The 243,079-nt window shown below is 37.6% G+C and overlaps 8 protein-coding genes, 1 long non-coding RNA gene and 3 other non-coding genes across 28 annotated transcripts; 3 read left to right on the forward strand and 9 right to left on the reverse strand.

Moving 5' to 3' along the window:
• Positions 1-3,111: 3,111 nt before the first annotated feature.
• LOC109062338 (myosin-10) lies at positions 3,112-57,136 on the forward strand. Of its 6 annotated transcripts, XM_042725441.1 has the most exons (44): positions 3,112-3,273; positions 4,315-4,689; positions 12,302-12,458; positions 25,966-25,993; positions 27,597-27,699; positions 28,705-28,734; positions 29,381-29,398; positions 32,345-32,437; positions 33,068-33,131; positions 33,423-33,521; positions 33,693-33,836; positions 34,737-34,832; positions 35,604-35,722; positions 36,236-36,388; positions 37,331-37,504; positions 37,679-37,852; positions 38,425-38,539; positions 39,328-39,393; positions 41,982-42,175; positions 42,287-42,408; positions 42,525-42,594; positions 44,316-44,476; positions 44,625-44,733; positions 44,902-45,033; positions 45,336-45,542; positions 45,746-45,883; positions 46,003-46,126; positions 46,217-46,388; positions 47,128-47,340; positions 47,539-47,683; positions 47,859-48,065; positions 48,744-48,848; positions 49,009-49,161; positions 49,413-49,661; positions 50,289-50,501; positions 51,142-51,354; positions 51,632-51,793; positions 52,052-52,180; positions 52,311-52,399; positions 52,745-52,868; positions 53,031-53,239; positions 53,336-53,444; positions 53,990-54,162; positions 55,298-57,136. In XM_042725441.1, the coding sequence occupies exons 2-44, from the start codon at positions 4,336-4,338 to the stop codon at positions 55,431-55,433; spliced, it is 6,045 nt and encodes a 2,014-aa protein (XP_042581375.1). In that variant the 5' UTR covers positions 3,112-3,273; positions 4,315-4,335; the 3' UTR covers positions 55,434-57,136. The 6 variants fall into 6 exon arrangements, with proteins under 6 accessions (XP_042581375.1, XP_042581378.1, XP_042581376.1 ...); XM_042725444.1 differs by lacking the exon at positions 39,328-39,393; XM_042725442.1 differs by lacking the exon at positions 29,381-29,398.
• A 475-nt stretch (positions 57,137-57,611) lies between these two features.
• LOC109062093 (ubinuclein-2-like) lies at positions 57,612-72,324 on the reverse strand. Of its 3 annotated transcripts, XM_042725447.1 has the most exons (17): positions 71,674-72,323; positions 70,262-70,378; positions 70,065-70,166; positions 69,666-69,794; positions 68,401-68,501; positions 67,721-68,237; positions 66,954-67,024; positions 66,711-66,840; positions 65,362-65,471; positions 65,104-65,214; positions 64,870-65,010; positions 64,739-64,786; positions 62,962-63,007; positions 61,522-62,838; positions 59,937-60,144; positions 59,608-59,676; positions 57,612-58,961 (listed from the first exon to the last, which is right to left on the reverse strand). In XM_042725447.1, the coding sequence occupies exons 1-17, from the start codon at positions 71,974-71,976 to the stop codon at positions 58,915-58,917; spliced, it is 3,567 nt and encodes a 1,188-aa protein (XP_042581381.1). In that variant the 5' UTR covers positions 71,977-72,323; the 3' UTR covers positions 57,612-58,914. The 3 variants fall into 3 exon arrangements, with proteins under 3 accessions (XP_042581381.1, XP_042581383.1, XP_042581382.1); XM_042725449.1 differs by lacking the exon at positions 70,065-70,166 and having other exon boundaries at positions 71,674-72,324; XM_042725448.1 differs by lacking the exon at positions 59,608-59,676 and having other exon boundaries at positions 71,674-72,322.
• A 948-nt stretch (positions 72,325-73,272) lies between these two features.
• LOC109062094 (intraflagellar transport protein 56) lies at positions 73,273-80,339 on the reverse strand. The gene is made up of 18 exons (XM_042725450.1): positions 80,122-80,339; positions 79,830-79,924; positions 78,496-78,642; positions 78,334-78,426; positions 78,057-78,171; positions 77,741-77,790; positions 77,502-77,647; positions 77,164-77,335; positions 76,771-76,948; positions 76,624-76,679; positions 76,378-76,431; positions 76,224-76,287; positions 75,571-75,659; positions 75,404-75,487; positions 75,251-75,320; positions 74,932-75,038; positions 74,552-74,685; positions 73,273-73,596 (listed from the first exon to the last, which is right to left on the reverse strand). The coding sequence occupies exons 2-18, from the start codon at positions 79,830-79,832 to the stop codon at positions 73,485-73,487; spliced, it is 1,674 nt and encodes a 557-aa protein (XP_042581384.1). The 5' UTR covers positions 79,833-79,924; positions 80,122-80,339; the 3' UTR covers positions 73,273-73,484.
• A 93-nt stretch (positions 80,340-80,432) lies between these two features.
• On the forward strand, positions 80,433-80,505 carry trnar-ccu. Its single transcript has one exon. It is a non-coding gene; the product is annotated as a tRNA-Arg (tRNA).
• A 1,635-nt stretch (positions 80,506-82,140) lies between these two features.
• Positions 82,141-85,522, reverse strand: LOC109057033 (40S ribosomal protein SA). Its single transcript, XM_042725451.1, has 8 exons — positions 85,414-85,522; positions 84,621-84,792; positions 83,875-83,993; positions 83,331-83,576; positions 83,123-83,251; positions 82,560-82,728; positions 82,389-82,424; positions 82,141-82,296 (listed from the first exon to the last, which is right to left on the reverse strand). Exons 2-8 carry the CDS (start codon positions 84,751-84,753, stop codon positions 82,202-82,204), a joined length of 927 nt encoding a protein of 308 aa, XP_042581385.1. The 5' UTR covers positions 84,754-84,792; positions 85,414-85,522; the 3' UTR covers positions 82,141-82,201.
• On the reverse strand, positions 83,667-83,805 carry LOC122137722. Its single transcript, XR_006155064.1, has one exon. It is a non-coding gene; the product is annotated as a small nucleolar RNA SNORA62/SNORA6 family (small nucleolar RNA).
• LOC122137723 lies at positions 84,878-85,019 on the reverse strand. Its single transcript, XR_006155065.1, has one exon. It is a non-coding gene; the product is annotated as a small nucleolar RNA SNORA62/SNORA6 family (small nucleolar RNA).
• A 1,155-nt stretch (positions 85,523-86,677) lies between the features above and the next one.
• LOC109062375 (mitochondrial glycine transporter B-like) lies at positions 86,678-96,730 on the reverse strand. Of its 3 annotated transcripts, none has more exons than XM_042725455.1 (10): positions 96,176-96,730; positions 95,728-95,811; positions 95,455-95,579; positions 94,506-94,581; positions 92,823-92,947; positions 91,890-91,974; positions 90,937-91,116; positions 90,665-90,833; positions 90,414-90,580; positions 86,678-88,932 (listed from the first exon to the last, which is right to left on the reverse strand). In XM_042725455.1, the coding sequence occupies exons 4-10, from the start codon at positions 94,554-94,556 to the stop codon at positions 88,810-88,812; spliced, it is 900 nt and encodes a 299-aa protein (XP_042581389.1). In that variant the 5' UTR covers positions 94,557-94,581; positions 95,455-95,579; positions 95,728-95,811; positions 96,176-96,730; the 3' UTR covers positions 86,678-88,809. The 3 variants fall into 3 exon arrangements, with proteins under 3 accessions (XP_042581389.1, XP_042581390.1, XP_018935018.1); XM_042725456.1 differs by lacking the exon at positions 96,176-96,730 and adding an exon at positions 96,019-96,073; XM_019079473.2 differs by lacking the exon at positions 94,506-94,581 and having other exon boundaries at positions 96,176-96,724.
• Positions 96,731-96,851: 121 nt separating this feature from the next.
• LOC109062378 (myosin-9-like) lies at positions 96,852-114,741 on the reverse strand. Of its 2 annotated transcripts, XM_042725452.1 has the most exons (41): positions 114,553-114,741; positions 110,812-111,143; positions 110,420-110,576; positions 110,283-110,310; positions 110,085-110,178; positions 109,552-109,572; positions 109,058-109,150; positions 108,899-108,962; positions 108,680-108,778; positions 108,292-108,435; positions 107,964-108,059; positions 107,555-107,826; positions 107,214-107,387; positions 106,918-107,091; positions 106,525-106,639; positions 105,993-106,181; positions 105,799-105,922; positions 105,582-105,651; positions 105,332-105,492; positions 104,991-105,099; positions 104,779-104,910; positions 104,485-104,691; positions 104,241-104,378; positions 103,764-103,887; positions 103,384-103,555; positions 103,005-103,217; positions 102,641-102,785; positions 102,138-102,344; positions 101,914-102,018; positions 101,543-101,695; positions 101,184-101,432; positions 100,875-101,087; positions 100,214-100,426; positions 99,939-100,100; positions 99,636-99,764; positions 99,447-99,535; positions 99,171-99,294; positions 98,862-99,070; positions 98,573-98,681; positions 98,135-98,307; positions 96,852-97,998 (listed from the first exon to the last, which is right to left on the reverse strand). In XM_042725452.1, the coding sequence occupies exons 2-41, from the start codon at positions 111,136-111,138 to the stop codon at positions 97,890-97,892; spliced, it is 5,886 nt and encodes a 1,961-aa protein (XP_042581386.1). In that variant the 5' UTR covers positions 111,139-111,143; positions 114,553-114,741; the 3' UTR covers positions 96,852-97,889. The 2 variants fall into 2 exon arrangements, with proteins under 2 accessions (XP_042581386.1, XP_042581387.1); XM_042725453.1 differs by lacking the exon at positions 109,552-109,572.
• A 2,927-nt stretch (positions 114,742-117,668) lies between these two features.
• On the reverse strand, positions 117,669-171,252 carry LOC109091980 (phospholipid phosphatase-related protein type 5-like). 7 transcript variants are annotated; one of them, XM_042725458.1, is made up of 8 exons: positions 171,234-171,252; positions 154,233-154,331; positions 144,495-144,683; positions 129,322-129,442; positions 126,450-126,700; positions 124,924-125,100; positions 121,972-122,111; positions 117,669-119,033 (listed from the first exon to the last, which is right to left on the reverse strand). In XM_042725458.1, the coding sequence occupies exons 2-8, from the start codon at positions 154,305-154,307 to the stop codon at positions 118,922-118,924; spliced, it is 1,065 nt and encodes a 354-aa protein (XP_042581392.1). In that variant the 5' UTR covers positions 154,308-154,331; positions 171,234-171,252; the 3' UTR covers positions 117,669-118,921. The 7 variants fall into 7 exon arrangements, with proteins under 7 accessions (XP_042581392.1, XP_042581391.1, XP_042581396.1 ...); XM_042725457.1 differs by lacking the exon at positions 171,234-171,252 and adding an exon at positions 167,013-167,201; XM_042725462.1 differs by lacking the exon at positions 171,234-171,252 and adding an exon at positions 167,013-167,201 and having other exon boundaries at positions 117,669-119,030; positions 121,956-122,111.
• A 506-nt stretch (positions 171,253-171,758) lies between these two features.
• On the forward strand, positions 171,759-211,611 carry LOC122137580 (paralemmin-3-like). Its single transcript, XM_042725217.1, has 5 exons — positions 171,759-172,158; positions 202,869-202,923; positions 206,259-206,339; positions 208,659-208,777; positions 211,503-211,611. The coding sequence occupies exons 2-5, from the start codon at positions 202,876-202,878 to the stop codon at positions 211,609-211,611; spliced, it is 357 nt and encodes a 118-aa protein (XP_042581151.1). The 5' UTR covers positions 171,759-172,158; positions 202,869-202,875.
• A 17,506-nt stretch (positions 211,612-229,117) lies between these two features.
• On the reverse strand, positions 229,118-229,768 carry LOC122137634. The gene is made up of 3 exons (XR_006154981.1): positions 229,753-229,768; positions 229,564-229,598; positions 229,118-229,301 (listed from the first exon to the last, which is right to left on the reverse strand). It is a non-coding gene; the product is annotated as an uncharacterized LOC122137634 (long non-coding RNA).
• Positions 229,769-243,079: the final 13,311 nt, after the last annotated feature.

The raw sequence follows: 243,079 nt of genomic DNA on the forward strand, positions 1-243,079 counted from the left end.
TGCCAAAATGGTGCTACGCTGATTTGGAGAGACACAGAGGAGAGGAATTGTTGAATAAAGTCATTATTTTTGTTTTCTTCGCGTACAAAAAGAATTCTCGTCGCTTCATAACGTTACGGTTGAATCACTGATGGCAGATGGAGTATTCTGATCACGACTTTCATACCTTTTATGGACCTTGACACTGTTATTTACTTGGCAGTCTATGGGACAGTCTCAAGCCTCCCGGTTTTCATCCAAAATATCTTAAATTGTGTTCTGAAGACGAACGAAGCTTTTATGGGTTTGGAACGACATGGGGGTAAGTGATTAATGACAAAATTTTCATTTTGGGATGGAGTATCCCTTTAAGTTGTAATAATTCAAGTTAATATAAGAAACTGATTCATTAGGGATTTGGTCCAAGATACACTAAAGCTACTTCAACCCACTGAAAAAGGTTATAACTTCCACTTGCCAAGGGCCAACATGTTATCACTTTATCTTCTACAAGCAATAGAGTGTCTGTTTGACTGAATATTCAGATCAAAACTAGGCTCGGACTGGACTGAGAAGCTTTCCCAGTGTCATTTTACAATCCAGTCAGTGCAGTTATTTCAGGAGAGGTGATGGGAAGTGGCTCTAGAGCATTTCTGGATCAGTCCTATTATTTGGGGCTTAGTTGAGGCTGGTTCAATACATCTTTTGAAATGTTGGTTACTGTGAATTTTCTGTTTCCAGATTGTAAAGGTTTATGTGGCAAAGGAGGCTGGAGGTTTGGATTTGACACGATCTTGTTTTTGTAGCGCGAACCATCATATGGGACTATTTTACAACTAATGAAATAAAACATACGTTTGAATATATTTTCTTTACGATTGTCATCATTAATTGTAAAAATGCACACACTTTATGCCAAGCCTTTGTATAGTTTGTGTACTAGGGTTGTTTAATTTGAGTTCCATGTTAGTTCGAAGCACGAAGCATTTGTAATAGCTCTGAGAAAATAACTTTTAGGAACTTTTTGAAGGTTTTGTGTCGATGTACTATTTATAAACCAGATAATTATATGTCTGCCGCTTTATTTCTATCTCCAGTAGGGAGAAGTTGAACATTTGAATGGAAAAGTAGGGTTTCTTTTTATAGATGACAACAGAGGGCGCTGTGCGGCCCAGAAGTTCATTCATATGCGTGATCCAAGTCTCTCAGTTTACTAGAGAGACTGAAACATGTTATTATTAAAATCGATAAACTCCAAAGGCCAGACCCAATCATCCACGACAATAATTAAAACTAGCAATAGCTAAAATGTCTAATTCCGCAACCTCTTACCTGTGAAAAGACAGCTACACGTGAACTTGGTTAAAATAAAAATTTAGTAGAGGAAATTGTTTTATCCATTTAATCATTTAACCTCGGATTTTTTTTAAACGAATCATGCGAGTCGGATCTTTTCACTGATTCTGAACAAGTTCCGAAACGACAACATGTATAGCTAACGTTACAGCTTGATTTTCTTCGTTTAGTTTTACCAGCACAGATACAAAATAAATAAAAATAACCTAAAAAAGCTGAGTATGTAAAATGGGATGCCAGGGTGACAGGTGAATACGTAGTTAATTCATCAAGTAAATTGCTGAATCGTTTAAAAAGTTTCAGTTATATTTATCTGAAAGGTTCGGTTGGTTAGATTCGATTATGAGTTTGGTTTGGGTGAGGTTAAAGTTAGGTTGGTTATATTTTCTTTGCTGTTTTATAATTATAATTTACTATAAAATATATTTGGTATCTATTATGTTTTATTATTATTTCGCCTATTATTTATCATTATTTTCATTATATACAATTTTGACTATTTTTCAGCACTTCTAAATCTATTAAAAAGATTCACTGCCCTATTTTGGTCATTATTTCGCGCTCACGGCCTTGCAACCCAATGTGTTTCTATGGATCCAGCTCCCGCTAGATGGAAGAAAGCTTGCATGAACAATCACTTTTTGTTTTTGGGAGGGAGGGGGGGGTGTAATGCAAACAAACCAATAGCTTGTGGTCAAGGCCCGTTACAATCCAATCCCCGTTCCATAAGGGAGCCGGTGGGTGTGACCGGAGAGGCGGGCGCAAGAGCGCGCGATGCTGAGTTCGGTTGAGGAGCTCAGAGAAGCAGGGCTGCGGACAGACGGTGGCATCAGTGCAAAGGGGCGAAACAAGGGAATATTTGGCCGACTTTCAAAGAACTGGATTATAAAAACTGGACGCGCTGGATAGCAACTCACTCATCTCTTCGAGCACGTAAAGGTTTCGTCCGCTGACAGCCCGTTGGTAAAAGTTTTCACGCGTCTTATCATTTTGGCCCGTTTTTTTTTCCTCCGTTGCCGTGTATAACGGATTTATTTTTTCGCAAATAACTTTTCAAGCAGCGGGGAGAGCTAGCGCTTAGCCCACGTTAGCGAGTTTGTTACTGCGGCTCTTTTAAGATGATAAATAAATTTCCAAATTGAACAATCCGTTGCCTTTTGGGCAGCCCCCGAGCAAGGATGTGTCCGGCTAATGCACTTATAAAACGTTTGTCCGCCTCGAAAACGGTCCGCCCATATAACGGGAGAGGGTGATGAGGAGGAGTCGCTTGACTGCTTCCCGGTTTGCAAAGGCGCGAACTTCAGCTCGTGTTCTCTCAGTTAAACGGTCACCCTCGTCGCTTTATTTGTATACGTTACTAATGTTGGCATAATTTTTTGTTGGTAGTTTTTAAATTATTTTTTTGAGACCGTGGACCCGTTAGAAGGGGGGGTGTTTTTAGGTGGTTTCTCATTGAATGAATTGTGAAAGGACTATCCGGCCCTGACAGGTCCCGCTATTTCAGTTGAACGTTAACGGGATTCATCACGCGTACCTCAGAGAGAACGCCGTCCACGCTATGAGCTGGCAGAATAACTTGCAGACAGCACAATTTACCTATTTTTGTTTTTTGGAGGGAGCGGCTCCTAAGTGTGTATTGTCAAACACCAACCAATAGCTTGTGGTCATAAGGCCACCGTTACAATCCAATAACCCTTCCAATAGGGAAGTCCGCGTGTAAGGGAGCCGGTGGGTGTGACCGGAGAGGCGGGCGCAAGAGCGCGCGATGCTGAGTTCAGAGAAGCAGGGCTGCGGACAGACGGTGGCATCAGTGCAAAGGGGCGAAACAAGGGAATATTTGGCCGACTTTCAAAAGAACTGGATTATAAAAACTGGACGCGCTGGATAGCAACTCACTCATCTCTTCGAGCACGTAGGTTTCGTCGCTGACAGCCCGTGGTAAGTTCACGCGTCTTATCATTTTGGCCCGTTTTCCTCCCGTTGCCGTATAACGGATTATTTTTCGCATTACTTTTCAAGCAGCGGGGAGAGCTAGCGCTTAGCCCACGTTAGCGAGTTTGTTACTGCGGCTCTTTTAAGATGATAAATAAATTTCCAAATTGAACAATCCGTTGCCTTTGGGCAGCCCCGAGCAGCATGTGTCGTCTAATGCACTTATAAAACGTTTGTCCGCCTCGAAACGGGCCATATAACGGGAGATGTTGATGAGGAGGAGTCGCGTGCTGCTCCCGGTTTGCAGGCGCGAACTTCAGCTCGTGTTCTCTCAGTTAACGGTCACCTCGTCGCTTTATTTGTATACGTACTAATGTGGCATATTTTTGTTGGTAGTTTTTAATTATTTTTTGAGACCGTGACCGTTAGAAGGGTGTTTTTGAGGTGGTTTATCATTGAATGAATTTGTGAAGGACTATCCGGCCCTGAAGTCCCGCTTCAGTTGAACGTTACCGGGGATTCATCACGCGTACAATGGCTGAAATAACAGACATTACCTATTTTTTTTGCCGTGCTTGCTTATTTTAGCCTTATTTTTTTTCCTCTGTGAAAATTACAGTAACTCTTAGTCCAGTTGTAGGCCAGAGTAGACCGAGACCGTCTGGCTCTTGCTGTTGTTTTTTTGTTAATGCGACTGTGAAAGGCCACTGGAGGTGATCCATATTAAACTCACATTATCTAGTATGTGTGAACCGATTCAGACAATGTTTTATATGCAGCTGATTCATGACAGTATGAACTTTGTTCAGCTGCATGTTCCGAAAATGCAGTATTTGACGAATATTAACTAATTGTGGACTAGTCATATAATATAGATGAAGTGAATGCTGCATAGTGTTTGCAAATGTAATGTTCTCGGCTATATCCATGTAAAACCAATGAAATATTTGACCCTTTCTACTCATATTCCACGGCTGTGTCATATCGCATAAATTAGAAGTGAATCTCTGCTCGTTCATCACTAACTCCCTCTAACTCTTTTTCCAGGTGGCCTATTTTTAGTTCCTCATGCCGGAGATGGCGCAGCGGAGCGGGCAGGAGGACCCTGAGAGGTACCTCTTTGTGGATCGGGCCATGGTCTACCACCCAGCTTCCCAGGCAGACTGGACGGCCAAGAAGCTGGTGTGGGTTCCTTCTGAACGGCATGGGTTCGAGGCGGCCAGCATCCGAGAGGAACGTGGAGATGAGGTGCTCGTTGAGCTGGCTGAAAATGGCAAGAAGGCCCTGGTGAACAAAGATGACATCCAGAAGATGAACCCGCCCAAGTTCAGCAAAGTGGAGGACATGGCAGAACTCACCTGCCTGAATGAAGCGTCTGTTTTACACAACTTGAAAGATCGCTACTACTCTGGGCTCATATACGTAAGTGTGACGATGATAATACATTTTGACTTTTCTGCCTTGGTTTTTGCAGGTTTACGTTGGGGGTAGGGCTGCAACTAATGATTCTTTTGATCATTGATTGATCTGATGATGTTCCTTGATGAAAAGTCAACTTTTATTTTCTGCAATGTTTTTTTTCTGCGAACAAATATAGTGAATATATCAAATTATATGCTTACAAGTATGTTTGAAGGGTATAATATCAAGCATTTTCATGTTAGGGAACACTTAGTTTGTACATTTTTCCCATAGTCTGTACATAATTCTGTATATTTACTTAAAGGTTGTATATTCTGTACATAGCTTGTACATTTTTTCTCAGTCTATGTATTCTGTTATATTGCAGATGCATTTTGTCCATAGAAATGTTATCCTCTACAATGAAATGATAGTACTGGTGAATTTTTTTTGTTTGCATGTATGCATACAGTATAAATTGATAACCAAATTTGTTGTTTATTGTCATTATCAATTTTATTGATAGCTGTTGCAGTCCTAGTAGGGAGCAGTTCATCCTACCTTGCGATCTTGACCCATTTTATAGCTTGTACTCTGAGAGAGAAACCGGGGGACTTTTATTATTCAAGAGAGAGAAAGAGCGTGTGAAGCACGTGTAGCCCCATCATTTCCTCCATTCCCCAAGTGTGAAGGAGCTGCTGTGAGGTCATTATGAAATCTCAATGAGAGCAGCCACTTGTCTTCACACTACTGTTGATATTACCACCCAGTTACATCCTTTAAAACACTGGATGGAATTGAACCACTTTTCATTTCCCAGCACTGAAAGCTTTTCTAGGTTGTCGGTAACAGAGATCATCTCGACTGGCTGCACTTCAGGCTTTATGAAAGCGGGCGCTGTTGTCATTTTACACAATGCTGAGAGAGTGCAGACCACTCTCCCATACCCACTTACTGGAAAACAGATTGTAAGGCTAGTTCCCTGCATTTTTTTTTATATTTAAGCCTCTGTTCCATGTGATTGCTGTGCTCCCATCTTATAGGCTACAGTAATTAGCTGTAGAGGACCATGCTAGTCCTAGTAAAACCTGAACTTTTACAAAAGGACCTTTGTGTTTGTCATTGAGTTGCAGCTGGCTTGTAATATCTGTGAGATGTCAAGATGTCAGACTGATTGTTGATAGCACCTGCGTTCCTCAAATTTCTCAGCTTCCTTATTACTGTTGGCTAATGGTTATGTTTGAAGAAATAGGCTATAGACCACAAAATGGAAGCATAATGTTATATATTTACTGAAAGGTTGTATATTCTTTCCTGTGAGCGTGGCTGGTGCGTGGTGTGTGCTCTCATATCTGCTGTGTGGGCAGAGCCGTGGAGTTGCTGCGTTCCTCTCTGCCTTCCCACGCCCCTCTGTTCTGGAATAGCATGATGGGTGAAGACACGTTAGACTTGATTTCTCTCTATGGGTTTGTTTAAACAAATATTTTTAAGTTCTATATATTCATCATAAAATTATTTTTTTCTTTGGTTTTAAACTTTTTTTTTTTTTGAGCTTGCAATTTTTAATTGAACTACCACACCTTTAATTTAACTTAATTGAACTTCTCTTTGGTGTCATATGCTGAACTTATTCATTAATTTCTTCTGCTTAAACCCAGCTCCTATCTTACAGTCGACTGCAAACTTTCATTCAGATCCAATCAACAGCTGCTGAATTGAACCAGTTCCCCACCTTACGTTTTTTTTTTTTTTTTTTTCAATAATTTGTTTCACTCTGATGTATTTCACATACAGAAGAAATGATCTGCAGCTCTTTCCGTTACATTGGGACATTAAATGTACTGGAATATGTAGTTGTTGCTTTGTTTTGCTCCGTTATCAGAATTTAAAAAGGAAGAATGATGAGACCATTGTAGTATCCTCGGATATTATACAGTTTTGAAGCTGTGATGAGAGGCTTCTTGCATAACGAGAGATGCAGAACAATCAGTTGACTCATTTCCTTTTTTTGTTAGGTTTCACAGATTTTGACAGGATTTGAAAAATGAGTAAAATAGGATCACAAACTGTTGAATCTTTTGTGTTTTTGTAAGAATTCTGCCAGGATGTTAAGACCGATATCTCTGAGTAAACCTTTCTGGTTAAGGAAGTCTACCTACTTTATTTTACACACAAAGCCTAAAAAAATACAGTTTTGATGCACTACAATGTTTATTTCTTGTCTGGTGTCATCTCTATTTACCTTCAGAAGTGATGACCGAGTTTAAACTGGAGTTGTGTCTGTTGTCTCTTGCTGTCATTAAAGGCATCAGCCACAGGCGATATCTGTCTTATTTTCGATGCACGATACTGTCTTCTATCGGCACAACCCTACTGTATGCGTACTGTAGCATACCTGTAAAAGCCAAATTATTCTTTGGGAATAACATGCTAAAATTATACAGGGATACTCAAAATCAACTGGTGTGTATGGGTTAGGTTGCCTGAACAATTAGTCAATCTTAAGAAGCTCTATCAAATTAGGCTTGTTTAAGGTCATGACTGATTAAATGGATTTCTTAGGGATATGTGGCATTTCATAAGGTGATGAATACTCAAAACACAAATAAACAACAAATAAATAAGATAAATAACCATAAAATGGCAAATTATTTATTGGATAGTCTGTGGGATTTCATCACAGAGTACTGACTCATAACTGGCACAGTGCTTTATAGTTATTCAGTGTAGCATGTTAAATTGTTTATGATTGCCGTTGTTCATTGCTCAAATGGGAAACTGTTTTCTTCCATATGTAGCCTGACAAACATTGAGAATGATACTGGAGAGAAACAACTTTCCAGCCACAAGTCTCCTGAGTCCCAAGTCTATTGTTCTGGCCTGCGATCTAGTTTGGCAGGATGGCTTTATTTAGTGGGGAGTGGGATGTAGACCGATCTGTCCTCAGTGCACCCCTGAAACTCCTCCACATACATACATACATACATACATACATACATGTCCACTCATAGAAGGACCCTTCGGCAGGCAGTAGTGTTGGGTATCATTTGAATTTTATTGATTCTGATTCTGCTTATCGGTTCCAGTTCTTAACGATTCCTAGTTTGGATTCCAATAAGATAAAAAATCAAATATAAATAATTTAAGTCAAACGTTTAGATGTCACATTTATTCTGTGTCTTTTCATAAAGCATTCTGATGCAGCTGAATAACATGAGCAAAAATCAGCAGCCTACAGGAATGCTTTAAAAAAAATACCACAGCAAAAACAACTAGATTAATATAAATTTAAAATATTAAAGTGTTAAAGACAAGTAAACAGTAATAAAATAGGAACAAATAAATCAATTAATAGCATAAATAAATACAACTGAACCAAATTTCAGGTAGCTACAGAAACTGTAATTAAAGTTTTTAAAAACACTGCATAGGTTTCTTTTCATAAATAAAATATAGATAAATTAAAGTTATTAAATATATTCAGTCAAGATCAGTGAATGATTTTCTTTTGTTCTTTGATTAACATTTAATGACCGGCAGCGCATTTATAGCATTTGCTGTCTCTTTAACACCGAATGCACGCAGCGCTAAAAATGCTGTACATTCGTTTTCTTTCTCATGTTCACGTTCACTTAAGACAAAAATGCCTGTGTTTATGATGATATATTGACTTAGTTTTCTGCATACTGGTCGATAAATATGAAAGAAGTCAGTTTTGGCAAAACAACCTTTTCTACAGTGGAAATACACGGAATGGTCCGAGAATAGACACAAACTGGGAACCCGCGCCGCGACCGCTATTCTCTTGCACTTCATGTGAGCGTGCTTGTGCTTCATGTGAGCTTCTTTCTATTAGTGCGATTGTTTTTTTTTTTATTTCAATTAAATATTTTTGAATCATATCTTTTTCTGTTTGGTTTTTTTTATTTGCTATTAAATGGTGTGTTATTGGAAATTTTGGATGTGAATTTTATATTGTCATGTTTAGAGTTCAGACAGGGATTACCTCTCCCCTGACTTGGCCCCCTCACCATGTGTCTGGATCACCCAGCAGTGGCGGAACATTCAAACAAACACAGGTTGCTCTCAGTTATAGCCTAGTATATGAAACAGCTTGAAGGACAGGGTTAATATCTTGTAAATGTCTTCTGTAATGAAGTGCAGGCTCACTGCAGGACAGCTGCACTCGCAGTGAAAGCATTCCAGCATTTCTCAAGAGAAATGCCTTCAGTCTGTTTCATTCTATACGCTTAATGTGAGGAGATTTCATTGTCCCTTCTTGAAAAAATACCAACAATTTTATCTTATTACATTATTTTTAGCAGTCCACCGATAAATTACAATGGCAAATATTACTGGGTGAAATTTAAAATGTTCTTATGATCCGTGTCAGCTAAGTTTTTCTAATAGGCCTAATTGAAAGCCAAATTCTATATTTCTATATACATCAGCATTCAGTAAATACGCATTTTAAACTAGTTTTTGAATATGCAATGAATTTTTTTATTTTTTATTTTTTTTTGCCACAAACTTCGGCTGTTAGATCTTGTTAGCTTGCACAAATGCTTGTTCTGTTCAATTATTATTATTATTTTTTTTTTCAAATCGATACAGTTTCAGATTATTTCAAATTATTTTAGTAAATATAAAAAACTTAATTGCAGACATTATGCATATGTTATCTACTATAGGCCACCCTGCTCTCTAAAGGCTGATTTATACTTTTTTGGCTTCGGACCTACATCATAGCCTTTATACCGTAGGCTATGCGTCGCTTTCTATGTATACTTCTGTGTCGTTGTCCGCGTCGACGTGCAATTACACATGTAAACCACTAGTCTGCAGTGTCCACGGGCATGTTGCTGGTGTTACCCACAGTGTCAGGCAAAAGCCCAAGAAGCAGCAGCTTATCAGAGAAGCTTCAGCCGTGACAGTGGCAAATAAATATTAAAGAAGAGATATAATTTATTTAAAAACTACAAAAAAGAGACAACAACAAAACAGGAAAAGATGGCATTCTTTCAGTCTCCGCAAGGACTTGTACCATGGCAGAACAACATTGTTTGTCGTGGACAACTAAGTGATAGGTCTGGGAAAATAAATCAATGCGTAACGAATCGTGAAATGATTCCGCATCGATTCTGAGATTTTCTGAATGCATTGCGATTATTTCTCGAGTTGATTCTGACACGTAGTTTTGAACAGTAGATGGTCCGCTAGTAAATACGCATTTTAAACTAGTTTTTGAATATGCAATGAATTTTTTTATTTTTTATTTTTTTTTGCCACAAACTTCGGCTGTTAGATCTTGTTAGCTTGCACAAATGCTTGTTCTGTTCAATTATTATTATTATTTTTTTTTTCAAATCGATACAGTTTCAGATTATTTCAAATTATTTTAGTAAATATAAAAACTTAATTGCAGACATTATGCATATGTTATCTACTATAGGCCACCCTGCTCTCTAAAGGCTGATTTATACTTTTGCGTCGGACCTACATCATAGCCTTTATACCGTAGGCTATGCATCGCTTTCTATGTATACTTCTGTGTCGTTGTCCGCGTCGACGTGCAATTACACATGTAAACCACTAGTCTGCAGTGTCCACGGGCATGTTGCTGGTGTTACCCACAGTGTCAGGCAAAAGCCCAAGAAGCAGCAGCTTATCAGAGAAGCTTCAGCCGTGAGAGTGGTAAATAAATATTAAAGAAGAGATAATTTATTTAAAACTACAAAAAAGAGACAACAACAGAACAGGAAAAGATGGCATTCTTTCAGTCTCCGCAAGGACTTGTACCATGGCAGAACAACATTGTTTGTCGTGGACAACTAAGTGATAGGTCTGGGAAAATAAATCAATGCGTAACGAATCGTGAAATGATTCCGCATCGATTCTGAGATTTTCTGAATGCATTGCGATTATTTCTCGAGTTGATTCTGAGCGTAGTTTTGAACAGTAGATGGCACTGCATTCTTTAGAAACAGCCGTACTCTGCTTGTTTCCAAATCCTTACACATTCTTGAACTTAAAATAATCATTCATAAAATTTGAAAAGGTTGAAGTGAATTACAAGGGTGTTGACATTGGGCTATGTTTACATTAATCAGGCATCATGAAAGCATTCTGAGCTGAGGTAAAATTACGGACTCGCTCTTCTTCATGAGCATTCGAGTATGCGGATAAAAACTAATGTAGAGCTCCATCTGCTATTAAAATCTAAGCTCAGAATCGATTCCAGAGAGAACTGCGACGCATTCGGAAGATCTCAGTATCCATCCACAAATCAATTCTGCATCGATTTATCGTCATAGCCCTGCTAAGTGATGTATATTCTATGTTGTATAATAAAGAAGACTTTGATATTTGCGTTGTTTTATTTTAAATAAGGTGTAACATTAAAATATATTGAAGTGGAAAAAAACACACACGAAACTCAAATACATACAGAGGGAGGGGTTCTAGCAGACAAATCACAGCGCTTGCTGTCTGCATAGAATTGACACGCTGTGACATTTTGGAGAGGTGTATGTAAGGCTACGGCGTAGTTCGACACAGAAGTATAAATCAGCCTTAAGATATCAGCATCGCCCATCAAAACATCCATAATGGTTAAACACTATTAATGATTTGTTAAAATTATTAATATGCAACTGGAATCACATCACAATGTGTCTCTTTTGTTTTAAATTGACACCTGTCTAAACATAATTCTTAGAAAAATATGTAGTAATTCATTCAAATTTGGCTCAAACTTTCTTGAAATTAAAGCTTGAATTCTAGACACTCATTAAACATTATCTTTATTTTCAGGTTAACTGTTGTACAGTGTGACACTCTTAATTATTGTATTTTAAGAGATCACTCACCACATCTAAAAAATACGTAAACATATTTCATTTCTTAATTTTCATTTTATAACTCTTGATAGGTTCATGTCATTGTCTGTTTGTCAACCTGTTGTCAATTTTTGTAAAGCTAACAGCAGCTGATGATGCAGTTGATTTGTTGCTGTGCAGTGAATATAAGTGTAGCGCCCTGTGTAATCAACCATGTCTCAGCTGGAGATGGAGTGTTGTCGTTATAATGCTGGGACTCTTACTTAAGAACCATGTCAGTCTGTGCAATGTCTTCAGATGCTTACATGTTATGGATGCTTTCCCCAAATACAGATTATGTGCCGAATGAAAAAGATTAACAAACTGTATGAATGGAGAAAAACTATAGTTCTAGGATATTTCACAAGTTACTCTGGAGTATTCTGTGTTTCAAAAATCCCTGAATGATTATACAAACTGTAGATGTACTGTTAAACCAATAATCTAGTAAAATAGAGATAGAAGCAGGGCTACACAAGAAATAAGACAAAGAGTTACCATTATATGTTTAATCGCTTTTGTGGTTCTTTTATTTGAAAATGTTGGGATTTATGTCAAGTTGCAGGGTTTGATTATAAACACTTATGTGTTTAATGTTTTTAAACATTTTTTTTTTTTTTTTGCATAATTGAATGTTATTAAATGTGTTTATATTCTATATTTATGCTGTTTGTCCAGCTTCTTTTAAAAACCCATATCGTTTGACCGCCAGTGTTAATTTTCTTTCCTCCTTTTGTTTGTTCTTGTCTGTGCAGACATACTCAGGACTCTTCTGTGTGGTCATAAACCCATACAAAAACCTCCCCATATACTCCGAGAACATCATCGAGATGTACAGGGGCAAGAAGAGGCATGAAATGCCACCTCATATCTACGCCATTTCTGAATCTGCCTACAGATGCATGCTTCAAGGTAAGACCATAACAAATATTCCTTCTAATGAACGGTCTCAGTGTCTCCATGTGTTACAGAAATAACATTTTTGAATCCTGCATTTCCGCTGAGAAAATAAATAGGGTGTGTTGTGTTTTCTCAATCTTTGTTCAGCATTTGCTATGTTAGATGAGACCACCACGTTGTTCAGATAAGCAGACAAATGCTCCACCTTTTGCCTTTTTTTAGCAGTTCAAGATTTCCTAAACCCTGGAGCAGAATTTGAGCTTACCAGCAGTTTCAGCCAACCTTTAATGTTATTGGCTGTACTTTGTGTTTCATAGTATCATGTGATGTAGAGCGGCAGAAATGGAATGGTCACTATTTCCAACGGTATCTATTATATTTCAGTTTGTTTTTCCACTCTAAGAGATAAATTAATTTTCTCTGCCACATCTGGTGATAGATAAGCCCCAAGAACGGAAAGAAAAAAGGGCTGCATTTTTTTCATATTTCACTGTGGTGGGCTTAAGTTTGTCTTGCCCCAGCTGTTGATTTGTCTATATTAAAGTGAGAAATGAAAGATAATACATCCGTCAGATGCTGTGTTCTTCAGCTAATTTAGATGTGTTGAAAGAATTAGTGAGTCAGGCTTTTGGATACAGTGCTCTGTTTTTTATCATATGTCATTGCCTGTGAATACTAAGCTTCTGTCCATCACAGCAGGATATCATGTAAAGTAAGCCCCATCACTCCTGTTCTTGAGCAGTTTTTCAAATGCTTTCTGTGTTTTCTTATTAGTTCTCTTTTCAATGAAGTGGATAGCTTATGGTTGATTGTGAGGCAAGATCAGGAGATGTACAGTAATTCTCTGATTCAGTCAGCTGTCATTTTTTTCCTACCATTGTCATAATCTTTAAGTCATCTCTTAGTAAATCTGGGGCAGTTGGATATTGGAGTGGGCAACTGTGTGTCACAGATTAAGATTGTGATGTCAGTGTGTTCCATTACAACTGAATCGTTTAATCTTTTAACTCTCAATTTAATTTTCACTAGAAAGGTGTTTATTTTTAGAGTTTATACAATCAATGAACAGCAAATGTAGTCCGGACAGTGGTTTAATAAATGTAGCTGTATTTTGTAATATGAGATTTGTGTTTGTAAGTAGGCTGCACCAATTCTGCACTTCCACTGTGTTGAATGGGATTCTTGTATTTTGATTCATTGCTGTAGCATTTGTGATTGAAATAACTTCTATATGTAAGATTTTATTAATGTAACGTACACTACTGTTGAAAAGATTGGGGTCTGTACAATATTTTTAAAACGTTTTTGAAATAATCTGTTTGATCAAAAATACAGTACTATTATGAATTATTACTATTTAAAATGACCATTTTCTATATGATTATATTTTAAAATGTAATTTATTTCTTTTGATAATACTACATATATTATTTAGTGTCACCTGATCCTTCGGAAATCATTCTAATATGCTTATTTATTGCTCAAGAAGCTTTTATTATTATCAATGTTGGAAATGTTTGTGCTGCTTAATAGCCTATATTTGTGTGGAAACTTATTAATTTTTTTTTAATGCTTTTGTGATCAATAGAGAGTTCAAGTAAAGAGCATTTATTTGAAATATGTTTTGTAATAATGTGAAAGTCTTTAATGACACACTTGATTCATTTTATGTCGATGCTGAATAAAAGTATTAATTTATTAAAAAAAAAAAAAAAAAAAAACTTGCTGACCTCAAACCTTTGAACGGTATGTAATTATATGCAAAACCATATTTGCTTTTTTTTGTATCGGTAAATGCCATGTACATAAAATTGGGTACATTTTATGAGTTCCTGCATTGGTAAATTTTTGGTAGTAATGAACAAGTCATGCAAACTTGGAGTCAAAGAAGTTTGTCCAGGAAATGGCAAAGCATTTGGCGTCAATGAAAAGCTGAATTCCCTACTAAAGCTGACTCTCTCACATAGAAGGACAGGCCAGTTGTCCAGATCTGTCAGAGGCCAGTGAACAAGAGCCATCCCAGGCTGGGAATGAGAGGCTGACCTGCATTGTGGGGTACAATGTCGCCTTTGTGGACCAGTGGTTGGGGGATGGGGAGCAGTACATACTCTTACGTGCTGGGTCAAGTGTGGCACATGGATCCTGGTGTCTGCTTCTGGAGGAAACACTGCTAACTATGCTGCACGCGCCAGGGCATCATTAGAGCTACAGGGATTAAGGCGGTGGAACAAAGTTGTTTACTTTTCCTCTTGAGATGTTTCCTCCATTATGGCTTTGTTCCAGTTATTGTTTAAGCACACTTGTGGTTTCAGTCACATCAGTCACAAAACCACGCTATTACACTCTTAATCAGAGCACCAAAACTGGCCAAAGTTTAATCAAAGAATCTGATATGGTATGCTAAGATTAAGTCTAAAGCATAATATTAACAAGCCAGCATATTTTATTTGTTTTGTTTGCATTTTCTGATTAGTTTTTGTTGTATAGTGATAGTTCAAATGGCCAACATTTATCAGCATCAGTTGATATAAGTCAAGCATATATTTGTGTGTGTGTGTGAGAGAATTGAGTAAATATTGTGTAAAATACCATTCATTGCTAGATATCTGCACTTACATTAGCCTTTGAAAGACTCATACTAGTCAACTATTACCAAAGACTTTAGATACACAAAGTTGGTGCTTTTTTTTAATGCCATTTGGACATAAAAAAGCAACATTTAAGGGGCTGTTTGTGTCAGATTTTTTTGATGATTTGAAATGCAGTTTAATTGCGAGTGTGGCAAGCAGTTTTTGAGATTTTGTGCAAATATGGCTGCTGACTGAACACACTTTCCTTCATAGCTATCACTCTGTATTGCAACAAACTTCATGGTGTCCAGTCTATAGATAATAAGAGGAAAGTGATCAGTTAGAGGTTTGTTTGCTTATGAATTATAACAAACTTAATAGGTCAGATAATTTACTGCTCTGTATTAGTCTATTGAAGTAGAGTATTTGTTTAATGACATGTCAAACATGCAGCTTTAAATGTTAAATGAGACTTAGCTCACACAAAGGTACATTTTTTTAACGCCTCTGGACACACTGACTTACACAACCACACATCATTTCACATCTGTCTTTGATTAGTCTGCCAGAAACCAGCCATAATCCCCCTCTCTCGCTGTTGACTGAACTTGGTTACAAAGGGCTAATTATAACAACTTTAAGAACTTTGGAAGTGCTGATCTTCACTTCAACAGTAACATTTTTGGAAAAGGCCCAGTCAGTATAGCCACTGCAGTGCAGGAATGTCAGTGGCACCCATCTCTCTTCAAGGCATATGGAAGCTATGAAATCTAAACACGGTTACTGACTGGAAAGTTATGTCTGAAACATATAATTACAGCCTTTAAAACGGCAATCTCAAAACCACATTTACCCAGTGCGGAGGTACACTTAAATTTCAATTATGCTAAGAGATGTCGAGCCCCCAACTTATCAGTTAGGCATGGAATGGGATGGGATGGAATAGGTTGTTGTGTGGTAAGATGGTTACTGTTCTGTGGAGTTTTTGACCCATCTGTTACCAATACATGTGTAATGAGCAGTAATGTGTTTCATGGCTTTGTCCTTTTGAACTTGGCCCAGGCTGTTGCAGAGAGATCTCATCTGGTTCTGAGCCCACTGGAACATAGAGAGCTTGTGTAGATTACAGTGACCCTATATTTCAAAGACATTCCAAGGGGAGCTCAAAAACATTTTTGTACCTGTTTCAAATCAGCTGTGCTTTCCTCAGTACTTGACTGAGCAGTACTGAAGGTAATACATATTACTTTATAGTGTTGTCACGGTACCAAAATGTCAGTATTCGGTACCAATACCAGTGAAAATCCACGGTTCTCGGTACCAATTTCGGTACTAAAGCAAAACACAAAAACATGCGAATTAAAAAATTTGACTATACTTTCATTTAATCCAAACTGTGTACATATTTCATTTTAAAGGGATTTAGAATTTTAAAGCCAAGAATAACAACTTAGTTAGCTTAAAAAAAAAAAAAAAGCCCAGACCTGCTTTTCTGACTGATATGACACAAAGTGTTAACCATTTGTACATTCTCTAACACGTATATTTTAGATTCACAATTCATTATAGCCTCTGGTGTGTAAAAATAGTAAATATCATCATGTCATCCAGTGTTTTTACCCTAATAAAAGTTAGGAGCGTTAAATAGTTAATAAAGAAACTTAATTCTAATGCTCATTATATTTGCGTTAGCCGCGCTTATGCTAACGATTAACTACTCTAATAACAGCGTTCATTTCTATCTGACATTCAAATTAAAATAATTCATAGTATTCATAGCAGAAGCGGTGTTTCCCACAGCGGGAAGGTGCTTGTAGAGCATAATTGGTTGGTTGGTGGCGTTATGAGATGTTCAATACTTTTGGCTCCTATCTAATCCCATACAGAAGACCACACTGTGTTTGAGTATGCGTAAATATGTCATGTATAAATAATTCTTGAGTTAAGTGTTTATTTTGTTTGTACATCCACATAGCATGAAGGGTCCAGGGTTTACCAGGCTTGTTTGTGTCAGACAGCCATGACCTTTGAGGTGTTTGTTTTTGCAGTAGACTGAGGCCAGCTGCCCACATTGCCAAACACACCCCTTGAGCACAACAGGATCAGGAAACAACTGCCCTCCCACACTACATGGTTACAGTATCCCATAATGCCTCTGTGAGCTGAGCCTCTGACAAAAGCAGATGATATATTCTTAGCTTGCTAAACATCAGCTGATATCATGATATACTTTATTATTTGATTCCAGCAAGGACGACATGTCTCTGAATTAATCCTCTTGTAGATTGTAATGGATCCTCATAGTGCAAATATATTTAGAACATAATAAGATTGTGCAGCATTTCTTATGAGAGTATGTGTGGTCTGGAGGTCTCTAGATGTTTGGTTTGTAATTTGATAAAGATGAATGACATGCAGTCATGATGGTGTTCTGTGTAATAGAGATGCAGTCTCCAGTAGTTTGTGTCACCTCTGATCAGGCCATATCTGGCTCGGCTCACTGAGTTGCTAGTGAGTCATATTTTTTAGTGTGTGACTGACAGCCTCGTCGCTTCAAACAGCTACATGTTAAATTCCTGCAGACAGCAGTTGCAGCAGATGGGATGTTTATTCTGTTGCGGATGCTTGTCGTTGCCCTCTTGTTGTTTGGTGCTTTTGCACTGCAGTTCATATGAATGATTCACCTAGGCCTGATTATTTTAATGTCTGTGAGCTCATGCGTCTTATCTGTTTACTTTTGCAGTTGTCATTTGCTTCATATGAAAATGTTCTGTTGAAAGTACAAATGTTTTATCAGACATCAGTTCATACTGTTAAACAGTAACTTGTTTTCTGTGATCAAATAATATCTGAGAATAAATACGCATGCCATAATCTTTCTTTGTCAGAACAGTCAGAATAGTTCACACAAAAATGAAAATTTCTGAAAATGGACTCACCCTTATGCCTTCCAAGATGTAGATTTTCAAGATTACTTATTTTATGGATTAGAAGAAATCTAACATGTAGATTAGCCGGCCTACAATAACTCAGCCAAATACTTTAAAATGCTCATTAAATCTAGTCATTACGAAAGGAATTAGACATTTTGCGTGAGAGAGGAAATCTGTATATTTTGGTCACACAAATTTGCTGCATTGCCTGACAAAAAAGCTGCTTGCTTAAAAAGTGACTTCTGTGTGAACAGTTCTTCATACGTTGCTGTTTAGGTGAAATTTTACTATAGTGGGACGAACCGTGACATGTAAAATTTGTGCAGCCCTGTGTCAAACATATTTCTACGAGAAACACAACAGAAAACAAGTAAAAAAAATAAAATAAATTCACCACCCTTGGTGCAGTACACCACAGTATAATTTAAACAAAGCAACTGAATATGCTGTTTTAGAGGAAAACAAAGCATCAGGTAGACAATTGGAGTGACCGCAAACGCAACCGAAATGAGTGGAATAATATTTACCAAAATGTGCATTTTTTTTTAAATATTGGTGGACTTCAGATCTATCTTGAAATGTATTTATTTTTAAAACATTAGGCTAACTGTTATGAGTTCATGGTAAAGAATCCCTAACATTTTTATTTTTTGACACATTGCCCGCCCTTAGTCGATGATGGATTGTTTATTATAAGAACACTTTTCTTTGCATTAGGCCAGATACACTTTAAGCCATTCAGTGCTAGAGTGCCAGACCTTCTGTCTTCTGTTATCATTCAGTATTGTATCATCTTCCTGAGAAGTCATCCTCACATGCTTTGTTTACTTTGCACTTCACTGCACTTCCATGAGAGATGATTGTCTGATCAGTATGTAAACACGGACTCATTGCAAATTCAAATTTGGAACCATCATCACCATGTATTATAAATTGATGCATTATTAAAATATTTTCCTACACTTATGCTGCTCTAGATGAAATTATTGGCAGCTCTTTTGGCATTCAGTATTACAGTCATTTCTTTCAGCTGTGGTAGATGTTGTTTATGGTTTTATGAGGCACAGTTTTTTTTTTTTTTTTTTTCTTCTTCTTTTTTTTTATGGATCAAATCTCCGCATCAGAACTGGTTTCTGAAGTGTTGACCTCATTCCTGCTTAAGCGAAAACAGTCACAAATTATTTTATTTGTTGGAATTGCCTTTTGTTATGTCAACTGCAGCTGTTCCTGTGCATGAGACATTTTTCCATACTTTGTGCAGTTTCCAAAAACAGTGCCACATTTCAGTTCAGCCATGATATTTTGCAATAAACTGTATTTGTTAGAAACTGTTGCAAAGCGAGGAGCTGTATGTGTTTTGAGTCCAGCAGCACAAAGTTTTACTAGCCTTGGCACATGCACATTAGAAAGTGTAATGAATGTTTGTGCATCCCATGTTACTGAGGTGAAAGTGGCTGCAGCCCTAGCATTGGAAGGTTTTTCCTTTGTGTCTGTGTCCAGCCTCCTCTCTCTGGTGTCTGGCAGCGATGTGGTTTGGTATGTGAGGAATGTGTCCTGTCTTAGGTTAATCCAGTGGAGGGGGTGGGGTGGGGTGGGCCAGCTGAGGGGTGTGGACTGAGGACTTGGAGTTGAAGCTGACAGCGGTCCTCCAGACTCCCAGACTACCCTGAGTTTAACTAGAGAGAGTCTGATGATTGGTTTGACCTGTCTGTAGATATATTAAACCGTTATTACTCCAGTCTTCAGTGTCATCCTTCAGAAATTATTCTAAATGGCTGATTTGGTGATTTTTCTTTAATAAGAAACGATTCTTATTAATTTTGAAAATTAATAGAGAGTTCAAAAGTACAACAGAACATTTAATTGAAACAGAAATGATGAAAAAAGAAATGATGAAAAAAGAAAGATGTTAGTCAAATCAAATACCATACATTTTTTTTTATTCTCCATACAATTGCATGTTTCTATGCAGTATGGAATTTGATTTTTTTTTTTTTTTTTTTTTGTAATTTATGTCTGGATATGTGTGGAGAAAAAAATTGATAAATTTATAAAATTGATCATTTTTAAAAATGTTTCATACAGGTGTGCTTTTCATGGCTTATGAAGGTTAGAGATATCTATACTCAATAAGTTTGTCTCTCTCTCTTTTTTTTTTTTTTTTTTTTTTTTTTTTTTTTGTGGTCACATTTTGTTTTTTGAAGAATTTGGGTCAAAAACATTTAATTACACTGGAATCATGGCCCGCACATTTTCCAGAGCAGGTTTGGAACTAATCAATGAAAAATTAAATTCAACGAGAAGTATGCAAGGTATGATCTGCTGACCAAGCCTTAAGATAATGGGTTGTGAGTAGGGATGTCAATTTTGGATAATTTCCATGATCGGTGTTCGTTTTATTTTATGATGAATTAGTTTTTTGATCGTTGACCTTAATGCTGCAAAATGTGTTTATTGCAGTGGCATGCAGTCACCGGCATGACAGGATGTGCAAAAGCCACTCAAAACAAACCTTTCTCACTTGATTTAAAGGGGTTTTAGTCTGATTTAAATGCTACGTATGTTAAGTAGCAGGATTAAAAAATGATTAGATGTGATTATGATCATTTGATAAAATTATGAGAGCACAGCGTGTGTTTGAGATCATTTTTCTTTGTTGACTTTTTTCTATCCCGGCATGGAGACCGCTGAATGCGCCTCTTTAAATAGTTTTGTGGTGCTCGTTGTTGTATTTTAAAACACAATTGCAATGTTTTCAAATGACATTATGGCATTTCAAATAAAACTATCCCAAACATAGGCCTAACTGTGGCGCGTGTGTAGGCATGGGCCAATTACCGGTTTCAAGGTATACCGCGATTTTGAAATTTTCATGGTTTCAAAACCACTAATATTTTCCATTATACCGTTCCTGCGGTATGTGCCGTTTTCCATGTCTCCTCAAAGACCGAAAGAGAGGGAATCCCTCAGGCTGAGTGCAGTGTTGAGAGTAACACTGACCCCTCCTCGTCCTGTTGGTGCGAGCGAGCGGTCAGTCACGTGTGTGTAGGATGGCCGAACTTAAGGCCCGGGTACACTTCGCATTCAGCGTTCCTTTCCGTCTCGTGCACAGCCGCGTCCGCACAGCTTTCAAAAGTACACTAAACCATAGATGAGCGCGGACATCTCCCTGTTCTGGACTTGCACAAACTGCGTTGCAATGCAATCATTTTCCAAAATGTAATTTATGTGAAAATATGACATCTGTTAACACCCGTTAACACAGGCCAGAGCAGCAGGCAGATCACAAACTGTTCATGATGCACAAACTATTGGAAGAAAATCCTCAATATTGATTTGGGGATTTATATGAATGTGTTTCTGAGGGGAGCTGACTGTCGTCTGAAAAGTTTACATGGTATAATTTCACAAAGCTTGTAAGAACATTCTGTTTTTGCTTCAAATTGGGTTATTATTAAATCAGATTATGTGTATGATTATTGTTATATAACTAAATGATATGAAATGATATAAATTATATGTACATTATATAACTAAAATTAAATAACTGTAATTACATATTTAGGTTAAATAAAAATGTCAGTCTTTTTATTTTTATTTTTAGGAAACAGATCAAAGAAAAAAATTAACTAATTCTACTGTTTCTAATATTCTGTATGTTGCTCAAAAACAAAATATATTTTCCAGTGGGAAGAAATTTTTTTTTTTTAACCCAGTCATTTAAAAATAACAAATTTCAGAGCTGTAACAACAATACCATGATACCGTGAAACCGTGATATTTTTGCTTAAGGTTATCATACCGTCAAAATCTCATACCGGCCCATGCCTACGCGTGTGGCTGTGTTGTGCAGTCAGAGAACCACTTCCATCGGCGCTGCTGCAGCAAAACACACTGTTGCTCACATCAAACATTTTTATTGGAGTATTATGACCAGTACTTAATTTGATCCTGCTTGGTTCTGTTCCAGAAAATGTCAGATTTTTAATTTTTGCGTTCCGTTAGGCCTATTTGTTTTTAAAAATCTGGCATTTAAAGTGCATTAGATTAGCACATTTGAATGTATTTGGAGGTTATTGCTGACGTTTCAATCGGCACAAATCCAAATGTTTCCATATTCGCAATGTATTTGAATGTTAAACTATTATTTATTATGTAAACTAGGCTTGTACTTCACACACATTCACATATAGATGGAAAAGATCATCCTCTTCATATGAGCAAAAACGTCCTTGGCATAACAGTAGAGTGATTTATTTATAAATAGTAATAAATAGTATTTATTTACAAACTATAAGCTCTGATTATGACAATCGTTGACATCCCTAGTTGTGAGTTATTTTTGAATGCTTGTTTAGAGCTCCAATACATTTTTAATTATTTCCACACACTCGTACGGCTGTGCCTGAATTATGCTGGAATCTCTTTAATCAGCCGTTCTTTATTCAGAGAAGAGTTGCTAAGGCCTTGACAAAGGATGCAGTGAAAAGAAGTCAAGAGCCCTCTCTTCACTTGATTATATGCTTCCCTTTTCTGCAGCTGTGCTGATAGGAGAGGCCATTCTTCAGAATCCTTGGCTGCCATATCTGTGCCTCTGTATCTGAAACAGATAGTGTCATGAATGTTCACAGAGGTTAATGTACACCACACATTAGGAAGCGTCTCCACCCTGGAACTGCTTCCAGTTCTTGTAACCTGAGCCCTGAACCTTTTATCTAAAACTTTGTCTTTGAACATGGTAGGGCTGCACGATAATGGTTAAACTGATAATCACGGTTATTTTGATTTAAAATTATAATCACGATTATTAATAACAATTATTCTATCCTGTTGAAAAAAAAAACTTAGCTGGTTTAAGCTGGTCTCCCAGCCTGACTAGCTAAGGAAGTGGTCAAAACCCCTTTAAAACCAGCCTGCTGACCAGCAAAGACCGGGCTGAAACTGACCAACTAAAATCAGTCAACCAGCTTAGGCTGGTTTTAGGTTTTTTGTTTGTTTGTTTGTGTTATTCTGCAGGGAAATGCAATAACATTTCATGTGTCCTTTAACCAACCTCCACTGACTTCATTTAACCAACTATGATAATACAAAACTCATGGTTTTGGTGGGAGTTTTGTCATCTGTATTCACATTACATTTTCTAAGAGACAATTTGAAACTCAGTGAAAGTTTGATTATGGCACATTTGGTAACACAAACCGTACAAATGACTTGTGAAGAAACACACATTGTCTATATGACACTTTCATGTAAGCAGAATATCGCTGTGGAGAGATCGCTAAACTCGTATGTTTTATATCATCATCATCAGCGCTTGTTCTACCATTAGTGAACGCGCACAGGGTTGCCACATTGCACAAATTAAATAAAACACTGGACAGAAAGTGTATCCTTAAAGGAGAAAAGCACTGTTTTGGGGCTTAAAGCTCTTCACATCTGTTAACCACAAGCATGAACACTAGTGAAGACTTGTTAGCAATGCAGGGTAACACAAATGCCAAAATTAAAAACACGTTTCAGGATAAATAACGAGCCGGCCAGTATCGTGACGATTATTTTTAATTAATCGAGAAAGGTGGATATTGTTAATGAAATTAAAATATGATTAATCGTGCAGCCCTAGAACATGGCATGTTTCATATCTCTGCTTATGATGAGATCAGTCCAACATTCTGTTCCTGTTAACATATTGAGTTACTGAGTCCTTCTGTTTTCTGCTATCTAGCTTTTGAACAAAAGATGGTTTAACAATTCTTTTATGGCATTATCATTCTTTTCCATATTCTGTTACATGTTTGGCCTCTTATGAGGGCGGGTTCTCGAGTGTTAGACTTTTAGTGAGTCCAGGTGGAGGAAACCCCATACTGAGGATATGCTCAGCTGTAGATCCTCTTCATCCCAGACAGCCCTGACCTCCTGCTGCCAGAACAGGAAAGCAGTCAGCACTATTTTATCTTCAGGCATCCTCTGTTCCCATAGGTGAACTTAGTCAGATGCCCCTGTGTCTCGTTAGAGGACTGCAGAACAGACTCCTTTCCATGCCTAAAAGGAGGAAGCAAATGGTTTGTGGCGTTTTAAATGACCTCACTACTTTTTAGGAGCTTGATGAATCTTCTCCACGGGTCCTCTGAGGACCTAAATTATGTATAAAACAATCATAATTCTGACTGCTTTTGTGGAGCAGTAATCAGTCAACAAGCAGCGCTTCAAAAGCACAGCTGGTATTTTATTTTAATAAAGATTTTGGATCGATTTCTTGCAGTCTCTTCACACTGAGAGACATGCAACAATGCTAATGATGCTCCCAGTACAATGTGAAAAAAAGAGCAACTTTATTTCCTTTGGTCGTTGAATTTTGCACTGTGTGAACATGCCTTTTCACACTGTTGGTACAAGAAGAAATAATCAAGTAGATCAAGTGTAGAACAAACAGTGCTGAATGAGTTGCATGCCAAAATGTCACACTTAGTTTAAGAAAAAGTCTGCACAAACATTTTAAAAGCAGTGACTTGCTCCTGAAAAGGAAAGACGTCTGTGGACACCATTTTTGGATCAGGTTGGCCAAGTTTATCTTATCTAGTGCTTCTTGGTTCCACCAGACACGCACAGATGCCTGGCGTTTCAAGGATGGCCTGTTCTCAGCAGCTATCTGATACTGCAAGAGCAACAGTTTAACAGTGACATGAAGTTATTTATCTTCATCATTAGCAACATTCTGCAGATTTTGGAACTGAGACGCCACCCAAATGATCACTTGGAAGAGCTCCCAGGGTGGGTGTGTGTTCGTTCACCCCTGGTTTGCAGAACATGTATTCAGATGAATCACAACCCTTTGGAAGTGGATGCAGAGAGTTATGCTGTAATACAAATGAATACATACTCCAGTGTGATGCACAAAAAGCTTGATGAGTACGGTGCATGTGGTTTTGTAACTGCTGAACAATGCGGAGGAAGTCGTTTACTTTATGAGCTTATTGAATTAGATGTCCTGTATAACGAGGAGGCTGCAGGTCATTAAGTAGTACATTAAATCTGCTGATCTGTTTCCATTCAGATTGTTCTTTCTCTGGGCATGACCTGAGCCTGATGTGTCCTGATACTGTAGCCAGTATTGGCCATAGTCTCTTAATGCTCAAACCCAATTACCTACAGTCCGTATGTGTCAGTGTTTGATTAAAGTGAGCTGATGTTACAGAGATCAGTGCAATTAAAGCATGTCAAAGGCTTGCTTAAGCATATGAAATTCATGCAAGTATCTCTGGCATATACCGGAGTTGACATTTAACTGTTTGTGCCTGGGAAATGAAATGTATAAGTAGTGCAGAGACAGTTTTGGTCTCATTGAAGCTAAAACACATAAGAAATATGATATACGCCTTTTTAAAAACCATCCTCAAATAAGCGGTCACATGATGCCCCATCTTCCTCTTGCAGAGGTTTAGTATCACTGTGAAACGGTTTTGCTCGCTTTAGAAGTTTCCTATAAAGCCTTCACTTTCAAAGTTGCGAAATCATTCCGTTTTGTGGAAGACCAACCTGTTTATGAAGTGAGATTTGCAGATGAGTGGGAAACCTACTTTGAATATAGACGAGATGTGACATAACGAGTTTTGCAGATGTTTTCTGGCTTGTATTTTAGGCCAACACAGCATTTTCAGTTGGCACTGAAGCTGAGCCATCTTTCTCTCTGCTGTGTTTTCTTTCACAGAAACTTTCCGTCTGTTGAAATGACAGAATAGTCATAATATGCAGTGTTGAGTGTATAAAAATATGACAGCAGATTGTAATAGTAGTTGGGTAGGAATAAACCATAAAATAGGTTTTTAGTTTCTTTTGCGAGATTGCATCAATGTACATGTGTTGTTTGTATTTGATAAATAACTTTGTGGTGAAATGTTTGTCTTTTGCTGTTTTAGGTTCTTTTAAATGTCAAAGTGGATTGATTTGAATTAAAGGCTCAGATGAACTGAACTGCAAATGCTGACCCATTTTTTTTCTCCATCTCCTTTTTTGCAGATCGTGAGGACCAATCAATTCTTTGCACGTGAGTAACCATTAGGTCATCTCAGCAGTTACAGGTTACGTCAATCAGTCGGGCTGATGGAAGTGATGTCACATCCCCAGTGCTGCACAGGAATGGGATTTTTTTGGAATCATACATGTACAGCTATGCCTGAAAACATGAGTCATGTATCATTGCGGTATTAAATATCAGTAGCTGCAGCTGTTCGGCATGAAGAGCATCTCAGTGTGAGTCAGACCCACAGGCAAATATTTCTAGTCAGCCTATAAGTATTCATCCATAGAAATGCAAGCTTTTGATGCATTAAGCCTGAATTGTCTTTGCACATTGTAAATAAGTAAACAGCCTCTCTCGTGTCTTAGTGACACTGTAAGAGGTTATAAGAGTGGGTTTTAATATCGTCTCTCATAGTCAACCCCTTCTGACCCGGCGATACCACTGCAGCACATGCCATTCTGCACCCCCACTATGAAGACATATGTCTATGTAGCTAGAATGCAGGGTTAAGGAATCTCGTACTTAACAGCTTATAAATAAATGAAGACAATTTATGGCTTAAGAAGAACTGAATACAGTGTAGAGTCATACAGACTACTTTTATTATGCTTTTTATTGTCCTTTTTGGAGCATGAAAGCCTTTAGTGTTTTACAGAATCTTCTAGCAGATTCCAACTAATACGTCTTGCTAGTTTTGAGCACCATGAGTATATTTTCTTTTTTCATAGTGGAATAAAAATGCAGGAGTTCTAAGAGATGCTTTTAGAAGATGGGCTGTTTCCATGACATCTTAAACTCAGTAAACAGTGGGATGCAATGCATTTGGCAAAGATGTCAGTCTAATCGACTGTTGCTGTAGCTGGGGTGCTTTTAGGGGTCTTAACTTTATTGACAGAATTTTATTGTGAGCTGTTTGTAATGTCAATGTATATAGTGCTTAACAATTCATTTTGTTATAGCATACCTGTGTTGTATATGCATTTGAGGTTCTCATAAAATACTCTTCATTAGTTAAGTGTTTTATCTTAGATACATAAGAAACAATGATCAGGGTGATTTTTCAGTGATGTGTATACATATGCATATACATATAATACATATAGTGTATAGGTTTTTGTGTGGTTCACCCGTCTGCATTAGATTTTGCTGTTAAATTTTATTGATTGAAGCCAATGTTAAATGAATGACTTCTCATGCCTTTATGGAAATACTTTGGCTGTCTTTCTAAAGATTTTTTTTCCATTTATGGGCAGATTGGGGAGAAGAATTTTTGAATCAGGCTTGTGAAGCACAATATTTCTTGCATTATAAAAAGTCATTAAAACACATAATTATGCATGTCAGTAATATTATAAAAGACTTTTAATGTTTACTTAATGAAGCTCATTGTGTAATGCACATGCACTATAGACCAAATCCTCCTCAATCAGAGTCCTAGCTGCTGAAAGGACCTGCAGCTGTAAAAACAAACAGCAGAGCTAGCAGACCTGTGATACAGGATGCAGTCTGATGCTTAATTTAGCTTGTGGAATGCAAATGTGCTTAAATATCTACCCAATCTGTTGTGGTATTATATTATTCTAATGATATTTTTATGTTTGCTTTTAATTGGAATTTTCTCTCGCAGAGGGGAATCAGGTGCTGGAAAGACAGAAAATACCAAAAAAGTCATCCAGTACCTGGCTCACGTTGCATCGTCTCACAAAGGAAGGAAGGACCACAACATTCCAGTGAGTTCCATTTCTCTTGGCCATTCGCTGAATCATTCATTTTGACATTCTTGTTTAATTTCACCAGTAATATAGGTGTGGAGAGAGGGATATATCGGCATATTTTGGGGAACTGTCCCACCTCAGTAGGGGGCAGTACTGTGCAGGATAGGATAATGAGGTTAAAAACTAGTACATTTAGAATCAACTACACATTTTCAATTGTTTATTCCTCTAGGTTGTTAATTGGTTTCAAGAAAACTTTATATAATTAGGGTTCATCTTCTTCATCTTTAGGTAGTGTTTACATAAGATAATGGAATGAAAAAAATGGAGACGTCTTTAGAAGCCTTTATAGAGGGTAGAAAAAAAGAGTGGGATGCAATGGGCAAAGACATCTATTGCTCTAGTGCGGGTGCTTTTAAGCATCTTGACTTATTTGAGAGGAATTTAATAGGTTGTTAGACAAATATTCAGTTTTTATAACTTTTCTGTACTGCATTTACAGTTGAAGCTCTCATAATGTACTCCTTAATTTGTAGTGTGGTTATATTTAATCTATTTTATCTAGATACAATGACATCAGGGTGCTTTTGCTAGAAGAGTAGTTTTAACCAAATGAACATACATCAGTGGATAACATGCACTTGTATGTCATTTATAGTGTTTTGTGTAGATTCTAATGTACTGATGTTGTGGTCTAGATGATTATTATGGCTCTTAACTGTGTGTATAAGTATTATTTGTGGGCCTATATTGAGAAAACATCTTAGTGGTTGCAGTGCTGGGCTGTAGTTTGCCGTCCTTTTGCAGTTTTACTGGTCTCTTAATTTGTGATAACCTTCAAAAATATGTGCAAGCATGCTAAAGAGTTTTACATGCTGCGGTTACTAGTCTTAATGTATTCGCATGGCCAAATTTATGCAACATACTAAATGCTTAAATCTATCCCGTGGTCGAAGACACTTGGAGAATGTGGCCCTGATGCCTTCTAACATATTACATTTGTTTATTATACACAAACAGCCAGAATCTCCTAAAGCAGTCAAACTCCAGGCAAGTTCCCTTTAAGCTTTTTATACCTGCTCTGCTTGTGCATGCAAAACTAACCTGCTGTATAAACACCAATGGAATGTAGCCAATCCACGGGGAAATTTCCAGCACTCTGGGATATTTTTGATATAAGCAAACACATTGCGTTAAGGGGTTAAGATGGTTTACATTTGAATTATTTGTACATATTGTCACATTAGCGAAATGGTTTTGAATGTGTGCACACATTGTTAGTGTTGGATAAAACATATTAGAGAAAAACCTAGTTAAATTGTCAGGATAGCTGGGGGCGTAGTGATATATTTGCATGATGTGAAAATCTGACATTTTGAAGTCATTTTAATATTTAACTTCGTTATATGGAAGTAAAGAGCTGATCATGTATAGCCTTATCTGATGTCTAAGAGATCTTAAAGAAAAGAAAAACTAATGAAATTGAGAGTTTTTAACACCACACATAAAGGTCAGTTCTGTTATTTAGACCAGTAACATTCACAAACTGAGAAAGTATCTTTCACACATATTCACAGCACATTTTGTTTAGCTTTTAAATCACCCCTTGCTTGTCTGTGTTTTGTCTGTCGTGTTTGTGTATTTCCCTCTATGTGACATTAACACCTCTGTTTCCATGATAATGATCTGATTACAGAACGGAATCCTGTTTTATGTGAGTAGCTTGTAGTCCCTTGTTTTTTCCCCATTTTCTTTCTTATCTCACGTTACTTCTTTGGGCATAGGAAACTGTCATTTTTGTTTATTTTACCCTCATCTTTTGTTTTTGTTTTTACTAACGACTTCTCATTCTGCCATATAACATCTACTTTCTTAATTATTATTTTCTGTTCTCTGTCGATCCAATTTATTATACTTTTGGGGGTGATGTCAAATAATTTACATGTCTGTAAAACGTTACACTTTAAAAATACTGCATGATGGTGCAGTGCTGAATTCCTGTTTGTCAGATCACATGTTACAATGCTCCATCCATGCAGTTGGAAAGTTCAGGAATGTCAGTTTACAAAGAGCTCTGCTACATAGAGCAGCTCGAATGCCAGTAGTTCTTGGCATACTTTCTATAAAGATGATAGTACCTTTTTGACTTAATCTTATCAGACCTTCATTTTCTAAAAATAACCATTGCTAATGCAATTTTGTCATACCACTTCAATGGTTAATTTTTCTCCTGTTTAGATGAGAGTGAAACCTGTTATTTTTCTCATAAAGCTTCACCACTAATCCTTTTTAAAAGTTCAATGCATTGTTCTGACTTTAGTTACAGATTTTTGTCTGTCTTAGATACACCCAGATATGTTTAAACAATTCAGCATCTATTCAACAGTTAAACATCTTTCAGTCTATTTATAAGCTTTTTATAATATTAAATTTCCATAAGCATGAAACTGTTAAAACTTCAAAATCCCCTGGACTGTATCCACTATTTTGCTGTGGTTTGGATTGCGTAATGGGAACAGGGTGTAAATTCACAGTGGCCGTTCTCTCACGCCGTGATGTGTTCCTGTCTCATGACAGCAGCAAGAACAATGGGACACCTGTCTAAACTTCCTATCAGGTGGATGTGGGCAACACTGATGGTAATTAGAGGATGTAAGGGGGTGGATGTCCCAGATTTGTTGCTAGGGGAGCTGTGATGCAGACTAACCCTGTGATGTGGCACAGTGGGGCTTTGGGTGCCTGTCGTTGCTAATTTGAGGAGTTTCCTCTCAAACCCCCCAATGTCTGTACCATTCAGGCAACCAATGAGAATTTGCACAAAAAGCCTCTCATGGCTACCCAGGCTTTAATTAGGTTTGTAGGGTAGTGTATTTTTACTCCATCCAGATGATCTGCTTCAGGTTTGAGGTTCAAATGAAGAGAAATGGCTTTGCTATGGAAGCAGACTGATCATCGTTAGCCACACCATCTCAACAAAATAGTGTGAAAATACAATTATAAATGGTATTTGATGAAGATGATATGTAACTTTTGAGTTTGGAGTCAGTCATCCCACTCCAAAACTTATGTGTATTTAAAAGTGGATCTTGATAAAGACCTTACTAATGATACAAACTAACCCAAGGTGATCAGCAGTATACTGTTTTAAGGTAATATAGACTGTTTCATTGGGCGCACGCGCCTGGCCCTAAGTCAACTTCCGGTTTGTGTTTGTTTATCAGTCTGGTTATGGCGCTGTCTAGAAACACAGTTAAATTAAGGTGATGAGTTGACCGAAGTTGGGCTCAGGTGGTTGTGCTGTGGGATGTGTTTCCCATACATTTATTTATTTGTGGCGCTCACAATATCGAAAACTGACCATTTTCCAAAAGGCTATGTTGAATATACATGAGCATGTACTGCACGTTTAAAAATCAAAACGAGGCACGGGTGTTTTTATATCACTGTATTTCTGAAGGAAGACTATCTTTAATTAGTCTATTACATTTTCGATGTCATTTTCATTTCATCTTCCATGTTATATGCCTGATAAAGCAGCGTTTGTTAGCTTAGCGCCGCTTTGTGTACAGCTGTTACTGGGGAAACCTCTGTTTCTCCCGCTGGCAGAGAATGAATTAGCATTTTTAGTAAATCTAATTTAAGCAGCAAACACATTTTGCTTGTTATCAAAAATAATCTACTCTAGAGGGATTACTTAGCTGTTTTAATTGATTCTATTTGGAAGTCTAACGGAAGTTATGGTCCCGATATACTTCAAACGAAGTCAAAGAACGAACTGATAGGACGTCATTTCGAACAAAATCAAGCCGAAACGAAGTTTGTTTTGAGTTTGTTTTGGCAGTTTGAAACCGCTGACCAAAGCAAACTTTCTGGGGAAATTCATTTGGCTCCTAAACACCTTTGTGCTTCCATTGGTCCGTGGCGGTTAGGCAGTCGGTGGGTGTGTTCTGAAACTCCACCTTCTTTGATGTGCGATTCCACCCCCCCAGTTTTCAGACTATGAGACTTTCACACTTCCCATAAAGGACTGATTATGGAAATAGAATGGTTCTTTTGTATTGCAAACATGATACTTGACTCTGAGCTGCTGCTAATCGTTATTCTTTTGTCTATAATATTCTGACCACTGGTGCCCGTCTCACACCTAGAATGCCTACGCTTCATCGTTGTTGTGTTTAGGGGATACGCGTGAGCGTCGCAACGCATGTTTACATTAATCTACACTCTGCCTTCAGCAGCGCGGGGGTGTCGGAATGTTCGAAAACCGTATACTGTCGCTCAGCCTTTTCAAATTTATTTTTGTCCCCACACGAAGAACGAAAACGAACTTCGTTAGAAGTATACCGGGGCCTTTTAAGTTAGGGCCACAAAAGCGCGCATGCATAGTAATGTTTATGTTGTTGCCATTATAACCGTCAATATGCTCAAATGTTTGTAAAATTGGAAATGTTTCTCTTTGCTTTCATTCTGTTTATTGGTGATTAAATAGAACATTTTCACTGGGTTTCTTTTCAAGGTTTCACAAACATTTTATTTTTTGCTTTTTAGTTACACTCAACCTTTGAACTTTAGTTCATTTTGAATCTGTGTTTGTGTGAAACTTCATTTAATCATGAATTTAAATATATAATGTTTCTAACCAGTGACTTTTGCATTACAGGGAGAGTTAGAGCGTCAACTCCTGCAGGCAAACCCTATTCTGGAATCCTTTGGGAATGCCAAGACAGTGAAAAATGACAACTCTTCACGCTTTGTAAGTTGGTCTATTAAGTCTGATGTGATAATTCCACCTCTGTTTTTCCTACTGTAACCTTGTTTCAGCACTGGTTAGTTATTTATTACTTTACAATGACATTTATTACATTATGCATGTAGCATCTGGAAAGGGCTCTTTAGGTATACGCTCACTAAAATCCACGTTCAGCTATCTGAGAGAACTAGCCATCTGTCTTGCATTGGCTCCTCTTGTCAGCTGATTGAGTTTTCACTGGTATGCGTCAAAGTCAGCAGAAAGCTTTTAAGCATACAAACAAATCAAAAGCCACAGAGGAATTCAATTCTTTAGGCCTTCCTTTAGGTAATTATTTTGGGGCATTTGCTGCAAATAAGCATGTCTGTTAGCCTGTTACGCATGCTTTGAGAACAGATTCCTTTCAAGTAGAGCTTTTTAAACATGTGCTGCATATCATGCATGCACAAGCCCCTCTGTCCAAATAGTCATGGATGATCATCTGCTCAAATGGATTCTTAGAAATGTTGATTAGGTCTATATATAATGATAGCTAGGATGCAACGGTAGGTTTTATAAAGCATGACCAGTATTAGCGTGTCCTGAAGAAAAAAAAAAAAAAAAAAACCTTTTTAAATATTTGTCTTTCCACAGGGCAAGTTCATCCGCATCAACTTTGATGTAACCGGTTACATTGTGGGGGCCAACATTGAAACATGTATCCTGATCTGATACCCATTCCATTACCCTCCATTTGAGCAATGCTGCAAGATCAAATGCCTCAAATGGGTGAATTTCTGTGTGTGTGTCTTTATTTTTCAGCAGAAGTAAGGGTATTATTAAAAGTATTATTTAGTATTTTACAAATAAAAATCAAATCAAATACACTCTAATGTTTGTATGTTAGTTTTATTAAATTTAAATAAGAGAATCCGAACAGGTTTGATTTGACATAGAATGAAAAATTAGCTGTAAAATGGACTTTGCTTGTCCTTAACTTAGTCTAAAGATCTTCTTGAAAAGTCCAGGGCTATTCGCCAAGCCAAAGATGAACGCACCTTCCATGTCTTCTACCAGCTGTTGGCTGGTGCTGGAGAGCATCTAAGATGTGAGTATTTCTTTTTATTAGGAGACTTCATTGTAAGTGCAAGGTCAACATGGATGTAATGAAGCAGGCTTTGAATATTCTCAACATGTGAAGGAATCAGACTGATTATGAAGAGTATGGTGCTGTCTAGAGAAGACTGCAGCTGTGTTAATGCTCTTCTTCTTCTGGCAGCTGATCTACTCCTGGAGGGCTTCAATAACTACCGCTTCCTCTCCAACGGTAATATTCCCATTCCTGGCCAACAGGACAAGGACAATTTCCAAGAGACCATGGAAGCCATGCATATTATGAGCTTCTCCCATGATGAAATCTTATGTAAGCATACATGAAACAAACCTACTTCTACTACATTGTATATGTACTGCTGTTTTATACATGCATACTAGTAAATCATCAGAAATGGGTATTGCACACCTTTTTGCCTTCACTGTTGCATTCAAATTGGTCAGTGAATTTACAGTACAAGAGTCTCACATTGTCTCTCCACTAATGAGTTGATAACCTTCTATTATTGTTTAATAGTTATATTATTATTTAAAGGCATGCACAAAGTTTCAGTTTGTTTAAACACTAACAATTTAGTAAACAATTTAACCTTTTCTTTCTTTTTTTTAAACAGATTATTTAAATTCAGTATAAATTAAACCCAGGTGGGATGTTTAATCAAAGTTATCTCAATTCTCTTGATAAAATGTAATTCTTATTGAAGCTCACTAAGCCATGAGTAAAGCATTTATTCATCGAAATTGCAAAAATTAGCAGAGCATTGCAGGCCAGCAGAATTGTATGTACCGGTATGATTAAGTCCATAAAGGATTGGTATTATTTTATTTTAGTTAATATTTTGTTGAATCAAATGATATTACATTTACTTTGCAATTTGAGGCAATTCAGAAATGTTTGTTTTGAGGAAATAAACTCCTGCATAAATCTACCCGTCCAGTTTCGTCATATAGACCTCATTCACTGAAATATTTGAACCCCTCAAATGAAACTGAAAATGATGAATATGAAAAAAGGACTAATCTTGATTAAATGTTACACCTGTTTGACGTCCATAGTAAGTATACAAGAATCAACGAAATGCTGGTTAAAATAGTTTTAAATGGAGTATTAGCATGCCACACTGCAGGACATCGACCTTCCAAAAATAATTAACGTCATCTACCCACATACTGCTGATGCTCTTGTCCTTTTTTTTCTTTGTCACTGCAGCAATGCTTAAGGTGGTATCAGCCGTCCTGCAGTTTGGCAACATTGTGTTCAAGAAGGAGAGAAACACCGACCAGGCCTCTATGCCAGAAAATACAGGTACTCATCTGTTTTACAAGTTTCAGAAATGCATAATTCCGCCTTTTAGCACAGAGATAACGTTTCTTTTTTCAGTAATGGAAATCTAACGTATTATGTGAAGTACTTAAATAACTCCGTAAATCTTTTGGCAGTGCATTAGCATTAAAATGTGTTTGGTATCCACACTACCCTCCAGTCTTACCTCTGCGCCAGATGTTTTTGTGCAGTTCTCCACTGCTCTGTTTTGACAAATTACCCGTTGGACTTCTCTTGGGCTCCCATGATGACAGTTTGAATGGTTTTTGGATACGTTTCATATTAAAAGAAAATACGGGAATAGTTGTGCTAAGTTGCGTTAAATCAAACGTGTTTACGTAAGAGCCCCAAAAGTGACCGGTTTACCGTCATGATGCATTCCAGCAAGCTTTTTGATTCATTCGTTTTTATCCTCACCGTTCATGGAATGATATTGAAACAAGTCATTCACGACTCGAAACTGGAAAGTTATAGTCGTGCTGGTGGTCCTGAGGGGGATCTCTTGGGGTTTGTTTGGCTGCTAAATGGACTGTAGGGGTTTAGAAGTCAGTAAATTGCAATAACGACCTGACTTGTTTGAAATACCTCTGATATTCATGAGCAAAAATGTCCCATAATAACTTCTCTCACCACCATTTAAGTGCATAAGGGATACTTCTAAAATCCTTTAAATCGAAAAAGAATGTCACCATTTTTGGTCAGCTTGCACTAGAGGACCATTTTGTGAACAAGTATGTATTTTCTGTTTTTCAGCTGCTCAAAAGCTTTGCCACCTGCTTGGCATGAATGTCATGGAGTTCACACGTGCCATCCTGTCTCCAAGAATCAAAGTGGGCAGAGACTATGTACAAAAAGCCCAAACTAAAGAGCAGGTAATGAGCTATTAAGTTATCTGTCAAATCACCCACTCTTTCAGCTGAAAAGCAATATTTTCATTGGTGTTTTAGCTCTTGAATCTTGTCATTGCTGTACTTTTGTTCTATTCACATTTCCTTTTCACCTCTGTCCTTTTACAACAATAGGCTGCTAGTCTCCTGTCATTAAAATGTCATCATAACTGAACAAATTCTGCAGAGGTTTGGGAAACCTGTTAGGAAAGTAATTCCACTAAGGGGTCATTTCAGGTTTTGCTTACCATTTTTAGGGTTGGGTATTTAGATTTTAGCAATACCGATTCTGCTTATGGATTCCAATAAAAAAAGAAACCCGTGTCCTTTTGAAAAGTGGAGGTGGTTCTAAAATGAAACCGGTTCTCGATACCCAACCCTACTTCTGTACCTGTGTTATAATAGTGTGATTCTATATTATAAACATATTTTTGTAAATGTGAGGTTTATGTCACTTTTTCCCTTTTCCTGATCCGGTCTCTCTGTTTCTCTGACCAGGCCGACTTTGCAGTGGAAGCCCTGGCCAAGGCCACATACGAAAGGTTGTTCCGCTGGCTTGTTCACCGCATTAATAAAGCTCTAGACAGGACCAAGCGCCAGGGAGCTTCCTTCATTGGCATCCTGGACATTGCTGGCTTTGAGATATTCCAGGTGTGGGTTCCTTGGCTCAGCTGTCTCTTACGCTAAATCTTAGATATTAATCACTATACTGCAACAAATCAGAAATGAATTTGAGTTCTTGATTTGTGACAAAAAATTATATTACTATTGTGCCACAGAATGTACTTCTCAAGGTAGTAATACAAAATTAAGTTTTGTTTCAATTTTATTACTACAGTTTTTCTTTCATGCTTTAGTATTTAACCTCTATTGTGATCACTGTTTCCCAAAAATAAAAGGAATTGTTAAATTTGAATTTGATTGCATTTTTAAAGATTAATTTGTTAATATTTCTTTAATTACCAGCGTTTTTGATAATTAAATTTGTATTGAATCATTAATCCATAAAAATAAAATTATAAATAAAAAATATTTTATAGGCTTTATTATTTGAAACAAAATTGAGTCTGTTGTTGTAATAAATTATTACGTTTTATGAAATCAATTTTTTAGACATTTTGATTTAATAAATTTAATTAAACCATTAAATCGGAATCTAAAGAAGAAAACAGAATTTTGCACGTTTTTGTGAGTACTAAAATGTAATTATACCATTAAAACAAACTCCGGGAAAATTTATGGAAAAAATGGAATAACAAAAGCAAAAAAAAAGAGAAAACCCTGACCTTAAACCCTAAAGAAGGTTTCGTCCTTCAGGTTGTGCTGGAGGATGTTCTTGCTGTCTTGCTTTGGTTAAGATGCATCTGCTGAATTGAGTAATACAATTATGGTATAGTTAGGATGAAATTACAAGGTTTACAGTAAATAGCGTAATTGGATTCCCACTCATAAGTGCAGTATTTAGTTAAGTGATATTGATATTGAAGATACTGATGTTGGTGAAAGAATCTATTATGTATGTTCTGGGACTAAAAAATGCTTTGGACAAAGATGGTTTGATCATATTTCATTGCTCTCCCCATCTCTTGGCAGCTGAACTCATTTGAGCAGCTCTGCATCAACTACACCAACGAGAAGCTTCAGCAGCTGTTCAACCACACCATGTTCATCCTGGAGCAGGAAGAGTACCAGCGTGAAGGCATCGAATGGAGCTTCATCGACTTCGGCCTCGACCTGCAGCCATGCATTGACCTCATCGAGAGACCAGTGAGCGCTCACCGCCCTTGAATTTTTGTTCTGGGTTCCTAGAATTAGTTTCTACCACAGATATTTACAAAATTGAATGTGATTGGAAGTTAGTGTGGAAGCAAAGAATCTTTAAGTGCTTTCTGTTGGCTTTTCTAGAAGTTGTTTTGATCTGTCTTATGGTACCATTCCCAGGCAAATCCTCCCGGTGTGTTGGCTCTGTTGGATGAGGAGTGCTGGTTTCCAAAAGCCACTGATAAAACCTTTGTGGACAAACTGGTGCAAGAGCAAGGCACTCATGCCAAGTTCCAGAAACCACGGCAGCTGAAGGACAAAGCCGATTTCAGCATCATTCACTATGCTGGCAGGGTACGTCTGCATTCATATTAATGAAACCACACATAGCTGTTGGCTTCCCCTCTTGTGCTTTAGTCCTGTGATGGTTTTTGTAATGAAGGCCGGTTGTTAGTGTTTCAAAGAAAAAAGGAATGCATCGTAACCTTATGTAATTGGATTTAGTCAGGTCATACTGGCTTGCAGTGAAATGTTGCGTTGCTGTCTTTCAAGGGTAGCAGCATCCAGCTGTGGTATGTGCTAACCATAGGCCACATCTGTTTCAGATCAGTGAGCCGTTTGCCATAGAAACTTGACACTGCATGAAATGAGGAACTTTTGATATTTCTCTTCCTTTGAGCTATGTTTGGGTTAAAAGCCAGAAAATGAGAGTTTGCTTTGTTTCCTGTTGTTTAAGTGAAGAAAAATAGTGCATTGATTTATACTTTATCACTTTCCGTAGTTACATAACACTATGCAAACAGCCAACGACCGCTGAACTGCAGTACCTCTTAAACTGAACGATCCAGATTGAACCAATCCTGGCTTAATTCCATTCTTCCCATCTTGAGGTTGTTAACGTACTGTTTATTACTCTTATTTTGCAGGTCGACTATAAGGCAGATGAGTGGTTGATGAAAAACATGGACCCTCTAAATGACAATGTGGCCACACTCCTGCACCAGTCCACCGATAAGTTTGTGGCTGAACTGTGGAAGGATGGTAAGCGGTTTTCTTTTCGAGTGCCTTTCAGATTCCCTGAAACGTTAAAACGGGTTGTTTTTATGGTTCTACCCTCCCACTCTGTGAAGAAAGAGACTGTTGTTTTCAATCTTCAGTTTCACGTCTTGTCTGTCTTGTAAAAAGAGCTTGCCATGCATTTTAGTGGCTTGATGCAAATATTTTAACTTAGTGGGGGGAGCTATTCATTCAGTTACAAAGAGTCAAACTTTGGGCTGGGCGGTGTGTGTGAATAAAAATGTCTCCGACAAGACATTTTGCAATACTGTTAATACCAAAACAGATATATTTGCACTGTAGTTGTAAGCAGGGCTGCTCTACATTAGTTACAGATTAAAGCAGTGAGAAAATATGAAATACAGAGTGGGATGTGTCATATATTGTATGTCATAGTTCAGCATTGACTGTATTTCCAGCCAAAATAACATGAACGTGTATAATGAATAACATGATACACTTTTTATATAAAATTATTAATACTGTTGCAAAATAATTACTCAAAAGTAAATACAAAATAGAGTGTGTGTGCTAAGATCGATCAGCAGGATCTTAATGTTCATTTGAAAGTACACATATCCACAAACATTAGAAACTAGTGCAAATGGAATGAAGACTTGTGCTTATTCTCACTTGTGTTGCACAGCACTAACCAGTGTGTTTACTACCATTGATGTCTTTTATGTGCTAGCTGTTTTCTACTACTACCTTTTTATTTAGCTTTTTTTCTTGTTTATCCCCCTTTGCCCCCTTTCTCTGTCTCTCGACCATAGAGATTCAGAATATCCAAAGAGCGTCTTTTTATGATGTCTCTAGTCTCCATGAATCGCCAGGTGAAGGTATACGATGCTGTAGGTCTCTGCTTACCAGCACATTGTGTACTTTCAAACACTCCCATGGCTTGTAGACCTGGGCCCTGGTCCCTCTAGCTGACTAACTTTAGAGTTAGCTGGATCCATTTGGAAGGAAGCGTGACTTGGCTGATTCATTAGGAAGCCCAAACTGACCATGAATGAAGATTGCATGAAAAATGAATGCATGTGCATAGTGACTCGATACAGAGTTCTGACACTGCATAACAAACGTTTGAAAGTGACTCTATGGATGCGCTGGCTACAAGGATTAGGGCCCTGCTTGTTCTTTGAGTCCTTTCAGCAATTTTGATTCACACACTTGCTAAATATTTTCCCTGTAATTTATTACTTCAAAATCTATAAAAGTGTCATATCATTATTATATCCACACATATAGCATTTATTTAGTCCAGACAGTTTCGAAAAAGGCTATTTTGACAAGAATAGGTGATTCCCCCAAGTCAAAAAGAAATATTTATTTAAGTGACGTGACATACAGCCAAGTATGGTGACCCATAATCAGAATTCGTGCTCTGCATTTAACCTATCCAAAGTGCACACACACAGCAGGGAATACACACACACTCACACACACCGTGAACACACACCTGGAGCAGTAAAATATGCTTTGCTTATAGCAAATAAGTATCTATCTATAAAAAGGGTCTAGACGCATTATGATAATGACAGTTTTGGGTGAAAAATTGCTTAATTGTCAAAAACATTGTCCTAAAATGGACTTAATGCTAAATATTATTTCCTTCTTAAATTTAGATTTCACAGTGAAATGTGGCCTGACCTGGTTTTCACGAGATTCCCTCAAACACAGCTTAGTTTACAGAAGTCAGAGCGGTGTGTGTGGTTTGGTGCTTATGCCCTTGCTTCTGGCGGTCAGACTACTTGTTTGTTTTAAGTGTCAGACGGTGATTTGATAGGCCGTGTGAGGGAGATGGAGTTTGGGTGAGGGGTGGAGGAATTCTGTAGTGTCTCCGACAGGGAACACGGAACAATACACGTCTTGTTTCACTGGAATCCAAATGACTCGCTCAGCCCTGTGCCAGTCAACACTGACAGCTCCGTAAATTCTCCATGGAGGTAACGGAAGTCACATCAGGAGCCCATTATGTGCAGAACATTACTTGGAAGCGGTTCTTAAGAATGGCGTTTACAGGAATGCTGCAAGACCTAGAATTATAAATGTAGCCCCAGTAGATACACTTTACCAGCCTCCAATAAATCAAAATGAATATGTAGTTTTTGATTACTTGTGTGTCGAGTGATTGAAGTTTGATTTGTTTTGCTGTAGGACACTGTTATCAGACTCAAATTTGTGAATATATTTACCTATTTATTCCTTATTCAGTTGCTGAAAGGAGACATCTTTAGTAACATTGCTTAGAGAGAAAACTTGATTTACATGTCTGGGTCATATTTCACTCAAAAGAAAAAAACCAACAACAACATTTTCCCTCAGTTTGGAATGCTGTAATGCATCCAAATGCTTTTTTTATATTTGTTTTTTTTTTCTTGTTAGAATCTCATTTCTGTAGTAGAGTAAAAAATATTGGCAAAACTATGATTTGTTTGATTGAAATCAACACTACAACAAATACTTACACAATGTATCAGTACTTTACAATGCACTTTTTTGTATTCTGAAATTCTGTAACAAGAATTGGAGTGGAAAATGTACTTGATAGAAACATCTTAAAATGAAGCCTTTTAAGGATCATTATTTAAGTAAAATATATATTTTTAACTTTTTTTTTTTTATATAAATAGAATGATCTTTTTATAAACTTAAAGCACTGTTCACTGCTAAATACACACTGTCATTGAAATTCACCACACAAAAAGAAAAGAGATTTAATTAGTTGTAAATATAGGCTGCATACAAAGATTTATGCAGTGTAATCAGTGTAGTCTGATTGACAAGCAGGTAACTTTTACGGTTCAAGAGGAGTTAAGCATTACTGGTTTAAATCTGTCTGATGAAACCATGAGAGCAGTTGCTGAATTAACATCTGACTCTGTGAACTGCAAGGTATTGGTGTGAAGTATGTCCTGGACATGATCTTGACAGGTTTTGAGGTTCACCCTTCCATTTACTTTCTTTTGCAGCTTGTGCTTGTTTCTAGATGTAGTCTTATCCTTGGCACTCTTCATCTGTTTCATGTCTCCATTTGCCTAGCACTGGACCTGCACCTGCTGGCATAGTAGGGGGCATTGGCTCTTGAATTGGCTGTCTAAACTTGTGGCATTAAGTCAAAATACACTGTACTACTTTCTGAAAGTTATTTTCTGTTTTCGTTTGGGATATGACGATTAAAGGCCTGAAGGAATTTTTTATTATTGTTAAATGGTTTTTGTAAGAATGCAAAAATACACAGCGTATTTTGACCTTCTGCTTGGTGTTGTTGAATTAGAGCTTTAGTTGTAGATTTCCCTCTTCCATCTTCACATGATTTGGCTGTGCTGTGTCACACTTTTTTTTTTTTTTTTAATGTTTGTAAATACTGTGAAGATCAAGCTAACCAGTTGGTATCTTTCTTTTTTCTCACTCTTCATGGTAGTGGACCGTATTGTTGGTTTGGACCAGGTGGCAGGGATGAATGAGACTGCATTTGGGGCTACATATAAGACCAAGAAGGGCATGTTCCGCACTGTGGGTCAGCTCTATAAAGAGTCCCTCACGAAACTCATGGCCACACTCAGAAACACCAACCCTAACTTCGTCCGCTGTATCATCCCCAATCATGAGAAAAGAGTAAGTGACATTTGTCCCTTCAGTTGTAAGTAAATATGTCCTTTAGCTAGAGTTTCAACTGGAGTTTCTTTAATGTGGTCATGCACCTCTTTGATGATGTCATTCCTCTAGGCTGGTAAACTGGAGCCTCATCTGGTTCTAGATCAGCTGAGGTGTAATGGAGTTCTAGAAGGGATCCGGATCTGCAGGCAGGGATTCCCTAACCGTATTGTCTTCCAGGAGTTCAGACAGAGGTGTGTTTCAGATATCTCATTAAAGAGTAGAGAAGCGCAGTATGTCTTAAGATGCCGTAGCATTAATAATATTGTATTTTATATTAATAAAACTCTCATATCTGTCTTCCTCTCAGATACGAGATCCTCACCCCTAATGCAATCCCCAAAGGTTTTATGGATGGCAAGCAGGCTTGTGAGAGAATGGTGAGATTTCTTAAGATGACTAACAAATGACGTTGATCAGTCAAAATAGTTAGAAAACCAGCGTATTATGATTTTTTTTTTTTTTATAAAAACAAACACTGTTCAAAAGTTTGCTTTTATTCATGAAGTATGTATTCATTTGATCAAAAAAAGTTTGTAACAATTTCTTTACTATTTCAAATAAACCGTTCTTTTAAACTCCATCCATCAAAGAATCCTGAAAATAAAGTCCTAAAAAAAGTATCACCATTTCCACAAAAATATTAAGCAACACAACTGTTTTCAACATTGATTATAATTATAAAAAAAAATTTACATGCCAAATTAGCCATTAGAATCATGTGACACTGAAAAATAAACCTGGAATATTTTACCTTTTAAAGTTTATTCAAATAGAAATGAATTGTGTTTTTCAGTGTGTTTCACAATATTACTGTTTTTACTGTATTTTTCTATCAAATAAATGCAAATGTTTAAAAAAAATTTTTTTATCATTTTCAAATAAATTTCAGATAGATTTGCACTACATTTAAGTTGTTTTCTTTTTTTATAATTAAAATTAGTGTTTGGTGATATGGTCATTTTTCAAATAGTCATATCGTCAGCCCGTAAGATCGACGATACATATTATCGTGCATGGGTGGAGCAAGAGACAGACTCTTTGTTCTTGTTCTTGTCATAGCATAACCGCAGAGGTACGCGAGAGAGCCTATGGAATCACCAATAGTCAACAAAATATACTTTCAAACATACTGATAAACTAACGTTAAATATAAAAATACTGTATTTAAAACAGCTAGTTCATATATAGTCAGACGCAACTGTCATATCGCATGTCCTGTGACAAATTTGACGCATCTGCGCACGGAAGTTATCAGTCTAAATTTTCTGCAAAATTAGTCAACGGTGAAAATAGTAGATTTCATTTAAAGTCCAAAAGTTTAACACTAATATTGGACATAAACGAACACATTTAATATAAAGTATTCAAAACAGGTAAGTTCATATATCTGGAGTAAAGTTCAATTGAACTGATGACGAGCCCGACGCACCGCTACAGAAACAAGAATTAGATGCATTCTAACATAACTGTGGCATTAAACTCAGTTAGTGAGGGCTCTTTTAAAATATTGCACAAGTATAGGCCATTCAGATTACTTGTTAAAGTGCAATGAAATGCCTTATATCTGCAGACGATGTACATCTGTTTGTGGATGGAGACTTCTTCACCGGCTACAGGCTCCAATCCTCATTTGCGCGCATGCTGAAGTGAAATAGCTGGGCAGTTTGATAGCTGAATTATGATAGGCCGCCTAATAAAAATAATAATAATTATTATTATAATTTAATACATTAATAGGAGAATGAGCCTAATAGTGTCTTGACTATTGACAGAGACATCTGCTATCGTCAATATCTCTGGCTATCGTCGATACACAATACTATCGTCTATTAGCACAACCCTAGAGTATATCCAAATGTAACTTTCAAAAGTAAAATTCCGGAACAGACCGTATAGCTCAATAATGCGTCTCTCCAAAGAGCTTTATTATTATAATGAAATTTGTTTATATAATTTTTAATAATTGATATAAAAAAAATTTAATTAAAGAGTTATTTTATGATCATTCTCTCTTTTCATAGAAGTTTTTACTGATGTTCATTATTGATAAACCAGCATCTGCTAAACACTAAGTATCATCTAACAATCTGATCTGTAGATCCGAGCCTTGGAGCTTGATCCAAACCTCTACCGGATCGGGCAGAGTAAGATCTTCTTCCGCACTGGAGTTCTGGCACACCTGGAGGAGGAGAGAGACCTGAAAATAACAGATATCATCATCTACTTTCAGTCAGTCTGTCGAGGATATCTGGCTCGCAAGTGAGTCCAAATGCAGATGGCTGATCTAAATCTGGTCTAAAAGGGGCGGCAGCAATATGCAGCTCTTAATGTTTCTAGTGTAGAATAAAATGTATTCTTATGAGACCTTGACAGTGAACCGCTGCTGTTTTGCGGTTGTGTTTCTCAGAGCCTTCGCTAAAAAACAGCAGCAGCTAAGCGCCTTGAAAGTCCTGCAGAGAAACTGTGCCGCCTACCTGAAACTACGCCACTGGCAGTGGTGGAGACTCTTCACCAAGGTTGGTCTCGGTTTTTGAAAGAGACTGTTTTAATGATTTGACCAGGTTTTGTAGACTTGTCTAAAAGAAGTGTATCTGTTTGCAAGAGAAATTGAATCTTTAAAAACTTGTTTACAGTATCGTTACAGATCGTTTTTATTTGAGACATGTATTAATGTGCGTCTGCAGGTGAAACCCCTCCTCCAGGTGACCCGTCAGGAGGAAGAAATGCAGGCCAAGGATGAAGAGCTCATTAAAGTGAAGGAGAGGCAGGTGAAAGTAGAGAACGAACTGGTGGAAATGGAGCGGAAACACCAGCAGGTTAGCACACACTCACCTGCTCCCTCTGTCTTCTGAAAATACACAGTGTTATTTAAGTGTTGTGTTAGTTTTTGACCTAATAACCGATGGAATGAGCCACCTTTAAAGACGCTGTTATGTATCTGATATATGTAAATGGCCACACTTGAATTATGTTGCTTTCGAAAATCAAGGTGGTCTCTTGTGGCATTATTCAATGTAGTGACTATTCTGCAGTGTTACTACATCATAGTGACTCTTCCAACCAAGTGCTAAAAATGTTGTAGAAACAGAGAGAAGATCTGGTTTGATGTCTGTTTCAGCTCTTGGAGGAGAAGAACATCTTGGCGGAGCAACTGCAGGCTGAGACAGAATTGTTTGCTGAAGCTGAAGAGATGAGGGCTCGCCTGGTGGCTAAAAAACAAGAGCTGGAGGAGATTCTTCATGACCTGGAGTCCCGTGTGGAGGAGGAAGAGGAGAGGAACCAGTCTTTGCAGAATGAGAAGAAGAAAATGCAGTCACACATACAGGTGAGGACTTCACTGGGGAAATATAGTCCTTGATCTGCTGGAAACTTCAAATAGGTTCTTAAAACCCTCTCAGCTCTGAGTTAATCTGTATCTAAAACTTCTGGGTTGGAATAATGAATTCAGCAAGTAAAAGGCTCACAAAGTCCTACACTGCTGCTGTACAGAAACCACAAGAGAGAGTGTGTGTGTATGCATGACTTTAGGACCTAGAGGAACAACTAGATGAAGAAGAGGCTGCCCGACAAAAGCTTCAGTTGGAGAAGGTGACTGCTGAAGCCAAGATAAAAAAGATGGAGGAAGATATTCTGCTGTTGGAGGACCAGAACTCCAAATTCCTAAAGGTCAGTGCAGATGTCAGACTGCCCAATCAAAATGCAGCCCAGGGCCTTTGTTGTAAGAATGCTCTGAGAAGAGCTTTGCAGGAGCAAACTGAACTCTTCCTTTCCTCTCTATCCCTCAGGAGAAAAAACTCCTGGAGGACCGTGTCGGTGAGATGACCTCCCAGCTGGCTGAGGAAGAAGAGAAGGCCAAGAACCTTGGCAAAGTCAAAAACAAGCAAGAAATGATGATGGTAGACCTGGAAGGTGAGGACTGGGTTGAATATGGGTCATTTTATTTAAGTGAATGAAAAGCAGTGAGTCTTACATGTTTATGTGTGCGTGTCTGACCCTCAGAGCGTTTGAAGAAAGAGGAGAAAACTAGGCAGGAGCTTGAGAAAGCCAAAAGAAAGCTGGATGGTGAGACCACAGACCTACAGGACCAGATAGCTGAGCTGCAGGCCCAGATTGAGGAACTCAAGATCCAACTGGCCAAGAAAGAAGAGGAGCTACAGGCTGTACTGGCCAGGTGAAGATCTAGTCATTGAGGAACACAGAATAACAAAATAGTTTGGCTGTCGTCTAGCTGACCATGTCAAAACAATAACTTATGGTAGGCCGAGTTATGTTGGCGTCATAAAAATTGGAATATTAGTCATGGAAAGTTTTTATTCTTGACCTTTGTGTTAACATTGTGCAGTTCTCAGATAATTTAGTAAATTGGTATCACATTGCTGTTGCGCCATCACATCAACACACACAAAAACATGCTTTCAGTCTGTATTATTTTATTTTAAATCTTTTATGTTTACCAAGGCAAAAATACAGTGTAAATGTTTTAAATAGTGTAAAATAATCACAGTGTAAAAGAAGTGATTATTTGAGATCGAAATCGGTTACACTTTATTTTAATTACAGTGTAATTATATATTTAAGTACTGAGTAATATTAATGAACTACATGTACTTACTATATGATTAGGATTAGGTTTTGGCTTTGGGTTACTTGCATGTTATTATAATAAGTACATGTTACATGCAACAAGGACACCTTAAAATAAATTGTTACCTAGACATTATAAAACTCTTTATTGTTACATGTGACCAATTTAATCTGTTCTTGCTGAATAAAAGTATTCGTTTTCATTTCAGAACTAGTTAATTAATTAGGATTAGACAGAGATTGTAAACAAAGTGTAGAATATAACTCCTTAAATTTAGCATGCATGGTTTTGTTAATAATCGTTGCTTCTCCTTGTTGTTCCACAGAGGTGATGAGGAGGTCGCTCAGAAGAACAACGCTCTGAAGCAAGTGCGGGAGCTGCAGGCCCAGCTAGCTGAGCTCCAGGAGGATCTGGAGTCTGAGAAAGCAGCTAGAAACAAAGCTGAGAAGCTCAAGAGAGATCTGAGTGAGGAACTGGAGGCTCTGAAGACTGAGCTGGAAGACACACTGGACACCACTGCCGCCCAGCAAGAGCTGAGGTACAAGAGTCTGCATCAGGAGCTAAATTTATCATGAACACAAAAATTCACCCAATAATGAAAATTGTTATTTACTTACCCTTCACTTGTTTCAAAAGTGGAGAGTGGAGAGCCATTTAAGCCAGATTGAGTTCATTCAAATCTGACCCCTTCTCCTCAAATGTGTCTTGCCTAAATATGTGTCTTTTGCTCATGAAGGACCAAACGAGAGCAGGAGGTGGCAGAGCTGAAGAAGGCCATCGATGACGAGATGAAAAACCATGAGTCTCAGGTCCAGGAGATGAGACAGAGGCACGGCACAGCTCTGGAGGAGATCTCGGAGCAGCTGGAGCAGGCCAAGAGAGTAAGCCACAGAGATGAAGAATAAATGACTCATTACTCAGTTCTAATGTCTGCTGTCAGAATGATGTGTTTGGAATTCATTTCCTCGTCCAGTGATTATATATGGTATGGTCTCCTGTTGATACAGTTCAGGCAAAATCTGGTGCTCTCTCACACTGTCTGTCTGTGAACATTAGGTGAAGTCAAATCTGGAGAAAAACAAACAGACCCTGGAGAGTGATAATAAGGAGCTGACCAGTGAGGTGAAGAGTTTGCAGCAAGCCAAGTCTGAATCTGAGCACAAGAGAAAGAAACTTGAGGCTCAGCTGCAGGAGTTCATGGCCCGCTTCAGCGAGGGAGAGAAGGTTAAAGGAGAACTTTCAGACCGCTCCCACAAACTACAGGTCAGAGCTGTTACACAAACTACAAGCCGGTTCTGTTAAACTTCATATCAGAATCATTTCTGTTACTCCCAGTTTCATGAAACACTGTTACACTCCGTCCTCCCTCACACACTACAGATAACATTGTTTTTTGCAGGCTGAAAGTGTGGCTGTAATAAGGGCTGCATGGTTAATCAAAATAAAACCCTAATTACGATTATGGGTTGATGTGAATTTTTACTTTTTTGTAATTAATTGTAATTATTATTAAATAAATTGCAAACTGCAGTAATTAAATAATAGTGTGTGCACTATTACATTATTGTTATTATATAATAACCAATTTCATATATGATTTCATAGTCATATTGGTATATAATCACAACATTGTGCAGTCTTACAAAATATAATCACAGCAAACCTGAAGCCATTTTTTTTAAAAGCACAATTTTAATCATTTGTTTTTTTAAAACAAACATTTATTTGCTACACTGAATTAAACTGTTCTGTTAAATTCTGACTTGGAGTTTCAAATGAGACCTGCAATCATTAAATCTGCAATTATTAAAATTAATTTTAATTATTTGGTTCGGACCAGCCTGTCAAGCCAAGTGTGAAAGCAACCTTAAATCAGAATCAGGGTATTTGTGAAATATCGCTCCACTTTAAATGTATTTATTTATTTGTCATTTGTTGCAGGCGGAACTGGACAATGTTTCTGCTCTACTGGAAGATGCTGAGAAGAAGGGAATTAAGCTGGCCAAAGACGCCTCCAGCCTTGAGAGCCAGCTTCAGGATACTCAGGTAATGCGTCTCTGCAAAAAGGAAGCCCTGCAAGAGTGGATGAAGCAATGACATAGAATATTAAAACAATAGATAATTAATAAAAACAGTAGGTAGACTTTTTACAGAAAAGGTGTGTGTGATGTGATTGAGTCATGATTGATTAATATTGTGGATATAGGAGCTGCTTCAAGAGGAGACCCGTCAGAAGCTGAACCTGAGCAGCCGTATCCGTCAACTGGAGGAGGAGAAGAACAGCCTTCAGGAGCAGCAGGAAGAGGAAGAGGAGGCGCGAAGGAACCTGGAGAAACAACTGGCAACACTACAATCCCAAGTATGCACTATCACTCCATGTTTTTTTTTTATTAGGGCAGACGGCAGATTTTGATGTTTTTTTTTTATTTTGGATAATGATGTTTTACTCTACCAGTGACATGTTGGCTAGAACCTCAGATTTGACCAAAAGTGAGTTATGTAAAAGTGTCATTTTCAGACTTCTGTTCAGAAAGGCAGTCAGGTGTATTATTTACTACTCAAACATTTGAAAGTAAAAGCACTCCTCTGTATTCTTCCTTTCTTGGATAGCTGGTGGAGACCAAGAAGAAGCTGGAGGATGATGTGGGAGCTCTTGAAGGCCTGGAGGAGGTCAAGAGGAAACTGCAGAAGGACATGGAGGGGACCAGTCAGAAGCTGGAGGAAAAGGCCATCGCTTACGACAAGCTGGAGAAAACCAAGAACAGACTGCAGCAGGAGCTTGATGATCTTATGGTGGACCTGGATCACCAGAGACAGATCGTCTCAAACCTGGAGAAGAAACAGAAGAAGTTTGACCAGGTATGAATTGTTTTGGCTAAACAACATTTCACCCAAAAATGACATTTCTGTCATCATTTACTCACCCTCATGTCATTCCAAAACCATAGGACTTTTCACACCTCTTCGAAAAATAAATGAAGATATGAAGTTCTGTCCTTCTATTGAAAGTCCATTTACCAAAACTTGGAAGTTTTAAAGCTTAATTTAATCCAAGACTTCTGAAGACGACACTTTCTTTATATGATAAACAGATTTAATTAGGTTTTTTAGTTTCACAATAAACTCTGATAAATGCACATATATAGAGCTCATCAAATATGGGAAACTGAAGCTCAAGCATGCTTGCTTTGTGTGTGAGAACCAACTTTTATGATGTCTTTAACTTTTTGAAGCGACAAATTTTTAGTGGAATGTACTTTCAATGGATGGACCAAAATCTTACAGGTTTCATTTAAAATATCATAATTTGTATTTTAAAGATGAACAACAATGTGAGGGTTACCAACTGATTTTCAGAATTGTAATTTTTGTTTTATATAATGCTAAATTGTAATAGTATTTTTTTTATTATTGAATTCTAATGAAAAACATTTGTTAATAATTGGGAAAAAACCTTACAAAAGCATTTGTTGATGCTTATGTTAGATGCTGGCTGAGGAAAAGACCATCTCTGCACGTTACGCTGAGGAGAGGGACCGTGCGGAGGCCGAGGCGAGAGAGAAGGATACCAAAGCTCTGTCTATGGCCCGAGCCCTGGATGAAGCTCTTGAGGCTAAAGAGGAATTTGAGAGACTCAACAAGCAGCTCAGAGCAGAGATGGAGGATCTGATGAGTTCCAAGGATGACGTAGGCAAGAATGTAAGTCAGACAGTATGTTACTGGACGTTTGTGCTGTTATATTACATACGTGGTTATGTTTGAATTCATCATCATGGTGTTTAAAGAACCTTTGGTGTTCTGTAAACAGCAGATTTTGTTGGCTGTTTTTCTTTTGAGACCTCATAATGTGCTGACACCCTACAGCGTGATAACTAAGTGTGATGCAACAAGTTTCAGGTGTCAAGTAATTTGCCTGTCATCACTGACAACAGAATACTTAGCAAAGTGACAAAATGAGCCAGTCACAACATATGCATGTTTAATGTGCAGCATTTGGAGCAAGATTTTGGACTTATGAAATTTCACTGTTTGGATCTACTCAGAGTGCCGTGGCAAACATAAAAGCAAAAAATAAAATTAAAATGCTAATTTGAAAATGGGAGGATTTTTAAATTGTTATTTCCAGGTCTAGAGATATCATAAAAATGTAATGTGGAAAGTGGTTTGGAAAACGTGAAAATGGATGAAAAATGCAAATCTTCCTCTGCAGTCTTTTAAAATAATTGTAGAAATGTGGAGTAAATATGACTGAGTAGAGAAGTCATTTAGCAGTTGATCACTGGTTATAACTTATGACGCTATCTCACTGTCATTTTTTTTTATGTTCTGTAATCTGTAGGTGCACGAGCTGGAGAAATCCAAGCGCACTCTGGAGCAGCAGGTGGAGGAGATGCGCACTCAGTTGGAGGAGCTGGAGGACGAGCTACAGGCCACAGAAGATGCCAAGCTGCGTCTGGAGGTCAACATGCAGGCCATGAAGGCCCAGTTTGACCGAGACCTGCAGGCCAGAGATGAGCAGAATGAGGAGAAGAAGAGGGCACTGGTCAAACAGGTGGGTGGAATGATCATTTTTGAGGATTACAAGCCATTTGGGGATGAGGATTATCCTTTAAGATTCGTCATTTATTCACTATATATTCACACACACACACGATACATATATCATGTGCTTTCAAGGAAAGAAAGTAAGTCTTGAGGCAACTTTGTGTAAAAAAGGGTTAATGCCTCAAGTAGCAACAAGTAACAAATTTGTGACATTCTGAAATAGTTTTTATTCATAGTTAACCCGTCTGATATAGCTTTTTGATCCATGATTCCTGTTCCTGCAGGTGCGTGAGATGGAGGCGGAGCTTGAAGATGAAAGGAAGCAGAGAGCTCTCGCTGTAGCTGCCAAGAAGAAACTAGAGATGGACCTCAAAGATGTGGAAGCTCAGATCGAGGCTGCAAACAAGGCCCGTGATGAAGCCATTAAACAGCTACGCAAACTCCAGGTAGAGTCTTTTCCAGAATGCTGCTGTTCATGCACAGAAATGTGATGACTAAGTAAAAATAATGCAATAAATGACTTGTTTACTGTTAGCTTAATCCATTTATCCTCACAAGCTCCAAGTGCATTAGCCTTTTAGCAGTGATAGAGATGTCTACATCATTGACTGCATTACTGACTTAATATTTTAGGTCATAGTCAGTATATTGATATGACAAAATGTGAGAAGAACACATGGCAACATCTCTCTGTTTCGATCCAGGCCCAGATGAAGGACTACCAGAGGGAGCTGGAGGAGGCGCGCTCTTCTCGTGATGAGATCTTCGCTCAGTCTAAGGAGAACGAGAAGAAGCTCAAGAGTCTCGAGGCTGAGATTCTGCAGCTGCAAGAGGTGAGCCGACACTGAGATACACGTTTGAAAAAAGCCTTTCTGAAGAATCTGTTGCTTGTTTTTCTACACAGTTTTAAGTTGGATTAGTTAAACTGGCAAGTCTTTGTTTATGGTTTGGTTGTGATTTTAGGACCTGGCATCTTCAGAGAGAGCCCGGCGCCACGCTGAACAGGAAAGAGACGAGCTCGCAGATGAGATTTCCAACAGTGCTTCTGGAAAGTGAGTCATTGTGCTGCAAACCTCTCAAAGTCGCAACTAACTTTTTCCTTGAGAATTGTGATGTATTTGAGTGAAACCGATTTTGAATGAAAACGAATAGATGGTGGAATGTTGCAACACTTATAAAAAGATTGATCAATTTCCAATGAACAAAAGCAAGTCTGGCCCTTCATTTCTTTTTTTCATTTGAGAAGGCATTTCATTTGTATATACACTATAGTAGGGAAGTCATCATAATTTACATTCATGCTGACTTTGATATATTCTTCTGGTAATTCATTTGCTCCTCTGTTCATAGTTTGTTCAGACAGATGTTTTATACTTCATTTATGTTCACTCCTTCAGGGCAGCCCTCTTGGATGAGAAGAGGAGGCTGGAGGCTCGTATTGCCCAGCTGGAGGAAGAGCTAGAGGAGGAACAGAGCAATATGGAGCTCCTAAACGATCGCTTCCGCAAGACCACTATGCAGGTGTGTAATTATGATCAAGCTGTTTTCATCACCATTAAACTGCTCTCAAAATTCTGTGTGCTTGAGATCTTTGCAAGATGTCTAATTGTCATCTTCATAAGCACTCTTGGCTGCATTTGACGCATCACGTCTTTAGTAGCAGCTGTTGTGTCTGGATTTCAGGTCGATACCCTGAACACAGAGCTGGCGGGAGAGCGCAGTGCCGCCCAGAAGAGCGAGAACGCCCGTCAGCAGATGGAGCGGCAAAACAAAGATTTGAAGGCCAAACTGCAGGAACTTGAGGGATCCATCAAATCAAAGTTCAAGGCCTCTATCGCCGCCCTGGAGGCCAAGATTATCCAGCTAGAGGAGCAGCTTGAACAGGAAGCAAAGTATGCAACAGTGAAAAGAAAAAAATTAATGCTGCGTTCTGACTGAACAAAAACCATTGGCACTAACTTGTGGTGTATGATCTGTGTGCTTCACAGGGAGAGAGCTGCAGCCAATAAGATTGTGCGTCGCACAGAGAAGAAACTCAAGGAGGTGTTCATGCAAGTGGAGGATGAGCGTCGCCATGCTGACCAGTACAAAGAGCAGGTGAATGAAAGCCAAATCCTAATCTCTGTTCTCAAAGTGTACTTAGGACCCAAGCCACTTGTGCTGAAAAAATGACTCTGCTTCCATGGACTGTTTATGAAGCATCTGATACCTATAAAAAAGATTTCCATTTTCTGATTGGCTGGTTTTATAGCAAGTTCTTCCAAAACTGTGCTACCAAGTTGCTGGACAGATTTTGTGGATAAACTTGTCACAAGGGAGCATTTAATTTGATCAAAAACACCGTTTAAAATAACTGTTTACTATTTGAGTGTCTTTTAAAACGTAATTTATTCTTGTGATGGCAAAATTAAATTTGTAGTATCATTACTCCAGTCTTCAGTGTCACATGATCCTTCAGAAGTCATTCTTATATGCTGATGTGCTCTTCTATTATTACGTTACACCTTAGTCAGATAGGTTGCGGACCACCTAAATTCAGTTTCAGATTTACAGCTCTAAACATAATGCACAATAAATTATAGTTAGTTGCTTTTCTCTTATACGAGAGAAATCAGAGACTCAGAATTTCTGTCTGTCTTTAGATGGAGAAGGCAAACTCCCGCATGAAGCAGCTGAAGAGGCAGCTGGAGGAGGCCGAGGAAGAGGCGACTCGAGCGAACGCCTCCCGCAGGAAGCTGCAGAGAGAGCTGGACGATGCCACCGAAGCTAGTGAGGGTCTGAGCCGAGAGGTCAGCACGCTCAAAAACCGCCTCAGGTACTTACTTTAGATCCTTGTATCGATATCTGATCCTGTTTATTTGTGCATTCTTATCATGTCCTATCTACTGTTTAATAATGATGCAGTGCTGATATTCACTGCTATTAGAGACACTGTTGGACCAGAAATAGCTGAAAAAAAGGGTCTGTGCATTTGTTGGTTGTCAGTGTTGTTATTGATGATAAAACTTAAAGCTATTAAAAATAATTTTCAGAAATTGAAATAAGGCTGAAATTAAAATATATTGAAGCTTTTCCCACCAGCTTTTTTTTTTTAAGTTGCCAGCCATCGCCAGCATTTTTGATGATTTTCTCCTAGATTTTCTGCTGTAAATATATAAAAACATATTTATGAGACAATTTCCTAACATTTTGGACAAAAACACAGAGAAAAATGCATTTTAGTGTAATGCATTTTCAAGCAAAATACATTCAGATGTCATATTCTATGTGAAAAATTTAAATTGCATTCAATAAACAGAACAAACAGACACCCACACCCCCATATATAGTGTTATATAACTAAAATTAAAATAACTCTTTATGGGCATGCACTAGGGCTTTCCTTACTGTAATACACCTAGAACTGGCGGGGAACGAGTTAATGCTAAATAAAGCTATAAAAAAAGTAAAAATTATAAAAGCACCTAACAAATTATTAAAGCTGAAATAAAAATAAATGAATGCTAAATACAAATATAAAAACAATTTGACACATGCACATAAATTACTAAAGCGAAATAAAATAAATACAAAATAGAAATATCTTTAAAAACAAATAAAAATGACAAGCACATAACAAAACTACTAAAATTTAAAATATATTAATGCTAAATAGAATTATAAAAACAACAAATTTTCTAAAACTAAAATAAAAATAATAGTAAAACATTACAGACGCACATACAATTTAAAAAAAAAAACGAATAAAAAATGACTAAAGCAAATACAATTACTAAACTCATAGTGCTAAATAGAAGTATTTTAAAAAATAAAAATGATGAACTATAACAAAGTTACTAAAATTAAAATGAAAGCTAAAAAATAAAAGATAATTCAAATAATTTACTACTATAATAGTATCTAGAGTGCTGGCTAATGTGCTCTAATGCCTTCTTTACTGTCTCCTGCAGGCGAGGAGGTCCTGTTAGCTTCTCCTCGAGCCGTTCTGGCCGCAGGCAGCTGCAGATGGAAGGGGAATTTTCTGACGATGACGCAGACAGCAAGGCCAGCGACCTGAACGAGAGCACGCCGGCTCAAGCGGAGTAGATCACAGCGCCCTCCTGTGGTCACCCAGCCCCACTGCTTCCTCCTCTCCAGCACCTCATCCTTCTCCTTTAGCTAAGTGGGGTCCGCGGTACAGAAAGAGGACCAGTGAGCGATGTAAACACACAAGTACACTAACACTTCCACATACACACACGTTCAGACATAAGCTGCCCTCAAACCTCCATTTCTATCCCCTCCCTACCAAGGGAGCATCAGCTCTGCCTTATTCTAAATCCAAGATGCTTCAAGACCGAGCATACACACGCCAATTAGGGTTTCCTGCAGCTGTAGCCTCCAAAATAGCACGCACACAACAGAACACACACTATAGAAGTGCATTTCAAATATCAAACTTTGCTTTGTGTACATGAATATGCTCATTCATAAGAGCGCGCAATGAGAGTGTTCACTCCAATCTAGTTTAATGATGTAAAACCATCAGCTAGCTAAGCAAACGCGACGGATTGGATCTTAGTTGTACAGTACAGTTCTCCAAATAAACACGGTCTGCAGATAGAGATGCATGTGCTGCTCGTTCGCTACAAGCCAACACTAAAAGAGAAAAGTCGTGTGGCACTGGACCGGATCTGAAACGGACCAGAAAAGAAAAGGAAAAACTGTGAAAAAGCTGCTCGCTTCAGCATCTCATTAACATTTAAATACAGGAAATAGTTAAAACACAAGAAATCCTGCGCATTTATCAACTCGTTTATTCAGCTCCAGGCCTGTTTGATCTTATTTGGGAGATTGGGATGTTATCGCGATTCGCCTTTAACTGCACATTGTAAGAAAGCCATAAAAGGCCATTTCAACTGGAAAGGAAATGTGAAGTATTCTGGATGCAAATGCACGTCGAGATGAAGCATACATGACTTTACATATGTAATCTCTTAAGGGTTTTCCCCCCGTATATGTGACAGTATGATGGTACTTCTGAAACCCAGCTGCTCTATTAGACACACTACAAGTGAAACCAAAAGGAAAGTTAATTGGAGCTTGAAGGACGATGTTTGAAACGGTCCAGACATCAATGAGAAATCAGCGCTGAAAGCAACTGGAAATATTGAACACGTTAATTCACAGGCACTTGACTGAATTTTCGTAACTCAAGACTGGAGTCATTGAACACTAGTTCACTAGTTAAGAGGATGAACGGGAAGCATACTAACCTGTTCCACTGTTAGCATTTAACGACGTGTTTCTTAAAGTGCCTTAGACACTAATTAGAAAACATCCCTGAAAGTATGTCACGTATCAGTAATGAAGAAACGCTAATATGAAGGCAAAACTGGCTGAAGGCAGTTGAAATAAAATGCTATGTAACCCGTTTTTGTTGTTCTTTTGTATTTTACTCTGCTATGATTCATATCCAGTATATAGGTCTCGTATCCCTTGTATTCTCATGAAGATCTGAGGGACATCAGTGTTAATGTTGGTTTGGTATAAAGAAGCCTCTGCCTCTGGCGGCGAGGAGCAAGCGTGATTTCATTTGGTTTAAAGCTTTATCATTCATGATCTAGTTACTATTATTGCAGTTATCATTATTATTGCTATATTATCACTTCTATTATCGGACTGGCTGTTGACAACCAGGCGTTCAACTGCAAATGTCTCTCCTCTTGTTTTTCTCTTGTATACTGTAACTATTTCTAGACGACGGTGAGTTTTCTAAAGGAAAAAATAAAACATTCATTGTAGAAGAAGCATGCTTTCTCCCGTTTCTGAAGTTGCTTTCATTTCTTATCGAAATAAAAAGGAATCACGAGTGTTCAGTATGCTTTATTGGTTAAATAGTGGTCGACCTATGAGTTCTTTTAATGCATGTTTTAGATAAACTATATGTGTTTGTAAATCTATCTGTGTGTGGATAGACAGAGATAGATGTGTACATACTGCACTATATATTAATGAAAAACAATATAATATAAATGTTCATTTGTGTATATAAATGCATGGGTGTTTTTTCTATAGCTTGCAATTATGTATTTGTCGCTCTCATTAACCCTAAACCCACACTAAATATGTATTGTATGTTCCATTGTATGTTATTGTAAGATGAACAAAAGTCTAAAAGGAGTAATTAATGACAGAATCTTCATTTTTGGGTGAACTAACCTTTTAAAACCTTGTAAACAAATACAGTCCCTCAGTTATGTAAGTAACATTACTACAACCATATCCGCCAATGTTTTTTATTGAATTAATTTTTAGAGCTTGTACTCGAAACAAATGACAGCATTTGAATTCCCGACTCAAGACAAAAATAATCTACCCAAATAAGAATTTTTCAAGGTGAGCGTCAGTTAAAATTACGCCCACACACTTTAACAGTTTAAGAAAATAAAATAAAGCAATATAAAATTGGATTTTAAGAGTCAGTCCATCACAATATCCACAGAGACGACCAGAGAGCACACATTTAAGATTGTTACACTGAGCACACACAGACACCTGACCTGTTGCTTGTCAACTCTTGAGCGAACGCTGTCATCTTTGGTGCCAAGTCTCATTTGAACACAGTCATAAGATGCAGGTGAGTCATGAGATTTTGAAATGAACAGGTTGCAAAGGATGAAATGGAACAGAGACATGGAAGGAAGAACTAACGGTCCAGTGATGTAACAGGGCAGACCCATCAATCAAACACACTCAGAAAACACACACAAACACAACTAATGTCAAAAGTGGAGCTCTACGCAATAGCTTACTTTGCACTGAAACATGTACAGTCCTGCATAGTTATTCAAACTTACAAACTAAGGCGTTTTATTGACAGTCTTGGGAGTTCTTGTACTGCTATTAAGCAAAACTAAACTGAAAATTCAAGTAGGCTATAATCTCATAATTTTCCTCTATGAAAAGCTTTCACACGATTCATTCATCCGTAAAAATGTTTCTTTTTTTTTCTTTCACAAGGTCCAGTGAGATACGCAGCACCAAAGACAGCAAGACATCATACATACTGACCTCGAAAGAAAATATATCACATAATATTAATGTATATTTTATATACATACCCATTTTATTCTATTAATACATTTAAACATCATAATATGTCCCTGTCGAAAAATTATAAATAATTTACCCATATGTATTATTAACAGCTACTATTCTAACAGTCTTAGAAGGAAACGGCTGGATTATCACATCCCTTTAGGAAAGAAAATAAACACAGGAATGAATGCACGTTTCCAGCCGACGTTAACTTAAATAGAAATGATGTTGCTTTGTTTCGTACTCCTCTCACTTCCTCTAGCTCTATGTCCACAGTGATTAAGGTCTTGTGTAAACATGTTGACAAACAGCAAAAATTCAAATGCACCCGGCTCACTCCAATCGTCCAGAACACTGATCGATTAAAAGCAGAATGACGTTAATTGAAGAAGGGTCGTTAATGAAAGATAGTGTAGTAGGTGTTCATCCGAGCAGCTGAAAACATCCGTCGCCAGCGGTGTCCACTTCTACATTCTGGTTGTGGCGGTCAGTGGGACTTCCTCTTCGTGTCTCCCCCCTGACTTTGGTTTGCATCTGTGGAAAATCCAGACAAACTCGTGTCACAGTGCAGTTACAAGATTTCACCAAATCTGCATTTTAAAAGATCTGTTCCAAAACCCAGTGAGCAACATGTGCCAACGCAAAGGTGGTTCCAAACCACAAGCATGCTTTAGAAAATACCTCGTTTGGAGTCTAGTGTGGATACTCTGTGACAAGTTTGTGAACTGAGGCGGGATAATCCAGGTCAATCATTATATATGCGTCATGTTTATACCACTAGTTCTTTGAAGTGGGCTTGGTGTGTTTAGTTAATATTAATGTACCAGGGTTCCCTGTATAGCTGACAGAATTAATTGAGAGATTTATTTCATTACGAAAAGTCTATAGGTTACTGTACCTGAAATATTTCCAAACTAGCTTTATCAAAATTGAATTGTGAAATCTGAGTCAACACCCAGGCCTAGTAGAGTTCCTAAACGAGGTGCGACCTATGAAGAAGTGTTCAAATCAATCACTTGAGGTTCCACTTCAGTTAGGATGCGCTCTGTCTATGACAGACTAGGTTTTGGAACAGAGCTGATGCCACACTAATGAAACACAAAAGAAGGACTGAAACAAGCAGAGGAAGTAAAGGAACGGTCAACAGCAGCAGTGAGCTGGAGGTTTCTGCAGCGTTTACCTGAGAAAGCAAGCTGCAAGTGGGGAGGTAGAGCGACCTGAGACCCTGGCTGAAGACTCTTAAACAGATCTGGGGGACGGCAGGACAGGTGGAAAGAAAGATGGACAGAGGGAGAGATGGAAGAGTGCACAGCAATCCAGGAACAAATGAGATGGCAGGAATGCAGCACCGAAACAGGATGCGATGTGGAGAAAGAGGAAGAAAATTGAAAAAACAGATTAGGGAGACACGGAAAAAGACTCAGACAAGCCACGTTACATAAACACAGTCAGCCAAACACCGTACACACCAGCATACAAGCAAAACCCCGGTCATGTACACACACTCACTCTGTGCCAGGGTGTATCCTGAGTTGGTAGCAGGGGAAGCTCCCATGTTGCTGCAGCCAGGAACCCCAGGGCCTGCAGGGTTGAAGTTGAGGAGCGAGGGGAACTGGAAGGGTAGAGAAACAGGCACTAGACCCCCGAGCATCCCGAAACCCAGGGGGAGGGAGGGGGGCACTGAGCCCAAGAGGTTACTTCCTGAAGCTGAAGACACCTGTGGGAAAGAGGGAAAAGTTGAAAAAACACCTAAATGAAATGTTTGGCATCTGAGTACACAATAACAAAACTGAAACTATATTTGCAAGCAATTTTTCACAAACGACTGACTTTTGGCTAAAGCCTGCCTTAAAAATATTTCTGACCAATCCCAACTTAGCAACTGTTTGTCAGACAAGCGTTTTCTACTGGCAGGGTCTGTGTTTGGATAGTTGATTAGATTAAGTGACTTCATGGGAATTATCCACAAACACAGTCAAATGTTGCTGACAAGTCATTTTTAACACTGACACAAGGTACCCAGATACAATACAAGTGGTATTTTTCCAAATCTTTTTGTGGTCCGTAAAATTGTTTGTTAAAGAAACAAATACTTCTATTCAGAAAGAACACATTGAACTGATCAAAAGTGATTTTTATTTTTTTGTAAAATATATATATATATTTATAAAATAAAAATTAAGTTGCACAACTGTTCTTAAGAAATGTTGAATATATTAAAAAATATCAACATTATAAAATTTTATGAATTCATATGAAATGCCATCAATGAATAAATTGCATTTTAAAATATATTGAAATACAAAACAGTTATTTTAAATTGTAATAATTTCACCTTATTGGTTTACTGTATTTTTTGATCAAATAAAAGCAGCCTACTCACACCAACCTTTCTGATCCCAAACTCCTGACTGTGTCAGCCCTAAATGTACTTGAATAAAACCTGAGTAAGGCCCCTATATTTGCTTCCAGGTAAAATCATGTTAATACCTTAACCATGTCATTTATGTATTGATTCAGGTCACTGTGATATAGTGAAAAAATAGAATATACTGTAGAGCTCACAGGTTGACAGTCAATGTAGTGTGGAAACATTAGCAACAGTTCTGTTTACTTTAAAGTCAGCTGTGAGAAGAGTTTGCACACACACACACACACACAAAAAAAATCATTTTCTTTAAAGAATGGCAGATAAAACACTTTGATGTAAAATCAATAATGTTGCATCAAATACACTTTAAAAGCACATTACTGAAGAAAATAAAAAAGTCACTGTTTAGAGCTTTAAAAAAAAAAAAAAAAAAAAACGACTAAAAATAACTTCAAGCCTCCGAGTGGAAGAAAGCTCATGGGCACTGGAAAAGCACAGCACAAAGACAAGGTAATGATTAATGACGAATGATTCTCAGGGAACACAAATACTGATTAACTAAGTGACTGACTACTGAAGCCGCTTTGCATAAAAACAGCCGGCAAACGCATACATGTAAAGTGATGCTACCACTCAGAGCTAGCAGCGACTTCAGGGACAGGTTAAGCATGACCACACATTTACTTTAAACTGGTTTGGAGTGAACGAGGCTGCTGGACTCACCTGTGACAGATGACAGGAGACAGGAGGAGAGGGCAGGCTCATGGCTGATGCCCGACTTGTTGTAGATTTGGCACTCTGACTAGTCCCTCCCACTGGCCTCTGCTGCTGCCTGTGATTGGCTGGGACTGCTGAAGGGGAGGGGCTACCGTCCTGGCACCCTACAGACAGGGACGTGGCCATCAGGGCGGTGTTGGTGTTGTTTGTGCCACCGGTGGGTGGACTACTGGATTTGTGTCCACCTGCAAAACTGTAACTGGCCTGACTTAATCCGGATTTGACTCCGGATCCCACTGCAGGTCCTTGTGTGGTAAACGGCCTGAAGGTTGGACTCTTGGGGGTGTATTGGTGTGAGCTGGGGATCATTTGAGGCCTGGGGTGGGTGAGAGAGGGAGATGATGAAGATGAGGAGGGCGAGGATGAAGGAGGAGGAGTAGGGGCAGGGGGTCGTGGTGTGAGTTTGATAACAGGAGAGCTGCTACTGTGGGAAGACTTGGTGAGCGTGGCCTGCATGGGCGTGATGAAGTTTGACTGGTTGTGTGGCATTGATAGTAGAGTGGAAGGAGAGGAAGTGGTCGGAGGAGGAGACTGCTGAGGACTCTTGGGATTCATCTGAGAGGGATGAGTGTTCATACGAGGCTGCTGGGAAACCACAGTACCGCCAACACCAGTAGTGGATTTGTTAGCACAGTTTTTTGTTTGTCCAACAGGGGGCGGAGTCTGAACCAACTTCACTCCCATTGTCCCAAATGACCTCTGCTGCGGGGGCAAGAGGGGCGAGGCGGTAGGGGGCGGACGTGGTTTTGCAGACTGCGCCGTGCTCATTCCTGAAATGCCAGCTCTGTGAGTGGGTGTTCCCGAGGGTCTCTGCACAGGCCCGCCGTTCTTTACCATCCCAAAGTTCTTGCCTCGCATGGAGGAAGAAGGAGACGAGGTGAGTGGAGAGGAGAGGGAAGGAGAGGTAGTTAGAGTGCTCATATTCGCCTTTGAGATACCAGAAGACTCCATTTTTGCTGGAAGGGTGGAATGTGACAGAGGTGAGGAGTAGTGGCTGACTCCAGAAGAGGATCTGGGGACACTGGGAGAGGAGGAGGCGGGAACGCCATTGTTTGCCGTCAGTCCCTTGGCAGCGTTACTGAGGAGAGCTAGAGCTTGGGAAATGGAGTCTAGAGAGTTAGCGGCCAGATCCTCGTCCAGTGAATCCGAGAGGCAGATGGGTTCAGAGGGGGAGGAGGGCGGCCTGCATGCCGGGGCGGGTAAGGCAGGCGAGGCAGAGGTGGATCCAACACCTGGAGCGGGTCTCTGTGTCCAGCTGACGTCCTGAGGCAGATGTCACATACAGAACCACAGTCAACAGGAGGACATACTGTATAAAACTGATGATAATTTGCACCATTTGAATATGTGGATGTCATGGTGGAAAACTGGTTCAAATTTACACACCGTCATTTTGGCAGCTTTTGGGGTTGGGACGATCCTTTTCTTGCCCCTGTTAAAAAACAATTCAGCAATCACAATGACATTAAAAGCCATTATTGGAGTATTTTAAAGACCTGTTTACACCAAGACAAATAACCAGTGCAATAAATAATGCATCTGTTCAGACGGTCAACATCTGTATATTAAAATATTTTGCGAATAAATCTGTCCAACCACATGATGCCCAGATAAAACTACTACTTGGTGCTCACAAACAGGATTTAGTAGAGGAACCATTCAGAACCAGCTCTCTTTCTCTTTACTCATGCATTTGGTGTTGATTGATTAGCAATACAGCGAATACAAAAAAATCTTAACGGATGTTTGAAAACATGTAAATACTGTTTGACCTCCTTTCTTCTCTCTGATAAGCAGATGTCAGAATCAGAAAGTTGCACAGGGCAAAAGCACATTTCTGCTTTTATGTAAGTGCCACCAACAGTCATTTTTGCGCCTCTGTCTGAAGAGACAAATCGCATGCAAAAATTTGGTCAGCTTTTTGTTCCAAAAATGTATGTTGATGTGAACAGTTCTTAAATGAGAGATTCTGCCCTACATCAAATCTGTACCTTTTTAGACATTTTTTAGACAGCTTTCCGCTGCAAAATCCATTTTTAACCTACATAATCTACTGTCGAATTTTCTTCAAGAACAAAGTGGCCAACATTGGTTGCTCATTCTCTCAAAATCCACTTCTTGAATCCTTTACCCATATGAAGAACATCAAGGAAGAGGAAATACACCAGGTTTACCATCCACCACACAAACAGAGCAGTGGAATTTGCTTCCTTATTTTCCATGCACTGCCAGAGATCAACTTAATTAAGTTACAGTGACAGCAACCCTCGAGTCATTATATATTTTGTGTGTTAAAATGAAAAAGAAGCCTATTTTAGCACCATCATTTTTGTATTATGACAATAATTACATAATTAAGCACATTTGGTCTCAAACTCAACATTGCCATAGAAAAGCATTAAATGAAGTTCGAGTGACTCCTTTATTAGGGACTAATGTAAAGTTATATGTGCTGTCCTCTAGGTATGGGTCCATGAGGGACCACTCACAAAACCTATTAATATTTCAGGATGTCTGCCATCAACTGAAATTATAAGGGCCATCTATAGCATGGGGTGCTAGAAATATAACTTCTCAATGAAACTTCAGAAAGGGGAATGCATCACAATTTACAGTATTGTTCACGTAAACAAAAGAACATAAATAGCTTAAAAATGTAATAATGGACAATCCCATTACAAATCCTTATTTTTTTTCTCCACATCATTCCAATTTTTATTAACCAGCCAGGGAAAAAAATAAATAAATAAAAAGTTTCAAATATTCAGAATATCTGAATTAAACATTTCCTGTATTTGGACACATAAGTTCATAAATCATCATTAGTATGATCGCTTGCACACTCCATTGATAGTCTTAAGCCAAATCAGCAACTCACCAGCAATATATAATTTTAGACCAAGATATATTTGCATTCACATTAAACTCATTTTATGTGCTATATAGAAAATTCGCTTTGCATATCACTTTGCTTTGCATCTGTCAAAAATAGGCTTGTGTTTAAGATGGACCATTTGTTTACAGCCATGTGCAAAACCTAGCCTAAAGAGACAGCACAGCTTACCCAATCAAACATCTTAACTCTTCTCCCCACTATGCATGTTCTATATGGTAACTGCAAACATTAGTGTAAATATATATATATATATGAAGATCTACTCACAGGCCAGTGAGGTGACCATGTACCGCACGACTCTCCTTAAAAAGCATCCTGAAAAAAAAAAAAAAAAAAAGAATTTTTTAGTTGCATGCTGTTCTACTAGAAGTAACATTAGCATATAGTCAAGCACACACCTGGTCTGCATCCAGCCTTTGGGCCAGAGTGGCTTGACTTCATTCTCCATGAAGGCTTTGAGATAGTCCTCCACAGACAGAGAGCACTGCTCCAGCTCATAGCAGCTCAGCTTCACACGCACCAGGTTACACAACAGAGTCCTGGGAAAAACAACATGCACATATTTATAGGCCAACCCTTGATTTCTTACACTGACAGTCTATTGGTGGCTCAGCTTCAGTAGAAGTCTAAACCTGAGTTTGTCATCCCATATGAACTTCTTCCTTGGTCCCATCACCCTCTTTCCTGGCTTCTCTTCATCATCATCCTCCGATCCGTTCTTCTCTCCATCTTCTATCTGCTGCCTGTGACACACATGCACACAGTCAATCTCATAATCTATACATGTCCACGCCACCCGTTTGTCATTTTCAACAGTCTATTCCACTAATCTAAACAAGCAAATCATGACAGCAGAAAGAGGCAGGAAGTTGGGAAAGTTTAAGCCTTACTTAGCTGCAGCTTTTGCCATGCAGTCCATGTTATATCTGGAGATCTGCTCTGGCATCACGCTGCACACGGCGAGTTTGAGCTTTAACAGGGGTGTGCGCAGGCGGTCATCCTGAGTAAAGAGAAAGACAACACGGAGACATCTGAGAGATGAGAGGTGTATCCAGTGTTGGGGAACTGATCTAAACTAAAGCCTGTCTTACAGCTACAAGCTAACTACAGTCAAGTTAATCTGTTTGAAAATTGCTGCACCAAATGATAGCACCATTTACGAGCTACATTAAAGTGGCTGAAAGGGCCAAAGTCTCTTTAAATGATTTTGCAATCAGAATCAATCATCTTGCGCAAAAACTATGGATCTCAAGTGACCGTGTTAAATTTGAACAGATAAATGTATGCTAAACAAACAACCAATGAAACTAGAAATCACCCCAAATAAACTTGAAATAAATAATAATGAGAAACAGAAGCATTTATCTTACAATATTTAGCTTCAAAAGTTCAAAACTTCAGCATAACTGCGACTGTGCTTTCACACTTTCATTACTCCACACAAAAAAATAGTGATATCTGGGTAACCACATTAAATACTTTCATTACTTAAGGCCCGTTCACACCAAGAACGATAACTATAAAGATAACGATAAAGATAACGATATTAGCGTCCACACCAGTGAACGATATCTTCTGTTTATTCTAAGCGCACGCTGGTCTGGCACTTAAAATTCTCGAGCTCGTTACAGCAGGATCGATTCTGATTGGCTGTCAATTTTTTATCGTTCATCAGCTGTAAAAATAAAATCGTTTTGAAAGTGATTGAAACGATATCATTTTTCTTTGTCTTTATCGTTATAGTTGTGGTGTGGACTCTGCTGTTCTTTAATACTGAAAACGATTTTTAGAACTATATCTTTATCGTTATCTTTATAGTTATCGTCCTTGGTGTGAACGGCCTTTAATAGTCATAAATAATAATAATTAATAATTTTATAAACTATTAATTAACGACTAGAGTCTTGACCATTGTGAACTTTAATCGAAATAAAGAGAAGGGGAATCACATTTACGCCTAAATATTAATGATTCTAAAGTCTTAAAGTATAGCTATAAACTATTAAAGTGAATTGTTGAAGAATTTATTTGAACTGATTTTTCAACTGATTGCATTTTTCAATAACTACACGATGAAGAAAGAGACAATGTTATTATTAATATGAAGCATTATGCTACACTATTTGAAAACGTAATTTAGTACTTTCCACTAAATCAACACTAGTATCATTACCAAGTACAAACACAACAAATATTGTTCTGGTGATACCCTATGGGAAAGTATGGTATAGTCCTTCACCTGGATGTTGAGGCTGAGTTTCTTGAGTCGTTTTAGTAGCGCCTCCTTGTTGCAGGGCACAAAAGCCTCCAGGTGAGAATACACCTCAGAACGAATGTTTGCCGGCTGCTCCTGAACCTGCAGCTCAATACTGAACGAGAAGAAAATTGATCAACGCCAAGAAACAATAGACTACGAGAAATTACCACCAAATTTAAAGTCACAGCTAACGGCTGAATGAGAACACGCTGAGATTTGACTTACTCCAGCAAGATATTATTCATATCCAGAGTGAAGAATTTCTTTCTGCCTTCTTGATCAAATTGCCTCGATGCCTGAGTTCAAATAAATAAAACAAAAATCAAGTTAGGCTGGAGAATGATATTAGTCAGAACATGAAGTCCCTGAAGTGTTTTTAAAATGGGAAGTGGATTTGTGGGCGTATATTCGCTCTCTTGCTCTCTCTCTGTAACTCTATGCATTTAACTTCAAAGTTAGATGTAATGCAGTTTATATAACAGGTAGCTATCACCGAAAATATTCAGTGGCCTTTATTCTTATAAATTCATCTGCTCTCACAGAAAAGGCTGGAATAGATTTAAACCCACTTTCTGATGCAATTTCAAACATTTTATTCTTAGGTCTACTTATAACATTAGTAGAAGTCATCATTTCTAAGACGTCTATGTAAAAGCCTTTGCAATGCTTTGCTCATGCAGGGCTGTGAATCTGCCCCATCCTTCAACAGCAATCACTTAACAAATCCTGCAATACACTGTGAGACATTCACAAAACAGACTGTGCTGAAATGTGTCTCTGAAACTGATCAGATCAGATGGAAGTCATTAGGGATCTTGTTAAAATAAGCAAACATTAGAGACATAAAGAGCTTCTTTTTTTCAGCGTGGAATGAATAGATGGATTTTTGAGCTCTTAAAGCCCCCAGTGTGGTTTCAACTCTTATTTAAAAAGATAAATTATTTGTTTTTTTCATGATATGACCCTGTTTAACTGAAATGAGAACAACTCACAGCTCGAAGGTCTTCTATGCGCTTGATCAAAGGGGCTGGAAGACCATTGGGGAGAGGTGGAAAAGAGATGAGACCACCCTGCCCTCGATTTAGTCCCCCTCCTCCAATCTTGTGCCCCAACGATGAACCCAGCCCAACCTGTCCATTCTCTCTGGCTGATGGGGACATCTGGGGCCCTGCGTCCAAAAAACTAAAGTCCAGGTCATGCATGAGATCCTGAAGCTCGCTTTCATTGGCCGAACTAAGAAATGACATCATGGCGGGGTCAGCCGTCAGGTCGGCTAGTGAAAGGTCATTGTTGTTGGCACTGGCTTGGAGATGGGAGTTCTGCAGCAGGTTGTTGGTGTTGGGAGTGTGGGTGAGACCAGGGCCCGGATGAGACGCACTGGCATCTTGTTTCCTCATCTCTTCCTTCTCTCGTGTGAAACGGCGGAGCATTGCGGCCAGACAGAGCGAATCCTTCATTAGTTTCTTCCTCTTCTTCTTCTCAGGGCGATGAAGGCTCAGACCAGCCACTCTGTGAGCAAACATGTGGTCAAAAACTGATTAAAAATGCATTCATGATTAGCTCATTCACATCAACTACATGAACAGCTTAGTAAAGGAACACTTTGAAGAAAAGTAATAATTTCAATTGCATGATATATAAAGGTTCAGTTTTTACAAAAACAAATTCTTACCCTTGTTTAGCTACTTTGTTTTTCCTGGGTTTTTTCTCCTCTATACTGGTTGCATCTTTCTTCTTCCTTCTTTTTATCAGTGGTCCCTCTCCATCTCTCATCTACAACCAGAAAGCACCATATTAAGACAAACATCATAATTAGGGTTTTATGAACAAACTTTTAAAGGGATGGCAATTCTGCCCTCACAAACCCTCATGTCGCTCTAAACCCATAAGATTTTGTTAATCTTTGAAACACAAATTAGGATTTTATTTTATTGAAACGTGAGAGATTTCTGTCCCTCCACCAAATCTTGAAAAAATAAATAAATAAATAAATAAATACATTATATATATATATATATATTTTTTTTTTTATAGCATATGATTAAAGTGGTTTAATAAAGATACACGATCACTTTACATGATAAACAGATTTAATTTAGGCTTTTATTCACATATCGCATGTCAAGCAAGCACGTTTGAGCTTTTGTTTACCATATTTGATGAGGTCTGATTAAATCCGTTCATCAAAGCGATCAAGTTTTCTGTTTAAACCACGCTGTTCATACGGATTTCATCCGTGTTTTAAAAGATCACCAAAAGTCTTATAGGCTCGCAACAACATTAGGGTGAATTTTCATTTTTGGGTGAACTGTCTCTTTAATAGCTCTACGTATCATTTAGTTGCCCTGTTTACACATGATAAACAACAACAACATCCATCAGGGGCGATCTGATCACAAGGGTTCAGCCGAGACAGATATTATAAATAGAAGTGAAAATGGGGTCCGAACTGTTTTGTGATCTGGTCACTCAAACCACATCTGAACGAAGTCACATGCGAAGGGTTTTAAACTCTGAAGATTTCATGCTCCTTAATCTGATTAAGTTATACACATACACCCGTTTGTGGTAAGATAAAAATTAAAACATGCATTTAGGAGCAACAGTATGTTAATTCTTTGGTTTAGCATAGTAAGAGAAATCAGAGATCCTCTCTTTGACAACATCACAAGCTTTTGTTTATCATATTTGATGAGGTCTGATTAAATCCGTTCATCAAAGCGATCACGTCTCTTCTGTTTAAACCACGGTTCATACGGATTTTATCCGTGTTTTAAAAGATCAGCAAAAGTCAAACGAGATACATTACAGATGTATAATAAAATCCAACATCAATGTCTATCTATCTCAGCTGACCACTTCTGACCGGATCACCTACAATGGATATTAATAACCAGGTGTGCACAGGGTCTTTTGGCAAAAACAAAGTAAACTCACCCTGGATTTTTCTTCTTTGCCTCCATCCTCTCCCTCAGACTCAGAGGCAGCTCTAAACTGCAAAGTACCCGTATTAATGTAGAATCCACCAAGCTTGGTGGTCAGGGAGGCTGGAACAAGCTCATCATACTGACAGGAAGAAGACACAATGATTTACAGAAGTATTACGCTGATTGTTGTCTGCATTTCTGAGGTTATGGCAAAAATGACTCCACAAGCACACATTTCAAATCAATCCATAAGGTAAATATATCCATCACTGACTTCAATATGAATGGGAAAACAAACAGCCCTTAAATTCAGAAAGCAATGAGACCGAGTTGGTAAACAGCATGTTAAATGCCAATCGATCATCGCCATAGTGATGTCTGTCTGTTGCCATGGCAAGTGCCCACTCACAGCTTCCGAGTTGTCTATGAAGGGGTCACTCTCATCGTAGCCGAAGCCAATGTCAATCAAATCCTGCATCCGATCTTTCCGCCTCTTTTTCCCTGCGTTACCCTGTAATGACGTCGGTGGTAGCGGCAACGTGACATTTGGCATTTGAGTGCCCTCACATTTGAATATGCAACTTAAAATCATACAACAACACTTACGTATTTGCTTTCAAACTTTTTGGCCAGTGCCTCGACCTCCCGACGTTCTCTCTCGTCATCATTAAAGGGATCATTAGGGTCCAGGGAAGACTGAGAATCTGGTGGTTTCTTCTTAGCCTGTGGAACGAAAACTTTGTGAGCGTAATCACTCCAGCAAGGCTAGCTGGGACATTTCATTTTTCCAGTTTGGATTGGTGGATCAGAATGAGTACGATACATTCTGTATCAATATTATTCTGGAACGTTTTATTTTTTCCATTCAAACTTAGATGGATATTCCACCCAAAAATAAGAAATTAAAAAAAGTTTCAGAATTGCCTCGATGCCAGTTTCTGTTCCCACTGACCTCTATTGTTTTTTTTTGTCCATACAATGGAAGTAAATGGGAACCGAAAGTGTGTTAGGCTTATCAACATTCTTCAAAACATCTTCTTTTGTGTTTCACAGAAGAAAGAAGTCATACAGGTTTAAAACGACACATTTTAAAATGTTGAACTATCCCTTTTAGCTCCATTCACACGAAGGCCGAAAACTATACAGTTTTAATTAATAATCGATAAAATTCTACAAGAATAGAGCATTCCACACCACAACTATAACAATAATGACACATAGGAACAATATCAATGGAATCACTTTCAAGACAAAGACAGCCAATCAGAATCCAGCCGACTTTAAAGAGCTTATGCATTTAAAGCTGCAGAAAACATAACTGCAACACACGCTTATAATAAACAGATCTAGCTTTTATTCAGTTTGAACTGGTATCGCTGTAGACTCCATCGTCATGTTGTGTAGCAGTAGTATTATTATCATTGATATTATTAGTAGCAACCTAAAATGACACCAAAGATCATGTGATCTCAACATGAAGTCTCCCATGAGGTGGCAACCCACTTCATGTTACAACACAGATACACAGACTGCTTATCACAAGAGAGTGCACACCAATTTAATGACATTTCTCAAAAATCATTTATTAGCAAAACTTTTTTAATTAGCAAAAAGTGCACTTTTGAGAAGACAAATCATCTGACAGATGTCAAAGGCCAGGCCTGCATTCATAAAAGTTACAAGAACAGCACTTAGCAGCAATTCAGCGCTCCTTTAATGATATTGTGCGCACAGGGCCCTGGGGGCCATAAGGGTCACGTACTCAACAAAGTGCTCTAAAGTTTATGAGCAAGCAGGATAGAGACACGTCATGAAAAATTAAAAGCACTTCTCACTCGATCGTAACATATGTCACACTTGCCACCTAGATCCCCTGAAGAGGACTTTATTTTTGGACTGCTAACAGGCTAATGCATAAGCAAACTCAGCAAAAACAAGCAAGCGGTGTCTTTTCAATAACAAGTAATGGTTTAACTAGCACAGTCTCTTCACTGGAGTGATCGGGATAGTTACTGTACCTGTTGAGACTGGATGAGCTCGCTGTAGTTGAACTCGGCCGAGCATTGCTCGTTAGGCTCGGACAGACACAGGTTGAGGCGCACTGTCTTCCCTTTGGGCTCTTCGCCGTCTCTCTTCCCGATCATAGCCCCGCGGTCACCCGCTGTCGTCACCCCGGTCTCCATCATCTTCGTCCTGCCTTCTCTGTCAAAACTCATCTCGGCGGCTTCGTCTTCTTCCAGCCGCCGTCTCCTGCCCTCCGCGCCCGGACCGCTGGCCAGGGCCGACAGGGTGACAAACTGCACTTTTCTCGGTTCGGCCATTTGGATGTTCAGTGCTCTTGGACACTCGCTCGCTCACTCACTCACTCACTCGCACTCAGCGGCGGGGCTCGACTTCGCCAAACAACTTGATTTAAAGAGCTTCACGCCGGATGGAAGGGGCGCTCGGAGGCGGTACTGATGCTAGAGTCCCCTTCGCGCCTTACGGGGTGTGCGTGGGAAGGGATGGCCGGGTGAAAGTTGATTTTGGAGGCGCAAGCATCCTCGGTCGCTTTGCTCGGGGGACTCAGGAGCTCCGAACAGCCATCTTAGATGAGAGAGAGTAAATAAAAGAGCGCAGACGAGCGAACTGAGCCTGCGCACACACGGACACCGGAAACGGCGTGCGTGACGGGGAGGGCGCCTTGGCCAATCAGAGGACGCCGATGGCGGCAGCGCGTCCAATCAGAGGCGGGCCTACAGGCAACAGACGCTCTAATGAGCAATTAGAGATGTTACGGTAGAAAAAAAGGATTCCCCTTGAAATTGAGCTAATACATAGATATGGAACTAATAGAGGAAAGTGTTTTCCAGCAGAATGTGGTTTAAGGTGTTTCCTAAAGGCGCTTCTTATATGTTAAGAGGTTCTGTTGTTTGGATTTAAATAGCCCAGGAAATGTAATGGTAATGATTGACAATAACGTTCCATTGCTTAACGTTATTTAATGCATTAACTAATATAACTAACAATAAACATTACATTTGTTACAGTATTTATTAATATTTGTTCAAACTAATAAAAATACTGTTTTTTTAGCTCAAGTAATTTTAATATTATGAACAGAGACAACTTTTGATTTTAATAATGTATTAGTAAATGTCAAAATTAACAAACTTAGATTAACAAAAAAGATTTTCATTTTTGACTGCACTTACTATATGGTTAGGGTTAATTGCATGTGATTATGCATAATCGTTATTATAATAGTAAGTACATGTAACATGAGTAACAAGGACACCTTAAAATAAAGTGTTACCTCATTGTTAATTCATTTTAACAAATGGTTCCTTATTGTAAGGTGTTGCCAATAACAATTCAATATAATTTATTTTTCTTTTCTGATGCAATAACATATTATTTTTCTAATCTTTTCTGTTAGGTTGTCACAGCCTGTTTTGAAACAATTTAATTGTCTTAGTCATTGATATCACTTGTTCTTAAGGTGTACAAATATCATGCCTGAGCTTGATAAATATAACACAGATCTTCATAGCACTGTATACAATTTTATAAAACCTGTCAAATGAAGACATGTATTGTTCCCAAGCCCAAACAATAAAGGTTTATGTTACCTCAAGTAAGAAAAGATGTAAACTTTATTTGTTACATTGTCCATCTCACAGAAAACATTCACTGGCATGGATACATTGTAAATATAGTTTTCTCTTTCTAACAACTGAAAAAAAAAAAAAAAAAAAAAAAGATATGATTCTTATAACTAAGTAAATGTTTTAGTGTGGCTGCACTTATTGTAGCTTTCCAATAATAACTACTGCATTTGTAAATGCGATCAGAGAGCCACTCTGTTGTCTTTGGCCCATTTCTTCATGATGCGGATGATGTACTCAACTTGTGGGTTGCCAGTGCTCTTCAACATCGGCAAAACCTCCTTCAGTGTCTCTCTGAAAACAAAGCAAAAAAAAAAAAAATCATATATATATATATATATATATATATATATATATATGGGTGAGCTATGGCTGTTTTTAACCTTATAGTCTACTGTATCATATTTGATACATACTTTTCTAAGATCCCTAAATTATCAATATGATCAAAACTTTGCTGAAAAACCTGTTGTACACAGTTTACTACACTCCTTTGTCATCTGATTGACAGTTTAAAAAGTAATTCTAAAACGGCCCACCTTCAGGTTGTGGTACATGTGACTTTTTGTCCTAAAATCTTAAATCTGATTTTTATATAGCAATCATAAAAAAAATTTTTATATTGTTAGTGATATCTCAAGATGAACACTTATTAGATGGAAGCAACTAACTGTTAATTGATTATGCACAGATCTTTTCTTTTTTTTTTATATGAGTACAAATATGATACATCAGGCTTTTAAAGAATGTTTATTTGTACATCTCTCGGTCATCCTAGTATTGCATTGTATTGTATGTGTTGCCCCGAAATGAAAAGATCCCAGAATGTCTTCTTTTTGGCCATATAAATATCAGCAACTGCACCACTTTGCACATTTTTGCACGGCTTAAGCCTGAATAAAACAGCTGTGTTTTTTTCCTCCTCGAATGTGACTTCTTTATTTCTCACTTTATCATACTAAATGAGCAATAAAAGCCTGGTGTATCAAATATGATTCTCCAGAAAAAAGCAGATATGAATTTTTTTTTTTTTAATATTTTGCCTAAAGGTTCAATAAACGGTTCCATTTAAAATCAAATAAAAAAATATCTTTTTATGACTATTATTGCATATGTCAGGCTTTACTGGATTAAATGTAGAACTAATAGCTTTAATTTTAAGAATTTAGTTTCATAACCTGAACCAAATAATAAAAGCAGTTAAATTGCATTTGACACCTTATTCCTCAGGCATGTCACTGGTTCATACCTGGACTCTCGGCCTGCCAGAATGAGCTGGAAGATCCCGACACATGCTCCACGCTTCCCCTCCCAGTACTCAGGGTTTTGATCCAGTCTCTCTAGAGCATCAAATGCTTTAGCTGCATAATAGAACTGCCCCATCTGAAAAGAGCTCACGGAATAAATATAAATAATCGAATGAAACCTTCAGAAGAAAACACAACAAGCAGAATCAGGGCTGTAGAAACAACGGCCACAAACTTCGGTGGGCAGAACAAATATCAATGGTAAATGGTTATTCCACTATGGCTAGCACTCTACTGTTTTTAACACTGCCTTTACAGCCTTTATTAAAAAGCAATTAGTACCCAGCTGATATATGAATGAAAATGTGTTCAGAATCTGAACCTTGTAGCAGTCATTTGCGATGAGCTGCAGGAGGCTGAAAGGGTCAGATGAGGTTTCCAGTCTGAGATAGAGCTCCCAGGCCTGTCGAGCCTTCTGATTCATGATGTCTAGAACAGAGGAGGAGGATGACATCAGACAGCGAGAGGTCTCATGCGTCTACAGAAATGACTAATCAAAAAGAGTTGACGTGTAAAAGACGCTTCAAAAGACCATTCCAGTCATTCATCTTCATTAAAGTCAAAACTGAATTGTACTAGTCCAGAACAGGAGATCTGTTGGCCATGGTTCAAAACTTTCAAAGAAGTATAGGAGAACCTACAGCAGCGCGCCAACCAGCTCAGGTAAACATAATCATTCTTGATCTTCTCGTTCTGGATGAGCAGGAACACCTGTTCACATTAAATTCAGATTTAGTCATACTACTTGCAGATGGGTCCTAAATCATATTTACTGAACCACGGTTGTTCTGTACCTCTTCAGCCTCCCTGTAGTTTCCCAGGGCAGCCTTGGCCTGAGCGTAGTTAAAGTTGAATGCGTCGTCATTGTAGAAGTAACTCTGCAGGGAAGCAAGATAGATATTTGATGCTGATGTCTTTAATGCTTCTGCTTCCAGTCCAAACACTCTGAGATATGTAATACCTTGACTGAGTTGAGATATATAAGCACATCCTCAAACTGTTTCAGCAGGAAGAAGCAAGAGGCCATACACTGCCTGCCGGGTATCGTGTCTATAAGAAGAAAATAGACCATTAAATGTGTTTCACATGTCCAGGGCAAAGGGACATGCATTCCAACAGAAAACAAAAACAAAAGGATAGACCTCAAAGCTTGTTTTGTTGACAACAGAATCTCATAACAAATTTAGGGAGATGACGTTTGTGCGGAGCAGCATTTACTCCTAACCGAACCACTCTGAGACACTGAAAACATCAGCTGCTCGCGTGTAAATGAACACAGTGCTGCGCTTCCAGCACTCATCGGTTTGACATGAATCACACAAATGGCCAATTTTGGATTCAAAATAACGGTTTTGCATTCCTACATTAGGGACAAACACCATTTTAATAAAAAATATTTATAAAATAATATTTAATTTTCACCATGTCTGGTGCAAATGACATTTTGTAGTAAACAGAAAGGATATATAATTGAAAGCCATTTTGAGTCTAGGATGAGGCATAGTTTGTGCCAAGAAAACAAACTCTGACACTGGCTCCATTCCATACAGCACTGGGGCCCGGGTGCTGAACCAGCGCTAATATTGTTATTGTTAGCCTAAACAATGATGTTACCACATTCACTGGCTGAGCCTCCAACCAACTGGAAAAACTGCTGGGCAATTTTTAAATGGTCCCTCTGTAAAAATACACAAACATAGTTTTTTGGAAAACGTGCAAAGGCTTTGAGAGGAAATACTGTTATCTGATATATATAAACCTCACGAACCGATCCGATATCTTGTCCCAAAGCAGCATTCACCACCCCCTTCAGAATATATTCCTGTGAATGACACCAGAGGATAAAATGTCACCACTGGACCCAAAATGTATTTTAGTCATCAATTTTCATGTGAGGCATAAAAATGAAGATATGAAGAAAATGGTTATATATGGTGGAAAATATGATTTGATTAGTTTATAATTGTCAGTCCAGTAAAGAAAGGAGAAATAAACATTAGGGTGGACTAAATACCTGGGGTGTGGTGGGCTCAAGGTCTTTGATGAGTTTGTAGGCCTCCTGAATGTCATCTAAATGAGAGACGGCAAAGTTAATAACAAACCTGATAAGCCAGTCTCACTGTATCTGCTAAAGACAAGAGGCTACGCCTTATCGACATACCTTGTCTGAAATAGTAGATGACCAGGTTGAGTCTGGCCTCTGATATGACGTCAATCAGAGGAGGTAAAACCTGCAAGGCCCCCTCACCCCCACGAAACACAACCAGATTGTGCTGAATGAGCTCTTTAGCAAACTGAAACGAGCTGGAAGAGATATCCATCAGGTTCTTCAACTCCGTCTGAAGAGTCAAGAAGGAGAAAAAAAGGTTAATTAAAGGACTTAAAACCACCTTTCATTGTCAACAGACATGCATTTTATTTATTTCCACATCACGTTATAAATGAATTAATATTTGAATATTTTCATTTAGCAAGGACCCTTTAAATTGATCAAATGTGACAGTAAAGACATTTGCATCGTTACACAAAAATACTTGATAGTAGTGTAACTGACCTCAGCAGCTTTGCCATTGTAGAGTCTGAAGTGGTTGCAGGCTTTGAGGTTGAGGGCGATAGTAGAGTCAGGAATGCTCTGCAGATACACGGCCAAAACCTCCTGAGACACGTCATAGTAATCCAGCTTATAGTAACACAAAGCCACATACACATTCAGGGCCAGAAATTCTCTGCAGAATTGGAGAGAGACAGATCATTTGTCAATACTGATGCTGTGCTGTACAAAGAATGTGTTGACATTCCATATGTTATTATAGTATTGTACAAATGCATTGTTAGTCTTCTCAAAGGTTCTGGTTCATATGTTGATGCGATCACAATGTAGTTCTGAAGCACCTGTTCTGCAGTAAGATGCGTTTGTAGATATCAATGGCCTCCTGGTAATGAGAGCGCATATAATGAATGGAAGCCAAGCTCAGCTGATCCTCAGTCACGTCCTCCAGGTTCTGATGGAAACCCATCAGCTTCTTCTCATCACTGAACCACAGACAAGAACAAAGCAGATCTTATCATTATCAGCAGAAGCACTACCGTAATAATGTCTACTAGGGGATGAAATATTATGAAAAACTGACCTTATGAGCTAAATGAAAGAGCAGGCGATTCTGAAGCTGAGTTTTTGGCCCTGCAAAATACAGCATGTTATCATTTTTAATGATGTGCTACAAAAAAAAAAAAGTATGTATTTCTAAAAAATGCTGTTCTTTTTGATGATTTCAGAATGATTTCTGAAGGTTGCAGTAATGATGCTGAAAATTCAGCTTTACCATCACAGGAATAAATGACATTTTAGGATATATTCAAATGATTATAATATTACTGATTTTACTGTATTTGAAAAAAATCATCTTACAGACCCCAAACTTTAGTTTACAGTATGTGGAGACAAACCTTTTAATGCCGCCTCCTCGGCCTCTTTATAAAGCCCCAGGAAAAAGAGCGAACAGCCCAGATATACCCAGACATCCACCGGACACTCTGGCCTCAAAGTGAGGGCTTTGTACTCCTGAGTATATGTAAAAAGTAGGAATATGTCATGTTACAAACAACTCATTTCAAAAGACAGTCAGCCATAATGTCACACGGCCTCGCTCTTTGAAGGTGATTCATTCCCTAGTCAAGCATGACTGACTGCATCCAACATCCTGGTGTGTCTGCAGAATCTAACCTCCATTGCTCTCTTGTGGTCTCCCAAATGAAAGGCACAGAAGCCAATCCAAAGGTCTGCATGCTCCACTGACACTCCGCCATTACGCTGAAACTGGCATTACAGAGTTCATGTAAATATCATAGAGTTGTAATCTGAGATCCAATGTGCTTGTTTTCGTACCTCTAAGAGAGTCAGGGCTCCCAAATAGTCTCTTTGGTTTAGATAATCCTCAAGTCTTGGAATCCTTTTGCTCTTATTTTTCCGTTTCTTCTCATTAGAGCTGGTGGAGGCTTCACCACCCACGGCAGGTTTCATCCGAGACAAGAGCTTCAGAACAGAAACAAGATGCTGCTGTCAGGATGTATAACAGTTCAGATAAATTCTATTCATTTATTCTAATCATGTGTACACATAAATATTTATTCCAGTTTGTAATCTTTCATGCATATTGTACATACCTATTTATCCACTCATTTATGGCAACAAAATCTTTTTATTTGATCCTAAGCATATGCACATATTCTGCACATTTCAATTCTTTGGATATTATCTATGCAATGCAGCTTAGCGTTGCACAAAGTGAATGTTCCGTATGTAATTTATTTATTTGCATTTATTATTGTAGACAGCACATGGACCAAATGTACTATACTAATATTTACACTAGTGCCAATCAAAGGTTTTGTGTTTGTAAGACTTTTTAATTTTGAAATAGGTCTCCGTATGCTCATCAAGACTTCATTTATTTGATCAGAAATTAAATAAAAAATTGTGAATTGGTATTAACTTACTATTTTTATGTTATATAATGTAATTTATTCATGCAAAATTTCAGCATCATTACTCACATGATCCTTCAGGAATCATTCTTATATACTGATTTGACTATTATCAATAAGAACAGCACTTATTTGAAATAGAAATATTTTGTAATACTATAACTGTCTTCACTTTTGATCAATTTAATGCTTCTGAGCCAAATGAAATGGAACTATGAAACTCTATAAAACCTTCCGCTAAAATTATGTTCACTACTGTAATATGTCTTAATTTCTCAGGGGAACATTTAACTACTATCCTATCATATAGTGTGGGCACTTAAAAGAATTAAAGTTACCTAACTAAGCAAGATTAACGCAGAGTATTTGTTTGCTAAATGTTTTTATAAAAACAAAATGTGAAGGTCAATGATATAGATATAACCTATTTTAAATGGTTAACGTAGCTAGATATAATTAGAAAGAAGGGGATTAGATTAAGTAAGTTTAGTTGTTATAATAATAATAAAACTGTTACAGTTACGAGATATAACCAGCTCAACAAGTAACGTTAATACTAATGACAGCAGTAAACCTGTATGTAACCTAAAAAAAAGTGAGCACATTTTTAAAGTTCTTGAATTCATTCATATATTAAATTATGCCCACATAAAAATCACATTTATGCTTGCCTGCTCAGAACATTTTATTATGTGAACTTAATAATAATAACTATATTATGTTGTTGATACTCACCATGGTGATGATGCTTTACTGTCCACGAACACACGATCCTGAAACTAGGCTAGATTTAGCCAGTCCTTTTACTAGCACTCTTATCACCAGAAATCCTATAAAAGGAATCACTAGATTTACAAACAGCATCGATTTAGATGTCCGTTAATCCAGGAACAGTATTTCTGTAGATGAAGTGAACTAGCCAGAAAGCCTACTAGCTAGCATACTTGCTAAACGACTATGTTTAGGTGTGCGTACAAGATGTTTAGAAGATCTGCGTTTGCTTTTGAACAAACGCAAACGATCCTACCTCCTGAATTAAATCAAATTATACATAAATGTTCTCGTCATGTTGTTTAATGTTCTCTTGCTAATCTCGACTGCCATGTTTGGCTGCGCGGCATCACGATGTTGCTAAGCAACCCATTCTTCCACAGATCAATGACGAAGACCGCCATGTGATAGGATTCATGCGCATCGCTCTGCCTTGTGTTTTTAATCAAAATATGGTTAAAATATAACATAAATATGGAAGGAAATATCTAAAAGTTTATCCACCGGAAATACACGTGTTTGTTATATATATAAACAAGTTAAATCTTTCCGAGGACTCCTACAGGAGCCCCAGTGGCCTAATGGATAAGGCACTGGCCTCCTAAGCCAGGGATTGTGGGTTCGAGTCCCATCTGGGGTGGAATGTTTTCGTTACCTTAAAAACCAAAACCGCGACAATTATTTGATTCATACATATATCAATAATGATATCCATGCAAAAGTGCTCATCAACTAATCCTAAAACAGCCAAATCTGAGTCACCCAGACACTTTACATTCTTAAACCAGGGTTTCTGGAAGGTAAATGTAAGACCAAACAAATCAAATTTAACGGAAAAAAGAGAAACAAATGTCCTCTAAATGTAATTGTCTAGGGAGCAATGTTAGCAACACTTCATAGTTTGAAAATACAACTTCCAACATACCTCTGTTCCAACCACTAGAATATGAAAATAACTTTTACTTTACCTTCTGATCGCACTGCAAAAAGTGACATTTGTCTGCAGTATTTTTGTTGTTTTGCAGTGCAAATGTCATTAAAACAAAACCAACATTTGCCACACCATGACTTTATGATTTTAACCTTTTAAGGCCTTACTTTGCAAAAGGTTTAAGACTTTAATAGCTGCACAAACACTGAAAACTGTTTGGATTTCAATAAGATGGCTCTCGTCATTTTGAAAACTGTCAAAACTAAACACTGCAAATTGAATTTTGACTTCATTGGTCAAACACTGAATGGCTGCTACCCAATGCAATCAGTCAATCAAATGTCTACAAAACAAGCTTAACCCCCCTTAACTGTCACAGTACCACCTGTGGGACGCTTGGCGCTCTTTTTGTTGTCCTTTTTCTCTATAAAATCTTTTAGTAATCATCATAAATTATATAGCATTTGAAAGCTTAGAAGCCCAAGATTTATCCTGTGAAAACCATTTGGAAATCATATATTGCGTTACCATGGAAATGGTACTTTAAAATCTTATGGTGGTCTCCTCCCCCTTAGTGGGCAGTGTCAAGTGTCATATTACAAAATGCATTACGGTCTTTTTGAATCAAAACTTTTTATAATCTTGGCAACAAACATATCATTGGAAAGGTCTGAGTCTCTGGATTCCATATTTGGTGGTTTTTTTGAGATAGAACTAAAATTGACAGAGAAATCTGGAGAAAAATTCATTAAACAAAAAAAGTAGTTCTGATGGCTCCCAGTGGCTGTTTGTGGTATGACGCCCTAAATAAAATCTCACAGGAACCTCAATTTTTTTCATATCAACTTCAAATTTGAAACATAAAAAAAAATCCACTTTTGCCAAATTCTGCCAATTTTCTTCTTTAAAAAGAGACCAACTTTAGGCTTATATTCTAAAGTGTTCATAAATTACAACAATTTAAGTTTGGATAGTGCACTTTAATGCCTATTTTAAAAAATAGGGGGTGACAGTTAAAGGGTTAATACATAATACCCAGTTAGGGTTTTTTGAACACTATTCAGCTGACCATTAAGCCATTTCTGTACCAGTCTGTGATCCTGTGGCTCAGTGGTAGAGTATTGTATTATCAGTGCAAAAGGTTGTGGGTTCAATTCCCAGGAAGCACGTTAGGTAAAAAAAGTTAGCCTGAATGCACTGTAAGTCGCTTTGGATAAAAGCGTCTGCTAAATGCATAAATGTAAATTTCACATAAGACCTGCCCATCTGCATTTTTTGGTGTCATTCCAATCACACTACATGGCTAGACTCTATAATCAGAAATAAGCTCAAGAAACCACCATATCAGAAACAAGGTTTTAACCAACCAAATTTATTATTTTCACAAGCATGGTTAACGCTTCTCTTAAGACCAGTCTGCAGTGGTGCCGCCCCAGTCTCCGGCCTGAGCTGTGGGAGCAGCAGACCAGTCCTCAGTGGCAGGCTGAGCACTCCAGTCCTCTGTTGACGAGACAGAAATTCTAGATTACACCAAATGTTACACACATCATTTTGTATTGTGCATTTCATGCTACTAAACAGGAAAACCTTACCTGCGAACACCTCAGCTGGTGCAGCTTTGGCAGGAGCTAAGGAGAAGAGTCGATTAGTTCACAATTTTCACGTTCAGTTGAAATTAGCATAATTAAATTTCCAAAATTGTTTGTATTTTGCATTTACCAACTGTAACATCTGGGGAAACAAGTCTACTAGAAGCAGCTTACCCTCAATGCTAGCTGGGAACTGCTGGATGGGCACAGATGGAACCTGAACACCTTCAGACCAGTCAGCAACCTCAGGCTGGTTGAAGTCGGGCACAGGAGCGGTCCATTCTCCCTGGAACTCCTCCTTTCCTACAGCCTTCTCTGCAGCGGCCTGCTCTTCCTTCTCAATCTAAAGGTAAAGCAGAGAACCAGTGACAATTAGCACACTTTTAATAGTAAACAAAGCAACATCAAGCTACACGGGAAGTGATTCTGAATATTGGTTGGCTGTATTTAAATTAGACATCAGCTTTACAGCAGATAAATTTTAAGCTTTCAACAATTTTTTTTTTATACATTTCAAGGTTGGGGAAAAAATAAATTATATTCAAATAAAAGTGTCAATCTTACAAAACAAGTCCTTAATTTGCCCAAAACAAATGACGACACCTTAATCTTGTCTGGATGTAAACGGAAAGATGCATATTTACCACAAAAGGATTTATGAATTAGTGAAATTCTTGGCCTGATTATGAATACATGGATGAGAAAAACAAACAGTATAAGAATATTTTGCATCGTACCTCCTCAGGATCTCTGTAGAAGTACAGATCCGGCATGACCTCCCATGGGTGCTCCCTGGAGATGGTGCCCCTCATCCTCAGCACTTCTCTGGCCAACATCCACCACATCAAACCCACAGAGTGGGGACCCTAAAACACAACATTTAAAAGCTTATAACCAGACAGAACAAAAACCACTTGGATGAAGAGTTCAGTTTCTCATTAGTACCTTGTTGTTGCATGGAATGGCAATGTCGACGTATCTCAGAGGAGAGTCGGTGTTGCAGAGGGCAATGGTTGGGATGTTGACATAAGAGGCTTCAGTCAGCGGCTGGTGGTCAGCACGAGGATCTGTCACGATCAGGAGGCGGGGCTCCCTGAAAGCAGCCTGAATCTGATTGGTGAAGGTTCCAGGAGTGAAACGACCAGCGAAGGTGGTCGCGCCAGTGGCAGAGGCGAACTTGAGCACAGCTCTCTGACAGGAAAGAACAGTGAGGTTTAACATCAGTAAAATCAGCAGTCAAGTTCACAAAGAACGTATCCAGTGTAAGTGAAAGAATAAAAGCATTGTGGCTCAGGTTACTATCAAACCCCAGTCATGGGGCAAAACCCTCATGGTGTTAGCGAAATCCCGGCCAAGTCACTCTAGCACATTTCCGACACCCAAACACCGACAGCAGTGCCAGGTTTTAATAATGTGCCTGGTTAAACGGCTCTTTGGATTTTTAATTTTAAGCTGCTGACAATGACTAGACACGGAGTGTGTCAATTACCTGGCCAGTGTTTCTGGAGGAGATAACGCAAACATCAGCTGGATTCTCGATGGCAACAATGGCACGAGCAGCCAACAGCAGTTTCTCCCAAGTCTTCTTTAGATTGATGATGTACACGCCTGCAGAAATGCAAGAGTCAGCAGTTATACTGGGGGGTTCCTAAACTTTGACAAAATATTTCTTAAAGCACCCGAGATTTTACAGGGAAAGTTCACCCAAAAAATTAAATTTGTCATTTATTACTCACCCTCATGTCATTCCAAACTGGACCGTTCGTCATCATTGGTTTAATAATTGTTAATGTATGAGATTAATTTGTGTTCAAATATGAAATTAATCTTTATACTATGTGTTGTGAGACTCTCATGAACGGAAGAAAAGCCTTTCATGGCGCACAAAAAGTATTCTTGTAGGAACAAAGGTCTTACGGGTTTGGAATGACATGAAGGGGGGAGTAATTAATGACATTTTTGGGTGAACTATCTCTTTAATAAATATTCCCATAAATTAACACAGGCAAAGGCTTTATTAGATATGATAACTAACACCAAGCCATATTGATATTTTTATTTTTTTTTGAATTACAACCCTGTTTTACACTTTGTAATTTTACCTTGGATTTTAATTAACTCTCAAACCACCTGCAGTTCCCTCACAACCCCTTGTAAGTTACACTAACCGACAAAGATTGATAAAGCCCCAGAAAGGCATGTTGCAGCCAGATCCCCCAAATCTGCACTTCTTACCGTCACTCTTTCTCTTGTAGACGTACTGCTCCATCTGGAAGTCCAGGTTGGTTCCTCCCAGATGGGTTCCTGCTGCCAGGAACTTCAGCACATCCTCCTCCTTCATCTGAAGGACATCCAGACCTCCGGACATCGTGACCACTTTCCCTGCGTAACGAGTTTAGTGGGTAAGCTGGAAGGAAACAAGAGCGTATAGATACATGGCTTAGCCTGGAAGAAACCGACAAGGAGAATAAGTATTTAGAAGCAATTTGGATGAATGTAGCTCAGGTCGCTATCAAACCCCAGTCATGGGGCGCATCAGCCCTACTGGTGTTAGCGAAAACCCGGCTGTATCACTTTAGCACACTTCCGACACCTGAACACCCACAGCAGTGCGAGGCTTTAACGGTGTGCATGATCCTCACAGAACGTAGAGACATCTCGCATCACCGATAGCGCGTCAGATGCTATACTTTACCGCGCTAACTCACTGAGTAAACGTCAAACTTATTTCAACAATCAACTAAAAGAAAGTTCAAAGTTATGTAGACATTTGATGTCAAACTACTCAATTGTTAATTTTTCTTACGATTATCCACCAAGCGCGCTACACTGACTGTAGACGAGCACGCGCTTCCCAGCGTGAGATTACACGTTGCGATTCAGGCCTTCATATTTCTTTTTAGGAAATCTGACGCAAACTTCAAATTTAACATGATATTTGATTTATATTGGTAATTATGGCCTTTATTGAAGTAGTTCGACTCCAGTAGACGTTTAAAATCGACAAAATTATAGATTTTATGCTCACCACGAGACAACGCCGTATGGAGTTCTGCACCTCACGGCAAAAAGAGGGCGGGATGAGGAAATGACGTACATTATATACCCGAGTGTCCACCAATCACACTGGGGGATTTCTTGCTCTTCGCTTTCCTTCTGTTTAATCAAAGTAACATACTAACTTTTACCCCTAGCGGCGGTGGAGGATTTCACACGCGAGACATCAGTCAGTTGTTGATCTTTGTTTGGTGAAGTGAATAGGGCTGGTCCTCAAAACGTTAAAATTACACACACACACCATCAACAATATAGTGAGTACAAATCAGATTAGTTATGTTTTTGTAGTTTTGTAAAATTAATAAATTGTTTTGTTACTTGAAATAAAACAAACATTTACTGAAATGTAATTAAAAAAATTATATATATATATTTTATTGCCAAACAACTGTCCTAATTTTCATTTAATGCAGCTTTATTTGATATACTAAAAATAAAACTAACCCAAAAATGATTTAAACTTCATATACATATTCAAATGATAATAATATTAATAACAATAAATTACAAAAAACAACAGAATTACTAAAACTTACACTAAAATTAAAATGAATTCAGAATATGAATTAAAAAATATATAATGGTATCTCAATTGAACTAAAATAGCAGTAGGCAATGTTAACAAACACATACATAAAATGAAATAAAAAATAAACTGTAAAATTGGAAATATGGCATTTTAAATGAATTGTCTTCAATTAATTGTTTTATGTATTGTTCATTCATCCATGTAAAATCCATCAAATAGCAGTACAAGTCTAATGTCTGCATTCTGGTTTATGCTGGATATTTTTATGATATCATTATTATTTCCTTGGGGAGCTGTTTTTTAATAACTACTGTATGCTTGAGTCATTTTGCAGTTAGGTAAATAAAATCTGACAGAATTCTAACGAAGTCTGGTGTCTGTGTTATAATTACTGCTCCCTGTGTGACGCGTGTCACTGCAGTGCTTCAGTCCCTCTGGTGTCCTCATACCTGACCCCCTTTACACTGTCTGGCAGCCCGTCTGGGACTCTGAGCTGTCAGACCGTCAGGGTTTATACCATCAGCAGCACCCAGCAGAGCACAGAATAACAGAGGAGCAAGATCATGTTGTGCCATGTTAACAGTATGCAATTATTTTCTGTTTTTTTTTTTTTTTTTTTTTCACTAGAAAAACTAGTGTGATAAAACTCAATGACAAATGCTAAAAATGTAGTGTAGGTTACAAAACCACCTGCACAAAACAACCATTTATAAACAGTCCAGATTTATTCACTTATTAACATAGGCACGACATTTGCTTGTGCAAATATTCTCACATACAGACAAAATATCAACAATAATGGCCATAAGAAATGCTGAAGAGAGGATACTGATTGTATGAAAGCAAAAGAGTATCTCCACAGACCAGCACAAAGCACAATGGCTTACATAGCAACATGTGACCAACACACACACCACTCGGATTCAGTCTGAATGCAGTCAACTTCACTGAGTTTAAAGTACTTTCACAAACTATATGCATGTAGTGTGCAGTGTGACCGGAACTTGAGAACCCTCTTAACTGATATAAAACTAGTGTATCACTTGGCTCCTGCAGCAGATAATCTTGCTAATCTAATTCATTTTAATCAAGGACTTTTAAAACAAATTGTTAACTGAATTTAGCAAACTAAATGAAATTATAATTACTTGCGTATATCAAATTTAAAAGATCAAAGTCATTTGACGTATATGGTAATAATGATTCCTGTAGTACAAGTCCTATGGGATCGACACTGACCAGTGCACATACAGTACGAACCCTCAAAGTATAGGAAGTGGCAAATGGCAAAGTACTATCACCAAGACAACTGAGAGAACAAGAAAGCCAAAGGCTTATGGGGTGAATTTCATGAAAACATGTCCACATGATATTAATACCAAAATTTCAAGAGGAAAAAATAAACAAAAACAAAAGAAAGACATTATATTTGGCTTAAATAAATCAAAATCTATTTCAGATCCATTAAGAATTTTGCACTGTGACATTATTTACAAGACAATTAAGCATATTTCCCCTAAGTACACATTACTGTAATTTTATTAGAATTTTTCTCCCCTTTTTAAAGGTTTTATACTACAAATTACTGTAATTTGCTGATTAAAAAAAAACTTTAAAGGCAATATGAAAAAGACTACCATGGTGGAATGAACGGACTACTTAACTGAAACAAAAATAATGCCTCAATGCCAAAAATCCTAATAGTTTTTAAGGGTGAACAGCTACCCGGACATGTTTTTGGCAGTCTTCCTAAAATTCCCCCTATGGGTCATGTGGAATTAACATTACACTGTTGTGTTCACACTGAGCACCACACTAAGGTCAACACGACAAATTGTCGGTCAAAATGATCTGACAATTCATTTGCAAGTACGCTAAACGAAGTATTGTAAATTCTCACTGATACGTTCCACTTCAAATATTGTTTTCTCAGGAACTATAACACTTGTTCTCCCGTTTCTTTAATAAATATTAAATGTTTCTCCAGGTCTTTCAAAGTCTCATTCAATCCAAATCCTGGCTTTGTGCCCAGGAGCGAGCGTTCAAGAAAATAAAAAACCCGGTGTACTGGAATGCACTGATAAACCCACAGAGTCGCACAGCACAGGAAATCAGCAGAACGGCACAAATCATCACATAGAGACGTGCAATAACAGTCGGAGTGGAGTATGTTGGAGATGAGACAGTCATGTGTTGTCAGTTCAGTTTCTCAGCTCTGGAGTAATTTGGTCTGATTGTCGGAGCACTGGAGTATTATGTCAACATGTCTTTGTAAGACCAGTCTTAAACACCCACTAAGCCTCATCCTTGACTAAAAAGGATTTAACTCAGAGGACCATGCTTAAGAACTATCTCAGACACACGAGTCCACAGACTCATGGGTTTCTGAGAACCCTGCAAAGGTGGGCACTTTTTTAATGACACGGAGACATGTGGTATTCTAAGGTTAGTTGCCAAAAGGGGGACATCTTCCTGTAAAAGGAGTGTTTTCTTGTGAGCTAACAGCACATGATTCAGCAGTCTCTCATTGGTATTCTTCAGTGCAGACCCCTGTCTCAATATGCAGGCGTCAACAAGGCAGACAAACTCACAATGTGGCAATTTAGGAATGTCATGGGGTAACGATTCACTGCACCTGAAAACACGAACACACAAAGACACACACACACATACAAACACACGTGCGCGCAACCCTACGATTACCAGTACCCCAGCCAACACTAGCTGCTTTTGTTTTGATCAAGCCTTCAAGGATAATAGAACGCCATCTTTTCACCAAAAGCACACACTCCTGTAACGGACACAAACAGGTCCACACATAAAGTGCGTCGGGTGTCTTTAGGACTTCAGTCCCATGCGTGCCATCAGCTGCTCGTACACAGTCCAGGCCATGGCTGCCATGAGGGTTCTCCTCAGAGAACGAGGAACCGCTCCTCGAAAGAACCCGCTCAAGCCATGCTTCTAAAATCGGAGAGAGAGAGAATAAGAATTAAAATGATGCAACTGACTTTAAAAAGACTTTAATCTACTGACAAAACCATGACTTAAGAAACTGACACACAGTATGAAGTCCACATATAAGTGTGCCAGATGTGTTTAAAAACAGAGTTTCAGAAAATACAAAACAACATTCAGAATTTAATTTCTGTAATGTGACAGTCTAGTTTGAAACAGAAAATTCAGATGAAAATGATGTTGGGTGGGACTTAATATTATCTGTGAGCACTTGACTAGATAATGAAAAGTGGAAACGTGAAAGGATGTGATATTATTAAGTTCATATTATCTTTCGGCTACATCCTCAGAAGTCACTCTAGATGTAGAAATATATATATTTATAAAAAAAGCTTATGCCAACAAACATTTTCTTTAAGAATAAATGTTGCACAAGGCAAGGAACATTTATTAAGAAAGTAAATATGATACACTACAGTACAGTAAAATACACCAATTAGTAATTATGAAATAATATTACAGTTTAAAATAACTATTTTTTGTGTTAATATATTTTAAAATGTAATTAATTCCTGTGGGCAAATCTGAATTTTCAGCATCATTACTCCAGTCTTCAGGGTCATACAATCCGTCAGTCAATCTATTATGCTTATTTGATGCTTAATTTCTTAAAAAACATTTCTTATAATTATCAATATTATTATAATGGTTTTAAAAAAATTTGTGGAAACTGTGATCATTTTTTATTTTTTTTCAGGATTCTTTGATGATTAGAAAGTTAAAAGCAGAATTTATTTGAAACAGTTTTTTTTTTGTAACAATGTTTTACTGTTACTTTTAATCAATTAAATGCATCATCCCTGAACAAAAATAAATAAATATTTTTTTCACACCCAAAAAAAAACAAAAAAAAAACAAAGCAAATTACTGATCCCAAACTGTGTGTGTGGTAATAGTGTTGTATGCCACATGTATATATATGTGACCCAGGTCCACAAAACTAGACATAAGGGTAAATTTTTGAAATTGAGATTTATACATCATCTGAAAGCTGATTGAATAAGCTTTCCATTGACATATGGTTTGTTAGGACAATATTTGCCTGGGATATAACTATTTGTAAATCTGGAATCTGATGGTGCAAAAAAAAAAAAAAAAAAAAGAAAAAAATCAAAATATTGAGAAAATCGCCTTTAAAGGCGTCCAAATGAAGTTCTTAGCAATGCAAAATCAAGTTTTGACACATTTACGGTAGGAAATTTTCAAAATATCTTTTACTTAATATCCTAATGATTTTTGGCGTAAAAGAAAAATGGATAATTTTGACCAATACAATGTATTGTTGGCTATTGCTACAAATATACCCATGCTACTTATGAATGGTTTTGTGCTCCAGGGTCACATATATGGTAATGGCAATGGTATTGTGTTTAAAATTTTGTGTTTAAAAAGACTTCAAAAGGTCAACAAGTATGATTTATGCTTACCTCATAAACGTGGCGTACAGCGTCGCTGGTCTTGGGATACAACGTTGGGCTCACTTGCATGTGAGTTTTGATCACATCTGCTGGCTGAGTGGCTAGAGAGGCCAAAATACCAGCCACTACACCACAGCCAAAATTAACCAGTGGGACAAAGGAGGACGAGCTGATCTCTGAGTGCATAAGAGAGAGAAGACTTCATTACACAATGTCATATCCTCAGATCACATCACAATCGTGACTGATCAGAATCTCACCCTCTGGCAAAGCCTTTTTGGCCTGGCTGTAGAACATGACATAGATGCCAGAGAACGGGGCGTCTCTGAGCAGAGTCGCTGTGAGCCCGGAGTAAAGAACCCTGGGACCTTCATTCTGACACACACTTTTAAGGGCTCCAGCTACGCTTATGTAATTGTACCGCCCGCTCTGAAATAAAACATGCAACTTTGAATAACACACAGATACGACAGAAAACATGCATTTTCAATGTGCATACAGTACAGTGTCAGAGTGCAGTAATGATCCTCACCTCAAAACGAGTCTTAATGACTGTGATGGGCAGCATGGCTACACCTGCCACACAACGAGCCCCTGCCCCTAGCAACACCGCCTCCCCAGCACTCGGAGACCTATCCTGGAAGAAGTGCTGCTTCAGCGAGTAAAATGTGCTGAAGTAGATCCCTACACCAGGGATACAGCGCATGAATGACTGTAGGACAGAAAAAGGGACAAGTGAGACAACTATAGTATTTGATATACAAAAATAAATAAATAGTGATGAACTGAAATTTTGGCCAACACTAATTTTTGGTTTTGGGCCTAAATCATTGACCAAAACAGTGACATTTAATTAGTTTCTCTGATGTTTGGCTGTGTCAGTGTCTGTTTCATGCACACAATGTGAATAAACTACAACAGGCAAACGTGTCAGCTGTATGATTGAATTCTAGAGCTGGATTAACAATATTGATTTTTTTGTTTTTAATTGATTCTGATATGGATTCTTAAATCTCAAGATCAATCTTTTAGTCTTTTCTGTTGATGCGTGAACTTTCAAAACATTATTTGTAGGGCACCTACCAGCCAATAATCACAAAAATCCTTGTGCTTTTAATATAAATCACTCTCAGCTTTCAAATTCAGCCAATTTTATCATGAAATATAAACAAGTCATGTGGTTTTGAGGCTCTTTAATGTGGCATAATAACTGTAGCACCTGTAGCATAATCATCTCTTACACTTTACTACTAGTTGCAGCACAAAATAAATATGAAGAAAGAGTATTTTTAATCTTTATAACATTATATTCCTCACAGGACAACAGGATTTTTGTTCGTGCCACATTAAATACATCATCTACAGTTGAAATTCAATGAAGAATTGGATAAATGTCTGAGATCAGAACACTGATGCTCATTGTGAGATCAAACAGTAAGCAAGGACCAAAGGAAATGGACACATCAGCCAATACACTTGACTCACCGGTGAAACCCCCTTCCACAGGCCTAGCAGCTTCTCTGTGCGGATCACGTTGAAAAAGACTGTAATCATCCCCACTTTAGGAGCACTGAGAGACAAAGACAAAAATACAAATGGTCACGATGGACACAGACAGAGAGACAAAGAAGGGCGAAAACAGACAGAACAAGCAAAACATCTCTGCATTTAGATGGCTTGCTGAGCATATGAGGACACATAATTTGACATGGGTAACATGTTATCCTCTGCAAAGCTGAGAGAGGCAGACAATTTAATAACGGAGCACTCCCACACAGCATACAGAGAGGATGCAGTTATATAAACATGACACTCGTATCTCACCAATAAAATAAAAAAATAATAATAATACAGGCTAAAACCTCACAGTTGTCACAACAACCAAAAACACTGAACAAACCAAAAGCAAGCAATTGTTGCCAATAAAAGTTGCTATGTGGTTGCTTACTAGCTCAAGTCAAGTTGATTCCAAAATCTATGAAATTTTGGATCTGTAGATATGCCTTGGGTGTCGTTTTAATGTTAGTTTACAGAATTTGTATCAGTTTTATCAGCCACTGACGAAAATCCCAACTACATTTGCTGAAATCACTAACTTTAAGCATGCTTTAGCAAACACCACAAAAATACTAGCTATCAGTATTGGGCAAAATTGGGATATAACATTGTTTCTCTTTAAAGGACTGAAGTTGTTTTAATCTACGTCATACTATGCTAAATTAGCTCTTAGTCAGAAGGACAACAGAAATGATTAATGCATATTAACTATGCAAGACATGTTTATTATCTGTCAATCAAGTCCTTGACATCTAATACCAGACAAAGATCAGGGCGAAAGGACAGCAGCCTAACTGCAGGCTTATGTCTAGACACGGTCAGCGAGGGTCACAGCAGGCATGTCGATCAGTGGCGTCTCACCCTGGGTGCATGTTGTTGTGCAGGGTCTGCAGTCTGGTCTTCACCAGATCCAGCGGCTGGAACAGCAGAGTGGAGCAGGTGCCGCTGAGAGAGCCGCACATGAAGGCCTTCAGGGCAGGATGAGCCTGAGAGAACAAACCCAGAAAGACAGAATCTGAGCAAACGAGGACTGAAGGAGGAGACAAAGGTTAAAGTTAGAAAAGAGTATAAATGGATTTATATAAAATGTGGGGTGACAGCAGAAGAGAAGTCAAATGGTTTTGAGATGAACAGAAAGATTAGATGATAAAACTACAGTTTAAGAGAATACAATTCAGGCAGCACTTTAAAGGGGACATATTCAACACTGTTCTACCATTTTGCTTTTCCTTTAAGTCCACTTTACATGTTAGTTCAACAAAACAGTCACAGTCACCCTTCGAATTAAGCCGAGGCTTCCAGAAATGGTGTTGAATCTCTTTTTCTGCGTTTTATATTGGGAGTACAATTTGTAAAGGTGTATTTTAGCATATACATACACTCATATCTCCAGATGTGTGTGTGTATAAAAGACAAATGCGACTTATTTGTATGTTTTTTTTTAGGTCTGTTATTTACTTTCACTTTACTGACCTGTCCTCGTGAATATTATATTTTTGTCATGTTTCCTACTCACAGCTGGTTGTATGTCTACATCTTTCTTTGTTTAGATTTTTTTTTACTACAAAATAAAATAAAAGTTTGGTTTTACTTGAATTTATGACCTAAAATGTAATATTCTGTTGTAACAGGATTTTTTTTTATTTACATTTTTTTTTTTTTTTTTTTATTTATTTTTTTTTTTTTATGTTTAAAATGTTTTTTTTACATGGGGGGGAGGGGTTAATTTTGGAAAATATAAATTAAATAAATATAAATATAAAACAGAACTAAATAAATCATTCAAATAAATCATACAAATCAAAAAATAAAAATTAAAAGAGGGCTCGAAACATAAACATGGGCGGTCATATGCTAATATGCTCATGATTATGATGTCATAACCATGATGATTCCTTATGATGAAAAACATTTTTGCAGCTTGTTTTTCATTACCTTTCTGAGTGGGCTAGGAAGGGAGCTATGCACTGTAAAAAGTTATTTCAAAAAAGCAGAATAACACTGTTTTCCAAGTTATGCCCCCTTTAACAGGCTTGGGTACAAAAACTACCTTCATTTTCTCAGCACAACAGTCACCATCTACTGCAACAGCACTAAAAACACCACAGTGACCAACACTGACATCCCAGATAAAAGGATATTCTCACGCACTGAATACCAATCCAACATTTGGTGCCCTGCATGGACACCAAACCTTCAAATACACTGTGTTATTTACATGTACATTTATGCAAATGAAAAAAAAAAATAGTTTGTGTAAGTGTGCATGACCACACATACACATGAACGCACTTCAAAATAGACCATAATAGAGAATCACACCAAACACAGATGCACAACCACACACTGACACCGTCAGCATCATCACACACACACACTGACATGCACATCCAGACTGAAGCGCTGGCGACAGGCTCCTCAGAGCGCTGAGATTCATTTAGAAGCATGAAATCAGCAAGACATGAGTGATGGGCAGACACACACAACTGCACAGAGAAAAAAAATAGTGGAGAAAAAAGTGGTGCACTGACTAATCTGCCCTACCTTTCCCAGGCTGCTGGCAGATTTGGGCTGAGGGTCGTTTTTCTCTTGCATCTCTCTCTCACTCTTTCTGCTGCCGCTAACAGCACATGACAGAGTAAGCCCCCATCTCTCTCCTCTCAAACACAATGCCCACAAATCTCTCCTTAACCCCCTCCCACCCAACAGCAAGAGATTTAATGGCTTAATCCACAAGCTTCCTTGCTTGCCGATCTCAGCGCTGGTTTTCCGCACTCCTTATCGCACATCCATGGTTTCAGTCCCTCCGTTTCGTTTGTGTTCCAGAACAAGTGCTTTCAGCACAGCGCGAGTCATGCAGTTGCCGAAGGCATATGTATATGTGCGTGAGTGTGTGCTTGCGTGGATGTGACACAGGAAATGTGGGTCATACATTGGATGCATGTATCCTATTATTCCAACATAGGTTCAGCCGGGTTGCACAACAAAGAAAAACAATGACTTTGGGATCTTCATATGCCTTTTACACATAAAAATGGCTTTGTGCTGGGCAAAACAGTGTCGTCAAAACATATTCACACTCCCTCAGACTTCTATTACAAATAAGACATGAAAAAAAAAATATGATTGCTTTTCTCTGCTAATGATAGACTGAAATGTCAGCCAAACCGGTTATTTGGCAGGCATTCAGGCATTTTGAGACAATCAGCATCAGCTGGTGATGACTATGCCACATGTGAAAGTTTCTGGATCAGTTTAAACATACAACTGCTTTCTTAATGATGCATCCACATTATGTTATACCCACTAATTACCCTGACTGGCCCGCTAAATCAACTTTAAGGTTTTCAATGGGCTTTTTAGTACCCAATCAGGATAAGTAGTTTAATGTCAGACTATTTTATTATATTCATCTTTTGGTTATTGAGCATTTCACATTTAACTTCAGTAGAACAGCTCTACATTAAAGCACACACCCCTAGCACCAACTCACCAGGGCTATCTCCATTGCAGATGGAGAGGAGGATGAGGTTTGAACAGAGGAAGAGCTCAACTCCCTCCTTTTGACCTCTTCTATGGCCGTTGTGATGTGTTGGACGCCAAAGCTTTGATTCCAGACTGCATGAGGGAGAAATTAATTTAATACCCAACCCACTGCTACCATCATACACGACCAAACACACAATCAAGAAAAAGAACTGTTGTATATTAGAGTTTCGTGTGTTAGAGATTAGTGTGTCAGATTTAAGTTACATTTTATGTTTACCTGTCTGTTAAGGACCGAAGAAGAAGAGTGAATGAGGACTGATCTTCATCATGATTCTCGCGCTTTCTGTCACTTTACACACAGCTGTCAACAGTACATACAGCGACGACAAATTCAGATACAGAAACCAGCATTTAAATAATAAAATATGACATAAGCATGTAGAAACTTGCAGCAAATCACAGAATTGTCAAATAAAAATAACTATTAAAGCACATCTTAGTAAAAGCTAATGATAATTTCTATAGCCCAGCATACTTCGTTTCAAATATCCTGCAGCTGCTAACTTACCAACTGCTTCGTAAAATACAAAACTGGCAATAAACACACTGGAAAATATTATCGGGAAAAAAGGTGGCGCAACACACGTCAGCTGATTTCTGTCAGTTAAGTTAGCCGGTAAAGCTAACAGTCACCTCTCAAGCTATTATAAAGCCATAAACTTTACCTTACACACAGTTGTTCCGTTTTCCGGTATCTCCAAAAGATTGCGTATTTTCGTTTCAAGCAATCAATGTTTGTTGAAGTAGAGGTGAAACAGCAGGCGTACGTTACACAACAGTTTTCAAAAACACGTTCCTGCGGTGAGACCGTGAGCACAGCGTAGAGTTCGGAGTTACGCTCGCGCGAGAAAGTTGTACGTTGTTTGCGTAACTCATACGCACTGTTTGCGCAGTCTGCAGAACAACGGGCAAGAACCGGTTTTAGCTCGATTATTCCAGCGGTGCAGGTCACACGTGCTCCGGGGAGAGACGCTTGATGCCCCCCACTGGAACACGGAGGTAAATATCTCTCCAAACTCCTAACACTTGAAATAAATTAATGTTAAGCCTTTGTTAAAAATACTTCTTTTTAAATTGTCCTCCAAGACATAAATAGAGACTGGACTTTATTACTGGCATTGGTCATTGACTGATGAAAAACCCACCAAGAGCCTAACTCAGAAGCTAATTTAAAATAAAGTACAGTAAATTTATCACAGAGGAAGCTTACACAAGCAACATATACATACACACACACCTCTTCAGTCTTATGTGTTATTATCTTTTATCTTTAGACATCTGGATAATTGTTGTATGTTGTGTGTAACTGCTGTGGTTTGGAAAAAAATATTGGAGGTAAAATTGAGGGTACAAAAGACAAAACTTTAATCAGATGCAATGAAACAGTATGTGACATTAAAAGTGAGTGGAAAATATCTTTCCAATTTTTCCAAATAAAGTCAGTCCACTACCATTGCACTGAAGTTTGACAATTTATAGGCCTATCATGATAGTCTCCAAATGGATTGTTAGAAACATACAGCAGGAAAAATATGTGTAATGCAGACAATTATTACTGTATGACAGATAAATCCTGTAAGCAAATACAGTGAAAATTGAAAAGAAAAAACAAAAATAAACAGTTGAGAACAAACGAAAACTTACACACCCCACCACCTAAAGTGTTAACTTCAAAACATCAAGGAACCAAAAAAAACCCTTAGTTTGCAGTAACGTGTGGTGTACAAATCCTGAGCATTCTCAAAAACATTAACAATATTTGATGCAATTAAGGCATAGTCTTCATTTTAAAACGGGAGTAGAAGAGGCGGAAAGGTGTTAGTGAAACTATTAGGAAAAAGGCTTAAGTGGTGCAGAAGTGCTCTTGAAACAAAATAACGAAGATTAATCTCTTTAAGCTGATAAGTAATATTCCTGCAAATCCTGGATTACATACTATTACTGCATAAGGAAACTTCTTCCCATCATCAATTATAAAAAAATCTCCCAACATTTAAATTTACTTTGAAAATGGATAAATATTTGGTCTCTGATGTAAAATATAAATAGCCAATATTTATTCAAATGCATCGTAAGGCAGTCATCAACAGGGTAAGACAGATTACGCCAAATAAACCGTTTCCGTTTCACTGGAAAGATAAAGTTTGATTAGTAGCAAAATTAAAGATTTTTCTTTGCCCTTATTTTTTTTGTTTATCTTGGACGCAAAGTTATGCTTATGGCTCAAAATCTGCTTTAAAACATGAAAATTGCAGCAAAAACCCTGTTAAGGATACAGTTGCCCTCAAAGCATACACATTTCATTTAAACAAGACAAACTTGGTGGCAAATAGATCCTCATCTGTAACGCCCATAGGATCAGCTTTGATGCGCTGAAATTTATTCAGGAGTTGCCTCTGACCCCTCACTCTTCAGATCGTTCTCCTCATCGCTATCCAAACCCGAGCGTCCAGCTGTACGACGTACGTTTACAGTGAAATCTCCACGCCTAGAGAAGAGAAACATAACACTAAATACGTGGCGAACAAATTCTCAATGACTCATTTGTCAGTCATTTTTCATTTTAAAAGCAATGTTTGTGGAGGAATGATGATATGACACTCACAAAGCAGCAGAGTACGCACCTGAGTTTGTTCTTTAGGGTGCTGACCTCTCGGTTCATAAGACTAGCAGATTCTGTGGCATCTTCCAACTCTCTCTGCAGCTTCCTGCGGGAGGCGTTAGCTCGAGCCGCTTCCTCCTCGGTCTCTTCTAGCTGTCTCTTCAACTGCTTCATACGAGTGTTCAGCTTTTCAGTCTGACCAAGAGGAAGATTTCATTATGAATGGAATTCAAAATACTGATTACTTCCACCATTAAGAGTAAAACTTTAACTAGTAATAATGTTCCTATTTAATAGTCAACGACAACAAAACATGCCTTGAATTTAAATTAGCTGTACTGGTACAAGTGGACCAAATCACCTTTGATTGAGAACAAACAAAGATCAAATTAAGTCTCTGCCTTGGCTTTGCAGTAGTTTGAACAAGCTTGCTGTATTATAAATTGATTGCACAGCTTACCTCATTTTTGTATTGCTCAGCATTGCGTCTCTCATCATCAACCTGCAGTAAGATCTCTTTGAGCTTCTTCTCCATTCGCCGCACCTGTTTTGTGGACTGCTGCCTCTCCCTGACAGGAAGTAAATGAAGTTTGGTTTTTAGAGAAAGTAAAATCACTGAGGAAATCTGCATCATGTTAACATAATAATAATAAAGACCTTACAACACATACTGACAACTGAAAGTTTACTGGAGGATTTGAGGTGTAATTATGCTGTATATAACACAAACCATCTCTAACATCACTCACTTCATCTCAACATCCAACTGCTCTTCGAGCTGTGGGATCTTGGCCTCCAGAGCAGCAATAGTGGACTTGTACTTGCTCTTCACAGCTGCCTCCAAATCCTGAAGCTTCTGCTTTAGGTCCTTGTTCTGGCGGTCCAGCTGAGAGCGCAAACCCTCCAGCCGCTGACTGTTACCACGCTCTGCAGTCAACTCCACTGTAACCTGCTCAGCCTGACGTCGAACCAGAATAAAGCCACAGAGAGTCATGAAGAACACTTTTTGAAGTGTTTCCAATCTCAGCAATCATCTCATGAAGCTCTTGGTACTCTACCTGCAGTGTAGCTTTCTTCAGTCGGTCATTGATCAGTTCCACATTGAGATGTTCTTCCTCAAGTTCCTCCTCAAGTTGAGCAATACGTGCCTCCAGTCTCCTCCTCTCGTCGCTGCTCAGCAAGCTGATGGAGAAAAAGTATACACCATTTAAACCACTGAACCCAGTAAGATACCTAATAAACTTCGATTTTCTTGGACTAACTTTCTGATGCCGAATACCCTACCAAACAATACACAACAACACCACCAACACCAACACCAACAGGTAACTCACTTCTTGGCATTCTGACTATTGATCTCATCCTGCAGCTCATCTCGTTCTTGTTGGATTTGTTTCTTTGCTCTATCAGCAGCAGACAGATCCTACAGAGACAAAAATAGGGCACGTTTACCACATCCGTATTCTTTTAAAAATAACAATTTGACCCTAGTTGCAGCACAATTCTGATCAAACAAGACAAACCTCATGTAGCTGCATGATCTCAGCCTCCATGCTCTTGATCTTGCGCTCGTTTTCTTTGGCCTGGTTAAGAGCCTCGTCTCTGGACAGTCGCAGATCCTCAAACTCTCTCATCTGATCTTTCATCTGGGCCTGCAAACCAAGAGAGGAAATGACATGGATACCATACGGCATGTGCTCTAATTGTCATTTTATTCCAAATGCAAAAGTACAGATCTGATTTCTGGTTCTTGAAACCATAAAAAGTCCCCACCACTTTAATACAAAAGTGATGCATGCTCATGTAGAATGTGTATGTGTGAATACCTGTAGTTTCTTGAGCTGTCTGAGGGCCTCATCTCGAGCCTTGTTGGCATTGTCAATCTGAGCAGCCAACTCCGACAGATCCAGCTCGAGCTTCTTGCGCACAGATACGGCCTGAGCCCGTTGTTTCCTCTCATCCTCAAGCTCCATCTCCATCTCACGCACCTGACATATTCAAATATAATGAGTAGTTGTGTATTATCTCCCAGTTTCCCAACATACATCAGCATCTCATGGATTAACATTGCTTTGGAGAAGTCAGGCAGGCGAGCACACACCTGTTTGACTAGCTGCTTCCGTTTCTCCTCCCCTTGCTCATCTCTGCTCTGCAGGTCTCTCTCAAACTGAGCTTTCAAGGCCTGCATGTTGACCTCCAGGCGCAGTTTGGCATCTTCTGTGAGCTGCAGTTCATCCTCCAGCTCTTCCAGCTGAGTCTTCATTTCTGCTAACTGCTGTTCCATTCCTCTCTTGGCCCGCTCAAGTTCATGCACCTTTAAAGAAAAGAATGAAAGATTGTGCACAACCAAGATAAGGGGGTAAGAATAAATCATGACCACCACTTTTAGCAAACTGCACCATAATTGCCAGAGCACACTGGATAAAGTCAACTGGATAAAAATCAATTGATCCTAATGAAATCTTACCACATGCCAAAAGCATTCTGCTTTACCACAATGAGCAGGACCTTCAGAGATTTTTACTTTTTGTATTAATGTAGGGCAGAAGACTTCACAATTGATCTAATTCACTTACAAAATCCTTAATAAATTTACATCTTTAGAAATTAATGGATGTTTTGGCAATGGCATGTAGACAATATTAGCTCTGTTCCAAAACAGTTAGCATGTTGTAAGGATAATTGCTGTCAAAGGTGGGCAGCTTATGTCTTGGAACAGAGCTGTTGTCTTAAAATGCATGTAATACTTAAGTTTTGCATACACTCTTGCCAGCATCATCTTTGGATGACATCAGGTCCTCCATCTCGGTTTTGAGCTGCTTGTTGACCCTCTCCAGTTCGTCCTTCAAGTCAGTAATGCCCTCCAACTCTCGAGTCAGAGTCAGGGCTCTGGTCTCTTTCTCACGGGCCTCTGCCTCAGCACGATCCCTCTCCTCTGCATACTTCTGAGAGATGTTCTTCTCCTCTGCCAGCATCTGCACAGATTGAGGTATTTTATCACTTTCTAGAAAAAACACCCAGAGAAGTAGCATTCAAAATATGCACAATTTTTTCCATTAACAGTTCTCTACCTGGTCAAACTTCTTCTGTTTACGTTCCAGCTCCTGAACGGTTTGGCGCAGGTGAGCCTGGTCTACCAGGACATCATCTAGCTCCCGCTGCAGACGTGTCTTGGTCTTCTCCAGTTTATCAAAGCCAGCATTCCTCTCCTCCAACTGCTGCATGATGCTTTCCACCTCCCTCTGCAATTTCTTTTTCCCGTCCTCCATGCTTTCCAGGCTCTGGGCCTCTTGCTCAACCTTTTTCTTCATGTCTGTCAACTGAGAAACAGAAGCAAAAACAATAAGAACGGTTCTTTCAAACACAGATTGCTTCTAGATCAGCATCATCATCTAGAAGAATGTGTCCACAGCCTCAGGGGTGCACACACCTGAGCTTGAGCCGTGTGCAGCTGCTTTTCAACATTTTTCTTGCTCTCCTCTTCCTCCTCCAGCATCTCTTTCAGGTTGTTCTGCTCATCCTCCAGTTGCCGAATACGAGTGGAAAGCGCAAGCTTCTGCCTGGTCTCCTCTTCCAATAACGCCTATCCACAGAGAAAATATATAAACCAACTTTTGAAAAACAGAATCAAGTTTTATTTTTATCAGCAACACTGGTAAAACACATCTGTGAAAGTTCACCATTAATGTTAAGGCAAGCAGGACTAATAACATTTGTGACCAACAGTCACTCCGCAATCTTCAGTGACAAAAAAAAAAAAATATTGTGAATTGTGCACAATAGTGCATGACCAAATTGTACCTGTGTGTCTTTAAGTTGAGATTCAACAGTAGAACAATCTTTTGCAGCTTTGATGGATTTGCTCTCCACCTTGCTCAGGGTCCCCTGTATAGCTTCGAGCTCCACCTAAACATTGACACAAAATTATAAGATTTTCAACTAGGTACAAATTTCCGCTAAAATTAACAGTTATCCAAGTGTATCAAATCATAAAAATCTCTACAAGATCCTTTTAGTTTCAATACCTGCATCTTCGACACTTTATCGGCCAGTTCCTGTTTCTGTCTCTCACTCTCTCCATATTTGACCTGTAGCTCCTGGAGCTGCGATTCTGCTTTCTTTCTGCGGTGCTCCGATTCATTTTTGCCTTGTGACAATGACTGAAGTTCGATCTGAAGTTCACTGCGTTCACTCTCCAGAGCCTGTTTAGCTTTTTCCACAGATGCTTTACCCTGAGGGATCCAACATAGAAAGTTAGTCAACATTTCTCTGCACAGTTTGCTTTTATGGATGTAAAGAAAATCCAGACTTCTCAGAGAAACACTACCTTAAAATAAACTGGTCAAATATGAAGTTGTCATCTTTTTCTAAAAAGTGCTAGGAGTGCTAAATATATACAATATGCCACATTGCTACATATTTTAATTATAATGCCACCTTTAAAAAAAAAAGAAAAAAAACGCCATTCCCAATTTTCAAAGCGGCATCATTAACAGCCTCTATGGTTTAGGAAAGCACGTGGTCTCACCCTTTTGGCCTGCTCAAGCTGTTCATTGAGCTCCTCAAAGGCCTGGTTGTGTTTCTGTCGCACTTCAACTAGCATCTGTTCATGTGAACGAGCCTCATCTTCCAGAGTCTTCTTCAGCTGAGACACTTCAGTCTCTCTCTTTGCCTTCGGATAGGAAGAGAAGAATCTTGAAGCGGATACAGGACAGCGCAGTAGTACCTTCATTTTCCCATAAGAATGACATGCTACCCTTGCACAATTTACATCACAGATAATCCAACTGTAATTACCAGTCATAAAATAAACACAAAAATACAGATTATTTGATGAAGGAAAATCTCAAGTCAGGTCTTCACTAGCCCAGTCAGTTTTCCTCATGGCTGACCTGAGTTCCTGCTGAGCTGCAGTAGAGTCCAGTGTGTCCTCAAGTTCTGTCTTTAGAGCCTCCAGTTCTTCTCCCAGGTCCCTGCGGTTTTTCTCAGCTTTAGCACGAGCAGCTTTCTCCAGCTCAAGATCTTCCTGCAGCTCTGAGAGCTGGGCCTCCAGCTCACGAATGTTCTTCTGGGCAGCATTCTTAAGTGCAGCTTCCTCCTCAATCCTAAAGTGGGGGGGGGGGGATGTTACAAAAATGTAGCAAGAAATAAAAAAAGTGTTAGGGAAAGCGTTAGGCCTAAACGACAAATACGCAAGTGATAGACAGATGAACTGAAAGTTAAATCCTCCAGCAACCTCGGTTAGGTTTTTTTGTTACAAGTTTTACTCACCTTGCTAGTTCAGCTTGGAGCTCTTCCTCTTTCTTGGCCAGTTGAGCACGGAGCTCTGCGATCTGAGCCTGCAGCTCTGCAATCTGATCATGCAGCTCTGTAGAGTCACCCTCCAACCTCCGTCTACTCTTCTCCAATTCTTGCCTCTGCTTCTCTTCCTTCCTTAAACGATCTAAGAGAGTGGACATTTAACATGTCAAAGACTGAAAAAACAAAAAACAAAGATGTACTGAGATGGAGAAAAGAGAACACTGCATCATAACTCTGTTGCTGCAAATAGAGTGTTTTTTTCCCCCTATTAGCATTCTTGGACTGACTTTAGAAAAAAAAAAAATAATAATTTTTTTAAAAAACAATTTCAAGGTCCTGAAAACGCTTACCCTCCAGGTCGGTAATCATGGCTTCATGTTTGTTTTTGAGTTTCTGCAAACTCTTGGATTTCTCTTCCTCTTCAGCCAGGTTAGTGGTGAACTCAGAAATTCTCTCCTCAAGCTGCTTTTTCTCCTGCAAGCACAGATGCCAACACACAACTATCAGGACAAGCACTAAATAGTTTTTGCAGCAGATAAATGGACACCTCATGCAGTCCCTGCAGGAGGGTTGGCGTAATGGCTGACTTTATATACAGTATAGGTTGGAAATCGAAAATTATTTATTTATTTTTTCTTTAGAAACGTCACTCTTCTCAACTGTAGTTACATTTATTTTTGGGAAAATATTTTAGTTGTAGTGAAATACTACTACAGCAGGAGCCAATATTATATGGTGGAATCAGAACCGGGTAAGATTTCCCACCCCAGTTACTGAATAGAAACTACATTGTTGATGAATGTAAAAGCATAACACGTTTGTTAGACCTTGTTAAGTTTGGCGTTTTGGTCATCAAGAACCATAATTTCCTCCTCAATCTTCTTCAGCTTGGCATCCATGGTGACTTTCTCCAACTGCAGCTTCTGTCTGGCAGCTTCCTCCTCATCCAGTTGCTGCTCCAGATCCTGGGAAAGGATTTTAGGTTTTTCAATAAGTGAACAGTAATCTCAATCTGAAAACCTAAAGCACCGATCTCCCAAATGCAAACTATTTTATCAAACTTCCTCTCACCGAAATGTTCTGTTGCATCTTCTTCCTCTCAGTCTGAAACTGTGAGACTCTCTCCTCCTCTTCTTCCAAGCGGGACTCCAGATCATGTAGGATCTCCTCCAACTCCTGCTGGCGTGCAGCAAGACGTGCCCTCATCTCTTCAGCCTCTTGACACCGCTCCGTCTCTGCCTGCAACTGCTTTTGCAGTGCCATCTTCTCTGCATTTAACTTTCACAAGGAAATATCTGATAAGGTTATGGACACCCAGAATGAATAAGCCATCTTTTAGGGGAAACACACCACGACCATATATACCTGTTGTTGTTTGGCCTCAAACTCTTTGAGCTGATCCTCAGCCTGCTGCTGTCTCTCCTTCATCTTAACCAACTCTTCTTCTTTAGCGACCATTTCCTCTTCCTGTCTAGTCACCTGCAGCAAAGGCTTCACCTGAAAACAAAAAAGTGGAGACATTGCTTTTAGATCTCTTGCTCTAATAAACATACAGGTTTATGAATCTGGATATGTACCTTGGTGAAGAGTCTCCACCAATTCCAATTCCTGAGTTTCAAGTAGGCTGCACAGTTCCTTTGGATCACCCTCATGGCCGTCAGCTGCTGCTGCCTCTTGGCAAAGGCTCTAAATAAAACAAACCCCAATTTATCACGGTCAAACAGTTCCAATTAATTAACACTTCACAGACATCTTCAGTCACCTGTTCTCAAAGACATTTCAAAATTTATAGTTATCAGCAGCGGACAGAATTTTAATATTGGTGCATCCTTAAATACATTCAGCTCAAGTAATTTTTAGCACTTCAGTCTCTGTTGTAGCTTTAATCTGTACAAATTTAAATATTTTAAATATCTACCTCCTAGCAACATAGCCTCTACACCAGGCCTGGAAAGTGATAATGACATCCGTGATCTTCAGATCTCTCTCCTCTTCCAGGTGGGCAAGAACTCCAGCCCTGAAGAACACTTTACTCTGACCTATTCGGTACAAGTTAGAATCCAGCTCCAGGGCTTTGATCTGAGAAAGAGACAGACAAAATTATGCATGTGACTGTCAAATTAACACTAACAAAATGCATCAATTGTCAGGTGTGCATTAACTCTTACCATGAGGACACAAGCCTGCTTTCCATCCATAAAGCCCTTGGGGATGGCATTTGGTGTGAGGATCTCATATCTGAAATTATATTATGGGAGAATAAATTGGTGACTAAAGATATTTTAAAGTCTATAGATATTAAATCAAACCAAAGCAACTCTATATATGCATAATTCATAGTATACAAGCAGGCGGAATACGCAGCATTCATGAAAATCCAAATACCTTTGTCTGAATTCTTGGAAGACAATGCGGTTTGGGAACCCTTGTCTACAGATCCGAATTCCTTCCAGAACTCCATTACACCTTAGCTGATCTAGAACCAGGTGGTGTGCCAATTTGCCAGCCTAGAGGAGAAAAGCAGTGACGTAAATTGTTAGAGGTGTCAAAAGGTACATGAGCCATCAGGCTGCACATTGTTATATCATGATTGGGGATGATGCATCGGACAAAGTTAGGGTTGGTGTTTCTGAGAGTGGTCATCAGATTTGTCAGCTGCTCTTTGTACAGCTGTCCTACTGTACGGAACATTCCCTTGCGAGTCTTGACGGCTCCATGCAAGGATTCAGCCATTCCGGCCACTTTGTCCAATCCCACAATTCTGTCCACTGATGAAAACAATGAAAAACAAAACATTATGCAGGAAACTAACAAAAGAGTTAAGACAACTTTTCACATTTATCTGTGGAGTCATTTAGTGTCCAGGGTGAAAAGTAGCAGACCACCTGCATATTACACACTGGTAGAACCAGACTCACTTCTCTCTATGACGACCTAAAAGCCTGACAAACAAAAGCTAAGTACAGCAGGTGGATTGTCGTCAAAGCTTGTTCACATTAGTGACATCCGAGTCATACTCTACCAATTATATACAAAATCATACTCAAATTTATAATTAATACCAACCATTAAAACAATCTACTGGCTAATCATCTACTCAAAGTGTCATACCATCCTTCCAGAGCTCTGACACAAACTTGTCAGATGATTGGTTGAGTAAAGTAGCCACATTGTCATTCAGAGGGTCCATGTTTTTCATTAGCCATTCTTTTGCCTTGTAATCGACCTGTACAAGAACAGAAAACATACATGATACACTTAAAAAAATAAATAATAAAATAAAAATAAGGTAATGTTCTAGAACATGTAAGTGTTGAATTTTTTTTTTTTATACTGAACACTATCACATTGTGATGTGTTCACTTGCCCACCTCAGCAATTTCCACAGACATTGCTTTTCCAGTATGACTTCATGATACAGACATCCACAGTATCAATTACTTTACAAACATATGAGAAACTAATCTTGTTCAAATAATGTTTAAGACCCATAATGGCGCTTACTTTGCCAGCATAGTGAATGATACAGAAGTCAGCATCATCTTTGAGCTTCTTGGGTTTCTGGAATTTTGAGTTGTTGCCCAATTCCTGAACAACTTTCTCCACAAAGGATTTGTCTGTGGCTTTTGGGAACCAGCACTCCTCATCCAACAGAGCCAGGATTCCTGGAGGACCAGCCTGTGGACCAGGATGGGGGGAATTAAGAAAAAAAAACAAAAAAAAAACACCTCAACGAATGTAGGAGGATTTGAGACAAGCAAAGGAATCTACAAAGTTTGAAGAGGAAAGAATAAACCTACAGTCTTCTCAATGAGTTCAATACAGGGCTGCAGGTCGAGGCCAAAGTCAATGAAGCTCCATTCGATGCCTTCACGCTGGTACTCCTCCTGCTCCAGAACGAACATGGTGTGGTTGAACAGTTGCTGAAGCTTCTCGTTGGTGTAGTTGATGCAGAGCTGCTCAAAAGAGTTCAGCTACATGCATTCAGGCTGGTAGACAGACAGATAGAGAGACAGACAGAGAGACAGAGAGAGAGAGAGAGAGAGAGAGAGGATTTGAAATCAAAATGGTCCATTAGAATGGAGGCACTCAAAAATAAAACATCTGGGAAATTCACATTTTTCCCACAACCCTTTCACACCTCGAAGATCTCAAAGCCAGCGATATCCAGTATTCCGATGAAAGAAGCTCCCTGGCGCTTGGTCTTGTCTAAAGCTTTGTTGATGCGCATAACCAACCAGCGAAATAGTCTCTCATAAGTGGCTTTGGCCAAAGCCTCCACTGCAAACTCAGCCTGCTCTTGAGTCTGAGCCTTCTGAACGCAATCACGACCCACTTTGATGCGTGGCGTGAGAATGGCACGTGTGAAATCAGTCACATTCATGCCCAAGAGGTGGCTCACCTTCTGGGCAGCTGATAAATGAGAAAATGGACATTTAAAACTCAGAAAAGATGATTGATTTCACTCTAGAATAAACATCAAGTAAAACAAGTAAGAATAAACCAAGCTGGGATTAATTTGTAGTTCATGTTAATAAAGAAAGTGAAACCTGTGTTATCGGGCATGGAGGCCTGGTCAGTGTTGCGTTCCTTTTTAAAACTCATGTTTCCCAACTGCAGTACAGCAGACACTACCTTCAGAAGACCTGGGACATGATAACATAACTCATTACATTTTCTCAGACCAACATGCCACCTCAACCAAAACCACCAAAGTTCAAATTCATTCAGTATAATAAACTACAAAGTGTAGTTCAACACAGGCCATCATGAGAAACTGGCAAGCTTTCCTTATTCATGAAAGATGCCACACATTTAGGCGATTAAACACTGCAGAAGAAATACAGATGAATGAGTGTCTTGTTTGAATCTCTATACCTGTCTGCTCCTCCTCAGGGATGCCCATAATCCTGAAAGCATCTATGGTTTCAGCAAACAATTCTTTATCCTGTTGTCCGGGGATTGTAACATTTCCATTTGACAGGAAGCGGTACTTATTGTAGTCCTCTAGGCACAGCTCAGCTGTAGAGTGGAGAATAAACTTTAAAAACATTTCACAGAGAATAGTCCTAGAGTGTACTACACTGTCTCATGGGTATTCAGTGTTAAAGTTAAGTAAACTTGGTGTATAATCACAAAACACAGTATCACGTTAAGAGTTGATTTGTTTCTTCAAATTATAAAAATAAAATAATAAAAAAACTAACATGTATGGCTTTTAAGAATTTATAGCTTAAATTTGTTAATGGCATGAGATGGTCCTCACCACGCAATTTGTCTCCTGCCCCTGACAACAAGTAATAAAAAACATGGAAGGCCCGTTCATCTTTGGCCTGTCTAATTGCACGAGACTTCTCTAACAGATCTGAAAAATGCTTGTTAGGGGATTAACAGAATAAGATGAATACATTCTGCATGAGAACATTGAAATAAATTGTTAGCTTGTTAATATTTTAGTTTCCTAAATGTTTCAGTCAAAGGATACATGTCTCAATATTGGCTCCAACGATGTAACCGTTGACATCAAAGTTTATCCTGATAAACTTTCCCTGGGAATGAATAGCTTATATTGGTTCATGTCGACATTTAAGACCTTGGGATCTTTTAAGAGGAGTTAAGTGGATTTTTGCCTGTGCACACTTACGAATCGAGAAGAATTATCATTTTTCACAGTCTTTGCATTGCCAAAGGCCTCCAGAATCGGGTTAGCCTGGAGCAACTGTTTCTCCAACTCTCCCTGGCAGACAAAGAATTGATTAGATGGAATTAAGAGCACATTTAAACTTACAACAACAGGAACTGTTAGTAATTAGTGAAACAGACTACATATCCTGAAACAAAGTTCCCAAACCATCAATACACAGTAGACCCAGATCACTTATTTGCAAATGAAAGTTTAGCTTGAGGCTGAAACCTGATGCCCATTTTTGCAGTTGAGAACATTCTTCCACTACGTTTATAATGCTAAAAACCATTCGTGCATTCAACTTTGTTCCACACCAGTGTTAGAATTTGCATTAGCTGAAGCTGTTAGGAGACTTTGCAACATAACATATAATCAAGCCTTTAGACAAGTGTGTTCAAATGACCAGGAAAGAGGGGTTGGATAGAGAGGAATGGGGAAGGCGTATAACTCACATGTGACAGGGTGACACTGCTCTGGAGGATGAAAAAGAGAGAAAGTCTCAAAATATGGGCACAAAATGAAGGGGGTCTCAAACATGCTCAACCGTATGGCACAACAGGATGCTCATAGGGTTTAGTGTATTATCAACCATTAACAAATATGCAGGTATTCACAAAGTCATTAGAAATCCAGTGGGAACAGGTCTAGGCCTGATACAGGAATGTGAAAACACAGAATTTTGACTTCCTGGTCCAGAGAGTTTCAAATCCATAAAAAAAAAAACTGAGAAAGACTTTTGACAGGAAAATGGAGGATGAAAAACAGGAAGAGATAAAACTGATATCAACAAAACATTTGTCATGAAGGGGGCTGGAGACAATAGCTGATGTTAAAAATGGATGTGGTTATTTATTTATGAACAGCTCTGTCATGACAATCAGCACTCGTCTTATCTGTCGGCTGTGCACGCAAATGAACATTTGCTCGTGAGTGACTGGTTTCCATGACAGTGAACTCAGTTGGAAAAAAGGGGGTTTATACTCACTTGGTCTTTCTTTGTTTTGAAGGATGACGCTACAAATGCAAGGTACTGAATGACTTTTTTGGTGTTTTCTGTTTTTCCAGCACCAGATTCACCCCTGGGGAAAAATTAATAAAGAATAAGTTTTCAAAGAACACTGTGCTGGTCATTTTGATATTTTATTTTGGTATTAGTATTTCAGAAGTTCCAAGTCAAGCTTACGTGCACAATATGGACTGATCCTCACGATCTAAAAAGATCAAGAAAAAAAGAATTAACAGCACCCTATTGCATGAACAGGAGCCGGAGCGCCATTTTGGCATGAATAGTGGTATCAGTCATGCAGTTAGTGTTCTCACCCTGCATCATGCTCCTGTAAGCCGTGTCTGTGATGGCGTAGATATGAGGGGGCATCTCATGCCTCTTTTTGCCCTTGTACATCTCGACGATCTCTTCCGTGTAGATAGGCAGATGCTTATATGGGTTTATTACCACACAGAAGAGCCCAGAGTATGTCTGAAACAATGATTTACACATGCCATTCTTCATTAAGTGTTGGTCAGATTGACTAAACACTTAAAAAAATAATCACAAATAACCCAACATTAGATGACTCTCTGGGAGTAATGAAACAATTATGCATTTTCCACAAGTTTTATGCATAGTCAGCATGTTCATTTGTTAACCTGCCAGTACATGCACAATATCTGAGCTTGAACACCACAAACCTGTGCAGTTCAGACAGACTTACATAGATGAGCCCCGAGAAGTACCTCTCCCTCAGGTTGTGCAGAACAGAGGCTTCATTCAGGCAGGTGAGCTCCGCCATATCCTCCACCTTGCTGAACTTGGGTGGGTTCATCTTCTGGATGTCATCTTTGTTCACCTTGATCTTCTTGCCAGAGTCGACCAGCTCCACAAGACACTCATCTCCAGTCTCCTCTTTGACTGAGCCGGCCTCAAAGCCAAGCTTCTCTGAGGGAACCCACACCAGCTTTTTAGAGGCCCAGTCCGCCTGGGCCAAAGGGTCATTGATAGTATTGCGGTCGGCATAGAGGAACTTCTCTGCGTCTGACATTTTGGCTACATATGGGAGAAAGTGAAAACATTAATATTTTAAAACCACAAAAACATTAAAGTTCCGGGGGATAACCCAAATAAGACGACAAATGTTCAAGCAAGAGGATCTGAGAATTAAACCTAGCATGACGACATCTACACGTTCAAGCATCTGACTCCAGTATGCATCAATATTGTCCTATAAAACATGACAACCAAACCTGCTCAGGCTTCGGACTGATACGGTGCTACCTCAACTCTTTTGCTTCCAATTGTCCTTCCCTTTCCCTATTTATTCCATACGGAGTCAAATTTTTTTAACAACCTGTAATTATAGGAATTCCGTAAATTCCCACACTCAAATTAGAACCCCACCAATCGGTTTTAAAAATTCACATTACCAAATACAAGTGCTTGGTAATGTCTTATTAGTGGCTAGAAATCAAGTCTGACTAACCTGGAAAGTGGTAAAATACAAACAGTAAATGGGTGTGCTCGCAAGATTTTCATGCAGAAATCATGATTCAGCAAGTGTTCTCATTTCTATTTATTCTTCATTTAGGACAAAATTTAGAACCAATTAAAAATTCCAAGATTCCCAAAACTTTTATATTTTTATAATTAATATATTTATAATTTTAATTTTATAGTATAAGGTTATATCATGCTATTATCTTGTGAATTCTGAAAAATTATGCGTGCACCGTGCAGAATTGTGGCAAGAATAAAATTATTTGTAAGTGAGACCCACCGTTTCCATGTTACCATGGCATTTATAGTGTCAGGCTTACATTTAGCTAGTGCATTCATTCGTTTGCATTGCCATACCAGCATCAATGGCTATTTTGGCAAGATCAATGTAACTTATAGCAGTAACATATAGCAGTAATGCAAAATGCTAGTGTGCAATAAAACTTAAGGCACTTTTAGTGAGGGTCTACCAAAAACCTACTGTGTGCTGATGCAAACATACACAAGCTCCTATTACTTTGAAGTGGAGTAACATCTGCTCTGTGCTCTGAAGGAGTAATTCCTAAACAAGTTTGGACAAAGACAATTTCATTATAAGCCACACCCTGCAGAAGGCTCCAGAAGTCTGAAATTAAGGATAACATCTTTATTTCTATAAAAAGTGCAAAAATGTAACCTAATACGGCTTAAACACTATGCATGTTCAGATATGTTTAATCCCTGTATCACAAGAGCCCACTTAAAAAAAAAAATATTCAGAGGGCAAATAAGAAACATCAGATGAGTTTGATAAATTATGCAAAGTTCCTAAATGGATAAATTCTAATATGCATAATATGAATATCAGAGCAATATTACTTAAAAGGAATCTATTTAGAAGCAAAAGGCTGTAAAAGATCTAGAAGTAGGCATGGCTAACTGCACAAATTTACTGGAAGTCACTTCAATACCACTCAAAATGGTCAATGTCTGCCATTTTGGGGTGTCTATAGTGCATGGTTAATAAAGTCATTACAATATCATTTGTAATATGGTTACTGAATAAATACAATTAAAACACATGACTCAAGGAAAAAAAAGAAAAAAAAAAAACAACAACAACAACAGCACTAAGTGGGATTTCACTCTGGTAATTCATGGTGAGTCATATGGCAATGTCCTACATAGATCCATCCCTCAGGGGCAAGGAAATGAGAGGCTTCTAAAATTCAAAGTTCTCTGCCTGTTCAAACATTGAATATACTTACTGCCAGCAACCTCTACACTCATTTCAATCTGCCAATTTCTAACCTGACAGATAGAAAGCCAGAGTGGGAAAAGATGCTAAGTGATGTGCAGTAATACCGTTAACGGCACTCAGAGCATCAGAGAGGTATCTCGAAAGTGAAAAGAGATGACAACAGCATAGCTTTAGCGTACTGTTGAGATGGAGTGAGTGTAAGAGGAATAAGGAGATTAGCAGGGTGTCATCTCTGTCTGCAAGTTCATTAACAGCTCAAATACAGTCACTGTGATTAAATGCAGATGACAGCGTGTGCCCGTGCACATGACATCCACCTCTGCTGGGTTGCCCCACGATGGTTTGTCATCTGATTATACAAGAACAAAAAAAGGAACAAACTATGAGTGAATTATAGTACATGTAAGTGACAAGAGTTGGACAATCGTGGTTTAGCAATGAGGAACAAACAGCCACCCGTGACAGAACAAAACGGTGAAACAGTTTCTGGAACTTGTTGATATCTTCCTCTAACTTGAAGCTTTAATGCAAGACCTTAGAAGGCAACATGTTAGAGCTTGCTGTCTGAATTTAAAACTTGTAACAGAAGAACTGCAGAAAACAGCCTGAATTTGCTTCTAATACTTCAGTCTACATTTTAGGTGTAGAAATTCAAACCTGGTTATATCTGGCCGTCAGGGCCAAACAAGAGACTTGGTTAAATATCCTTCATATTTCACCCTGGAATCTAAATAAATATGAATTTATATGTAATATTTCTCATATATATTTTATATTTAATGTGAAATACCATTTTACATTTAATTTCATGTTTTAAATGCCAACTGAATGCAAGTGAAACCATTGCATTTGTTTTGTTTTTTTAAATATGCAGGCATAGTCTCAATAGGATGAAATATGATAAGATTAAGCTCAATATTAGCTTTACACATCAGAACTAATTTATTTAATTTTTTTTTTATTTTTTAATGTGATATTTTTTTTTGTGTTTTAGAGTGTGTGATTCTGTCATGTGGTGTGCTGTGGTTTATTTTTTTATTTTATCAGTATGTTATCTTGTTCTCTCATCCCACTGATCTTGGCTTATGTTCAATCCTTGCTTACAGTTCAAATGCCAGCAGCTCTGAGATGAAGTCAACAACAGCAACAAAGGAGACACCAGTGCGTACAGTGATCATTTTATGCAGTCCAAACTGAAACAATTCTAATGCAAAAGAAATGAAGACATTCATGCAGCTTTGTAACTAGCACTTGACATAAGAGTTAAGGCGTCTTGTTAAGAGTCTGATCTGAATGCGTGTCCTCAAGGCTGAGCAATTCAGGTCGTTTCTATTACTACTACCACACAAAAAAAATAAAAATGTTGGCCTCAATGCAGACTTGGCGTGTTGCACAGACCAGAACTGAGATCTTACAGATAGCGGGGTTGCTCATGCATTCTAGTGGCTACGTTATTTTGGATAGCAGTAGAATGAATAAATTATTAATAAAATAATAATACTAATAATAATAAATTATCAACATGTAATGATATTCTAATTTTGAATATGTTTCACGAAGCCTCCCTAAATGAAAACTAGTAATAACTTCCTTTTCCCTAACACGAAAGAATTTTATCAGCAGCATAGTCCCACGCGCGTGCATTGGCTGATTGTGTAGAACAGATACAGGTGCGCGCTCAGGTGAGACTGAAGTGTAACCGAATATTAAACGTTAGCTCACCTGTTTTCTCTCAGGCGCCGTTTATTGAGAAGACCTGCTTTCCCCAAATCCCCTGTTTTTACGGATAATTTCACGGATGCGACAGAATTATCCAAAAATCTCTGGAGTTCGTGACACTCTCCTGCTTGTTCATCGGCGTTGTGCACTCTAGTTTCCTCTCACTTCTCTCAGCAAACTCCCTCTGACTCTTAAATCAGCTGTGTGGGCGTGCCCATACAACGTCGACAACCCTAATGTCCCGCCCACTTATAGGATTGAGCTCTTCTTTGGACGTGTCAATCAAAAGATGTGCTTTCATTGATTGGTCATTTCTTCAGCACGGCTATAATTGTGATCTTAAGTTAGGCTGTTAGGTCTTGAAATACAGTCCAAACGTCTGTTACAACATTGAAATTGAATTTAGTTCAATTATGTTTGCGTTTTATACAGGAAAGAGGGCTACGGTTTAGAATTTAGAAAATTTAAAGCAGATTTTACTAATTAAATATGCATGGGATATTTAAATATACAAGAATAAAAACAATAAATATTGAAAATATGGATTCGGAATAGAATGCTGAATTTTAATGCTTTTTTCAACATTTTTACATCGCAAACCTCTCAATTTCCACTCATCATGTGCTAAGATTGCAATGAAAACACCATACAACTGACTTGACACGTTTTATTATTTAAATTACTTATATAATTACACACACACACAAATCAAAATATCCCTTGTAGTACAGAGAGAGTGTATGGATTGTTAGCCTAAATGCTTCATAAATGCTGGAGGAAGGCTGCTGGTGGAAGGTGAAGGAATGCAGAGCTTTGCCTATACTTGCAGTCCTGCAGTGATATTCCTCAGTATATTTAGAGTCATACTGTGGAGGTACACTAAGACAGAGAGAGAGACAGCAGGAGACTAAAGTGAATGTATACTGCTATGAGTCACCCACAGGATATCATAAAACCATAAACACTAGTCAGGCGATAACTAGGATAAGATGGTCTGTAAACTACTGACACACGATCTCCATGGCATTTATAGATATTGCATTTTTCTGTGTGTGTCAATCGGGGGTTGAGATATGCGAATTGATTATCGTAAATGATGTTGCTGTTGTTGGCAACAAAGTAAACAGGCCTCTTCTACAGAAAAATCAAAAAGTCAAAGTTCAAGAAAGGCCACAAAGAAGGTCAGACAGATTATGTGAAATTGACTTGTGGCAGAAAATGTTATTTTATGGAAATTATTAACAAAACGGAGGCTCACAGCAAGACAACTTGTAAAGCACACTGACAAGTATGAGTATACAGTAAGTCTACCTGGCCTCAGGTGCATTGATTCTTCCTTATATGGTATGAAGCAAGCACACAGTGAAAGGATGGGCTGTAGTTTAAGCAGCGGCGGTTTTGGATTACCCATAACCCCTCTGGCCCACCTTCCTTCTTCCTCATCTTCATCTAAAATACTCAGTGGCATGAAAGATGAAGAGATAATTTTCTAGACATGGCTTGTCGCTACATGACCACACACACCAGACAAGCAGACAGCAAATGAGCGATCTTAAACCTGCTTGTGTTTGCACATTGTTCGGCTGAGTTCTGCTTCACCGTTATCACTGGTATCAACCAGGTTACTTGCAGTCCTGCAGTGATATTCCTCAGTATATTTAGAGTCATACTGTGGAGGTACACTAAGACAGAGACAGAGAGAGAGACAGCAGGAGACTAAAGTGAATGTATACTGCTATGAGTCACCCACAGGATATCATAAAACCATAAACACTAGTCAGGCGATAACTAGGATAAGATGGTCTGTAAACTACTGACACACGATCTCCATGGCATTTATAGATATTGCATTTTTTCTGTGTGTGTCAATCGGGGGTTGAGATATGCGAATTGATTATCGTAAATGATGTTGCTGTTGTTGGCAACAAAGTAAACAGGCCTCTTCTACAGAAAAATCAAAAAGTCAAAGTTCAAGAAAGGCCACAAAGAAGGTCAGACAGATTATGTGAAATTTGACTTGTGGCAGAAAATGTTATTTTATGGAAATTATTAACAAAACGGAGGCTCACAGCAAGACAACTTGTAAAGCACACTGAAAAGTATGAGTATACAGTAAGTCTACCTGGCCTCAGGTGCATTGATTCTTCCTTATATGGTATGAAGCAAGCACACAGTGAAAGGATGGGCTGTAGTTTAAGCAGCGGCGGTTTGGATTTACCCATAACCCCCTCTGGCCCACCTTCCTTCTTCCTCATCTTCATCTAAAATACTCAGTGGCATGAAAGATGAAGAGATAATTTTCTAGACATGGCTTGTCGCTACATGACCACACACACCAGACAAGCAGACAGCAAATGAGCGATCTTAAACCTGCTCGTGTTTGCACATTGTTCGGCTGAGTTCTGCTTCACGTACACTGTGGTATCTGTAATCTTATCCATAGTATGAATACCAAACATGCGTAGGGTGTGTTACTTTATATGATAATGAAATGAAAAAGGTGGCTGGTTGACTATACCATTGTCTTCTTCTCAGTCTGATGCAGTTTCCTGATTTTATACACGATAACTGAGTGACAACTGAGATGCACTGTCTGCTATACTGCATCTAAAACACTTTTTTCTCATATTTTTTTTTAAAAAAAAAATTATTTTTATTCAGCAAGGATGCATTAAAGTGATCAAAACATTTATGTTTCATTTGATCTTTCTAGTTACCAAAGAATCCTCACAATGTATCACAGTTTCCACACAAATATTAAGCAGCACAATTTTTTCAACGCTGAAAATGAGCTGAAATCAGCATATTATAATGATTTCTGAAGAATGTAATGATGCTAAAAATTCAACTTTTTCATGACAGGAATACATTACATTTTAAAATACATTAAAACAGAAAACAGTTCTTTTAAACTGTAATAATATTTCACTATATTATTATTATTTTTCATTTTTAATGGGTATTGTATACAGTAACGTATGTATACTGTCTTGATAAAGTTTTGAATCTGTAAAATCTTTATGCACAATCACATGATAGGACCAGAGCCTGTGTATATAGACTCCTCAAGTTTCATCAAGCACCACCAGAGGGCGATCTGCCATAATAATAAAACAAAATTCAGACCATTTCCTTTTAATTAAATGTTGATAGGAGGGCTATACCTGAACAGTCACATTCAAGCACCATGTTACATACAGAGGCTTTATCTCACTTCCTTCAGTGGATGAACTATGTAGAAAAATGTTGGCTTACAAAATAGCCAATAACATCAATAGACAAAATGTCTGACAACAAGCTTTACATAATATTTTCAGTTTCTCAATCTTTGAAAATTTTTTACAAATGAGTGTTTCACACAGGTCTCTTGTTCACATGTTCAGTAAATTCTACAGAATGAAGCTGTTTAATGAAAACATAGTAATTTGTATGTAAAATGCCAAAAAAAAAAATTATTTACAAAAAATGATATAATCTTATGTGAGACACGGACAGTTGTAGATGTATCCCATTTACCTTAGGATGAAACCTGAGGTGATTCCTTAGTCTCTGTATTTTTGGTTCTGGATTATATCACTAAATTGACTTAAACTGTCAATAATTCTAGCAGGAAAATTCCAAGGGAAAACATTCACATTTTATACAATGTAAGATATAAAACATTTGCTACATCCTGTACATATTCGTCTCCTTCACATCCCACCTAACTGGTGCTGAAATGTTATTAAACATATTGAAAACTGTCTCTGTACAGCTATTTATTCTCTATAACCCTATTTCTGAATAATGCAATATTTTGCTCCATGGATACTTAACTTAAATACTTAGCCATAAAAAATAGTGCTAACAATCTATTTATTATCTTTCAAATATGATTAATAGTAGTTTGCTACATCCTACCAATCTATATTTCCAAAAATAGAATCGATTTTCTTCCTTTCACTCTTAAATGTTAATAGATGTTAATTTAAATCTTAAATTTCACAGTTGATATTCAGTTTCTGTATGGCTGTTAGATGAGAAAATCTTTTTAGAATGCACACAGAATGTCAATGTCTGGCATTAATAATGCAAATACACTGCAAATTTACAGAGATGGAAGATTATTATCAGTTGGAACACTTTCCTTTAGTAAAAATAATACAAAACACCCACCCAAAAGATAAGAGTCAGATACTATGAGGATTCAGACAAACATGAGACTGTCATTACAAAATAATCCCGATTCAAATGAGTGGCTATTGCTGTCATTGTCTCTGTCAGCCAGTAGGGGGGAGTAGAGGTGGGTACGGGAGCCTCTAGACCTGAGTGGAGTATGATCTTGTGAGAGAGGGTCTAGGGCGAGCGCAGGTAGAATATTCTGAAGGCATGTCTAGACTGCGCTGGACATGGAGCGACGTGAGTGGATGAGGACATCGGGAGGGGCGGGGGCCAGGTATGGCTGATGGTCATGTGATGCCTGTGTACAAAACCCCTGGAACCTGCTGAGGATAGAAAACAAAGCATTTCTGAAAGAGTGCAGAAGGGAGAGAACAGGGTCAGGGTGACATTTCACTACTGAGAGATGCAATCAGGGTCAGAAAATAACATGGGTTGGGGGCAAAAATGCCACCAAAATGAACATAAATGCTTCCAAATTCAAAATAAAGAGTCAAAAATAAAAAATGCCCCTGTACACTAAACTAAAACAATAAGACCTACAGCTGTTGCGATTAAAGTGAAATGAAAAATTAATAAAAAGTGTTGATGGCTGCATTACATTTAAATCTGCTAAAGTTGCATCTGATTATTTTTTAAAGTTTTTTTTTTTTTTTTCAGCACTGAGCTCTGTTGAGATTAAGAATGCAATGGCCAATCAGAAGCATTTAAATTGGTCACTGATGAAAAGTAAAAATTTCTCTTCATAAACTACAAAGTGCAGATACAAATGTAATTAAGAGATTTATTTTGAAGTGTAGACAGCTTCAGCGATTATTACAAGAGTGTGTAACTCGCGCTAGACTTTAGTCATGGACTGCTTTAGAAATGGGGAACATCTTCGCTTGCTTTGATTTATTCACAGTTTGATTAACTGCATGCTAATAAAATAACAAGTGTGAAGTCTTGATTTTTAAATGTGTAAAAAGCAAAAAACTATGTCATAAACTCTTTTGTGTAGTCAGAATGGTATGCTGTTTCTCGGACATAATTTTTTTTAAAATGTATTTATTAAATTTTTTTTATGTAAACCGACTCTATTAATTAACTTTAATACACATTTTATTTTTATTTACAATATTTTTGTCAACATTGCAGTGCCCTGTAACAGTTCCCGTTTTTCTTTTTCTTTTTTATAATTTGCATATCTTTTGTGGGCTATTTAAATTATGCAGTTGTATAAACGCATGTATGCCACCTCTGAGCAGCATTATAAAATCTGTAAATAAACATAAATGCCATGTCAGATGCAGTTTCTGTTCCACCTCTGCAGTATAAATATGGCTTTTGTTGATGTTGATAAAATGTTATTATCTATAACAGGGTTTTTCAACCTTTTAGACCCCCTACATTCATCTAATTTCACTCGATGCCGCGCCGCATTCAGTGTCACTTGATTACAATGGTTTTTACTGTCTTTTGTCATGTATTGTCGCACCACTTGCATTTGTTGTAGACAGGGTGTTAGATGTACTGAAACATTAAAAATATAAACAGCTTACTAAATTTAGTGTGACTTTATTCACACTTGTATGCTTCTGAATCAACAGGTGTTTGCTCCCCTTAACGGGTGCTAGCCCCACAGTTTGAAAACCACTGTCTATAATATTGTGACAGATTGAAGCAATTGATTTAATTTAAAGGGGTCATATGATGCAGTTTCAAGTTTTCCTTTCTCTTTGGAGTGTTACAAGCTTTTAGTGCATATATAAGATCCCTAAAGTTGCAAAGACTAAAGTCTCTAACCCAAAGAGATATTCTTTATAAAATTTAAGACTTGTCCACGCCTTCCTTAAACACCTTGTTTAAACATGCCCCCACATGTCTACGTCACTGTGTGGGAAGATTTGCATAACGCTGCCAAAATGTTCACGCAAAGAAAGAAGGCGTTACTTTGATTCTCGCTGTAGTGTTGTTGCTGCCGCCACCATGTCGTGGAGACGCTGTGTGTTTCATTGTGAAAGTCAAACTACTTTGTTAGGCCTTCCAAAAGAAGACACAACTAGAAATCAGTGGTTAAGTTGTATTTACAACACTATTCCAGAACAGTTCAAACCAAATATTCAAGTGTGTGCAGCGCATTTTATGGAGGACTGTTTGCTGAACCTGGGAAAGTAGCCTACAATGCCGTCTACACACAAAGGCTGTTTCTATAAAGTGGGGCAATTTCAACTTTGCAAGGACAGTCTGGCGCTATTGACTCACAGCCTGTAAGTACATTTTTACATATTTAAAGAATTTGCCACTGATGATTCAAACGCGAGTTTTAAGCAGTGTAGAGTAGTACTTGTTGTTTGTCGTTTCTCCGATCACAGATTCAGACATAGTGTGATGTTTACACAGCGTGATACGCAATGCGTGAACAACGCGTCATTATAATCAGTAATTATGTCCCCACTGGATGCTACAAATGCTTCATTTGTAATGGGTTTTATTGGTTTTGTCTCATCATGCCAGAAAACGGCATTACAGTATGGTAAGGGCATAAAATTTCCGTCACACGCTTGAGGCATTGAGCCAATCACAACGCACTGGATAGCTGGCCAATCAGCGTACACCTCGCTTTTCAGAACAATGAGCTTTGTAAAAATTGACACGATTCAGAAAGACGTGGCATAGAGGAGCAACAATAATGTACAATATGTGGAAAATAATGTATTTTTGAACATTAAACCACATAAACACATTTCATTACACCAAAAACACAAAATAATGTTCTTTTTAGCAACGTCATATGACCCCTTTAAGCATTTGAAATAAATACAAAACACATTTAATAAAGCAGTTATAAAAACTGTGTACACAAAGCCAAATGACCCTGGAAATCAATTCCATGGGGCACATGTTGCCCTTTAAATAAAACTTTGATTTCTAACCCTGGATGCAATGCTTGCTTAGAATCTGGTTAATATAAGGGGACTATGATATTTTTTGAACAGCCTTAACATCTGAAGGCAGCTAGCCAGAGCTAATGAGAAAAAAAAAAAACTGCATCAAACTCCTCTTCGGAGCCAATAATATCAGTATTACCACATTCTGGATATATGATCCCATTATTCACGGCTATTTTAGAACTGCAAGTATGTGGGCAGCAGACCTCATTCAGCTGAAGAATAAGTACAATATTATACAGTACAGTTAGCTGTAAGCTCTTGTTTAGATTTCCCACGCCTTCCTGGTGTCCAGTGCACCCACCCGTCACCCCTTACCTGAGGGCCACTTAACTTTTCGAGTGGACTCTCTACGCAGGGCATGGCCACCATGGGCATGTTGAGCGAGGGCTCCGGGCGTGGAAGGTACACCGGGGGCGGTAAGGGTGGCAGCTGAGACTGGGTCTGCTGGAAGTTATTGATCACACATGTGACCTGGAGGTGAACCAAGAGCAAGGGTTAATAATGACAATAAAAACGTGTGATGCATTTACCGTAAGACAATGCAGGATCTGCCTTTTGTGGATTAAGGCTTTATGCCCAGAGCATGTTCAGCCTTGGCATGGTTGTGATTGGACTTGATTTAAGAGGATGAAGGATGGAGTCTAAAGCCAGTGGATTAGCTACAGACTCACTGAACATCTGAGTATTAGTATAAGCTGTTAAACAGGTGTGTGCTCAGAGTAATGACCTGTTTTACCCTCTGACATGGCGTGAGACTTTGGCCGTGTCCCAATTCACTCTCTATCCATCCTAGATAGTATGCAAGGATGTGTGTAATCCAGGAGGCAGTCTGACTGGTTCATTCTTTTTGGACTACCAACCTTGTTCAAGCAAATTGGAGGAGTTTGTGATGGTTTTCTTTAAAATTTTTCAGTTAGCCAAATGCTAATATTTGCCGATGCCAGCATGCAACAAAGGCTTTGAGATGCAATTTTATGATGCAGATTTAAGCTATTAACTACTAGTATATGCAATACTTTATTTGTCAAAGGTTTGGGATCAGTAATATTTTTATGTTTCTGAAGGTCTTTCAAGTTCACTAAGGCTGAATTACCTAGATAAAATATACATTAAAAATAGTAATATTGTGAAATATTATTACAGTTAATTTTTATATATATATATATATATATATATATATATATATATATATATATATATATATATATATTCATATATTTTAAAATGCTATTTTCAGCATCACTACTCCAGACTTCTTTGTCACATGATCCTTCAGAAATAATTAAAATATTCTTATTTGCTGCTCAAGAAACATTTCTTAATATTTTACGCTGCTAAATATTTTTGTGGAAATGTTTTATTCATTTTATTATTTACTGCTGAATAGAAAGTTCGAAAGATCAGCATTTTTGAAATATAAATCTTTTGTAACACAAATGTCTTTACCAACATAAATGTCTTTTGATGGACACCTCCTTTCTAGACAATATTGCTTATTTCTTCAAACTTTTGAATGGTAGTGTACTGTATGTTCTTGAATGGGTATGTATTGAACCGCTTGGCTATGGTTTATTATATTATTATAATATTATTATAATAATATGGTTTATTATATTATTATTATTATTATATATTATTATTATATTATTTATTATTATAAAAATTGTTGGCCCCCTTCCTGATTTCTTATTTTTTTGCATGTTTGTTACACTTTAATGTTTCAGATCATCAAAGAAATGTAAATATTAGTAAAAGATAACACAAGTGAACACAACATGCAGTTTTTAAATGAAGGTTTTTATTATTAAGGGAAAACAAAATCCAAAACTACATGGCCCTTTGTAAAGAAGTGTTTGCCCCCTAAACCTAATAACTGGTTGGGCCACCCTTAGCAGCAACAACTGCAATCAAGTGTTTGCGATAACTGGCAATGAGTCTGTTACAGCGCTGTGGAGGAATTTTTTTAAGGTAATCTATGTAGAGTTTTTGTTGTTCAGCTAATCTGTGCGGGTTTTTTGTAATTAAGTGACTTTTGAGGTTTTGGAGCATGATTTGAATTTTATTCAGGTCAGGACTTTGACTAGGCCACTCCAAGTCTTACTTTTGTTTTTCTTCAGCCATTCAGAGGTGGAGTTGCTGGTGTGTTTTGGATCATTGTCCTGCTGCAGAACCCAAGTTTGTTTCAGCTTGAGGTCATGAACAGATGGCCGGACATTCTCTTTCAGGATTTTTTGGTAAACAGCAGAATTCATGGTTCCATTTATCACAGCAAGTCTTCCAGGTCCTGAAGCAGCAAAACAGCCCCAGACCATCACACTACCACCACCATATTTTACTGTTGGTATGATGTTCTTTTTCTGAAATGTGGTGTTACTTTTACTCCAGACGTAATGGGACGCACACCTTCCAAAAAGTTCAACTTTTGTCTTGTCAGTCCACAGAGTATTTTCCCAAAAGTCTTGGGGATCATCAAGATGTTTTCTGGCAAAACTGAGGCGAGCCTTTATGTTCTTTTTGCTCAGCAGCGGTTTTCGTCTTGGAACTCTGCCATGCAGACAGTTTTTGCCCAGTCACTTTCTTATGGTGGAGTCATGAACACTGACCTTAACTGAGGCAAGTGAGGCCTGCAGTTCTTTGGATGTTGTTGTGGGGTCTTTTGAGACCTCTTGGATGAGTCGTCGCTGTGCTCTTGGGGTAATTTTGGTTGGCCGGCCACTCTTGGGAAGGTTCTCCGCTGTTCCATATTTTTTCCATTTGTGAATAATGGCTCTCACTGTGGTTCGCTGGAGTCCAAAAGCTTTAGAAATGCCTTTATAACCTTTTTCCAGACTGATACATCTCAGTTACTTTCTTTCTCATTTGTTTCTGAATTTCTTTGGATCTCGGCATGATGTCCAGCTTTTGAGGATCGTTTGGTCTACTTCACTTTGTCAGGCAGGTCCTAGTTAAGAGATTTCTTGATTGTGAACATGTGTGGCAGTAATCAGGCCTGGGTGTGGCTAGAGAAATTGAACTCATGTGTGATAAACCACAGTTTTAACAGGGGGCAAACACTTCTTCACACAGGGCCATGTAGTTTGGGATTTTGTTTTCCCTTAATAATAAAAACATTTAAAAACTGAATGTTGTGTTCACTTGTGTTATCTTTGACTAATATTAAAATTTGTTTGATGATCTGAAACATTAAAGTGTGACAAACATGCAAAAAAATAAGAAATGAGGAAGGGGGCCAACACTTTTTCACACCACTGTATGTTGGTTTCCAAAGCTGGCAGATTCTCACCAGAAAAGCGGCGATGGCTCCACCGGTGAGATTTCCAGCTAGGACATCAGACCAGTGGTTGCGGTACTCAGCTACACGCACGATGCCCACCAGAACAGCCAATGAGAGGAGAGTCAGACAGAGAGTGGGTTTGGTCAGCCTTGTGCCTTTAGTCCTCCATACCAGAGTTATATACATCTGCAGAAAACACAAAATACACATCTATCATGACTATTTGCTCAGCAATACAACACCTCGTTGTTGTAGATTTATCCATGCATCATGGCCATTCTACCCTTTTATTTTTATTTGCCATGTGTTGTTACTTCAAAACACTGCCAGAAGGCCAGCAGCATCTCTTCTCTTCACTGTTGCAGATGAAGCCGGAGTTTATTGTGTGCTGCTTAATGGAGCTTCTAGCTGTTTCTCAGACTACAGACAATGTTCTTCTCATCTTGTTGTCTGGGCATCCACTTCCTTCTCTGATGGTTAGATCCAGTGGTTTATGAAATAGACGTCATCCCTAAAAAGAGCAACACTAATGGAACTAATAGGTTTCTAGAGGAACTTGTTTGTTTTGGGCCATTTTTAAAATCAAAATTTGACTTGAACCTGGAAAGCTTACAAAGACTTACAAGTGCAGGGGTGTGTTTAGAGTTTTACGGACCCTAAGCAAGCTGTCCCCTGGGGCCCCTTTTGGTAGAAAATGTATAATTGCATGGTACTACACTATACTTCAGCAAGTGCAAAAGACACTGCACTGCGGTCTCCATACTTCATTAAACAGCACAATCATTTTCAAGCGTGCTAATAATAGTAGAAGAATGTTGAGTACTAAATCAACACATTATGATAATTTCCTAAGGATTATATAACACAAAATTCTTGGAGACTACACTGGAGAAATGGCTTTGCCATTACATTGTCGAGTGTGCTTTGCCACAGCCAAAAATTAATTAAATAAATAAATACATAATTTCAAACATTAACAATCATTTACAATATAACCTTGTTTCACTGTATATTAATTAAATGCTAAATTGAGGAGCTGAATTATAAATTTCTTGTTTTAAGAAATTAAATCTTATTATTTACTGTTTTATTGTATTTTGTAATTGTTTTTTTTCAGAAACATAAAAATTAAAAAATTATATTGTGAACTTTTAAAATGTCATTTTTAAAACAGTTATTTTTAAACTATTGTATTTTTATTCAAGAAATGTTACACTTGTGAATAGAATTATGAATTTCTTTCAAAAACATAAAGTATAAAGAAATAGTATTGCAATTTGGGTTTTGCCATGACAGCAAAAAATATATTAAAAATTCTATTGTATTTTGGTTAATTAAATGCTAAACTGGGGATCAGAATCCAGTTATGCTGGTGAACAGTAAGATGGTCATGACCAAATATTGTGAATCATCGTTGCACAGGAGCTCTGTCATCTTTTGAGTCAGTTAAAACATCAGCACTACTCAAAGAAAGGATGACTGTGATTTCTTTGCATGCTGTGTCATGTTTGATTTCTTGTCCTGGATGTACTCACCACTGTATAGACAGCTGAGTACATACTCAGCGCTGCGTCCTTGGAGGGGAAAGATTTGCGGGCGGAGGTGATGAGGTAAGGGTTTCCGGTGCACGCTCGCCGTTCTGTGATGTACTGCAGTGCTGAATGGCAGCCCAGTGCTGTGTAGTTTGGACGGCAGGTAGACAAGAAATGAGGTGTCTGGTTTCCTGTCACCACCTGCCCTGCATTGGCAAAGATGGTGGTGGTAAAGAGGCCAAAGGAATACACACCTGAGAACAAGAGAAAGAAATCATTTCATCAACCACTTGATAATTACGAGAGGATTTTCACATACATTTGGAAATTTAAAGTAGTTAGATATACAGTATACCATTCAAAAGTTTAAGGGAGAGTTCACAGGGTTCCTATACATTTTCCATTTCAAAAATCCATACTTTTCCAGACTCAAATTTCCAAACCTCTCAGTAGATTTTTGTAGAGCCCCACCGATATATAGTTTTGCCGATATTATTGGCCGATATGAGCTTGTCGCAGATATATCGGTATCGGCGAATATGCCGTTTTTTTTTTTTTTACAGAACACATAACGCAGATGAAATGCTTCTAAATGGTGTAATTACTTAGCTTGTCCAGCAGAGCGCACTCCATTGTTTGCTACTGGCGACTCAGGTCAATGTAGAGATGCGCGGATGAGCTCAAACTACTAGAGTCTGCTACTTCAAATAAATTATCCACCCACCACCCACCACACCTTCTAATTCTTAGTTTTGCTTGATGATATGATGAATGGATTTAACAGCAGATTTAGTGGCGTTAGTGCTGATCTGTGCATCACGGCACGCTTCTGCTGCGCATACGGCTCCACGGCCACCGGAGCTGATCGTGGCCAATCAGTCAATGCTTGTGTTTATACCGCCCACGCTGTGGCCCAGAACTCATGCTTATCACATCGGTCACATCACAATTCCTAACTGGGTGTCTATACTGAATGTGTGCGGCGTGACAAATACAATAGAACCCATTACATCCAGTGGTGCTGTCCACACTGGATGCGGCGCGACGTGACACGACAAATCCCGACAGTAAACTGATGCCTCGTTCTATTTATGACGTACTGACACAAAGTACAAATGAATTCTCTGCAGTCCAATAAACGGCAGTGCGATGGTGGCTTGAGTCTGTTGAATGGTGATTTAACACTACGTTGTCACCTAGTTGGTAAGATTCAATGCTATAAAGTAAATAAACAATGTCCCTGTCTTTTACTACATTAGTAGGGCCCTGTGATTTCCGCGAGGTGGAAAACACAGATGGAATCGAGTAATCCATTCATAAAAACGGAATTTCTGTTTATACTGTATTCTATATACAGTATCAATCAAAAGTTTGCACACACAAATGGGAAGTGTGTCCAAACTTTTGACTGTACTGTACTGTTATATAGCCTACACATAAAGAATATTGGCCGATATATTGATATCGGTCTTTTTTTTTAACTCCCTAATATCGGTATCGGCCCCCCCAAAAAACATATCAGTCAGGCTCTAGATTTTGGCCCATATTTAACATAAATAGTTCATACAGCTTTATATATGCTATATATTACAGTCATCTATAAATGTTTTTAAATTTTTCAGGGTTTTTTTTTTTCACTGATATTCTTGAAGTGACAGAAACATACAAGTGAACATACAGAGACCTTAAAATAAAAAATAATCTAAAACTTTTTCATACTTTTGCAAACTTTTTTGTGCCCTCAAGAAACTATTCACATGTGCATGGGATTTTTTTTGCATGCTTACACAATTTTTTGTTTTATATAACCCATTTCCTTTGTGTATCACTGCCATCTTGCTATAAATAAAGCAAGAACATGGATGCACATGAATTAATAGAGATCTACTTGCTCAAAATTTGGGTTTCCTTATAGTAGTACCTCTAATATCAAGGCCTAACCTCTGTAGCGGCAGCAAAACCATGACACAAAATGGGCTGATGGCTTAATATGGCTGTGTGCATTGTCCTATTTACCAAGTTCAAGGTTCAATAAAAAAGACTGGTTTTGTAAAAAAGTGTTCAAAATATGGCTTAGGGCAATATGTCATTTCAAGGCCTTAGGTTTCTTTAACGCATATTCTGTGGCGGCCAGAAAACCACATCGCGAAATGGGCTGATGGCACAATAGGTGGCTCAGTATGCATTGTCCTATATGCTAATGGTTTCTCGTGCGCACATAAAAGTCTGTATATTTTTTTTATTTTTGCAAAGGTCCTTGAGACAATGTAATATGGTGCTAAGAATATCGTGAGAAGAAACCCAAAATGCAAAATGAAAAAGTGCATCTTGCACCAAGTGCACTAGTCGTGTTTGACAATCACTATAGAATCACTAAACAGCTGCCACTTTTTGTATGATAAACTTATTTTCATTAAATTCTTAAATTTCTATTATAAAAAAAAAACTAAATGGGGCAAAAGCCTGGAAATGCAAATATTTTTCCATACTCTGCTTTCTTTTTTCCATAATTTTCCAGACCTGGAAATTACTTAAATCAAATTCCATACTTTTTTCCAAACCCCGTAGGAACCCTGAGTACAATTTTTATTTGAAAGGATGCATTAAAGTGATCAAAATGTCATTTAAGACATTGTGATTCGATTTCTAATTCGATTTCTATTTCAAAGAAATACTTTTCTTTCAAACTCTGTATTTAGCAAAGAATCCTAGAAAAATGATCATTTCTAAATTTTCACAAAAATATTAAGCAGCACACGTTTTCAACACATGCAAACAAACACACCCAAAGGAAAAGTTTGATGCTATGTGTCTGGAAGATTAACAGTTTAAACAAGTTTAAAAAAAAAAAAAAAAACCTTGAAGCATTGCTTACCAAGGAAGCGGACAATGCGTCTCAGCAGCGGGTTGAAATAGCAGCAGTCAGCCGTAACAATTGTCTTCTCCTGCGTGGCCTCAGGTTTAGTGAAGAAGGATGCGAGCTCCCCCAGCAGAATCTGCAGCAGACAGACACAGGAATGAGATTTCTCAGGTGCACACAGCTTACAGAGAACAGCGCTTAGGGGGCAACCACAATATTTTCCTTAAACTGATGAAACTGATTGCCAAATGTACAAGGAAACATTTGTCATTGTCAAGACTGCTCCTGCTCCAATTCCAGAATTTACAAGAAATTCAGGAGAATGAGGGAATCTCATTTTCAATCCCATACATGTATAAATGCTAAATGCACCAGCACAGCTGAGACAGGTTATATGTTCAATATGCCCTAATGGGACTGCATTCATAAAACATGAATCCACACAGATTGGAAAGTAACATCACATGCTGACTAAAAGTCAATGACAAATTAAAGTGTCCATGATTAATGGGGAAAAAATAGCTAAATTCTAGTTTAAAATATGTCAAGTTCTTAAATTATATATTTGTGTTGGAAAAACTGAATTTTCCTTTTTGAAAAACATTTTCAAGAAAGGTTTAATGACTCTAAAACTGTCATGTGGTGTAAACATGTAAAAACATAATAACATATTTCTTTATATATTAAATACATGTGAGTATATACAGTATATATATTTATCCTGAGTTTTAAGACACTCCTTGACACAAATCTTTAAGTTCTCCAGCTATTATTTTCTGTTTAGTGTTTTTTTTTCCTCATGTTGGTTACCATTTGAAGCCACATGACTTTCATTTGGTGGAAAAACATTTTTAAAATATTGATAAGCAGCATAGCATTTTATTTCTCTAAGATATAATAATAAAGAAATTAATTTTTTGACTTTTTTCTTCATTATAATATCTGGACAGTATTACTTCTAATACATGTACATGTTCAGCAAAATGTATTTTAATTCAGAAAATAAAAGCATGCTCATCATAGATGCAGTGTTTTCAAGTCATTGTATGAATGCATTGCATTTTCAGCAATTGCATTCAATGAAAAACAAATGGTATCAATATTAAGAAAAGAAGAGTAAACTTCTTGTTTAGAGATTGTAATTTTCACCTCACTGCTGCTGGACAATACAGTACTGCTTTCATAAAGACACAATTTGCTATGGAGTTCAGTGTCTGAGTTAGTTCCACCTGTGAAAAGGTTTGTGTGCTATCTCAAACAGCAGAAGTCTCTGGCACTGAATATCACAGAGACACCTTTTTAAAAGTTACTTAACCTAACTGAAAGGTCTATTTAACTATTTAACCATTTAAACATGAAGATTCAGGTCAGTGCATGGTAACAGAGGTGCTTGTTATTATGCATTGTTGCCTATGCAAAAAGATCTCATCCTCTGTCGAATGCCTAATTTTTCACAAATGCCACTCTAACCCTCTCGCTGAGGGAAAATGGAAACTATTCAGGGACATAAAAGCCTGAATTTCTGAGTAACCTTCAAATGTTTAGTGATGTTCCATGAATGGTATTTTGTGGGGCATATTGCAGCGTTTTGAGGGCTCTTCTCATGTGGTATAATAAAAAAGGTGAAAATAGACAGACAGAGGAAGAGTAAGAGAGAGAGAGAAAAAAAAGACAGAGTGAATATTTCATTTGAAGACCCTTGACATATCTGAAGTGCTCTGAAGCCGCAATGTTGAAGCAGCAGTGATACCGACAGCATGCTGCTTTCAAATCCTTAACACACATCACGATTACAACACACCTGCTCTGAAGAGTTTCAAAACTCTGGAAAAACTGTGACACACATGCATACACAACACAACTGGAGTTCAATGAATGCCTCAGTGTCAAACAATAAGGCGCTCAATGCACTCTTTGTAGAGTAGGGTTGACATTCACAGATACTTAAGGATTGTTTTATTTTGGTTAGTTCTGTGTAAAACAAAGCAGAGTATAACTTGTAGGACTTTTTTTTTTTCATAGAACACAATCATGCTATCATGCTATAATATTTTTTTATATTTTGAACCACACACTGATCAGCCACAACATTAAAATCACTCACAGATGAAGAGAATAACATTGATTTTTACAATTGCAGCTGTCATGGGTGGGATATATTAGGCAGCAAGTGAACAGCCATTTCTTGAATTTCGTGTGTTGGAAGCAGGAAAAATGGCTCTGATGAGGGCCATACTAGTGAAGGCTAGACGAATGGATCAGAGTATCTCAAAACAGCGTATCAATGTGGTGTTTCTGGTATGCAGCACACGTTCTGTCCGTAGAGAGCACTGGGATTCTCCTGGTGGGCCAGGCGAGTAGTGGGCTGATTGGTGAAGGAAGATCTCACAACTTGCAGGAATTAAAGGATCTGCTGCTAATGTCTTGGTGCCACAGATCACAGAAGAACATTCAGAGGTATCGTGGAGTCCATGCCTCGATGCATCAGAGTTGTTATGGCAGCACAAGAGGGACCTACACGATGCGAGGCTGGTGGTTTAAATGATGTGGCTGATCATAACATTTGAAAACAGCGATAAAAAGGAAACATTTTCTGTGACTTAAATTTTGGTCTTTTTCTCACACATTGTATGACTTCATATGATTTATAACAACTTTATATGGACAACCTTTATGGTACTTCACTTGAGATTTTCAGTAATTTAGTAGAAAATGAAATCCTGATGTCATAAAACAAGTTACCAAACTTGACAACAACATCAACCAAAGCATCAGTGCAAATTACTCCACTGTGAAAAACACAATTGTTTATGCTAGTGATTAGCACCAGCAGCAAAGCCCCAAGGCCACATCATCCTCACTAAACAGAGATGGAGCTGTCATTGTCATGTCATAAATTAAGACACAAGGTTTAACTTGTCCTCTAGAAGCTGTAGCTAGAGAGGACAAAAAAACATGGTCTTTAGAGCGGATTAATGGAAGCTGTTGAAGTGAAGTGCCTACATGTTTAATTGATGAAACAGCTCTGCTGACTCTGAAGAATTTAAGAGAAAACAGACGGAGGGAAAGACGGGGACAAGGAGTTCAAAGCAATAGGAAACAGAGAGAGATCGATAGTGAAATCAAGCTGCAGAAAAAGGGTAAAATAAAAGAGGAAAGAGAGATGATGGCTGAAGTGAATGGTAGTAGGGATGTCTGTTTCCTGAGGAAATTGTATGGTGTGTGAACAATGTAGACACAGACATTTCACGGCGGCTGGGAAGGGTGTCAAATCAAAAGCTTCTAGTAGAAAAGTATAGAGCACTCAAAAACCCTATGCTTACTCGAAAACTGTTTTCAAAATATTTCTAACGGATCATGTAACGCTGAAAACTGGAGTTAATGGCTGCTGAAAAATCAGCTTTGTATCACAGGAATGCATTGCATTTTAAAAGATAGAAATTAATATAGAAAGCAGTTCTTTTAAATTGTAGTAATATTTCACAATACTGCAGATTTACAGTAGTTTTGATCCAATAAATGCAGCCTTGCCATGTATAAGAGAAACTCTCAAAAATCTTTATTATTCCAAACTTTTGATTTCATATTATACATAAATATATAAATGTAACTATACTGACATGTTTACCTCAGTTATTCGTACTATTATTTAAATGTGTGTGTTGCGGTGAAGCCTTAAGATTGACCAAAGATGGGATGGCATTTTATGTCAGATGGGATGCCAGCAGTACTTGAACCACCAACTGTTATTTTACCCAGAAAGTTGGCAAAAGGGTCTAAATCCATAATGGAGGTGCAGCAGGCAGCCAGAAGATTTGTGCACAAGGACAAAATTTACTTTAATTATGGCATTTGACAAAGTTTGAATTAAATGAGGAGAAGCATTGTGAAAATACAACTTACAGAAATTAAATTTCTCAGAGGATACCGGAGCCAAAATACAGTGTGTAATTTGCTCTGTAATTTTTACTGAGGTTGTGAATAGAAAAAAAAACACAGGCATGTTTGATAAAGTCTTAAAGTATGCCTGCCAAATTTACATTACCTTTTGAGTCTAACTCTTAAAAACAACCAAAAATGTAAGTGACCTTAGTGAAAAGACCATGGGCCCATTGCATAATCAAAGCTATGATGTTAACACTGTTTAAAATAACTAATCTGATCAACTAGCTGTTAACCAAGTGACTTAATTTTCAGATTCAATCTGATGCCAATTTATGTAAAGGAATAGTTCACCCAAACTATAAAGCCTGAGTGTGAGTACATTTTCAACAAATTTAAATCTTTGGGTGAACTATTCCTTTTAAAAAATATGACCAAAAACTTGTAAGACTAGTCTAAGCAGTTTATGTAACCATCCACAGATTAAAATCAATAGGAATTCCCATGCTGGTTATTATGGTGCTGCTCTAGCTTTCGGACATGGCTGGTGAAGCTGGTTGAGAAATCTTGCTGGTTAAGGAATCTGGTAGGAAGCCCAACACATCAGTCTTCTATGCAGATAACCAACATTACCATATTGTGATTCTTTTTTCTGCAGGGAGGTCAGTACGAGCAGGACGGTATCACGCCACCAACGGTACTGGACATTTCACCAGCAGTGCAGAGCTCCAGGCGTTGGCCCACTTCTCCTCTGCCAAATCAATTCTCTCGGTGGACTGGGTACTTATAATGTGCTGTCCAGTCCACAGTGACACAGAACAATATTAATAATTCATTGTATACACCATGTGCCTTAAAGGGGCTGTTTGGAAAAGGAGCAAGGTCAACTTTTCTAGAGAGAAAATGTAAATAGCAGACTTGGGAAACTGCAATATACTGTATTAAAAGTAAAGTTCGGACAAAAAAATGTCAACATTTATTTACCCTTACATCATTCAAAATCAGAATGTTTATTTTTTCTTCTGTGGAACTTAAAAGCCAGGTCATTATTAATATGTTTCCAACACAACAAAAATCATGGTCACCAGCTGTCAAATATCAAAAATTTGGGTTTGAAGCAGCATGAGGGGGAATAAATGATGACATAAAAGAAAAAATTTGAAATGAGCGTATTCGGAAACGATGCACTGCTCAGACACACACAGTAACAGTTTGCTCAGCTGACTTTCCAGTTCTCCCTGAGACAGACAGTCCACTTAGGATCTTATCTGGGTGACATGCTTGAGGATACAGGCGAAGATCTGTTGTCATAGTGTTACCATGGCATCGGTATGACAGCTGATGCACTCATGCTCTTTCTAATCCAATACAGATCACAAATAGACAGCAACACATCACAGATCACATTCATTTCCACATGCTGTCAGCCAAATTTTTAGCTGTCACTTGAATACAGCAAACAGATATCAGCACCAGTGTGTTTGCATTGATCTGTCCATAATGTGGGTCCACTGTTATCACATCCTTCAATTTCTTTCATCTAGTCATTCTTTTCTCTTGTCCTTTTAGTGGGCTTCACACTCTGTCATTCCTGATTTCTGGGATTTGTCCTTCTGTCTTTCTGCGGGCGTCTCTCCAAGTACCATATAGGGAAACTGGGTTAGCATCATTCCTAAAATTCATTTCTCTACCCACCACCAGTTCCTTCTCTCGTTCATTCTAATGGCTTCATTTCTCATGCTTTATTGTCTTCTTTAAAGTCAACATGAAATCAAATTTGACCTCATTTACTTTCCTAAAGCATCTTTTTAGTCTCATTGTAGATGATTCATCAGCGCACATTACTGCGAGGAAAAACAAATGTCAGTCTTTGTAAGCATTTGTCAAAATGTAATAACGTGCACTTCCTCTGGAATGACTTTTCTTGGTGACGGCAGGTCTAAAATACATAGAGGGTGCTCTCCGTTAGCATTCCCACCTCAATGGAAGCTGCTTGGCTGGCGCAGGACCACCTGGAGGTACACGTTTCAAAATCTACCAAATTCTGGGTGCTTAGATCTGCAGCCAGGTTATTTTGGGCCACAAATGCCAAGTGACTATTCACTTTGCAGCTGCAGGAAACTGACATCATGACTGGCAACACTGATTGGCTGATGGCACCACAAGATTTCACACAAACCCTTAATTAGTGACTATCCATGAAAGGCGGCAGACAGCATTTTACACCAAAAACAAACAGGGTAGTGGTAAAATATATGCTTTAATATAATATTGAAATATATATATATATATATATATATATATATATATATATATATATATATATGATGCATTTTAAATAATAAACAAATGCCTTTAAATGGCCATCAATGGAGAAAGAAGACCTTTGCAGACATCTACCATCAGGGACTGACTGGGGCCTCAGCTGATGTCACCTAATTATTTTCCATTCCAAAAATTCCTGTTTATTATTAAGTGTTCCATTTCACTCTGAAAAACTGACCTATGCAACACTGATTGAAAATATGAAAACTATTTTTATATTAAAATAGCATTTTATATATTTTACTTTATTTTATATTGGTATGTCTTTTATGTTCGACAAGGCTACATTTATTTGATCAAAAATATGGTAAAAACATTGATTCTGGGAAATATTATTACAATTTAAAATAACTGTTTTCTATTATAATGTATTTTAAAATTAAATTTATTCCTGTGATGAAAAACTGAATTTTCAGCATCATTACTCCAGTCTTTAATGTCACATGATCTTTCAAAAATCATTCTAATATGCTGATTTCCTACTCAAAAAAACATTTTTATTATGTTAAAAACAGTTGTGTTGCTTAATATTTTTGGGATACTTTGATGAACAGAATGTTGAAAAGAAAAGTGAGATTTTTTTTGTAACAATATAAAATTTTGATCAGTTTACAGTAATATATCCTTGCTGAAAAAATATAAAAAAAAAATATGAATTTCTTTAAAAAAAACCCTTACAGAATCCAAACCTTTGAACTATTAATTGTTTTCTTTTAACTACAATTTCATTAAGCTTTTATATTTTAAAGCACATTTACAGTTATTTTTTCCTCTTTTAACTTACAAATACACTTTTACTGCTAGTTATAATTTGTAAAATGCCAAACAATTTGGTTTGATAAACTCAAGCACATATTTTCACTGTTTTACTGTGCACACTTCCAGCTTTCTTGCTACCTAGCAACCTTGAAGAATTTCCATGATTTCCTTCTGTGATGCTTTTCATGTGAAGGTCACAGCCGTGCACGATGCTTGTGTTAAAATCCTGACACAAGTCATGCGAAAGGGCCATCATTTTCTCCATTTTTCATATTCCCATCCACAAACGGTCCCGCTTCTCTCTTTACTCCAGCACATCTCTTGCTCCATGCCCGCATGGCCAACTCCCAGTGTCCCCAAGGCTGAGTAGGAGTGTTAAACAAAAGCTGATGCCTTAATCTAATGCTTACTAAGATTAGGCTGTGGATCGTCTCTGCAGAGAGAGGTTAAACACATCCTCTGGGCATTGGTGTACACTTACAAGAGCTGAGTGCCGATGACACGGATCTCAATGAGAATATCATGTTTAATGTTTCTCTCTCTTCCTCGTTCCTCTTTTACACCCTATTCTCCATCAATGTTTTCTATTTCTCTGCCTCTCTAAAACACTTATAAGAGATGAAAAATGGATTAATGCAGCTCTATTAAAACTTAGTGTTTCTATAAAAAATGGTTGTAATTATTGGCAGAAAGACTGTAAAAATGCTACAATAAAAATTTGTTAATTGGTTAACACTAAGTTTCCATATACACTATAGAATTCCACATGTAAAACAGTAGGAATTCTAATGGGATATTTCTTGTTTCTTATCTAAAAGTACACATTTGTTGTCAAATAAATATTTATTGCACTATTTTAGTGTCATGTGGCTCTAACCCAATCTCATGAAAGTGTGTTTAAATGGCACGATTTTCTGTTTCTATTTGGTGTACTATTTATATGCAGAAATTGACTTTGATGTGCATTTGATACGCAATGTTTAGGTTTAGGGTGTGTAATATATGTAAGCCAAAGTGCATGCCAATCATATGCATGCCAACATAGTGCGTATCATATGCACCTTAAAAAATGTAGTATTATATGCACGTCAAACACGTGTGTATCGTATGCATGCCAAAGTCACATTCCGTGTATAAATAGCATGCAAAATACACAAAAAATTGCTTTTTGATGGTTGTCAGTATATTAGAGAGTTACCAAGCTGATTTTCATACTTTCATAGGTTAGTATATTAACATTATATTAGTTAATGAAATACATTTTTTGAACTGTAAATGTAAATTAATTTTACTGTAAAATAATGTAAGTTCAATCCATCAAATTTTGCTACTGTATTTTTTACAGTAAAGTTCTAGCAACCACAGCTCCGTTTTTTACTGTACATTTCACAGATTTTTTTCCTTTTAAAGGGGTCATATGATGCAATTTCAAATTTTCCTTTCTCTGTGGAGTGTTACAAGCTCTTGGTGAATAAAGAAGATCTGTGAAGTTGCAAAGACTAAAGTCTCAAATCCAAAGATATACTCTTTATAAAAGTTAAGACTCATCCATGCCCCCCTGAAACGGCTCGTTCTAACGCCCCCACATCTCTACGTCACTATGTGGGAAGATTTGCATAATGTCGCCCAGATGTTCACGCAAAGAAAGAAGGCGTACCTTTTATTCTCGTTGTAGTATTGTTGTTGCCACCGCCATGTCATATAGACGCTGTGTGTTTCACTGTGAAAGCAAAACTACTTTGTTTGGCCTTCCTTCGTCATGCCTGGGGCTGATCCGTGCTGGTCGCTGAGGAAATACATCAACTTAACACTGTGTTTCTCCGGATCGACTTTCACTGAGTCCAGCCAAGGGCTGTCACATGTGAACACTGTGTATATTCGGATTGAATTTGACTGAGTCTGCTCACTCTAAACCGCATTTCATAAATACACATTTCATTACACCAAATACAAACTTGTGTTTTGTTTTTTGATGCTTCATATGAATGATTTATAATTTATTTTAGGTGAATCACTTGTTATTATTTTAATTATGATTAAAATTTAGTTCCTGTACTCAAATTTGATTGGCCAAGCAGTAACAGGACATTAAACTGTTTGTATGACTGATTGACTGTGTTCCCAACATTCCAGACAAGAGCATGTGATGATATAACACGGTTTCATGTCTCTCTTTCTCTTTCTCCACTCTCTCTCCACTAGCACCCTCACACAAACAGAATGAGGACACAGAAACACACTTATAGCAAACCCACAGCACTTGCATATAGGAGCACACGGTCCCCAAACATCCATCATGAATGGAGAGTTGTGACATCAGCCAGCTGCAGCCTCTGACTGCATGACGCTGTATATCTCTTCTGGGCCAGAGCCCACTTCAGATCAAACACACAGCTTCCATATTTACCAGAAAAACAGACTGCCAAAATTTCACATTACAGCATGAATAATTTAAGGTGTATTTGTCAGCGTTTTTAGATTTCATTAAAGCACCATTAATGGACTAGTTTCACCTGCTGTTACTGGTTCCATGGAACACACACACACAAAGACTTTTTCACATTGATTTTTTCATACAACAACAAGGTTTGATTTTTAGTTGTTGTTTACTGGCATGATCTGAGGTTTTATTCATGTCTGTAGCACAAACAGCACTGAAGGTTAATGCTTAAAGCTTTTTCAAATTACTAGCCCCAACTATGAGCAATAATAACAGTGATGCTTGCATCAACAAGCTAATAACACAACGCAATAATAAACTATTTTTGAAATTGGACAGTAACACACCGGTATATATATTGGGCTTTGAGATGATTTCAACTCAAGCTAATTAAAAAAAAAATAGTGCCTGTTGCGACATTTCTGCAAAATTATGTTACTGTATGTTACTTCTTGCATATTTTGCAACACTTTCAAAGTGAAATGTCTAGGGGGTGGTGATAAAAGTGTGTTCAGTTATACTTGAAACAGTTGAACATGAATCTAGCAACATTTTATAATGTTGGTTGCTGTACAAATTGTGTCAGTCCTTGAGTGGTCCACACTGCTTACGCTCCACATTTCTAGTTTAATGCTGTACCAGGTGTGCTACCGAGCAATTTTTCTATGTTAAAAAAAGCCATGGAGCTAGTTATATGATGCTCCACTATGGTAAAAGTGTTTTAAGGTCATAAGATCTGTAATCATAATTGGCATAAAAAAGATTAAAAGTCATTGGAGTTTTGCTGCCACTAATGTTAGTTACAGCTGGAAAGTGCAGAGAATTGTATATATTGGTACGTTTTTTTAGTTTCGCCAAAATGTCAGGAGTATAGGCATGTTTTTCCAATCAACTTTGTCCATGTTTCCCAAGTAAAAAGTGGGCTTCAAATAAATACTTATGTAACTTGTGCAAATATAGTTCTATCAGTGTTTTTGGTTTTGGTGTGGGTTTGTGAAGGTTTGTAAGGACCTTTTTCATACCACCTCTTCTGGACTCATTATATAATACCTGAAGCCTTGAACATCTCTAGTCATAACTGTTATCCTTATTTCAGTTCAGCATTTTACGGTTTAATTTTTTTAATGCACTTCATGTTAAACCAATCTTAGACATGTATGTTCTTATCTAAATTAAGTATTAAATGTCCATTTTCCACCTGCTCTTCGACCCTAGGCTATTTTCACTATTTTACCTTCAAAATTTCTCTGTTAACTGTCTACATTATGTTTCATTACACTGACTTCACTCTCCACCCGGGCTCATGGCACTTTGCTGAATAAACAAATGGGTTGTCATGTTAATGTTCATGTTTGTGACTGCAACACTATGAATGCTTTGTAACAAATTTCTTTTATTCCTTCCAATAAAAGTCCTTGGCAATAAAAGTTGTTGACTCATACATTCCAAGTCCCCTGAAATCATATTATATCTTTGTGTATGAAATTTAGTCATTATTAGCTGAAAATCATACCCTCCAATGTGCAGCAAGTAGCTCTGAAATCTAAATATAGCATGTCAAGATGCATCACACTAGATTTGATTTCAACAACAATCGGTCAAAGACATGAAAATCAATTAAGTTTGAAGTGTCTCCAACCCTGGTACAATGTTTCGTGATATATCACATTTAAATTTGAGAGCTACTACAAATGTGAACATTCAAAGAAGACTTGGAAAATAATGCACAAGTCATTAAACTACTTTTAAGGTGATTTTTGTTGCTTTACATCCCTTTTCTTATTGTATGGAAAACAGCAGCCTGGACATTCAGCCAAATAACTTTTTTTGTGTTTAACAGAAAATGCGTTTTAAAAAAACATGAATAAATGTTGATAAATTTGTCGTTTTTTGGCAAACTATTGCTTTGAAGAAATTCGCCATAGTGAAATGAATTTCACTCCTCCTTGTTAAACTATCTGTAGTGAAATGGAACTGACTTCGATCCAGCACTCAGTGGCACTCCACTCATTAGGGAACACAAATGTCTGTGACTGCTGTGAATTAGAGAGCCACTTGACATCTTCAGATGTGGAGAGGCAGCATGTCTCAATAATTAAGCCCTTCAGCGGGGTTCAGAAGATGCCTTGTTTAAGGCGCTAGAACTGACGGGAGAGTTTTTCCTTTTCACTATCACTGTTTCCAGATTCTCTCTCAGCAAAAGATAGAAACCGCTAACCGCCCACACACACTCCAAGAACCCACATATTCACACACGTGCGCACACACACACACACAGGGCGCAGATAAAAATACAGAGAAAAAAGCAGTTACACACAAAGAGAGCATGCTTACACACATGCACACAGTGTTCCTAAATATGTTCATCTCTGAATGAAAGAGAAGAAATGTCCAGATCACATTTCACTTTCAAAATAAAATGGAATGACAAATCAAGGTTCCTTTGATCCTTTGACATATAATTGTACTACAAATCCAAAAACAGCTTTTATTGACACCAAGCTGCCAAAACAGTTTGTATCATATTTTATCTCAGTATGATGTGATAGTGTGATGAAAGACCTGCAGAAGATCAACACCTGCTTCTTCATCATTGCCTCTTTAGCCCTGCCCGACAATTTGCACATGTAGTAGGAGGTGAGTAAAAATGGAAGAGGTGCAAACACATGATTACTCAAGCAACAAAATGATAGAGATGCCTCAGAGGGTTACAAGATGCTGTATGCCAAATTGTGGAAAGACAGTTTTTATATTGCTTTTCTTGTGATCTTAACATCATGTCCACACCAGATGTATCTGTTGTTGCATCACACTGCATTCCACTGCAGCAGGCTACACTGGATGCAACAAATTGAGTCCAGTGTAGACAGAATCACTGATTATAATGGCTTCTATATTGTCTTTAGTTGTGTTGCATTATGCCACTCATGTCTGGTGTAGACGCGGTGTAACATTAGGAAAGAGTGAATGAACTTTATTTTTAAGTTCCAGATTGCGTCAATAAGAGTACAGTCACACCATAATGATTGGACTAAAAATGGAAATGCTTTTCTTTTGTGTTTTTGAAAAGATTTGCGTACAGATAACAACATTTGTCAAAACAATCCCTGTTCATGCAGATCTGCGAAAACAACTAAAAATGCTGTATTATGCATGCCAGGCCAATAGGTGGCAATATCACTTTGTGAAGAAACACTATGTGCCAGAGAAAATATGTTTTCCTGAACGGCACGTCGTCACTGTTTTCACATTCTATGTTTTCGTAGTTTACACAGCAACAGCACCATTTGCAAAAGCTCACACTTTGGACGCTGTTTTTAAAAGTTTGCGTTTTCAGGCCAGTTTAAAACTGGCAAGTAAACCATCTAAGATGCTGTTCATTTTTTGCTTCATTTTACTGTAGATTTGTTTTTAAACAAGATAATAATTTCACATTCAATCACACAGACTATATAGACATGGCAAGAAAAACACGCAGCTTTGCCCAAATTAAACCTCAGGTGCCTCTTGGTGCACAGAGGGAGCCTCAGGTGTCCCTGTGCACACTGCTGTCATCTCCATGTGAAGAAATACAAGATGGTGAGCTTTTTTCACCTTCTACTCTTATTTGCACAGATGAGGAACCTGTATGTGTGTGTGTGCAGCGTGTGTAACAATACTCAAGATGAAGAAAGCCTCTCTGATGTTTGAATCTGTGGTATCTCGCCATCTGTTTCTGTGATGTTGGGTGAGACAGACATTAATTCACCCTCCCTCTGATAATGAATCATTTGATACCGCTGGGAAATCTGCATTTTTTCCTGGCTAGCTGAATCGAGACTCTTGTGTTGACCTCATCTAGCTTCCATTCACTGCACTGCATCACACTGTAGACATCTGACCTTGTTAATGTCTCTTATGCTGGGACTGACCTAAATAAGAAAGACATGATGTCCCAACCCTGACATCCAAGCAAGAGACAGAGCAGGCCCAAAACATGCCCTACACAAGTACATGAACTCTTCTAGTCACACTACCATTTAAAAGTTTGAGGTCAGTATGAGGTTTTTTTATTTTTTTTTTAAGAAATTATTACTTTTATTCAGGAAGGATGCATTAAATGTATCGAAAGTATCTAAAGAAAGAATCAAAAGAATCCTGAAAAATATGTAGCACGGTTTCCACAAAAATATTAAGCAGCACAACTGTTCTCAACATTGACAATAAGAATTTTTTCTTAAGCATCAAATAAGAATATTAAAATGATTTCAGAAGGATCATGTCACACTGAATACTAGGACTATGGATGCTGAAAATGCAGCGTCTAAAGAAATTACATTATTAAATATACTGAAATAGACTGTTTTTTTTATTGTAATTGTAACGTTTTATTTATACACAATATTACTGTTTTACTGTATTTTTGATTGAATGTAGCCTTGGTGAGCAAATGAAACAAACCTTGTACAGTAAGTTAAAAGACTTAAAGGGATACTCCACCCCAAAATGAAAATTTTGTCTTTAATCACTTTACCCCCATGTCATTCCAAACCCGTAAAAGCTTTGTTCATCTTCGGAACACAATTTAAGATATTTTGATGAAATTGGCCTGTGACTGTCCCATAGACTGCCAAATAAATAACAGTGTCAAGGTCCAGAAAAGGTATGAAAGTCGTCGTCAGAATTTCTTTCAAATCAAAGCTAAATACATGTAGAAACAGTGCATCCTTGTGGCGCGGATGACACAGAAGAGCATACGCAGCATACAGTGATATGGAGAGACACAGAGGAGACTATTGACAAAGGAATTATTGAATAAAGTTGTTACTTTTGTTTTCTTCGCTTACAAAAAGTGTTCCCGTCGCTTCTTATAACCCAGATTGCATGTCTGATGGCAGATGGAGTATTCTGACAACGACTTATATACCTTTTATGGACCTTGACACTGTTATTTACTTGGCAGTCTATGGTAAATTCACATGGATACAGTTTTTCATTGTAAGTATATTTAATTGTGTTCTGGTTTTTAATCCAAAATATACGGGTTTGGAACGACATGGGGGTAAGTGATTAATGACTAAATTTTCATTTTGGGGTGGAGTATCCCTTTAAGGTAGGGTCACATTAGCAACATTTTGTGGGCAAAAAGGACATTAGTGAAGACCAAGAACTGCTCGCATTTTCAAATCAAGAAGCTTGCCATTGGTCAAAAATGTGAATTTATATAACAAATCAGCATGCAGAAATCTTTCACTTTCACAATAAATTCCCCACTGCATGGATTCCTTTTGAAGTGACCCATGAAATTCACTAAACTGTAGTAAATGAGACCACACATTCACTACAAGCTAAGAGTTTTCTTAACTCATTACAGTTTGTTGCAAGCAGCCATACAGATGACACAAAAACACTGTGTGCTCGGTTGGATTTGTCCCTTTATACACTGAACCACTCCAAAATGGTCTTAACTAGTAACTTACACAGCTGGTTAATCAGTTTTTTGTTTTTTTTTGGCAAGTAAACCAACCTGTCCAGTACTAGGTGATCAACCAAAGCCAGCATGAAAGTGCCAATAACTAACATTACATACAGTATAGCTGGTCATTTAAAATGTTTACTAGCTGAACCATTTAAGACAAATGAGTTGAATGAGTTTGTAAAATATCAGATGCATAAGATCACATTAACACACATTCACATTCAAACACGCTAACTAACGATCCCACACACTGACACAATGACGTACACACACATGTGGCACCTCAGAGAAGTGTGAGTTTATGAATGGCAGTAGAACTCTTACAGTGACGGTGGGGATGGCGGTGACCAGCGAATACACCAGCACCGGAGGAGCTTTGCTGTCATCTTCAGGTCCTGGATACGGCTTGGAGAAGGCTTTATCGAAGCAGAAGAATCCTTGAACGTGCACCGGGAACGTGTCCGTATACTCAAAGTAGTAAGCCAGGAGAACCGTTCCTGCCATGATCACCAGCTGAAAATAGAACATGATTCCAGTTTAGAATAGAAAATCCGTTCAAATATGTGGACGGTGGCGTTCTGGAATAAAACACAAGCTGCAGTCTGAATCTTCGGCTGAGTGAAGGAATAAACAGAAGAAAATAAAAAAGACAATTCTCCCCCCGTGAGAGAAGTGACAGAAGATTTGGTGGCGTGAATGAGTGAAGGCAGCATGAAAGGATGCTGAGAGAATGGCTAGAATCTCTTCAGCTTTGCCTACCTATAGAAATAAAAAAGAGAGGCATGGAAGACACAAATAAAGAAAGAGAGGCATTTTATGGAAAAGAAAACAAGCAAATGAGAATGATCAAGGATGAGAAGAAAAATAGGGGAGGAGGAAAAGAGATGGCAATGTACTAGTAGAGCACGAGAGAGAGAGAGAGAGAGAGAGAGAGAGAGAGAGAGAGAGAGAGGAGGACTAGAGGGATGAGAGAGAGACAGAGAGAGATGGAGGGAGAGAGAGAGAAGGAGGGAGGGAGGGAGGGAGGGAGGGAAGAAGGGGGGCGTGTGCATCTGTGCTCACAGCGGGAGAGGAAATGGGTACATCTCTACAAGTATAACATGCAGTTCTTTTATATTTTTAGGCAGCAAAGATAAATAGCATGCTATTTATTACAAAAACTGATGGAATGGCAGAGCCTGAAACTCTAAAAAAATGTTTTCTTTCCAACAAATGGTTGGTGAAATTGCATGCTTTTTTTCTTCAGTCTTCAGAAAATGCTGACTGACTACCCTAAATATTATATTAGCTATGCATACAGTATGTTTTTATTAGGTTCCAATTTGTATTTTCCAGCAATAAACATTACATACATAAAAAATGTATTAAAAATGCCATGGCAGAATGGGAAACATGATTCCATATTTAGTCTAAACTCTGACTCAGTATGTGGTTTGCTAGTTTGGAAACTAAATTTGGAACCTAAACTAATTACCCCCATTTTTTTCTTACAATAACTTGTTTTGTGCCTGTAATGGACAAGTGTCTTGAGACCTTCACAAATAAATTATAATTCCTTGTGACACCATCTAGCATTCTTAAATATGATTGGTGAGAAAAAATAGAACACTAGAAAGAGAATGAGAGAGAGAGAGAGAGATGGAAAGTGCTGGGGTGTGAAAAGTATTTGCACCCTAGGTGCACCTGTACAATGCAATTAGATCCATAACCCTTTTATGTCAGTGTTTCCACTAATGTCCTTTGAAACATTAACAGCCTATAGTTCAGCACAGCCTCATAGCTGATGTTCAGAGACATGAATCAAATGTGTTTACCTCGTCACGCTGTTCCAAAACTCATTATTAAAGCCAAAGTACTCTCCATTTGTAACAACTGCTTAAACCAAACATATAATAGACAAATTTTGTAATTCATTTGCTAAACACCTCAACCACTTTATAAAATACTTTCCTAGTATAAGATGTTTAAAAATGGTCAAAACTGCTGGATCTGAACAATTTGACTTAGTACTAATATACTGTAATTAACAAGAAACTGAACTTAAACACATTATATGATAGATTTAACACTAGTATGTAAAGCAAAAGGTTTTGAATGAAATAAAATATATATATATATATATTCTGAATATCAGCCAATTTTCTTATGTCTCCAATTATTTAATATTACACTGGGCTGAATAAAAATGTAATAGCTTTTATTGAAATGAAAATGATATGCTTTCACAGTTTTTCTAATGGTGAGAAAACACTGATTTTGTCTCTATTGCTGTACTTTCTGTTCAACCCAGTTATTTTGTGATATTTCCCCCTATAAAAAATAATGTTTGTTGCTTTTAACATCAAATTTTTATCATTTTTGAACACTGGTAAGTTATAGTCTTTATCAGTATTTTGTTCACACAAATCAGCTTCGTGAAGCGCAGTAGTTCAGTGTTGTGGAAATTATTACAGTGATCCAATTTAACAGACAAAATATTCTGTTTTTGGCAAAAAGAAAGAATATTAACTGTGAACAATGGGGTGTGCTGTGAATAAATTTACTTGCTAAACCTGTTATTATAATACATTTTCTGAATTAATCATCAACCCCTGTAACATTCAACTGCAAAAACCTAATAATTTAAGAACTGCCAATTGTAAAACTCACTAATCTGTATATTGGGGAGGGGGTTTGGGGTATTGCATCCCTCTATGGTGGCCCCTTTAGTGTCTTTCTATGGTCCTTGGTCAGACATAAACCTTTGAAATTATATATATAAATGTTATAAATATTCTGTCACAAATGCAACTTCCAGCAGAGACTCTGGAGTTACATGTCTACAAATAAAAATGTTTGTTCCAAAGCCTAAATAAACTGATCCAGAGGGCTAGTTCTACTCCTGGTCTTGTAGGGGAAATTGGTAGAGATGATAATTGGCAAATTCTATCATCCAGTGCTTCAAGTTCGTGATAAACAATTCTGAAAAACCACAAAGCTCTTGTATAAACTGTTGCCTACTTATTGCTTCATTCTTGTTGTATTCCAGTAAGATCTTTTCTGCTGACTGCTTCTGTCTCCTCCCGCTGTGCATGCTTTCATGTTATTTCTAGCTCCTATCCCACATGAACAAGAACATGAGTTTTCCGCTCTCGCTCATCTAAAAGCTATCAACAGAGTTCTGCACCCAGCTTTAGTCTGCTTTCTAAGTCCTCACAGTGCTTCCTAACCTTTTTTTTTTCATTTTGTCTGATAAAAACTTTCACAAGAATCCAAAAATTCAAAAAGTCTTGATAAATATACTTATTTATCTTATATATGATCTTATAAATACTTATTACTTTATATATGATTTTCTTAATTTGTAATAATTAAGGATGGATTAAACTGATCAAAAGTGACATTAAAGACATTTACATTGTCACAAAAATTCAAATAAATACTAAGAGTCATGATGAAAATAAATGTATTATAGTTTCCACGACAATCTTAAGCAGCATAACTGTTTTCAACATTGCTAAAAATAAGAATAACAAATCAGGATCGTGTGACACCAAAGACTTGAAGAAATGATGCTAGAAATTCACCTTTGCTCATCACAGGAATAAATTACATTTTTAAATATATTAAATTAGAAAACAGTTATTTTAAATAGTAATAATATTTCACTGTTTTACTGTGCTGTATTATGTTATATAATGTTCCATGTGCATATAATTACTGTTTTAAAATTATGCAAAATTATCAACAGGACCTGTAAGAGAAATGCAATTTCATTGCTTCATGTGTACACGTTTGAAAGGCAATGAAAGCAGATGGGACTTTGTATACTTTGTATTCATTCAACAACAATGTCCGATATTAAAGATAATAGCCTGAATGTTTAACTATAATCTGAATGTCTGTAATAAAGTGCACTCAGACTAATGCTTGAGGTTCTTTGTCAACATTAATTAAAAAAATGCATTGCACAATGACCTCACAGGAGTGACAGAATTGAGTTCATTTTCAGTGGATGTGCTAATTGCAAGCACACATTCACATAAACAGCAGGAAAACAGGACAGATGGGCCCAAGTCAAATGAACCTAACATTGTCAGATGAAACAATTATAAATGTATCCAAGAAACAAGGCCAGTTTTGACAAATCTTGGGTGGGTGCTGCATACAGTATGTCATAAATACAGTTCTCAGTTTATTTGTCGAGAGAAATATGTCACAGACATGTTTGATGACACATGGGGCTTTTAAAGTGCGGTCCCACTTTTGTGGCCTCATTTCTCAGAGCAAGTCCATTGCTTAGTCAGTTTTTTAGTCTTTCTGAATTTTTAACCGCTGTGCCAGCAAATAAAAATTCAGCCGTCATGCTAATTCTGCCACTCTGTCAAAAACTGACAAGATGGTGACAGAGAGAAAGAAAATGTCTTTGGCAAACTTTAACTATTGCCGTTAGCAGCTTTGCACAGGAAACAGGAAGAAACAGCTTAAGCCAGTCTCCCAGCCAGACCAAGCTGGTTATGTCAGTTTTAGATGGGTTTGTGGACCAGCTGACCAAATAGTGAAAACAGCTTCAGCTTTGCCAGGCTGGGTAGAAGATAAACTACCTTAAACCACTTAAAACCAGCAAAAACCCATGCAGAATTAAGCATTTTAGTTTGCTTGTTTGCATCAGGATGATCTTGCATCTTTACTGTTAAAGAGTGTAAAATGAGTAATTTAACAGTAATGGCTTCCTGACAAATGTCAGTAAAAATCTAGAAAAAAATTATGAAAAATTTACAGCAATATTACAGCTTAATGGTCTCACCTAAATAAAAGATTTGCCAGGGAGCTTCCCAAACAGTCCAATGAGATAAGTGTGCCCTCTGCTGTTCACATCCAGTACTGTATTTCAAAGGCAGTACACAAAATTCATAGTATAATATAGTTCAAAGTTTTCTTTCAGATTTACCTGCCACAGATATATTGATTATTTATACTTCATCCAAGACTCTTTCTTTTATCAATATTTCTTTAATCAGAAAACAAAATCATGGTTGTCTTGTCCCATGAATGCCTAGTTTGCAATTTGCTGTATCATACAGAAGGTAAAATTCAGCGTGTTTATGTGTGTGTGTATAAACACACACATCCCCTACACAATAGATTTATCAAATGTTTTTATGCAGAGTGATGGAAATAAATGCACCACATGCGAAACCGTGGTGAACAGATGGCAAGCATGCAATTCAAAAAGCTGTGTTTTATTTATAGAAGTACAAATTGAAAAACTTTGTTCAGAAGTGGATCATTCCTATTACTCTTATTCCTCCTGTTCCAAGAAAACCCAAAGAGCCACTGGCTAAGAAGTAAGCTACAGTACATCTTTTCTTTAGCATGCATTAGACTTTTTACAATAGCTAAGCAAGCAATATATAATCCTATATTGCACCTGGGGAAATTACACTGCTGTATTGAGTGCAGAAATGACTGCAGTGTAGGCTACAAGACATTTTGAGTTACATTTCACAACAATCCATTTTTCTATAGATGAAAATAATAAAGTGGCAGAGCTACTGAAGGTGTGGGATCATTCAACTGGCTCACTGAAGCTCATGTAGGATGTTCAATGATGCCCACACATGGTTTAAATAACTGATTTGAGATGAATAACAAACTGGGTCTGTAAACCTCAGAGGAAAAAAAAAACTTTGAATAGAACTCTTTTGTATGATTTTATTGTTGTTTGTTTCAGCAAGTTACCAAATGAATGCTGAATTCAGAATCCATATATTGCCCATATATTGTGCATGCAAGAGAATACATTATTTAAGGTTTTACTATTACAAAAAGTAGAAAAAAAAAAAATAGATTTTTGTGGGTGTGTATGTGCAATCTGCTCAAATTCTACTAGATCTTTTTTTTTTCCTCAGCAAGCCAAATTCATTATTCATGGACAGACATTCCTTGATTTCACAGATTTAGCTTTTTCCAATAACATTTTCTTCTTTTACATTGTATAAACATATTATTAGTGTGTACTGAGCACTTCTTTTTACGATTATACTTTTCATGCAAAAAACATTGCATACTTCTCTTAATTTGCTGCAAAGAACTAAGACAAATTGTGATCAAAGTAACGATCTTTCCTCTTGGCGAACACTTCCATGTGTTCCTCCCACTTCTGCTGTTCTGTGGAGGTTCAGAGGTTGGTCTCTTATCTCTGGTCTTATCTAATCTCCAGCAACACACTCGCTGAACGCTCCTCTGGGAGACATAAGCGGGGACTTCAAAAACTGAACCCTAACGAAACATGTCTAACAGATTACAAGAACGCTGGGTGGTGGCTCATGGGGTGAGAAGCTGGGAGATTAATCCAAAGGTTGCTGGTTCAAATCCCAACTGGAAGACTCATTATTTGGAGAATGAATCTATCTTCAATGCACTCGATTACAAATCAATAAAATAATCAATATATATAAAAAAATATTCAATATATTTTTTGAATATATATATATATATATATATATATATATATATATTTTTTTTTTTTTTTAAATAAAGATCTATAACAGGGGTTTACCAGGCCAAAAAAAAAAGAGAGATAAAGCATGGACCCCTTCATTTGTCTATGTACTGAATTCATTACATACGTATAAAAGCGTTGTATTTAAAGTGTGCAAAGTATGTTAATATGATGCTTACATTACAACACCATTAAAATAATAATTTTCCTACAAGTCATATATACAAGTCTGAGATCAAACAAACAACCCTGCAGTAATGTCACAGACCCTGCATTAGAATACAGTATGAAGCATTAGCACTTTGATCAAAGTAAATATGCTAAGCATTTTATACATATGGAATGTCAATAAACAGGTATGTTAATTGCCACGGATCAATAGGGAAGTCAGATTTTTTTTTAAAAAGTTGGAAAGTAAAGTAACTGTAGAAGAAACAGTTCAGTATGTTTCAGTGTTCAACAAAGCTAGCCCAGCTCAAACTTCGTTGAAGATAGTTGTTTAAGTCACATCAAGTGTTCAGTGATACAGCCTGTCAGTGCTGAGAGATCCTCAAGCTTTTCATGTGCAGATAACACATGTCCCACAGTGATGAGACCGAGCTTGAACGGCATCAAGAAACAGCCAAAGAGAAATGCCTGAGACAATTTTACCAAATGTAACTGATAATGAGATGCAAATGTAGAACAAAGGATTTTGCGCCACAAGGGAGAGCTGGGTTCCAGCAGAGAGCGCTACTTTGCTACATGAAAGCGTGCTGGAGACACTGAGGAGGCTGTGCGGGGCTTGGTACCTCCAACCTCTGGCTGTGTTTGGAATACTAGCTTACTACTTACTGTGCAATATATACTATAAAAAAATAAAAAAAAGCAGGCATTCCTGAAACATTATTATACTTTATTATCAAATGATCTCCTCATGTTCTAAATGAATGGCTTAGTTATCAACTTAAATGCATTAAAAAATCCAATTTTCTGTAACAATGATTTAAATTGTATTAAACTTATGAGTCAAAGTAGGGATTAGAGCAGTAATTAACTAACTCTGCATGCTCACTACATACTGAAGAAATAATAGCAGCAAAGTTAGTATGCTATTAAAACAGCTATTGTCATTTTGTGGATTCAGAGTTTGCCAAGTAAATCTGAAATATCTAGAAATAAATGATAACAAAACTTAAAAGTGCTAATAAACTGCCAAGCTAACAAAACATATGTTCTAATAATTGTTTGCAAATGTTTTCATTATAAAAATGCTATTTCCTGATGTTTTGAAGAATTTTTTTTTTCATGGCTATATATGAATGTTAAGGAAACATTCCATTGCATCATTTCGGAAACATTATGGGAACATACTTTGAAATGTTTCCAGAACATTCTGAAACAAGTAATAACAGTAACACTTTAGTACAGTGACCAATTCTCACTATTAAATCGTTGTTTATTAGCATAACATAACATAATATAAAACAATAAGATTTTGAGTATGTTATTAAAGACCTGATCATTTTTAATGAACATTCTGTTAACAACATGTGTTTGTAACACTTCCACAATTTTAGCCAAAGTTCTAAGAATGTTACCTGTTGGCTGAAAGATGTAACAACCGTTTCTTTCTCAGATGTATATCTGAGTCACCGGTAAACAAAACCTTGCTCCTCTGTGGAAACTGTAGAGCAGCTGGCCAATCAGATTAGAACTTTTCAAATGTATTTTTTCAAATTGAATTTAGTATGAAATTTGCAGATGGTCTGTGCATGGGCTGTGGGTGGTCTGTGGACGTACTGGCTGATGCTGATGCTACAAGAGCTCCAATCTCAGACTCTGTCTGGGAGTCTTCTCTCCATGCATTAAGTGTTCCAAGTCGAGAAGTCAGATGAACAGCATCTGTGAAATTTATTCTAATTGGCTATCTTTCAAATATTCTTTAAAGCCTACTCCAGCCATTTCCTTTAAGCCTATTCAATTTATTTCTCAGATTCATCTTTAGGACAGTGGTTCTCAAAACATGTATTATTATCCAAAAATGGATCACAGGTGTGTCCTGAAAACCTTGAACAAAACTACAGAATGCAAGATTAAAATAAATACTCACTTCAGGTTTATTTGCGGTGAGGATAAACTGGGTTTGTGTTTAGAACCGGAAATGACTTCAATCCAACAAATGTCAATTTACTCATTCAGTCTACATCATGGTAATAATTTTGCATATTGTTATATAATCCACAAAAAAAAAAACAATAATCTGTCAGTCTGAGTAGGATGTTCCAAATTTATATGATGTTCTTTCTTCTATGAAACTTAAAAGGAGATCTTTTGAATGTCCAAAATAACAGTAAACCCTATTAACTATTTCAAATGTAAAAACTCCTTACGAAATTTGTTCCACGGAAGGAAGACGTTTTGCCACACAAACTTTAAAGTTTAAATTTAATGAATTTTTTAAAAATAAACTAATAACTTTGGTACTTTGTTGGGTCATTGCTTGATTTCTAATGAAGCAAAACCAATTTGGACCCATCCAAATTTGGACTTGAATGTATGTTAATGTGTACATTTGGTTACTTTGGACAGCCTGTGAATTTTGAAGTCCCATCAAATTTCTATGGAAGGCTGATGCAAACGTTTTTGGCTGGAATCATTGCCTCTGCACTGGGCCTAGAGTGACTGAATCAATCGGGCGCTGTGTTCGCTAACACTGCTCATTAGCAGGATTAATTAAGAGCACTTTTGAGGGTATTTGCCTCTGAGACCTAGGAGCCAACAAGGACTCCAGAATAAAGGGATGTGGGAACATCACAGAGGAGTAAAGAGGTCATGGAGTTATGCCAGCCTGACAGTATACTGTGACTGAGTTCAAAGGATGACTGTACTGTTCATGCTAATCTTAAGTGACTCATGTGTCACAGTCAGGTATACTGCGTGACTCTATGTGTTCGGTTCTGGAAGTATTTATTAGAGCTGCCAGTCAGGGGAGCAGAGTTTCAAGTACAGTTTAATGTATTTCCGCTCCACAGATTATTGAAAATGGCAGTGCGCAGGTGGAGAAAACCTCTTTCTTACTGAGGAATGTTGAACACTTTAAAAAAGTGTTTTCTGAATTCAGTATTATCACTCAAAGCTGCACCACGAACTAAAGAAATTCTGTCATTATTTACTCACCTGCATTTCCAGGTGTCAGTTCAAATCTGTATTCTGTTCATTGTTTCCGTGTAAGAATTCTTCTGACAAACCTTCATGAAGATACTTACTATTGAATTTTAATTTTTGGGTTAATTATTACTTAAGTAATCTTTCTTAAAATATTCCCATGGTGAATCCTGATGCCTTTACAACCAACTTGGAGAGTTACTATGGTATTTCATAAGCTACAAAGACAAGATAAAATCTCAAATGAAACGCTGAACAAGACGACCCAAGAGGATGTAGAATCCCTTTGAAGACTTTGAAAACTTAAATTCCCTTTAGTTCCCCTAGAGGGCAGAGCATAATGTTCATGACAAAAAATGTGAATATGGAAGCATATGGAACGGTGGACTGAGTAGTGAACAACCTCTAAGCCAGTGAATGCTGTAACTCACCTCTACAAACAGGAAGCATGGCACTATATATTTGCTCCTCTTAACTCCACCCCTCCCCACAATCCTTCTGTCCATGTCTTCAGTATATCAATCAGACACCTAGAATAAACACAGGCATGAAACAGTAATTTCAATTAGATCATCTTACTTATTCAGTTACATTGTTCATATGGACATCATTTTAGATTTAATGCATGTATATTATTATCTAGAGCACTGCAGTGATGATGTCATTTTGTAGCCCAACCCATAAATTCACATTACCTGGTTTCCTTGACAAAAACCCAAAAGGAGTTTTCCACTGGCGTTTGGATTATTGCAGAAAATAAACTCTGTGACAAACAAAAGTTTATGATTACTAGTAATCCAGTAGATTACAAGTAATCTAGTTAAGTAATCCACTATAGATATTTTAAGATAAAACCACTACAAACCTATAGAAACATGGCACCTATAGTACTTAAAGGGATACTCCACCCCAAAATTAAAAGTTTGTCATTAATCACTTACCCCCATGTCGTTCCAAACCTGTAAAAGCTTTGTTCATCTTCGGAACACAATTTAAGATATTTTGGATGAGAACCGGGAGGCTTGTGACTGTCCCATAGACTGCCAAGTAAAATACAGTGTCAAGGTCCAGAAAAGTATGAAAAGGCATCATCAGAATAGTCCATCTGCCATCAGTGGTTCAACCGTAAAGTTATGAATGGAGGAGAATACTTTTTGTGCACGAATAAAACAAAAATAACAACTTTATTCAACAATTTGTTTAGAACGACATGAGGGTAATTGATTAATGACAAAAGTTTTATTTTGGGGTGGAGTATCCTGATGGCAGGTCTGATTGCAGATGGAGTATTCTGACCACGACTTTCATATCTTTTATGGACCTTGACACTGTTATTTATTTGGCAGTCTATGGGACAGTCTCAAGCCTCCAGGTTTTCATCCAAAATATCTTAAATTGTGTTCCGAAGACGAATGGAACTTTTACGGGTTTGGAACGACATGGGGGTAAGTGATTAATGACAAAATTTTCATTTTGGGGTGGAGTAACCCTTTAATGAATGAACTAAGCAGTGAAAATATAAAATGCAAAAATTTGAGGGTTGGGTTCAGGGTAGTGGATAGAAAATATTGTTATCATAGTACAAAAAGAAAAGAAGTCAATAAAAAGTCCACCATGACCTACAACTATGGTGCATTTGTGAAGGTTCCTCAGATACACGTCTCCTCGTGTTTCGATAAACCACTTGTTAAGCCTACAGTGTGGAAAACGTCTTTGGTGTTACAACAACGGTTTTCAAATTGTGGGTCACAAAAACTGCATTTAAACATTTCTGACATAACATTTCCCAGACCTCAGTGTTTCCTGCACAGTCTGTGTGTTCATGCACACGCTGCATGCAAAAAGAAAACAAAAAGCAAGCACAATCTTTGTAGTCCAAATGAATAAACCAATGAATAATGAATAAACTCCTATAAACCAGTTCTTTTAATGAACCATTCAAAAAGATTTACTTAAATCCCTGAAATGGTAAGAGCTGCTACTCAATCAACATATGACTCACTGTGAGTTCCATGTCAAAGCGCCGTTACTTCAGTACAGCCATTAGGCTTCTCTTACTTGCTGTGCCACTAGGAAACCAAAATAAGACTCTCTTTATCTCTATACCTCATTGTCACTTCCTTGTTCATGGTTATTCTGATTTTTATATTGGTTATGCAATGTTCATGATGTGACTACCCAATGTGACAAAAACAACAAAAAAAATGTTAACCTAAAATAAACAAAAGTATTTTCCCTCCTTATATTTCAGCTTTACTTTTGGCAAGTCTAAAGATTGATTATTTGAGTTTTGTACTTCCTGTTTTCAAATTCTGCAAAACTGGGGAAAAACCTATAACAAAAAGTATAAAGAAAAAGTGACCTGTCAGCTCACGAGTGTCATGCTCTTTTTAAACTTTAGCTAAAATTTTAACAGTTTCAAATGGTTTACACATAAATATTTTATCCTCTTAAAAATATGTGAAATTAGGAAATTTTTACTGAGAGAAAAACTAATCAGATTATTGTACTGTGTTAATGCATTACCTCGATACTGAAGGTTACTGGGTGTCCAGATGCATGTATTTGTAGCACGACATATTATTGCAGCTATTCCATAAGTAATGTCACCATGGCATGAGATTATCCATAAAACTATTATGCACTGACAATACTTTTTCCATCACCAGCTCTGTATCATCAAATTAGCAGTGCAGCATCAAGAACATTATCAGCACAGTGGCCGCTTGTTTCATTTGCAGGCGGGACTCGCAGAAAAAGAAAACGAAATTCCCACTGTGGCGAACAGAAGATGAGTTATAGGATGAGGGACTGAAATGTGAGATTAGAATCTTAGTGCAGCACTTCAGAAATCTATCATTTGATGTGTGGGTCACAAACACACACTCACATACTGTACATCGCCCCAAACCAAGAATGCATTAGTAAAGAGACCAACAGTAAGAATATAAGCTCTCTTCTGAGACTCTGCCTTGATCAAGATCACTTTTATGTTTTCTTCATTTTTGTTACATAATGAGGGGGAGAGAGATGAATAAAGACAGATGAATAAAACATGAGGTTTAGCTTCTGTCTTTAGCGCTGTGTTCCTCAGGCCCAGCAGCAAACACAACGCCACAAACATCTTGTAGCTGTCACCTTCTACACAGAGCCATTAAAATTCATCGTCTAAAAATGCTGAGGCTTGAGTTGAAAAAGCACAAAAGTGATTTTATGCACCAATTACGATGCAATAACTTAGGTCTGCAAGTCAACCGAGTTAAAATAGGGAACAAGATATTTGCGCGCCTTAGTGGTGCTGTAAACAACTCATTGTTACCAGATGCAGTATCTTTTGCTTGTCAAAACTTTTCTGAACACACCTTTTGAGATTCTTCTTTGGTCAGGCAAGAGATTCTCAAATTTCTATGCTGGATCAGGCTGGCTTATGCTGGTTTGATAATGGTGTCCTCATAAATAACTCTTTCACTATTCTCTTTAATTATTTTACTATTTTCTCACATCTCTGCTCTAGTCTGCACTTCTCTAAACAAACTTGGTACTCTGTACTGTGGTACTTGTAATCTTTAAGTTGCTTTGGATAAAAGAGATTGCTAAATTAATAGATAAACATTAACATTTGGCATCAGTGTTGTCAAATCTGGTACAAGCCAACTGAGGCAAGGCAGGGGGAGATTATCAGTGAATAATACATTTTGTCCCGTTCTTCACACAAAACTATAATGACACTACAGTATTGTCACGGTGTCTGGTTTGTGTCTCCCTGGGTGGCCACTAGAGGTCTCACTTCCCCTTATTGTCACCCCCTTCAGAACTACATTTCCCACTAGCCTTATCTGTTCATCACTGTTCATTGTGTTCAGCTGTCACCACTTACCTTGTTTGCACCTATCTATAAATACCCTGGTTGTTTCTGTCATTGTTACGGAGTCCTTGTTGCATGTCACCCTGCTTTTTCCTGGTTCCCTGGGTTTTCGTGTTTCTGGATGTTGTCTATGTTTCTTGTTTTGGACGGATTACCTTGATTTTGACCTTTGCCTGGATGTTTTCTGATTTTGGATCACCCCAATAAACATACTGCTTTTGGATCTACCTGTCTGTGTGCGTGTCGTGGCAGAAGGACTCCGTCATGCCTAGATCCAGCGGTGTGGGATTTCGAATCTGTTCCCCAGCCACCATGGAGGAACGGAGGGGGAGATTCCGGAACTTAACCACCCTTCGTCAAAGGGGGAGTGAGGTGGGTGGCCTGGCGCAATTGTTTTGGACCATGGCGGTCGGGATGGGTTATAATGATGCAGCACTGAAGGACTTTTTTAACAACTGTCTGGATGACCCTTTACCTCAATGGGAGATGAAGGGCGGCTGGAGATCCTAGACTTTTGGGGGTTTACCCATTACCTGTGCCATCGTGCTCAATGGGATACTTCGACCACACCTGTGTCTCCAGAGAAGAGGGCCGCCAGCCCGGCGCCACAGCACAAGATGGCCGCCAGCCCGGCGCCACAGCACAAGATGGTCGCCAGCCCGGCGCCACAGCACAAGATGGCCGCCAGTTCAGCACCACAGCACGAGATGGCCGCCAGCCCAGCACCACAGCACAAGATGGCCGCCAGCCCAGCGCCACAGCACAAGATGGCCGCCAACCCAGCACCACAGCACGAGATGACCACCAGCCCAGCACCACTGCACAGGAGGGTCGAATCTACACCTGTGTTGGCAGATAAGATGGTTGACTCAACGCCTGAGTCTTCCGTCAAGGAGCCACCGGCACGTCATCATAGAGGCCGCAGGAGGAGGAGACAGGCGTCAGCCGTTCCTCAAAGCCAGGAGGACGTTTCCCGAGCAGGCCGCTGCCGTCCAGGAGGACGTTCCCGAGCAGGCCGCTGCCGTCCAGGAGGACGTTCCCGAGCAGGCCGCTGCCGTCCAGGTGGAGGTGTCCAAGGTTCCCGAGGCGGTGCCCGATCCCGAGGCCGTTCCCGAGGTGGTGCCCGATGCCGAGACCGTTCCCGAGGCGGTGCCCGAGGTTGTTCCCGATGCCGAGGCGGTGCCCGATGTTGTTCCCGATGCCGAGGCGGTGCCCGATGCCGAGGCGGTTCCCGATGCAATGTCCGATGCCGAGGCTGTGCCCGAGGCGGTTCCCTATGCAATGCCCGATGCCGAGGCGGTGCCCGATGCCGAGGCGGTGCCCGATGCCGAGGCGGTGCCCGAGGCGGTGCCCGATGCAATGCCCGATGCCGAGGCGGTGCCCGAGGCGGTTCCCGATGCAATGTCCGATGCCGAGGCGGTGCCCGAGGCGGTCCCCGATGCCGAGGCGGTTTCCCGATGCAATGCCCGATGCCGAGGCGGTGCCCGATGCTATGTCCGATGCCGAGGCGGTGCCCGATGCTATGTCCGATGCCGAGGCGGTGCCCGATGCCGAGGCGATCCCCGATGCTATGTCCGATGCCGAGGCGGAGCCCGATGCCGAGGCGGTCCCCGATGCAATGGCCGAGGCGGTGCCCGATGCCGAGACAGTGCCCGATGCGGTGCCAGAGACGGTGCCAGAGACGGTTCCCGATGTAATACCCGAGACCGAGGCTGTTCCGGAGGTCGAGGCGGTGCCCGATATTGTTCCCGATGCCGAGGCGGTGCCCGATGTTGTTTCCGATGCCGAGGCGGTGCCCGATGCCGAGGCGGTGACCGATGCTGTTCCGCAGGTCGAGGCAGTGCCCGAGGCTGTTCCGCAGGTCGAGGCGGTGCCCGAGGCTGTGCCCGATGCCGAAGCGGTGCCCGATGCTGTTCCGGAGGCCGAGGCGGTGCCCGATGCCGAGCCCGAGGTCGTTCCCGAGGCGGTGCCCTTGTCCAAGGCCGTTCCCGAGGCCGTTCCCGAGGCGGTGCCCGATGCCGTTCCCGAGGCGGTGTCCTTGTCCAAGGCCGTTCCCGAGGCCATTCCCGAGGCGGTGCCCGATGCCGTTCCCGAGGCGGTGCCCGATGCCGAGCCTGAGGCCGTTCCCGAGGTGGTGCCCGATGCCGAGCCCGAGGCCATTCCCGAGGGGGAGCCCGAGGTCGTGCCCGAGGCCGTTCCCGAGGCGGTGTCCTTGTCCAATGCCGTTCCTGAGACCGTTCCCGAGGCGGTGCCCGATGCCGAGGCCGTTCCCGAGGCGGTGTCCTTGTCCGATGCCGTTCCTGAGGCCATTCCCGAGGTGGTGCCCGATGCCGAGGTCGTTCCCGAGGCGGGCGGGGTCCTTGTCCAATGCCGTTCCTGAGGCCGTTCCTGAGGCCGTTCCTGAGGCGGTGCCCGATGCCGAGGTCGTTCCCGAGGCGGTGTCCTTGTCCGATGCCGTTCCTGAGGCCATTCCCGAGGCGGTGCCCGATGCCGAGGTCGTTCCCGAGGCGGGGTCCTTGTCCAATGCCGTTCCTGAGGCCGTTCCTGAGGCCGTTCCTGAGGGGGTGCCCGATGCCGAGGTCGTTCCCGAGGCGGTGTCCTTGTCCGATGCCGTTCCTGAGGCCATTCCCGAGGCGGTGCCCGATGCCGAGGCCGTTCCCGAGGCGGTGCCCGATGCCGAGGTCGTTCCCGAGGCGGTGCCCTTGTCCGATGCCATTCCTGAGACCGTTCCCGAGGCGGTGCCCGATGCCGAGGTCGTTCCCGAGGCGGTGTCCTTGTCCGATGCCGTTCCTGAGGCCATTCCCGAGGCAGTGCCCGATGCTGTTCCGGAGGCCGAGGCGGGGCCCGAGATGGTTCCGGAGGCGATACCCGTGTCCAAGGCCGTTCCCGAGGCGGTGCCCTTGTCTGAGGCCGTTCCCGATGCCGTTCCCAATGCCGTGACCTGGCCATCGCCACAGCCTGCTCCTTACTGGCTCCCCGATTGGCAGGTTCCGTTCGGGCCACTCAAATGGCGAATTCCTCCCTGGCCGTCTGCACAACGAGAATGGACTGATCCACCGTGGCCACCTGAACTGCCTGGCCCCTCGTGGTCCCCTGAACTTTCGGGTCCACCGTGGCCACCTGAACTGCCTGGTCCCTCGTGGTCCCCTGAACTTTCGGGTCCACCATGGCTCCCTGATCTGACCGAGCCACCTGGGCTACCAGGGGAGCCATCACTGCCGGTCCCAGTTCCCCTACACGGGCCTGGCCCGCCATCCCTCCCCCTGTTCTGCCTCCACCAGTCCACCTCCCTCCTGGTCTCTTTGTTTGTGTTTGGTTTGTTCTGAGGAGCATCTAGAAGCTGCTCCTTAGAGGGGGGGGTAGTGTCACGGTGTCTGGTTTGTGTCTCCCTGGGTGGCCACTAGAGGTCTCACTTCCCCTTATTGTCACCCCCTTCAGAACTACATTTCCCACTAGCCTTATCTGTTCATCACTGTTCATTGTGTTCAGCTGTCACCACTTACCTTGTTTGCACCTATCTATAAATACCCTGGTTGTTTCTGTCATTGTTACGGAGTCCTTGTTGCATGTCACCCTGTTTTTTTTTTCCTGGTTCCCTGGGTTTTCGTGTTTCTGGATGTTGTCTATGTTTTCTTGTTGTGGACGGATTACCTGGATTTTGACCTTTGCCTGGATGTTTTCTGATTTTGGATCACCCCAATAAACATACTGCTTTTGGATCTACCTGTCTGTGTGCGTGTCGTGACAATTATGGTTTTTTAAGGGTTGTTTTGATTTTAGTTCACCCAAAAATGAATATTCTATCATCATATGCTCAATACTAAATGTTGATTCCCAAACCCGTAACTGATGTGTGCATTGATTAATGTTTACATGTGAGTAAAAGCCTAAATTAAATCTGCTCATCATACAAACTGAGCAAATCTCTTCAGAAAAATTTGACTAAACTGCTCAATTCTTATGGTTTAGTTTTACGATCTCTTTACGAACTGTTTTTTTCTTTACATTTTTTAACGGCATGTTAGCTTCTATGGCTATGTTTATGGCAAGAGTAAGGTTTAGTTATTCAAAATTAAAACTAAATAAGAAGATTTATTTTTAAAAAACTAAAAAAACAAAACAGTTTTTTTTTAAATGTGTTATATGTGTTTTATTTTTTTGGAGTGTAATTTTTGTTTTTGTGTAGTGTGTATGTGGTGTTTTTTTTTTATATATTTTATTTTGTTTTAAAAGATTTTTGGAAAAATGAGGCTAAGTAATTAATGACAGAAGCTGCGTCCCAAATGACACACCAACTATACACTATGCACTCATACACTATGTACTCAACCATGTAGTGTATGAATTATATAAGGTTATTTTGTCATTCATAATCGGAGTCTGATAGCCCCTCCCCCTTCGCTACGTAATTAAAGCTGGAACAGTTGAGTGCATGAAGTGTCCAACATTCCACATTTAGTTTCTTCGGTTATTTAAGTGCATCATCCGGGTGTTTAAAGTGCACTTTTTCTTTTTGGAATTTTCAGTATGAACACACTACTCACTATTTATACTACAAAACATCATAGAAAAGTGCTTAAGTACGTGATTTGGGACGCACCTAGAATTTTCGTTTTTGGGTGCACTATACCTTTAAGGACATTTAAAATTCAAAAACAAGAACTTTACCTTAAAAAAATATGGTAGCAACAATTAAAGTGTCATACAGAGAATTCTGGAAATATAAATGTACCATTTTTCACTGAAAATTATAAGAATAATTGTTCCTTTTCACTTTATCCATACATACATTGTAATATACATAGTAATGGAACTTTCCATGAATCAATACCATTAACAGGTTTTTACCATAGCATTTACAGTATATTACTTTAACAGGTAAAACTAGGTTCATTTTTACAGTGCAGTCTAATAGGGAACAATCTGTTTTTGCTGGGTTAATCATAACTGGGCTATATCAAACAACAATTTCAAACACTTATGCCATGTTCTCCTGTCTAAAATTCTGTTTGAAGCCTTGCGCTGACTAGCTGCTGAAGTGACAGCGGCATTAACACATTTTTAATTTTGTCCTGAGGACCAACTGCATCTGGATAATCCTTTATTCCTAAAAGCTTGATTTGGCTGAGTAGGTGTAATGACTCTATACTGCTCGAACTCTTGAAAGTGAACCCTTCAAACCCTCAGTTCTTATGTGAGTGTCAGTGAGCGCTGCTATTACAATTAACAAAATACTGACAGACCACCGACATGCATCATAAAATCTGGCACCACACTGAAAAGTGGGGCGCTGCATTTAGAGCAAACACACAGCAAAGGAAAATTGAGCACAGGTGTACGTTCTTAAGAAATCCATCTTCAAAGGGAAGTCTAAGGCAGCCCTCATGATACGTCTATCCTCTGAGCTCTTTAAAACATACACTCTAAGCAACAGAGAGAGGGAAAGACAAATCCAGGTCACTGCTAAGGAGTAAGTTAGAAACAAGGAGAGCACAAGGGACAGAAAGGACAACAATGTAAGATCTTTAGCTTACATTGTATCTTGAAAGTAGCTTATTTGGGTTTAAAACTCGACCTTGAACAACAATATTTAAAACATTAACCATTTTATCAGGCTATGGTCATTAGAATTCAGGTCAATTAGCAAAGTACTACTAATGAATATCTAATTCGCTGACGACTCTGGTTGGTTGATGGCAGCACAAGAATACACACAGCCACAAATCCTGCACTAGTGACTGTCCTGAGCTGTGACGTGAAAGGCAGCAGATAAATATAAGCCCATTTCACGCTTTTAAGAGCACTTCAAAAATAGGGCACTGATTAAAACATCTACTATATAATGAAATATCTGTGATTTATTTGTCGGAAAGCATGATTATTTTGAATGGCTGCCAATGGAGGAAGATGCTATTTGTGCCCATAATGGTGTAGTTATGATATCTACCGGTAGAGGCTATCTGAACCATGCTAACCAATAAACACCTTGGGTTTGCTGATATCAGGTTGGCTAGCATGTCTTTGGAGGACAGCGTTTTGCATAAGGAAGTCAGCAAAACAATTGAAATCATTTATACACCTTTAAAACATTTGCACAAATCAAATAAACAATAAAATAAAAGAGCTTTTACACCATGCTACAGAAAATCATGAAGCATCATCCTATTTAACTTAGATAAAATGTTGGATTAAGCAAAATTTCATGATTGTATTTTAAAAAAGTAAACAAAAAAGGTAAGCATGCATTTTGCAGTCCGAACCTAAAATTGCAGTGCCACAAATTCACAATGTGAAAAAATAAAGTGCTTGTAACAAGCAAATTGTTTAGCAACAGACAACCAACCATAAATTGCCTCATTAAACATTCATGCATTTTGTACAGCCACAGAAACTTTCACAAACTCTTTAAATGATTAGCATCTGAGGAAAGCAGATAAAAATATTGAACAGTGACAAGACAACACAAGTTTCTGATTTTTCCTTCTCTGTTTTTGTAAGACTTAAGACAACCAGAGCAGATTTATGTCTGATCAACAGAATTAGATTCTAGTAAGCCAATGTTTTTATGCTAATACGCTAACTTAACTAACAAGATTGCTTCAATTATATCAGCTTCATCATAAACACAGTGAAATTTTAAAACCTGACTTCACAGTGTGAAACATGGCTCAAGATAACAAGATTATTTTAACACAGGAATAAAAAAGTGAAGCCTAAGTGAATAATTCCAAGTGTAAATGCCCAATATTGTCCCTCCTACCGTGTGAAAGTACACTACAGTGCGTTATTTGTTAACCAAATGTGTAACTGTCTATACCAGCAATACATGCTTATCAGATCACCTGCAAGTGATTTGCTGCTATCTTTCAGCTCTGTTGCATTTCAAACAACACCAGCAGACTCAAAGACAGGGAACATGGCCCTTATTCATCCAGCATGATCTGAAGTTAGAGAATGAACGTTATGACAGCGCTCAGATGTTTCATGCTCTCTGTGTACACACAGAAAAGAGGACATGTGGGTCTCTGTGTCACTCGCAGTGCAGAAATCTTCAGTACCAGCTGCTGACATGGCTGCTTTATCCTCTGCATGACGGCCAAGGCACGTCCACACACTTTGATTTAATTACTTTGACTGAATCCACATAGTCTCGGGTATGGCTTTTGACTTGTGGGATTAAGTCTGGTTCACATTGATTGTAGCTTATTCTGGCCAAGAACCACCTACATAGACAAGAAAAGGCCACTTGACTGTTGGGAAAGCTACCTACTACAGTTTGTTTTTGTGTGCCATTTAGGGGCGGATTTAAAAGTATTTCTGTTAAATAAGTTAAAGTATTTAAATTGCACATAGGTGTCGTTATGCCAAGAACACAACCGATATTAGCAGGAATATGCGCAGACTATCGTATATGTGATAAGAATTTCTGTCTGTCCAAAAAATAAATAAATAAAAAATTTTTAAAAAATAAAGGTTTTGGGGGTTGGGTGCATCCAAATTGTTGAATAAAAAAAAGAGAAAACATCCATGGAATTATTACGTTTATATAACATGATTTTGGAACCTAGAATTTTGGAATCTTTAATTTTTAAACATACCAAAAATGTGGCACACAATTTTATGAAATGTTTAACAGAATGGATATTCAGGATCATGTGAGACTGAAGACTGGAGTAATGGCTGCTTTGACATCACAGGAATAAATTACATTTTAAAATATATTAAAATAGAAAACAGATATTTTATTAATATATTATTAATATTGATAATATAATATATAATTTATCAAATAAATGCAGCCTTCTTGAGCATAAAAGACTTTTGAAAACATGAAAAATTGTATTGACCCCAAACTTGTGGCCAGTTGTGTAACTGTTCATTCAATACAAATCACAACAGTTATCACTGTAGCAGGTGTTTAACTTTATCATCAGTAGTGCAAGCTTGAGCTCAAGCTGCCATATAAGATACAGTGCTTTGAGGTCAAGCTAATAAAGCCAATGAAATCATGAATTTTATTGAAACCAGATGGTATCCTGCTCCTGTTATACATCTATTGGCACAGAGTTGCAGTTTTACTTGATGTATTAAGGGTAATTGACTTTCTTCAGCATGCATTGAACCTGGGCCATTAGAATATCTCTTGCACAACATGCACTGTATATTTCAAGTGGTGCACAAAAACATTCACACATTTGATAAATGCTTTTATCCAAAGAGACTTACATTGCATTCAAGGTGCATTTTTGGTAAGTTTTTTGTTTTTTCTTGGTTTCGAATGGATGACCTTGGCATTGTTAGCACCATGCTCTGTTGTTTGAGCAACATGGCAACAACTTAACAAGTGGGAGTTCTTTAAGTTTTTAATATTTAATACAAGTTTAGAACAAGTTTATTAATGTAGTTTTCAGTTGATTCTTTCAATCTGATACTGTTTTTTGCATTGTGCTTGTCAATTTTATGTGCAATATGGATCAGACGGCCAGCGGACAGACTGCGGGTGGGACGTGGGTGTGTCGTCTGAGGCTGACACTCAAATTTAGGGGATGAAGCATTCTGATTACATACTGATTACATTAGGGCTTTGGGTTTACACACACACACACACACACACACACACACACACACACACAGTGAGCTTATGCAGTACTAACAGGCAGTATTCATCATTGCATACTGCAGGTCCTGGCAAAATAACGTAAGTATACAACTGCCAAAGTTATACCTGCCCTAAAACACAATTATAGCTGCAAACATATATTTAGCTGACTCTAGCACACTCTTGAAAATAAATGTTCCAAAAGGTGGTTTTCACAGCAATGCCATAGAAGAACCATTTTGGGTTCTAGAAAGAACATTTCAGTGAACATTTCCTAAAAGAACCATTTTTTCCTCCAAGTGTAAAGAACCTATTCCTCTATAAAGAGGAATGGAAAGGTTCTATTGATGTTAAAGGTTCTTCACTCAACCATAGATGCCAGTAAAGGACCTTTATTTTTAAGTGTGTAAAAAAAGCACAGCATGCACTCCTAAATCAGTTGCAAAACTTTACATTTACATCACTGTCACTTTTGTTCAGAGGAAAAGACAAAGTCTTTCTGTGCGACACACAGTTCTACTGCGCTACGACTCCCTGATGTGGGTCAGACCCTGAACAGTTTCTCCCTGCAACAGCCTTGATCTAGTAACGCCTCTGATGCCTTTGCATTCAAAAGCATTGAATCCATTACAACCGGCTTATTGAGCCACCCAAATCCCTGCCCACAGCCCACATTCACCATTATAAAACAATCAGCAAGAGTAAGAGTGTGTGTGTGTGAGAGAGAGAGAGAGAGAAAGTGCTTACCTCTAATGGTTGTAGCAGTGATGGAAGTAAAGGTGCTATACTACAGCCATTCCGGCTGGACGTGAACACAAGTGCTTTTGGAAGTATGTGAATGAAACAGCAGCACCTGCCTAACTCAGCTCTCTGCGTGTAAACGGCTGTCTCTTCACCAGAGGCATACTGCCACAATTCTCTCCCTCTCTCTTTTCTCTCCTCTCACTCTGTTTCTCTCTCGGCACACACACATTGCCAGTGGCATCAGCGCCACCCCTCTCCACATTAAGAGATGTAATGTGAATAAGCTGGACTGATGTCCCAGCGTTCAAGAGCAAAGATCAAGCTGATTCATTAAGAGTCGATTATAGAATAAAGGTCTGAGAGGGAATTATAGATGAAATGGAACTAAAAACAGTAAGAAGAAAAAGCAACAAAGGATGCTGGGACAAAATGAAAGGAAGAGGAAACATTAAATGGCTGTAATTTTCAAAAAAAAAAAAAATCATGAAAACTCATCTGCATTGCTTTTTGGGGTGCATGTAAAAATGTAATGTAACCTGATGAAAAACATTTCTTCAGGTGGTAAGATCTAAATCAAGTGGTTTACACTACAAAAATATCTTTTAAAGGTCAGATCATGTAAAAATGTCTCATTACAGTACTTCAACATTGCTCATTATTATAGAGTTAAAAAATAACAGTAACAAGTATTAAAATTAATCAACCAAAGCTTTATGCATTATAACGCATTAGATAAATACATTATCATCAATATTTACTGATGTTTAGAGCCTTACAGTTTAAAGAACTTATAGAAGTATAGGATCTTTGACATAAATACAAATTTATGTATGACATTTAATGTGTTTGCATGTGCTGTGGGTGTATTAAGTAGCTGGATAAATCAAAAAAGATCAAACAGAAAAGCTGTGAATAAATGCATGGGAATAATAAAAGACAGAGAGAGGGAGGGGACTAAGATCAACCCACTGCTTTTAGTGAGCTAGTTCTGCTGCATGACATTGTTAAAAAATATCACAAGGTCTACATGTAGGGCGGGAGGTAGATTTGCAGTTCCCATGGAAACTCGGGCACCATGCCTCATGAGAGAGACGTTCCCTTACACTCTTTAACATCGACGGATCCCTTGGACGATCTACGCGAAAATCGCAACGTTTCGGGTCAGCAGCAGCCGAGCTAAACAAAGCAGAGCAATGCTTAAAAATGCATGAATAGAATGTGTTAAGCAAATTCATTTAAATCTGAACTATCAATTTAAATTCTCAACCAAATAACATGATTGCTTACTGACTAACCTAAACTATACATAGCCAAAACATTTGGTTATAGTCACATTACATATATTGAAAGAAGTGTGCAATTTCTGTGCCACTTGTGGCACCAAAGTGAATTAGAAATCACTGTTTTCAGACAGGTTTCCTGAACACTTCCCATTTCAGCCATTGGTTGGACAGACAGAAAGTCCCGTCCCAAACTCAAGGATGAGAAAAAAAATGTTGCTGTATCGAGCTGGTGGGAAACAGCATCTCCAAATAGCTTGTTTATAAGTCTCTCTGTATATTTAGCTGAGATAGAAGGTATTTTAATATGAAAAAAAAAACAAATTCAGCTTTAATAATTTTTTCTCCATCTCAAATTATGTCTTATTTGTTATTTTATAGGTAGATTGCCTTTGTTTTGATAAAAAGTGTGTGCTAAAATGAAAATGTGGTATACATTAAAAACTGGTACTATAATAACTACAAATATTCTGATGTGCAAAACCTTAGTAATATGCCCTGTCTAAATAAAACCTAGTGAGCTGCATCATAACCCAGAATTAAAACTCTGTCATTATTTATCACTATGCATGTTGTTCCAAACATGCATGACTTTCTTTCTTCTGCAGAACACAAAGGAAGATATTCTGAATAAATCTTTTTGACAATACAATGAAATTATTGGGTCCAAACCAACACTGGACCTCACTGACATTCATTATGTTAACATGCACTGATTTTCATCAATCCAAATGAATCCAATCTGATTTCAGATTCTGAAAGTTGATATATGAAACGAGAAGTCCACAATCTGATTCACATATTCATTTACATGTGCATTGCTTATATTCTGGGGGAAAAAGGCTTTTTCATCAGATAATGGTGTCAATCCAGTTCTTAACAGATTATGGTTACATGAAAATGTAACTAGTATATGGAAAAAAAAAAAAAATTGTTTCACAGGAGAAAATGATTTAAAGCAACATCAGCGTAAATAAAGTAAATGATGACAGAATTTTCATTTTGGAGTTAACTATCTCTGTAAGATACCTCGATTTGTCCCACTTCTAACACATGTATCCGGTTAATAAATACAGTTTACTTCATATTTCATTCAATACTGAAAAGAATTCATAAAAAAAAGTTTATATGAGCATTTTTTTTAAAGTATGACACCACTACTTTAAGCAACACAATACCAGCTATTTTTTTAAATTGCTATCAGCAGTGAATTGAGTTCCTGTGTGGAGCACTTTTTGTGTGGTGTGTTGCTGCCTATGTAGAGCATTCCAAATCAGCCATTTATGAGGTTCCGTGGTGGTTAGGATGCTGCCTTAAGGCACAAGTATGCTTCAACTGTTTGTTTGCAGCTACATGATACACGTGATGTAAAATTCGTTATCAACAGAGTTCCCTCGCACCGTGCTTATACAGCCCACAATTTCCAGCCTCAAGCACATTTGTGCATCTGAACTCGTCCTTTGCACATGTCCCGGGAATTTACTGCATTAATTGGTGGGTCAATTAGGTAGCAACACATAGTTGGCCTGTTGGACCATTACTCTACTCCAAGAAAAAAGAAAAGAAAAGTAAAATGTTAATAAAAACAACAGAAGGCAAAGTTGGAAACAATAAAAATGGAAATACAAGGTGGCCAGACGGTACCCGTGTTTACAACTAGAGTTTGAAACAGAATAAAGTTGGCACAAATTAGCTCACAAGGTTTTGGAAAAGGCTATTCGCAAGAAATGTGTTTAAAAAAATGCAAAAGTAATTCTTGGAATTTAAGAAATTAAACAGCCCACCATAAAACAAAATATGTGTGCTGCAGTGTAAAAGTGCTTCATGTTCTATAATTGTTTTCTCCTTGCAGCCTGTAGATTTGAAAGCAGCCAGTTTTATTTCTCATACAACTTTAACTACTTTGTGCGGTCATTTCCCTCCTTCCATTCAATCTTTATCAGATGATAAACATTGAAAACAGAAGGAGAATTGAATCGATGACAGGAGGCTGAAACTCTTGCCATGCTGTGGAAGTGGCACAATTCTTACACATATATCACAGGTTTCACCCTATCTAGGACTCTCAATAGGGACCCTCCAGAGCATTGCAGAGATTCAAAGTAGGTCGCCCTGAACTTACACACCCTGATTTATGTCATGTGGACAGTGGCCAAGTCAATTTTAAGGAAATGGCCGAGGAATTTTGGACAGCCATGGATAATTTATACATTTTTAAAAATGGAACAAAAAAATAATTGGAACAGACAAGAATATCAAACATACAGTCTAAAACTCTGAAACCACACTGAAAATCTGATCTTTTAAGGAATAATCTGCCCAAAATTAAAATTTGCTGTATATTTTACTCACCCTCAGGCCATCCAAGACGTAGATGAGTTTGTTTCTTCATTGGAACAGATGTGGACACACTTAGCATTACATCACTTGCTCAACAAAGGATCCTCTGCAGTGAATGGGTGCCGTCAGAAATGAGAGTCCAAACAACTGATAAAAACATCTCAATAATCCACACCCCTCCAGTCCATTATTATCTAGTGAAATGAAAAGCTGTATACATGTATATTGGTATATACACACACACACACACAAACACACACATACATTCACACAAATTGTAGTCCATTACTGATTGATGATAAAAACTTGTAGTTAGTAATGTAATCCATTACATTACACATTTAGTAATATAATTGGACTACTTGTAGAATACTTTTGACCTTTCCCATTTATCACATTGATTGAAATAGGATAACACTGTACTGTATTGACATAAAAATACAAAGAGTAATAAAATATATTCCATATATTTTTTGCTCCATCCATTGTGTTTTGTAAAGGAACTGCAGGGGGTTAATGAGTTTAATGGAAAGCTAATCATTAATGAAATCATAAAATTTTTAAATGAATAAAAATGTAAATAAAACATGAAATATTTGTTTACCTGCATGTCATGTGACAATTATCCATCTCCATTGAACTTTGAACAAGAAAATTTGATAATTATTAAAATATTTATTATATAGTAAATATAGTAGTTAGGTGAAAGAGGTTCAGATGACAAAAAAATAAATAATAATACTAATAAAATAAATAATTACATATAATTAAGAAAATTAAAAATAGAAATGTGTGTTATTACAATAAAATGACAAATAAATAAATAAATAAAATGCAGAATTATTTCCACTGTGGTTCTTCAGGAAAGGCCCACTTCTCCTTATCTAGACACACCATGACAGCTCTCTTCCATTTATAACAGGTTAATTTAAAATAACATAACGTTACAGTAAGCTAGACATTAGAAGCTCCTTTCTCCAGCTGATAAAATGTGTCAGCAGTTGCTAACTGCAAAGCACACCACATGAGCAGTTAATTTTTAACAAGTCCGAAAAAAACAAATATAAACAAGCCAATGAGTTTTTAAGACAGAAAAGGGGTTTGGCCTCGTAAACAGGAAGAGACTAGAGTCAGGTAACCAGAAACCGCGCTTTCATTCTGTGCATGAAAGAAACGCGTGAAGTGCGTCGCGGTGGGAGAGGCACAAAGTTTGCAGTGGATGTTTGAATATCGTTTCTTTTACTTTATGTCATCATAACAGCGTTTTGTATATCGCTTGGCATAAGTTTCGAACGAACCGGTTTTAAACGTTGAATTGAAGCCATAAATCCTTCCTTTGCTCTTGGCGAAGCTCCTCAGGTGTTTTGTTCTCCAGCAGAAGACACGCTAAAGTTTGCCGATCCATTAGGCGTCGAGACATCCGATGCAAACTCTTGCCTACATTTGAACTATATTAGTTCCGCTTTCTGCTTGTTTGTATATAAACACTTCATTACCTATTCAGAAGGACATAAGGGCCAGTGCATCAGGTAAGGATGTTTTAAAGCTGTTGAGGGGTTTATTTGTTTGTTACTTAGCCAACAGGTAGCGTTTTTATTAGCATGATTTTCCTCGCGCATGTACTGCGTAACTTACTAACATTGGTCTGTGAAAAGCACATCCGTTTAATGCGCGGTTTATGATCAGTCGTAGGTAATTATAATTGCCTGAGATCTTAAATTTAATTTAAAAAAAAATAATCTTTGCATTCGTGTCAGTTTTATATGTTTTTGAAAAATGTTATTTATACCAATTTATAGAAATGTATTTTTGTATGCCTCTAAAATGTCAAGGGGTGTAACCATTAAGCAAAAACTACTAAATACAAAACGTGTCTCTGCATGACATGAACAAAATGTAGAGAGAGAGAGAGAGAGAGAGAAACTTACTGACCTTGAGATGCACAATCATAGAGGAGTCCTCTCAATTACTTATTTTATTAATTTATTTTTGGTTAGGCCACGCTGACATGGATTTGGCAGACTAATGTTTTAAAATATTTATAAAAAATATTTTAGAACAGCAACTGCTTTTATGAACTGTTTGTAACTGCTGGAACACACTGACTTGGATTTGGCAGACAAATGTTTTAAAACATAAAATCTTTTAGAGCAGCAACTGCTTTGTTGTTTTAATGAGCAAGGATAATTTTAGATACTTTTTCTTGTTGAACAGTTACACCACACCTAGACATTTTTGATATTAGAACTTACAAAAAAAAAAAACCTCAGGATTTGAAAATGTTAATAACAGAAGGGTTTTATTGATTTATATTTTATGTTTTTGTTATAAAATAGGGTTTCTTAATGTATTTTTGAGTAGTGAAATAGATAAGAATAGAATAATAATAATAAGTGTCATGACTCATGTCACCGAGTTGAACAAAAGTGATCTTTAAAAAAAAAAAAATTCACACAGTCATTGGTAGTTGCAATTTCATATTGCATACACATTTGTAAATTGCCTACAGCAGGTATATGAAACATGACTTGACAGTGTCAAGTAACACAAATATTTACCACAGTTTTATTTCTGTGCCTTAGTCCTTATTATTCTTGTTACAGTAAAACTACAAAAGTGTTCAAAGGCACACTTTTTAGACAATTCTGTCATTGAGATGATAGTTATTCTGGCTGTTTTAAGGGGTTTAATATTCAGTGCACAAATAATACTTTGTTTAAAGTTAATCTCACAAGGCTTGATATAACTTGATGTGCCAAGCAGGTTTCTCCATGTTTAAAGCAGGAGTTTGCAACACCCTGTGCTGGTAATCCCATCAGCCTACATGGTAACAGAACTAAATACATCAGTTTAGTTTTCACAGGCTATCAATGGTCATTTGATGCAAGGATCAGTACAGTACTGGATCAGTTCTGTCTGTGTAATCCATAGCAGAACAAAAGTATTATAACCTCTAAATAAGTACCAAGTTTACATATTCCACATTTAAAGTAAGAATATATCTGCAGATGCTTTGCAGGATTAGTTGCCAACCCAATTTCATGCTGCAGTCATTTTTAAAGGCATGCACACACAGAATTTGCACATTGTAAGTATATGAGTGTGTCAACACAAAGAGCAAAATAGAGCTCTTAGAATTCACTGAACTGAATGATTGGAGAGAAAAAGAGAATCCACCTGAAGTTTTCCTCACCCCTCAAGTTGTCTGCTCGCTTGTCTGTGCAAGAACTGCTTACCATTGACAAAAAGAGGTTTTATCTGCAACTGAGGAATAAACAGGCCTAAAACAACCGGTAGCAGAGCTGGAAACCGTCCATGTCATTGCGGTTGCAACCTGTTCAAGCGATTCAAACTAATTTCATCAGGTGCTTTTCCACCCATGAAGGGAGGAACTTTGAAGTGCAGTTCAGGTCCACCAGAGTGAAAAGTACAGAGATTTAGAAAATGAAAATAAAAATGCAGTGTTCTCTGAGTGGAATGGAGAAGGAACAGTCGCACTCGGCCACTGTGTCCTGGTGAAGATGTTCTGAAGTGTTAGACCTCTAGATGACGGATGTTCAGTTTGCTAAAGGGAAATTCCTCACTGCCATGGAGTCACTATGCCATCAAATACTCAATTACACCAAGAAAAATGATCTGTGCAGTCTGAAGCACTGATTTGCCTCTGGATTTAAAGCAGGACATACTTTGACAGACAGTTAAGTGTGTATTTTTTTTTTGTTAAAACATTGAAATTGTTGTTTGAGCCTGATGTAGCAACAATAACTGAACCAATAGCATGAGTTTGAGACAGGACGGTTTTTCGGATCAATGGTGGATGGGGGAGTGTTCAGGGAAACATGTTTGAAAACAATCAGTGTTTTAGCAATTCTGTTTGGTGTTGCAAGTGGCACAGTTAGGTATTAGATAACTTAGATGTCATTGCTGAAGTTAGAAAAACTTGAAATTATCTTTAAAGACATTTGTAGACGCTACAGTACACTAGTTCTTTATTGGAATCTGAGGTTCCAAATAGAACATTTAACTTCCAAGGAACATATCCATTGGTTCTTTATCATGGAAAAAGTTAAGTTCTTTACATAAAAATGGTTTCAAGAACTGTTTACTGAAATGTTTTTTGGGGAACCCAAATTGCTTCTTACATGACATTTGCTATGAAAACCACTTTTTGGGATGTTTTTTTTTTTTTTAAGAGTGTATACAGTTCAGTAGTTCTGCATAGTCATTCAATAATGTGGCACATCCAAATCCTAACAAAAATTGATGGGTTGATGTTTATTGGTGTGAAATCTCTGATATGCAAATTCAGATGGAGGGCTGCTGCTGCTGGTGAGATGTTCCTCTCTGGGTTGGTCTTGTATGTTTGCCAGGATAATTTAAGGGGGATGAGAGAAGGCTACAATCAGTCTAAATGCACCACAAAGGTACACTGTCAGCATAATCAGAAAAAAACCCCAGAAATATCTGGAGGTAACCTGTCTAAGAGTTTAAAAGCTTTTGTTTCTTTTTTCCACATGGGATGGTGCGAACAGATCTACTTTGAGAACTGTGACGTGCTATTAGATGCATTTCTGTTTGGATGCTAAATTGTTGTTTATACATGCAGCCTTCCAGAGAAACTCTTTGCACAACAGCCTGAGGCCAAAGACAATGTTGCTCAGTGTGTAATTTTACACTGAGTATTTCCCCCATCATCCCTCGCTGCTGTCTTAGTACTCATCTCTCAGTGTGCGCTTGGACCGTTTCACAGCGTCCTGCTGGCTAAAGAATTGGTTAGCTGTTGGAGACGTGTTTACTTTTGATGGCAAACCACTGTGGAAAACCACGGGAGGACAATGCGACGACATCACACTGATGATTTTTTGTTTGTACACATGCAAGAGTTGTTAAAGAAATAGTTAGCCCAAAAATGAAAGCTTTGCCATCGTTTTCTTATACCCTCATGTTGTTCCAAAAACCTGTATGAATTTCTTTCCTGGTATACAAAAGGAGAGATATAGCCTCATATTTTCTTATGGCACAGATGTTATGTTCATTTCATTTTAAAACTGAGATATTGTTTATTTCAGTATGTTTACAGTCTTCCTTCTTCATAATAGTTTCTTGGTGTAGGTAAAGGGTGAAGGCGAGCTCAAATCAAACTGAATCCCATCTTAATTTCAGTGTCAAAATATACAGTAGAATGCCATCACATCTCCACTGGGCTCGCTGTCACTCAGAGCTTATTATTTTCTCGTATAATAGAAGCTGCTGGGTCTTGGGAAGCCAACACACCCTTCTCAATGGCCTGCACGTAATAAATCTGAAGTTTACTGAGCGTCTCTGTCTATTTTTATTAGTGGGCTCAGTGGCCCAGAGGTTCTGCTCTGTGCTGTGTTAGTTTTATAAGTGAGTAAATCTTGGTGAATTGGATATAACTTGACTACAACTTTGTGTAGTTCAAAAATAGAATGTTATGAAGTTTTTGGGGGGTTTTTTTAGATACTAAAAGTGCTTTACAATAAACTTTTCACAGTCCTTCTGATGCAGCCTTGGGTTAAGTATTGTTAGACTGCTATATTGATGAGACCAATGAACTGGACATTATTTGGTCATTTGAGATACTGGGTGGGAATTATTTCATCAGCCAATAAACAACTGCTTGGACAAAGAGTGACTCCTCTGTTAATAATTTTGTTAAAGGATAATTGAAATTGCTAGTAAAGTTTGAGTAAATATTGTGTAAAATGTATGAAGCCTCTAAAGTGACATTTGAAGAAAACATTAATGTGCACAAGAAAGCTTTTGTGCATGTTTCTGAAAATAAGTTTTTTTTTTCTTTCTGCAAATGTCATTCATTTTAAATGTCAAGACTGACTTGTTATGTTCAGCTGTATTATCAACATTATATCAGCCAGCAGCAACTTTGATTTCTATATGTTGTCAATGATGCAACTAAATAGTAACAATATATATTTGAAATTATTTATAACGATAGTAACATTCATTTCGTTATTATTGAAAATGATAATTTAACAATGTTTGAATGAAACACCACAGGGTTTGAACCCACCAATTAATTACTCAACCATAAAGTGACCTATATTGACCTATCAGAGACCGATCAAAAGACACTTTGTCTTGAACTCTATAATTTGATGCATTAATCGATGAATATGCCTCATGAAGAGGCTTTAAACCTAGCAGATGCTCAGATACCCTGCAGAGCATGAAGGATATGAGGTCACAGCTCTTCTGTCATCTCTGCCGTATGGAGCTGGGAATTAGTAATGAAAACTATGAATATTTTGAAAGCAGCCTTGCTGTTCGAACGGTACCTGATTAATTTCCTCTGCCTGCATGAAGGGCAGATAGGGATGCTTGTAATTATTTATGAATAGCAGTTGTTATGATTTATATTCAGCTGGTGCTGTTAAAGACATGCTTAAAATGCTCTAATTTAATGCTGTGAAATGTTTTAGATGAACCTTCGTTGCACCTTGTTTGCATGCTTCATTTTCTACAGATACTGACATTGTCTGCTGATTTGTTCAATATCTTAAAACCGTCGTGTTTTTCATGCCTGGAAACTCTTTTCTCCTGTGTCAACTCTTTCCCCACTAATTATCTGCTTAGTTGATTACGTCAGCTCAGCTGCTCTGTTGACTTGTATGTGGAATCCCGTCAATGTTTCTACCACCTCTTTATCCCGATTATCTTGTTGACATGCTACAAAGATTTGCAGTAGATCCCTATGAGATGTTGTCTCACATTTCACTTATCCACATTCATGAGTTTTGTGTAGTTAGTCTTTTAACATGCTGTGTGGTTTGATGTCAGTTACCCTGTAAGTGGGTTGAGCCATTAGGCATAATTAGCCAGTGTTGTCAAGGAGAACTTTGCAGTACCCCACCATAATGCAAAAAACATCTCATACATTCTCATTACAGCAATGCAATAAAATTCTGGTATATTAATTGAGGGTACAATTTTGTGTTTATGTTTTGCTGGCTGACAGCGTGCATATGAATGCAGCATCATACAAAAGCAATTTTTGGTTACACATTGTAGAAATGTGGTATTTGCAGTTAGCCATGATTATTTTATTGCAACATAGTATTTTAAAACGATTATTTTTTTGCATATCTTTTTTTTTTGCGATTATGATAGTATCTGTCTGAGTTTTTGGGACTGCGATAATGAAAATTGGGAGAGTAAATGTGCCTAATTTTCATAATGTCACAATGCAAAGAAATCTTACTGATCTCAAAAATATAATTTCATATTTTTCCTTAGAGTCTTGGGTGAAAATATGTCTGAGGCAGCACTTCATGAGATTCAACTAGAAGAGTAAAACAGGGTTATGTTTATTTAGGAAAATCAGGAAAGAACTTAAAACATGCTGGAGAGGTCTTAAAACAAGTCTTTGTTTTGGTTGATTTGTCTTTGCTGAAGCTAACTCAAGGGCAGCGGAGAAGCATATGTGTGTTAAACATTAGACACTTAATTCACTAAGACAAAACAATGACTCAGTGCTTCTGGTTCTAAAGAGCAGATATGTTTTCAATAGGCTGAAAAAGTTCATATTGAACATAAAAATAGAGCAGAGCAACACATGTACTACTCTGCACACACAGATTTCAGATGTGACTTTGTGTTACTGTGATGTATTTCTGAGTAGGCTGGATATTCAGGGAGAATTAAAAGTCTGAAATTGATTTTATCCATCAGGAACTGATTGATTCTATTTTTATTTTCTTCTGAAATGCTACATAGTTTGAAAAGGCTTTTTCTTTTTAATATTATTGCCATAATCTTTTCTATTTAAAAAGGCTACACTGGCTAGTAGCCCAACACAGATATAGCCAACAAACTTTGGTTAACATTAACCAATATTCTGTGACATCAGCTGAAAGTCACTGAAAGATTACAAAGACAAACATTTTCTTCTTTGGAATAACATGCACTGATAAATCATTGACTATTAAACAGGGAACGTTAAGAAAGTAAATAGGATCAGTTCTGATTTCATGTTGACTTTAAACACTCATAAAGGGGAGAAGGGCATTTCCACCTTCGGTTGTAATTTTCCACACTTACTAACTCATTACTGCGTTTGATTGGATTGGCAGAGCAGACGGATATATGCATTTAATCCATAAGGTCTTATACAAATTGTTGCTTAATCACTTCAGAAATGTTCCATATATGCGTCTAATGGACTACGTAATTATTACTTAATGGGCACTTAGTGCAGTATGTCGAGTGCATAGTTTGGTTTGCACTAATTTCTCAAAGTAGGTGCACACTTAGCCTTCACGGTATTTCTAAGTGCAAGAAAACTTTCAGCCGCTTAAACGAAGCAAGGCCATCTATAAGTGGACACAAGTATGTGAGGAAGGTCATTAAACACGTTTGACAAAGTTTAATGACATGGTTGAGTTATGTTCCCTGTGTGCTGATGGCAATCAGTGCGTTTGGTTTAGGCAGGATTAGGCTGGTCTCACATTCTTCCTTAAACCTGTTTAAGAAAATCACTAATCCTAGACAGCAACAGCAACATGCCATTACATGTCACTTTGCCTGCCCTCCGTGATCACAAGAATATTTGGTGGAATATCCTGAAATGATTCAATATGAAAGTGCAGGAGAGAATGTGTGCTTTGAGTTCCCGTTGGGGAAAGAGATGTTTAATCATTGACAGTGGCTTACTGAGTCTCTGTTCATTAAAGTCAAAATTAATAATTGACACTGGAGCTTAAAACAAGCTCGGATGAATGTCAGATAGTGGTATTAGTAACTTATCTTTATGTAGATATTCACAGTCTGCTGAAGGTTATTGTGTTTAAAATCCGTATTTGACCTGAGATGTCATAATACGGCTGGTTTTGGATAGTCAGACTTCTGACATGGCATAAAAAAGATTGCAGAACCACATTGCAGCATTCTGGTCAAGGACTCTGTAATTGACATTTAAAAACTAAAAATTACTTCGCTTATTGGCAAAGTGATAAAAATGACTATATATTGGTGCCATATTGCTTAATGGACAATATTAGTGTTTTTAGTCTTTTTTTTTTTCTTTTGATTTATTGTATTGGTTAGTTTTATTAGATATTCAGTTGTGTATGTTTACCATATTTTTAAGATTATATTTAGATAACCTTTGCCATAATCTAATGCTCACTTGAAGTTAAAAATATCTTAAAAACATGATTTTAATAGCACTATTAATTGTTAGCAAATCTCAAAATCAATATTTTGTTTTTAAATTGTACATTGTAATTTTATTATGCCTCACTTGCTAACTTTTAATAAATATTTAAAATGATGTTAATGCTTATTAATAATAAACATTTAAAATGATTGAAATTCATGTATTATAAAGGCATTATAAAGGTATTCATAATGTACATTATGCATTGTATTTTTTCATAAATAATTGTAACCAAAGACAAAATGCATTTTGCATTACAAAATTTGCAGATACCTTGTTACATCTGAAATTGGTTGTGTAGTGTTTTAATGCATTATTCTTTCCAACAGTGATGAGTATTATAATGTATTATAACTGTGGTTACACTTATTCATGAAATCATACAGTGCATTGTAAGATGCATTACTATTCATAATTAATGCATTAAATACTTTTATAATGCATTATATGTAAGTAAAGTGTTACTATGATTTTATTAATTTAAAATAGTATTACATTTTAATATTGGCCATTTATCTTTTCTCATGATATGAAAGTAACTATTGTCTAACCTTTAATTCTCGTGCTGAAATATCTGTGCATCTCTAGATAAAGTCTTGTGCACCTTGACTGAAACTGTATAGCATCTAGCCAATCAGATTGGAACTTTTGGTATGTGGACACGCTGTTTTGGGCCAAGACTATAATTTTGCAATATTACTGGGTGTGTTGGTAGAGGAAAATGTCCAGAAAAGGTTTGCCGAAACAAGTTCACTTTAACACTGTAATGTTAAACAGCTTTCATCTAAGCACACGTATCAGTGATAAACTGGTTGAGTACGGGCACAACAGTGATGCTAAATATGCTGCAATATTAAAGGTGATAAATAAATAAAAGCTTCATTTTCATGCTCTCAGGTCTGAGTTTCAGAGCTGTTTGTTTCTGTGAATCTAGGTGATGTGGAGCAGAAGTGGAATGTCGGCTGTATTCATCTAGAGGTGACGTGGTTTTTAATGCCTAAAGCCCCAAGGCGCTGTCAGGGTCCGTCAGAACAGGTGCCTCACCATCTGGGTGTCTTTTGTTACCTGCTTTTTTCCACCTTTGAATTTGCTTAGTAAACTTCAAGAATTTACATTCTGAATATATAATGTAATGTTCACATAAAGTACAAGACACATACATTTGACATGAGTGATGCGTTCATGGTTGCACTGTAGGTCAAAAGTTTAGAATATGTTTAATTATAATGATAATACTGTTTTGGAAAAAACACTTTTGCTCACCAAGGATGATTTTTTTTTTTTTGCACTGTAGGTCAAAAGTTTAGATTTATTAATGTGAAATTTTATTTAAAGAAATTTAGAGGAAACATCTGAAGTATATTTATACTTGACAAAGTGTGCAAGTCCACATAATTTCTTGAAGAACCTCTAAGCATATTATATTCTTTAATATGCCAAAAAGTGCAATACTAAACATGCTTTTTTATTTTATTTTTATTTTAGCCTAATTTACATAGAAAGAAGATGTGTTTGCATGAAAATAATGACATTGAATTTTTATTTAAATTTGCACAGCGTTGTGTTATACCAGTACCAGGAATGCTCTGGATAAACTGGATTGTGGGTGGTTGGTTAATAATAAGAACATTTTAGTGGTAAAATGCAGTGCACAAAGTGACTGCCAGCTGTTTCATGAAATCTCTCAGACTGTTCAAATGCCCAGTTTAATTGCATCATTAAAAAAGAACAAGAAAAACATTTGACTGAAAATACAGCTTGAGGGTGGAAAAATAGCTTGAGGTGTTTTTTTGATTTAGAGAAAGAGGATTGAAATTAAAAAATAGACCAAAAAGCATACAGAATCTGGGCATTCCACCAGTACAGAGAGAGGAGAGAGGGAGAGAAAAAGGGGAAAGCAACACTCACATTTTTGTCCTTGACACAGCAGGCTCTTCCCTTCCCTCTGTATAATGTGTGTGTGTGTGGTGGGGGTGTAAGTGTCCTAGAAAGAGAGAAATAACCACAACACAGTTATTTTTTCCGCCCTTCAAAGTCACAAGTGTGTTAGTACCATAACAAATGTTTGAGACATTCCTTTGCAGCATGACTTTAAAAACTTCAAATTCAGTAAACTATTTTACCTTCTTTTATGTAATGTGCTTTTTAATTAAAATTGTGTTGGATTGTGTTGTATTTAAACACTAATTATCTGCTTAGTTGATTACGTCAGCTCAGCTGCTCTGTTGACTTGTATGTGGAATCCCGTCAATGTTTCTACCACCTCTTTATCCCGATTATCTTGTTTGCATGCTACAAAGATTTGCATTAGATCCCTATGAGATGTTGTCCTCACATTTCACTTATCCACATTCACGAGTTTTTTGTGTAGTTAGTCCATTTTGAACACGCGGTGTGGTTTGATGTCAGTTACCCTGTAAGTGGCTGGTTTCATTAGGCATAAGTAGCCAGTGTTGTCCATGGAGAACTTTGGCAGTACCCCACCATAAATGCAAAAACCATCTCATACCTTCTCATTTACAGCAATGCAATAAAATTCTGGTATATTAATTGGAGGGTTACAGTTTTTGTGTTTATGTTTTTGCTGGCTGACAGCGTGCATATGAAAATGCAGCATCATACAAAAAAGCACTTTTTGGTTCCACATTGTAGAAATGTTGGTATTTGGCAGTTGAGCCATGATTATTTTAGATGTAAACATAGCATTTTACAACGATTATTTTTTTTGCATAACTTTTTTTTGGCGATTATGATAGTATTCATTCTGAGAGCTTTGGCACTGCAATAATGAAAAATTGGAGAGTAAATGTGCCTAATTTCTTTTCATAATGTCACAATGCAAAAGAAATTCTACTGATCTCAAAAATAGAATTTACATTTTTTCTCCTTAGAGTCGTGGGTGAAAATATGTCTGAGGCAGCACTTCATGAGATTTCAACTAGAAGATTAAAAACAGGGTTACTGTTTATTTAGGAAAATCCGGAAAGAACTTAAAACATATGCTGGAGAGGTCTTAAAAACAAGTCTTTGTTTTCTCAACGACTGTATAATCTATATTTTGAGTGACACTTCGTGTTGTTGGTTTGATTGGTCCTTGCTGAAGCTTACCCTAAGGGCAGCGGAGAAGCATATGTGTGTTAAACATTAGACACTTAATTCACTAAGACAAAACAATGACTCAGTGCTCGTCTGGTTTTAAAGAGCAGATATGTTTTCAATAGGCTGAAAAAAGTTCATATTGAACATAAAATAGAGCAGAGCAACACATGTGACTTCTCTCTCTGCACACACAGATTTCAGATGTGACTTTGTGTTACTGTGGATGTATGTTCGTGTAGGCCTGGATATTCAGGGAGAATTAAAAGTCTGAAATTGATTTTATCCATCAGGAACTGATTGATTCTATTTTTATTTTCTTCTGAAATGCTACATAGTTTGAAAAGGCTTTTTCTTTTTAATATTATTGCCATAATCTTTTCTATTTAAAAAGGCTACACTGGGGCTAGTAGCCCAACACGATATAGCCAACAAACTTTTGGTTAACATTAACCAATATTCTGTGACATCAGCTGAAAGTCACTGGAAAGATTACAAAGACAAACATTTTCTTCTTTGAATAACATGCACTGATAAATCATTGATCATTAAAATTAAGAAAGTAAATAGGATCAGTTCATTTCATGTTGTCTTTAAACACTCATAAAGGGGAGAAGGGCATTTCCACCTTCGGCTGTAATTTTCCACACACTTATTAACTTTATTAATACTTCGTTTGATTAGTTAAGCAGAACAGAACGAGGATATATACATTTAATAATTCAAAAGGTCTTCTTATACAAATTGTTGCTTAATCCCACTTCAGGAAATGTTCATATATGCGTCTAATAGGACTACTATAATTATTACTTAATAGGCTACCAGTGCGGTATATCGAGTGCATAGTTGGGTTTTGCACTAATTCCTCAAAGTAGGTGCACCGCCAGATGCTTCACAGTATTTCTAAGTGCAGGAAAAACTTTAGCCGCTTAAACGAAGCAAGGCTATCTATAAGGGGACAAAAGTTATGTGGGATGGTGGAAGTAATTAGTAACACCCGTTTGACAAAGTTCTTAAGACATGGTTGAGTTTGTTCCCTGTGTGCTGATGGAAATCTGTGCGGTTGGGTTTTTTTTGAGGACAGGATTAGGCTGTGCCCTTGGTCTCACATTCTTCCTTAAACTGTTTAAGAAAGTGATCAAACTAATCCTAGACCAGCACAGCAACATGCGTTACAGTAACTTTGCCTGCCCTCCGTGGGAGCACAAGAATTATTTGGGGAATATACTGAAAATGATTCAATATGAAAGTGCAGGAGAGAATGTGTGCTTTGGTTTCCGTTGGGGAAAGAGGAGCTTAATCACTGACCGTGGCTTACTGCGTCTGCTGTTCAGTAAAGTCCAAATGACATACTTGACACTGGAGCTAAAACCCAGCTCGGATGAAATGTCAGATCGTGGTATTAGTAACTTATCTTTATGCAGATATTCACAGGCTGCTGAAGGTTTATTGTAGCTTAAAAATCCGTATTTAACCCTGAGATGTCATTAGTGTAACGGCTGATATTTTGGATAGTCAGACTTCGGACATGGCATAAAAAAAGAGTGCAGAACCACATTTGCAGCATTTCTCCTGGTCAAGGACTTCGGAATTGACAGTTAAAATCTATAAAAATTACGTTTGCTTATTGGCCAAAGTGATAACCACTGACTATATATTGGTGCCATTATTGCTTGTAATGGACAATATTAGTGTTGTTTAGTCTTTTTTTTTTTTTCTTTTGATGTATTGTTTTGGTTTAGCATGAGGTAGATATTCAGCTGTATCGAATTTACCATATTCTTAAGCAGTGTGAGCATCAAACAAAAAATTGTAGAGGAAAGAGTGGACGGCGCATTGATGGACTCCATAAATGCTCAATACGACGTCACTATGAAGTGAGACTAAAATATTCCTAAAAAACATGAATTTACTAGCACTATGTACTTGTTAGCAAATCTCAAACTCATGAGTTGTGTTTTTCAAATCTGTCCATTGAGATGTTTATTATGCTACACTTGCTAACTTTTAATAATATATTTAAAATGTGAGTTATGCTTTGTCTTATTAATAATAAAACATTTTTAAAATGATTGAAATTCATGTATTCTACAAGGCATTATATAGGTATTCATAATGTGCTATTTATGCATTGTATTTTTTCATAAATAATTGTCACCTTCCAAGCTAACAATTAGTGTCAGGCACAAGTCAATACAATACTTTTCTTTCTGTGGTCACCTATAATTTTTATTATTTATTTTTTTTTAATTTTTTTTTACTGAACTCTGCGCTCTGGGATTGCTTTCTTAGTAAAAATTGTATGTGATGCTTTTTAAGATATCTTAGGGGGCTTCCTAATTAACATGTCAACTTTTAGTAACATCCTTTGCATTGTGAGCATGCCTGCAGTATAATGCCTTAAAATGCTACCTACATAGGCAGCTCACTTCATTCTGGAAGAATTTTCTGTATGTCAACAATTGACTCTTATGTGTCTATTTTTATTTCTCTTGAGGAAATTTAGAGGAAACATCTGAAACATGTTTATACTTGACAAAGTGTGCACGTCCACATAATTTAACCAAGAACCTCTAAGCATATTATATTCTTTAATATGCCAAAAGTGTGCTAAACATGCTTTTTATTTTATTTTTATTTTAGCCTAATTTACATAGAAAGAAGATGTGTTTGCATGAAAATAATGACATTGATTTTATTTAAATTTGCACAGTGCAGTGTTATACCAGTGCCAGGAATGTCTGGATAAACTGGATTGTGGGTGGTTGGTTAATAATAAGAACATTTTAGTGGTAAAATGCAGTGCACAAAGTGACGCAGCTGTTTCATGAAATCTCCTCAGACTGTTCAAATGCCCAGTTTAATTGCATCATTAAAAAAGAACAAGAAAAACATTTGACTGAAAATACGCTTGGTGGAAAAATAGCTTGGAGGTGTTTTTTTGATTTAGAGAAAGAGGATTGAATTAAAAACAGACCAAAAAGCATACAGAATCTGGGCATTCCACCAGTACAGAGAGAGAGGGAGAGAAAAGGGGAAAGCAACACTCACATTTTTGTCCTTGACACAGGCTCTTCCCTTCCTCTGTAATGTGTGTGTGTGTGGCGGGGGTGTAAGTGTCCTAGAAAGAGAGAAATAACCACAACACAGTTATTTTTCCGCCCTTCAAAGTCACAAGTGTGTTAGTACCATAACAAATGTTTGAGACATTCCTTTGCAGCATGACTTTAAAAACTTCAAATTCAGTAAACATGAGTGTCAGGGAAACTTAATCAAGCCCTTTATCATTAATTTAAGACACCTCACAGCTGTTCTGTCATGGTAACATGGTGCTAACATACACATGCACGTTGCACGCTGTGCCTGCAGTGGTATTTTGTGGTTATCTAGCCATGACTCAGAAGTTGCATCTTGATCCGTGGCCTTTGCTCGCACATGGCTGCTTTTCTCGCAAGCTGTTCAAACAGAGCTTAGTGGCTTGGCTTCATAAAGAAAAATGAGCAGAACAAAGTCTCTAAAAATAATCTTCGATGGTAATTGATAGTGAATTTGAGGGAAGGTATCCTGTATGGCTTCAGAAGATTACAGACAGCCCAGAGGGTGACATTTTGCCGAACCTGCCAGAGATTTGACGACTTGCAGCAACGTTAAAGCGCATGTGGTTGCACTGTTTAAATATGAAATCCTCTTAGGAATCAGAGGATTTGATAGCTTTTCCAGTTTATAATTAGCTGATCTGTCGTCTTATGCATTTTGATGAAGGCTGACCTTTCCTAATGTGCCTTCATTTCCTTTTTTTTCTCGCATCCAAGCATTTCCTGCACTCTTTGACAAACATCCTAAATTGATTAAGCGAAGCTTGCTCAGACATTCTAGTGCAAGCCACAGAATGTTTGAAATATTTCATCTGACACCTGGAATCCACCATGAAATAAACTCGTGCAGTGTTAAATCTCAAGTTCAAATCTCACCGGCTCTCCTGTTAAGCTGATGGATAACAGTACTCGCAGCATATACAGACTTAGTGGTGAGAATCCCAGCTTGATGGTTAGCTCACTGTGTGACTTATTGACTCATCTTGTTTTAGTGCTTGTGCAAGAACCCAGCCTTCCCCCAAAAATCTTTAGCTACTTTTGACAGCATCTAAGTAGTCTGGCAAAATCAGACTTCTGGTTGTCTGTTTTGGAACTTTACCAACGGGTAAAGACCAGGCACTGTTGTATTTGTTGCTTTTTCCATGACATTTCAGGTCATTTACATGCTGAACACAGCCCAACAGGAATAGACACCACTGCATAAAATCCAATCCTTAATAATAAGTATTTTTTTATGCTCCAGTTAGATTATCTAAAAATCTTTTAAAAATAGGTAAACATACTTGTGAATAAACTCTGCATACAATATTAAACTGATAGATCATTCAAAAATAAAAATTCTGACATAATTTGCTCACTATAAAGTTGTTCCAAAGCTGTAAGTTTTTTTTTCTTCTGCAGAAAAAAAAATTTATTTAGAAAATTCTGTTTGCCCTTAATATGAAAGTCAATAAGTACAAATGTTGTTTTGGTCTCTATTGACTTCCAATGTAGGGGCGAAAACAATTCTAACATTCTTCAAAAATTCTTCAAAAACATTCTTCTTTTGTGTTCAGAAGAAGAAAAAAAAACATAAAGATTCGAAACAATGTGAAAGTGAGTAAATTATATCAGAATTTTATGTAGTATTACTGCACTGGCAGATTTTTTGTCACTTTTTATAACAAAACAAGTAAAACAAATCCAGTAAAGTAATAAAAATCTGTAACAATGTAAATTCTTAGTTAATGTAAATTTCAACATTTACTACATTATTAAAACCAGACATATTTTTTTGTATTATTTAATGATCCTCAGCTAACATTTTTATTAAATAACATTAACAAAGAATAATGAATGCTGTATTGTTCATTGTTACTGATGGTTAATTCACTAACTAACTTTAAGTAATGGGACATTATTTTGTTGCCAGTGTAATCTTTTTTTCTCACTGTATTGGCTTGTGTTAAAAGGCAAAATATTTGTGTGTAAAAGGTAAAAATTAGTGAATAAAAATTATTTTAAAAATACTATTTACAACTCATTAAGAAGTAATTGTGACTGACATATTAAAAGATTACAACCTGGAAACTTTAAACTAAACTTTGTTTCTTGGTAAAATTCATACACTGTGACTCCTTGAAATAGTTCAAAGCCAGCAAAACAGATGTAGCCAGTTTGAGAAAGCTTTTGGTATTTTTGTGTGCAATATGCCTCAGACAGTCAGTGAATGGTCAGAGGGAGGTCTGAGGGTGTGCAATCAGCCTGCGACTCTCACCAAACAAACGTTAAACCAAACAGTATCAGAAACACCAGCTGGTCTGATGACACTGTCAGGTTATCTGACTCATTAGATCATGGACAAGAGCATGTCCTGCAGGCACTGCATGGACACACACCCTCCTTCCTCCTCCATGCCTTCCATTTTAAGGTTAGTTGAGGTGCCTGAACCCCACAGTGTTTGAAAACATGTTTTTGAGCATCTATGAAGGTGCAATATTGCCCTTATGGGTTACTTTGAGTCTTGGCTGGGTGTGGAACCATGCAGAGGATATTACAGATGGAGAGCTTTGTAAGTTGTGAAGAGCTTGTTCCTGTCTGAACAGAGACTCTTTTGTATGGGGCGACTAACGTTTAGCACAGAGGAGCACCTGACAGAGAGGCCATTGATCCATTTCTAGCAGCCCTGTGCAGCTCAATAACATCCCAAACAAGTAAGAGAGACGTCCAGGGAGGCCGACACAGTTAGCTGTCTGCTGGCCAGCAACCCCTGGTCCTCCCTAGAGAAGTTTAAGAAATGATATTACACCAGTGGTTGAACTTAAGTTGCAAGTCCGGAGGGTCAATTGAAAAGAAGTTGGCTTGTGACAGAAATTACTATAATGTACTTTTTTTGACAAGTTCAGACTGCAATTGCCATTGTAAGTTGCACCAAAGGACAGTTTACAGCAGGGTCAGAAATTTAAACTTTTCCATTAAGGGGCAATATTTGCCCACTGGATTTGATTTCCATTGGCATTTCTTACTTTTCGAAGGGCAATTTTTATGTTACTTTATTTCTGCCATGATAACTCTTGGAAAGTTTAGCATGGTAATATATGTAGCAGTGTTAATGGTCTTGACGGAATATGCTTGCTATTGCCAATACATCCAGAGACATATTGCTGTGAGCATGTCGGAAATACTGCTGCTGGAGATATACAGTTACATAAATGAAATATCCCCCATACATGAAATAACCTGTAGCAGATCTATACAGGTGGAGCTGGGGAAGGTGGAGGGTTTCTTAAGTGTGCTGCAACTACTACAGCAAATACTAGCCAAGTATTTGAATGTTGAACAGCAAGCTCACTGGCTGTTGATGCAACTAAAACCAGCTGCGCAAAAGTGAGTAATAATCTGATTATATCAACCTGCGCCATCTAGAGTTTTAGGACAGGACTTTATATAAAAGTATCTGTATTTTTTTCTGCATTCCATTTACCTCGGAATTTAGACATCGGAGCTAATAGATAATTAATAATAGTAATAGATTTTGTTTGTTTAATTATGCAGAGGCATTTTTGGAATTCCCTTTTCTGGAATTTGGTTCATTTGTGTTCATTCTGATGCTGTTTTTGCTCCAGGCCCCTGTTCATTTCCGAACCTGGTTTACAGTACATACGGCACCTGTGAGAAAATGTTACATTGTTTCTGTTTTCTATTGTCTCCAGGCGTACATGTCATCATACCATGTGATATCACCTTTTAGAATCTGCCCTCAAGGCTGTCTTGCACTGTTTGTCACATACACACAAGTTCACACATTTATATCATGTTTGGATTCACGCACAGACTTCTTTGGAATCCTGTGTTTTCATATGCTGCCCATTTACAGTGTCACTCACCAAGACCTGGCAGCGTTGTTACAACCGCCACACTAAACGTTTTAAATTCCTGTCATACCCCCCAGTGAACACACACACACTTAAACACACTCAGACATACACAGCCACTCACATACACAAAAACACTGTGTTCTGCAGTACTACAGTCAAATTCCACAAACACTATTTTGGTGTCTCTGGCCTAAGGAGAATCGAAATGGGGCCGGACTGCAGAAAACAGCCACAGTGAATCAATGCTTGTGGAAGAGCTGCCCCCAGAGAAGTAATAAAGTCAGAAATATGAACCAGGGCTCTGCTGATGAAGTAAATGCACAGAAAGTTGAACCTTGAAACCAGTCCTGCGAGCACTCCCAGCACTGCACATTTAGTGTGTCTCCCTTATCTATCACACCTGATTCAATTCATCAGCTCATTAGTAGAGACTGCAAGACCTGAAATGGGTCTGTCAGATATAGGGAGACATACAAAATGTGAGGTGCTAGGGGTGCTTGCAGAACCGGTTTGAAAACCACTGGCCTAGAGTGACACAAACTACTGCAAGAACATTTAAAATGGAGAGCTGATTTAATGTTATGAATGTTTGATAACTAACTATGTTCATTTCATAAATTTATTCAAAAAAGGCAACTATAGTGTATTAGGCCTTGACTGTAGGAATTATTCAGCCAAAATGAAATTGTCATCATTTACTCAACCTCAAGTTGTTCCAAGTTTCTTTGGTTAAAAAAAATATTTTGGAGGATGGGAGTCGTTGGTTAGCAGCAACCAACTTTGGTTACCAACACTCTTCAAAATATCTTATTTTGTGTTCTACAAAAGAAAGAAATTCATACAGGGTTGGAACAACATGAGAATGAGTAAACAATGGCAAAATTGTATTTTTTGAGTATACTATCCCTTTAAAGGAGTAGTACCTGTATGCGTTGTGGTACTCTTGTGAGCGCTTGTCAAAGACTGACATGGAAGAGTAGAATTGTTGAATGAAGTCATTATTTTTGTTTTCTTTGCGCAAACAAAAAAAGTATTCTCATACAGTAGCTTCATAAAATTACGGTTGAACCACTGATGTCACATGGACTATTTTAACAATGTCCTTATTACCTTTCTGGGCCTTGAACGTGGTAGTTGTAGTTGTGTTGCTGTCTATGCAGGGTCAGAAAGTTTTCTTTCATTGTTGATATTTTTTAAAAACCTGCAATGCATTCTTAGGTTAGCAGCAAAAATTTGAAAACCATAGCGCTTGAATTCTGCCTTGTTCAAATGTGGAAAATGTATTTACTGTTTAACCGCAGATATATCCATGTAACATGCTTTGCATTTACATAATCACAGGGCATTCAAACACACACACACCACATTGCTGCTATTGTATATACTGTATAATCTCTGCCTCATTTAGGTCACAAGACATTGTACTGTAATAAATGGCAGTCCGTTGGACTCCTAGATTGTTTTGTGAAGCCTCCACAAAGAGCTTTGCTTTTGCTTGTGCACAAAACAACCACTGGTATTCAAACTAGACAATATGGATTATGTGATACAATAAGAAACACTTTTTTTCTTGTTGTTGTTGTACTGTGTCTCTCAGTTTAACTCAAAAGACTTGTTTTTCACTCCAAGAAAAATCTGATAAACATGCCTGTGTTATCAAGAATCAGGTCAGATCATTCAACATGTACCTAAATGTGGGGTGTGAGGATGACATGCAGGGAACAGGCTTTCAACAACAGTTTCATACTGATGTCATGCTAATGTAGAGCATGTCAGCTTTGCAAGTAGGAGTTAAACTAGATGTGTTACGTAGCGTTAGCATGTCATGTTAGAGGACAGATTGCAAACAAGCCTGTCATGTGCTAAGTGCACTCAAATAATCAAATACAAATGCATGCATGCTTTCTAGAAATGTACTGCAGTGAAAGTGTATTTGAAGTACAGTACATAGCCAGAATTAACATTAAGTGTAAACAGATCAACAATTAACAAGCTCAGGTGTTTCAAAGTCCTCAGATGCTGCCTGTGCATATTGTTGACAGCAAAGCACAGATTTTGAAAGAGAGACATTGTTAAAACTAGATGCCAGGAACGGCGTGAAGTCCAGATGAGTTCAGAAGTACAATCAGTACCAGCAGGATTAAACCTCTAGTTTAGAGAAAAAAATGAGCAGTTGCCATAGAGATATCTGAAAATGTAGTTATTATTTGGAGGTATTTATTACAGTAGACTGCTGGTATTAAAGGGATACTCCACCCCAAAATGAAAATTTTGTCATTAGCCACTAACCACCCCCATGTCGTTCCAAACCCGTAAAAGCTTTGTTCGTTTTCGGAACACAATTTAAGATATTTTGGATGAAAACCGGGAGGCCTGTGACTGTCCCATAGACTGCCAAATAAATAACATTGTCAAGGTCCATAAAAGGTATGAAAGTCGTCGTCAGAATACTCCATCTGCCATCAGACGTGCAATCTGGGTTATATGAAGTGACGGGAACACTTTTTGTAAGTGAAGAAAACAAAAATAACGACTTTATTCAACAATTCCTTTATCAACAGTCTCCTCCGTGTCTCTCCATATCACCGTATGCTGCGTATTCTCTTCTGTATCATCCGTGCCACAAGGATGCGCTGTTTCTACGTGTATTTAGCTTTGATTTGAAAGAAAACATTGCATCCTTGTGGCATATATGCAAATTCATTCTCTGCCAGCAGGAGGTGTTTGCAGAGCGGGAGAGAGAGAGGTTTCCCCAGTAACAGCTGTAATAAAATAAGCGGTGAGCCTGTGCTCACAAACGCTGCTCAGGCATTACAGGCAAGATGAAATTAAAATGACATCCATAATTTTCTGAAGACAGAAGGATTCCTTCAGAAATACAGTGATATAAAAACACCCGCACCAGGTTTAAACTTTGACACATGCGGTGCTCATGTCTATTCAACAAAGTCAAAGCCTTTTGGAAAATCTATTTGTGGCAGTCAGTTTTGATATAGCGGCGGGTCGCCTCAAATAAATCATTGTATTGGAAACACAATGAAACTTACCTGCTTGAACTATTTAATTTGATCTGGGTGTCTGTCTTTAAAGTGTTTTGTTAGTTTGGTGTGTTTCCTTCTTTTTGAGGTTGCCTCAACTCAGTACTTTTATGAAAAGGAGCGCATCTGCGCACCTTTCGGATAGAGCATCAAGAACCGTGTTGACCGGGTACTCGGTACCACCGGTACTTAAAAAAACCTGGTACCGTAACAATTTACATATTTTAGTACTGACTAGTTACCGAAATACCGGGTCTTTTGACAACACTATTCTGACGACGACTTTCATACCTTTTATGGACCTTGACTGTTACCTACTTGGCAGTCTATGGGACAGTCACAGGCCTACCGGTTTTCATCCAAAATATCTTAAATTGTGTTCTGAAGACAAACAAAGCTTTTACGGGTTTGGAATGACATGGGGGTATGATTAATGACAAAATTTTCATTTTGGGGTGGAGTATCCCTTTAAGCTGCCATTGGCTAATGCTGTGTTTGAAATTCTCTGCATGCACAAATGTGGGAAATGAACGCACAGTCAGGTCAAGACTACAAAACACTCAGCAGTCGCATCAATGCAGTTTCCTGTTGCCGTTTCAGCCCTCCACATTCAAGGCTAGCTGAACACAGATGTGTTTCCTCTCCCCGCGGAGGGCTGTGTGCCCTGCTTCAGGTGCCCTGTTGACAGATTTCTCATTGGTTTGTGAGCTCTAGCACAGCTGTCAGAATTCCTGCTAGGCATCTTTTCAACATGCTAGTTGACACTAGCAGTGTGATAACTACTTTTTTAAGAGTTGTTAGGTAAAAAAAAAGTCCAGATAACAACCCAAGCTTAAAGGAACACTCCACTATTTTTGAAAATGGGCTAATTTTCCAACTCTCCTAGAGTTAAACAGTTGAGTTTTACCGTTTATGAATTCATTCAGCTGATCTCTGGGTCTGGCGGGAGCACTTTTAGCTTAGCTTAGCTTAGCATAGATCATTGAATCTGATTAGACCATTAGCATCTCACTCAAAAATGAAAAAAGAGTTTCCATATTTTCCTATTTAAAACTTGACTATTCTGTAGTTACATCGTGTACTAAGCCCGACGGAAAATGAAAAGTTGCGATTTTCTAAGCCGATATTGTTAGGTATTATACTCTCAATCCAGCGTGATAATCAAGGAACATCGCTGACGTACCAACGGTGCAGCAGGTGCAATGATAATACGCAGCGCCTGCGTAATATCATTGCACCTATTGCACCCATGGTACGGCAGCAATATATTCAAATATTTATATCGCTTTTTAACATTTACATTTAGAAACCATATTGACATTGTGTTTCGTTGTATTTATTCCTTTAATTTTCTTTATGCGGTGTTAAAAAGGTCTATAAAAAGGTCTTAAATTTACCATCACAAAACGGGAAATACTATCACGTTTCAAAGGCTCCTCATCGCAAGTTCAGTGCTGTACCAGGTGAGCTAACGAACAAGTTTACTGTGTCAGAAAATCAATACATATGTTGCTGGTTATGTGATGCATATGTCAAAATGTATTTGTACTTGTGTTTTGATGTCAAAACTTAGTTTTGTGCCAAGAACCGCATAAAAATAGACTTTATCTATAAAAGATAATTTTTTTTTTTTTTTTTTTTTTTTTTTTTTTTTGCAACAATGTAGGTAAAGTCATGTTTTTCCAATGAGCCTGTTTTGAGAAAAGATTTATCTTATGAAAAATGAGACACCTTAGTCAACAATTTGAATAGTCTTGAAGCACAGCTCAGCAGTAAAAAAAAAAAAAAAAAAAAAATCATATTTTTACACTCAACTGTTGCTAAGGCTACCAAACCTGAGTGCATTATCGAGCACTCATAAAGCAACAGCGTTCATCGCCAGAGAGTGCAGTCATGGCTGACAGCTCAAGTCAGCCAAGCACTGGGTCGTAGCACAGCTGTGGAGGATGTCTGCTCAGTCATCTGGAGATAAAATGAGGTGAACTCACACCGCTTTATGAAAATGAAGAGTGTGAGAGCAGAAAGTGTGCAGGGTGGTGGTGAAGTGTGTAACACTGCACCCAGGGGCACACGATCAGTGGCAGTGGCTTCCGCATGGCTGCTCTACTTGCTGTTTGGATTGTCACATTTGTCATTTGCTGCTCGCTAACGGCCCAAGTTATCAGCCTAATTTCTGTACATTTAGTAATGCATCATGAATAAAGAAGTTACCCAGGCAGAAAATAGACAAATGATCCACAGTTAAACTAAAGCCATTTCAGCTTCAGGGAATTGAGCATTTAGTTTATATTGCATTTTTACTCTTGTTTGCTAAAGTAAGCATCACTGTTTCTGTTGCTCATTGCAAAATGGATTTTGGAATTTTTTTATACAAATAACCCTAAATATTAAATTTTGAAGAATAACGTGTCCTGCACAGTTTGTGCCACAGACATGAATGATAGCTGAAATCATGCAGCTTGCTTTGGAGAGATGTGACTTTTTCTTTCTTTCTGAAATGATTATTGAATGTGGAGTACCACAAATTATTTTTTATGGTTGAGACATTTAGAATGAAGCAGAAATGGGAAACTTGTCAATTTATAATGCAACGGTGTATAATTTCAGCTTTAGGGTTCATGTTGTAAAGTTGAATATATCTTTACATAAGAAAGGAGAGGATGTGATGTGTGATCAAGGATGGTGTCCCATACTCGGAATTTGTGCTCTGCATTTAACCCATCCAACTGCACACACACAGCAGTGAGTAGTGAACACACACCCGGAGCAGTGGGCAGCCAGTTGTGGTATTGAAGGTGGAAGAGAGTGCTGGTTATTCACTCCCCCCACCCCAACTACAATCTCTGCTGGTACCGAGACTCGAACTCGTGACCTTTCAGAAAAGTTTCAGAGCTTTTTTCCCACACAGTTAATGCATGTAATGCATATTGTTTTCGTCTTGTGACTGTACTATCCTACACTTAAACAAAATAAAAATAAGACAGTGTATTGTGTCAGGAATTTCCTGTATTTATTTTTGTGATTTACCTTTGTTTTCTTTTTGTTTATTTATTTTTGCAGTGTATAGTGAGTATTTTTTTAAAGAAAAGTAGGCAAAGAGTTAATAAATTAAGTTATTAAATGAATAACTTTCTGTAGTAATCAACATTTTCGCAAATGCCTTTGATCGGCTTTACTTGTTCTGAACCTAGAATATTTTCTTAAGGATTTTTTTGAAAGGATTTTTTGAAAAAATACACTTACTGTACACTGAGACCTGACCCATATCAGGAGACCAGACTATCAGAGAGACTTGTGGGTGGTCTGTTTTGACTAGCAAACATCCATCCTACAATCATCCAAAATACCCTAGCAACCACATACTGCAGTAATGAGCTCACAACCACTCTTGAGACCTTAGCAACTACACAGCATTGCCTGGTGGGAGTGGGAGTGATTGTGGTAGTGAGGATCTATATTAAAGCTTTGTTCATTTCTCAACAACTTCTTTCTAAAATGTGAAGCTGACATTGAGCCAGGCTTGAGAATGGGAGAGTGTTCAGAGTAAATACACAAAGACGGTGCTGACTTGCTTTGTGTTTCCTCAGGGTTTAGTGCGGTTTCTCATGAATGTGCATAATTCAGAGGATGGGTAGTGGAGATTAAGACAGTAAGGCTATGATGAAAGAGCCATTATTATTATATTTTTTTGTGACATTGCAGGCTTCCTTCCTGTAAACGGTTGAAAATTGTGAATATTAGTGGTGGAGGGTGTGTCAGTTTGTGTGTGTGCATGTGAAGGTGAGAGACTGTTTTAACTCAGTTCCCATGATCCCCTTCCCCCTGAGGCTCCATTCATCTCTCACGGTTTCCATTGGAGTATGTCAGTCAGTCAAGCCTGCACTTCAACAGGGTAAATACATTGCGTCTGAGTCTGACCGGCCCCAACACACATATTTGACCTAAAACCATGTCATCTCTGCTCAATGCTGTATTTAGAAGTGCTCTGCAGCATGACTTCATTTGAAGATCACTGTCATGAGTTCCTAGTTAGTAATTTTTGTACACCCACGCACTGCAAAAAAAAAAAAAAAAAAAAAAAAAAAAAAAAAAGACTTCTTAATTCGTCTCTTTTTTAAATTGATTTCCAGCAAAAATCTTTTCAAATAAGATAAAAAAAAAATTGAAAAGCAGCACTTCACAAGATGTTAAGAACTGTTAAGAATTTCATAGAGTGCATTTTTAACACAAGTATATTTTATCTTACTGCACTGGCAGTTTTTTCCCATTTATTTTAACTTATCTTTACTTAAAAGTATAATAAATAATAGCCGATTATACTTGGGTCCATATAACACCCCTATTATACTTTAAAAGTGAAGGGTTGTTGATTGCGATTTCACTTTTTTAACGTTAGTAAGTGTGTAATGTTGCTGTTTTAGCATAAAAAATATCTGCAAAGTTGTGGGACTAAAAGTTCAATGCAAATGGAGATATTGTCTTTTAAAATGGCACATAGGGACTACATTAGCCCCTTTCACACTGCACATTGGTCCCGGAAAATTGCCGGCTCGCCTTCTGTGTGAATGCAAACACGTCCCGGGATTGATTCCGTGATCGATCCCGGGTTGGTGACCTAGTAACATTGCTGGGTTCAGTCCCGGAACGAGTTCTCTGTGAACAAAAGCCAGAACCAATGCGGTAAAGGGTGTGTCATAGTGATGACGCACGTTATCATGCGACTCTTTTACCAGGTGTTTTGAAGGCAGATCGACGTATGCGACAAACAATTATGTGCAAACTGTAATGAAGCAGAGATCAGTTAGCTCCTCACTATCCGCGCTGAAGCTGAGATCTTTCGGCAGCTTAAGTGAAAGTTAACGTGTCCAGCGTTTTCAGCTCACACATTACACGTCACACCCTGATGTCATGTGTTCATTATTGGACCTTTACGGGTTGTGTGAACGCACGCACCAGATTCCGGGAAATCACTGGCAGTGTGAATAAACCAAAATCTAACGACCCGGGAACAGTTGCCGGGACACACTACCCTTGTATTATCTGGAATCTCAGTGTGAAAGGGGCTAATGAGTTACTTCACGGGTTTGTGACATCACAAACCCCACCCCCGGGAACATGCAACAAAGGGGGCGAGGCCATGCTGCACTGCTTTAGAGAAGAGGAAGAAAACTAGGGGTGCACGTATGAGTCCCGATTCTGTCTTCTAATTATTTGAATGGATTCACAAGTTTCAAAACAAATGTTCTAAAGCAGCGGTTCTCAATCCTGTTCCTTGTGTCGACCTGCTCTGTATCTCTTTCTCTTTTTCTCTCTCAATCTCTCATTCAGATCACTAGCTCAGCTTAAGCAATGAACTGTGCCATTTATACACTTATCAGAATGAGAATCAGTATGAGCTTTATTGCCAGGTTTACACATACAAGGAATTTGTTTTAGTGACTGAAGCTTCCGCAGTGCAACAGAATGACAACGACAGAACAAAAAAACACATAATAAAAGAATAAAAAATACAAATAAGTAGGTAAGGAATAACAATATACAAATTGACAATTGTATGTGCAGGTATATTACAATAGGCAGTTTTGTATGTACAGGTATATTATGTGCAAATTGAAGTGTAGACTAAGTAAATGTGTTAGATAAATAAGTGTATGTGTGTATAAATAGTGTTGTGTGTTCCACAGTTATTGTCAAGTGTTCATGAGATGGATTGCCTGGGGGAAGAAACTGTTCATGTGTCTGGTCTTTCTTGTGCTCAGAGCTCTGTAGCGTCGACCAGATGGCAACATTTCAAAGAGGAAGTGTGCTGGATGTGAGGGGTCCAGAGTGATTTTGCCAGCCCTTTTGCTCACTCTGGATGAGTACAGTTCTTGAATAGAAGGGAGGGTTGTACCGATGATTCGCTCAGCAGTCCGGACTATACTCTGTAGTCTTCTGAGGTCAGATTTGGTAGCTGAGCTGAACCAGACAGTTACTGAAGTGCAGAGGACGGATTCAATGATGGCGGAGTAGAACTGTTTCAGCAGCTCTTGTGGTAGGTTGAATTTTCACATAGCTATGAGAAGACGCGGGTGCGGTTCCCGTACTGTATTAAAGCTGTAATCAGGATAAAACCGTATATTAAAAGCAAACATAAACACAGTAGGATTTACAAATAACAGCGTATCTAAAAGTATGAGAATACATAAAACAAAAAAAACATACCTTTAAGAGCCATGCTTGCACAAGTACTGCACGATCCTCTTCACTAACATCCTCTGCATCTCAATTGGGCTCAAATTGATAAGCAATATAGATGAAGCCATTGTTTACAATGCAAACAGAGCACATGCCGCTGAGGTGAGGGGCGGGACATTTACACGCGCACTAGAGGCGGTTTAACCAATCACAACACGCTGGATCAGCTAACCAATCAGAGCCCATCATGTATTTCTGAGGGAGGGGCATCATAAAAGCAGGAAATGATCAGCACGTTTATAGGAGAAGGGACAGAGCGGTGTGGAATAAAGGTAAATTGCGTAAAAAATAATGTTTTTTTTTTTTTAAACGAAGCATTAACACATGTTAGACTTCACCCAAGAAAAAAAAAGTCAACCACACCTTGTTGAAATATTCTGGTGCAGTAAGACAAAATACATGTGTGTTAAATATATACTCCCTCAACACCATTCTTGTCAAGAAATAGTTTTTAAATACATTTTAACTCTAAAATTATTGTTTTTTTGTTTTGTTTTGCAGGGACAGCGCACATAAACATTACTGTAAAAGTGCTATTAAAAACCGTTATGCTCCTGCACACATACATAAAGACTGAACATGTAATACAGTATGTATGCGCATGATGCCACCAATTTCACTAATCCTCATTTTGGTAGTTAACACGGAGACAAAAACAATATCATTTTCAAAAACTTGTACTTTGAAACCCGTTTTTCAAAGATTCGTGTTTTCAAGCCCCCAAAACGCATTGCCGTGTAAATGAACGCGCAAACAGTATAAAAATACTTTTTTTTAGTTTTTAGTTAAAAATGGTGTCATGTAAATGCACCATAAGATTTTAAGATTTTTTTCAGAAAACATCTTATCCAAAAAAAAATTATACTAACACAAATCTAACAAAATCTTGTGAGGTTTATGCTTTAAACAGGATCTGTTTGCCACTGGGGTAAGACATTAATTCAAGATATTTTCTATAATTAAGTCTAATAATATCTCATGCAAATTTGCTCTCAATTCAATGCATTTTGTTTTAAAGATACTGAGATTTTTTCCTCTAAAACACAACAAATACATAAAGGTAATTATTTGCAGCTGCAGCATATATCTGAGCAGCAGCTTCATAAGACATGAAATGTTTATCATATATGATCGTAATGTATTTTAACTCTCCGGTTAAGTTTCCAGGTCACAATAGTAATTAAACGGGTGTTGGTGTCTTTGCACCTTCATAGATAGAAGCACGTTGCCATAGCAGCAGCTTGGGTGGACACAACTTATAATAACGGGTGTGAACGAGAAAGCAGAGAAGCCCATTGTTTGTCGTCTTTTCAGTTTCATTTTTTTTCGTCTTTAATTCTCTCTTTTCCTCTTTTTATTTGTGCCTGACGGATACGCAGAGCTCCACATTTTAATTAGCATCGAACTTTCTGTTGAGACCTGAAGAGAGTGAATCATCAAAGGCTCGTTTTTGTTTATTCCTTGGTGCTATTCTCGGCAAAGTTTGTCTCCAGAACTCTGATGAGACCGACTGTTCCCCTCGCAGCAGTTTGGAAGTTACCCATTAGCCTTGGGGAAGAAGATGAGTAAACACTTTCATTCTTGGTAAAAGCATATCTCTCCTCACTCGCAAAGCGCAGGAGAGACACAGGAAGGTTCTTTGTCACAGTCAAGGCCTCATTTGACATAGACTTTATAAGTCCTGTGATTCCCTGCCATAAAAACCCGGAGGTCTCCACAACCTGTGTCAAAACAAGCTCCGCAACAAGCTAGTCAGAAAGAAAAGAGAAGCGTTTTGTTTAATCTTCCTGTATTTACTGGTCCGGTTGTATTTGTTGGCACAAACTCAAACAAAGGTGGGTTTAATCTGTTTAGCTTTTGCACTTCCATATATTTACTAAACACACCCATATTTTTTCCCTACTTAAGAAACGGGCTCTCTCCTGCGGGGTGTTCCAGGTACGAACATCAACAAGGATCAAACGACTCAATCTGTGTGTGTTCATGTATACCGAGTCTAACGTGACCTGAAGGGAACACACAGCTTCTGTTCTCAGCGCTGAGAGCTGAAAGTGAAATTCTTGCATTGAACCGTGTTCTCCTTTAGTGCTTCAGGGCTGTATGATAACTATGAGGATGGTGATATGTCTTGCTGAAAACATTTCAATATATAATAAAATTCTGTATATATTCTACATATATACAGAGAAATTTCAATTCTCTGTATGTATGTACTGTACATGTGGAAGAATTGACAATAAAGCAGACTTGACTAAAATATTAAATGTATGCATTTGATTCCCAGGAAATGCATGAAGTAATGTAAATTCAGTTATAGGGTTAATTCACTGCTGGCAAGATGTGGTTTTAATAAAAGTTGTCTGTACAGCAGAAACTTTTTTTTTTGGTGCTTCATGACTAGGGATAACTCATGACTAATTACCTGTGGTGAATTGTGGAAAAACTTTAACACATCACAATGCACTGGGCTTGTTCAGACTATCTGTGAGTGGAGATTTAAAAAAAAATACGCAAGTATGATCTGTAGATTTTACAAAAAACTCTGGCACTGTCAAAAGCATACTGGATGATCTGGAGGATCATAGTATATATATATATATATATATACACATGCACGCACGCACGCACGCACACGCGCGCACACACACACACAATACATGTAGTCCATTTACTCATACTGTACTACTGACATTGTAACAAAAAGCAGGATTAAATCTGTGTGTATCTTCTGCTCACCAAAGTTGCATTTATTCATCATAAATACAGTAAAAATAGTAATGTGACAAACAATATTTTAGTTTTTTTATTTTTATTTTAATACATTTTAAATTGCAGTTTATTCCTAATGGGAAGCTGGAGTTTCAGCATCACTCCAGTCTTCAGTGTCACGTGATGCTGATTTGTTGCTCCACAAACTTTTTTTTGTTTACACATTTTTAAATGTCTTTACTTCACTATTGATCAAATAGATGTGTCCTTGCTGAATAAAAGTTATGACTGGTTTTTAGAAATGGCCGAACATGCATTTTTCCACATGCAAATACATTGTTGTTTAATTCCATGCATCACTATCTTGAAAGAAAAAAAAAAACAAGCAGGACCTTAACATAGAATAGAGAGAGAAAAGTGGACATCAACAAGATGAGGATATATCAGGGTCAGCTTCACTGAGATATACACAGCGTCATCAAAACACTCAGAGAGATGTTGCTGTAGATTTGTGTGGTACATGCTTAGAAAGAGAAACTAAGATTCATCTATGCATATAATACTAAGTGAGCTGTTGTGTGGGAGCACTTTATGAGAAGGGCTAAAAGCCAATAACAAAGCACAAGATGAAATTTCACCTGAATATCAACATAAACTGACTCCTAGTATGAAAAAAGACTTCACAGCTGTTGTTGTTGCTGTACAACATTTATGAAATCAAAAGTCATTTGTAACATTATAAAGGTGTTTACTGCAACTTTTATAAAATTGTGTCCTTAATGATAATGAATAAAAGTGCTAATTTCTTTTAAAAAATATAATAATTTCATAATGGTTCCACAAATCCTATTTATTCCTTTTAATCAGCCATGTATAATAATTGTATAAAACTATTTAGCCGCATTTTAAATAGCCTATACAATGTTTATTTCTCTGTGTACATGAACTGTTTTTAAATTTAAAATCAAACCTATTTTAGAATAAAAAATAATGCAGTCTCTTATGTTCCAGGTCCAGGATGGAACAGGAAGCTGAGAAGTACCAGCAGCGACTGAAAGCTATAGCGGTACGTTCCCACAGAAGCCATGTTTGTATTTCATATATCATTATGTGACAAGCTGAACCCGTCAACAGCATGCAGTGGATTAATTTAGCTTTTAAATGACAGCGCCACTTAAGTCCTGCAAACAGTGTCACACGGAAACACAGACGCATCCATCAAATTTTGACAACACTTATCATTGCAGTACCTGGGACTTCCAGAGTTAGCCGTTACGAATTGTGCTTTTAATAGAAACATTCATGAAAACAAATAGACTGTATCTGGTAAACTCTTAAAAATAAATGTTTCAAAAAGGGTTTTTTTGACAGGTAGAAAATTTTGGGTTCTACCAAAGTTCCACAAAGAAACAGTTCTTAAAAGAAACCTTTTAAGTCTGTGTGAAGAACACATTTAAATAAGCTTTTTCAACAACAAAGAGTCTTCAGTGCAATGGAAAGGGTTCCATGGGTGTTAAAGGTTCTTCATGGATCCATAGATGCCAACAAAGAACTTTTATTTTTAAGAGTGTACAGCATGTCTCTCACAAACACACACGTGCATGGAAACTGTTGTTAGATGTGTTCACGACTCATTCTGTGGCCCCTGAATTATTAAGTGTGATGGAGTCTGTCCAGACCAGGTAAAACTACACCAGACAACTGCAAAGACACTCTACCCAAGAGTCTCTTCACCTGCTCCTGTCATACAAAATATTCATGTCCTCTTAATGCATTCTAGTATTCATTTCAAGTCATGATGACCCTCGGGTTCAGTGGTTGATTTTGTCCAAAATTCAACATTTATACATGTAGCACCAACATTGAAATCTTACAGTTACAGAGGACAACTATGAGTTTAGAAATACAATCCAGGTTGAGAGATGATACTTTTTTGCAGACACGCACACTTGTATCACAGTGGGGTTGTTGTTTTTTTTTTGTCTTTCTTTTGCATTTTTAAAAATGACCATATACTATACAGTGTTTGGGAGGAGATTCGTTATCGCTAAACGAAGAGGTATCACATACGTTGATTTTCTGTTTTCATGACTGTGTAAGAAAATGTAAACAAAACCTATTGGTTATTTTTAAAATAATTTAAAAAATGTGTTGATTTGCTACCTACGGAAGAGGATTAGGGCCAAGCAATAATGAAAAATAAAATAAAACCATGTCGAGATTAAAGTCTTTAAATTTTAAGAAAAAAAAAACTTTAAATTTCAAGAAAAAAGTCAAGATAATATGTTGAGATTAAACTTTAAAATTAAACAAATTTTTTTCTCAAAACATAATGACTTTATTCTCGAAACTTAATTAATCTCAACATTTTATCTAAATTTTTTTCTTGAAATTGACCGAGTTTTTTTCTTGAAATTTATCGACTTTAAGATGGTGTTGGGGAGTAACTAATTATATGTTGTGGAATTGCGTAATTTAGTTACAAAATAATGTAATTTGTGTGTAATTGTAATCATTTACATTTACGGAGTTACTTGTTAATGATTACAAAGGGGTAACATCTGAATTTTTTTCACACACACACACACACACACACACACACACACACACACACAGATTTACAGTAATGTTTCAGTTTATTGCACCGAATAGGACACATGATTGTTTGATAACGGTTTTATTTCCTATTTGGGTTGATGTGTGTGCTTTATTTTTCAATATCAAACTGATTTTCCAAGGCAATTGTTTAATGCCAGTGTTTCCTGGATTTGTGTACTTTTGCGTCCATTCATTTTTTAGCCCAGAAATGAAATACGCAAAAATGCGGTTAATTCTTTAATAGTTCAAACACTGATGAATAGAATAAGCAGACACAAACTAATTTTAATTCCAAATTAGTATTTCATTAAAAATGATATAAAGCTTGCTTTTTTAAATGTATATAAATGCTAAATTTAATTTCTACTTTTTTTATAGTCTCTATACAGACGCTAGCGCCCTCTCAAGGTACTGACGTGGCTACCATAACTGCTTTATGAAAACCTTTAGCTTCGATATTTTTATGATTTTAATTTTCACGCTTAAAAACATGTAGCCTATGAAATCTCATTACATATTTCTTTGCAAATAGATCCTGGGCAAGTTCTACAGGAGTACTAGAGGGAACGAAATGAAAGCAAGAGAAGGTCAGTTAAAGACAAGGGACTTTGGTTGAAGCTAGAAATAGGTAACTGGCAAAACATATTTTCCAAATGCTCCAGTGTGTATTTGTGTTTGAACCCTGGAGGATTCTATTTTCAACGTGTTATGTAAAACTGATCAGTAGCCATCACTGAAATAAAAATCTCTTGTAACATTATGTCTTTGTCATCACTTCTGATCAATTGAAATCTTTCCATTCGTCAAAGAATGCTGAAAAAACTGTTGATAATCCGCAAATCAAAATATCAGAATGATTTCTGAAGGATCATGTGACACTGAAGACTGGAGTAATGATGCTGAAAATTCAGCTTTGATCACAGCAATAAATGACATTTTAAAATATATTCAAATAGAAAGCAGTTATTTTAAATAGTAAAAATATTTCAAAAATGTTACTGTTTTTGCTGTACTTTGGATCAAATAAATGGAGGCTTGGTGAGCAGAAGAGAATTCTTTAAAGAAAAACAGTAGAAGTCTTACTGTTAAAAAACCTTTGACTGCTAGTGTAGGCTGATTATATTTACAGATTGAAACAAATGTGCTTCAGCCAGGATAAAGAGTATGAAAAAGTGCTCAGAGTTGTTGCAAAAAAAAAAAAAAAAAAAAAAAAAAATTGAGCAACAACAAAAGCGTTGCTGGAGATGGGCTTATTTTTGAAAATGCAAACTGATTGTCTGCCAGCAGGAGGCGCTTTAAGAGCGGCAGAAACAGCAGTTTCCCCAGTAATGGCTGTAATCAAAGCAGCAACAAATAAATCAGTGTATGTGAAACACTGGTAATGTATATCGAAATATCGGAAATGTGTTTAAAAATCATATCACCCTTATTGAAAAAAATTATATTGCGATACATATTGATATTGAATTATTGTCAAGCCCTAATTAAAAGTGCGAAAATTAATTAACAAAAATCTTAAAAGACCAGCATAGCATTTAAAAATATAATAACCATTCTTTCTAAAAAAAAAAAAAATTGTCATGGTTAAAAAACAAAAAATGAATGGACGCAAAAGTACATGGATCTTCCTGTCATAGCTATGCAAATATTTTATTTCAAAAACAGTATCATATCTATTAAACTATTTCTTAATATGATTTTAAATCTGTATTTAACCTCAGAATGATCTCAAAGTTAAAAGAGGTGTTAAAGTCTGATTCTGTGGTCACTGTGCTTTAAAATGTGCTTTCACTGTGCTTTCAGGAGAAACGGCGGATAAAGGAGGAACAGGAGCGGGCCAAGAGAGAGCTTGAGGATGAGAGACTGAGATTTCAGCAGCTCAAGGTGTGACCTCACGCACACGCACACACACACACACACACATGCTTGCCTCTACGTGTGTGACCCTGCAGCCGGACACATCAGGTCACGTTTGTGTTGAGTAGGCTGCGTCATGGAGTGGAATTTCACAAATGTAGGCCTATATGCACGCGCACAAAAAACTAAATGCACAGAGTCACCAGAGCCACATGTGGAACACAAATCATTCAGTGTATACAAACACACACACACACACACACACACACACACACTCTTCTTGAGAACTGAAATGTTATACTAGAAGGTTTAATGCTTGTGTGTGCATCTCTCTCTCTCTTACACTCCCCATTGTTTCCATAATATTTCCAGACTGGCGTTCCCTCTTCCTATTCCTTTGTGTTCTTACTCTGTTGGTTCCAAGACAAATTTTTTTTATACACTGTGTGTCTGTGTGTGTGCATTTATGGGTGTTTCTTTCTTCAACTATGGGTCCTTTTGCCCTGTGGAAAAAAATAAATCTCCTAAAGCAAACATTTCACACTCACACTACTAGTTATTTCACATCCAACTGAAAATATTCAGAAGTGTATATAATGCATCACAGCATGTGTCAATGCATTTCTCTGAAACATTACAGTCTTTTTCACCACATATCAAATTAAATAATGATCAAAAGTCAAATCAAATCAAAAGTGATCACAATGAAGTTGAAATGTTTCAGTATTATTTAAAACCACTGGAACATAAAAGTGGCCACAAGAAACGCCTTTATAAGTAGTATAAATTGTGTTTGTAGGGTTTCTATTTAGGGTTAATAATCATAATGAAATCATGCATGTAGATAAAGTTATCTCGCAGCTGCTGTTGTCTTGTGTTATCTTACATGAGTCCTCATACATTTTCAGTTTTCCGTGGTGCACATCACTTCCTGTGTGGCAGCTGGTGGCTGCACTTTTGTGCACGTTATGGAGTTCCCCGTCGATCTATATGTCAGAATACACAGAGCCGTGTTTTATTATTAGTGAAATACATTCTAGATGGTCCTGATATAACCTTTCAGAAATGTGTTGATGCATGTTTTTTTCTGCTGGAGGTGGAATTAGCAGAGGAGTGAAAGTGCATTATGCTCAGCAGGAAATTTCATTTTAGACTTTAACCATTTGGCATTCTCTAAATTGTATTAAGGATGTTTTGCAGCAGAATTATTCACTTCAGGTGCACTGTAACTTTTCTACCTTCTTCAGATTTTTCTTAATTTAAAGACCCCATGAACTGGTTAGACGAACACTTCCTCTTTTTCTTTGTATTGTCTCCTGCTGAAACAGGAAGTTGAGGTGTTACATATCAAACCAGCTTGACTTTTTTCCAATCTTTATAGCTTGTACCATGGGCAAAATCTAAAGACAAACACATAACTACATACATGATTTGATGTTCTAACTACTGTCAAGAAGTGTATTAATTGGCCATCAACAATGTTGAGTAAATTGTTAAGGTTTACAATATTTTGGGGGTTTTAATTCAAATACGTATCAGCCAGATGATAGGACAGAGAAGGCCTGCTATAGAAAATGGTAAAATTGTCAGCAATTAATTGGTGTTATATTGTATATAAATAGTAGCCTGGGAAATAGCAGGTAAGTTACACTGACAAAATATATCAACTAAAACCAATAGAGAGCATGTCGTTTTTTTACACCCTTTTTTTCCTGATGTGAAATGTACCCCTAAATTATAGATTTTTTTGTTTTTTTTTTGTTTGGTTGCGCTAATGCTCAGACTCTTGTTACACACATAACAAACCACAGTAGGCTTCCTGCTATTGCTAGTCAGTGGTGGGTAGAGGGACTTTGTTATTTTTAGAGATATTATTAGACAAATATTTGTATACAAAGATTTTCATCAGCAGAGAATGTAAATGTTGCCTACATCTGCTAGTTTATTTTGTCAACTTTTAAAAACACATTTACATATAGATTTTAAATACATGGACTGCAGCAGAGCACACAATTCCAATTTAGATTTCGCGCAACAATTCCGCAACATCATAAGAATATCTAAATAAACAAGAAGTTACTTTTGTGAGTTTAAGCATAACCTAGTGACATCCTGGTCACATTTGCCCATTGGCTTTCTAATACATGGATTTTTTTTTTTTTTTTTTTTGATCTCATGTGTTTTTATGGGAAATATTCACTTTTGGTGTGAATAGGCCTTTAAGCTCCAGAAACCAGCTGCAATGCCTTTGTTTGGCTGTTAGTGTGAACCACTGATAAGAAATCTATTTAAATAATGTGTCGCCGCATTAATTACTTCTTCCTCCTTTCCCTGTTTCTCTCACAGAGGAAGTCCCTCAGAGACCAGTGGCTGATGGAAGGACCTCCTACATCTCCTGACAGTACGGGACCTCGATCACCCCTCTGGGGTGCTAAGGCACAGGAGATGGAGACACACATTAACAAGTATGATTTTTAATACTTTTTATTTAACCCTAAGCTTGGTTACCAGAAAAATTTTATATGTGGTTGCGAGTGTGATTTGGAATAATTTTAGGCACATTACTTTGCAGTTATAGGCTGTTCAGAGTATTTTTAGCATGTTTCTACACAGTTTGCAAGGGTTTTTTCTCTGAGTGTTTTTAGTGCATTGCTAGATGCTTGCAACTGTGGTATTTGGTTGGTTGCTTGCCAGGCACAACTCTCTCTGTGATATTCTGCTCTCTTTATATGGCTTGGGTCCTCTGCCTTTATTGAAGTACTTAATTATTGTCCTGATGGTGGAAATTATTTTCTTACATTTTATGAAGCTCATCAATCTTTTGCTGCACATCAGAACTATATTCTTCGGCATGAATCGTTGCGTTGGATGATGTAAGGGAATTTGGCCTTTTGTGTTCCCTCATATTTAAATTTAACAGGAAGTCAAATTTCATGTTCATATGCACCCTGGTGTGTTAAAAAAATACTTATGAATGGGAATATACTTTTTTAGAGACCTGTGTTAACATTTTTATTCATAAGAATTTCTAGTGGTGCATATAATGGGTGGCCAGTGTGTACTGGAGAAAAACATAATGTGATTATGTCTTTGGGGTTCCCTACTTTCAGTTATTTTGCATCAATGAAAGGTCAGATTTTGGGGAATTTTTAGAATAAAATATCATAAGGATGAAAAAGACATTTATTTCTACAGCATCTTCGCTCATATTTACTGTACCACAGGGGGCTAATAATTCTGACCACAACTGCCAAATCCCTGACCAAAATAAATAAATAAATCTCTTCCATGAGCACTTAACCGCATCTATATATACTGCTGTATAAGATAAGTAACAAGCTGAAGTTTAACACTTCGGAGTTTGTTCAAAACTCTAATCATACACACAGCAGTAATAATGTTGCTTCCCTCTGCAAACACCACTAATTATTCTTGCACAAGTACTGGAGCACCAAGCAGGTGATGGGTTTTGCCCCCAAAATATCTTTCTATTTTTGCATGCGAGTGAGAAGGAGTATTTGAAGCTCCTGCTTTGCAGATCAGCATTTATTTGCTTGACTGAAGGGGATGGTGATTATTGTAATAAGCTGGCCGCTGAGATGTTCTTCTGTGTTGAAAGCAGGGCTTTAATTAGTCAGGCAAAGTTTGGCAGTAATAAGCTGCCTCACAGCCCTATAAGGGAACCAGACTTTCATGGTGTGTAACACGCCGTCTGAGGCCTCTCATCCTATGAGGAGTGATGGGTTTAATGCCTGTATTTTGTTACACTGCGGTTTTATATAGCTATAAAGCATGCTGTGATTTCCAGAGAGGATTACGATTGAGTAAATGAGTCCACGTGAGTGCAGGCTCACTTGCGCATGCTTGTTTGTCTGATATAAATCCTGAAAAACCTACAGTATATTCTGGGAACCTGTTGGGGAAGCTCCTTTTGAAATTGTAGGTTATCAAAACAATCATGACTTACATGCAAGCTACACTAAAAGCTATTATTAAAAACTAGCATTGAAGCCATTTAGAGGGACATAATCAAAGCTTTGAAAGGCCAATAAAAATTTAATTGTTGTTCACAATTTTACACAAATGATAGTAGCCTGGGAACGATAGGATTGTGAAAAGTAGGCCAGAAATGCAGCCAGATTGAGTGTTTTTGAGAGTTTGCATGAAACAGTGCCTACATAAAATTTGGAAGTCATTTCAAATGCAGAACACGGTTATTACATTTTGACTGAATCTTTGCTTTGGAATTATATGCGCTGATGAATCCTTGTCAATAAGTCCTGGAGCTGCACCAAGAAAGTAAATAGTCTTCTTGAATTCATGTTTATTTGTGTGCAATACAAAGTAGTCATTTCTCACACAGAAACAATCAGGATTAATTGCATTTGAACTGAGAAATTACATTATATATCATCAAATCACCATAATATATATATATATATATATATATATATATAATAATTGGAATCATAGGATATGAACAGTGACATTTAACTCAATTGTATATTATTTTGCTAAATTATTGTAATAAGATTTGTGTGTGTGTGTGTGTATTGCAACTAAAAGCATGGCAACACTATTTTAGGAACCAGTTCTCACTATTTACTTGCTTATTAGCATGCATATTAGCATACTGACTGTTTATTAGTACTTAAAGTGCATATTAATGCCTTATTCTACATGATCATATTTAGATCCTTTAATCTGACACCAAACCTAAACTTAACACCTACGTTACTAATTATAAATATACAGCAAATTAGGAGTTTTATTGAGGCAAAAGTCATAGTTAATATAGTGAGAACTGATCCCCAAACAAAAGTGTGACCAAAACCATATAATATTCTGCAGGATACAAATGAATCAAGGAAACTTTTCTTTAAACCAGCTGATTTAAATGTCCAAACAAACTAACTGAACAAACTGAAAAAAAAAAAAGAAATTCAAGTATTGGTTTTGTCTATACTGTTGAATTTATACTGGAAAATGTAGTTAATGTAAGTTTATTCTTACCCACCCCCCCAGACAGAACCTTGCTCCTTCCCAGAAATAAGTTTTCTAACAAGAAATTTTAAGTTTAAGAATTCTAAATTTGTCTGTAAGGAAGTATTATTGGCTTACATAAAGAAAACCACAAGCCAATGATAGGTTCCCACCTTATAAAACATGACATGTCTGTATGTGCTTTAGATTACAGGTGACGTCTGAGCAGTTGGCAGAGGAAGAACTGACAACTGAGCGCAACTCATTGAAGACGGGTTTCCAGTCAAACTGGCACAGACACGCAGACACAACATAAAGTTGACACACCATGTCTGAATGCATGATCACGCTGAACACGCATTCTGCTGCTTTCACACGTCAGAGCTTTTCACCTCCCTAAATCATTTTCTAACTATTCACACTAGTGGTTGGGGTCAGCAAAATATTTTTAAATTGGTAACTTTTATACAGCAAGGATGCATTAATTGATCAAAAGAGATAGTTAAAGACATTTATGATGCTACAAAAATGTTCTCAAGAAAATGTATCATGGTTTCCCACAAAAACATGATACACAGCACAACTTTTAAATATTAATAAGAAATCTTTTTTTCTTTTTTTTTTATATATTATTTCTTGAACACCAAATCAGAATATTAAAATGATTTCAGAAGGATCATGGTTATGTTTTAGTCGATACGGCTTTACTGTAAGATGCACAACTCTGTGAAATCAGTATGATTGGTTTATAAGTAGCAGCAAGTCAGTGCTGTTTTTTTATACTCGTTACCCATCACCACAAACAACCTTGTGGGGAGGTCAGCTGAACTGTAAGTAAACATAATTATTTTGTCTTTAAAAACACACACTGAAGGCGGTTGACATCAGAGGTTGCTGTGGTGGCTGCAGTAGAAACTATGCAGTAGGCCTTGCCCCTATCATAGCCCCAGTGCAACGCAAGTGTTTTTTTGCTAGATTTTCAGCCTGACGCAGTTGTCATTTTCACTTCCTGCGCGCCATGTTTGTTTAAATAGCAAATGCATTTGCACCCCATGTTGTGTGCCCCATGGGCGTGCTAGTCTGAAAACAAGGTGTATTCAGGCATGTTGCTATTTTGAGGCAACTGGAAATAGACTGCGCCACTGACCAACAAAAATTCTGGCACAGGGTATTTTTTCTTTGTTATTTAAAGAGCGTGTTAGTATATGTGACCTATAGACGGTGGTTGAAGGACGCACGTAGACTTTGCTTATTAGACACACAGGGCAGCAGCACACAAAAATAAATTTAAAAACAATTACAAATTCCGCCATTTAAATAGCAAACCTGCCATGGAGCGAGTGCAAACAATGAGCTTAGATTGATTTAAAATAGGGCCCTATAGCTTATATTATAGAATGAAGTTATTCTAATAAAGAAATAGTTTAACAAAAAATTTACATGAAATGTAAATGAATTTGCTTAAAAAACTCACCCTCAGGCCATCCAAAATGAGGGTGAATCAATTTTTCAGCAAAATTTACATTTTTGTGGTGAGCTGTTCTTTTAAGCTGGGTCTTGGTCTTATTGTATGTGTTTCTTCACAAGAGAAATACATTTCTTAAAGCAATGGACTCAAAGTGCCACATGAATACAGCTGATGTATATTGTTCCATATTTGACCAACACAAAAAACACAGGAACTGACGTGAACCTTCATGTTCTGTTGAGGCTGACTTGCAGTAACTAAAGCTGTTAAAATAACAACAGTACCATTTCAAAATTTTCCCTTCAGATTCTTTTAATATTTTTCTGTATTGTGTCAGTTGGGGTCAGGTTTATAGTTGGCAGTAGTTAACTGCTACAGTGTGGTACACTATATTTTATATCTCTGAGACCACTAAAATAAGAATTTAAAGGTTAAATACCTATACTATACTCATGATGACTCAAAGAAAGCTCATGCAGTATCAATGCTGTATTTTTTGTGATTGCTGTACAGTGCTGTACAGTGTTGGTGTGACTCCACCTTGTGGTAACTGAAGCTGATGTATCTGTTGGTAAATGAATCTGGTAACACAGCCATCTTTTTTCTAAAGTTGATGAAAGAAGATAATAAAGATCACACTAATTATCCAATCAGAGTGAGTGAAATGAATTAGATGATTGCTGATATTAATGAGTAATGAAATGAATGTTTCTGAATATGGTAAAAATATTAATTGATTTAATTAAGTTGTTACATAGTATTTTTAGTGTACGTCAGCTTCTATTTGCTATCAGCCATGATTAATTCATTCCATGAGCAAATGCTTGCTATACTTGTAAAGTGAGCAGTTCTCATCTGGTCATGTGACCTGCACATGAAGGGACCTTCGGTAAATGGTTTATGGCGTTTCTCTAAATCACATTGTAAGCAGAAAGCTGCAGTATTTTGGAGACGGTTGGGTATATGGTGTGCATGTTAATGAACTTGAGAAAGGAAACTTCTGTAGTCATAGAATGGAGGCCTGATCAGAGACGAGCTCCTCCACCACCCATAATGTTCCATGCCTTGAATAAAAATATTCAGCAGCAGAATGAGAGTGTGATGTGTCCTCTCTAAGGATGACTGTTGACCTTTTCTCTCCTGTTCATCCTTTAGGGAGAGGCCGTGGTGGGACCAGTGGGCAGCAGGTGAGTGTGTGCCACCTGTGCCGCTCTCTGCGCCGCACCTGTATGTCCAGGCTAACCCATCTGCCTGTCTGTTTCAGTTACACAGCATCAGGCTTGTCTGCTTTCTAGACCTGATATTGCTTACACAAAAGAGTATAATCCTAGACAAAACAATAGTTTGTGAATCAGTGGTTAATTAATTCCTGGTTCACTCAGTTGGTAAGAGTTACAATAAGGTTCAGATTGATAACGGAGTTGATGTGTTAGAGATCATCCCACAATGAACAATACCTCTACAGCATTTATTGATCTAGATTAATGTTCACTTAAAGGCAAACACTAATATATTTTTAACATTTATAAAGTCATAAAATGAAACAACATGAATTATCAGTAATCAATTTATAGTAATACTTAATATTATTAAATAGTATATTATGTACACTACCATCTAAATTTTTGGGGTCAAGATTTTCAATTTATTTTATTTTTTACTTTTATTTTGTGGGAAAAAAAGGGAATACTTTTATTCGGCAAGGATGCAATTTGTTACAAAAAAATCCATTTCAAATTGTTTTGAAATTTCAAAAAAATATTAAGCAGCACTGTTTATTTATGCATGTTACAGAATTAAACGTTTTGTGAAAGCTTACCAATCTGCTTTAGACATATAATAATATACTTTTTTTCTAAACAGACCATAATATTTTGTAAATGAAACATGTTTTAAAATATTAAAAAAAACATCTTGCCACCTTGGCATTATAGGACTCCGTCTGCATTCTGAGTGATTTTGAGAAAATGAGCTTCCAAGTTTTTGAATTCCATATACTAGATAGAATCGTTTTTTATTTAAATAAAAAGTCACAAAATATAGACAACTTTAAAAAAATAAAAAACACATAATGTAAAATAAGTTGTCACAGAATTAGAACTATGTGAATAACTCGATTTTGACCAAACGTCAGATATAATCTTATAATTCCAAGTTGACAGTCTCATCTAAAATAGTATGCTATTGAACTAATATCACTCATAAATGTTTCTGATCAAACAGCAGTTGCAGAGACGGACCCTAATGGACCTGTCATGGAGAACGGAAAAGAGGAAAAAGAAAGGTATTAAAATATCAGTGATTATATATACTATTCTTTTCTTTAGATTTTGGTAAGTGCAATAACAGATGCAGACCAGCAGCGTCGGTCATCAGATTACAATATCTGTGTGTAATTTCTCAGATATTCCAAAAACTCAACAAATGCAGATATTAACATGTTCAACTGGCAAAAACAAGTGCCAATCAATGCAAATATGGGTAGCACGCTGTCCATCACAAAACTCGGTGTCTGTCTGGGCACAGTGTGAATTGGCCTTAACTTATCATTGAAAAAAAAAATCAAAGAGTTTTTTTACTCTAGGAGAGACCTGATATGTAAAGACCAGTAAACACTCTATAAACAACATAACAACACCCTAAAATACGCCCAGAACACCTTAACCATCGCATAGCAATGGCCCCAGCAACAATCCACAATACCTTTAACATATTCTCCTACTATTTACTCTCTTTTTTTTCCGTCTTTCTCTCTGTCTGCTTTACATTCTTTCTGTCATTAGTTTAATATTAAGGAAAAACCTTTTAATATTACATCAATAATAGAAGAATTATATTAAAGCATTGCCTTGCCAGTGTCTTATCTTAATAACTTAAGGTATTCATATCGTGTATGAATATCAAAAGTGATTCTAGATTCATACGGTTGGTTTTCTGTTGCAGATGATTCTGTGCAGGATGAAAATCACGATGCGGAGAAAGCAGGACCGGTTACTGGTGCTTAAACAGAAACAGACACCACACCACCTCTTACGGAAAATGTGGAAGAAGATTTAATCACACAACGGTCCAGAAGAGGATGAACAGGCTTCTGCTAACGACTTTAACAGCCATCCTGCTGAAGGACTAGGTGCTGGTGGTGTAACTATGACCTTCCTTGGCTTCAAGGAGGCGGAGCCTGGGCAGGGAGTAGATGAGGATGATGACAGCGGAGCAATTATCCGAGCAGAAAGAATCATCATCACAGACGAAGGGGAGGAAATCCCAGAGGAGGAGGACAAAACTGCTCAAGAACCTACTGTGGACGCCACAAATGAAGACACTTCTGGAAACACAGAAGAAAATGGTGCTGAGGAAAAGACAGAGAAAACCATCCGGAAGCTTCTGCTGACCCGGACAGGCAAGAAGTGATTGAAGATCCTCCTGCTGAGGAGATACTTCCAGAATGTAAGCAGTTGAAGGTGGAGATACAAGTTCATCAAGATCTTGAGCAAGAGAGAGAAAGATCTTCCTGAACCGACTGAAACGCAACCCCCAGAATGTGACAGTAGATGGGCACTATCGAGGCAGCCCAGGTTCCAGTGTACTCCACAACACAACCATCTCCAACAATCAGACCAAAAGTCGAAGCAAACACAACAGAATCGCAACCCCCAAAAGAAGAGGAGGTCGTGCCCGCCACGCGCATCTCGCTCAGCCAATTTCAGGAGGTTCCACTGGATGGCGCCGGAGAAAACATCGGAGTCAAATGCCAAGGCAGAAACAGAGAAACAGCGTGCCGAACAAGGGGGCGAACAGGAGCCTCTGCTCATCTCCAAAGCAGCGGCTCAGCTTGATACCAGAGCACCGCAAATCGAGCAGAGGACGCAGCAGGTGCAACCAAAACGGAAAAACCTGCCAATGCTGTTCGGTCATGTGAACAGTCTGTTGACTTTTGACTGTGGACTCTTTTTATTCTCCATTCTTTTTCATCTTGTCTGCTTATGCTCTGAATATAGAGTTTGTATTTCAAGACATTGGTATTTTGATCTTCACCTGTTCACATCGGAAAAGTGTTTATGATGTACTGAAGCCTTCAAGACTTGCATTGCCTTCACTGTATTGAATTCCCCGTAACTCTTTTCTGTGTAAGAAGAAAGCACATTGCCTTGCAGGAAAAGACTGGAAAAGGCTTCAGTGTGCATGTTGTGTTGTGATGTATCATCACCATTGGTTGCATTCCCAGCCTCTGGTGTCTGATTATGATACTGTTTTTATGTCTGGCGACTCTAGAGCGTTGGCTGTCGACCCACAGAGGCCTTGACGGTTTTAACACTACCATATAAAAAATATTTTGTTTTTCTCAGTGCCGTGAGAATTGACCCCCGGTGTAATTACTAAGTCTCAACCTATAGTACAATATATGCATTCTCTATCAGAAACCATCAGTGTGCCTTGTTTATGAATCAAAACAAAGATACAGCAAAGGAATGGTTTCTTGTTGATTTTATACACGCTGTAACATTTTCAGAGTTTTTGTATTGTTGATGTGAACTGAGTTTCAGTTTGATTGCTTTTATTGTTACAGTGCCTTTAACCGCCCAACAGAAATGTTTTAAGACTTTAAAGGGATACTCCACCCCAAAATGACAATTTTATCATTAATCACTTACCCTCATGTCGTTCCAAACCCGTAAAAGCTTTGTTTGTCTTCAGAACACAATTTAAGATATTTTGGATGAAAAACGGGAGGCCTGGTGACTATCCCATAGACTGCCAAGTACAGTAACAGTCAAGGTCCATAAAAGGTATGAAGTCGTGGTCAGAATACTCCATCTGCCATCAAGAGTGCCACTCTGGGTTATATGAGCTGTATGCACTGTTTTCTTTCAAATCAAAGCTAAATGCATGTAGAAACAGAATACATGTCCTTGTGGCGCGGATGATACAGAAAAGAATACGCAGCATCCGGTGATATGGGAGAGACACAGAGGAGATGTTGACAAAGGAATTGTTGAATAAAGTTGTTTTATATTTTTTTTCTTTGCTTACAAAATAGGAGAGAACCGCATGTGCCGGCCAGAACGTACTCTGATTATGGCGGGTTGGGTATTCTTAGTTTGTATTTGATAAATTTTATAGACCTTGACACTGTTATTTACTTGGCAGTCTATGGGACAGTCACAGGCCTCCTGGTTTTTGTCCAAAATATCTTAAATTGTGTTCTGAAGACGAACGAAGCTTTTACGGGTTTGGAATGACATGGGGGTAAGTGATTAATGACAAAATTTTCATTTTGGGGTGGAGTATCCCTTTAAAGGCATGGTTTACCCAAAACTTCAAATATCTGTGATGAAAAATCATTTCATGTTGTTCCAAACAAAACTTTTACATTTTAAAGACTGTTTCAATAAAGAGAAATTTTTTTGTCCTGCAGAAGAAAGAAATACATGCAGGTTTGGAATGACATGAGGGTGAGTAAATGATGACAGAATTAAAACTTTTAGGTGAACTATCCCTTTAATGTGACCCTATGAACAGTACATAGTATACTTATGTCCAGTATATGACATAAACCGCTCATTCATTCTTGGCAACTTTTGGTTCATTCTCCAACTAATATTTCTATAAGGACTGCTCCTGTTGTCTCTCATTAACACTGTTTAAATTGTGTGTGACAGCGATTCAAGTTTCATACCATGATATGTAATCAAGTTTTCAGTTGAATACGGGAACTTTTTTTTTTTCAGCATAGAAGGTTTGATGTAAATTCTCAGTCCCTTAACTGAGTGTCTGTTTGTACAGTTTAAATAAAGAGCTGAATGAAAAGCAGTGAGGATTTTGTATAGAAAGTTTACATTGGAAGAACTGCAGGATTAATAAACTGATGAAAGTTAATCAAGGTTATGTTTTTCTTACAATAGATTGAAACAAGAAATAGTTTAGAAGGTATATAATGAGGATGTATATGCTGTCAACCTAAGGATAAAATAGATCCTTTTGAAAGTTATCTATAAATGTATAAAAAGAGAATCAAATAGTAACGTCTTTTAAAAAACACAATGGCAACAGTCCTTTCATCATGAAACATGAAAAAGAATATCGTATATTCAGTGTTTCAGTGCTGATTGTTTAAATATTCAATAGCTTGGAACCATTTCATATTTATATTACATTTTATGTTGCTACACTGCACTTTACAGTAAGTTTTCAATTCATCAACATAAGTGCATTCAGTGTCATGAACAAGCATTTATTAACCAGTTTTATTAAAAAGGTTAATTATGCTTAAATTTGACATCTTTCATTGTTAACTCATGTTCAGTGCATAATACATTAGCTAATCCTAACTGAAATTACTATGTAGTTGTATATGTAACCTAACATTAATAAATGCTGTAAAAATTATTGTTCATTGTTAGTTCATGATACCTAATGCACTAGTGTAACTAATGTAAACATAAAACTTATTGTAAAGTATTATAGTAACGTAGATCTTGCACTGTTGTGTATGAATCTAAAAGTTATTCATGAAGAGATCCCCTTCAGTCATTAAAGCTCTTTGGATTAGTCATGCAAGGCCCATGGTGTACTCAACAGCTTTAGTGCAGTGTGGAAGGAGAGAAATGAAACTGCACAGATTTTTAACCTTGAGTTAGGGGTGTAAGCAGAGGGTGGAGGTACACACAGAGAGAGAGAGAGATTTAAAGAGAGAAGCAACCAGAGAAAGAAAGGGAAGAAGGTGAGAGGGGCACACTTCAAAACAAATTGGTGGATGATTTCAGTTCTTTGTGTCTTTCAGTGACCTTCCATCACTTCTTCATCTCATCGGTTGGTAGGGCCTATTTTCATCTTTTTCATCTTGTTTTATGCATGGGTCATGTAATACATGTAGCTCTTTAAACTCAGTATGTTACATTGTAAGGAATTTCATCTTGGGCTCATCAGTAGGATATTGCAGGATTATTTTATTTAAAGCCCTCCACATTACTAGTGCCTACATAGAAGTACATTAAGTAAAAAAAAAAAAAAAATGGCACTTATCCATATTTGGTGACAGCGATTCATAATGTAAGTGTCTTGAGATTTTTGGATGCTGACAAACAGTTTTTTTATTATACTGTAGCTAAAAATAGATTTGTGCTACTTGGATTTTGTTATATACTTAACATTTAAATTTTCACAACAGTCTTTTACATCCCTTTGAAATTCATTCATGACCTTAATTATATAGTTTGTGGGTGTTCTATAATTCATAAGAAACACTAAGAATACCTCACTATTGCTGTATCAGACTTTCCATGTTGTTTTGTCACTCATGTCTCTAGTATAATCTGATTAAACAGTATTTAATCTGCTCCTTATGTAATTAGCATTATGCTATGACACACCTTTAAGTCTTTGTGTTTCTTCTACGTCAAGTGGAAAATACAATACAGTGTCCAAATGTTGTATTGAGAATGATCAAATCATTGTCAACAAAAAAATATAACGCGCCTTGCATGGATATCTGATTTTGTATTTAAGTAAATATGATTCTGAGAAGAGCTGGTTAAACTTTTACTTTCAAAAGAATAGAGGTAAACTTCATCGACTGTGAAGGTGGAAAAAGTTCCACTTTTGACCCTGCATACCGTTTAATGTTTTTCTACTTTAACTAAACTTTGTTAATCATTCTTAGTCACATGTGCCAATATGAAAAAAAAAAAAAAGAAAAAAAATATGGATCAATGTGCAAGACAATGACACTTATAGCAAAACATGAAAAAAAAAAAACATGAAAAAAAAAAGTTACAGAAAAAATGCCTTGTCTATAGACTGATGTAAAAAAATACAAAATAAAATAAATATTACAAATAATTGTTTCAGGTGACCGATTTTAAGGTGAGCTTAATGGGAAAAGACACTAATCTGACTTGGAGGCATAAATGACCTAATGAATTTGATTAAGACATAGAGGTCAAAAAAATTGTGAGGCAACAACCCAAAAGCAAACAGACTGCAACGGTGAAAAAAGATTCCATGCAGTCACATTATAACTCAATTTAGTATGAACCTTCCTGAGCTAATGGGATTGAAACATAAGCTGATTATAGTTTCCTAAATCAGCAAAAAAAAAACTATAAGTGTTTCCTTTACAAAGAAAATGTCTTCAGGGGTCCCACCTCTATGCTATAAAAATGAAGAACGGGTGAGAAAATCGGTAAGAAAACAACTTTGTTGATTACCAATTCAATCAAATAAAGGAAGCCTGCTTACTGGCTTGTGATTCTGTTATTGTATAACGCATTTTGCCATTTATTTCATACAGATTTATTGCAAAATGGAAAGAGATTCTGTGACTTGCCCTCAGAAATCTGAATTCCAGAATGAATGCAGTAGTAAAGAAGAAACATCCCACTTCACTGATGATAGGGAAACAGCAGTCACAAAAGATCATACAGAGAAAGATAAAGACATGGCCACAGACCCCCAAGACATGAAAAACAAGGACAAAGAAGCTATTAGTGGTACAGCAGTTGACAGCAGTTTTCCACCTCAACCTCACAATCATCCCACCTCCTCACCAGCGGATGGAGCCATTGAGGCAACAGAGGAAGTCTTGAGCAGTACAGTACAGGACCCGAATGGTGATCAAGAGTGGCCACTAGTGCCAGGACTGGAAGAAGATATCCAACCAGAGAGGACTGAGTGTCAGGCCATTGAGATTCAGGATGAGGTGAAGGAAACACTGAAACCAGTGAAGATGTTCAGACAACTGAGGTTACCATGACACAGGCAGACAAAGCCTCACCACAAATACCAAAGGAAGCCTGTGAAGAAGAGGGACATGAGCTTGAGTCACATGGTGACTCTGACTCAATAGTGTTCCTATCAGAAAACAGTGAAGAGCAAAATATAAACTGCAAACCTGTGGACTTTGCCACCACCAGCGAGCAGTGGGTGAGACGGGACAGTCGTTGTGATGAACCATCAAACATGACGTATTCCAAGAGCTCTTCAAAAAGTCTTCTCACTGAGATCAAACCTTCATCAAGCACCCAAAGTGAATCCACAACTGAACCTGTGGTTAATGCCGAGAACATCCAGCAGGGGGGAGCCTGAGGTAAACAACTCAAGCGGTCTGAATGAGAATGAGGAGGTTGCAACAGGTGTGTGGTGCTGCTCCACTTCCCCTTAGAAACCGTTGCAGGCGAGCCAACCAATCCAGAGGAAGGTAACTCAGCTTGTATCTCTACTGAAGTAAAAGAGCCACTGGTAATGCCACAGGGGAGGAGGGAGAGTAAAAGGGAGGAGAGAGAGAGCAGTGAAACAGATTGAAGAGCGAAAGCAAAACAGTGTGTTTCACAGAAAACAGGTGGGGACCGAAGGAAAGGCAGCTGGGGGAGGTTAAAGATCAAAGACAGGAACGGGAAACCAACGGGCAGAGAGCAGAGTCCCAGTCAAAACACAAAGCCTCGTCTGGGAGAAGGAAAGTCAACAGAATGCAGGTGGATCATTTTGATGACAGCCAGAGCGATAGTGGCGTATCAGCTGATTTCTCCCCCAACAGCACAACAGATGTCTTGGAGGGCCATGATAATGATGCTCCACAGCCCTCTGAATCTCCACCTAACGAAACTCCCATTGAGAGGGAGATCCGTTTGTCCATGAAGAGAGAGCAGAGTTTAAGGCGTTCCCGAGGACTGTGCGACACCATTGACAGGACTAATGAATTTGTGGATATTCCGGTGAGAAAAGCCTATTCTATCCCAGGACCCTCAGATAAGACCCAACCCAAGCCACGGCAAAGACCGGCAGTTTGCTGGAAAGAAGATGCAGAGGGAAATTAGTGTCGAGACAGAGAGGGAGAAGGTTCTGGTTGAACTGGGCCGACTACCTGGGTTCTATGACAAGGGAACAGAGGTACAGCTTCAAGACAAAAAGCACCTTTTTGAGTCATTCCAAGAGCAGAAGGAATCGGTGGCAACCATTAGCAGAAGATCTGCCACCGTAGAGTCTGCTGCTGGAATACAGGAAGTTTGATTCTACTGTTGATGTTAAACAACGCCTAATGCAATTCTCTCACAAAATTCTCCCACCCCATCCGTTACAGCCCAGTATGGAGCCACCAACAGCAATCAACCTTCTGCTCGAGGACCTGGTCTAACTGAAGGAATCAAGGGCCAGATAATCATCATAGAGGCCAATGCTATTCCCACAACTGTGGGAGGACCAAATGGAGGTTATAAGACAACCTCATGCACAGATGGAGGATCTGTGAGGCCGATGAATTCAACGGGTGCGAGGGCTTCTTCTGCCGAGCCTGTCAGAGCAAGACAAGGCCCAAATTTAGAAGTGACTGAAGATGAAGACTCGAGTTTAGTGAAGGAGAACCCTTTCTTCAAGCTCCGCTCTTCTATGAGTTTGCAGTCTCAGGTGGAGCTGGATATTAAGGAGGCAAAGGAGAGGGAACGAGAAATGCAGAGACAGAGAAAACAGTCTTATGGAGGAGCAGCCATGCATACAGAAGGAAGAGGAACAGGAATGGATTTGAGGACAGAAATTAGAGTGAGAGAGTTAAGGGGAACGTCTAACCAAGAGATTCCCCCACCTAAACAGACTCCAGCAGGCCGCCAATCAGAGACGTTCACCACCACCACGTCAGGTGAGTCATTGTAAGCAGCATGTGAAATTTCGGTTTTTGGTTTACAGAGCAGTTCAAATTCAACTGAACACATCAGTCACACCATTGGTGCTTCATGTTTGTAGGTAAAAAGAAACATTGAAGGTAGGGATGGTATACATTGGATGTTAAATTAATTAAATTAAATGTAGTGTCATGCACAGACCTTGGTAGAAATTGCTCCCCCTCAGTAGAAATCATGTTCCGGGGGCACCTAGATCACACTGGAAGGGGAATTTATTTTTGGCGAGAGCCCCCCGACCCCACTGAATCAATGAAAATGAAAACATGAGAAAATTATAAAAATTATTTCTTCTTTGTTGTTAACATTGTTTTTACAACCATTAAGCTGCTGGACACATACAAAGAAGCATTTGTCATTCAAATTCTGTTGCATTCAAAATAGACATTTTATCAGGGTTATCCAATGCCTGCGAACAAACCCATATTCTTAGCATTGCTAGCACCACTCGCTACTGCTTAGCTACAAGAGAAGATGCTACATTGAGAGAATGTATAAACAGAGGATACATATGCAAAGAACACACGGCATATCTAATAAATCCTAAAAAAGAACTATTAATTTGAGGAAGGCTATACATCAAATCCATGACCTTAGCATTGCTGCACAATGCTTGACTAATTTGTGGTATGGGACTAAACCTTAATAACAGCAAACCACTTGTGAACTATTATTTAACAGGTGTGATTCTAACACTCTTCTGTGGTGTAGAGTGTAATGTAACCATACTATCATTTGACTGTAAGCTAGTAGTTTGTGCTTCACCATGGCAGCGAACAAAACAAATAGCCAAAATTGCTAATATGGGGTTATGTCACCATTACTAACGTAAACCGGATATTGAAATTGTATTGAAAGTGAGGTGAAAGTGAAATCACTTTTCCTGTCATTTTTAAGCTTGTCATTTCTACTTTCTCTTTTTTTTTAATTAAAAAAAAATCTCATCTTCTGTTTACTCAAAAGAACAATCAATTATTCAGCATAACAATTTCTGCCAAAATGTCGTAGTACATTTATTTTTCAAGCTGTGTAAATCTAAATTTATGCGGTATCACCTTCTTATAGTGGAATATTTTCAGAATCTTTCTTGTCATTTTATATTCTACCTTGACTGATGGTGGCCAATATCAAATTTAGCTTTTACTGTAATAACAATAACTTTTATTAAACTATGGTAATTTTGAGGAATTATTTTTTGAGTGGGTAAATATTAAAATAATAAAAAGTCTTTAAATTTTTTTCTTCATTGCCCTTCATAATGAGAAATTCTGCTATATTTGGACACACCTCATTCATGTTTCCATCTAAATCTCAATATAAAATGCTTTAAATACCTGAAATAGGTTTTTTAGAGAAATGTAAAATGATACTATAGAAAAAATATGTGCCTATTTGTCTGTTGTACTTGTTGTTTTCCCGACTCCGTGATTATTATGCACGCATTTACTGGTCATGAACATCAGTGTTCATTAATGGATTATACATTACATACACTGAAATAAACATCTGTCTTCTGCTTATAGTGCGTTCAATCCACTGGAAAAAAAACTGGAGCCTTAACGTGGCCACGCCCCCAAGCTGATGAAGAAAAAAGACAAACTGTCAGGGGTAGAGGACTTTTTGTTTGAATCTATTTTAAAGGGCATCATTTGTGTTCCTAACTATATTCTTTTAGTGGGACTAACCTGTGTATGTCTCAGTTATGCTGGTGTTGGTAACACTGTGGTTAAATTTTTGGGCTGGTGGTAACCTAAATGTCTGAGGTTAAAATTTTGGAATTTGGTAATCCATGGAATTGGGGTTTTTACCTGAACAATAAACAGATACCAAAGCTCTTCAACCTTTCAATAGATAATTAAAGGAGTATCAAAGTTTCAGTCAACACTCCCTGTGCAAACACAACCCCACACACTTACTGTAAATGTGATGCTGCTGAAAAAAGTAGCTTATCTTACTTCATATAATTAGAGTTCAGAGCAGAGTTCATACTAGCTGCATTCTTTAGAATCAAGATTATATCATGACTGTATTATCACTATTACCACTGAATCAATCGCCTCAGCCAGGGAAGTATAATGTAACCTAACGCAATCAGCACAATCAAGACCAAACACTCATTTATCTGAAAGACAGGGTGTTTTTTTTTTAGTTTTCATCTCAGGTTTTGTTTGCTTAGAGAAAAGTTGCCTACCTTGACTATATGAGTCATTTATAAAATTGCATGTGCTGCTCCTTTTATTTTTCCCATTTATAGGGAATATTCACCCTGAAATGAAAGTCTCAATTTTTTCACCCAAATGTCTCGTTCCATACTTTTATGACTTTCCTTTGTCAAAACACAAACCGCAGGCGATGTTAGACAGGAAGCGATTCAACTCTGGTCTCTAACACGTAAGAAAAACTGAATGAAGATCCAGGGGCTTGTCAGAATACAAATATGACCAAAAAGTGAGCGTTTGGCGGTTTGTGCAATATATCATATGAAACCTTTACATTGCTATTAAGTTTGAAAAGTCAAATATATTCACTTCTCAAAATCTTACTCAAATGTATGTATTTGACTGTGTAGCGTATTTACAAGTTGTGTGCTGTGCGCACTTAATGTGACATGTGAAGAACCAGTTTACAATATATGGCACCATTGACATCAAATCTTCTATGCCAATTTGAATATGGGCAAATATGAATGAAATTTGCGGACATAAACAAATTCATATTGGCCTTTAGAAAAACCAATTTAATGATGCTTTTTGGAGGCTGGGGTGACAGTCTCTGGTCCACCCTTTGGTTTATCATTGTTTGCCAAAACAGCAGTCTAAGTATGTCTGGCAAAATATTCTCCTTCATTGGCGGAAGGATTTCAAACTGTTTTAAACACAACACATGGTTTTCATTTTGGGGGAACCAAACATAGTCTTCAGCCAGCACTTTCACTTAAAAATTGGGTGGTAACCTGTCAAAAAGACGTACTATTTGTATCTAGTTACACACTAAAGGGTGCATTTAAGTACCCTAAATGTATATTTTAGCACCTAAAGTGTTATAAAAACTTACATTTTTGTACCTTCCGAAAAGGTACTTCCCCAGTGACAACTGTTGATTTCTTAGAGTGTAGGCCTATGTTACGGTGAGCTAAAAGCATTCAATTTCAAATGCACTAAATAAGGTCTTATTCTAATGTTCTGATAAATACAGAAAACAGTAAAGATCCGAGGAGAATAAATCCATACTCGAGAGCTGGGAGTCAGGGATGAGTTGTGAAACGCCATGTGGACGATGACGACTGAGACTGAAAACAACACAGCATTCCTGAAACATATACATATGGAGCAAGTGTCCCAACTTAACAATAAAGGCATCATATAAACAAATGATCAGTTTTACCAGAAACCCCTCTGATCCAGTTAAAGGAACCAGTTCGAGTGCCAACGTGCCATTAGGATGGATAAAGGAGCATACAAGGCCTCAAAAAACACGGCGAGGTTGGTTTTACCAAATATGATCTTCCAAACACACATCTGTGTAAATACTACTAAATGAGCCAAACGGGTGTAATGGTAGTATGTATGGCAGTTGGTTAATTGTTTTGTACATGAAGGCTCCAAATGATTTGCAGGGGAAAGATATTAGTTTTGAATGTAATTGTTTGATGTTATTAAAACAAATATTTAGAATCAGTTAACAGCTCTTTATAGTAACAAAAACAGTACTAAAAAGCCTGATTCTGTAAGATTACATAAGAAAGATTTAGGAATTTGATGGGCTTATATTTAAATAAAAATTTATTTGAAGATATTATTTAATTACTCATTTAGATAAATAGCTAAAAATTACACTGGTAAACAGTGCTTTTATTGATGAATGTAACAATAAATAAAATATGTGTAACTCAGCCTTTTTGGTTTATTTGCGAATGCACGGAATCATTGCATGAATGTGACTCACTTGTTAGTCTATTGTGATAGAGGTTTGGGCCTTGGAGTCTGAAATCGATAAATATCACTTCACAATAGCCACAATGCCTAGGGATGTAATGCATATGACATATTTAAGGCTTGATTTTTCGAAATAACACTTAAAAGAGGGCTACGTTATTAGCAGTCCATTCAGCTTTCATGCAAAAAGCCCTTTGCTTGTTCAGTGACCTCACAGTCCATTCTAAGCTACTCTGCGAGCACATCAGCCAGTGCTGTGAGGTTCGGACACCCGACTGCCCGTGGACTCAACACGCCAGTGGGCATATCAAATCGGTCACCATGGTGATGCTGGGACTGTAAGTAAAGGGTACAAGAAAAACGTCTGATCCGTAGCGGAGCTATTCATGATTTGGATCACAACACACAACACACACACACACCACACACAACACAACACACACCACGCAGGCTTGTACTGGACCCGCTAGTTGCCTGTGAACTATTCATTCACTTTTTCTCAGCAACAATATACAAGGCTGCCTTTAAATTGCTTCATTTCAAAATATGGCAGCAGCTAATCGCTACCACTGGAAAACAGCTGCCCATTGCTTTCTAGTCTTCAATGGGTTTAATCCAAGATGGACTTTTAAGAGCAATACACAATCGTAGTCTTTTTGACAAAGTAATTCTGATGAAAAACAAAAAACATCTGTTTAGTGAAGCATGGGTAGTTGCGAGCAAAAAAGACTGTATAATTGGTATTTGTTTGTACCAGTAGTTCTTTGTGGCAAAACACATTCTTGTTTTGTTCCTGCCAGGTTTTAAGCGTTTCGTTTGTAAATACAGGGTTTAAAGGGGGAAACATTACCAAAAAATCAATTCTGTTCAGCCCTCAAGTATGAGTTTACTTTCTTCCCGCTGAACAAAAAAGAAATGTTTGGTTTAACCAGACAGTTTGACGGTATTTTCCATATAGTTTTTCAATGGCTACCAATGCAATTGCTTTGGTTACCAACATTCTTCAAACTAACTTTCTTTTTGTGCCAAAAACAGAAGAAGAAGAAGCTCAATTCATGTTTTTGAAACTTAGGGTGATGGACATAGTGGAGAGAATTTGATTTTTTGGAAGAACTACTTCCGAGTAACAAGCAGAGAAACTTCAGTCAAAACCATACCACCATTTATGATTGATTATCTCATACTGTTACGAGAGCTATAATGGTTTATGATTTGCTAATCAAAAGCACTATTAATGAGGACTTCCATCTCACCCAGTCACGTTTCCTAGAGCACCACTATGTGAAAAGCCTGACTACAGCAAACACGCACAAGTGAACAACAAGTCACGCTTTAAAACAAAAACTATAGTTATCAAATAGTCAGGATGTGTGTAATTTTCTGACTGGACTGTTGTTCTGGCCTGACTGCCAACTAATTTCCTGTAAGCAAAGGGGGGTACTAAAAGGAATTCTTAAGAACCACTTGAATTAACTGACATTAGTAAAAAAAAAAGCAATGCAATGAAGCCTTTTATTTTTCAGCATTAGGTGATTAAATCTATAAAACGATTTGCAAAGATTTAATGTCCAGCACTCAAAACTGCCAGTGCTTTACTGAAATGTCAATCTCACATTGTATCTGGATGTCCAGAGCCCCCTACTGACAAAAAAATTCATATCTCAGTAAAATATACCATGAACTACAGAAACTACAGATTGTTTACTCATACATTGTATCTGGATCAAGCACAAATATACAAAATGTTTTCGCTTTTAAATAAACAGTACAGTTATACAGAACAGTCAAGCACAAAATATACAGTAGCATAGATAGATAGATAGATACAGTAGATAGAAAGATCAGCAAAGAGGGATTCTTAAAGGTTGCCATGGGATATATTGGCATAAATTGCCTCTGAAAATGAGGGTCTTCCTCTAAGTGTTCGTCCACTGCCCTGTAGATTATAAACACACAAATATGAAAAACATGCAAGAGATGTTATAAGTCAGTGTTTCTCACAGCAGACATAATGTAAAAGGAGCATATTGGCAAACATGGCATGATGTAAAAAGATCTTAAACTTCCTCTCTCATTCTGGTCTAAACAAATCAGCATAATGGTAACCTTAGTACTTGGAATGAGATACGAGATACTACTGAAGTGGGGCCTTTTGAAAAGGGAATCACAAGAGAAAGTTTGAAATGGGGCATTTTTACCTTAGATTCAGTGTCAACATACTGCAGAGTGAGGTCTGATGAAAATAAATTATAGTGAGAGAAAATCAATAAACTTGAACACAAAATCAGATATCTGATGTATATTATGTAATGTAGGGAGATATAGCGATTGGATGATGAGCACCGAAGTGAATTATTTGCTCTGAAGAGATTGAGACTGTGACTTACCAACAGTATGATCTCTGGAATGAACATGTGGAAAAAGTTAGTTTAAAAGTATTATTTTTTTTTTTACATTTTTACAACATTCCTATAACTCATATTAGCAGTCTACCAAGATATCAAAATGATTTAAATAATTATATAAATTAACTAAATTTTAATTAATAACACTTAACTAAATATTAATTAAATAATAATTAACTAAATATCTAATATAATACATAATCATATAGTGTTTGTGTTTTAAATACCTATATAAATATTTACTGGAATTATTTAAATAATTATAGAAACATACACTGCTGTTCAAAATTTGAGGTCAGTAAGATTATTTAATGTTTTTGAAAGAAGCCTCATATTTCAACAAATCTGCATTCATTTAATTTTAAAATAGTTAAACTGTAATATTGTGAAATATTGTTTTAATTTAAGTTACCTTTTCTGTTTTAATATAATTTAAAATGTAATTTATTGCTGTGTTCAGCACTCATTACTCCAGTCTTCAGTGTCACATGATCCTTCAGAAATCATTTTAATATTTAATACTTTTTTATCATTTAATATTTAAATTTAAATTGTGATGTTTAATATTTTTATGGTAACTGTGATACATTCTTAAGGATGCTTTGATGAATAGAAATGTAGCAAAAACGTATTATTGAACTGAATTCTTTTCTTTTATTATTATAGCTATCATTATTTTGGCGTTTTAGTCTTTTATTTAGATAGGACGTAGGTCGACGCAGGAAGTGAAGTGGGTGAGAGAGAGGTGGAGGGATCGGGAAAGTCCGCGAGCCAGGACTCGACTCGGGACGCCCGAAGCGCCACGGCGCCCACGAGCCATCGGCGCCGACGACTGAAATCTTTTGCTAAGCATTATAAATTCCGTCCTGTCTTTCACGTTTGTTGGGGGTATTTTAATCATTTATGCACCCCTGCTGAATAAGCGTATTGTCTTTTAATAAAAATTGACAGTAGTGTATCCTTGAAATCGTTCAAGTCATTTTTTATCCTGTACTCAATAGCAAATGATAGAAGTGAACAGGACAGTGATGTAATAAGTATACTTCTGAGTGAACAAAGTGGCTTGAGAATAAGAATGTCTGCCCAGTGAATAATCGTATGCGCACTTTAATGAAATATCGGTACGTCCAAGACAGTATTGTGTCCTTATAGCCTTTGCTCTCCGTCTCTTGACCCTGTTTTTTGACTGCAAATTAATGGGCAGTAGGAGAGTTCCAATTCAATGTAGTATTAATGATGAGGATTCCATGGCATGAATGTAAAACAAACAAAGGGTGTTTTCACTGTGTTTTTTGGTTCCAGCCTTTACTGACATGGATTGAGAGAAGTAATTACGCACTGGGTTTTATAGTTTCATTAGTTCTCAGAGACTAGCACTTTAACACTGTAAACTTTTATGAGCAACTCGATAAGATGAGAGACTATATATCTACTACGCACGATGTCTGTGCTTGGCAAAGCCTACGATTGCCTACCGACCCGCAGGAACAGAACCACTCCGCAGCCACAGAGCACACAATCGAGTGCCAGATCTGCGCTGCCTGTCCATGAGACATGTATGAACGACAAAGGAGAGTGTTTTTTCGCTACTAAGTTGGGCCTATTTGATTTTCTGCATTACGTAATAGGCCTAGCCGGACTTAAATACTTACCTGTAGAGGTCCGGTGTGCCCTTCATGATATATCCTGAAAACAGGCTGCAATAACTCAGATTTTACAATCTAGTTATGTAACTTTATGAGATAGCGTATCCCACACAGTAGATCTAATCATACAGTAGCCTGTATGTCATGGGCTAGTTCGTGTTCGAGCTCATTTCTCGAGTTTACTACTTTGATTTGCCCAGTGACAGCACGTGACTGACAACTCGACTACTGTGGACCCATGTCATAATGTGGTGGGTATGGGAACTCTAGTCACTGGGGTGTTTGTTCAGGGAAGCTTGATGGTTCGCCGTCAGGTGACAGGACACCACACACGAACTAAATTGAGAAGAACCCATTGTGGCATCTGCGGTGTGACCCAACACACTCCAGACTTTCATGCATGGTGTCGTGACATGACACAGAGTGGGGACTGGGAAGCTCTGAAAGAGGCATACCACAAACAGAATTATGAGAAACATTTGCTAATAAAAACACGAATGTGGCACATCAACGTGAGATTCTTACGGCTTAAGGTATAATTAAGATTCTGTCAGTTCAGTTCTAGGAACTTGCAGATGTGGCTTCCTTAGGAACCAACTTCGCCCTTTTATTTGTTTTGCCCTGAGCCTTTTTCCCAGGGTATTCGCACCGGCATCATGAACTGTGAAGGCGGCCGCACGGCAATGTCTTGTCTTTTCGCGACATTTATTAACGTCCTAACAACAGGTGAATGGAGATGCCGTAGACCTGTGGCTGTTTTTGATCTGGCGAGACAAGGGTTTTTGTGGATACCAGAGATGGAATGTGAACATACAATTTACGTGATTGGAAAAAAAGCATGAAAAAATCTGACTACAATCTCCTATGAATTACCCTTTCAGTGTCATCACACCGAGGCTTAAAAGAAAAAAGAACAAAACACTGCAGAAAACCATGTAAATTCTGTTGTTTGCTGTTTGGCATTTTCGTGAGGTAAACTATTTGTACATGGCTTTTAAAATGTGGGTTGCCCGGTTTTTGTATTATATTTTACAATATTATATGTATCAGTGTTCCTAATATCACTTGTAGTTCCTATAGAACTGTTTTAGACCCTACTCTGAAGTAGGAGCTAATTTATTTCCCCCAAATGAAGTTCCTAGAGCTAAATACGTTCGAAAATGTATACAGATTTGAAAAGAACATGAGAGTGAGTAAATGACAATTTTATAGTTAATGACGTTGTCGCATAAAAAAAAGTCCATTATCCATTGTCATAGAGATATTTTCACGTGAAAATCCTGATTAAGCAGATTATTGGAATGACTGCTTTCACTGTGAAAATGTGACCATACTTATAGGCAACATCATAAATCATGGAACTTCATAAAGGTATGGTCATATTAGCCAAATGTGAAATTTAATGGGCAAAAAGTCAACTTTCTAATGTCACTAGGGTTGTAAATGTAAGAAGCTTAGTTCATACAGAAGTGAAAAACCTTTTAAGCACCTTTATTTTAAGAGTGTCTAGAAATATAATTATATAATTAAATACAACTATAATAACGCCTTAAAATAAGTTTTGGAAACGATCATATGTTTGATCAATATAATAGTGATGAATGCCTTAGTTGTATAGAATCCAAGATATTTAAAAAAAATATAAAAAAACAAACAAACAAACAAACATGCAATACGGACACAAGATGTAATCAGAATAGCATAGACATTAGTCTGACAGTTGTCTCCTCACCTATGACAGTAATGTGTACCGGCTGACTGGCTGTGGAGTTCACTTGTCCCATCTTTGATGATTTGAGTTGGTAGAGGCAGACATACTCCCCACCATCCTCCTGTCCCATTGTCTTCACACTGAAGTTAGCTTCATGGGACTGAGACACCAGCTGTGCTGAAGCAACCATGGAGCCGGGGTTTCCTGTGGCTCTCCGGAGCAGAAGAAAAGCCTCAGGAGGCTGTTTCTGAGCGTCAGTTGGAGCCTGACAGTGGAATGACAGTGTGGCACCAGGAATGACATGCCCACTAGAGGGCTCGACCACCAGGTGAGGGGATGGAGGGGGACTGACTGAGACTACTGCAAGAAGAAAGTCAGTTATGAGCATTTAGTGTTTTTAGAATGTATGTGTGCAAAATCAAAGATAAGAGAACATACTGATTGAAATACAAAGTTAAAGATGTAAAGCACTGTTGGGTGGAGTAGTTTGGTTAAGTGGTTACGAACTTTCAACAGTAGAAAGAGCTGTTTCTTTAACCATCACATCACTGTGACCTCAAATATTTTCTCACTACAGCAAAGCTGCAAACTAAACCTGTGCCTCAGCAAACAGAGATCCATGCAGTACCCTACTCTGACATGAAAGACATGTGTGTGTGTGTGTGTGTGTGTGTGTGTGTGTGTGTGTGTGTGTGTGTGTGTGTGTGTGTGTGTGTGTGTGTGTGTGTGTGCGTATATATATAAATACATTTTTGGGCCCCCCTTACCTATTAATATTATAGGCCTAACATTAGCTACCACCTAAGCAAACAAAAATATTTCTTAATCAGTGGAAACCGTTACAGTGTTTTCTATCGCAATAAGCGTTTGTGTTCAATCAATAAAAATGTAGTTCTTAATTTGTTTGAGAACTGACTGAGAAAGACTATTCCATTAATAGGCACAGCGTCATGACCACATAATCATCTCTCTTATAATTGTAACGTGACCATGAGTCACAACCACACATCAAGATATTAAGATAGTTTATTTCAAGACATTTGTCATGTTTCCGTCCTGAAATCTTGTGCGTGTTAAACGCCATAGAAAATCGCCAATATAAAAATAAATGTTAAATATCTTAACTGATGTGTTACAAAAGGAACATCACAAACATTAAGTATTTCTGCTAACAGCGGCATTTATAGGATGACAATATAGTTCTTATTTTACTTTATTATAAAAAAAATATTTATATGCTAATATCCAAATGCTATGCCAAGGCATTCAAAGATGTTTAAGATATACTGATTTACATTTAGGATTGGATCTAACGTTAAAGGAGTTTCTTGAAAAACTGTCATTAAAACTGTTTGTCAGAAAAAGAGAGACCAATTACACAAAAGTACACAAATACAAAGTTGGGGATTTTGTAGGGTTGTATTATTAATATTTACATATGAGAATTGGATTAAATTATTATGCCACTGGGAAGAGCCTTAATTACGTTGTTAAATTATTTTTCGTTTACCAAAAATAAAAAAAAAAGATTTTGTAATAAAATTAGGGTAAGTATATAATTGCCCATTCTTGTCAGTAAGTCAGTATTTAACATGTTATGCAGAACCCAATTCTTCATGTACAATGACTTGTTATTATGAGTGATATTACCATTGTTCCATATAAAATATTTGCTGGGAGAAAAAATTTTGTACAAAAGTTAGCAGTAAAATAATGCCTGTTTGTGATTGATAGTGGCCAAATGATATCGACAATATTGAAAATACTTGTTTGTTTTTTTTATTTATTATTATATATATATATATATATATATATATATATATATATATATATATATATAGTTTTTAAGCCAATTAATTTTTATAGTTTTGTTAAATTTTGTAAAAATAAAGAACATTTAATCTACCATCAGATTTATTAACAAGGACACTTCTTTCTCCAGCTTATTAAAGTGTATATTTTATCAATTTTTTGAGGCATATATCAGGTTTTGGAGGGATATTGTTCACATATTTGTAATTACTTAAATCTAATAAACTCTAACACTTTTGGCCTGAGCGTAGCAATAAAGCGTAAAATCCATATTAGTATATTTGTAATCATGCCTGTTGTGTACTTTCAATATTTACCTTCCATTGTGTGGGTTTATTGATTATATATATATATATATATATATATATATATATATATATATATATATATATATATATATATATATATATATATATTATATATTAATGTGTGTGTATGTATTATTATTCTTTATACTTGCAATATGTTGGTACTTTTTACATTTTCCTGCACTGGAAGATCTACAGTTGGTTTGATACCTTTATCTCAAACGGTGTCAGGGTTTAATGAATTTAAGTGAGTAAAGTATATAAAACATATGAAAAATATGGATTCAGTACTATATATAAAAACAATAAAGGCATAATCTAAAAAAAACAAGTCTTGTGCATTATAGGGAATAATATTCTGAATATTTTACAGTTGGTTTGATTCCTTTATCTCAAATAGTGTCAGAGATTAATTAATTTAAGTGAGTAAAGTATATAAAACATATGAAAAATAACAAAAAAAAAATCTCAAATAGTGTTGTCATTTAATGGATTTATATTATTGCATACATTAAACATGTAAAATTATTATAAAACACATAAAATGGTAATTCAAAAGTACCGAGATTTGTGCAATATGTTTTTCTGAACATTTTTATTGTGGTTTTATATTATAATGTCACGTAGTTAAATTGTTAATTAATTTAAGAGTACATATAGATTTTTTTTCCCCCCTAGAAATTTAGCCTTGTGCAACGTAAAGGGCATATATTTATGACTAACTCCCAACAAATTATCCAGTGTTGAAATCCTAGTGTTGGGGACTTTTAGAGTAAAGTGTTAAAGTTGTGGTGTTGAATTTTAAAAAGGATTAACACTAACTAGTGTAAGCACGCCCCCTCTGGCCGGTGTTAATACACAGAGTTACCTTGATTAACACTGTTGAGTGTTAATAGTCACATCCGGAACATTTGCTCGTGTCGGCCTGACCATCTGAAATATTTTCACAGACGCCATTTTCTTTGCTCGCGATGCGGCTCATTTGAGGACGGAATACGGCGAAATAAAGTGTTTAATCTTACTTATAAAATGTGTTTTGTATTATCATATCGTTTTATAACGACATTTATTTGCTGTGTGCACATAAACTTTTCTCAAGGACATTTCCTTTCACTCACGATGCGGAACAGACGAGGACGTCATTTATTTTCTATATAGGAAATCTAAAAAGTAACGTACGTTAAGTATGTTTAATAACATCATTGATTGATTTACAGTGATATTTATGTGCTTTATTCCAAAACTTTTTTCTCAAGAGAGATATTTTCTTCCACTCACGATGGGGAGAATATGGGGAATCTGTTTTTTATCAAAGGAAAACACCATAAGTAAGTGTTTTACCTGGATTTACATGTATTTTATAAGATGATATTACTTCATGATGATATTTAAATGCGCGCGCCTAAGCGACCTAACGGAAGATATATATAGATTTTAATAAGCTGTGCAGTGTGAGACCATGGGGTGCGGAGACACTTGAGTTAGTTAAGAGAAGAGAGAGAGAGCAAGTAAAAGCGTTTTTACCTCATTTTTTGAAATATCTATTTTATAACATCATATTGATTTATAAGCGACATTAATATGTTGTGGAAATGTGCGCTCCTACACTTTCCTCAGAGAGATATTGTCTTTCACTCGCGAAGGAAAACACAGAAGGTATTTTTTTTTTTTATATGTATTTCATAAAATAATATTATTTATTGTGAAGCGATATTTGTATGCACAATGCATGCCTAGGCGATCTGAAACATTTCTCTGAGATTAAATTTGATGTCAAATCAAACCACTATGCTTGACACAAAATCTAAAAATAACGTTAGCAACGCTGTTTCTTAAGTAGCGCTAATTGTTTCTTGCATGTCCTCCTGAACAAATTTTGGCATTATATTTGGGCACTTATTCGCTAAGTTTTTCATAATGTTGATGTGTCAATATATTGGATTGGAGTTATTTTTCCATATATATGTATGTATGTGTATGTTTCATATTTCATATATATTCATTTGTATATATTTAAAAATAACTTTTCAATAAACTGAAACTCTCTATACCGCATGAGTTAAATTGTACACCATTCAAAGTGAATTTGTGCCCTCACAAAACTTGGAATATGACACATGGGTAGCATGAACTACAGATTAGATATATGATTTTTTTTTTTGGTATGCCTGTGCTGTCAGATTATTCATGTGCTTTGTCCCATTTATGTGCATTCATTTTGATGAAAAGCCAGAGCCCTGCCTCAGCACAGTGAGATCAAGCATGGAATTCAAGGAATCCACAACCTATTTTTCAGTAAAGTCCCCAGAGCTTTCTTTTTTACAAAAAAAAAAATATGCATTTACAATGAGTTACCTAAAAGGAAATGTAAATAATCTCAAAAAAAAAAACATCTACTCAACCCTTGAATTTTGTCTTATGTCATATCACAAAAGGAGATTTATATAAAATGCCCCGATATGCTTGCCCTTCTCAATGTCAGTCTAATAGATTAATATCAAGCTTTTAAAATAGAAACAGAAAGTATAATGAAGTGGTGCTTAATTATCATGTAATGTATATTCCAAAGTGTTCTCTCTTGGTATACAGTAAGAAAGAAGTAGGGGCTGGGGTCGATTTAAAAGAATCGATTCCAGATTGGTCCAGGCGTTGGGGTAGAGAGTCCATCAAGAAGTCGACTCCTCATTCAGAGTCTTTTCAGTTCCATAAAGAAACATCAGTAAAAGAGTCTCTCTCTCCAAGCGGAAACTACATCCGACAAAAGAAGCTGCACATTTAAATTCGCGAAAAAAGGAAGAAAAAAAAAAGACAGAAGAAAGCAGTGGGTAGGCTACTGATCAATTGAATTTTTAGGATGTAGGCTGTAGCCTTCGTTTTCCGAAGCACAATTCACCAAAGCCATAATTACAACAGTTGCGAGATAAAGATTATTATATATATACATATAAAGCGATTCAGAGGTTATTTTCACGGTGGAACTACGGCATCCACAATTTTGAGGCGGTTCATGACAGGAGATAGATCGCTGGCGATCAATGAGGGTCTTGATCTTATTTACATCCACAGGCTACTATTTTTTAAAACCATTTCTATCCAGCCAGTGATAATTATAAAAGAACCGTCGAGCATAGATCAGTGGCGAGAGGCGCATCTGATTTGACAGATAAACCATGAGCTCTCTCAGTTATTAATGTTCTGGTTATTTAGTTTAAGTGCGTACAGTTTGTTAATATTGTGCAAAGTATACAGAAGTAAACTTCATCATTCAAGCTCAACTGTGCACATTTCTTTAGACACTTCATAGTCTTGGCTTATTTATATTTCGATAAGCGCATTGTCCCTGCTGAGCTGGGCTATGACTAATTTCACGAGCAAGGCTGAAAAAAGCACAACTTTTCATATCATCATTTTTTTTTACAAATTTTTTTCAGCTTCATATTATATGAAGGATACATTATACAACCTATCACCGCATTAATCATGCATTGAGATTAGGTTCCTTTAATCTAAAAAAAAAAAAAAAAAAAACAAGAATTGAAAAAAATGAAACAGGACCAGGGAATTGGAATCGGAATCGATTCCAAAATTCAGAATCGAACAGCCCTAACAGTAGGTTTGAGTAGAAATACTGAAATGTTGCATATTATTTGACAAACATCCTGTCTTGATTGTTGGTCTCTGTGCATGACTGTGTGTTCATGAGACACTATTAGTTCAGTTCACTCTGAATTGCACAAAAGTTGTGAACAAAAAAAAATCAAGATTGATGAAAATGTGACATAAAAATCTAAGCATGGAAATCCCCCCAAAAAAAAAAAAATAAGCTGTGTACTTTCTTCACTGGGTTGAATCTTTATCACTGACTCGGACTGGAGCGGTTGTTATGACTGTCAAAATGACAGCTGACAGATGAGAAACGCGATAACTTCCTGTTTACTGCTTGAGCACAGCAGATGTATTTACCTCAGAAAAAGCACATATATTTTATTTCATGCTATGTTTTATTAATCTTGATTGTTCACAACTTGTGTACTTTTCCTAGTTAGGTTAGGTGATTGCTTTGCTTATAGATTCTCATGAGCACATTCATGCTGAGAGACCAACAGTTAGGTAAATGAATGACATCATTTTTTTATTTTTTGGGGTGAAATAACCCTTAAAACAAATTGTTCACCTGAATTGTTATTTACTTATACTCATGCCGTTCTGAGGCACCATGTAAAGACATGTATATCATACAGGTTTGGAACCACATGAGGATAAAAAATTAAAGTATGATAATTTTGGGTAGAAATGTTTTGAGTGAACTATTATTGTGTATAATTGATACTTGTATCTCTGATATTTCACCTGTTAATAATATTTTTGATAAATGGATGTGAAATGTTTCTGTTTTTTTCTCCCCAATTTTTACAGAAGCACTTTTGTGATGCTGCAAGTGGATACTCTGCTTAGTTAGAGAAAACTGCAGAGAACCGCGTCTTGTCCTGAAAAAAAGAAAAGAAGACTACTTTTCTCAAGGAGGTCCAAAAGCGCCACTGGCACAGACTGCGTTCAGCGATTAATCGAAGTCGTAATAAAATCAAGATTTGGCGTGCACGATTTCTAAATGGCTTTATATACGATTTTCCAGCAGGGCCCGACCTCCCACGCAGTATGCTATCAATCAATCAGAGATGAAAGCGCACCTAAGTGGAAGCGAGAGAGAACAGAACAGACTGGACACTATACCTAACTCAGGTTCACACACTCTGTCTTTGATGCATGTTTTTCAGCGCCCATGTTAATGGATCAAGAGTGTTCCACTGCACACGGTAAAAGATGTGAACAGAAAAGGTTAGAAATAGAAAGGTGCGAAAAGAATGAATATCTAGCGCATGAGCATAGAGAGAGTTGTGAGTGAGTGAGTGAGTGAGTGAGAGGAGACGTTTTAATTGCGCGGACGACAGCAGCGTGTATCTGAGCATCGCGTCTGGTTTTGACAAAGCAAAGTGGCCCAGGAGAGATTGGCGCATTATTTTTAATGTCTTTTCCGTTACAATAACTTCGCTCTGGCTGCTGCTTCTGCACGCATATACACGCCTGTATCGCACTGCAGATGGAGTCGCGATGCGAAACCTGTATAATGTATAACAAATCTATTTCAACACCTGAGAGCGCACGCTACAATGCAGAAGCTCTATAGTAATGCATAGCAAAAAAAAAAAAAGCCCTGGACTGGGTTTTTTTCTTTTTGCCATATGTCTAAACATTTTGTTTGACATCTTTACTTAGTGATTACGACTTATGTATCTGTTCCTAGAGGCATGTTACAACTTTTGATAGCTCTCATTGGTTTTCTTTGGGAAATATATTTCAAATTTATACTGAATGCATTTATGACTGTAAAGCATGTCTGTGTGTTAAATCGTGGTCATCGAAATCATAAAATTGATCAAAAAATCGTGATAGGTTTTTTGTCCATATCGCACAGCCCTAATCAGTAACATACATTCAGCCAGGTCCGTCCTTAGAGGGGTTCAACTGGTCGCGATAAGCGGACCAGATAAGGCCCCCCTCCATCCCAACCTGGGAACCTCCTACCATACACTTTCCAGGCCACGCATCAGATAAGTCTGGCCCTGCATTCATGGTTGATGGTAATGAATGAGATGCTGTGGTTTAAGCAGATAAATGTAAGCACTATAAACCTGATTAAATTGAGAATACATATGGACCAAAATACGTTTTTGTGCCTTTGCACTGATTTGCTTTGACATTGTTTTGATGGTTGTAAGTATATACTCTTTATATGTATTGAAAACACTGAATGTGAAGACATTTTGGTGCAGAGAAAAAGAGTTACAATGTTTCAATTAAAATAAATAAAGTGTAAACATGCATTGTTTTGTGGATTAATTTATCTCTCTCTCTCTATATATATATATATGTTATGTATATATATATATATATATATATATACATATAATTTTTTGTTGTTGTTTTGTTTTAAAACTACTTATTACAGTGTTTTATTTAACTCTAAAGGTGTTACATTTTTAACACGTATTGGTGTTAGAAAGTGTCAACACTTTTGAAAGTGTTACTTTAACACTTGTGGTGAGTATCACACTTGTGTGGTGTTATCCATATATACACTGACAAAGTGTTAAATTTAACTATTGGTGTTAAATTTCTGATTTCAAATGGCTCAAAACATAACAGCGGCAAAGAGTTTAATTGGACTTGTGTGTTAGATGTCAAATGCTCAGTATATTATACACACACACACACACACACACACACACACACACACATTTATATATATACACAGAGATCCATGCAGTACTCTACTCTGTGTGTGTGTGTGCATATATATATATAAATACATTTTTGGGCCCCCCTTACCTATTAATATTATAGGCCTAACATTGCTTCACCTAAGCAAACAAAATATTTCTTAATCAGTGGGAAACCGTTACAGTGTTTTCTATCATAATAGTAACGTGTTCAATCAATAAAAATGAATGTAGTTCTTAATTTGTTTGAGAACTGACTGAGAAAGATTATTCCATTAATAGGCACAGCGTCGTGACCACATAATCATCTCTCTTATAATTGTAATGGCCATGAGTCACAACCACACATCAAGATATTAAGATCGTTTATTTCAAGACATTTGTCATGTTTCCGTCCTGAAATCTTGTGTGTGTTAAACGGCGTTAAAGTTAGTTTGACGTTTGACATTCATTGGACATTTTAATATATTTTAAGACCAGTGTTACAAAAGGTAATATATGATGGTTTATTTTTTTTTTTACTCGTATATAAAGCTTTGCTAAGATAATTAACATAATAATAATTTTGTTTATCAGTAAAATTATGGGTTTTAAAAAACATTTAAAATATCATGGAGTTGTAAATTGAGGGCTTTGTTTATTTATTTATTTTTACATCTATTTTAAAGTCAATCCTAAATGAGATAGAAAATCGCCAATATAAAAATAAATGTTAAATATCTTAACTGATATGTTACAAAAGGAACACTTATCACAAACATTAAGTATTTCTGATAACAGCGGCATTTATAGGATGATGTTATTTTTGTTAAGTTATTTTTTTAATTTGTTATTTAAAAAATAATTTTATATGCTAATATCCAAATGCTATGCCAAGGCATTCATAAGAAGTTTAAGATATACTGATTTACATTTAAGATTGGATCCTAACATTAAAAGGTTTTCTTGAAAAACTGTCATTAAAACTATTTGTCAGAAAAAGAGGGCCAATTACACAAAAGTACACAAATACAAAGTTGGGGATTTTGTAGGGTTGTATTGTGTATGTTACATATGAGAACTGAATTAAGAATTATTATACCACTGGGAAGAGCATTAATTACGTTGTTAAATAATTTTTAAGTTTACAAAAACAAGAACAAACAAAAAAAAAGCATATTTTGTAATAAAATTAGGGTAAGTATATAATTGCCCATTCTTGTCAGTAAGTCAGTATTTAACATGTTATGCANGGGTTGTATTATTAATATTTACATATGAGAATTGGATTAAATTATTATGCCACTGGGAAGAGCATTAATTACGTTGTTAAATAATTTTAAGTTTACCAAAAACAAACAAACAAAAAAAAAGCATATTTTGTAATAAAATTAGGGTAAGTATATAATTGCCCATTCTTGTCAGTAAGCTGGTTTACAATTAACATGTTATGCTGACCCCAGTTCTTCATGTACAATGACTTGTTATTATGAGTGATATTACCATTGTTCCATATAAAATATTTGCTGGCAGAAAAATTGTGTACATTCATGTACAATGACTTGTTATTATGAG

Source organism: Cyprinus carpio, chromosome B6 (assembly GCF_018340385.1).
Source record: "Cyprinus carpio isolate SPL01 chromosome B6, ASM1834038v1, whole genome shotgun sequence".
In the NCBI taxonomy this organism is placed as follows: domain Eukaryota; kingdom Metazoa; phylum Chordata; class Actinopteri; order Cypriniformes; family Cyprinidae; genus Cyprinus; species Cyprinus carpio.

What these genes read in the sequence shown, in the direction of transcription:
- LOC109062338 (XM_042725441.1), top strand. Translation starts at nt 4,336, where the DNA reads ATGCCGGAGATGGCGCAGCGGAGCGGGCAGGAGGACCCTGAGAGGTAC. An exon ending in ACTACTCTGGGCTCATATAC is followed by an intron (nt 4,690 to 12,301) that starts GTAAGTGTGACG and finishes TTGTCTGTGCAG; the next exon opens with ACATACTCAGGACTCTTCTG. An exon ending in AGGATGACGTAGGCAAGAAT is followed by an intron (nt 50,502 to 51,141) that starts GTAAGTCAGACA and finishes TGTAATCTGTAG; the next exon opens with GTGCACGAGCTGGAGAAATC.
- LOC109062093 (XM_042725447.1), bottom strand. Translation starts at nt 71,976, where the DNA reads ATGGCCGAACCGAGAAAAGTGCAGTTTGTCACCCTGTCGGCCCTGGCC. An exon ending in AGCTCATCCAGTCTCAACAG is followed by an intron (nt 70,379 to 71,673) that starts GTACAGTAACTA and finishes TTCGTTCCACAG; the next exon opens with GCTAAGAAGAAACCACCAGA. An exon ending in ATGAATAATATCTTGCTGGA is followed by an intron (nt 66,841 to 66,953) that starts GTAAGTCAAATC and finishes CTTCTCGTTCAG; the next exon opens with TATTGAGCTGCAGGTTCAGG.
- LOC109062094 (XM_042725450.1), bottom strand. An exon ending in TCTTTCATTTAGCTCATAAG is followed by an intron (nt 77,648 to 77,740) that starts GTCAGTTTTTCA and finishes TCTTGTCTGTGG; the next exon opens with TTCAGTGATGAGAAGAAGCT. An exon ending in CATCTACTATTTCAGACAAG is followed by an intron (nt 76,680 to 76,770) that starts GTATGTCGATAA and finishes TCTCTCATTTAG; the next exon opens with ATGACATTCAGGAGGCCTAC.
- LOC109057033 (XM_042725451.1), bottom strand. Translation starts at nt 84,753, where the DNA reads ATGTCCGGAGGTCTGGATGTCCTTCAGATGAAGGAGGAGGATGTGCTG. An exon ending in CCTCCAGAAACACTGGCCAG is followed by an intron (nt 83,577 to 83,874) that starts GTAATTGACACA and finishes CTTTCCTGTCAG; the next exon opens with AGAGCTGTGCTCAAGTTCGC. An exon ending in CCATTCCATGCAACAACAAG is followed by an intron (nt 83,252 to 83,330) that starts GTACTAATGAGA and finishes GTTGTGTTTTAG; the next exon opens with GGTCCCCACTCTGTGGGTTT.
- LOC109062375 (XM_042725455.1), bottom strand. Translation starts at nt 94,556, where the DNA reads ATGCAAGAGAAAAACGACCCTCAGCCCAAATCTGCCAGCAGCCTGGGA. An exon ending in TGTGGAAGGGGGTTTCACCG is followed by an intron (nt 91,117 to 91,889) that starts GTGAGTCAAGTG and finishes TCTGTCCTACAG; the next exon opens with TCATTCATGCGCTGTATCCC. An exon ending in CTGTACGCCACGTTTATGAG is followed by an intron (nt 88,933 to 90,413) that starts GTAAGCATAAAT and finishes CTCCGATTTTAG; the next exon opens with AAGCATGGCTTGAGCGGGTT.
- LOC109062378 (XM_042725452.1), bottom strand. Translation starts at nt 111,138, where the DNA reads ATGTCAGACGCAGAGAAGTTCCTCTATGCCGACCGCAATACTATCAAT. An exon ending in ACTTCTCGGGGCTCATCTAT is followed by an intron (nt 110,577 to 110,811) that starts GTAAGTCTGTCT and finishes TCATTGTTTCAG; the next exon opens with ACATACTCTGGGCTCTTCTG. An exon ending in CTCAACTTAAAGACACACAG is followed by an intron (nt 101,696 to 101,913) that starts GTACAATTTGGT and finishes CTCTGTGGATAG; the next exon opens with GCGTTATTGGAAGAGGAGAC.
- LOC109091980 (XM_042725458.1), bottom strand. Translation starts at nt 154,307, where the DNA reads ATGGACAGAAGGATTGTGGGGAGGGGTGGAGTTAAGAGGAGCAAATAT. An exon ending in ACTCAGCTGTCTATACAGTG is followed by an intron (nt 125,101 to 126,449) that starts GTGAGTACATCC and finishes TGTTTTCTGCAG; the next exon opens with ATGTATATAACTCTGGTATG. An exon ending in GAGCCATCGCCGCTTTTCTG is followed by an intron (nt 122,112 to 124,923) that starts GTGAGAATCTGC and finishes GTTCACCTCCAG; the next exon opens with GTCACATGTGTGATCAATAA.
- LOC122137580 (XM_042725217.1), top strand. Translation starts at nt 202,876, where the DNA reads ATGGAACAGGAAGCTGAGAAGTACCAGCAGCGACTGAAAGCTATAGCG. An exon ending in AGCGACTGAAAGCTATAGCG is followed by an intron (nt 202,924 to 206,258) that starts GTACGTTCCCAC and finishes CTGTGCTTTCAG; the next exon opens with GAGAAACGGCGGATAAAGGA. An exon ending in ATGGAGACACACATTAACAA is followed by an intron (nt 208,778 to 211,502) that starts GTATGATTTTTA and finishes TATGTGCTTTAG; the next exon opens with ATTACAGGTGACGTCTGAGC.